The 285,862-nt window shown below is 55.8% G+C and overlaps 1 protein-coding gene across 2 annotated transcripts; it reads right to left on the bottom strand.

Annotated features, from left to right (window-relative positions):
• Nucleotides 1-37,129: 37,129 nt before the first annotated feature.
• TAFA5 (TAFA chemokine like family member 5) lies at nt 37,130-232,333 on the bottom strand. 2 transcript variants are annotated; one of them, XM_061205502.1, is made up of 4 exons: nt 232,207-232,333; nt 108,148-108,297; nt 68,040-68,167; nt 37,130-37,910 (listed from the first exon to the last, which is right to left on the bottom strand). In XM_061205502.1, the coding sequence occupies exons 1-4, from the start codon at nt 232,316-232,318 to the stop codon at nt 37,902-37,904; spliced, it is 399 nt and encodes a 132-aa protein (XP_061061485.1). In that variant the 5' UTR covers nt 232,319-232,333; the 3' UTR covers nt 37,130-37,901. The 2 variants fall into 2 exon arrangements, with proteins under 2 accessions (XP_061061485.1, XP_061061484.1); XM_061205501.1 differs by lacking the exon at nt 232,207-232,333 and adding an exon at nt 156,980-157,151.
• Between the last annotated feature and the right edge of the window lie 53,529 nt (nt 232,334-285,862).

Raw genomic sequence — 285,862 nt, forward strand, 5'->3', positions numbered from 1 at the left:
AGCTGGGAAATGGGGGTTTCTGGGCTGGGGTCTGGGGAGCTCTACCTTATCAAACCCCTGTTGGTTGGAGAGCCACCTCCTTGGCACTCACTGTGGTCTATGGCTGGGAACAGATAACAGGGGGTCCCCAGGACGTATTGATGGAACAGGTGGGGGAGAACCCCTAGAACCTGCAAGCTCCCCACGGAGCTGGGTCCACCACAGCGGGTCACGACCCCTCACCCACAGGGACCACCAGGCAGTCTTTTTCAGGAGCAGGTCCTCCGGGATGGCCTCAGGCTCAACCGGACTGGTGAGGCCATCTCCAGAGCCAGACTGGACCCTGCCCTCCGGACTCTGCAACTGTAAACCCACCATCCTCAGATACCAGATGAGTTTTACAAGCAGACAATGCATTTCATCGCCTGATTATTATTTTTTAAATTTTGGAATTAATCATCCAAGATCCGGCTACATATTTTATGGAAAGTTCTATCTCCCATTTAATGAGCTCGATGCAACTAATCAGAAAATAAAATGTAAAATGTAGGATGATTTCGCTGGTGGAATGGAGAACAAAGGGTAGCAGATTAAGTTTAGGAGGGCTACCTGGGACAGAGTTGACCTTGGGGACGGTTTAGGATGGGGGTGTCCTTCCAAGGGAGGCTTTGCAGAGGCCAGAGGCGGGGAGTGGTTCTACTGGGCAGGAGCTGGCCTGGGCCCCGGTCCCACACACGGCCCACCTCTAGGACGCGGGGGACAGGTCCCCCTGATCCTGGGCACCTCTGTGGGCAGGACGGGGCTGTGACTTCCTTGCCCAGGAACCACTCCTTCACCGGTCCACTCCGCCCTCCCCCGTGGAGCAGACCAGGCAGGCATGTTGGAAAGCGCTGGCCACCATGTGTGTGTTTATTGTCGATTTAGCTTTTAAAGGCTCTAGAGCTGAGCCCCCCAGAGCCCAGGTTGGGTTTTCAAATCTTTAGCCTGGAGCAGAGTTCCCTGTTAACGTGCAAATCTCTCTGAGCTGAGGCCTTGCCAAGCTGCTGTCATCCATCCACAGGACCGTGGAGCCCAGGGGGAGGCTGCTCAGGGCGCACGGAGGGAGTGGAGCGTGGCATGGGCATCCTTGGGGGTGGCTGGACGCCCTCTGAAGCAGGGCGACTGGCCCTGCTGTGGGGCGCCTCCCCTGTCCTCCTCTTGCCCAGGGCCCCGGTCCTAGAGCCCCTGATGGAGGATTCAGCCTGGCATTTTTGAAGGCTTCGGGAATATTAAGGACTTATTGACATAAATGGCCAATAAACATGTGAAAAGATATTCAAACTCAATAGTCATCGAAGACATGCAAATCCAAACAACAAAGCCATTGATACCTTTTTTTGTTTAGCAAATTGGCAGAGATTAAAGAGAAGATAATTCCTGGTGTGGGCGGCCCTCTCCCGGGTCAGTGGGCTTCTGAAGGCGTTCCAATTTGCAGAGTGTGATCCTGCCACGTGCAGCAAATGTGAAAACTCACAGAGCTTTTCTACCCTTCACCTAACGATTTCCTAACGTTTAGGGTAACGAATTATTAAATGAGTTGCAGGGGTTTTACATGAGTATGTTCACGGCAGCATCAGTCCTCACAACAGAAAGCAGAAAGCGGGCCGGATCAGTGTGACTGCAGAGGGGCTGCCATCCCTGGAGGGACTCCGGGGCCCACATTTTAAATAACAGGATGCGTTTCTATTTATGGACACGGAACAAGGCTTGATCCTACCGAGGTGACTGAGGAAAACAGCAGATAAAACACTATGTATGGTGCTCATCCTTTCATCCAGCAAACATTGATCAAGCGCCTACTAGGTGCTTCGTCGACCGAAAAAAAAATGCACACCGTGAGAGCTGTGAGTTAAGTTTTATCTGGGGAAAAATGAGGACCATAGCCAGGGAGACAGCATCTCAGATAGCTCTGAGAAACTGCTCCAAAGAGGTGGGGAGGGGAGGTCAGTGATTTTGGTGACGGGGGAGTACATACAGCCCAGCACACATTTTTGCAGAATGTTTCTGCTAGTCTCATGAAGGTTCCCGCTAGCCACAAGGAGCAGGCGTCACCGTGAAGGACTTTAGTGCTTTTCTAGATACGAGAAGATGCAAGAATTGGGCGCATAAAATCGTCTCCTGAAAATATCTATCTGAAGATCTGCTCTGACGGTTTTTCCCAGAGCACAGAGGGCCTCATTCCTGATCTCCACCCAGAACTCCTTTCAGGGGGTGTGGAAAGTCAGCAGCTGCAGCGGCTCAGGATTTAATCCTTGTAGAGGTGGATGGCAAGTGCCAATTTGTAGTTTGCAGCCTGGACAAAGCTGGGAATGAGCTTACAGAAGACAGCAAGACAAAGGTTTGCCCATGAGGAGCAAATACAGAAAGACGAGGGGGTATTAGTCTCCAAGGGTTGCTGAGCAAATGATCACACACTGGGTGGCTTGTGACCACGGGAATGGATCGGCTCAAGGTTCTGGAGACCAGAGGGCTCAAGGGGTGGGCAGGGCCCTGCTTCCTCAAGAGGTTCCAGGGGAGGAGCCTTCCGCCCCTGGGCTTGTGGCTACATCATCCATCCCTGCTTCTGTATGCACGGCCTCTCCCTGAGTCTGTTTCTCCACATCTCCCATGAGGTACCCAGTCACTGCATTGCAGCGCCCACCCTACTCCAGCATGACCAGATCTTCACTTGACCACAGCTGCAAAGACCAAATAAGGCTGCATTCATGGGCGGGAAGGTCAGAACTTCAGTGCATCTTTCTGAGGGACATAGTTCAATCCACACCAGATAATAATCATCCACTTCCGAATCCAGCATCTCCTCTGGTTGTCACAACAACCCTGAACAGCCCACTTTACCGATGGGGATGCTCAGCCAGGAGATCAGGAACTCGCCCAGGGTCGCAGAGCCGATGTGGAGGGTGGGTCAGTGTTCTAACTCATCCTCCGTCCCCATCCCCGGGAGGCCCCAGAGCAGAGCTGTGACAGCCCCGGGGAAGCCCCCATCACAAGTGCCCCCTCCCCTCTCTGGGCTGGCCGCCTTCCTGATCTCAGGTCAACAGTCTCCTTAGTGTCATGGACATAACTTCCTTGTTTTTCTTTATGGTTTCACCGCCCGTGTCTACAGCCCTGAAACACAAGTGCGGTTTTGCCTTTTTTTGGAACTTTATAAAAATAGAAGCATATGCATGCATTCTTTCAGTGCCCCGTGTCTTCCATGAAGCATGGCGGTCTTAGGATTAGTCCCTGCTTTTCCCAGATTTGTGTTTAATTCCTTTTCACCACGAGTTATGGATTCATTTTGCTGTTAAGTGCCTCTGGCTTGTCCCTCGAGGCTGTAAGGAGCAGTGAGACGCAGTGCTGAGCCCCTGCAGCGAGGGTCCCCGACGTGAGCAGGGCTGCCTGGGGGTCTCCAGGCTCACACGCCGGATGCAGCCGCCACTGCCCTCGGAAAGGTCAGCCTGGCTCCTGGTGGGGCTGGACTAGGTCGGTCTGCATTTTCTCTTCCGTATTTTAGAGATCGCTTACACTTCTAAACATTTACTGTTTGAATAATTAAATTATTTTGGAATAATGTTAAGAAAGAGAAAGCGTAAGGCATTGTGTAGAGTTGTGTTGAAAGCTTGGACTCTGCAGCCAGTGGGACAGCCACCCGCCGTGTGTCCCCGAACGACGCTGGGCGAACATCGCCACCTCTCTGGGCCTTGGGTCTTCACAGCATTGCCTCGTAGGCAGAGGGGGATTGAAGAAATCACTGCCAGATGGGTTTGCTAGGATTGCTATTATCAGAGAGACAAAACCATTTTCATTTTGGAAAATGATAAAGCCACACAGAGGGCAGATGGACAGACAGCCCCATGCATGGAGCCGACATTCCTTGTAGGGCCCACCCACAGTGCCACGGCCAGGTGACAAGGAGCCTCCACCCCAGGCTCCAGGGGGTCCGCGTCCTGCTCTGTCCCAACCACACTGTGGGGGGGACTCTGCCCTCTAGGGGCCTCGTGCCTCCAGGGACAGCCCTGCCCCGTTAGTTAGACTGTGAAGCCACAGGTCAGGGTCAAGGTCCAGCGTCTGAAGATTTGGAGCCAGATTTTAGCTCAAGGTTTAGTGAGGGGACTTGGCTCCTGGGTCCCCCAGACACCTCAAGGCAGCAGTGTCTGCACTTGGGCCTGCCCTTCACACTGACCTGCTATGGGGCTGAACTGTGTCCCCCAGAGTTTCATGTGTTGAAGTCCCCACCCCCAGGACCTCAGAACGTGACTGTATGTGGAGATAGGCCTTTAAAGAGGTGGTGATGGTAAAATGAGGTCACACAGGTGGCCCCTGATCCAACGTGACTGGGGTCCTTATAAGAAGAGACCAGGATGCAGACACACACAGAGGGACAACCACGTGAGGACACGGGGAGAAGACAGCGTCTACAAGCCAAGGAGAGAGGCCTCAGGAGGAGCCAGCCCTGCCCACACCTTGACCTTGGACTTCCAGTCTCCAGGATGTGAGGCAGTAAAGATCTGATGTTCAAGCCACGCAGGCTGGGGTGTTTGTTACACAGCTCTAGGAAGCTGATACATCTGCACCATCTCTCCCTTTCAAGCTCAGCCTGGTTCCTAGGAAACTGTCTCCACAGTGGTTCCAAAAATGGTCCATCCTTTCCATCTTCTTCTCTACCTTTCTCTTCCCCTCTCTTCCCCTCAAGTGTGTCCCCGGCCACCTTGTCGCGGTCATGGTTAGTTTTATGTGTCAGCTCAACCGGCCATGGGGGCCCTGACAGCTGACCGAATGCTAATCTGGGCGTGACTGCATGGGTGGCTCTGGCAGAGATGGGCATTTGAACCAGTGGACGGAGTAAAGCGGGTCCCCTCCCCCGTGTGTGTGTGTGTGTGTTGGGGGTGAGGGTGTCATCCACTCCCTCCAGGCCGGGATAGCACAGAAAGGAGAGGAGGGGCAAACTCTCTCTCTGTGAGCTGAGACATCCATCTTCTCCTGCCCAGAGACATCGGGGACATCGGAGCTCCTGGTTCTCGGGCTTTGAGATTCCCACTGGGACTAACCCTCCCATTCTCAGGCCTTCAGACTAGGGCGGGAGCTGCCCACTGGCCGTCCTGGGGCCCCAGCCTGCAAGAGGCTCCTCTCGGGGCTTCTCAGCCTCCATCGCCATGGGACCTGATTCCTACAATAAATATCCTCTTCTCTTTATGGCTCTGTATCCCTTTGGTTCTGTCTCTCTGATGACTCCTGACCGATACACCCAGCGAGGCCCACGTAGAGTTTTGCCAGGAGGCGAAGGCATGGGTTCCAGCCTCTCCTGGAAACTCCCCACAGTCCCCTGACCAGGTGACACCCATGGCGCCCAGCCAGCTGCGTTGCCTTCGTGGGTCGGCAGCTCTCTCTGTGTCTCCTGTGCAAACAGGGAGCTGCCTGGGAGGCTGTTACTTGGATTAAACAAGATGAGGGTCCAGTCGGCCACACTGCCCACAGCGGCCGGTGCCCTTCCTCCGTCCCTTCCTCCCTCCCTCTCCTCTGGTGAGACCGGTCCCCTCTGGCATCTTGTGGGTGAGGAGGGAAGCCTGGGATGCCCTGCATCAGCTTGTGTCGGGGTGCACACCCTGCCCGTCCAATGGCAACGGCTCCAGAGGTGAGAGGAGGGAGACCCAGCGGGGCCAGGAGCATCACTGAGACAGACATTTGGCTGATGTTCAGTTAAATTTCAAGAAAGTTGCTCAGAGAGTTTTGCAATGTCCAAGGTTACAAGAAAATAAAGGCAAATGGCCCATTTTATGATTTTACATCAGCCTCCATCGCATGGTAAGTGGGCACCTCACCAGAGAGACAGATGGATAATGCCCCTGCATCCACGCTGTCCTGGCTCGGGGACCAGCTCCCTGTCCTTTGCCTTTCCTGGGCCCTTCACCGCTGGTGGGGGCTGGCGTCGGGACACTGGTCAGTGAGAGCAAGGGCCTGGCTCAGGGAACAGGGAACAGTCTTCGGGGCCTTCCCCACATGTGCGTCGGCCCCTGCTCCCCCGCTTGGCTGTGCCGTCCCACCCTGGACCCCACCACCCAGTGCCCTGCTTCTGCCCTGGTGTCCCCACATCTGACATCCCACAGCGGCCAGTGGGCCTGTGGACCCCAAGTCAGAGCTGCCACTTCTCTGCTGGGAGCCCTGCCCTGATTCGGAGGAACAGCCAGAGTCCCCAGGGGTCCCCAGGCCGTGGGAGGCGGGCCCGGACTCGACCCCCCAATCCCATGATCCCCACATCCCTCCATTCCGTCTCCCGGCTGTACTCGGGGGCACAGAGGGCTGCCCCTCGCCGAGGCCTCCATGTCGTGTCTGCGCTCCTCACCCCGTATCCCCCAGGTCTCCTCCCCAAGCCCCTCAAGTCTTTGCATAAACACCCTCACCTCCCCCGGGAGGCCCTCCCCACCCCCTCGTCTGCTCTGTTCCCCACACGCCTTTGCCACCTGAGAAAAATGTCAGCCTCAGTGAGGAGTGGGCTCTGGTCCCTGCAATCGGGCTGCTTCCTCAGAGCCGAGGATACAGTGGACAGAGCAGCGCAGAGCTCTCACCTCTAGGGCGAGTTCTGGGAGGTTCTGCTCAGGGCCAGTCCCCTGAGGCACAAAACGACCTGGCTGTGAGTGACCATAACAGTGGGCTGACTTCTCTCACGATGCAGATGAAAACAAGGAGGAGGGGTAGAAGTGGGAACGTAGCCTCCTGCTTTCATTACTCTATAAAATCTAATCACTGGGAGGTGTAGCAAGCCAGGCCAGGCCCTCCCACTTCTGCAGACCTTGGGGAAGCCACACAGCGCACACCTTTACCCAAGCAGCTGGCACTCTCTGCGGGACACCTGCCAACCTGACATGGGACAAAGAGGTGCCTGGGCTGGTTACACAGGCTTCCTTAAAACTCCTGACACCACAAAGGGTCAAACAATTGGGCCGAACAAGGAAAAGCACAGTCTGCTATCTTTGCAGGAGACGGTTAGTCCAACACATGATTGAAGAAAGGAATCCTGCCCATGAGAAGCAGCTTTGGAACCACCGACGTCCTGGGTGGAAGCTTAGTGTAGACCAACGTCAGACAATAGGCCACACCCGTACCTGCATGCACACACACACACACATACACACACACACACACACACACACACACACACACACCCTGCATCACACAGAGCTTAACTCTGAGTCAGAGGGAGAAGATGAGGTACCAGCCAGGGGCACGTAAGTGCATTCCTCACATTGTCTCTGCAAATACCTGATCAGGAATGAGCCCTTCTCATTGAAATAAAAATAAACGTAACAGGAAAAAATTGGAATGATGTAGAGGAGGAGATTAAAAATATACAACAGAAAGACTTGACCAGGGAGCCATTAATAAAAAATAGTATCCAGAAAAAAATAATATCTCACAGACCTGAAGGTCCTCATTTAAAGAAAAGTTTTAGTGAACCAGGAGCTTAGAGCCAAAACACAAGAGAACCATGAGGCAATGATAAAACAGAAAAAAAAGAGATGAAAATAAATTGCTAGACTTGGAAGGGAATGCCAGAGGGCAACAAAGCTGTCACAGAAAAGTCCCCATTGGAAGCATCATGAGGACGGACAGCCATAGGTGGGGGTGGAGGCATGTGGAAACTTTGAACAAAATGAAAAATTTGGTTAAGTTTTCAAATACAAGAAAGAATGTGACAACCATAAAAGAAAAAGATTTCTGCATGTATATGAATGTTTGCTCTAAAGAAGAGGAGGTGAAATTCCTGGACTTGAAAGATAAAGAAATAATACTGTGAGAATCCACCTCTTTCCCCCAAACTTACTCAAGTATTAGGGGGAGATGTTGGTCCATCTCAGGAATTTTCTGTAGGAACCTTCAATGTCGGAAGAACGTAGAGTGATGTTCATAAAGATTCACGGGAAGAAAATGCCACTCAATAGTTTTATACCCAGGTAAACTATTATTTGAGTACAAAACAAAAAGACAGATCTTTTTTCGTATGTGAGAACACCCGTCACCTTCTTGAAGAATTTCCTAGAGGACGAAAGCCAGTCAGCTCCGAGCTTAATAAAAAAGCTATAACAAGTGAACTGGCAGGGGAACTCATTATGGAGCCTCATAAATTTAATACTCAGGCTGAACCAAGGGTAGAAATGATGGTTATGGAGCGAGCAATAAATATTATAGACTATAACACTGTGGAAATAATGACATAACGAACTAAAGAGCAGGTGGGTGGGGGAGCATTCCGGGCGTTGGGTAAACAAGGATCTTATCCTTCTCAGTACAGGTCAAAAGACGTGGTTTAACGCTCATAAATCAAATAATTGAAGTATGATTCTATTAAAGTGTATAGAGTTGACTACCAAAATAAATAAGAATAATTGTGAAGCCAGAAGTGTTGCTAACTTATCTGGCCCATCCGGCTCCCAAGTCCCGTCTGGCTTGAAGTTGAATTTGGTCAATAGGGAGACCCAACAAGAGAGCAAGGAGAATGGGCTCAGGGGGTTTCTTCCTCGGTGTCCTCCCCCAGGTCCCTTGGAGTTGCTGTGTCCTTTGACAGAAGGTCGCTGTTCCCTCCACGTGGCCGGCATTACCCACATTCCAGGAAACTCTTTCCACATTCTGGCAAACTCTCCTTCTCCTGGTGCTTTGGGGTGTAGAGCTGACTCTTCCTACATGAAAGGTACACCCACAGCCTGCTTTCAGGAGAAAGAAAAGAGAGGGGAAAAAAGTAAATAAATTCAGATAAGGCAGAAAAAATAGCACAACACCAAGCTGTACACACGTGAAAATATTCCAATATAATTAAGTATAGGAAATGAAGGATTTAAGAAAAGCAGTCATATGACAAACACAAGAGACACGCCTACAACATAAGGAGACACTTTGCAAGCAAAGGAAGGGACGAAGACTTGGAAGCAGATGAAACGACAGCATCTTAGAGCAGCTAATGTTAAACGTGGAGTATGAGTTACTGGAGACAAGGAGGGTGACTTGACGATGAAAAGCCACATTCATCAGGGGAACATTCAAAAGTCCAAATACGTATGCACATAGCATAGCTCCAAATCTTAGCATGCCGAAGTTAATAAAACCGCAAGCAGAAACAGACAAATCCATCACCAATCTGGAAGATTGTAATAGAGCTTTCAAAGGGAATCAAGAAAGCAAAACTATTTATAAGTATATGAAAGATTGAAACAACACAATTAACAAATAGATCACATGAAAATACAGACTGTAGAAGTCTACACCTCAAAATTGCAGGATCGCCTTTCTAAGTATACGCAGAAGACTTATGGAAATTGACCTGGATTAGACTATAAGTCAAATCTCAATACGTTTCAATACCAAAACCAATTTTACCACGAAACAAAATATACTTTGTGAACATAATTATATTGCAAATTAATGACAAGAAAATAACTTAAAAACCCATACGTTCAGAATGGTTAAGCAAACTGGCCCACCCACACCATGGGATAGGAGTCAGCAATGAGATAAACTAACTGTGCCCTTGCATGCAGCCCCAGGGAATTATGTGGGGCAGAGACACAATGCCCAAGGCTACATGGTGTGTGATTCTCCTTATATAACATTTTTAAATGACAAAGTTTTAGGAATGGAAGATGGATTAGTGTTTGCCAGAGGGTGGGGATGGGGAGGTGAGAGGGTGATGGGTGTGGGAACTGTTTGGTTTCGTAAGTGCTGTTGGATTCATGGGGATAACATTGTACAGAACTTAATGCATGCACAGAAACATACATACACCTGCCTCACCACACACACACACACACACACACACACACATATGAGTCCAAGTAAAAACAGGGCAATCTGAATAAGATCAGTGAATTGTGCCACTTCGGTGTAATACCGTACTATAATTTTATGTGATGTTTGCATTGGGGAAAACAGGGTGAAATGTGCATGGGATTCTCTCTATATTATTTCTTATACCTGCATGTGAATCTCCAATTATCTCAATAAAACTTTCAATTAGAAAACCTGTATATTAAAAAACTTTAAAATTAGTTGGGGTTTAAAGAATAAATAGTAATCTTAACTATACTACAGTTACTTCTAAATAATTAAAAAATTCTATGCATCAAAACATGTTGGACACAGCTGATGCAAAACTAGAGAAAAGTTTACATCCTTAAATACTTTCATTTGGGAAGAAGAATGACTGAAAATAAAGGGCTTGGCAGGTAACTTAAGAAGTTAGGAAAAATAAGAAAAACAAAAGCAATAATGTAAATACCAAAAAATTACAATGAAGGTAATAAAAAGAAAAGAGTAGAAATTAATAAAATTGAAACCAAACTACAACTAGTGAACACCCCCAAAACTAAAAGTTAGACTTTGGTGGGGAAATAAAAATGATTAAAATTGACAACCTCCAAGAAATTTGTCTAGAAAAAACTTCCAAAAACTAAAAGTTCATTGCACTTGGAGGACAAATAAACCAATATTAAGGATGTAAAAGAGGACTGTAAGTATAAATCTATCATGGTCGTATTATCTCCAAAGATAAGACAATTTCTAGGTTAAGATTTTGCAAGTTCCCCAAAACTCCATTAATAAAAGAGAGAATTTTTTTTAACCTGAAAATCTTTTCAGAAGTTCTAAAAAGATGGGAGGGGGGAAGGAATAAAAATTTTGAAGCTAGAAACAAACCAATGAAAAATAGCTAATAGAGTGAGTCTGAGAAATCGGAATTCCAAGCAGCAAGCAGGAATGTGGAGAACAAAACTGATTTATCCTAGAGAATTCAAAAGGAATGAGGGAGGGAGGGAGGGAAGGAGGGAGGGAGGGAGGGAGGGAAGGAGGGAGGAAAGGAGGGAGCGAGGGAGGGAAGAAAGATGCCCAGGACCTGGCAGCAACAGCCCCAACCGCTGTTGGAGAATGAGTACACACTCATTCTCTTTTCTCTGTTGGAGAATGAGTACACACTCATTCACTTTTCTCCCCCACCTCACAGCCCCTCCTCTACCCCTGCTGGAGTCTGGAGATGTATTTTCTACATTTGGCAAAACTGAGATGTGGGTACCATATGCAAAAGACTAAGACTAAGACTAAAGACTAAGACTAAAGACTAAGACATAACCTGGAAGGCAAACCTCACCTTTTAGGCGAGAAACGAGAAGTTTTCTGGGGAATCGGGCCAACCAAAAAGAAAACACCTAAAGACAACTTGTGTCTCCAAGGTGAGGTGTTCCCACAAAAGGACCCATCCAAATGTCCTCATAGCAAAATTCAAAGTGAGTTGACCCATATAAAGCTTGCAAACATACTCCACCGTAAGCCATTGGCTCAGGATTGTAAAGTATAGGGAAAGTTTCCAACGTGGGAGATAGAGGCCAGAGCTACAAACAGAGCAGTGCCACTTGGAGGGAACAAGGGCTTTTCAGAGAGCAGAAACTTTCCAAAAAGTCATTGAATACCCCAGAGAAATAAGAAAAATATTGCAATAATAAAAAATAACACGATGTTATCTATAACACAACAGGAAATTCAGAGAACAATAACAAAGTAGCGACTGGAAATTAAAAACATGGCGATCAAAATGAAAAACTCTCTAGAAAGTCTGCAAGATAAAATTGAAACACTCTCACAGTGAGACAATCTTACAAAAAATTAGCAGAGGTAAAGGTGAAGTGATGAAAAACAGAGAAATAAAATTAGAAGACCAGTTCAGAAGGTCCAACACCCAAATAATAGATGTTGTAGAAGAGAGAACTAAAAAAAAATTAAATAAATAGAAGAGATTAAATCATCAAAAAAAATCAAGAAAATTTCTCAGAAATAAAGGGCTGATGGGTTATAAAAGCCCTGTAAACATCTAGAACAGGAATGAAAATAGATGCACACCAAGGCTCCTCATTTTGAAACTGCACAAAAGAATGGAGACTATGCTATAATCTTGCTTGTAGAAAAATTTGGCTAAAAGGATGGAGAATCAACAAGGCTTCAGGTTTCTCAATAGCAACAGAGGAATCCAGAAGACAGTGATGTGCTTCCTTCAAGTCAGAAGGAAAATGGTTTCCAACCAAAATTCTTTACCCAGCCAAACCCTTCAATATGTTTTAATATTCAACAATAAAGTAAAATATGTAGAATAAAATAAAAACCACTTTGGATAGGCAGGGTCCAAAAACATTGCTTCCCTTGAACTCCTTCTCAAGAAGCTCGGGAGGCTGTGCCCACACAGCTGAAAGCAGGAGCCCACAGAGGGGGCTCAGGACACTGGAGGTGTGATGCAGGGGGCAGGACCACCACCCTCAGGAGGCTGGTGGAGGCCCCTCTGTGGACAGCCGTCCACAGGACGCAGAGGTTACCCTGCCCAGATTGGAGTGCATCCCCACTGATGCATGTGAAGGTTAACCCGGGGCCTCACCCCCACTGCATCAGCTGTTTGACCCAAGCTCTGCGCACCTGGGGTGCTGGCCAGGGTTCTTCTCTGTGGCTTACCTTGGCTGTGTGCTCCTCTCCATGCTGCGATCCTGGGCCGGCTGAGGGTGTGCATCCCACCGCACAGATGGGGCTGCTGTAACCCAGGAACTGGAGGAGGACATGCAGACAGAGCAGCCCAGCTCCCGGTCCACACGACAGTCCCTGAAGGGGCCCCAGCCAGGGCGAGCCCTTGGGTCCCCGCCTCACACATGACCTGCTCAGGGAATTCTGCAGGAGGCTCCTGTAAACTCTCCAAGATGCTGAAATCAGGCTTCCCCACACACTCTCTTGAGCTTGCTTTCCGTGGGTGCCTTCCCTAGGTGGTGGCCACTGTACTCTGACGTCATAAAGCTCATTTTGTGTCTATTACTCTCACTGTAAACCCAATGATAGAATGTAAGGATTCATTCTTAGACTATCAACTCTTAAAAATATGAGAATATGATTTTCACAAAGTCAAGTAGATGATTACTCTGGGGAGAGGGTGAAGTTGTGAGGGCTTCAACAGGGCTGGTGAGGCTCTGATTCTTCACAGAGATGCTGGAAGGATATGTGTTTTGTCTGTTACTATTGTTGGAACTGTTCACATGCATCATTGAATGCACGATGCATTTCATAGTAAAGACATCAAAGATGAGTGAACTCTATAAACAAATTTGTCCTGATAAATGTGCAAATTTAAGTAAACTTGAAAAGTGCCTGGAAAAGCATAACTTCCAAAAAATGACCCCCCAAAAATAGCAAGGCTAAATAGACCTGCTGGATCAGTATTATAAAGGCCACCCATGCTATATTTTCAATTTTAAAAGAGGTATGGATAGTTTTATGGGTGACTTCTACCAAATAGTCAATGAACAGATCATTCCAATTTCACAAAAATTTTCCACACAATAAAAAATGAAAAGACTCATTTTATGAGATGAGTATAATCTTGATCCCAAGCCAGTCAAGGACACTATAAGAAAAGAAAAGTGTAGGTCAATATAATTCATGAGCATAGATCTAAAACTCCATCACAATATTAACAATTCAAAGGCAGTAATCCATTAAAAATTATTCATGATTAAATTGGGTTTTCTTAGAAGTAAAGGATGCATTAATACCGCATGTATAATTCACCACTTAAAAAACATACAATTATTCGAATAGAGGCAAGAAAGTGCATTTAAAAAAATTTAACTCCATTCTTGATAAAAGCTCTTAAAAAACTATAAATAGGAGAGTACTTCCTTAAGTTGATATAGGTTATCTAGGAAAAATGACCGCAAACATCATGCTTTGGTATAAAGCTTCCGGACACACTCTCTTTAAAATCTGGGACAAGTTAAGGACACTTTGATTTGGCAGAGTAAGACAAGATAAATAGTAAAAGATATAAAGATTAAAAAGGAAAAATTTGACACTATTGCCAGACAATTTTGTGGTATCAACAGACATATTATTCAAAATAATAAGTGTAAAAACATAGGAATAAAGCCTTAATACATAAAAATCTGTCAAGCAGAAAATAATGCAATGATAGTAAAAGACAATCAGAAGAACAAAATAGATGAAGAGACCTGTTATGTTCATTTACGTAAAGTCTCAATACCTGAAAAATGTCCGTTTTCCCACATTATTCCATAAATTCAGTACACATCTCATCAAAATTCTAATAAGGTTTTTGGTAGAGCTAGACAAACTGAAATTAAAACGTATATGTTTAGATATGTGGTATTTATAAACAGTTGATATTTACAAGACACAAATGCAACATTTACCAGATACACATTTATTCGAATTAATATAGTACATTCACCATGATAGATCATACAATGGGCCATAAAACAAGGCTCAATAAATTTAACATTGTTGAAATCATACAGAATACTTTCTTTGGCCACAATGCAACTAATTTAGACATCAGTAACACTAAAATATCTAGAAAATCCCCAAATATTTAGAAGTTAAATAACACATTTCTGAACAATCCATGGATCGAAAAGAAATGACCAAGCAAGTTAGAGAAATACTTTGAACAGGACGATAATGAAAATACAACAGACCCAAGTGTGTGCGATACAGCAGAACCAATGCTTGGAGGGAGATTTACAGCTTTAAATGTTTATGTTAGAAAAGAAGAAAATCTAAAATGAGACATGCAGACTTTCATGTTAATAAGGCAGAGAACAGGAGGAGAGTAAACCCAGAGCAGGAGGAAGAAAATGAGAAAGACAAGAGCACAGATCAGTGGAGCAGAAAACAGACCAGGTAGGCAAGGAGGGACCAGAGGCTGCTTTGGGGCTGGTGGGCATCTTCTTTATCTTGACTGTGGGTATTAGGAGCTGAATTGTGCCCCCTCAAAATTCCTATGTTGAAGCCCCTACCTCCAATGCGATGGTACTTTGGGAGGTATTTAGGGTTGGATGAAGTCATGAGGGTGGGGCCCTTGTCCTCTGGGATTGGCGCCCTTAGGAAGAGACACCAGAGTGCTCTTTCCCTGTCTCCCTGTCTCTCTCTACCTGTCTCTCCCTCTTTCCCTCCCTCGCTCCCTCCTTCCCTCTCCCCACCCCATGAGTTCACAGTGAGGGGCAGGCGACCACCTGTAACCCCAGAGGAGAGCCCTCCCCAGGAACCCAATCAACCAGCACCTTGATCTTGGACTTTTCAGCCTCCAGGACTGTGAGAAATAAATCCCCCTTATTAAAGCCACTCTGTCCGTGGTATGTTGTTACAGCAGCCAGAGCAGACTAAGACAGTGGTGATGGTTTCAAGGGTGTGTGTACATGTCAGAATTCTGATGTGTTTGACAATAGTGTGCTTTAAATATGTGCGGTTAATTACACCTCAATTGTAATTCTGTAAAGCCGCTTTTTTAAAATCAAGCTCTTGGTTTCATTGCTTTTATTACTTATTCACTTCTTACTTCACTGATATCTGCTCTTCTCTGTGTTATTTCCTTCTTCCTATTTACATTGAGTTTACTCTGCTCCTTTTTCTAGTTTCTTAAGGAGGAAGCTTATGTCAATCACTTCAGACCGTTTTCCCTTCCTAATATAAGCTTCTAAGGCACTGCACTAGCTACATTGAAGAGATTTTCACTATAGTGTGTTTTAATTCTCATTCAAGTCAAAATATTTAAGTTAATTTAATTAAATCTGTAAAATTTAAATTTCTTTTTTTTTTTTTCTTCTTGTCTCATGGATTGTTTAGAAGGTATTTGCAAATATTCAGGAATTTTCCAGATATCGTTTTCTGGTTGATTTCTAATTTAATTCAGTTGTGGTCAGAGAACATATATTATATGATTTTCATTCCTTGAAACTTTCTGAGATTTGCTTTTTGTCCAGCACTTGGTCTGTCTTGGTTCATCTTCCATGTGTCTTGAAAAGAGTGTGTGCAAAATTAGTTCTATAGTATGGCTAAAATTAATAAAGACTGATCAGATAGGTATGGCCACTTTTGAATAGAGTTTAGCAATTTAAGAAAATATAAGCACGCAGCCCTACCGTGGGTTCCAGCACTACTAGAGGTCCACTCTTGGTTGGTGGAATATTCTAGAAATGTAATTAGGTATTGGCTGATCTTGTCTGGGTCCTCCATGGACTTACTGATTTTGTCTCTGTTTTATCAGTTACTGATGGCGGAGTAATGGAATCTTCATTTCTAATGGTTATGGTCTCTGATTTTCCTTTCAGTGCTGTCCATTTTGTTTCATGTACTTTGCATTTGTTTTCAGGCATATATACATCTATTATTCTTTTATTTTCCTGCTGTATTGCTATATTTTCCTGCTATATTGACACTTTATTATTATTAAATTTTCCTTTTTGTGGTACTATTCCTTGTCAGAAAGTCCATCTCGACTATTATTACCAACACATCCCCTCCCAATTTCTCATGCCTATTGTCTGCATGGTATATGTTGTCCATTCTTTTACTGTGTGTGTCTTTGTGTTAGGGTTTGTCTGGGTAAAGCACATATTTTGTTCTTGCTATTTTATCCCATCTGCCAACTCTTGACTTTTGGTTGGAGTTTCTTCTATTTGTATTTAATATAACTGTTGAGGTGTTTGGATTTTGGGGCCACCTCACTCTTTCTTTTCCATGCTCTTATCTCATGTTTGTTTCTATAGCCTCTCTTTCCTGCCTACTCTGGGGTCATCACATATTTTTAGCATACCACTTCAATTCCACTTTCAGCTTTCTAGGTAAAACTGTATTATTTTCTAGAGGTTTCACTATGGATTATATTATGTTAACACACTCAATTTAAGGTTAATATTAAGTGATTTCTGAAAAAAAAATAGGAACCTTGTCATATTTTCTGTTTGTACCACAATCTTTGGGCTATATACCTTTATACAGAGATAAATAAAACCTCTGTACATTTTACACCCAATAATATGTATTCTAAAGAAATTATGAGATTGTGTACACACTCATATTTGTTTTTATTTATAGAATACTTTAGCATTTCTTGCACTGCAGTACTACTACTGGCAGGGAATTTTCTCAGCTTTGTTTTACTGGAAATGTCTTTATTTCACATTCTATTTTGAGGAATAGTTTTTCTGGAAATAGAATCTTTAGTTGGCAGACATTTTTTCCCTTGGACACTTCAGATTGTCTCTGGCGTCTCTGTTTTTTGGGGTTTTTTTTTAATTGAAGTATAGTTGATTTACAATGTTGTGTTAATTTCAAGTATACAGCAAATTGAGTCAATTGTATATATATATATATATATATATATATGGGGGGGAGTTTTTCAGATTATTTTCCCTTATAGGTTATTATAAAATATTGAGTATAGTTCCCTGTGCTATACAGTAGGTCCTTGTAGGTTATCTATTTTATATATAGTAGTGTGTATATGTTAATCCCAAACTCCTAATTTATTCCTCCCCCCTTTTCCCTTTGGTAACCATAAGTTTGTTTTCTATGTCTGTGGGCCTATTTCTGTTTTGTAAATAAGTTCATTTGTATCACTTTTTATATTGCACCTATAAGTGATATCATAGGATGTTTGTCTGTGTCTGACTTACTTCACTTAGTATGATCATCTCTAGGTGCATCCATGATGCTGCAAATGGCATTATTTCATTCTTTTTCATGGCTGAGTAGTATTCCATTGTATATATATACCACAACTTCTTTATCCATTCCTCTGTCGATGGCCTCACTGGTTTCTGTTGGGACATCAGCTATTAGTCCCATCACTGTACCCTCCATGAAATGCGTCATTTTCTCTTACTGTTTTCAAGGATGTCTCTTTGTCTTTGTCTTTCAGAGGTTTGAATACCATATGCCTTGCTGTGGTTTCTTGTGTTTATTCCACTTTGGGTTGTCGATCCGATGGATCTGTATGTTAATGTTTTCACCAGATTTGGGACGTCTTGGCCATCGTTCCTACAAATGCTGTTTCTACTCCACATTTTCTCTTCTCTCATTCCAGGGACCTAATTTCCACCGATACTGGGCAGGTTCATATTGTCCCAAAATGTCCCTGAAGCTTTTAAAACTTTCTTCCATCATTTCTGTCCATTTTTCAGGTTGGGTCATTTTACTGGTCTCTCTTCAGACTCACCAGCTTTCTCCTCCGCTGGCTGCAGTCTTCTGTTGAGCCCATCTGGTCAATTCTTCGATTTATTTCCTGATATTGTACTTTCCTCCTGTAGAACTGCTATTCTGTTGTCTTAATTTCTTTGTTGAAATTCTCTATCTATTTACTCATTAATACCACATTGTCTTTTAATTATTTGGACATCTTTATAAGAGTTATTGGAAGTCTTGCTAAATCCAGCAGCAGGGCTGGCTCCAAGTTGGTTTCTACATCTGAATTTTTTCCTGAGTACACATCACACATTCCTGCTCCTTTGCGTGCCTGATAAACCTTGGTGGAAATCTCGTTGTAAATAGTGTGTTGTGGGCACTCTGAAATGTCTGCTGTTTTTCTGAGGGTTGTTGGTTTTTGTTACAGTTGGCAATTATTTCGCCTGCCCTCAGAAACTGTGAAATCTGTCTTCCCCGAAGTGTGGAGCAGCTGATGTTTCTGCTTAGGGCTTGTTTTGTGTTGTTTTGGTTTCCAGCTGCGCTTATGTTTCTCCTGACTCCACGTGTGCATCCTACACCTATGTGGTCTAGCGCTCACCTGAGGATTTGGGCAGAGTTCATAGTCAGGTTTGGGGGCTTGCCCACTTTCTGGGTCTCTGGTGTCTGTCTTCCGTGGCCACCCCGTGTTCCTCCTTCTGACGCCTCAAGCCGGAGACGCTCCTCTCTCAGTGGCCTGGACCGTGCAGGTTGGGGAATGTCCTCGGTCAAAGTCATGGCCTTCCTAAACACATCATCACAAATAATGTCTCCAGTTTCTGCCCCACGGTCCTGTGTTGCTTGGTGGTCAGCCAGGGGCTTGGGCAAACCTGATGCTCAGCTTTGGATCTGGACCCATTGGTGCCCTTTGCTCACAAAGGTCCTCCTTACATTCCCTGCTGCCCTGCTGCCCCGAGCTATGTCACCTGCTGCCTCACGCGCCAAAGTTGTGTTTTCTACCACCAAACCTGGGGTTTTGGGAGCAGCCCCAGGAAGAAAGCCACAAAAATACAGTTCTTACCTGATCAGCAGCATTCTTTCAAAAGTAAATTCTTTGTCATTTCTTCCTGCCTTTATTCAGTGCTTTCAAAGGGTTGTGCTGGGGAACTGAATTCGGGTTGTGTAGTTGTTTTCTTGGGAAGAGTTGCCGAACCTCACCATCCTACCATTACCAGCATCCCACCTCCTGTAGTTCTTGCTCCTTCCTGAACCTCCAAGCTTCCACCTGGGGTACTTTCTTTCCTGTCTCATCCTTTAGTATTTCCTGGAGTAAGAGTCTTTTAGCAGTGCATTCTCTCAGTTTTAATTTTTCTTCAAGTATCTTTATTTGCCATCGTTTTCAAAGTGTACTTCTGCTAGACATAGAATTTTAAGTTGGAACGGTTGATTTTTCTCCCCCAGAACTTCCAAAGTAACCCACTGCTGTCTGGTTTACACAGTCTTGTTTATCCACGGCCCTCGTGTGTCCAGCACATGTTCTGTCTGATGTTTCCTCTGCTGATCTCGGCTGGGCTCACGATGGTTGTCAGCTGGGCTTGGATGGCCTCATTTGTTATTTCGTCCTCCTGTGGCATCACCTAGACTGGGTCACATGGTAATAGGATGTGACAGCATCAAGAGTGGGAAAATTCTAAATAGCCAGTGCGGAGGGAGGGGCAAGATGGCGGAAGAGTAAGACGCGGAGATCACCTTCCTCCCCACAGATACATGAGAAATACATCTACACGTGGAACTGCTCCTACAGAACACCCACTGAACGCTGGCAGAAGACGTCAGACCTCCCAAAAGGCAAGAAAATCCCCACGTACTTGGGTAGGGCAAAAGAAAAAAGAAATAACAGAGACAAAAGAATAGGGACGGGACCTGCACCTCTGGGAGGGAGCTGTGAAGGAGGAAAGGTGTCCACACACTAGGAAGCCCTTCGTGGGCAGAGACTGCGGGTAGCAGAGGGGGGAAGCTTCGGAGCCACGGAGGAGAGCGCAGCCACAGTGGTGCGGAGGGCAAAGCGGAGAGATTCCCGCACAGGGGAGCGGCGCCGAGCAGCACTCACCAGCCCGAGAGGCTTGTCTGCTCAGCCGCCGGGGCGGCCGGGGCCTGGGAGCTGGGGCTCGGGCTTCGGTGCTAGCCGGGAGGGAGTCCGGGAAAAAGACTGCAGCTGCCAAAGAGGCAAGAGACTTTTTCTTGCCTCTTTGTTTTGCGGCGCGCAAGGAGAGGGGACTCAGAGCGCCGCCTAAACGAGCTCCAGAGACGGGCGCGAGCCGCGGCTATCAGCACGGATCCCACAGCAACAGGGACGCAGAGGGAAAAACGGAGAGATTCCCGCACAGAGGCTCGGCGCCGAGCAGCACTCACCAGCCCGAGAGGCTTGTCTGCTCACCCGCCGGGGCGGGCGGGGCTGGGAGCTGAGGCGCGGGCTTCGGTTGGATCCCAGGGAGAGGACTGGGGTTGGCTGCGTGAACACAGCCTGAAGGGTCTAGCGCACCACAACTAGCCGGGAGGGTGCACGAGAAAAAGTCTGCAGCTGCCGAAGAGGCAAGAGACTTTTTCTTGCCTCTTTGTTTCGCGGCGTGCAAGGAGAGGGGATTCAGAGCGCCACTTAAACGAACTCCAGAGACGGGCGCGAGCCGCGGCTATCAGCGCGGACCCCAGAGACGGGCATGAGACGCTAAGGCTGCTGCTGCCGCCACCAAACAGCCTGTGGGCGAGCACAGGTCATTCTCCACACCGCCCCTCCCGGGAGCCTGTGCAGCCCGCCACGGCCAGGCTCCCGTAATCCGGGGACAACTTCCCCGGGAGAGCGCACGGCGCGCCTCAGGCTGCTGCAACGTCACGCCGGCTTCTGCCGCCGCAGGCTCGCCCCGCCTCCTCCGTACCGCTCCCTCCCCCCGGCCTGACTGAGCCAGAGCCCCCGAAGCAGCTGCTCCTTTAACCCCGTTCTGTCTGGGCGGGGAACAGACGCCCTCAGGCGACCTACATGCAGAGGCGGGTCCAAATCCAAAGCTGAACCCCGGGAGCTGTACGAACAAAGAAGAGAAAGGGAAATCTCTCCCAGCAGCCTCAGAAGCAGCGGATTAAAGCTCCACAAACAACTTGATGTGCCTGCATCTGTTGAATACCTGAATAGACAACGAATCATCCCAAATTTAGGAGATGGACTTTGGGAGCAGGATATATTAACTTTTCCCCTTTTCCTTTTTTTTGTGAGTGTAGATGTGTATGCTTCTGGGTGAGATTTTGTCTGTATAGCTTTGCTCTCACCGTTAGTCCTAGGGTTAGGTCCGTCCGTTTTTTTTTTTTTTTTTTTTTTGGCTTAAAAATTTTTTTTTTCCCTAATAAATGTTTTCTTAATAATTTTTTCCTTATTTTCTATTTTTAAAAAAATTTTTAATAAGTTTTTTCATATTTTTTATTTTAAAAAATTAAAAAATTTTTTTTTCTTAATAAATTTTTTCTAAATAATTTTTTTCTTATTTTTAGTATAAAAAATTAATAAATCTATTTTTAAAAATTAAAAAAAATTTTTTTTTCTTAATAAATTTACTCTTAATAATTTTTTTTCTTATTTTTTATTATAATTGCTTTATTTTATTTTATTTTATCCTCTTTTTTTCTTTCTTTCCATTTTTTCTCCCTTTTATTCTGAGCCGTGTGGATGAAAGGCTCTTGGTGCTCCAGCCAGGCATCAGGGCTGTGCCTCTGAGGTGGGAGAGCCAACTTCAGGACACTGGTCCACAAGAGACCTCCCAGCTCCACGTAATACCAAACGGCGAAAATCTCTCACAGATCTCCATCTCAACATCAAGACCCAGCTTCACTCAATGACCAGCAAGCTACAGTGCTGGACACCCTATGCCAAACAACTAGCAAGAGAGGAACACAGCCTCATCCATTAACAGAGAGGCTGCCTAAAATCATAATAAGGCCACAGACACCCCAAAACACACCACCAGACGTGGACGAACCCACCAGAAAGACAACATCCAGCCTCATCCACCAGAACACAGGCACTAGTTCCCTCCACCAGGAAACCTACACAACCCACTGAACCAACCTTAGCCACTGGGGACAGATACCAAAAACAACGGGAACTACGAACCTGCAGCCTCTGAAAAGGAGACCCCAAACACAGTAAGATAAGCAAAATGAGAAGACAGAAAAACACACAGCAGATGAAGGAGCAGGGTCAAAACACACCAGACCTAACAAATGAAGAGGAAATAGGTAGTCTACCTGAAAAAGAATTCAGAATAATGATAGTAAGGATGATCCAAAGTCTTGGAAATAGAATAGACAAAATGCAAGAAACATTTAACAAGGACGTAGAAGAACTAAAGAGGAACCAAGAAACGATGACAAGCACAATAAATGAAATTAAAAATACTCTAGATGGGATCAATAGCAGAATAACTGAGGCAGAAGAACGGATAAGTGACCTGGAAGATAAAATGGTGGAAATAACTACTGCAGACCAGAATAAAGAAAAAAGAATGAAAAGAACTGAGGACAGTCTCAGAGACCTCTGGGACAACATTAAACGCACCAACATTCGAATTATAGGGGTCCCAGAAGAAGAAGAGAAAAAGAAAGGGACTGAGAAAATATTTGAAGAGATTATAGTTGAAAACTCCCCTAATATGGGAAAGGAAATAGTTAATCAAGTCCTGGAAGCACAGAGAGTCCCATACAGGATAAATCCAAGGAGAAACACACCAAGACACATATTAATCAAACTATCAAAAATTAAATATAAAGAAAACATATTAAAAGCAGCAAGGGAAAAACAACAGATAACACACAAGGGCATCCCCATAAGGTTAACAGCTGATCTTTCAGCAGAAACGCTGCAAGCCAGAAGGGAGTGGCAGGATATACTTAAAGTGATGAAGGAGAAAAACCTACAACCAAGATTACTCTACCCAGCAAGGATCTCATTCAGATTTGATGGAGAAATTAAAACCTTTACAGACAAGCAAAAGCTGAGAGAGTTCAGCACCACCAAACCAGCTTTACAACAAATGCTAAAGGAACTTCTCTAGGCAAGAAACACAAGAGAAGGAAAACACCTACAATAACAAACCCAAAACATTTAAGAAAATGGGAATAGGAACATACATATCGATAATTACCTTAAATGTAAATGGATTAAATGCTCCCACCAAAAGACACAGACTGGCTGAATGGATACAAAAACAAGACCCATATATATGCTGTCTACAAGAGACCCACTTCAGACCTAGAGACACATACAGACTGAAAGTGAGGGGATGGAAAAAGATATTCCATGCAAATGGAAATCAAAAGAAAGCTGGAGTAGCAATTCTCATATCAGACAAAATAGACTTTAAAATAAAGACAATTACAAGAGACAAAGACGGACACTATATAATGATCAAGGGATCGATCCAAGAGGAAGGTATAACAATTGTAAATATTTATGCACCCAACATAGGAGCACCTCAATACATAAGGCAAATACTAACAGCCATAAAAGGGGAAATCGACAGTAACACAATCATAGTAGGGGACTTTAACACCCCACTTTCACCAATGGACAGATCATCCAAAATGAAAATAAATAAGGAAACACAAGCTTTAAATGATACATTAAACAAGATGGACTTAATTGATATTTATAGGACATTCCACCCAAAAACAACAGAATACACATTTTTCTCAAGTGCTCATGGAACATTCTCCAGGATAGATCATATCTTGGGTCACAAATCAAGCCTTGGTAAATTTAAAAAAATTGAAATCGTATCAAGTATCTTTTCCGACCACAACGCTATGAGACTAGATATCAATTACAGGAAAAGATCTGTAAAAAATACAAACACATGGAGGCTACACAATACACTACTTAATAATGAAGTGATCACTGAAGAAATCAAAGGGGAAATCAAAAAATACCTAGAAACAAATGACAATGGAGACACGACGATCCAAAACCTATGGGATGCAGCAAAAGCAGTTCTAAGAGGGAAGTTTATAGCAATACAAGCCTACATCAAGAAACAGGAAACATCTCGAATAAACAACCTAACCTTGCACCTAAAGCAATTAGAGAAAGAAGAACAAAAAAACCCCAAAGCTAGCAGAAGGAAAGAAATCATAAAGATCAGATCAGAAATAAATGAAAAAGAAATGAAGGAAACAATAGCAAAAATCAATGAAACTAAAAGCTGGTTCTTTGAGAAGATAAACAAAATTGATAAACCATTAGCCAGACTCATCAAGAGAAAAAAGGAGAAGACTCAAATTAATAGAATTAGAAATGAAAAAGGAGAAGTAACCACTGACACTGCAGAAATACAAACGATCATAAGAGATTACTACAAGCAACTCTATGCTAATAAAATGGACAACCTGGAAGAAATGGACAGATTCTTAGAAATGCACAACCTGCCGAGACTGAACCAGGAAGAAATAGAAAATATGAACAGACCAATCACAAGCACTGAAATTGAAACTGTGATTAAAAATCTTCCAACACACAAAAGCCCAGGACCAGATGGCTTCACAGGCGAATTCTATCAAACATTTAGAGAAGAGCTAACACCTATCCTTCTCAAACTCTTCCAAAATATTGCAGAGGGAGGAACACTCCCCAACTCATTCTACGAGGCCACCATCACCCTGATACCAAAACCAGACAAAGATGTCACAAAGAAAGAAAACTACAGGCCAATATCACTGATGAACATAGATGCAAAAATCCTCAACAAAATGCTAGCAAACAGAATCCAACAGCACATTAAAAGGATCATACACCATGATCAAGTGGGATTTATTCCAGGAATGCAAGGATTCTTCAATATACGCAAATCAATCAACGTGATACATCATATTAACAAATTGAAGGAGAAAAACCATATGATCATCTCAATAGATGCAGAGAAAGCTTTCGACAAAATTCAACACCCATTTATGATAAAAGTCCTGCAGAAAGTAGGCATAGAGGGAACTTTCCTCAACATAATAAAGGCCGTATATGACAAACCCACAGCCAACATTGTCCTCAATGGTGAAAAACTGAAACCATTTCCACTAAGATCAGGAACAAGACAAGGTTGCCCACTCTCACCACTATTATTCAACATAGTTTTGGAAGTGTTAGCCACAGCAATCAGAGACGAAAAAGAAATAAAAGGAATCCAAATCGGAAAAGAAGAAGTAAAGCTGTCACTGTTTGCAGATGACATGATACTATACATAGAGAATCCAAAAGATGCTACCAGAAAACTACTAGAGCTAATCAATGAATTTGGTAAAGTAGCAGGATACAAAATTAATGCACAGAAATCTCTTGCATTCCTGTATACTAATGATGAAAAATCTGAAAGTGAAATTAAGAAAACACTCCCGTTTACCATTGCAACAAAAAGAATAAAATACCTAGGAATAAACCTACCTAAGGAGACAAAAGACCTGTATGCAGAAAATTATAGGACACTGATGAAAGAAATTAAAGATGATACAAATAGATGGAGAGATATACCATGTTCTTGGATTGGAAGAATAAACATTGTGAAAATGACTCTGCTACCCAAAGCAATCTACAGATTCAATGCAATCCCTATCAAACTACCACTGGCATTTTTCACAGAACTAGAACAAAAAATTTCACAATTTGTATGGAAACACAAAAGACCCCGAATAGCCAAAGCAATCTTGAGAACGAAAAATGGAGCTGGAGGAATCAGGCTCCCTGACTTCAGACTATATTACAAAGCTACAGTAATCAAGACAGTTTGGTACTGGCACAAAAACAGAAATATAGATCAATGGAACAGGATAGAAAGCCCAGAGATAAGCCCACGCACATATGGTCACCTTATCTTTGATAAAGGAGGCAAGCATATACAGTGGAGAAAAGACAGCCTCTTCAATAAGTGGTGCTGGGAAAATTGGACAGGTACATGTAAAAGTATGAAATTAGAACACTCCCTAACACCATACACAAAAATAAACTCAAAATGGATTAAAGACCTAAGTGTAAGGCCAGACACTATCAAACTCTTAGAGGAAAACATAGGTAGAACACTGTATGACATAAGTCACAGCAAGATCCTATTTGACCCAGGTCCTAGAGAAATGGAAATAAAAACACAAATAAACAAATGGGACCTAATGAAACTTAAAAGCTTTTGCACAGCAAAGGAAACCATAAACAAGACCAAAAGACAACCCTCAGAATGGGAGAAAATATTTGCAAATGAAGCAACGGACAAAGGATTAATCTCCAAGATTTACAAGCAGCTCATGCAGCTCAATAACAAAAAAACAAACAACCCAATCCAAAAATGGGCAGAAGACCTAAATAGACATTTCTCCAAAGAAGAGATACAGATTGCCAACAGACACATGAAAGAATGCTCAACATCATTAATCATTAGAGAAATGCAAATCAAAACTACAATGAGGTATCATCTCACACCGGTCAGAATGGCCATCATCAAAAAATCTAGAAACAATAAATGCTGGAGAGGGTGTGGAGAAAAGGGAACACTCTTGCACTGTTGGTGGGAATGTAAATTGATACAGCCACTATGGAGAACAGTATGGAGGTTCCTTAAAAAACTAAAAATAGAACTACCATATGACCCAGCAATCCCACTACTGGGCATATACCCTGAGAAAACCATAATTCAGAAAGAGTCATGTACCAAAATATTCATTGCAGCTCTGTTTACAATAGCCAGGACATGGAAGCAACCTAGGTGTCCATCATCGGATGAATGGATAAAGAAGATGTGGCACATATATACAATGGAATATTACTCAGCCATAAAAAGAAATGAAATGGAGGTGTTTGTAATGAGGTGGATGGAGTTAGAGTCTGTCATACAGAGTGAAGTAAGTCAGAAAGAGAAAAACAAATACAGTATGCTAACACATATATATGGAATCTAAGGGGAAAAAAAAAGGTCATGAAGAACCTAGTGGCAAGATGGGAATAAAGACACAGACCTACTAGAGAATGGACTTGAGGATATGGGGAGGGGGAGGGGTGAGATGTGACAGGGTGAGAGAGTGTCATGGACATATATACACTACCAAATGTAAAATAGATAACTAGTGGGAAGCAGCCGCATAGCACAGGGAGATCAGCTCGGTGCTTTGTGACCACCTAGAGGGGTGGGATAGGGAGGGTGGGAGGGAGGGAGATGCAAGAGGGAATAGATATGGCAACATATGTATATGTGTAACTGATTCACTTTGTTGTAAAGCAGAAGCTAGCACACCATTGTAAAGCAATTATACTTCAATAAAGATGTTTAAAAAAAATAAAAAATAAAAAATAAATAAATAAATAAATAGCCAGTGCCTTTTAAACATTTGCCTACATCACATTTGCTGTTGTTTGATTGGCCAAAGGGTGTCACATGACCAAGCTCAGCATCACTGTGGGGACATGGGGGTGTGAGCCAAGGTGGCTGTCATGGCAACGATCCACCATGGTGGCTCCATGATTCCCATCCCCAAAGTTTCCTTCCTTTAGGGCTCCAGCTCATGGTCTGGGGTCACTCTCTGTCCCCTAGTGTGCCTGGTTGATTGTTCGTCTGCATGTGTCCAAGGCAGGGCATGCTGTACGGCTCCACTCTTGATGCTAACGGCTGTGATGCACGTGCCATGGAACCTTCCAGAACCCACAAGCTGGCTGGGAAACTTAAGTACAGAGGAGTCAATCCACGTTGCTCACAGGGCTACCTCTCCTTCACCCAGGGCCTGACCAGGGACTGTTGTACCCTCCCTTGGAGCCTCAGCTGACTGTCCCCTCCCCTTTCAAATAGGACTTTCAGAAACATCCCAGCAGGCCACCCTCACATCCACACTGAGAGCCCCCAAGGCCCTGCGTGCAGACACTCAGTTTATTCCACAAACATTTGAACGTTCACTTAACAGGTGTGGTGAGAGCTGACGGTCACCAGGCTCTGGAGACGCAAGAAAAGATGCAGCCCCTTCCCATGGGTCTTTATGTCCAGGAGACTGGGGAGACGCACGTGACCCTTGGGCTGGGCAGAGGGCGGGAGAGGAGGACCCTTGGGGAGTCCACGTTTCAAGGTGGGAAGAATCTTATTCCCTGAAAAGCCAAAAATGGAATCTGACCAGGAGAGCGAAGGCAGAGTTTAAAGAGGGCGTCAATCTGAGACACGTGAGGGGAAGCGGGTAAGGAAGCTGACACATGTGGGCTGTAGGCAGCTTCCCTCCACGGGGGCTCCGTGTCCTGAGGCTCAGCTGAGGCTGCGTTATGGCCTTGATGCTGTCTCCACGCCTCTCCTGCTTCTTGTTCAGATGCTCCGGTGTGGCTTTGAACCCACAGGATGCAGGTTGACCCACATAGTCTCTGTGCTCTGCATGCCTGCACCAGGGAGTGGGTCCTCGGCCTTGGGTGCTCGGGGGTCCGTGGCCACCCTGATGCTCACAGGCCCACCACCCAACTGGTGATCTGCTTGGGCCCGTCTCTTGGTGGCTGGGAGGATGGTCTTCTCTTAGAATTCCTCGTGCAGGCAGGTTGCCATTCACTTTATGAAGAAGGCAAGGATTGAACAGAGCCCAGGAGCTGATGCTTTGAATGGGCCTCTTGTTTCTGCCAGGTTGTGCTGGGCATCTACAGCACAGCGTGTGATGGTGATCCTGGGGGTGTGGCCATGGAAGGCTCGCCACGTGTCCTGTCTGTGCTCTGCGGGGGTGGGGAAGTGACCAGGGTCTGTGCCCCGAAGAGGTCACATCAAGTCATGCCTGGCATGTCACCATAGGACAGGACATCACTCAGGGCCCGGTCTGGAGGCCGTGCCATGAGCCTCAAAGAAGCAGAGTGCAGGTCTAGATCGGATTCTCAAAAAGCTTGAGTGGGAAGGAGAGCAAAGCAGAGACCCAAACTTCGAATTTCAACCAATCCTAAAAGAAGGCTCTTCTGGGTTTCAAGGCTTTGTCTCAATCAGATGAGGACAACTTACGTCGTGATGGGCCCTGACCCCCGCATCCAGCAGCGGGCTCCCCTCCCCTCCCCGCACTGACCCTGATGGAGACGACATTTACCCATCTGCTTGGTGGGGGGCTGCCTTCCCCAGGCCTCCCCCTACCCTGCAGCAGAGTCTGGACCCAGCAGGGCCGACATTTCATCTGCTCTGTTCCCCACCGTCCCCCAGCGCCAGGGCTCATCCACGCTGGGTGGGCTGCGGTGAAAGCACAGGCGAGTGGGTGAGTGAGGGATTCCTGTCATCAGGGAGGGGAGTGCAGCGGATGCCGGTGAGAAGGGGCAGGCCCACCAGAGGCGGCACCCAGGGGAGCATCTGGGAGCAGGGATGGCCCCTTGGGGAGCGATGGCCACTGCGTTTGGGTCCCCTGTGCCTGTTCCCTACAGCATCTTTCCCCCTTCTCACATTTTCTTTTCCTTTTTGGAAAAACCGCAGTTTCTCTGGAAGTCCACCTCTGACACTGCCGTTCGCGCTCCGGGGCTGATTCTGTCACCGGACGTTTCTGGGATCCGGGCTCCTGGGTCCCCCCGCTCTTTGCCTCCTGGTCCGTGGGACTCATGTTTGGGGGACATCTCAGGAGGGTCCTGAGCGGCCGAGTGGAAGGTGTGTCCCTGCAGAGGGACGCTGGGCTTGTCTCTGCCACCCACTGTGCCAGGCCAGGACCCCTCCTCCTGTGGACACCAGATGGGGCCTGACACAGACACCGGGACACTGCCACACATCATGGACACTGCCACAGACAGACACACACACACACACACACAGACATTCACACAGACACACACAGACACCTCCGAGGATCAAACAACCACGGGAAAGCTAATTTTGAAAACAAAAATTTCCCTGACAATCTGGCAGAGCAGGATCCTGCTAACATACACCCCAATTTAGTATCTGAACACAATTTTCACCCACTGCTCTGGAACATTTGCATTTTTATTGCTTCCCCGGCAGGTATTTCCCTGGAGCCTCACTGGAAGGGCCTCCAGAACAGCACTGACCAGCAAAGCAAGGAGAGGCCCCGCTGCCGGGCTCTGGGAGCTTCGCTCAGGACCTCACACCATCCATGCCACACGGTGGAGCCTCAGGGCATCTGAGCCTGGCTGACCAACCGCCCCCCCATGAACCCTCCCACACCCATTACACAGGCTATTTCCCCAAAGGGATGGGCCACCTCCGGCCTCAACTCACCCCCCAGATGACTGAGGGGCTCTCACAGACATAATTCCGGGGAATTTTATGAACCCCAAGCAGAAAACTAAGTTTAATTATTTGAAAGTCAGAAGCTCATTCTCTCCGGGCGACTTATGGCGGTCAGCCTCCAGCCTTGGGGGTGAGATCGGGCTCCGATTTAGGCGTTAAATTGATAACGTGACCAAATCGATTTCATTAATGGAACTGTCATAATCGCAGCTCATGATGGGAGCTCGGCACCAGGAACTGACAACAGCCCTTGAGAAACTGGGCAGGGGGAGAGTCCATCGAGCTGGCAGCCACGCACGTTGACGATCCTGCTGCTGGGACCAGCCCTCCCCGCGGCGTCCGCCCTCTGTCCCTGGGTCCCCTGGGGTTGCTCTTGTCCTCCTGCGTGCAGCGGCCCAGAGACTGTGGAGGCATCTGGAGGACCCAGGGCACCTGCTCAGGGCGGGTGAGTCGCTGGGCCCCTGAGCATCAGAGGACTTTCCCTGTAGGGGCTCCAGCGTCCTCCCAACGCGTACCGCATATTGAAGCTACTCCTGGACGATGTGGGTTCTGGGGACTTGTGTCCCGCGTTCACGCCCCTGACCCTTAAGCCCTGAGGCTGTTCTGCCCTCCTCCCTCCAACCATGGGGCTGAAGGGAGGCCGCAAAGGGCTGACGGGGCTCCCGCTACTGTCCGTGTCAGCAGGAGCCCTGGGCCCTGGGCTTTCGGCCCCGACGTGGCCCCTCCCGCCTCGGCCCCATTAGACTGTCTCCCAGTGGGCCGTGTGCCTGAGCGTGTTAGCTGACGTGGCTTTTCTGGGGCGAGACTGAGCAGGCACGTGGGGCCAGGATTCTGCACGTGGACATGGAAAGCCCGTCCACCTCTCTCGGGAGGGAGTCCAGGCCGCCTGTCTGCCCGGCTTGGTGAGGCCTTATCCCTCGGGAAAGGTCCTGGGAACCCCCGGCAATGGGGCCCCAGAACTGCAGGGGCAGCAGGGCCCATCCTTGGAATACGGGGGCCTGGGTCTGGACATGCCCGCTGGGCTGCAGCCCGTCACTCAGGGCAGTGCACCTGTGCTCCCCGGACAGGGAGGGGAGGGCTTTGTTCCAGGGTTTACGGCCAACCTCTGACTGAGGGCTGACCCTGCCAAAGCCTGGGCAGCGTCAGACCAAGCTCCCAAAGGAGCTTCTGAGAATGACTCTCCTCCCCCCTCTCCAAGGAGCATCAGAACCCCGGCGGTGCCCATGGGCTCAGCATGAGTCTCGGTGTCTCCCTGGCAACGGGAGCTTTTCCTTCCTTGGTCTTCCCAGAAGTGAGGCTGGGCTCCAACGGGAGGGTCGAGTTGTGAGGTTTGTGTGGAAGGCACCATGTCTACGTTTAGAGAGAGCTCATGACCGAAACGCTCCCCTTGACCAAATTTTATCAGGCCCCCGGAGTCCTGCGCTCCGCCAGACCTGGCCTTGGGATCCCGTGTGCATTCTCGACGGGCCCCATCTTAGCTAGAGTCCTACTGAGTCAGCCTAGAGGGACCCCCACCTTCGCTGACGTGCCTACAGCAAGAACCCCCTGCCCCCGGCGTCTCCGGTCCTGGTCTCCCGTCCACTCCGCTCCTTGGCTGTAAATCCCCAGCCGTCTGCTGCGTTGGGAGGGGAGCCTGACCTCGCCTGTTGCCCTAGTCCTCCATGAAATCTTCCTGACCGTTTTCCTACGCGTCAGAGTAACTTTTCCTTAACGCTCACCCTCTGCAGAGCCGATGGACTGTAATGTGGGGGCACCTCCTCGGGGGGCACCTATGCCACTTCCCACGCTCACGTCCCACCTTTACGACGGGACTGGATAGTGCAGCTGGCCTAGATGGGCGCCTTTCAGGCTCCTATTGCCCCAGGGACGAAGGGCGACGTCACATGCAGGTCCATTGTGTGCTGCCCCAGCTGCAAGGGCCCCCTGCCCGCCACCCCACCAAGGAAAGAGACGGATTTCATCCCTGCAGCCCTGGTGGAAGGAATAAATGAGGTGACATCTGTAAAAGCGGAAAATTAATATTATTTTAAAGTAATTCCATGACCCTGAGCACAGAAGGAAGAAATAAAAGATATTTCAGATGCAGTGTGGCCCGTAAAGATGCCAACGACTAAATGGAGAAAATATATACGACCAGGAAACTAGACAGCCAGCCGGAAAGGCGGCACACGTGTCCTTCGGGGCAATGAGAACGGGAGGCCACCCCCGTGTTTAGGAGGGACGCCCAATGCCCCAGGCTGGGACCCCAGCCTGAGTGGAGAGGTGGCGGCTCGTGTGCTGGGTGATCAGGCCCTGCCTTTGAGGCCTGGGGGGCGGCTGAGAGACAGAAAGACACACAGACCTCTGGAAACAGACCAGGGGCTCTGAGCACTCACCCGCCGGGAGCAGCGGGGAACACGGGGCAGCGCTGACTCACCACCGTCACCGCAGCACCTGCAAAGGCCTGCACGCTGTGCCCTGTCTGGGAGCAGCCCAGCCCCGTCTCCACGTGGCAGTGGCCCCTGGGGGCAGGGTGGAGGGCGTGAGCAACCCCTGTGGAGTGGGTGCCTGTGAACCTTCATCTTAGTGTGTGTGGGGATGGTCAGCAGGTTCGGGTGGGGAGAGGAGAGTGCCGGGTGGGCGCATGCGGGGACGCGTCTGTTGGGGGTGGCTGCTGTCCCCAGCTGTCCTGAGGTCCTGCACCTGCGCTGAGCAGCCCAGACGCCCGTCCCAGCCCCACTCCTCATCGCCCCTGCCCTGGGCCTCTGAGCCCACTTCCTCCCGCCCCCTCCCCCGTCTGCTTTCTGTAGCCCTTCCCTCGGGGCTCACCCGCCCCACCCTCTGCAGGAACAGACAGGGGCCCCTCCTGCACCCCACTATGGCCTTTCCCTGGGCTGGGCCGACCCAGGCCACTAAGGGAGCAGGGCCAGCGTGCCGGGAACCTTTCTCAGCTCTGAAGTGGGTGCTCTCCACACACCCAGGACACTGTCGCTGGTTCTGTGGGGGGCACGGTGCCCACCATCAGTCAGATCGGCAGGGCGGGCAGGACTGGCAGAGGCCACCACGTCTTCTCGCTGAGCCCAGCGCCCTGGGAATCTTCGGGAGCCTCCCGGCCCTCACATTCCACCAGGGGGTTTCCAGAGAAGCACACTTTCTGTGGGCGCCCGCCTCTCTGGGCGATGGTCAGCTCAGGACAAGGATGGCACAGGGGTCCCCTCCCAAATGCCAACGTGACAAGTGACTGTGGCACGTGGGACACCAGCAGGAGAGGCCTCGGCAACATGGGGGCTGCAGCGTCCACTGGGGTCAACCCACCCCAGGCGCCCTCTGGACCGACGCGACGCCTCTGGGCATGACCTGGGGCTCCTGGAGGCTCCTCCTCGGACCCCTGACTTAGAAAGTGCCCAGAACATGAGGGTGACCGTGAAAAGAGGCACGTGTATGCACACATGCACACACTACCTACACAGGCTTGTACACACACCCTGGCTGGCCAGTCCAGGAACTGATCATGGAGGCTGCGCCTGATCACTGTAGCAACGGTGACAGTGGGACCCTGACCCGGAGCTGCACTTGCCCCACAGCCAGTGCCTGCAGCCTGGGTTCACGTTAACACCCTCTAAGAGGCAGAGCCAGGATGCAGGCCAACAGGTGGCCATGGAGACTAGCCGCTAAAGGTGGCCTCAGGACCAGGTTCTGAGAGACGGTGCAGCGCACCGGTGGCACTAATCACAGAATCGCCCCTAAATAAACACGCCTCCTATTCTCTAAGGACGACGACCCGTGTGCCAGGAGATTCTCGTGTCGCACGAGAATGGTCTCCCTTGATCTTCAGGAAACCTGGTGAACTTGGCCCAATTCCCTCTATTCCGCCAACGGGGAAACTGAGGCCCAGAGAATAGGCGCATCTCAGCTGTGCTGGCAGCTCAGACAGGACCGACGCCAGATTCCCGCCCTTCCCATCACACAGCGGGGCGGCCACCCCCAGGCCTAGGCCGTATGCCGAAGGAACGCTGTCCTCGAGCAGGGCTGTCCTGTAGGGGCTGCAGGAGTGGTCAGCCGGCAGTTGGGGAGGACGATCTGAATCCTCCCCTTCCTGGGGGCAGCGGCCACGCCCGTCTCAGCCTCAGGTCACAGCAGGGCTGGGACGGGCCCGTGGAGGGAGTGCGTGACCATCCATCCCCCACACGGGGAGGTGGACCTCACGTCTCTTCCCCAGCCTGGAGGTGGGCAGCAACGATGCCTCTCGAATTTGGTGGGTCAGGAAACTGAGGCCAGTAGCTCAGGTCAGTGAACAGCAGACGCGCAGCTTCCGTGGCAGAGCCAGACTCTCCCCGACTTGGGACGTCTGGCGTGGCTGGGAGCAGAGGAGGCAGAGGCAGGCGGTTCTGGGTGCTCGCGTGTCCCCCGATCACGGACACGTCCCCAGCAGGCGCACGGGCTTGGGGCAGGAGGGGAGAGCCCTATTTACGGGGAAGGTTGGACTTGGACAGGCAGACTGTTTGTTCCTGCAGCGCCACCCATCCCATCCTGACCGGTACACACCCTTGGATCCAGTTGGAGACCAGTGTCTGCTTTTACGAGCCCTGGTGGCCCAGAAGCTCTTCTCTTTTCTCTAGCTTCACGACTTTGTTTTTCACCCTGCTATGCCCAGAAGCCTCCGGAGTAGTGGCTGTGTGTGTGGCTCTCCGGTGGGCTGCTTCTCCTCCTGCACATGAACCCCGGCCCCTTCCAGCTCATTTCTCCATGTGGACAGAGGGAGGAGGCGAGGGTGGGCCCCGCTCCCCATCAAGCTGCCCTGCCCTGTTTGGGCTCCATGGCAAAGCCCCCAAGCTGCTCCCTGAGGTATAGCCCCCGGGGAAGGCCCTTTCTGGTAAGGGCACCCAGGCCCCCTCGAGAGGGGAAGGGCCCACCTGGGGGTCCCTGTGGCAGCAGCTAGGTCTGCATTCTGTCCCTTTCCCTACCTCCCAGGACAAGCCCGGCTCTGTGCCAGAGGGCGGGGGTCTCCTTACTCCCTGTAACAGCTCCAAAGGCCAGTGACGTCTCCTTAAATCAAGCGCAGAACTCGAATGGCCCACGGCCCGCCCCCCCAGGCCGCAGGTCCCAGGGCTGACATTTTATCAAGAGCAGTTGGAAACAGGCAGGCAAGGCCTCCCCCAATCCACGCACGCCTGTAGGTGATGGATTCTGAACATGCCTGAGAGTGCTCTTTGGAGATCCGAGCGGACTTCCCAGGGAAGGGGGCCCTTTAGACCAGAAGGTCTCCTTCTGGAGCCCTTGAGTGGGGTTCTGCTCCTGGAACTGGGGGCATGTGCGGGAAGGGCCTGGCTCACGGACCCTGGGGGAGGGCTGAATGGATGGGGCTGTCAACTTCCCACTGGCTTGGCCAGGAGCACGGCGTCCCAGGCGATGGTAGTTACGGGCCAGACGCTGTCTACGCGCCCGGGGCTGGGCTTCAGGGAGCATCCTTGGGGGTCCAGGAGAACCTGGAGGGCTCCTGACAGCATCATCACAGTGGGCCTGCCTCCCGGGAAGAGGCCCTGTCACCACTTGTGCCCTGGGCTCTGTCTCCACCAGCCACGCTGGCGACAGCCCTGTCCCAGGACACCGCGGCCAGCGAATAAAAGCCATGCTTATCAAAGGAGTTTTTCTTTATTTTCATAATTTAGCTGAATCAGCACAAAACTGAATACTGTAAAACAAGGAAAAAAAATGCTGTAACATATCAAATCTCCCAACCTCTGCCCTCGGAAGGTGTCTACACCCACTGTCAAAAGGAACAGGTGAGGGGGGTGGTGGTGGGGACGCTGGTGGGCAGCGCAGAGGTGTGCTGGGCCGGGTGACCTTCCTGGGGCCTCCCTCGCTGCCCCCGGGGTGAGCCCAGGCCACGGAGCTTGGGGCTGGCCAGCTCGGGACAGCACGCTGTGCAGGCCGCCTCCTCTGTGATGACAAACCCAAACCTCGGTCAGTCCTTTTACCCCAGGATACACATACCCATAAATTTGTGGTGACTGAAGGTAAATTATATACTCGTGGACATTGAAATGGGTCTTAAATAAATGGATTTTCTCTCCTGTCTTTAGTCTATGGGTGGCTGGAACAGCGTCTATATAGTTTTTTATTTTCCTTTTTTTTTTTAGTAGCATAGACCTAGCATAATACTCCTGTTAATTGGACTCTTAGGTAGCATACTTCAGCTGAAACTCAGGAAAATAAAGGGACCTGGCAGAGGGTGGACAGGGGAAGGTGAAACGTAACTGTCCCTTATCCGTGGGGCCTGGTGACCCCGCCTTGCAGGAGGGAAGTGGGAAGATGGGGGCTCCGCCCATCCCCTGCTGTCTCCACCCATCCCCCGCTGTCTCCACCCTCTGACATGAAGACTGAGAAAGAGCAGGGTGTCCGCTTGAGAAGCGAGGCCGGCCGCAAACTGCCCTCAAGCTGTATGAACGTGAGAGGGGTGAGAAAAAGGGAAACAAAATCCGTTGGAAGAAGCGTGATCAAAGGACTGGACACTCCCACAACAGAGCCCCAGAGGGCAGGGACCACCCAACCCAAACCCAGTAAAAGGCAAGGGGCCTTTCCGCTGGCACCGGCCAGCATGCCTGTGCCACCCCAGACCTGGTCCTCAGCTCGCGGCCCGCAGAGTCCTGCCCCTCGGTGGTGCCGGGCGCCCCTACGTCCGGGGATGCCGGTCCCCCCCCCCGCCCACCCCAGAGACTTCGGGAACCCCCAGCCCCGGCCCACGTTTCAGGACGGCCGGGGCTACCACATGAATTGTTAAATAGGATTTTCTACAAGTATACAACATATAAAAACTGTTAAATATATAACTTTCGGCTTTGCAAAATACATTTAATGATCTCTTTCAAACAAGTGTTACTTTCGCTTTCTTTAATTTGCTTTCTGGAGCTAAATGGTGATTGGATGAGACAGCAGTCATGGGAGACCCGACATGCTCTTGGCGAATCCTGGATTATCCCACTATCAGAATGGAGCTGCAGAGAGGCGCGTTTAACTGGTTAAAACAGAAAGTGATTTTAGTACGAGAAAGTCCATCTAAGTACAGGGGAGCAGGTGCACACAGCGGGCTGTGCTCCCGGCCAGGCGCGCCCGCGGGGTCCACGTGGGGACATCGCCGGCCGTGTGTCCTCCGGCCGCATCCTCCGGCTGCTCAGGGGGCCCCGCAGCGTCCGTGGGGTGGGTGCCTCTCCAGCGTGTCTCTGCCCCCGTGCCCCCCAATCGAACCCAGGGACTCGGATGGTAAGGACGAGTCCACGTTAAAATAGATTTTGCTCTTTGGTCTATTGAATATACTGAAAGGATAAGAAAATAAAAGCGATTCGGACAGTCTGGGGCACAAGGAGAGGCCACGGCTGCGCCCGAGACTCAGTCCTCCCCGGGCCCGGCGCTGTCCTCCTCTCTAGGGCTGGCTGGGCTGCAGCTGCCTCCTCCTTGTCTGCGGCCGGGAGGGTGGCCAGGCCAGGTTCCAGGGACGCCCGGTGACGCAGCCCTGCTGTATGTCCCAGGACTGACTCCTCGGGGCGGCCGGACAGACTCAGCTCAGGCGGCCGAGGAAGCAGGCTGTCCTTGACAGGCTAGAGAAACGGAGGGTGGGCGGGTGGCAGAGGGTGGGTGGCATCCACGACCGACTGAGGATTGTGGCCTCTCCAGGGAGCCAAAGTCACTCCTGGGGCCCCTCTGGGGCTGCGTTTGTCAGGAGACCTGAGGAGCAGAGAAGAGAGCCGTCAGCCTCCGCAGACACCAAGGGTTCCCGTCGGGAATGGCAGGAACCCAGAGATCGTCCACGAGGCTGGCCTCGCCCGGACAGCACACTTAAAAGATGCCAGCAGACTTCCTCAAGGACAAAAACTAGGTCTCGGACCCCAAGGCTGGAGGAGAACCTACGCTTGTCACAGAGGGCAGCCCGGGGGCACCCCCTTCCTCTGGGCTGTGGGTGGGACCCCGCCCTAGGCCCTGATGGGGGGCACGCACTGGAGCTCCGTCAGCCGCCAGTGTGAGCTGCGCGTCCTCCGCCCCGTGCCGGCCAGGGCCTCGGGCCTGGGTTGCATCCAACTGTTTCCCTAACCGTGTCTTGCACTGTGCCCTGTACACAGCAGGCACTGCATAACTGCACAGAGTGATGGAAACACGTGTGTCTCACCCCTACAGAGCCCCTGGGAGGCTGCAGAGCTGGGGTGTTCGTGCTGGTTGATGAGGCCCCAGGCACCCACACCCAGCACCCCAGAGTCCCAGGAGATGCGACACAACAGGCCAGCTCGCAGCCGTGAAGTGATGTGAGGGGCAGCGGAGATATCACCTGTAAAGTGACGGAGACAGGAAAGCAGGAAGTGTGGTTTCCACAGAGCGTCACAGCCTCAGGTGGTGGGACCCGTGTTCAGCAGCCTCCCGTCCCATGTCCCCACTGGACCACTGGCTCCCTCGTCCCATAGGGTGGCCCCAATTTGAGGCAGGGACCCCGAGGCCTGGGGTCCCACAGACAGTATCTTGGTGGCCACTGCCTTTTAGGACCCCGGGCCTGGGTCACGCGCATGGGGGCTGGCCTCCCTGTACCGTCTCCCGGCAGGCCCAGCTCTGCAGGGAGTGGATGGTGTTCTAGGGGTCCCACAGATGCCATGGGGATGGGACACAGCGGGTGTGACGGCCCAGGAGGGGCCCCTCCAGATGTGCTGGGGGAGACCTCCCCCAGAAACCCCTTCCCCTCTCCCTGCAGTTGCTTCTCCGCCTCCGGGCTGGTCCCACGTCTACCCCATCCGGCCTGAGCCCCGGCCCTTTCCCACCTGCCTGCGCCCCGGTCACACTCCACCAGGCCCCGCCCACACTCCCACCAGGCCCCGCCCATGGCGCAGGCCCCTGTCCCTGTCACGCGGACCATGCCACGGCCTCCTGGCTCCTCCCGAGTCCTCAGCCGCCAGGCTGTGTGCAGGCTGTCCCGCTCGCACGGACCCTCTCCCCAGGCCCCACCCTGAGGGCCTCACCCTGCCCGTCTGTCCCGTCCTGTCCTGCAATTAGCCGTCGGGGGCCGTGAGCCGGGCTAGCACTGTTGACATCTTCACGGTCTTCCTCGGTGACCGGCTCGGGGGGAATCTGGACTGACTGCCTCTGGCCTGCCCTCCTCCAGGACAGACAAGGCCCCTCCCCAGGTGGCTGGGCTGCACATCCCACCCCAGCTCTGACAGGGCCTCGGCACTGCATTCAGAGCCCCTGCAGGGACCTTGCTCTCTACCTGCAGCTCCCAGACAGCAGCCAGGAGCCAGGAGGAAGAGCACCTGCCGGACAGGACTCAGCTTGGCCTCCCCTCCTCCAAGCCCGTGGCCCTGGAACCCCGAGGCCGGCACAGGGTTCCAAGGAGCAGCTTTGAGAAACTCAGGTTTCCCTGAGGCCCCCGCCGGACCGTGCTGTCTCATCCCCAGCTCTGTGTGGAGCCCGCACACGCGGGCGCCCCGAACGCATCAACGGTGAGGGAGTGTTAACTGGATTTAGGTGTTTCAGGCCCAAGGACACCTAGCAGGTTGATGGCAGAGCTGGACCAGAGCTGAGGGTGTCCAGGGAGGGTCAGAGCTCTCTGCCCCCAGCCCCAAGGGACTCAAGGCTGCCTGAGGCTCCAGGTTGGCAGGTGCCCACCCTCTCGGCAGGACTAGGCCCCCCACGGGGCTGTGGAAGCAGGGCTGCTGTGGGACCCTAAGGCCGCGAGCACACATCCGTAAGTGATGGGGGCCCGAGAGAACCTCCACATGCAGTTGCGGGCGTGCATGGGCTCAGCCCTCGCTCTGTCTCCACTGACGGAAGCCCAGCCCAGAAGCGGGAGGGCACGGGGAGCAGAGCCAGGGCACGAGGTATCTTTGGAGGGGGGATCACCGTTCAGACCACCGCAGGGTCCTAGCTGCGGATCTCTCTCCACATCTGGCCAGCTGCCTGATCTCGGCCCAGGGACACTGACCCTGACCCCAGTGGACGCCTCCAGCCCCAGCCTTCCCGAGTTTGGCAAAGGCCTCCTTGCATGCCATGCTCGACCCAGGAGTCCAGGAGTGGTGGTGACCCTCGCCTCACCCGGACCTTGCAGGCCCGCCCGTCCAGGTCCATCGCCCTGCTGACCATAGCACGTGGCAGCCGTCCCCTCCCCGACCTGTCCAGCCACGTCCATGACGGAGACCGTAGAGCACAGTCACTCACCGGCACCTGAGGGGTTAACCAAGAAAGGATGCACTGATTCTACTTTTTTTAACCTACAAAATTGTATAAATTCTTATTTGTAGAGAAACGGGAAAACATATGAGTATAAAAAGAAAATAAAAATCCATCCACGTTTCCATATCAGAAGATATTTGGATAAATTTAGTGTATTTCCTTCACACCCTTTAAAACATATACATGTGTACGATGAGGGCTGGGTTCCGCATGAACGTTTGCATTGTTTGTGGGAGCAGGTCGGCAGCCTGTTCTGGGCGATCGGCAATTCCTGGGCTGCACACGTGCTCACGGGGCCCCCATGGGATGGACTCCCAGGGACCTGGGCTGTCTCAGTGGCCCCCGCGCCCCACCTGGGGGGCTGCTTCTCGTCGTCTGCGAGCTGAGATGGCAGAGGCTTCATGTCCACCTTAATTCGATAAAAGAGAAGCAGGATTTGGTTGAGGGCTCATCTTCACTTCTCCTGACGACCAGAGGAGTAGAATAATCTTGCCAACGTGGTCCCCGGCCACTGGCACCGGCCCGTCTTGTCAGATCATCTGCTCAGGTCTTGTATTTCTTACTGATCTGAACAAGACCGCGTGCATAATCTCAGCTGCGCCCATGTGTACAGGCCAGGGAGAGTCCCGGGCACGTTTACTATAGGCCTGTCTCCCAGCTTGGTCCACCCTTAGCTTTCATTCATGGTGCATCACACACAGGGAGGTTTTCGTTTGGGGGGAGTAAGCACGGCTGATGTTTCATTAGGATGCCCCCATGGCTTGAAGCAATGCAGTCACTACATACGTTCTAGTGATTTCTTACAGTCACAGGTGTTTGTCCCTGTAGGTCCCCCATCCTTGGGGGGGGTCTCCACTTTCCTCCACATACCCTGGCCTCTGGCGCTTCCAGCCCCTGGTGGGTGGGTGGGGAGGGATGGACACAGGCCCCTGTCTGCTCTGGCCAGTCCACCCAATCAGGCCAGCCTAGAGACAGAACCCCTGAGCCCAGCGGTTCTGGAGGGACACAGAGGCCCGTCCAGCTAACTTCCGAGCCCTGGACGTCCGCTTCCTTCTCCTGCCAGGCCCAGGCTAAGTGGGGAGGGAGGCAGGCCCAGAGCTGCCCGGAGAGGGTGGGCTGTCACTGGACCCCCCAGGCCAGAGCTCAAACACTCTCTGAGGCCTTTGTTGTCAGACCCTGGGCCTGGCTGCCCCCCGGCACCTGCCTGACCGTCAGGAACGGACAGGCAGCCTGATGTCCGCAGAGGCTGTGCTTGGATGGGACAGAAGTCCCGACCCAGCCAACAGCCGAGTGGTGGCTGCCAGCTCGTCCCCAGGCCTCGTGACCAGAAAAGAGGCCTGGAAGTCGGGTTTGCAGCCGAGAAAAGTAGTCAGAACGGCAAGGATAAGCTCCAGCAAAGACACACAGGCTTTGGAGAAGCCAGCAGAGCCCTTCTGGCCCCAGAGAAGCATTTCCCGCTGGGGAATCACACGGCCGAGGCCCATCTCGGGCCTCACAGGGGTCCCCGCTCAGGGCCCTGTGCTGGTCCTCACAGCTCATTGGAAAACCAGCGCTGGGCTGGTCCCTGCAGGCGGCAGGACGTTCCCGTGCTGGGAAGTGGCCCACTGGTCTCCGGCGCCCTTCCCCATGGAGCGTCTTCTCAAGACAATCGGCCAGAACCCCAGGGACACCCAGGAAGCAGCCCCTGCTCTCCTGCAGGCTGCCCCCCCACCTGGGATCCTGAGCCCCAGGGATGACCAATGAGAAGTGAGTCATGTCTCATCCATGTAGCCCTTACCTCCCACCTGCTCAGGGACACACAGGGCCAGTGACCAGGGCCCCGGGCCTAGCGGGACCATGACAGCCACCTGGCCGGATGCTTGGGCTGTGTCATGAGGGCCCTGCTGTATCCCTGTCTCTGGAGAGGGCATCCAACCTGGGGTCCCCTCCCCATCCGTGCACCTGAGGGCCCAGGACGCTGCCCCAGGTCAGCAGGTGGCATCCTTGTGGCCACGTTCTCCCCCTCCCTGGTGAAGTCTCCCGTGTAGGGGTTTCCCTGCTCCACTGGCCCCAGGAGGATTCTCCCCGGCCTGCCTGCCCCCCTGGATGGTCCCACTAAGCAGCCCTGCGACTCCAACCGCGAGCTGAGCTTGATCAAGAAACTTGACGTGGGCCCCAGCTCCTTGGAGGGCCCTGAGCTTTTCCAGAGCTGACCTCCTGGAGGGCACCTGCTCATCCTGGCTATACATTTCTTATGGGTCGGATCTGTCACTGCACTGGGGGTCTCCCCAAACCCCCGTGGGTTCCTTCAGGGCCGGGGTCACCTCCCTCCCCTCTGAACTGGGCAGTGACACCCACTCTGAGCCCCAGTCCTGGCGACCATGGCTTGATGTGCAACATCGCTCGGACACCCTTTGACCACATGGCTTTAGGACCTTCTACCCCAATGGGAACAGAGGCCCAGGGAGGCAAAGCGGCCGGTCCCAGGTGACTGACAAGGCTCCACACCCCGCTTTTGCTGCCAGGGAGCTGTCCTCAACTCTCCTCTCCCCGCCGGAGGGGCTTTCTGGGAGCTGCACCCAGCTTCCTGAATCCCGGTGGTCAGTGCGGCTGCTCTCCTGGTGTGTGAAGATCCAGAGTGTCTTGGGGTCGCAGCCTCTGTGTGACCCCCTGGTGTCCCTGGGCCTGGAAAGCAGCCGGCACCCAGCAGGCTCCAGCTCTGTGCATGGCCGTCCAACACCCCAAGGTCATGGACTGCGTCCTCAGGGTCTGCAGCTATTTCTCTGGGACTCCGCTCCCGAGGTGGACAGAGCTTGCCCCAGGGTCACCTTGCCTTGCACGCTGGACACACGACAAGCTGACACAGGAGCCGGCCCAGCACTGCCCACGTCCCCTGCGGTCACCAGGCTCAGTGGACATAGCCTCTCAGTCAGTGGCGAGAGCCCCAGGAGTGTTTGGTCTGAGGACTGAGCTGTGGACGCGCCCGGGGTTCCCGTCCAGGGCAGCCCTTCCCGCCGGCCAAGGAAAGCACATCTTCCGAGGTAACCAGGAGGTTTTTCTTGGTATTTGGACGCTATAAAGCATCGTTGATGAAACAAAAGGAAACTTTCCAGCCCTGTGAGTGCCCTGAGTGATATTCCCTCTTCCTCTGAAAGCTTCCATTTGCCTTTAGGGCCAGGATGAGTATTCTGTTTAAAGGGCACAATATTCTGGACTGAAAGCCCCGAACGAAAGGTTCTAACGGACAACAGAGACGTGGCAACTGCGGGGTTAGCGAGATGACCACGGCCTGCGCGAGAGAGCTTGACCATGAAGGCTGCTACCACGGAGAGAGTAAAAACAACCTGGGGAGAAGCTTCTGGAAAGGCTGTGCATCGTCCCATCCATGCCCAGCCAGCCATGTGATTGAGTTTCTGGTACCATTTCCTGACCTCATCCGGCCAGTTCACACCCGAGGAGGGCGGTTAACTGACTCCTGAGCCTGGGATGTCCCAGACGCCCAAGGAGGGAGGGCACACGATCGTCCGCAGAGGGGCCCTGGCCGCTCAGACACGTCCCCCTCTGCCCTGCTGTGAGGGAGGAGACGACCGGCCACCTGGAGACCCAAGGCCCTGTGAAAACTCACACTGGCGTCCAGCGCGCAAGGGGGGAGACAGGACAGAGAGATGCGGCACCTCGAACGGCGGGGTCGGTGACAAAGTCGGGGGGGGCAGCGCGAGGGCCAAGGCCTGGTCTGAGGATGCCCAGCACGAGACAGCAGGGCCCCAGGCCCTCCCCCGCCCCTCAAGCACCAGCCCAGCTGCCCCGGACGCACCTGTGTCTTGTCACTGCGGCTGCTTCTAAGGACCTCTGTCCCCCACCCAATCTCCATCACTCCTCTGCCCCAATCTAGGGGCTGCTAAATGCCAAGAAGAATGACGACTACGCCATCTCCTGATATTTAGGGGCCCTTAGTAGGCAAGGAGTGGAGGGCCTCGTCTCCTGGAGCCCACAGCACAGCAAGGTCACGTGAACTGCCCCCAAACAGGGAGCACACCCCTGATGACATGTGACATGCACGGCCCGTGACGCTCTGGGGAATCTGCAGGGCTGAGGGCTGCGGGCAGTGCCTGGCGGGACCTTGCTGAGCCAGCTCTGAAGGGCCAGGCCACGACGGGGCCACGTAGGAGAGAAGCCGGGGAGGGGATGGAGCGGGGCAGGGGGACAGGGGAAGCCTGGGTGGGGTGCTGAGGGCCCTCTCAGCCGGAGGGGCAGTTCCGTCCCTGCCCTGTGGCCTCAGGACACGTCCCCTTGTGCTTGTGAAGCAGCGTGAAGTGGCCACCCCGGCCCTGCACCAGGCAGAGCAGACGGGCACCTCTGTGCATCATTATTCTCGCGGCCCCGCCAGGGCCCGAGTCTGGAAACCCCAGAGGCGGCACAGCCAACGGGGAGACGCCGGGTCTGACCCCCGGCCCCCCCTCCTGCCATCCTCACACCGCAGCCCTTGGTGAGGCCTCGGGTGACCACATCTGCCCTGCCAGCCTCAGCACTGGCCGGAGTGGGTCTCTCCTCCTGGGGTCTCTGGCTAACAAAGCCTCCGCTTGGCTTCAATCACCCTAAGCCACTCATCTCCCAGGGCCTGAGGAGACAGACCACAGCCCTCGCTGGGCTGATGGAGAGCCAGCAAAGGCTGGGAGGGCCGTCTGGAATGAACTGTAGAGTCGGCATGCCTGGGTGCTCACTGACCTCCCCCTCACACAGCGGGCCCTGCGGGTCGGAGGACAGGAGCGGATTCAGTGCCCGCTCACCCGGGGAGAGGCTGCTGCCACAGACCATAGGGTGATTGAACCCCAGGGGATGAAGGGACAAGGGTGCAGCAAGTGCCAGGCAGGGGCTGAGCGCTGACATGGGGGTCCCAGCAGAATGAGAGGGAGAAGACCTGAGAGCAAGAGCTTAAGATAAACCCGGGGACGGCCAGAACCACAACAAGCCCGTCACCCCACACCTGTCATAAGCTGCTTCTTAGTCTTTATGGATCTGAGCAGGGAGCCCGAAGATATCAGCTCTGGGTGCAGCGGGGCAGCTCCAGGCATCTCACCTGTCTTCACCATTAAAACATCTGCCACTCAGTCATCGCGGGGACGCAGCACCTGGACGTGAGGGACCAGGGGCCAGGCAGCAGATTGCTCTAACCAGGGCATCAAGTGATGTGGGCTGGCACAGACAGTGCAGCCCTTCTGTGCCATGAGGCAGAGAGCTGAGGGAGGAGGATGGGCGGGAGCTGCCAGGGCCCTCTGGGGGAAGGTTTGTGCTGTTCTATTTAGCTTTTATAGGCAACCAGACTGGAGTGTCCTTACTTTAGGCAAGCTGATAGCTGTAATAATACATATTTATTGTTTAGCTAAATGGTCTAGCTTCTCTTTCTAAAAAAACAAAAACTGTTTCTTGAATCTGATGTGGGAAAAATATATATCTATCTTTACAACCATTTATTTATTTTCTTTGACTCATGACTCTTTCTTGGAGTCTGTCTTCTGAGAGAAGTTTCTAGAAAGTCTGCACCAGGCTGGGTCCCAGCGTGGTGGGGTTCTGAGGGGGGCTGGGTCCTAGTGGACCGCAGTTTCTATTTCTGTTGAGCTGCCTCATTACGGACAAGCTGTGTTGTTTCCTCCTCCGGGAGGGAAGAAAGCATTCTGGAGCCTCTGGTTTTGGATCAGGAATGCTAGGATCCAGGTCCAATCCTGATACAAGGGATGGCTCAGGTTATAAGGCCCCTGTAAAAGGAAGAGGGCTGACAGAATTCATGCCACCAAAGCAAAATCACCCCTGAGCCTCGAATTCCGAACAGGGGCAGATCAGGGGCCATGCTGGGCTGTCCCTCCTGTGATGGCAAATTCACCCTTGGCTCTGAAGGGTGATCAGCAAGTAGCCATTAACGCAATGATCCAGACCCTGTTTACCGGATGGTCCCGTGGTGAGTGACCGCCCAGCACACCCTTCATCAGGGGCTTTACCAACTCCAAGGGCCTTATCCCCAGCTTTTCTGTGATGAGGAGCCATATTTAAAACAGAGTTACAAAGGCCTCAGAGATGCCGGGGGTTGATTAAATGCCCAGTGATACAAGGTCCCAACAAAACTGACAACAGCCTCCATGGGCATTTGAAAAAGAACGTCGATGCAAGTGTGTGCACGTGTGTGGAGATGTGTGCATTTATGTGGATGTGTGTGCAGGTGTGTGGAATTGTGTGTGTATGTGAGTATGTGTACACGTGTGTGCACGTGTGTATCTGCTGGACAACTCCCTGCCCGGCCCTATGGAGGGCCGTTCTGACTCGGGTCTCAGAGAGGGCGGAGGGCTGTGGTCCAGGACCCTGGCAACAGATGCCTCCCTGGACACCTCAGTGCGCGTTTCCTGCCCCACCATTGCCCCCTCCCTACAGCCTGGGGTCTGTCACTGGTGAGATTTGGGGTCTTAGGAAGGACCCCATTGAGACAGGTCTGGGTATGAATCTCAGCTGGGCTCTTCCTGTCCTGAGGCCTCAGGAAAGGGGCTTGGCTGCCACAGCCTCAGTTTCCACATCCACGAAACGGGACCACCCAAGGGCACAGTTTCCCCCTTTTCACAGGAGTAGAGAATGTGAGCAGAGCACGGCTGCCGTCCGACAGCCTCACCCAGGACCACTGCATCTTTTTCTGCACGACGCCTGCATGTCTGCAGAACTGGGGCCTGACGATGCTTTGTCTAGGCTCCTCTGGGTTTATAAGGCCGCTGAACAAATAAAGGGATACTGGTCTCCTAGACCTAAATAAGGTGATGATGCTTGTAATAGGATTTCAGTGAGAATGGAGGTTTACTGAGGACATCCACTAGGTATTGCAAAGCCCCGCTGCAGCCCAAGCCTCCTTCTCTCAGGAAAACACCCCTACACAGCCCAGGGCCCCCCTCGAGCAGCCGTGGGTTTGTCCCCTGGCCGAGCAGCATGCCCACACCGCACAGGGCAGCTAGCAAGATTATGGAAATAAACCACACGCCATGTGAGGATGGGCAAGCAAGATGAGATAAAGGATGCAGAGACAGACGACTCTCCAGGCCTGGAAGGACTCTGCATTCATGCCATCTCCTAAGTACCTGTAAGTTCTTACTCCACTTTCTAAAAATGGAAGCAGAACTCAGAGGTGGTGCCAATGCAAGAATGTCAGGGGGGACCCCACCAGGGGAGCCACGCTAATGAAATGCAACACAGCCACGAGGTGACACCGGGGACAGAGGCCACAGGCCACCCTCAGAACCCACCCACCACCCAGGGTCAGGGCACGGCCTGGCGAGGAGTGAGGTGACCTCTAGGGACGGCGAGCGACCTCCAAGGACAGCCGAAAGCAAACGGGCCTCAGCCCTATAGCATCAGGGACCTGAATTCTGCCATCAACCGAGTGAACCTGGGCGAGGCTCTTTCCCGGAGCCTCAGGTGAGACGCAGCCCGGCCCACACCTGGGTTTCTGCCCTGTGGGACCTGGGCCGAGACCCCGGCCACGCGGTGCTGGATGTCTGACTGCTGAGCTGTGAGATGGCAAAGGCTCTCCGTCACCAAATGTGCCGCAGCACAAAAAATTCATCCACCCCGAGCCAGGCTCCCGGGCCCCAGCCCCACACAGGGGCCTCCAGCTCCATCTACCCCGAAGGCGGGTGGGTGCCTGAGTCCCGGGTGAGGGAAGTGGCTGAGAGCCCCACTCGGCCCGAGGGAGGCCGGCATCCCTGCAGCATCCTGTCCGGGTGTTGCCCAGCTCCCGCAGGGACGTGCCTCCACTGGACGGGCCCCAGGTTGAGACCAGCCCGTTCCCCTCACGGTTCACACATGGTCCAGTCCAGCTCCACTCATGACCTTGACGCTGCCAGGGTCACGTCTCCCCGGCGGGCCAGCCTCAGCCCAGGCCACCTCCAGCTCTGCAGGGGGCTGCCCTCGACCTCCCCAGGGGCTCAGCTGCCCTGGGAACGGCCAGCTCGCCAGGCGGCTTTTCTAAAGGGAGTGTGGATAGTGCAGGCCGGCCTCGGATCCCTGTCTGCTTTGTCTCCTGGCAGAGTCAGCCTTTGACGTCCCATCCACCCCCTCCGCCAACCCCAGCAACTAGAGCCCGGCCGGCATCGGAGGATGACGGCCTCGGCCACTGCAGCTCGCGGCAGACCCACCATCCCAAGTTCACAGGCGATGCCTGGCAACGACGGGGTTGGGGAGGGGGGGTGGAGGTGTGTCCTCAGAGGTGTCATCAGACACGCTCTCCTCGACACCTGGCCGTCCACAGCGGCGAGGGAGGCCCCGCGTGCCCGGGAAGCTCAGCGTCAAACCCAATCCCTGCGCTGCCTCCTGTGTCCACTTTCAGGGGCTGGGGAGGTCACCTGCTGGGCCCAGGCAGGCTCCTCACGGTGCCACACGTCGGCAGAGGGGGCGGTGGCCCCGCCAGGCCGCTGTCAGTCAGAGGAGTCCCAAGACCAGGCCGAGGACAAACCCTTTCTTGCTCAAATATCCATCCACATCCATCTGCTAATAGCGGCTTCACGGAGGGATAGCTCACAGCCCAGACCATGTGCCCTTCTTCAGGGTCAAGTTAGTGGTTTTGCTCTATTCAGAGCTGTGCAACCATCACCACAGTCAACTTAGAGCACTTCTATCCCCCCAAAATACACTCATCAGCAGTGATGCCCCCATCCCATACCGGGAGTTCCCCCAGGAGAGGGATCCTGAGTCACGCGGTAGCTCCGTGTCTCACTTTTTGAGCAAATGCCAGACTGTTTTCCAAAGGGTCTGAAACATGCATTTCTGATTCTCCTGATGGCACACTGCCCAGCACTTTCCAGAAAGACTGGCAAATTCACATGCTTATAACCAGCATCCTTCACGAGGCCTCAAAATGAAGTTAAAGGAAATTTAACACCCACCACAGTGAGTCCTGAGGAGAAGCACCCATTCGTATTTCAGCTGCTGATACCCGACGGAGAATCGCTCGCCACACTTTGTCCCCGCTTCATGTTTTAGGAACTTTCCACCCCTGGGCTGTGTGCCTTTTCGTCTGCCTGCTGCCCCCAGCCCTGGGGTTAGAAACCAGCTCCTGCCGGGCGGGTCCCCCGACGCCCACCTTGCCATCTGCCTCTGTTCTCGGGAAGGTGAGCTAGACTTTCAGAAGTTTGGGATATCAAGGCAAGGCAGGGCTGCCCCTTGAAGGCGGGCCTAGCGTGGGTCTCTCGGTCACTGGGTGGCCTGCAGAAGGCCTCAGTGTTTTCATCTGTAAAATGGGGTGGTAACAGTGCACGGCCCACGGTGGCCGTCAGCCTGAGCAGGTCGACCTGTGCAGGTGCTCAGAACAGCAGAGGCGAGTGTCTGCAATCATCACTGATTCTTACTGACTATTTTCAGGCTGATGGACCGTTTCAGCATCCTTCCTCCCCCTGAACTCAAATGTCCACCCGGACTTGTCCTTAACCATCGCATGGTTTCATGTGTTGTAGTTTAGTCTGTAATCCCTAGGGAATTTAACTTGGAACATGGTGTGAGGTAGGGATCCAAGTTGAATTTCCCCCAAGTATGAAGCCGGTTTTCCCAGCATCTGCTGTTGGGGGCTGCCCCTTCCGCACTGTACCACCAGCCCGTGCTCACCAACATCCAGGTTCATCGCAGGACCACGTGGTCTGGTTCATGGGTCAGAAAGAGCGGCAGAAGAGCCAACATCTTCTCCGGTTTCAATTGTATCCTGGGGACTTTGCCAGACAGAATCTGCTGTTAACTCAGGAGGGGGGTGAGGGGCAGAAGCAAGCAGTGGCTGCACCGCCGAGTGCTGAGCTGCTCACAAAGCTCTCTTACCCCCTTGTCCATCCCCAGCAGGAGGTGGACACTGGGGCATGTCCCAAAGCCTTCCTACACACCGTGGATGAGTCCCACCCAATATAAAATGTGAAATCATTTTGTAATGTTCCAGAAAAACTCACTGGAGATTTGATTGAAACTGTATTAAATCTAAACATCAGATTTGAAAGAATAGACAACCTCATAACATTTAGACAATCCCTCACCTTATCAAAGTATGTGACATCTTTCTATTCACTTATTCAAGTCTTTTTAAGTCTCCCATGGGGAGGTTTTGCCATTATCTTCATAGGTGCCTTTTCTTACCAAAGTTATTCCGAGTTATTTTATGTTTTCTCCTGCTATTAACAGAGCTCTCCCCACTCTCTTTCTTTTATTTCACTTATTTATTGTAATTAAATCATTACACATACTTGCTTGGAGGTGAGAACACACAGGCTTTTGTCCAGTCTCTCTTCCATATGCCAGCGGGCATGTTTCTTCCTTAAAGCTGCCTACAAATTTCACCTTCCGTTTTCACCTCCTAAATGACACTTGTGTTCAAGCTACTGCTGACTCCATGCCCTGGCCCTCAGGGTTGATAAGCCTTTATTAATCTAGTCTGGGGTTGGCAAACTTGTGCTACCAAGGGCCGGGTAGTGTATATTTTCAGCTTTGCGGGCCATAAAAGTCTTTCTGCAAAGACTCAACTCTGCCATTGCAGTGTGAATGTATGCCTAGACAATATGTGAGTGAATAAGCAAGGCTGTGTGCCAATAAAACTTTATTTAAAAAATAGGTGGGGGGCCAGATTTGGCAAGCAGGTGGTAGTCGTCCAACCTCTGATCTAGACCAGAGCTTATTTGTGTCTATGAAAGCTTACAGTTGAACACAAGTAGAGAAACTTCTATGTTCATAACTGGTCCAATTTAATAAATTCTTTAATTAGTTTTCAAGGCATTTCAGGTTATTCTCCAGAGTTTTGGAAATACCTGTTTATTTACCTTCTGTAAGTAATAATGATTGCATTTTCTCATATCAAATAGTTGTGTGAGTTCATTTGCCAGAACTTCCAAAAAGTAACAAGTTCCCGGGTGACTGCAGGCTAGCCTCACGACAGCCAGCCTGGGCCTCAGCCCCGGTATGGACAGGGTGGGGTCCATCTTCAGTGCAATGGCAGCTTTGGTTGCGGGGGGACACTGGGTTCCAGAGAGGGCCCACCTTCTCTTCCAGGTTAGCCTGGAGGTCTGTGACCATCGTTCTTTTGATATTTTTCTGAGGAATAAATACAGGGTCTGCCTGGTGCCTTTTTCAGCATCTTCTGAATCAGAACACACATTTTATTTGATCTCCTTATAGGGCTTTTCGTTTTACCTGATTCTGAAATATTAAAGTGTATTTACATTTCTTATATAAAGCTACTGTGTGGTGGCCTTTTTTTTGGTTCTTTTAAAGGACTGCAGAAATCAGTCTGCTGTTATTTTATGCAGGTGGAGGAGACACATATCCCAATCACTACTCCCACCAGGGGCAGGGACCCCAGAGATTTATCTGCATCCTGAAAACAATGCCAGGTCCTGGAGGGCCTCGGGGCGCTTTGCTGAAGGATTTCTGTGCCTGCCAGGGCTCCGAGCCCACAGCACAGACTCAAAAGTCTTTATTGAACAAAATGACTTTCTGGGTATTTTTCTAATTTTGGGGACCTTTCCAGCATCAGGTGTTCACTAGTTCCTAAAATGAACTGGGTAATTTTCCACATTTTCCAGTTGGCGGGGAAGAGACACCTGTACACTGAATGCTTTCAAGAATATGCCAGTTAAAACATCTCCATCTGGAATTTTACTGGAGAATATTAACATTTTTCTACGCCTTTATTTTTGGTAATCCCCCTTCCCCAGAAAATCATATCTTTAACCAAATTTCCATACGTAGTGATCAGTGGGCTAGCTATGCATGCACTCTTGAATAATTTGAGGCCCCAATGTAGGCTGATTTTCCCTTCTTCCTTTCAGAACTATTTTCTAACATAAAAAAAATCTACACATGACAGAAGTAAAAATGCATTTTTATAGTTTTGCCAGAGATGCAACAATTAATTCCATGCCTTTAAAAAAATCATTAATATTTCTTTTTCATCTTTATAGGTTTTCTCCAATCTTTTTGAAGGTGGCTTTTCCCATAGCTTGGGTTCTTCATTTTCGTTCTTTCTGAGTTAAAAATAAAGTTATTTAAGACACAAGTATACCGACGAGTCCATCCTTCCCTGTACCCACAGGTGCACTATCTTATTCTCGTCACATTTTAAATGAGATTTAACGGCCACTCAGATGTGTACACGGTGTCGTCCAGTAAGTGCTGGCCCGCATGATGGTGTTAACGTTCTAACTCTGTCAACATTACAGCAGCCCTAGGAAGTGGGGAATAGCATTTTGTCCATTTTATAGATGTGGAGATGGAGGCACAGGGAGCAAGGTCACGCGTTCTGAGTTAAGCAGATCACAATTGCTTTGCCCGGGAACGGAGCTGGAAAGACTGACCTCACACTTGCATGTGACTCATGGGTGAGTCTACATGTTTTATTTCATCCTTCAACCAACAAACTACAGGAAGGTCCTGGTTGCTTGGGGTAAGGTTATTATTTTGGGTATAGTTTTAAGTATGTCACATTGTGGTTGGAAAAGAAAGTTGGCACATGCCTCCTCTTAGGTTTAATTAGTAACCTGGATTTTGGATATTTTTATAAATTTCATAAATAATAGAAAATTAGAAGCAGCCTATTTGTATGTTATAATGTTCACTATGTTGCTGCAAATTCAACCTTGGTAATTTCATTTTTCAAAAGATCTATGCCCTGGTTCTTTTTATTGTTGTTATCAGTGGTGTTTACTTGACCTTAACACAGATTTAAGAGCTGTTTAAATTCCAACTAAAAATTGTGTTTCTGATCAATTTGTTTATTTGTACTTGGGTTTGCTTCCTGTAAACTTATGCTAATCAGTACATAAACGTTTCTGTGATACTTCTACTGGTTTGAACTGTAATGGATCAGTATGTGTCAATAATTATATACACATCTTAAATGTATCAATATATGCCACCATATTGTTCCAATTTAATCACTTTACCTACTGATTTCCTTTCCATTTCATTTGCCTAGTATCTTTGTCTATTATTTGCTTTTAAACTTTTTGGTTTGTTTGTAGGAGTGCCCTTAGAAGGCAACACATATTTGACTATTTAAAAAACCTGATTTGATAGTCTCTGCCTTTTAGAAGAGAAGGCTAACCCATTTACATTTATTGTCACCACTGAGGCTGCATTTCTGTCTTGATCAGCATGTTCCACACTGATTTCTGGTTCTGCTCCTTTCATGGGTCATTTCCTTACACACAATTTTACTTGCATTTTCTTCCACTGTAGTTTAGGAGAAATCATGTTCTTGTTTCTATTAGTGGTGGCCTTTATGTTAATCAAATGCACTTTTAATGATTAAGCCATTTCCCTAGTGATGTAAGTTCCTTCTTTCCATGAAGAGACATTAAGTGACTCTTTTCTTCGTCTGCAGCTGCCCCCCTGCAGCTGTTGTCAATTTAACCAGAAGTTACAAATCAGTTTACACAAAAATATTCTTCACAACATACAGAGTACATTAAATAATAGTGTCGCCAATTTTGTGTTCAGCTGCATAACCAAAGTTACAGGAATAATTTATATCTAAGCTCCATGTAGTTAATTGGTATCTAGTCACCACTGATCTTCTTACATATGACCTATGACCTTTCCGAGGTCATCAGCCACTCATTCGTATTTCTTTGATTGGCTCCAGGGCATCTTTCATTGACTCTTTCAGGAAAGGTATGTGGGTGGTACACTTTCTAAATCCTTGCAAATTTAAAGCCATCCTGTTTACTTCCTGTGTCCAAAACAACAACCAGAAATAGGACTGAACTCACAAGTAAAAGTATATTTTGACAAATCCCTGGGGACGGTCCTGTCCTTCACTCTGGTTCTGGGTCTCCTGGGTTCAGAAGCGGCTTGTCTGTGCCTTTGGAGGTCTATGGACTTGTCCTCCTGCCTTCATTTTTTTCTCCAATACAACCTGGATGATTGGAGAGTTTTCCTTCACTCTTCCAATTCACAGATATTGCCATGGATGCTTGGGTCCCGGATGCTTTTATTCTGCTTTAATTGGGGGTTTTCCTTGGCTCAGGAAAGCTTCTTGGCAACTCTCTCTTTTCACCTTAACTTGGTTATTCTTTGTTCTTGCCACATGGCTCCCCGCAGCGGTGTCCACTTTCCCAGGTTGGATTTCTGTCCTCTGCCTTCTGTACTTATAACTTCTCTCTCTTTGGCTTCATTTCCTGGGTCTCCTATGAACTGCCTCTCGGTTTAAGATTGGTTCACATCCCTGTGTTGATTCTCTGCAGTTACATGTCCATTATCTGCAGCTTCTGTACACATCTCAATCCACTCTGATGTCTTGGGTCCCATTGAGTTCAGCCTCTATTTGGCCCTGCAAAACTTTGGACGTTTGCCTACATTTCATCCCAGGCTGCCCTTCCTTCAGGCTTCTTGCTCTTGGGTCACAGAGGTCACAGCCTCTTTTATCTCTCTGATGCCAACAAGCAGACACTGACCAGAAGACTCACGTTTACTGCAGGGGTTATTTCCAGAGCTAACTCTGTCTTTAGGTCTTCAGAAAGTGTTCCTTTCCATAGAGAGTGCGCATTCTTTCACAGGCTCCTGCTTATATTTTGGCTGTGATGCTTTTTTAATTCCCTTTTAACCAGGCAGAGGCCAATCCCGGCCAGGAACGAGCCAGCAGGCTCAGGGGGAGGGAGTCTGCATCCTTCCTCTCAGTTCCAGGGGCTGTGGGAGGCTCCGCCTTACCCGGGCTGGCCCAGAAGTTTGGGGTGATGTGCAGAGACCCTCGATCTTCATCGGACCCAAAAGGCAGCCCCCAGTGGGGTCTGATCCCACCGGGGAGGTCAGGTTTTCTGTCTGAGCTGCAGAGTTTTGAGAACTGAAGACTGAGGGGGGGGACAACATGGCCTTGGTGAGCCCGTCATCTGGCTTCTCCTGCCCCAGGTGAGAGGCTCTTCCTGCTAACTCTGCCCCTTCCAGTGGAGCTCACCTCTGCACTGGCATCTTTTCCTGGTCCTGCTAGAGCCGCGTATTCACAGAGTAAAGGGGGAACCGCGGTGCAGGGAGGCTCCACCTCTGCCTGCTGGTTTTCTGACCACTGCAGGTGTCTCTAGGTCCGAAGGTTAGGTCCAGTCACCAGAAGGAGGCCCTGGGCTCTTTGTGCATCACAGGAGGCCTTAGTCAGAGCAGGGGCTCAGAGGATAAAAAAGCAGGGGCACCCTAAGGTTTCTACCGTCCACTCTGGCAAAGCACCCAGCGGGGCTTCACCTGACCTCAGTGCACACTTTACTGTCCACTCTGGCAAAGCACCCAGCGGGGCTTCACCTGACCCCAGTGCACACTTTACTGTCCACTCTGGCAAAGCACCCAGCGGGGCTTCACCTGACCTCAGTGCACACTTTACCGTCCACTCTGGCACATCACCCAGCGGGGCTTCACCTGACCCCAGTGCACACTTCTCTTTTCTCCAAGGCATGGTGCTATTGCCAGTTGTCCTTATTTTCAAAATCTTCTGAAACCGGAAGCTGGGCAGAGGCTGTTCAGCCAGTGCGATGGGTCTGTCACCATAGCAACCCAGAAAGCCACGGCCACTTCCCCACAGACTTGGCACGAGGACCAGACTCTTCCTCTCTCCTCCAAAGGTCCGGGAAGCGTGCCATCCTCGTGGCGTGGATGGCAAAGGTCACGGGGAAGAGGGAAAATGCAGATCTCCACTTGTCTGCTCCTCGTCCATCACACGCCCACCTGTCCTATGAAACCCTGAAGCCACACGGCCATGACTGCACAAGGCCAGTTGCAGCCTGGACACGCAGAGTGGAGAGACACCCCCGGGGCCTGGGTGCCCCTGCTACAAGGCACCGAAGACCAGATGGGCAGGAGGGTTTCAGGAGGGAGTGAGGGTGTGGCTTCATTCTGATGCAGCCATTGGGAACATGAGCACTCCAGAATATTCTGGAAGGTGCCACAGGAGGAAAATCACCAGCCTTTCACCTACAGAGACTCCCCGGGGGTTTTAGAAATGCTTCTCACCCATTATTTCCCTCTCCCCAAACCCCAAGGACCTGTGAGGTCAGCCTGGGGTCACGCTTACCCCTTCCACAGATGAGGAAACTGAGGCTCTGAGAGGTGAAAGTGACTCCCTCAAGGCCACCCACCCAAGTGTGCATTACACCTGTCAAGCCTGCAGGCGGGGGGGCGGCGGGGGGCAGGGGGCGGCCCGTCCGGGCAGCAGCCCCAGAGAACAGGGTTTGACAGAACAGGGCAGTGTGGGGAGGTGCGATCCCACACGGGTCCAGGTGAGCCTGAGATGATGCTCTGGTTGGGGGAGGAGGGGACCCAGGGGCAGAACTGCAGAGATGACAATGCTGGCCTTGGTACCATCCCGGCACTTACATCACCGGGTATATCTCAGTTTAATGGGGAGTTGACATTTAAAGTGATTTAGATTAAGACACAAATCCTTCTATTTCATTTTTCAAGACTGATCTTTAACAAATGTCTACGCCAAATGCCGTATTTCACACCCTCTGCGGCGCCCAGAAGCCATCAGAGCTGCTCTGTGGGCGGAGGGGCTGGGCTGGGGACCATGGGTCACACCCGGACCGCAGCGAGAGGGCCGAGCAGCAAGACACAACCACAGAGAGAGGTTTGGGTGACCAGACCCTGGGGCGTGAGGGGCAGGCCGGGGTGGGTGGAGCAGATGCCAGGGGCCCGTTGCTCTAAGTCAGAGCCAGAACCGCGCTGGGTTAGGAAGAACATCACTGCCCTGACGATTTCTGCCACGCTCATGCTGACTTAACTTCCACCTCAAATATACGATCTGCCTTTTCACAGTACAGTTAAGAAGGATCAGATTTACCTTTGTCTTTCATTAAAAAATAAATCACTAGGTAATGAAATGTCATGTGTAATATTACAAGGACATAGTAAACCAACAGGACAAAACCGTGTTTTCAACAGCTTTGCCAGTAGTTCTGCCCAATTAGTTCATGAAACGTGGAATCAGCAAATAGTATCAATTCAAACAGCTCTGCTGGAAACCGGGGATGACTCTGAACTTTGCACATCCTTATCGAAGGCTCACGTTGACATGATGAGAACACACCGCATGCCTGCAGGACCACAGGGGTGCTCCTGGCCATGGCACAGAGCCGGGGGGAGGTGGCGGGCCCCGGACAGCCCTGGCCGGCATGGCGGGCTGGCTGAAATGGACAGCATGGTGGCAGCAATGTCTGCTCGCTCTAGAACGGCTGTCCGGATCAACAACAGTGTTCTCTGAGGGTTCCCCTGTGGGGACACATACCCCATCGAAGGTGGGGCCCCAGGCTTCCCTTAGGATTGCTGAGATCTGGGACTATTTGGAATACTTGGATCCCAGGCACCCCCATCGGGCTGAGCTGTAGGACTTGGGTACCTGGCCAGCATCCCCCTCACCCAGGTCCTGCAGAAAGCATTCTCTTCCATTTGGTCAGCAACTACTTGACCTCATGTGTTAAGTAATAGCCATCCTTGCAGCCCCCAAAGCGGCCCCTCCAGGGATTCTTAAGGTGTGCCTGCTGCCTCCTTCAGATCTGGAGGCCATGAGTGCTTCATCCCTGCATCCCAGCATCCCACATGGAGCCAAAAAGGATGGAGGGCAGGGAAGCAGGGGGGGAGCGGAGGGAAGGGGGAGCTGGCAATACTGATGTACTAATCATGTGACCCAGCTGCCCGTGCAGGGCCAAGGGGAAGGCCACCCCTAGGTATGGAAAAGCAGGTCAGAACTCAGCTGACCCTGACCCTGACCCTGACCTGGTCCTCTTGGCAGGCTGCCTGTCACCTCTGTGGTGTCAGGAACACCCGACCCCCATCGTGGTGGCCTGTCCAGTGCCCACTGGCTTTCTCCACTGGACCCCTTTCCTCCTGTTTCAACCCTTGCCATTTAAAATGATTCAAAGAACAACTGCTTTAAGGAAAATCGAGACTCATGCAGCACAATTACTGTAAACAGCTATCCTCATGTCAGGCCTCCTATAATGAAACTGGCCAAAAGTGCCAATGGAAATATTGTGGGTTTGGTCAAACCCGTTTTTTGTTTCCAGGCTCACTTCTGCCGAGAAAATGAAGAATGTCAGTGCTCGCGATGTGTTGGTGCCAGGCCGGCCATCTACGTCTGTGTTTACACACAGAACCTATTACAATGTCCAGCTATTATCGCCGTGATGAATAGCAGTGATTCAAAAGAACACGACGTGGATTGCAGACAGGGATCAGAGTCATGACGGGGTGTTTTTCATTGTGTGTGAGGAAGAAAGAATCGGTGAGTGGCAGGTACCGAGTTTCTCCTGGAGGAGGACCCACCATCCGCTGATTCCTCCACACGTTAATCCTAGAACCTCCTGCACAAAAGCCTCTCGCCCTTGGGAGGACGTCGTGGACACAGAGCATCCAGATCCCTCCCGGGTGGTCCTTGGAAGACAGACGGAGGGGCTGGCTTGGGTTGGGGTCCACCCATCTCAGCCCCCTTCAGCGGTGAGAGGGGGTGGTCCTCCCATCCACAGTGCTCCTTCCAGGCTTTTCCTCTCCCCAGCCCTCCTGCTGAGCTCATCCCTGGGCTCCAGGGCCCTGCTCTCTGCCCCCAGTTCAGGCTCCGAGCACCGTGCAGGCTCCAGCAAAACCCGCCATAAACACCATCCGATCAAATTCCAGAAGACAGACGGCAGCCTCCAAGCTCTGCCTGGGGGGCGACTCAGCCCCAGACCTCACAGTTCGGCCAGCTCCTCCTCTGTCCCTCTCCTCCCCTCAAGGGGCAGACGTGGCCTCGAGCCAGATACCCAGCGCAGAGCCGGCACCCAGAACCAGGAGGGACCACGTAAGTCAAGGACTCTCCCTGGAGAGAAGGACTGGGCTGAGCCCCTGTTGCTCCCCGCCGGGCGGAGAGCTTAGCAGATGACAGGAGGCTGTGGCCTCGCCCTGGGCCATTCCTGCAGCCTCCTGCCAGGGTCCCACTGGGCGTCATCTGTCGGAGGGGAAAGGCCTGGGCAGGGGCTGGAAGCACGGACCCCGTGGACCCTCTCAGGGCGGGAGATCCCAGCAGGTCCTCAGGACTGTCCATCTCCTCTTCCCAAAGGAAACAGGAAAGACCGGCCAGAAGGCAGCCGACCGTGGCCTCTGATCACTAGGGCCGCACACCACCTCATCCCGGCTCAGAATCAGTTTTCTTTTGTTGGTTTTCAGAGCAAGAAGTGGTAAGGGTCTATAATAAACCCTTCTGATTGCTGGGATGGCTCCTTCGTTTGGGAGCAGAGAGGAACCAAACACCCCCCAAATGTCCCCAAGGATCCCTGGCCTTCCCCCCACCCGGTGTCAGGATAGTCCTCTCTGTGGGAACTCACACCCGGCAGGGAGGCTGGGGACACCCGAAGCCCTGGGTCATGAAATGGACTGAGCGTGTGTTCCTCCACACTGGGGCCGGAGCCCACGGTTCCCGGGGCCCAGGGGAGGGCTGGCCGGAGCCAAAAGTGGACGGATGGCCAGATGGTGGAGGAGAGAAGGTATTCAGCTGTGACGGGAGTGAGGCCTGGAGGACGCCGGTCAGGGGGAGTGACAAACCGCACCAAAGGCTCCCCGAAGTCCTGGCCCTGGGGGAGGAGGCCCTGCCACCTTGGCCATGGAAGGAGCCACGTTCCCAGAGAGAGACAGAAGGACTCCCACGAGGGACAGCAAAGTGGGGGTGTGTCACCCCAGACACCGCAGAGCATCAGAAAGGCTGCAGGATCTCCTGGGTGACCGCAGGCTTCGGAGGGAGCCTGGCAGGGTCAGGGGGCACCCTGCGGAGCAGAGGGGAACCCAGAGCCGGCCGGGCCAAGCTCTGGGAGAAAGAGAAAGCATGGGCTCCCTGGTGAGGCTGGGAAGGGGGCAAAGGGTGCACAGTGGGCCCCGCCAGACCTAAGCCGCACCCTCCCTTCATCGGCCACACGGCACTGGCCACCCAGCAGCGGATCTCACCCACCAGGACACCTCTGAGCTCCCCTCCAGGACCACAGCCCCTACCCTCCCTGCTTGGGGACGCACACAAACTGCCTCCACACGGATGCTGGGGGCCCGCCACGTGGCCCCCCTTTGTCCTCAGCGGGTCCCTGGTCCTTCCGACCTGGGTGCGGCCCTGGCCTGCTGCGTGTGGGCCAGGAGGGGTCAGGCCGGGTGTCACCAGTCCTCGTGACCCCCGCCTCTCCTCACGCCCCTGCACCCGCCGTGTGCAGCCGTGTCCCCTCCCTGGTACTGCAGACACGTCAGGGTCCCTCTGTTCCTGCTGAGACCTCAGCATCTCACCTGCAGCCCTGCCCGGCCTCAGAGAGTGACCTGAACTCCAAGCCCAAGCCCATCCTGGTGCCTCGAGAGTCACTCAGAAGCCACTCAGGATGCACTCACACCTCGTACGGCCCCTGGGTCCCGCCTCACACACTGCTGGTGACGCCGCGGCCCCTGAACTCGTAAGGGCCGGCGCCTGGGGAGCTGGCCGTAGACAGGTCCTGACTTCTGGCTAGGTCAGCTCAGCAGTCAGCTCCCTAGGAAGTGGTACCGATGACCCACATGAGCTCTGAGAGGAAGGGTGTGTGTCCATCGCGCGAGTGGCCAGACGTCCCCGAGGGCAGCCGCAGTGCCCAACAGGTGACAGGGCGTCAGATCTTGATACACCCGCATGGCTGCATCAGACCCAAGGCTCCCAGACATTCCCTGTAGTATCCTGGGATGATTTCCCTTTTTGTTTTCCTGGGGAAGCTTCAGGGTATCCCACTGCCTGACTCCTCTGCATTTGGGGTTTACCCACAACTTTCGGGGAGCATCCATCAGGAGCCCCTCACTGCCCCTCCCTCGAGGAGCCCTCTGTGGAGCCCGTCCTGCCACGGGGGGCTGTGCCGGGGGCTGCACTGGGGGCCGCTCGGCTTCCCGGGCTCACTTCATCTTCATCCCTCTGGACCACCTCATGCACAGCCTCCTGAGGATGGGGCGCCCAGAGTGGGGGCAGGGCCACGGCTGCCTGACCCCGAGAGGACCGTCTCAGTTACTGATTTTAGACTGGTGGACCCCTACCCCCATGGACTGTTGGGCTGGCGTTGAATTCCAATGCATCCCAACTCTGGAAGGCCAGGGCTGCTGTTTTCTGGTTTGGAGCGCTTCAGCTGAGACGCCAGATACACTCTGATGTCTGAGCCTTTGTACGTGACCTATTTTTTCCCCTCTGAGTTTTTACAATGTTGTTTTCATCTCCAGTGGCCTGAAATTTCATGCTGATACGCCTCAGGATGGGTCTTTCTTCATTCATTTCTGGCCCGTGGTGAGTCCTTGCACACAGGAAACCCGGGCTTTGAGTCCTGGGAATTTCTTTAGAAAATATGTCTTTGATAATTCCTTCTTCATTGGTCTCTATTTTTGGATCTTATATTCTTTAGACCTCCTGAATCGATCTTCTAATCTGTTTTTTCTTTTCCTTTCCTACTTCCTACTTTTTAAAAAAATTCTGCTCCTGGCTTTTTGAGATTTCCTCAATTTTATGTCCCAAACATTTGCTGGAGTTTTAACAAATTCTGTTACACACACACATACTCATACAGGTATGTATTAAGTCTGTGAAGACATATACACACATCATGTATGTGTGCATGTGTGTAATTTCCAGAAGCGCTTTCTTGTCTTCTTACAGCTCTTGAAATAAGTCTTCCTTCAAGGAAGCTACTGCCGTGTGACAAGCAGCACCCGACTCTGGGTGGGAGCTGGGGGTGAAAGTGACCTTGGCCAGCGAGCCTGGCGGGCTCGCCGTGCATCTCCGCGTCTGTGCCACCTCCACTCTGCTGCCTCCGCTGTTCTGTTGCCTCTAAGCTCCTAACCCCTTTCCTTAGGTTTGTGTTTGTTTGTCATCTCTCTCCTCCCACCAGACGAGGATCTTGATGCTAGAAGCCCGGCGGGGGGATGGGGGGCTTCACAGAGGGGCCTCAGACCCCAGCTCACAGCCCCCAGGTTCTGCATCAGGCTTGGTTGGTAGGCTAGCGGGATACCCCCCCAAATTCTTGTCCACCCGAAACCTCAGAATATGACCTTCTTCGGAATTGGGTCTTTGAAGATGCAATTAGTTAAGGACCTTGAGATGAAATCATCCCTCATGTAGGGCGGGCCCTAAATGAGATGCTGGCATCTCTGTAAGAAGAAAGAGGGAAGTTCAGATGCCCAGGGAGGAAGCCGGAGGCCAAGCCTGGCGGGACGTGGCCACAGCCCAGGAGCCCCCAGGACGGCAGGCAAACCCCAGAGGATGGAAGAGGCAGGAAGGACCCTCCCCGAGGATGCAGAGGGAGCGTGGCCACATTGACCCCTTGATCTTGGACCTCTGGCCTCCACACTGCGAGGGGGTGACTTTTGTTGCTGGAAGTCACCCAGTGTGTGGTCACTTGTTACAGCAGCCGTGGGAAGCTCAGAGCCTAAGCTTCTCTGTAAAGAACCCCCCGTGTCCTGACTGCACCCTCTGGGAGTGAGTGGGTCTCACATCTCGGGACTTGGGTTTCTCTCCATCTCCGGGTTTTCAGGAAGTTCCCCCGACACTTGGCGTTGGCCTTATGGGGTCCAGAGTTGCGCAGGTGTTATTCCTCTCCGGCGTGAGCCTCTGGGGGCTCCAGGCTCCTGCGGGGCACACAGGGGGCCCCAGCCACAGTCCGGGTAGGGAGGACCTGGGAGCCCTCCTGCGGCCTTTCCACCGGCCCCGTGTCAGCTCCGCCTCCACTCCACACGCAGGGGGCCTGCGCCCCGACTCCTGAGTCCTGGGGTCTGAGCGTGACCCTGCTGCTGCCCTGGGGTGCAGCTCCCCGTGACCTGCCGAGTGCAGCTGCCTCTCCTGTTTGGCTTTGCTGTTGCCTCCTCTTCCGTTCACTCCCCGCACGTCCCCGCCACATCCAGGGGTTTCCAGGGGGCAGAAGTGGGAAGCGTGTATTCTGCTCTTTACAGCTGGAGCCTGGTACAAGCACCTGTGAAGTGCCCCCTGACTGCCCTTCGAGAACCTGAGCCCCAGCGTGAGGGGTCCAGTGCTCAGGGCCCCCGAGGCTCCTCCTTCTGCGTGTCCAGCCCTGGGTGGCTACCTGGCACAAGGACCCTGGCTGAAGCATGGGCGACGTCCTGGGCGAACTCCTTGGACAGAAGGCCCCGGCCAGTCTTTCTCAGGAATCTCGGTGGGAGGGGCTCACACCGGACACACGCGAGGCCCTCGGGTAGTACATTTTGAATCCGGGAATGCAGAGGCCTCCAGGTCGGACCTAGGACTGCTCCCTCCTGAAGCTCCAAGCTTCCTGGGTGGGGCGGCGCTGGGTCTGCGGGGGCAGCCTGGATGAGGCCGGCCATCCATGGGACGGTGAGGACGGACAACCAGAAGGGGCACTGCACCCTCCCCACCCCCTGCCCCGTACCGGGCTGGCTCTTCAATCCTGGACCAGCCACGTGGAGGATGGACGCTCAGCACGGATGAGCGACAGCAAGAGCCGCCTGGGCCTGGATGCCATGTGGGTCAGTGTGTGCAGTGCAAGCCGGCCTAAGTGCCGGGCTGCCCGGCCCCAGCACGGCCAGTTCACGACAAGATGAGGGAGGCAGGGGTGACAGCCGCAGGCCTCCAGGCTTCAGGCAGAGCTGGGCACTCCTCCATCCCTCCGGGGCCTAAGGGAGCCCCCCGGGTGCCCATCCACACCTCGCTGCTGCGCACTCCCAGGTCCAGGACACCTGGGCCTGGGCAGAATTTGGACTTCCAGGGGCAAAGGGGATCAGAGGCAGCTCCTGGGAAAGCGCTTTTGTTGTCATGAATTTCCATGACATCCAAGGTCCTGGAGTAGATTGTACAGACACCCCCCAGAATACCCCTCGCCCCCCACAGCGGTGTGTCCACGCAGCACAGAATTAAAACGTGGGACTTAACTGCTCATTTGAGAGACGGATTCAACCAGCTGGTTTGTTCTGGTCTAGGAGGTGCGCATTATGGCAGCTGCTGTGGAGCATCTTCGACACAGAAGCACTGCACCGCCTGTCCCGAGTGCCGCTGAGGCCCGGGCGCCGCCCCAGCTGCTCACATCTGGACAGAAGCCGAGGGTGGGCAGGACGGCGCTCCACTGGCGGGGGCCTCACGCCCACCTGGGGCCTGGCCTTTTCCTTCCCCTTCTGCCTGCCCAGTCAGCCCTGCTCTAAGGGGCCGCGAGGGGGCCAAGGAGGGGATGCTGGTTGCGACCTTGGGGAGGGCCCGTGATGTCTACCTGCTCAACTTGCCCGGTGCAGACCAACGTCACAGGCAGCCCTTGGAACAGGGATCGCGGGAGCCACAGACGCCAGGTCCCCCCCCCCGACCACCGCCCCGAGTACCTCCGGGATGCCGGGTGCCCAGCTCTTCACTGCAACCTGTCCTGGTACCCGCGTGACCTCACCTTGTGACCCTGTGTGCGCCTCACGAGGCGGCTTTCACCCTCAAGACACAGATGCGCCCGAATGTTTTTATTCTGTTTCTTCCTCCTTCTTTGAAATGCCGATCATGAGCCACTAAATTAATTTCACGACCCACTAATGGAGTGACGACCTGCACTTTGAAAAGAGGTGATCTAGGAAATGCAAACGTCAGCATGTGCCTGGGGTCTGGGTTCTGCTAATCAGTTAATCAATTTATCACATGGATGTACGGGAGCCCCGAATGAGGGAACGGGGCTGGCGGGACCACAAGGCCTGTGCTTGCCCTCAGGCAGCTTATGGTTTGCTGGGGACACAGAGAAGGGAGCAGACGCGGCCCACGCAGAGAAGGGGGTGGGGCGTGACCAGGCAGGGGCGGGGTGACAGCCACTTCCGGACGTGGCCCTGGCTGCAGGGGCGCTCGGCTGAGACCCTGGCATCTGGGATGAATTAGCAGTCACGTGGCCAAGCAATCCTGAGGTGTCTTACAGCCCCCCTCATGGAAAACCAATTTATGCCAAAATGTGAAAGCCCACAGTGCCAATCTGCCATCTGTAAGAGGCCCGAGATGCAATCGTGGAAGGGGATTACGTGCTCCAATTATAAGGTGTTTGGGTCAAGAGCTCAAGTAAGCTTTTAAGAAAGCTTTGAAAATAGGTCTCCGCAGGCCAGGGTCACCTCTGCAGACACTTGGGACGATGACAGAGCTCGCTGGTCCCCTAGGGTCATCTCAGCGGGATCTGCCAACCCAAGCACCCGGGGCCCACTTCCCCGGTGGGAATGTGGCCCTGCGGGCCAGCACATAGGCAGGAGGTCACTGTCACCGAACACGTCCGGCCGCTCAGCCCTGTCTCCGAGTGTGAGCGCCTCCCGCCGGGGGAGTGAAGGGGCCCTGAGCGGGTGCACCCCTCCCTGACCTGCCCCAGGTGTGGCGGGGCCTTCCTGCCTGGACTGTGGGCTTCTCCTGACGCACCTGTTCCAGAACCAGGCGCTCTCCAGGGCGGGCTGATCTCAGGATGCGCGCATCAGAGACTGTCTTCTCACCCGGAAGACGCGTGGGCCTTCTGCAGCGCCAAGGCCGCGTCTGAGTTGGGCAGACCCGGCAGATTCAAGCCCCACCTCCACGGCCCACTGACCCCCGGCCGTGGCCTCCCTCAGCCACCCCAGCTGCAGTTTTCACGGCTGGAAACCCGAGGTGATGGTTCTGAGCTCCGAGACCTGTGAGGCTGAAGGGAACGACTGTCCGCACCTTCTCAGCAAAGGTCTTAGAGCAACTTAAGGACCTGAGGCTGTGCCTGCAGGGAGAGGGAGCTAGGGCTGCCGAAGGGGCGCCTTTTGCACGTAGAGGCCCCCCAGAACCTCCAAGGGGCGGGGGCGCAAGGCACCGGGAGCTGGGAAGGGCTCGGGGGCTTGACGGGAGGAGACGCCCCAATTAACCGTGAGGAGACTGAGGTGTGCTGCCTGGGGCCCCACAGCCTGGAGGGCAGGCCTGACCCCACAGCCATGCATAGCCAGGCCCGCCACGGAGGGCGGGTGGCCCGGATTCCCCTCCAAGCCTCACCTCCTGTGGGTGTTCATTCAAAAGACCCCCGATGCAGCGCCTCCCGCACCAGGGCTGGCCCAGGCCCCCTGGGCATCCACACGCTGACCCCGGGCCCCACGGATCTGGGAACGGTGGCCCCGGGGGTCCAGGGGTCTGCTTGTCCCCCAGTCTCCACCTTTTGGGAAACCTGGGAAGGTCAGCTGCTTCCTAGACGGTCGGGGAGGCAGCGGCCCCACCTCAGAGGCCCTTCCGCTCCCGGAGCAGGGAGGCAGGTGGCAGGTAATGAGCTGGCACACCTGCACACCTGCCAGGTGTGAGGACAGGTCCCTCGCTTCCGTGCTGCACATGGATAAACAAGCACGGCCGACGCTCAGACAAGCGCACAGCTGCGGCTGCAACGACTGGAGACCTGGGGGCACGCGCTGCAGCCCAGCCCAACGCTCCTCGTGGGTGGCCCTGCTCGGGACGGGCCCCCAGGCCTGCGAGGGGAGGCTGCCGCCAAGGCCCCCCTGCCTGAACTCCCGCCAACACAAGAGGCCTCCGAGACATCTGATGGGCTGCCTGGGTGCAGCCGGGGGCCCGCGTCTCCGCTTGACAGCCCCGTCCCCAGAATGTGCCCCCAGAGGCCTGGCTTGTCCCCACTCGACCTCCCTGCCGGCGATGGGACCAGGGCATCTGTGTCTCATCTCGGAGCAGCTACACCTAATTGGCCTCTTAAGGACGTTGCTGAAACAGCCCATCTGACTTCTGCAGCGGAGGCTGCAAGGGCAGGAAGGGGTGGGTTTTCCTCTAGACTAATTCCTGAGGGGCCGTGGCCCCCGCCTCTCTGCCGTGGATGCCAGGGGAGAATTTCCAGATCCTTCCACGAGACCCCAGACCTCCCTGACATAACGTCCCCCAGCATCGAGGCGGGAATTTTGGCCAGGAGCCATAGCCCACCCCAGTCCTCAGCTGTCTACGTCAGCCTCACAAGGAAGAGCCCGGATGAGGGGTGATAATTGGCTGGTCGAGTCCAACACTGAGCGGGCCCAGCCCACGGAGCACCAGAGCCGTCCCCTGGCCCCGGCCGGGCAGCCCCGCTCCCCTGGACCACACCATCCCAGCCTGCACTTAATGAGTTTTCCTCTGGGAAAGGAATCTCAGAGAAAACAGCCCCAGAGCCACTTTGCCGCCCTCTGCCTCCCAGCCTGCGGGAGACCAGCCTGGGGAGCCCAGAGTCCACAACTGTCCATCTCGGTGGGATCCAGGAGGGACAGAGGCACCCTCGGGGCTCTCAGGGTCTCTGCTCCAAACAGCCACCATGCCTGCCTGGGGGGTAGGGGATGGCCTGGATGAGGCCCACGGCCCCTCCCCAATCCTTTTTCTTTAAAGGCCCTTCGTTCTGAAGCCCTTCTGTGGGTTCTAACCTTCCCTCCAGCCTGAAGCTGGGAGTACATCGCCCAGAAACAGGACAACTTCACCAGCAACCTCGTGTGGGCTGACCGGCCCGGAGGGGGTTCTGTCCAGCCTCTCGGGCCGCTGGGCACTCAGTGACCGTGTGATGGGTCTGAGCAGCCCGGGGACAGACTGATCCGGCCGCAGAGCAGGGAGGTTCTGGAGGAGGAGGGGCTGGCAGCCTGTCTGTCTGTCCTGTCATCGCTGGTGTGGGGTGTACCCCCACCCCAGTGTGCTCTGGTGCCTAAGGCTCCCGCACCCCCAGTACAGCCAGGGGGCCGCGTACGTACCGTGGTGGTCTTTATCCGCCCGCCGGGCTGCGTGCACGTCCAGCCTGACCGGTTGATCAACAAGTCACAGCCTTCCCCCTCCAGACAAGGGAGCATGTCACACCACTGCTTTGTTTTGATAATTCGTGCTGTGGAGAGAAGAGAGAGCTGTCAGTGCTGGCCTGGGGCATGAGCAGTACCTACGCAGCCCGCTTCCCGGCACCGGAATTCAGGGATGGGATGGTCCAGTGGGCAGCGCCTGGTGTCAATCAGGGTGGCCTGGCCAGACTGCTGCCCCCTCCCTGGCCTCGCAGTCAATCGCTCACTGCCCACCACCAGCTCTGCCACTGGCCACTCAGTAAGTAGTGACTGAGGGCGTTGGGGACAGTTTCAAGGACCTCCCTTCCCGGAGGCAACAATGTACTTCTCTCCTTTGTCTGGAATCCACGTGAGAGCCAGGAAAGACAGCGGTGGGCGGGGGGCAGGGGGGAGGTCTCCCGGTCAGGAGCCCCCTCAGATGCAGTGGGGACTGCCCGTCTGCAGGCCGGAATCCTGGGGCCTGGGTGGGTGCTGGGAGGGAGGTGGGCAGGGGGAGGGTGGGGACTCCTGGCAGATTGTACGGAGGCCACGGCCCTCCCGGGGCCTCATCCACAAAAGGGACCCCCCCCGAGGACGTCCCAGGGCTGGTGACATCAGGACTCGAGTCCTTGTCATTGTCAGGTGGGGTGGGGAAGGTAGACCCCGTGGCCGCTAAGCACTGATGACTCCAAACCCACGCTTCCAGGCAGAAGGGGGCTGCGTCTCTCTCTTCCTGGGAAACCCAACACCTTCCTGTGGCAGTGGCGGGAGGGCCTGGGAACCCCTCTGTGATGGAGACCCTGGAAGGAGGGACTTTGTGATGGAGAGAACACTGACTGTATGCATGGAACTGTTCAAGGAACCTGGGAACTACGGGTCGTTTTGAATTAGGACAGAGTGATGTGCGTCCTTTTTAAGGCAGGTTCGACTGCTTTGGTGGCTGCAGCGGCCCCCATGGCCCCACACTGCTCTTCCTGCATCTTGAAATTCTTAATAACTTTTAAAGGATCCCAGCATTTCCACTTTGCAGGGGGGCCGCCCATCACGCCACCAGTCCTGCAGGCAGTTGACTGTCCCTACAAAGGCGATAGGGGACCTGGGAGGGGCCTCACCCCATGGGGGCCTGGGCCTTGGGGCCCCTGCACGGGAGGGTGGCTCGGTGAGTCTTAACAAAGGGTGAACTGGGAGGTGGTCTGGAAAACAGACAAGGATGGCATCCCAGGCGACCTCTTGATGCCAATTCTGACAAGCAAGCAGGAACTGCCTGAGCACAGCAGGGAGTGCCCTGGGATCGATTGGTGGTGCCTGCCAAGGGCACAGCAGAGGGCCCTGTGGGTAGCGTGCTGCTCACCTGGACCCACACCAAGCATCTCTCTACCCACAGCCAGCTGGTCATCCTGAGACCGGCTCCTTTCTAGGCCGAGCTACAGACGGAACTGTGACCCCCCCGCCCCCTGCAGTCGCAGGATGAAGTCCTGACCCCAGAGTGGCTGGACTTGGAAACAGGGCCTTTACAGAAGTACCTGAGGTTACATGAGGTCATAAGGGTGGGGCCTCACCCCACAGCATTGGTGCCCTTATAGGAACTGACCTCAGAGAGCTCAGCCTCTCCCATGTGGGACACAGCGCAGGCGGCCGTCTGTGGGCCAGGAGGGGGTCCCCACCAGGGGCGAGTCAGCCGCACCTGCATCGCAGCCTCCTCGCCTCTGGACTTCGAGAAAATGAATTTCTGCTGTTCAAGACCTACAGCCTATGTTGCTTTGTGACCGCAGCCTGAGCTAAGATGGCCCAGGAGACCTCACAGCACGGAAATGCCCCGCATCCAACTGAAGTCAGAGTGAAAAAACACTCCAGCTGAGCGTCAGCGTGGTTCCCACGGAAGAGGAGACGCGGCTCTGCTCTCACGGCAGGCGTGGGGGACGGGGCGTCTCGCCGCCCAGAAACGTCTCTAGGCCATGGCAGGCCTGGCTCCAGCCGCACCTCGTGTTCCACATGGCCCTCCCAGGATCCGCGGGCCACAGGCGGCTGCATCCCCGGCACATCCTCTCGGGACTCTTCCTCATCCGCTCATCATCCCCACAGAAGCCCCCGCAGCAGCCCCGCCGTCCCTGGTGCACCATTTTGGTGACAGTAAATGACAACACAAAAAGCTCGTCGCACACCGACAAATGCAAACCGTAAACCCAGGAGGAAGCAACAGGATTGAAATACACACCCTGCCAATGCCCGGAAACGCTATGTGCATGGCTTAGAGACGGTCATGACGAATTAAAGAAAGAAGGGAGGGTTTCTCTGGGATCAACCAGGACAGACGGCATGGGAGGGGGCTCAAGAGTGGCTAAAAAAAAATGTGGATCTGTGCTCCTGTCTGTCTCCTGGGCCGCACCCAGGGAAATGCTGTCAGCGTACTGTGCCTGTCACCACGGAGGCAGGGGACCCAGACCCCAGCTGTGCCCAGGGAGCGGAGCCAAGAGCAGGAACGTGGCCTTCTCAGGTGACAGACCTGCCCTCAGCTGCAAGAGGGAAATGCAGCCCTGGAGGCAGGGAGGCCGAAGCGAGGCCCCACACAGAGAGACTGGAGCCATCCAGAAGGCCACTGGCCCAGACCAGCGGGGCAGGGCAGCATGGGCAACGTCAGAGGCCTGGTTCTGATACCCACGCTTCCCTGGCTAGTCTGCAGGACCAGACAACAGAGGAGGGATGGGTTCAGCAGAGGACCTCGAGCTGGCAGTGCTTCCCATGGGCTCCGTCCTCCCCGGGAAGCTTGGTGACCAAGGGGACAGAGAAGAAGCTGCAGGTGGAGTACCTGGCCCAGGGCTTGGCCAGTCCATGTGTAAAACACACATCCTTCATGGTCAGGTGAGGACAGAAGCCACTCTTGGCCGCTGACCGTAGGGCTGGAGACAGTAGACAGACACTGGCAGAGACCGAGCCAGCTCCAAGCATCCAAGGGGCTGGGACGCCCGCTGGTCTCCTGAGGCTCCTCCCCCCAGGCCGCAGCTCAGCTCGGCTCCAGGCCCTCGGTCGAGGACACGGGCCCCGTTCCCCTTCCCCAAAGCACAGGGGGGACTACTGTCACCAAGCCTTCATCCCCTCTGCTCTGTCCCACACGCAGTTCTAAGAGGCGGGGCGACGGCGGTGGGGGAACATGCAGCGCCCGTTCTCCTGGGGGGAGCCCCACAAACATAACGGGACAACATTTGAGGGTCAGTCAGGAAGAGGGAGGAAAGCTTGAGGGGCAGGGTCCCAAGTGCCTTCAACAGGGGGAGGGGCGTAGGTCCTGCCCCCGCTGCAGCCACAGAGTCTGGCCACACACGTTCACACACACGTACACACGCGTGCACGTGTGCACACGCACAGGAGGCAGAGGCCACACAAATGCCCACGTGCAGGCACACGCACACCACACCCGCACGTGTGAAGCAGCACACACGTGTACACCACGGACATACGCACAGACACGCGCACTCGTCCACAGGCACACTCACTGCCATACTTGTGGGACCACTTCATGGGCTGCCCTGGCACACAGCAGGCATGCGGGTGTGTCTGCAAAACAAACAGGCATACCTGTTGCCTGACCACCGTCCTGTCCCCACCTGGCGTGGTGGCCTGGGCGGGCGGGTGCCGGCCCTGCGGAGGGCACTGGCCAGCCAGGCTGATCACACAGCGCCTTTTGTTGGCCGCGGGAGCTCGGCTCACCCAGCCCTGGCCCACTTCCTGCTGGGGGCGGACGGAGGCGCAGGGCTGGGCCACCACGTCCCAGGGACAAAGGGGCCTTTCGTGCCCACACGTCACCACCTCCTCTCCTCTGGCCCCAGCGTCGTGGCAGCTCCCAGCGGGGGAGGGCGTCGCCCAGGGCTGGGGGTGCTGAGGCAGCAGAGGGATGGTGGCTGACGGCTGCGGACAGCGGTCCAGCCTGCATCTGTGTCACAACCACGGGGCCCTCGGCCCGTGCAGGCCAGGGGCGTGGATCTCCCGATGGCCACGCGCTCAGTGCCTGTCCCGGGCCTCGGGGCCCAACGTGGACCAGCTCTGCCAGCTCGAGCCTTCGAGAGGAAGCGGAAGCCCCGGGACCCGGCCCGGCCCACACGCCTCTCCCTCCACCTCGCACGTACACACACATCCCCTGTGTGCACGTGTGGACGTCGGCCTGCAGGGTCACCTGTCTCCCCAGCGGCCAGTGCTGGGGGCCTTGGGATGGAGAGGCTGGGTCTCTTCTCTCCGAATCCCCCTCTGCGAGGACACCTGGGTGATTCCAGGCCCGGAGAGGCTCATTCCCAGCTGCCACCTCCCCAGAAGGAAGCCGCCCCTGCAGCCCAGTTGCTCGTGAAGGACAGAACAGAAAGCCTCTCGGGACACAGAGAGCGCCGGGCCAACCTCTCAGGCAGGGAGGGGCCTGGCGGCTGGGAGGGGAGCAGGGCAGGGCCCAGGGCGTCCAGGGGGCTGAGAAGCGGGGGCCCCGGCTGAGGTGCAGGTCCTGGACACGACCGGACTGGTTCAGGTGGGTCTGGGTCAATCGGCTGAAGGGCCAATTTGCCAAAACTGTGGGGCAAACTGTGCCTGGAGTCGAAGACACATCCTGGCAGCTGCAGGGTGACAAGGGCCACAGAGGGGGCTGCGGGGACACAGCCAAGAGGAGACGGAGTGATGTGCATTCAAGGGACAGGACGGCTTTTCCCAAGTCCTGGGCGCTGCAGCCCACGAAGAACCCGAGGGAGGAGCCTCAGGACAGGTGCGCTCACCAGGGGTCCTAACGGGACATAGCTCATCTGCCTTGGGGCCCTGCCTGGGGGACCAGCTCCTTCCTCCTTAAGAGACAGAAGGAGCCCGGCCCCTGTGGTCCCCGCTCTGAAGATCAGCCACCTGGGATCAGAGGGACTGGGGCTAAATTCACTCAGATCTGACAGCCAGCGGAGAGAGGGGGCTTTGGTCGAGCTCATTTACACCCCAAAAAGCCAATGGTGCTTTACATACGCAATTTCTCAGGCGCCTGCAAAACATTCAGAGTTGGTCTCAAACAGCAGAGACCAGCAGCATCTTTCTTCGGAAGGCCCATGAGACAAAGCTTTTTTTCTTACCTGCTCACATTTCCTGAGCCCTTGCGCTCACCAGGCCCCGTGAGGGCCTCTAGCTGGCTTAGCCCTGGAGCTGCAGTGTCCACCCTCCAGGGCCAATGCTCTGGAATTTTCCATCTCGGGAAAAAGACGGCCCACGTGAGGCAGGAAAAACGCGGGAAGGGCCAGGACTGAAGGCAGAGCTGGCGGGCCTCAGAGTCCAGACTCGCCCTGTTCACAGGGGACACTTAGCGCTGTGGCTTCTCCCCAGTGCTCTCCTCGACTGGGCTAAGCACCCCTGTTTGATTCCTTTCAACCTCCCTGATCAGCGTCCCGAGGAGGTACAGAGGGTCTGAGTGGACCCCAGTTCAATCAGCTCACCAGCCACGGGAACCTCCTATGGCCAAGAGCCTGTGTGCCCAGCTGTTGATCCCGTGTGTGTGTTTGTGTATATGTGTGCGTGTGTGTGCACACACCTGTATGTTGTGTGCGCACGTGCACGCACAAGTATTTGTGTGTGGGTGTGTATGTCCCTGTGTGACGTCTGAAATTCTATACCAGTGACCGAGCTGCACGTATGTGGGAACGCTGCCGCCAGCAACACCCCTCTCCCCACCGTGATGCACATGATGCTGGGACCCCCTCTTTGTTTACCAGCACAAACAAGCTCCAAAGATGTGGAAGCTCAGAAACGCGCCCCCGCAAGATGCCCTCGCCCACCCCCAAACCTAAGGATTGGACGACCAGGACGACCTTGAAGCCATCCGGGGTCAGGTGGACAGCACGCCTCCTCAGACAGCAACTGCTCTCCAGCGCGCTGCTCGCTTGAGTCTGGACAGATGCGCGGGGATCGCGGAGACCATACCGCTCCGCTCAACGCCCGCACCCTTTGCTGCTCGTAAACAGCATGGTTCCCTTCGGAATAAACTGTTTCTTCATTTCCATTAACACATGAATCTGCTTACTTTACTCAACAGCTTGGAAAAATGAATCATCCAGAACAGAACCAGTGGGATTCCAGAAATCTCTGGCCACATTCTCAGATACAGTCATAAATGGACCTTGTCCGTCTGAGACGGGGAGGCCGCTGTCTCCGGCAGCATCTAACCCAGAAGTATCTGTCCCCAAAGTCCCCCGGATCTTGCTGGTGACAGAGGGGTGAGGCCACATCCACACCCATGAGGAAGCATATAGGTATTAATTACACACACACACGGGGGTCAAATGTAACGGATGTATCAAGGGTTCTGGAACAATCTACCGCATGAAGAGCTGACACAGGCCCTGAGGATGTAATCCAGATGCTACTGCTGCAGGGGACGTTTCGAGGACCCCAGGAGGGCCCTGGGCTCCCATCTCTGTGCTCCCCAGGACGGCACGTTGAGGCCCCTCCTGGGAGCAGTTACCAGCAGGGGCAGGAAGGCCCGTGGGGCTGGGAGGTCAGAAGGCACCCTGGGTAGCCCCCGAGCCATCCTCAGAGGACCTTCCCGGCAATAGCCACTCTCAGGCCGTCCCTCCCTGGCAGCCTGGCCCTGGAGACGGGAGGAATCAGAGGAGTAGCGCTCTGGAGGAGGGCACAGCGATGGTGGAAGGACAGGTGAGCCCACGGGAGGCCCCGCCCGGCCTGGGGAGGGCCAGCAGCTGTGTGGAGATGACCCGGCACACCTGGGCCTCCCTGGTGGGCTCTGGTCTCCCCCTGACCCCACCAGGGGATCGGTGGCCTTGGGCTTGGGAAAACGCAAACAACCAGAGCATCTGCTGGGACACCCCCATGATTCCGGGAGAAATCCATTTTGCCCTCACACACCCAGGGCAGCTTCTGCATTTTACCAACTCCCATTTGAAACGTCAATGCCCAAACACACCAGGTGAGCACACCGGGCGGGACGGAGCAGGCCAGGTGGCTCCTGGGGGCTCTGAAGCAAGCTGCTGGGCCAGGCCAGGTGGCTCCTGGGGGCTCTGAAGCAAGCTGCTGGGCCAGGCCAGGTGGCTCCTGGGGGCTCTGAAGCAAGCTGCTGGGCCAGGCCAGGTGGCTCCTGGGGGCTCTGAAGCAAGCTGCTGGGCCGCGCAGGCAGCTGCTGACCGTGGGGACTGGCTCGCTAGTGCTCACGGGGAGTCACATGCTCCTTCATCGATACACTGACTATTGGTTATTACTTATGAGGAATCAATTCGCCCGATCTTCACATCACACATGGGGACAAGGAAGCTCAGAGAGGTTAGGAGATTTCAACATTCACACAGCTGCCGGAAGGCGATGATGCGAGGGCTTGAGCCTGGTCAGCCTGACCAGGGTCCCCCATGCTCCCTGATTCCATGCGGCCGTGGGCAGGAACGGGTTCCCAGAGGCAGCAAGAGGACGAGCAGGCAGGGCCCAGCCGGCAGGAGAAACCAAGACTGGACCAGGGAGGGAGAGGAGGCCAGGGTGGCGTTCGGAGCTCCACCCCTTGGGGTCCGAGTCCCAGGGCTGCTCACAGCTGGGCCCTCAGGTCAGGCGCCTGCCCTCTCTGTGCCTCAGTTTTCTCACCTGTGGAAGGGATGAAGGCCGCTGTGTCGGGTCAGGGTAGGGGGCTGATGCAAGGACAGACCTGATGTAAGAGCCAGTCAGAACGGCCGCGGCTGAGGGAAAGCCCCCCGCCCCACCACTGTTCATTCTCTCAGCATCATTATGGGCTAGGACAGCGCAAGGGATGCTGCGGCGTGACATGCGCGTGTCCCCCAGCACCAGGCTGCTCTGCTGCAGGCGGGTGGCTGGCCCTGCAGTTGGTGTGGGGCAGAGGCCTTCCGTCCCAGCATCCTGAGCTCTGGAGGCCAGCAAGGGACAGCACAGCCCCACCGAGGACCAGTGCCAGGGCCACTGAGGGGACAGGGAGGTGACCCTCCCCTGGGGCAGCCCCACCCCCCAGACTCTGTTAAAGGGCCCTTGTGTAGCCGCCGCCTGCCCCGTCCTTCTCCACCTCCGGGTCCGCTAGGCCCTCCACGCTGCTCCACAGCTACACCCCCAGCTGCACGGGACCAACTCAGGCCCCTTCCTGTGGTCCACCACGCTGTCCCGAGACGGGCATCTCTGCTGTTTGCGCTTTCCAGCTTAGCTCTGCTATCAACACGCCTTTCCTCTTCTTTTGAATTATCTTCTCAGGACATATTTCCGGGAGAGGAATTACGGGGTCAGAGGGTCTGAGCGTCTCCACGGCCCTGGACGCGTCCCGCCAGGCTGCCCGCCAAATGGATCAGACCCTGACCACGGCCAATCATGTGTCCTCGGTCATCTTTCCCCGGGGGAGCTGGCACCAAGTCCCGTCCTGCAGGTGACTCTGTGACCATCAGTAGGAGGAGGGTCAGAGGGCAGCTTTCCGATGGCCTTGGGCCTGAATAACTCTCTCCCACAGACATTTATTCTGTGCACGTTAGGCCAGCGAGCCTGTGTTCTGAGAACTGCAGGTAGAAATGGCATTTCCCGTCCTCCCTGGAGAAGCTGCTCCGTCCCCGAGACGCCCCAGGCCGGGGTCACAGGGCTCTGGAGGAGGGGCGGTCTCGGCAGGGGTCACGGGAGACTCCAGGAGGCCTGGGTGGTGGCTTGTCCCAGCCCCTCTCTGTCCCCAGAAGCATCTGGGGGGTAGAGGATGGACGGGGTCCTGGGGCTCCCACTGTGCTGGACCCACAAGACCACCCAGCAGCATCCCAGCCCCGAGGGGCCTCCAGGCTGGCTCCAGAGGCCTGGCTGCCAGCTCTGGGCTGCTCTGGCCTGGGACCGGCTGGGTCTGTTGTCAGCAGCCCGAGGACAGGGAGCTGCTTCCCATTCTGACCCGCCTGGGGCTGTGCTCCGCCTACAGCCCCCTGCCACCCCCCACAAGGCTTTCTAACATATACACAGGTATACGTCTATACACGCGTATATTAGGAGCTTCTACGTGCTCACACATTTTGCTTGGTTCCCAATAATTAGAGTACGCTGCATGCACGTGTCTGCCCTACCTGCGATTTCAGGGTGGGCTGTGCTGACATTCATCAGTTTATAGGGTTAGCTTCATTCCCTCAACCTTCCCCCAGTGCCAGGCTGTGCCGATTCCTCTTGTAGGAACTGAGTACATAGAATTGCCTCCAATGGTCCCAAAATATGTTTCGGGTCTTTGCCATGCTGATTACAGCTGACAGCCAGGAAGGGGGGTCTGTGATGGCAGCAGGGCCTTGAATCACAGCAGCTCCCGGCTACCCACTTGTGTTCTGGGGGCCCCAGACGTCCCAGCTGAGAGCGTGGTGTGGATTCTCACAGCAGCCTCGGGCGGGCACAGGGCCGTGGGGAGAAGGAACACACAACCTGAAGGAACCTGAGACCCTGAAGTCACGGTAAGGAGCTGCCTGGGTAGAGGTGAGGGAGGGAGGGAGGGAGGGGCCTCCGTGCAGAGAAGCCCCCATGCAGGGCTGGCCCTGTGCACACACCTGCTCCACCTCCCAGCTCTGAGGCCCACTTGGTGGCAGGTGGACTTCAGCCCCAGGATGGAGGGACATAGGGTCCATCATCTGTGGACCCTGTTGGGGAGGTTTAGTGGGTTCAGTTGGAAAAGGTGTGAGGAGACGCAGGACTAACAGAGCGTCCTGGGCAGCCACATGTGGCCACTGACCCTACGTCCTTACTGGACAGCACTGGTCCAGGTGATGGTTTAAAAGCTTCCTGCGCTGCGGCGCACGGGTAGTGCACGGAAGGGGTCCACAAGGATGCTGGGGGGATGGAGCAGGTGGTCCTGGATACACAGCTGAACGTCGGGCCAGGAGAAGGGTGCCAGGGACGAAGAGCCCTCCCTATCCTGGCTTTCCGGAACCTTCTCTGACCCTGCCCGGCTTCTGCTCCTGGTCTGGGGTGGGTGGCTTGTCATCGCTACCACGGCCCTTGCTATTCCTGGGGTCACGGGGCCTGACACTCAGCACCGTGTGCGGGTCACGTACCTGTCCCCCCCTCACTGGTTTGGTCATCCCCCTCCCCCACCCCCACCCTCACTCAGGACGGGCAGGACAGTAAGGCCAAAATGCCAACAGGAAGAGCTGCATCAGTACAGGGTCCCGAGGACCCCATCCCATTCCATCCTCACCAGGCCAGAGCAGGAAGGAAGGTCCCAGCCAGCAGACTAGGGACGGACTCCGAAGGGCAGCCCCCCGCACCCCTGCACCGCCCCCGAGCCAGCCTGGGCCTGACTCTGTGGTCCAGGGGTGGCCTCTGTGCCCAGCCTGGCCGGGGAGCCCGAGGCTCTGGGACTTCTTGGGAGCAGCCCGCCTCCTCTTTGAGGGGGGCCACCCCAGGGCTCTGGCTCCGGGCTCCCTGAACTGCTCTGGTCTCCTTGGTCACTTGGGATGGACAGACATCGGTGAGCCAGCCCAAACTGCAAAACCTCTGTGAGTCACACCTTCCTCCTTCGTAGGCAAGGCAGCTGTCAGTTTTCTGGAGTCTTCTCAGATGTTCTGAACACTTCGGGGCCAAGCATGGGAGGGCCCCGTCCACCCTTGGCACCGGGATTAACCCATCAGGGAAGCGAGTGGGATGGGAGTGGGCACAGCTCCGCCACTGGGACCCCTGAGCTCAAGGGGCCTGTCAACCTCTACCTCCCAGGCAAAGAGGGCCAGGGTCACTCACTCAGGCTGCACTCACCCCAAGCCATGGGGCACGCCCAGCTCAAGGATGTGGGCCTGTTCTCAGGACCAAGAGGCAGGTGGGGAGACCCACTTTCCCTGGAGAAGCCTGGGCTCCAGTGGCCCCAAGGCCATGCACGCTCCCAGGTGGGGTCTGTGATGGAGGCCAAGGCCGTGGGCCACACCAGGCTGGCACACGTCACACCCAAGACCCGACAATTCGGGAAGAAAAGGCACATTCTCCTCCTGGTCATTCATGCTGAATCCTTTAACCACTCAGAAAAGAAAAATCTGCAAAACCCAGATTACATTTTAAAATTAGACAAAATTTTCTTTCAACAACTTCTAGACAGCATAATTTAGCGAGAACAGTCTCGATAATTATTTTTTCTTTAAATAGTTACAGTAGAATGGATTAATTTTTGAGATGGTTCTCTGATTAGTGTGATTCATTAGCTGCCTGGGACCTGTCCCCACCAGAGCTCGAGAATGGAGAAGTCTCCCTGTATGATTAGTTAGCGTCCTGCGCCCGTGGAAAACACTCCAGATTTGGGTAATCAAATTGGATTGAGAGAGAAAAACCACAGTTGTCATGAGCTACCTGTCTCGTTATTTCACTAGGATTAAGAAATGTAAGTAGAGGGGAAAAGAAAAACACTCCAATCATTTTTCTTGGGCAAATTCCCATGAATTGACAGAAGCCCCTTGAGAGGGCAGACAGGAGATGCAACTGGCTTTTCATTTTAACCTGAGGCAGGAAAGCATCTCCCTGGTTCCGGGAGGTGGCAGGGCTCCTGGGGGGCAGCAGGGGAGCGCCACGGCCTCACTGTGTGGAGACCCTGCACATCCCTTCGTAGAGAGCTGGGACACACTTTCATTTAGGGAGGCCACTTGTGGAAGCCGGGCACCCATGGGGGTGGGGGCTGTGTTGTGGGTCAGTCTCCCAGGAAGTGATGAGGGCCATGGTGTGGTCTTGCCTGCATGGGGGAGATGCTGGACATGACAGAGGGGCACTGAGGCTGAGAACACTGGCTGCTTTCAGGGAATCCATGCCCCCACTAGGACTCAGGCCTATCAGCTCTCACAGAAAGTTTCACTGTGAGGCCCATGAAATATTTAGAAAACCATCCTCTGTCCACTCATTTCTCCTTCTGTTCACCTGTCCATCCATCCAGTCATCCACCTCTCCATTCATCTATCTACCCATCCATCCAACTATCCATCCACCCAACTATCCATCCATCCACCCACTCATCCATCCATCCACCCATCCACTCATCCATCCATCCGTCCACTCATCCATCCATCCACACACTCATCCAACCATCCATCCATCCATCCACACACTCATCCATCCATCCACCCATCCACTCATCCATCCATCCGCCCACTCATCCATCCATCCACTCATCCACTCATCCATCCATCCATCCACTCATCGACTCATCCATCCATCCATCCACACACCCATCCATCCATCCATCCATCCATCCACCCATCCACCCACTCATCCATCCAACCACACATCCATCCATCCACCCACCCATCTATCTACTCATCCACCCATCCACCCACTCATCCATCCAACCACACATCCATCCATCCACCCACCCATCTATCTACTCATCCATCCATCCACCCACTCATCCATCCACCCATCCACTCATCCATCCATCCAAACACTCATCCATCCATCCACACACTCATCCATCCATCCACCCACTCATCCATCCATCCATCCATCCACCCATCCACTCATCCATCCATCCATCCATCCATCCACCCATCCATCCATCCGCCCACTCATCCATCCATCCACACATCTATCCATCCACCCACCCATCCATTTACTCATCCATCCATCCACCCACTCATCCAGCCATCCACTCATCCATCCATCCACACACTCATCCATCCATCCATGCATCCATCCACACACTCATCCATCCATCCACTCAAACCTTTGGTGTTCAGAGCACCGTGAAACCCTGAACTTGACTTCCTTCCCCCAATGGTCAGAGATGCCTGGTAGCATCACACAGTGTCACGCGTACTGGGAAGGGCCAAGGAACCCACTGCTCAGGGACCCCTCTGTCCTCCTTCCCCCCGGAGCAAACTTCAGAAGGAGGAGGGAGGGAAGGGGTGGCATCGGTGGCTGTGTTGACCCCACCCTGCCTCCCTCTGACTCCTGAGGCATGCATGGCCAATGCATAGTCAACACGAGGCATTCTGGGCTTCCCACCTCTCCCCTCTTCTGAGCCTCTCCTGCGTCCATGGGGAAGGTCAGCCGGCGGTGATGGAAGAAGCCAGGGACAGCCCATGGGCTCCAAGGCCTCTGCCCAGGCTCTTCCTGACTGGCCCAGAGAGGAACTGTAAAGAAGCAACCTGTGACCACCTCTCGAGAAGTAAACGGTGGGGCAGACAGGTGGAGGTGGGGGCTTGGGGTTGCCATTGTAAGTGGGGAACCATCGAGTTTCCACCCATGGAATTAGAGGTGCCAGCGGCTCTTGGAGGGTGTTCTCCAGACCAACCTCCCCATCCTCCAGCAGCTCTGCTCTCTCCTCCCTGACACGGGCACCTGCCAGTTGGCCCTGACGGCCTCAGAGACCCCAACCCCATGCCCCTGCAGGAAGGGAGGTTGTGAGGCCTGTGGAAAGGCATCGATAGGGAGATGCAGGCCCAGGAGGAGGCTGGTGCCTCCTGGGGATGAAGGTGTACACATCACTCCAGTCTCCACCTCCATCATCACATGGCCTGCTCCCCAGGTGCCTCTGTCTTCACGTGGTATTTCCTCCTCCTATAAGGACCCCAGTCAATGGATCAGAGCCACCTTGATGACCTCATCTTAACCTGATTATATCTGATTACATTTCCACCTACAGCCACATTCACAGGCACATGGATTAGAACTTCAACGCATCTCTCTGTTGAATCCAACCCACCACAGATGCCCTCCCTGGGGCACAGAAAACAGGGTACAGGTCACGGGGCAGGCCACATCCCACGTTCCGTGTCCCACACTCAGGATTGACTAGCACAAGGCCCCCTGGCCCCTGGGAAGTGGACTGAACTCTGGGCAGGTTGCCCAGAATCCAAGGTCACGTGAATTCAGCACAGAGCCTGGGAAAGGAGGGACGCGGGTGTTTGATCAAGTACCAGGGAGAGGCTGTGTTTGGACACCACACCAGAACCTATCGTGTTTGCAAGAAGGATAAACTGCTTCCAACCAATCAAATAGTTTTGCACGCGTGTTTTATCTTACAATCTGGGAAAGGTGTCTCTAACGGAAGCTTCTCGCCTGTGTTGTAAGATTTACGAAGCTTGATTTAAATGGAAGGAAGTCTTTCCTGATGGTCTGTTTATTTGCTCGATGGTTTGAGCCTCTCATGTTCTGAGAGGCTCCAAAATGGGACAAACTGGGTCTGGACATTCGGATCCGTTTTCCTTGGTTACTGCCTTGATCTGCATCCCCAAGTCTCCCCATAACTCTGAGCTCAGGTTCGGTCGAAGCACAGGGCCCTGCCTGGCATCACTGATCTTCTTGCTGAAATCCCCAAAGGCTGGATGTTGTGCCAGGGTAACGGCAAGGACCTGCCAACCACCCGAGTGAAGCTGCTGAATCAGAAAGAAAGGGCCCTGGGGAGTGAAACGCCCACTGGAGATACAGGAATCTAAGACCCTCAGTTCATGGGCTGGAGTCTTCTGGAAGCACTGCGGGTGGCACGCTGAAATGGGCTCGGTGCCCCACCCAGGGATCCCCAGCCCTTCCTACTCGGGAGGTGGGTCTGATGCAGTCCCAGTGCCTGGGGGTCCCCACGCCTCACACTCGTGGGGCTGCTGCTGGATGCAGGATGCGTCCGGGGGTCTCCCAGCAGTTCGGGAAAGCCACCAGCCCTCGGCTTACCTGTACCCCTCGTGCCCTGTGCTCCCTGTTCCCGGGGCTGCTTTCCTTCACTGCCGGGGGGCTGCCCGGCCCCAATCAGTGCAGGGGGCACCCTTGCCGCCTCGGGGCACCCACAGCTTGAAGGGGAGGAAGTGCCCAGGGCCACAGGAGGGAGGCTCCAGGCTGCGGTGGGCTGGAAGCTAAGCCCTCTCTCTGAATCTCTCCCTTTTTCTGCTCCAAGAATCCAGCAAGAGCTGGTGGCCACCTGGGCAGCAGGATGAATGGCTCCCCTGCCTGGTGTCCACAGAGCTGCAAATTGGGAGTTATTTATAGCTCTGCCTCCACTAAAAGCACAGGCTAGAGCCAGGGTCGGGGTCTGGGGAATGGAGCCTGTGGGCCTATAGCTTTCGAAATGAAGTCCCATCCACGGCCCGGCTGCACAAAGGCTCCCTCTGGGGCAAAGGCAGCACCAAACCGGCTACAGAGGCAAGGCCGGCTCGGGGCTGGGAGCTGGCCAGAGGGCTCTGTCTGGGCTTCCTGCGGCCCCCGTGACTCCTGGGGACAGAGCCGTCCTCCCCGCTTACAAGGTGGAGCCAAGGTCCCAGGGAGTCAGCCCAAGGCCTTGCGGGGACCGCGGAGAGCTAAGGTTGGAGCCAGGTGTTCGGAGCCAACCTCTGACCCTTGAGGGGCATCCTCTGCTCTTTCCATCTGCCCCATGACATCGAGCTACGTAAACCTACACGTGGTTTTTTGTCCTGTTGCTTCTTTTCTTTTTAATTCAACCTTGAGTGTTGTTTCCGTGTCGTGACATCTGTCTCCAGCATCTTGTCACTGAGCACAGGATTCCATCCCGTGGGCCATGCCGGAGACCCTTTCTGACTGTGGACCAAGACCACCCTGCCCATGCCCACTGGCCGCCTGCCTGCAGCCCTTCCCCCACCCTCGCCCTCGCTGCAGGGGGTCCATTGTCCCAACGCCCTTCTCCACGCCTCTCAGGCCTGACCCAGGCCTTCCCCCCGATGGAGGCCTCTCCTGCCCCTTCCACTGACCACAGGCCCCAGGGTCTCCCTCGGGTGCCCTGACCCTTCACGAGGCCAGTGACACATGAATTTGAGCGTGGATTTGGGGAGTCTGAGCCCCACAAAAGGTCAGCTCCGTGAGAGTGGGGCCCGGCCTGCTCTGTCCCCTGCTGTATACCCGGCACAGCATCTTGCACATAGAAGGTTCTGGAAATATCCACTAGAGGGGGGAGGGAGGAAGGGACAGATAGAGACAGGCAGCCCTGCGCCCCCGGCTGGGCTCGGGCTGCCAGCTGCCAAGCACGAGAAGCCCCTGCCCCGACGTCGTCTTTCAGTTTCCTCATGAGGGTCCTTCCCAACCAGGGCTCTGTGCCCCCGAACCCTCACAGCTCAGACGGTGGGCAGGCATCGCTGGGGAGTGGGAGGGAAGGGGACAGGAGGAGACCGGGGTCTGGGCCATCGCAAGCCGCTGCCTCGTCTGCCCCGCTTGGTGCGTCCGGAGGAGGCCCAGCCTGGCGCCCAGCACCTCTGCCACCCGACCCGGGCAGTTCAGCAAACACCCAGCGGGCGGACCCCCGCGGTGGGGCAGCAGGAGGAGCCTTAGCCCTGGGTCACCCGCCATACACGCACCTGGGAGCCGGGCAGGACCAGGCCCTGCGGGAGGTGCGGGTTCTGTGCCATCAGACGGGGTTGCAGGGCAGCAGCAGAGAGATGGGGGCTCTGGGCACAGCCCCTCGATATCGGCAGCGGTGCTGCTGTGCGGACCAGCATCCCCACCACGCTCAAGTGGTCCTGGTCACCCTCGCCGCCCCCCTGAGCCCTGGCATGCCCGTCTCCAGAACCGCGCTCCTGAGGCCAGCACGGGACCACCTCGTGAGGACAGTCTGTGCCGGCCCCCGTTCGGTCCCGAGGTGGGTGTGACGCGAGGAGCCAGACCCGGGCTGGCAGCAGGACAGTGAGGTCCTTCAGCCCATCAGCCTTCCCGCTGGAGGCTGGGGAGCGGCTGCATTCAGTGCGGCCGGATTGTACTGGCCACTGCTTTCTGTCCAGGACACAGGAGAGAAGTCGGACAGATGTGTCTTAATACGGGTTTGTTGACACCGCCGTGGGCGGCGAGGATGCTGAGAAGTGCCTTCCGGCTGAGCGCCAGGCGGGCGTCCCTCCACGGGGATGAGAGGAGCTTCCTGCGAGCCTCGGAGCCCTGGCCGGGGGCCCTGCCCTGGGTGCCGCCCCAGGCGCCACTGGTGACGAAAGCCGTCAGGGGTGACCGAGGCCTCCCAGGCTGGGGCGGGGGGCACACACACTCTGTCCACAGCCCTGGGGGCTGGCGCTGCAGCATCCCCTCCTTCCAAAGATGACACTGGCTCAGAGAACCCCCCCCGACGCCCTCCAGGTCAGCAGCCTGGGGTGGAAAGACAAAGCCTGGAGCTCGGGTTCGTCCCTCAGCCCCAGTGATGACCGGCACACACGGTCCCGGCCGCAGCGTCCACACCAGTAAAGCAAGGCTGGAACGAGGGCCCCTCTAGTCACTCCAGCTTGTGCAGCTGGCATCCGGGTCCAGCGCCCTTCCCCGTGTGGGGTCCACGCACACCCCGGGTGGGAGCGGATGTGCCCGGAGGGCCCCAGCACTCGGCTCCGGGACCGTCACGCAACCAGCCCTGGAGAAGAATGCACGGCGGTGAAGAGGCTGGCTTTGGGTGCTCCTGGGGAGGGTGGGGTGACCACAGGGAAGAGGCAGCAGGGATGGGATCCAGCCACTCCAGTCCGTCCTCCAATGTCCCCAGCGAGCCCCCAGAGGTACCTCTGCCACCCAGCCCCTCTCCCAGGATGCTGCCCACCCTCCTCGCCCCCGGAGCCCCTGAATCATCTCCTGTCACCCGCACCCCGAGCCCTAACACGCGGGGCACGGCAGGTCCCTCCCTCCTCCCGGAGCTGAGGCTGGGGTGGAGGAGGGGTGCCGCTCCAGGCTCCCTGCTCTTTCAGAACTTTCCATCTCCTTCTATCACCAGGCATGGACAGGGCCTGCTCATCGAACCTGGCTGCTGTGGCCCCGTGAGTCGAGTTTATGAGCCTGGCCTGTATCTCGCTGCCAAGCTTCTAAGAATGTGTCCGGCTTCCGCGGCCCCATCGCCGCCCCGTCAGGCAGCCGCCTTCGGTGTGCAGAGGCAGAGCCAGCTTCCGGTCGTGGGCAAGAGCGAGCTGTGGCCACAGGGCGGGCATGGGGTCAGCCTGCCATGCCTGGGGTCACTGCCGCCAGGAGGGTCAGCAGGATGTTTGGGAAGTTTCTGGGATTAGACAGGACTCAAGGCGGGGGCAATCTTCCCACCACGTCAGGTGGGCGATGCCTTTCCTACCCCCAGTGCCCCAGGAACGTGGAGGAAAGCCCACCGGGCACGGGTCTGCCCCTCCAGGGACATCTGCGGACCAGGGCACCTGCACGTCCTCGAGCCTGTGCCGAGGGCAGGTGGTGTGGGTGGAGGAGGGCAGGTGTCGGGCCTCGGGCTGCAGGGCCAGGGCTCCCAGGACACCGGCTCAGAGCCCAGGGAGGACGGCCCGGCTCCGTGCTCCCAACAGCGTCAGAGAAAAGGGGCCAGATTCCCTCCCAAGGGATGGGCCCATCGTCCCTACACTCTTCTTGGGCTTCCGAAGGCTCTGGGTTAATCCGCCCCCAACCCCCCGATGTCGTCACTCTGAGATGCCCCGGCTGTGGGGTCCACTGGCTTGGGACAAAGTTCCCCAAACCCATTTCCTCCTTTTTCTGCACATGTAACTAGAATGAACTTCCCAGGATCCTGCAAGGAGGTGGTGGCCCAGCCAGTGGACCTCAGGGAAGCCGAGAGGCCCTTTCCAGGCCCACCCCAGAAGCCGCCTGCCCTCCCCAGCTACACAGCAGCTCCTGCAAGGCATGGGGGATCCCGGGCCAGCAAAATGGGGAAAGACCCATTTTGATCTTTATAGGAATAAAACAAAATTTTATCGCAGGCTTGGTCATCAGCAAACTTTTCCTTAAAACGCCAGAAAGTCTTCCAGCTTTGCGGCTGGGTGGCCGTCTCACAACTGAGGCCCAAACGCGGCCCTGATGCCTCCCGGATGCTGGGTGTGGAGGTGACCCCATGAACTCTGCAAAGCCGGGCCTGCTCTGAACGGGGCAGAGGCCTTCACTGAGCCAAACTCCCCTCGGGCTCAGGGCCACTGCCCAGCAGGCATGGGGAGGAGGGGTGTGGAGGCCCTCCTCCTGCAGCCTTTCTCTGCTGCATGGGGGGCTCTGCAGGGAAGCCAGCTGACAGGAGACCCCCAGCCTGTCCCTGATCCGGGAGTTGGGGCGGAGCGGGGTCAGGGATGCACAGCAGGCAAAGATGCAGGGTCCAGCTCTGGAGGCCTGCCGCGGGCAGGTGACACGGGAACCCTGGCGTCCCGGCTCTGCTCCCCACAGTCTGTGCACGAGTCTCATCGAGAGCACGCACCCCACGAAGCCCCCCATGATGGGTGGGAGGAGTTTTCCAACATCAGGCACTTGGTCAGGCCCCCAGCTGGGCTTCTAGGGAAGCTCTGGTGGGAGGGCCAGGTCTGGGATGGGCCAGGGCCCTGGGGAGGGCAGCATCGAGGCCCCTGCCCCCTGCAGCCCCGCTTCCCCGTGCTCCAGGTCCTCCCGCCCCCTGGGCCGGGCACGCTCTCAGGCAGACCGTGATTGAGGCCCGAGATGCAGCGTCTTAACTGCATTAACCTGGATCAGCCCCAACACGGATGCCGACCTAGCGCAGTGCGCAAAGCACACCCTTCCGTCCATAAAGCCACGACGGCCTTTGTGGGCCTGGAATCAGGCTCTGAGGAAGGATGCACTGCAAGGTCACACGTGGGCCTGAAATCCGCCCCCATGTGCCTCGGCCGCGGGCCGGGGAGAGCGCGGTGGGCAGGGCGCTCCGTCCCGGCCGGGGCAGGAGAGGCAATAGACCATCAATAAATACCTGAGAGGCACCATTTTATTTGCTCCCTGGTGCTCACAGCAGCTGGGCTGGCGTCCCGGGAAACGAGAACAGAGGAAGCCATGCCCCCAAGTCCACGCCGAGGGCTGAGAGCTGCCTTCCCACGCTGTCCTGGAACATCATGATGGCCCACTCACTTGAGAGGGGCCAGCCCTCCAACCCCTGCCGGGTACCCACGGAGCATCCGCTGTAACAGTGAGACCCAGGTCAAGCCAGGAAGATGCGTCCTTAAATGACCTGTGGGCTGCCCACACAGGCTTGGGGAGGTGGAGGCACGTCCGGTGGAGGATTCCAAAAAGCGGTCATCAGAGCCTGAAATCACGCAGGCCCTCGGTAAGTCCGTCTTTCCGCGCCCCCTCCCCGCCGTCTCACATACAAGCACAGCCCTTCGGCTCAGGGGCTACAGACAAGGAGGAGGCCGCCCTGACCGGGCAGTGACCGGGCCCTGACTCCCCAGCCTGGTACCCGAGGCCCGTCCTACTCCCCAATGTAGGACAGAGGCTGCTGCAGAAGCAGAGGACCCCAAGCTGCCCACCTGCTCAGTCACCCAGCTCTCCTGCTTCAGGAAGAGGCAGAGCACCCAGGGGTGGCCTGGGAGGGAAGCCACAGCCCTGGGCGCAGCGCAGAGAGGAGCAGACGGGAAACTGGCCCCGGAGACAGCAGAGACCACAGTCAGCCCACCTCAAGCGTCCCCTCAGAGAGTCACCTGGACTCGGCTTATGTGAAACGAGAGTGGATTTTGGCGACGGGGAAGGAAGCACGGTGACAGCAGTAGAACTCCCAGGAGGTAGAAGCGGGACCGTGGGGACAGAGGGAGGAAGGACAGAAGGGACTCAGCACGGACTGCCGCTAGTGCCCTGGTACCTATGACCGTCCCCAACACCCCCGGGCCTGGGTGTCTGGGTTCTGCTCCCCACTGAGAGCAAATGTTCTATCAGGAAAGAGCACAGGTTGGGGGGAGGTGATCAGAGGTCATATGGACACATTCCCAGCAAAACTGGAGTCTCCATTCCAAGTGCCCACCGAATGTCAACACACCTGGCTGTAACCCATGGACGCTTCTGAACATGGACGTTCCAAAGAAAGTTTCAAAAGGCTCTGGGGTGGGAGGGGAAGAAGGGTGTCCAGGGCACGGGAGGTCACTGATGTCAGGACACACAGCCATCAGGGGCGTCAGAGGCCATGTGAATGTGAGCAACGCCTTGGAATCCCTGATGGGAAGTGAACGTGAGCTGCCATTCTATACCCAGCCGAGAGATCACACGGCACAAACTATGTTCGCAGGAAATGTGTACCTGACCTTCAGCCACGTCTTCCACCCATGGGCTTTTGTTCCCTGATACACAAGAGAAAAATGAGTACTTTCCAAAAAGCTATGAAAAAAATATTTCCATCTTCTTCTTACATTATCTTTTCCCTCCTGTCCAAATTACCTACCACAAATAATTAATACTTAGGGTTAGTTTTAAAGATAAGTGTTAAAGGGGACGATTGTATCACAGGCCAAGGTGGGCAGCAGAAGTTCCCACAAACCAACCCTCCCAGAGTCCATCAGTTACAGCCTAATAACCGGTGCTGAAATACAAGGGAAGACTATGAGTGTTTGCAGTCAAGGCCCAGGAGAGGGAAATTCATGGGATGAAAGACGTCACATGAGCTGAGACTAATAAACATAGCGCAATAATCGCTACCCCCTACTCATGTTAGCTCTGGTCCTTGAATTGTATCCATTTTACAGATGAGAAAGCAGACTCGGGGAGGCTAAGGAATTTCTTCAAAGACACACAGTTACTCAGTGAAAGACTCATGATTGGAACCCAAGTAACCGGATCCACGCCCTGGGCTCACTCCCCAGTCGTCGGACATCATTCGAGTCTTGGAAACAGGCAGCTTCCCTCTTCCTGCGAGCCTGGCCGGGGCTGCAGCAGGAGCCACGGCTGAGTCGCAGGTGAGGCTCCCTCCAGCTATTTTGGGGGAGGGGCCACAGTCTTGCCTGCGTGTCCAGGGTGCTCGTGGGTCTCACGGGGCTTGCGGGGCCTGGGCGATTCCCTGGCAAACCTGCCTGCGCGTGTGGGGTGCGCCGCAGGGACATTCTGCGGACGGCAGGTCCCCTTGGACGCTGCTCTGCCCCGACGGCAGGGCTAGCAGGAGACACCAAAGGCCTCGCACTCCTGGTTCAGTCGGGCTGAATGTTCTGACCTCCCTGTAGGAGTGGAGGCCCTCCCCGGCCACGAGCCCCAGCAGGCCCCTCCCCATCCCGCTGAGGATTTCTGCGCTTCGCAGTGCAACACCTCAGGTTGGGGAGCACGGCAGCCTCTCCAGAGATACACTGGGTGGTTGGGGTCTCCAGTTCGGGAGAAGGCCTTGGTCCTGCAGCGCTGGGTGGATGGTGGGGAGGAGCCCCCTGTCAGGAGCTGTCCCCCTGTTGAGTTTCCTCCCGCTCTGGCCCGTTCCTGGGGAGCCCTTGACCGCAGCTGCCGTCACCGAGGTCATGGCTCTCCCGGCCTCTGCGCTGCGACAAGAAACCAACCTCGTGATTTAAGAAGTGTGTCCAAGTGGCGCGCTCTGGCCCTCCTGGGTTTACCGCATCCCTGGAATATGAAAATCTCTAGTGCTTCCTGGTAGATACACGTTGGGTGATGTCCCCCTAAGTGATGGGTAACGAGTGATGATGGTTTGACTCCAGGAGGTTTAGGGTTTTCATTCAAACAGGTCAGTCAGGACTGACTGTCCCAGCCTTTGGAGACGGCGCTTCCCTGCCGTATTTATTACACAGAATATAGTCACCAGAGGTCCGTAAAGCCTGCCTGCAGAGAAGCCTCTGTTAATCATCGTCTCCATCATGTAAAATCGCCCTCATCCAACACGGGAGGTGCCTCCTCGCCGTCAGGGCCGTGACAAAATGCCTCGACCCAGCATTTCCTACATCCTGATAAGCTGGCAAGTTTACAGGGTCGTTACCCAGTGGCTCCGAATCGGCTCCGTCCTGCTGGGAGCTTTGACCTTGGGCTCCGTTCTGCCCCGGCCGCCCCCAGCAGACTCCCCTCCATCCTCGGCCCTCGAGCCTCCTCTGCGGGGTCAGGCCGGGTGGGGGGCTGACCTGAGCCAGGGCTCTCCTGGGTCTGAGCTGACAGCGGCCACAGGCGTGGCCACTAAGTTAAACAGAGCGCATGGGGGCGTGTTTATCGAGTGTGCACTGGATGGGCCTCCCAGCACCTTCTAAGCGGTCTGTCCGCAGAGCCTTGTTCCAGTGAGACCCTCCATTAAAGAGAGCTCCAAAGCTCTCCGTGTGCCAAATCATAATGACCTCTGCAGGGCAAGGACGCCCTCCATAAAGGAGGAGTAACAGATACTGCATTTATTTACCACGAAAGCCACAATTAAGGAAGGCCATCCCGAGAAGCGCACAGCGATTAGCCGCCAATTACGGGGTTAGGGGCCGCAGGCGCCAGCCCCGCGGCACATTCACAGCCCAGAGCCGCCCCCTCCGAGAGGATCTAAACGCGCAACCCAAGACCGGGTTATCTGGCTCCTAAAGGCCATCCTTCATCTTTCCGTGATTCGCACAGGCTTGGACAGCTGACCAGGGCAGCCTGCCAGACGGAGGAGGGGCCGGAGGTCCCGATTTTCCATTCCCGACGAGCTGAGCTGAGGCTAGCTCAGGCAGGAGGTAGCCCCGCGTGGGGGTCTGCGGGATCTGAGCTCTGTGATGTCCTGTTATTCGGCCACCAGTGAGCACGGACTCCTCTTGTGCAAAGTCCAGGAGGGACAGGGCTGGGGAGGTGCCCGAGGGCAGGTGCTTCACCTGCCACAGAGCAGGTGCTCTGGGATGATGCCACAGCCCACAGTGCCCAGTTCTGGACCATTTAAACCGCCCTTGCTCAGAAAGAGAGGCCACGGTGCTAAACTGCTCCTGGGAGGGACTCCAAAAGGACCCTTTCTCGTAGGTTCTTCTCCAAGGAACCTGCCACCTGGAGCCTTGGGAGTCCCTGCTGGCCTGGGGCAGGTCAGTAATGCTCACTCCTCAGAGGTGACCTGAGGCTCACGGGCGGCTAGTGACCCAGGTCAGGTTGAGGACGGGCTCCCTCCCCTACTGGGGGTGGCGCCAGCGTGAAGGTCCACCAGGAGGGAGACAGACGCACGCTGTCCTTCCCGACACGACTTGTCTTGATGGAGGAATGCAAGTGACTAGGCTTGAATCAGGGACCCAGAGGTACCTTTAGCCTGAATGGGTCTCCGTGGGTCCCACTCTCCTTTTTTAAGGCTTTTGGAGATGAACCCATGCCCAATTAGATCACTTGGGCTTTTGCTGTCATCTCGATTAATCCATTAAAGTTGAAGACGGGACCTCCTCTGCCTCGTTGGGCTGGGAATCAGGGCAGCAGCGGGTGTTGGGGGCTCTGCCCATCCCGAGAACGAGGTGTGCAGCCCTCTCGGGCCGGGGACATCGGGGACACCTGGAGACTCAGCTCTCGCTGGAAACTCTGCAGCCCTGGCAGCCAGAAGCCGATTACTTTTGTCAGCGGAGTCAGAACATAAGAGAAATTGAATTAAGCGGGCGGCGGGTTATAATGCAGTGCTGGCATGCTGAAGAGCATCGCTATTCCAGCAAAGCCCGCGAGATAAATAAACATCAACAGGAGAGAGCAGCCCGGGACCTGGGCGGAGGATGAACGTGGGAGACGTCGCTAATGTGCGGTACCCGTGTCAGAACCAATATGGCGGCAGGCACATCACCATCACGGTCACGGCTATTTCAGGAAATGCAATTTTATTAGAAGTTTTCCAGCCTCTCCCTTCTTCTCTGCCTCCTGACTCTGGGGGGCTGCGGCCCCTCTTACTGCAGTATGCGCTCATCTCCTGGGTGGAAGGCACGAGGCAGATGGATGACTCCGCCGTTAGGCAGCGGTAACCAGGCTGGGAAGGGGCGATTCCGGCTCCCAGGCTGGCTCTCTTAGGCCCCAGGGCACTGGGCCTGGCTGCACAGCGTGCTGGCTCTGGGCTCCCTCCTCCTCTCCTCGCGGGGCACCCAGCACCTGCCTTCCAGAAGCCCTAGCTCTTCTGGGCAAGAACAGGGACCGTGCCCTGCTGCCCTCTGCCCCCCAATCCTCAGGGTCCCCGTCTGGGTTTCCCCAGACAGACAGGGCTGCCAGTGTGGACGGAAGCCTCTCCGGGAGCGGCCAGCCCAGGGATCTCTGCAGCTTGGGAGCACAGAAGCCTCTCCAGCCGGGCAGGAGGTGGGCACAGGAAAGAGTGGGTGCTCTGGGGGAGGGGAGCAGGAAGCCCAGGCTCCACCTTCGGGGTTCAATCTCACCCCACCCCCGCCATGGCTGGCAGGTGCTCCGCCGGGTCTCTGGACGCACTGGGCCCCCCTTCCATGGGTGTCCTGCTCCAACTCTGGCCCGATGACAGCACAGATCCAGGACCCCCCTACGGCTGCCCCCCCCCCCGGTGCTGGCTCCTCCACAGGGCCGGGCTCTGGCAGGGTGGGCTGCCCTGGGGGGCACAGGCTTGCCTCAGCCCCTCACCTCCCAGCTCACCATCAGACTGGCTTCCTGGCACGAAGGGGAAGAAGCGGCCTCATTCCGGCCTCCCTGCTGACCTCCAGGGGCACGATGCCGGCCTCGGGGCTGCCCCGCACGGAACCAGGCCTCGGGGCCCGGCCACGGGGCAGGGGCAGGCGTACCCCAGGTACCAGCTCCCTCCCACCTGCCACAGGGAACCCCCCATCTCGGGGAATGGCCCCCGAGCGTTGTGGAGTGCCAGTAGCTCCAACAGCAGGCTCTAGGGCAGTGCAACTGTTCTGTGTGATACCGTCCCTGACACGATGTATTTGGCAAAAGCCAGACCCCACGCAACACAGAGATGGAACCTGATGTGAACGGTGGACTTCGGTTAATAACAGTGTATCACTGTCTGCTCCTGGTTAATAACAGTGTATCTCTGTGGGCTCCTCACTTGTAACAAATGCACTAATAATGCCATCCTTAATGCTAACAATGGGAACAAGGACGGCACGTGGGAACACTCTGTACTTTCTGCTCTGTTTTTCTGTGAACCGAAAAGGTCTCTAAAAATAAAGCCTACTAATTAAAAACAAACAGACGGAGGAAAAACACCTGCTCTGGCCAGACAATGTGGAAGAAGACATGTGGCCCAATCTTCAGCAGGACAAGAGATCGGCCTGTCTCCCCAGAGCACAGAGCTGGGAGAACCGGGATGCGGGGTCCTCTGCCGGCTGCCGGACCACGCCAGAGAGAAGAGATCCCCCCACCGTCTGTGGGTGCAGCGTGGCCCATCATCGGGCACAAGGACCACCCCCCCCCAGGCCGACAGCTCCGGATGGAGGAGCAGGCCGGACCCCTCTTCTGCCCGTCCGTTTGTCCTGCCCTCACGGCAAGAGTGCAAGACCAGCATCCTCACCCTGTGGAGCCCGGCCCTGCACCCACGTGGGAGGACCCACAAGGCCAGGGCTGGGCTGGACGCAGAGCGGGGGCATTGGGGGGAACGTGGGGGGCAGCACCTATCACTTCCTCCTGCCAACTCCAGCCTGAGACGTTCAGGAAGGTGGAAAAGGAAACAGGAAAACAGAGATTCCATGACTTTGTTAGCATTCTGGGCCGGCGGGGGCGGGGTGGGGGGGTTAAGTGTATATAGTAATCCACGGGTGATCTCAGCCCCAGCTCTCAGCTGATGAGACAGTAAGACATAATTAGCTAATTAGGTATAACATAATCAGGGAAAAGACCCAGCTCTTCCATTCTGCTTCAAAATCATGTTTTAGAACTTTACCTACAATTGTTATGAGCTTGAAAGGTTAGAACTTTTCAATAGTGATGCTGGAAATGAGATCTGAGATCCGTCTGAGACCACGTAAAATATCAATAAGAATTGGATCACAGACCCGCATGTGTGACGTGGACGACAGAGCTCGTGGGAGGACACGCGGGACCAGCCCCCGACCAGCAAAACGCATGACCTAAGAGGAGAGACGGGTAAATGAGACCTAGTTAAAATTGGGAATTTCTGATCATCCAAACACACCAGTAAGCCAGTGACCACACCAGCCTGGGAGAAGACGTTAGCAGTACAAGCCCCCAGTGCAGGATTCAGACTCAGAATAAAGAAAGCGCTCCTGGGAATCACTGAACAAACGGTCCAGTCCTTTGACAGATGCTTCACAAGAGATGCTTGCCACCTGCCCAATAAGCCTGGGGAATCACACTTGCTATTAACCGCTCAACAGAGAGATGCACGTCAACACCCAAACAAGGTGCCACCCTACACGCCCACAGGATGGCTAAACTAGAAAGACCACCACCACCAAGTGCTGATTAGAACACAGAGCAAATGGCACTGCCATACACTGCTGGGGGCAGCTCCACTGGTACAAGCACTTTGAGAATCGCTTCGGGCGGACCTACCGTAGCTGATTTGCATCTGTGCCACTGCTGGGTATATATACGCCCACAATTAATGAGTGTGCATGTCTACGAAAAGACACACACACACGTTCACAGCCACGGCACTCATAATAACTGAAAATTCAAAATAACCCAAACACCCATCTTCTTTAGAACAGACAGATAAATTACGGTACAGCCAAGCAATGGAATTCTACACAGCAATAAAAATAACAAGATGTCGCTTCACACAACAAGGTTGATCTCACAGACACGGTGAGTGAGAGAAGCCAGACACAAAAGTCTATGTACTGTCTGATTCCATTAATGCGAGGTTCCAGAAGACGGGGCACAGTAACGGGAGGGGGAGGGTATGACTGGGGTGGGGGGTGTGAAGCATCCAGGCTCCGGCGGGCGAGCAGTGCAAGCCTGTGTGTGTTACATCTCAATTAAAGTATTTTTTAAAAGAATAAACACTTATTTTGGACTTCCACATCCTATGCAAGGTCATGAAATCGTTTCTGAACTTGCCTACATGGGCATCGTTATGAATCTGTAACTGTATAGACTTGGATTCCCACGGTCACCAGGGATGCCTGATGTTGGAGGCAAAGCCTTTCGTGAGGAAGGGCTGCATTTGTTTTCTTCTCCCTGGTGTTGGTGTTCAGGTGTCAGAGGCACATTCACATTCAAAGGCGCTGATGCATCTCTTTAAAAACACACCTGCATCTTTGGTTTGCTGCCCCAGGAGGTTGTGCAGCCCAGTCACCTAGGAAACACAGATCGCTGGGTCCAGGGTCCTGCAGTTTGCCCTTTGCCCTGACGCCCACACTGGAGGGACCCTTGGTGCTCAGGGTGGAGGTGACGGCCATGGTCATGTGGGCAGCTGGGCACTGGACCTGCAAGGACTCGGGTACTTAACCCCCGGGTGGGGGCCCTGACTCTGACACTCAGGGGCGGCACCCCGCTCCTGAAGCTGTGGACCCAGGACATGAACACCACACCTTCCCCAGTTACAGGTAAAATCCGCATTCGATCAGCTGCTCGACTACCAGCCGAGGACACTTAAAATGACGACAGTAAAGCTAAACAAAAAGCAGCTAAGGCACAGGTGAGGAGGCCCTTCCGGCTGATGCAGAGAACCATCCTCACCGGGTCGCACTGACCCGAAGGGCCCATGCCCCTCCCGAGGCTCCTCCGACCCCCAGGCCCCGGGCTCCGGCAGCAAACGGGGCTGCTTCTCGCCCATCAGGCAGGCAGGCTCTGCCCGATCCTGCCAGGCATCTGAACAATTAAAGGGACACTTTCATTCACCTCTCCAGCTCCCTGCTGCGGGGGCCTCCTTCCCCCCCACCCCCAGTACAGCCTTAGAGAGCAAGGAAGGGGACGCTGACATGGCAGCCCTGCTGGACACTGCCGCCCCTCCCCAAGCCTGGGCTCTGAGCGGCGGTCGCGGCCTGGAGCCCGGCCGCCTGGCCAGGAGCCGTAACCCTGTCCTGAGCTTCCTCCCTGCTGACCTCACTCCCCTTCACACCGCCCAGGGGAGCCCCTGGACCTGCCTCCAGGCCCCTGTTGGGCACCTGCTCCCTGGCCCACAGGTGAGCCACACCTGCCGGGGGACAGCGCTCAGGCCACGCCCAGGGCCCCCTCGGTCGGCACAGACACCTCTCTGCACTGTGCTCAGGCCGCGCCCAGGGCCGGGCTCAGGGCTTCTCCCTCCAGTTTCCCAACAACCCCACGGCGAGTGCCACCACCTGGCCTCCTGACTCGCCCGCCCACCGTCACTGCCGCTTCCATCACCAGCCTGATCTCTCCCAGCACCCAGTGCCCTGACTTACTGTCCAGAGAGCAGGGCAGAGATCTTCCAAAAGGCCGTCAGACACCACCCGTGCTCCCAGCAGGTGGGGATCAGCCCCTGCCCCCCACCCCGGCCTCTCCCGCCTCCCCAAGCCCTACCTGGAAGGCTGCGCGGGCGCTCCCTCCACGCGGGTCCTGAAAGCGACCAGAGCTGCCCCTGCGTCCATGCCCGGAGCCAGCAGGACATGGGGGCAGGCCCGCTGCCTGGATCAAAATGCAGTTGTTTTGTCGACAATTTCCCTGGCTTTGATTTGGTTTTTACCACGCTATTGAACTGAGTTTGAAATTTCAAATCACATGAAACAGCATGAGGTTCCCTCAAAGAAGGGCCTCGTTGGGAGGTGCAGAGCCCCAGGGCCCGCGCTCAGCCCCCAGGGAAGCCGCTCCTCGCCAGGAGGCCCGGGAGGGATGCCTTCTCAGCCCCGGGTGGGCATAGCCACTCCAGAGCGCAGAGGAAAGCCGCGGGGGCCTCACCTAACGAGGCCGGCAATTTCGGCGGGAAGGAGAGGCTAGTAAAGGATGCCGGGCCCCACCCTCCTCCCAGAGGGGTCCCTACCACACCCCACTTCCTGGGCCTGCCCTGAAACTAACGGTGCCAGGGTCCGTCTGCACCACAGAAGCTGGACTCCCTGAAAAGGGGCTGGACTCGCTGGGAGCGACGGCACCCATGGTGTCCAGCTCCTGTGACCTCCACCCTCGGGCGTGGACGTGACCAGCATGGCAGGCGGGCTGCACTCACTCTCTCCCTCCACAAGGTCGACCCCCAGGCAGGGCCCCCTGGCGCTAGACCGCGGCGGCTGGGCTATCTCCCTCTGTGGGCCCAGAGCCGGGCGATGGACTGGGGCCAAGGACGGCCCCGCCACCAGGCTGAGCACCGGTGTGACCCTGTGCTGGCACGTGTGCACGTGGGCAAGGTGTGGACGAGAGAGAGGGGCCGCCGCCTCCCTCCTCTGCAGCGCCAGCCCAGGAAGGAAGGGGGACTCAACCACGGGTTCTGACGGGCACTGTGTCCTCGGCACGGCTCTCAGAGACTTTGCCCATGACGGTACCCACTGCCCAGCAGCCAGCAAGCACCCTGGGTGTGCTGCCCGCTGATGCCCACCTGCTCCTGACAACCGTGGCCCAGTGACGAGCGCTGGTGTCACCTCTTGCAGGAAGTCTTCCCAGGTCGCCGCAGCCAGAGTCCACAGTTTCCTCCCCTGGGGTCTCGTGCTTCCTCCACTCCCCCACACATCTCAGGACACAGTCAGGACCTTTCGTCCCGTCTTCCCCGGGGTCCTCGCTGAGGCCAACAGCCTGGGCTGTTCTCACTCTGCACCCAGGTCTGGGCCTCTCAGCACTGCCGGGGGGTTTCCCAGAGGGCACTGCGGCTTCCTGGGTGGCACTGAAACCCAGGGGCCTCCAGGCTGCAGCTGACCGCTTGGGGCAAGCTCCATCCCACATGTGGCCCAGTCTCCAGTCTTTAAAGGGGGGCAGATAAGAGTGCTTCCCTCAATGGGCGTCTGTGGAAATAAAACCAGTGATTCATTTAAAGCCTTCAGCAAGGCCCTGGTGACCGTGTAAACCTGCACATGCTGGCCTTTAGGAACTGTTCACAGAGCTCTGTCACGCCCACGTCAACTGCAGCTTTGCTTTGGGGGTCCTGAAAAACATCCAAATTTAAACTCCGCCCAGGGTCGGGGTCTCCGGAGCTGAGCGCCCCCTTTGCCCTCCTTCCTGAAGGAGACAGAAGATCAGCAATCTCAGGGAGGGGGACCTGCCTGCATCGGCCTGGACAGAGCCTGGGGATGCCCAGGGGACCCCGGGCAGAGCCCTGTGTAACAGGGTCTCACGCACGCCCCCGCCACGATGAGTGTCTGCGATGTCCCTGGGCTACAGGAGGGGGACGAGAGGCAGACGGCCTGCAGATCTGTCTGATGATCAGTGCAGAGACCCCCGCGCCCTTCTCCGCATAATGTCACAAGTGTCCCTGCTAACGGCCGCAATCAGAGCACGAGGGTTCCCACCACACGCTGGGGCACATCAGCTCCTGGTTCCTGGAGAGAATCTCCTCCAAGATATTGCACAGATATTTCTTCTCTACACGCTGATTATCCTCAAATGTTGATTAAAATGTATAAGATGAGGGAGGCAATGTTATTAGCTTTCTGTTTTATAGCTTTCAGTGCAGGAGTCTGGCACTTCCGTTAAATTTATTTTTGAGTATTTCATTCTTTCTGAAGCTATTGCAAGTGGAATTATTTTCTTGAGATCATTTTCAGATTGTTCCCTACCATTGTGGAGAAATTCGTTGAGTTTTGTATACTGACCTTGTATCCTGCAACCTTGCCAAACTCCTTTATTACTTTTAAGTGTGTACGTGGATTCCTTCAGATTTTCTTTGCAAAAGATCAGGTCATCTGTGAATAGATAGCTTTACTTCTTCCTTTCCCATCAGGATGACTTTTATTTACGTTTCTTGCCCAGCTGCCCTGGCCATGCTTCCAGGACAATGCTGAACAGAGTGGCCAGAGAAGACATCCTTGTCTTAACTCCTGATCTTAGGGCGAAAGCATCCAGTCTTCCCACTGATGCTGCCTGGTGGCTTTTCATAGATGCCCTTTGTCACGTTGAGAAGTTCCCTTTTGTTTCTAGTTTGCTGAGTGTTTTTATCTTGAAAGGATGCTGGATTTTGTTGAATGCTTCTTCTGTAACTATTGACACGATCATGTGACTTTTGATCTTTATTCTATTAATACCATATATCACAGCTACTGATTTTCTTACGTTGACCCACTCTTGCACCCTTGAGATAAATCCTCCGTGGTCATGATGTACCATCGTTTTCATGTTCTCCTGGACTCAGTTTGTTAGTGTTTTGTGGAGGATTTCTGCATCTGTATTTATAAGGTCTGTAGTTTCCTTGTAATGTCTTTTCCTGATACTTTTGGTATTGGGGCAAACCCAGCCTCGTGGAGTGAGTCAAGAAGTGTATTTTTTGGAAGAGTTTGAGAAGAATTGACATTAATTCTTCTCTAAATTTGGTAGAATTCACCAGTGGAACCATCTGGTCCTGGGCTTTTCTTGCTAGGATGTTATGAGATTATTAACTCACTGTCTTGACTTGTCATGGGTCTACTCAGACTTCCTATTTCTTCTTAAGTCAGTCTGTGTGTTTCTAGGAAGGTGTCCATTTCATCCAAGTTACCTAATGTGTTGGCACACAGCAGTTCATAGTATTCCTTTCCACCCTTTGTGTTTCTGTGAAGGATAGTAAAAATAAAGAGGGTGGTCCTCCCTTTAGTTTCTGATTTAGTAACTTGAGCCTTTTTCTCTCTCTCTCTCTGATCAGCCTAGTTAAAAATAAAGTTTCGATATTTTTGTTTATCTTTCCAATAATTAACTTTTGGTTTAGTTGATGTCCACTGTTTTCTCTAGTCTCTGTTTTATTTATTTCCATTCTAATTTTTGTTATTTTCTTCCTTCTACTCGATTTGGGTTTAGCTTGTTCTTTTTTTAGAGGCTTAAGGTGGATATCTTTCTTTTTAATATAATTTATGTACAGGTAAGGTTAAATGACTTACTTTTTAATAACGGCTGTATACAGCAGTCAGATCACAAAATTTCTGAAAATTTAACACGACTCTTGCACGTCACTGCAAGCCTGCTCGGCCCACCACAGGGGCAGGTCTAGCAGACTCCAGGGAGCAGGTGGCATGGATGAAGGAAGCACTGGGTAGCGCAGGAAGCCAGGCAGGGCTGGACCCTCACTCACCCTCTGCTGCTCCTCTACCCGCAGCTCGCAGAGCTCAGCCGAACTGCTGGAGGCCACTCAGCTGCATAAAGGGCATACGCGGGTTTTGACATATGCACACTCACTCTTCCAAGTATTAAAACACCTAAAAGCTTTCGCCCCAGAAGACAGGCCTGTTGTCCACTCTGCATCCTCTCCCCTTTCCTCTCAAAGAACGGGGTCTGGGGTCTGGACAGGGCTGGACGTGGACGTGGGGTGACCACTCATTCAAACCTGCTGCCAAAGGACACTCTGGGAGTCTAAGGGCACAACCAGGGCCACGGAGCAACGCAGGTGGGCGTGGCCACCTCCCTGGGACACGGGGCTCAGCTCCTCCAGGAAGCCCTCCAGGGTTTTTGCTACCGCATCTGCCCGGTTCAGCCCCCATCAGGTTTGTGCTGCCCGTGACGGCCCCCTCCTCTCATCTCATGCTCTGCCTCTGCACCCACCCTAGTGCTGCTGCAATGGCCCTGGGGAGAAGCAGGGTGATCCAGGTGAGGCTGCAGAGCCAGTGCTGAAACACCAAGGCCCCCACCTGATGGAGAACTAAGGGCCACCCCAGCCTCCCAGGCGTGGGCCTCTGGGCTCCGTCCAGTCCTCACAGCGGGGAGCTGCCCCCTCCCACGAGGCAGCCCGGGGCCCCCAACCCCTAACACCCTTCTGGGAATTTCCAGCCACTCCCAGCTTCTCTGTTCCTCTCAGTTGCCCCGTTCTCTCCACCAGCATCTAAAGGCATCACGTTTCCTTCCCTTTTGCTTCTGAGCCTCAAAGCCAGGTCCCAGCCTCCCTGCCCCTTCACAGGACCTCGGGCGGGGGCTGCTGAGGCCGCGGCCCGCTCTGCTCCTTATGCCACGAGGCCGGTGTGACACAGGGGGCTGTCCAGGCTCTGCCGGATCGAACACAAAGCAGACTTCGACTCAAATGCTCTCTGAAATTTTGTTTCCCAGTCATGTGATTTTTACCCTATCCTACAAAACAGACGCCGGGCCCTGCCATCAGAGTTTAAGGAACTGTGGTCTACACTCGCCTCCCCTGTCAGACCTTCTCCAACCTGAGCTCCAACCCAACCAGGCTGTAGAACAGCCCGCGTCCTAACCCCTGGTCCTACCACTCAGGGGGGATTGGAGTGCTGGCCCCGCCCCCATCACATCTCCCCCGCCCCCTGCCTCGTGCAAGTCCCCCCCACCCCGCCATCCCAGTTCACCCTCCTCATCAGCTCTGTGTATGTGTGTGGGGGGCAAGGGCTTTGCCTTGATTTACACACCTTACAATTCACGACTTAAAAGTGCATCGTTCAGTGGTTTCAGTGTGACCAGAGCCGTGCATCCATCGCGTCAGTTTTAGGGCCTCTTCATCCCCCCAAAAGAAACCCCGTTCCCCTACCTATCACTCCCCAGCCCCTGGTAGCCACTAATCTGCTCTCTGTCTCTCTGGATCTGCCTATTCCACGTAAACAGAATCACATACCATGTGCCTTTTGGGTCTGGCTTCTTCCCTGAGCGTCATGTTTTCCAGGTTCATCCACGTTGAATGTGCGTCAATCCTTGTTCTTTTTTACAGCTCAGTAACATTCCATTATATGGACACACTACGCTCCGTTTACCCATTTGTCCACTGATGGACGTCTGGGCTGTTTACACCTTTTGTCTGTTAGGGCAGATGCTGCTGTGAATGTGTGTGGACAAGTTTTTGCGTTGCCAACTACAAATTGGCACTTGTCATCTACGTCTACAAGGATTCAGTCCTGAGCCGCTGCAGCTGCTGACCTTCAACCCCCCTGAAAGGAGTTCAGGGTGGCAATCAGGAAGGAGGCCCTCTGTGCTCTGGGAAAAACTGGCAGAACAGGTCTTCAGACAGTTAGATATTTTCAGGAGAAGATTTTATGAGCCCAATTCTTGCATCTCCTCTTATGTAGAAAAGCACTAAAATCCTTCATAGTGATGTCTGTTCCTCACGACTAGCAGAAACCTTCTGCAAAAAATATGTGCTCGATTGCATGTACTCCCCCTTCACCAAAATCTCATATATGCTGACCTCCCCCCTGCCTCTTTGGAGCAGTTTCTCAGAGCTATCTGAGAGGCTGTCTCCTGGGCTATAGTGCTCACTGCGTCCCAAATAAAACTTAACTTACAATCCTCACGTGGTGCCGTGTTTTTCAGCCGACAGAGTGGATGTATGTTTTCATTTCTCCTGGGGAATACCTAGGATTCCACTAGGAGTGGGACTGTCAGATCATAGGATAACTCTTGTTTAATCGAGACCATTTTTCCAAAACAGCTGCTCCCTTTTACATTCCCACCAGCAGTGTAGGAGGGTTCCGATTTTTCCACACCCTCGGGAACACTTGTGATCATCTGACTTTTTGATTCTAGCCACGCTTTGGGGTGTGAAGCAGTATCTTATTGTGTGCTTGATTTGCATTTTCCTGCTGACTCATGAGAGCTGGCATCTGGTTATTCACGTCTATCTTCTTTGAAGAAATGTCTACTCAGATCCTTTGACAATTTTAAAATTGTGTTAATTGTCTTCTCATTTTTGAGTTGGAGGAGTTCTTTATATATTCTAGGTAAAGGTCCCTTATCAGATCCACAATTTGCAAATATTTTCTCCCATTCTGTGGGCTGTCTTTTCACTTTCTTGATGGTGTCTTCTGAGGCACCAAAGTTTTTCATTTTGATGAAGTCCCATTTATCTATTTTTCTCTTGTTGCTTGTGCTTTTGGTGTCATATGTAAGAATCCTTTGCCAAATCCAAGGTCATAAAGAGTTACCCCTGTCTTCTGCTACAAGTTTCATCATTTTAGCCCTTAACATTTAGGTCTTTGATCCATGTTGAGGTTGCTGGTATATATATGGCGTGAGGCAGGGATCCAACTTCGTTCTTTTGCACATGGAAATCCAGATGTCCCAGTGCCACTTGTTGAAAAGACTACTGTTTCCCCATTGGTCTTGGCGCCCTTGATGAAGATCAGCTGATGCGATGCAAGGGTTTATTTCTGCACCCTCAACTCCTTGCATCTACTAATGAGGTGCCTCTTCTGGGTCTTCACCTCCTCCCTGGCAGGGACCCAGACTCATCCCAGACCACAGCAGCCATCTGCACACAGACCCCTCTCAAACAGCCATCCCTGCTCCAGCTTCCTCGGCAGAATCCCTCAAAGGCCATGTCTGGAACACGCATGTCTCATGCATGGCTGGGAAGAATGTAAATGGGGGACAGGTGGTTCCCTAGGTTGGTACATCAGTTCAGAGAGGGCCTCTGAGCATCACACCTCCTCTCACTCTAAGAAGAGCGTGATGGTGCTCAGTTGTTACCCGATCTGTGAGCACAGCTGGTGAGCACCCAGGAGGCCTGGGGCCATGGCTTTCCACCCAACACCCTGGGCCCTGTTTGCATCCCAGGCTCCCCTGGAAAGGAAAGGTATATTACAAGATCTGACCCTAATGTTCAGGCATGTGACCTGGATGCATTTGTTCCCTGCTCAGGAATACAAAGGCACGTTGGCTAGAAGACAGGCCGGCTCGCAGCAGGTGCCAGTGGTCAATAGCATCAGCCAGGGGGTCCTGGCAGGGACTTTGGAGAGGCTGGCAGGCCATACACAGGGAGGACCCTCTCCAGACTGGACTGTGCCAGCCTAGGCTACGACCTCCTCCTCAGGGCTGCAGCGGCCCTCACAACAGGCCTGTGCGGAACTCTGCCTGCCCACCACCCCCCATGGCTCCCAGGAACCCTGCCGGGCCCGGCCTGAGACTCCTGCCCTCACCCCCACCACCCCCACCATGGCTGGGGCAGTGCTGCTCCAGAAACAACCCTCTCTTCTCCCGCCCGACTGCCCGTGCCCGGCCCCTGGGCACCACACTGCTTTCTTTACTTTGGTCTCTGTCAAGAGAGTTTCATGAGAATTCAGCTGATGGGAGGAAGAACCTATCTTTATAAAGAAAGAGGCCACTTCAGGGAGAGTGGAGCTGCCTGTGGGTGACCTGCTGTGCACTGGGCGGGGCGGGCCTTGGGGGCTGGGCCTCGGTCCTCTCAGCGGCGCTGCAGGGGCGTCGGGACCACGCGCATTTCCACCGGTGGAGAGGGGCCCTCAGAGCCTTCCAGAGCAGCAGTGCTGGTGGAGGAGGCTTTTAACCGAGGTGTCCACGACCAGCGGCAGCCCCGAGTGTAGGTGCCGTTCTGTATTTGTGTGTAAGGACATGGAGCCTTGCAGGGACAGTGGGGTTTGTTTGAGAAACTCTTTCGCTGATGGTTCCATGAGTTGGAAAGACCCTAGGCAGGTACACTGGGTTACCTGCATCCAGGCTGGGGGGGGGGGGTTGCGGTTTACCCAGAAACACGGCCAGGAGCTCCCCTCTCACCACCAGCCCCCTCCTTTTACAAAGAGATACTTTCTTGGTGAGCTCCTATTCATCCTTTGGTACCCTGCTCAAATGCTCCCTTGAAGATGCAGCTTTGCTAAGGCCCTGGACAGGAAGTGACGGCTGTACTCTGGGGTCCCCCAGCCCCTGCCCCACAGTCTGGACCCCAGCCCCCCAGCACTGCATGTTCTAGGTACTAGGTACCCTAAGAGCGAATCTCCCCTTCCAGCTCTCCTCCACCCAGGAGCAAACACCTTATTTGATCAAAAGAATGAGTGAGTGGGCAAATGAATGAACGATAAGCTAATAAATAAATGAATAAACACGTGAACAGATGCAGCTGGGCTCTAGTATTTCAAGCCCACGTATTTACCAAACATGACAGGGTCAGCACAAACCATCCCAATTTAAACCCCATTCATACCAATTCCAAGCAACCCCATGCAGCCCAAGTTTTCTCTTTAGCAGGCACAATTCACACTTGAGGAAACATTATGTGCACAGAGCAAGAAAATAGAAAAGCAAAAATTAAATTAGATGACAGCCTGGAAATGCCCACTGTGCAAAAAATGCCAGCTAACTGATTTGTGTGGCCTCCCTTGAAAACGGCCGGGTTTTAATTTGGGTCTCTGGGACCCAGCTCCTGAGGCACGGGGAGGCTCACGGGAGAGGGGTGAGAACGCGGTTTCGGATGAGCAGACCCAGATTCAATTAGTAATCAGTTCTGACCTGACTCTCCCGAAGGCTCCCAGAGCTAATGAGCAGAGGGGAGGGGAGCAGGCCTGCACCTCCCCCTCCCCCCCTCCTGGCTGGGAAGAATCCATCAATGTCAGCCCAGAAGGCGCTCTAGCCGCTTCTAGTTACAGAAGCTGCAGACAAGGATGCAGTGACTTAGCCCAGCTCACCGGGGGTCAAGGCGGTCCACCGGCGACCCACTGGGCAGACAGAGTCTAGGGTCAGTGGAGCGGCCTCGGAGTAGCTAGGTCTTTCCTCTCTGTAAAGACCGTCTGTGATTGTTTCTGAGGATGGTCCCCAAAAGCAAGGATGTTAGCACTGTGCGTGAACATCTGGCTGTTCAATCACACCCCGTCTGTGGGATGCCGATGGCTAGATGCTCTTAACAAGGACAGACAACAGCTTCTTAGAAACAAAACTGACGCCAGCACGGGTGCTTCCTTGTTCCAGATCCTCAAAAGGCACCAGCCGCCTCAGCACCCTTCCACTCGCCTCCAGCCCCCCACACGGCAGAGTCCTTTCCCACCATCTCCCAGGTGCCCCCGACATTCCCAGAGAGCCCTTCCGGGCTGGCAGCACAAGGCAGGTGGCACGTGGCCGAGGGGCCTGAGGGAAGCAAGGCGGGTCCCGGGGGCGGGCGGGTGGTCCTGGAGCCCCGTGCACCTCCAGAGTGCTTCTGGGCACCCCAGGCCCCGTGGGCGAGGCTCCCGAAGCCAGCTCAGCCCCAAAGGTGCACAGGACGTCGGGGCCTGGAGTGGTGAGGGCCGGGCCTGCTCCCTCGGGCCAACAGCCCAGGCCCCTCCCCGACTCCTTCCCTGTCCTGCTGGAGGCCATGTGGGGCCTGAGCTCCAGGCCCCGGGCCCCGAGCAGACTCACTGCCCCGGCCAGGTCCCCGGACAGTCCTGGACAGGCTCACTGGTGACACTGACCAGGGCCCCTGAATCAGCCCCATCCCCGAGGGGCCCTTCCTTGGGGGCCTTTCTCCCTTTGGGGGCCGCACTGGGACCCACCCGGCTTGTCAGAAAGCCTCCCCCTCGGGGATGATGTGTCCTTGCTCCTGATACAGCCCTACCCGCACTGCTGGTGAACCTCCCAGAGTGGCCGGGAGCTCACGATGCCCCAGCCCTGTGCTCACGCCCGTCACCTCGCCCGTGACCTTCGCCAGCACCGCCTGCAGCAGGCAAGGTGGTTCCCCCCACGTCCTAGGTCAGAGCAGGGGAGCCGGTGGGACTCCCGGGGGGAGGCAGCGGGTTGAACCAGGGAGCTGGGGCCCCAGAGCCCGTGCAGAGGCTGTAGGGGAGGGGAGGGAGCGACCAGAAGAGCCAGGGTCCAAGTCCAGCTCTGGGCGACCCTGTGCATCCCTGCCGCCCCCACGGGATGGACCGGCTGATACCTTGGACCCTCCACCTTGACTGCTGTGATCGCGTCTCCTCCAGCCGCCCCACACCCCTGCATGGGGCCATCCACCCCAAGGAGCGTGGACTAACACAGGCAGCTGCCAGCCAGGCCCACGGGAGCCCCCAGGCCGCCCAGAAGAGAGGTGTCCCCCCTGCTCTAGCCTGGGGCTGGGCAGGGCTCTGGCCCGGCTCCGACGCCGCCTCCCACACTCGCCCACTGGCCCCGCCCCAGACCCCTGCTGCGCCCCGCTGCGTCCGGCCTTGGGATGCCCAGGTTTCCTGCAGAGCACCCACGGCGTCTCCTGCACCAGGGGACGCACCCACATCGGTGCCCTGACGGAAGCTGCGGGGACTCCTCCCCGCTTTGTAAAGACGGCTTGTGGGTCTGTTTCTGAGGACGGTCCCCAAAGGTACCACCTCCCGCAAGGTGCCTGAGCATTAACTCAGCAAGAATGTTAACAGGACATGTCTCGTCCCCCAGCCGGCTCAGCCTCAGTGGTGCCACCAGCCTACCCAATGGGTGCATCGCGTCGGCTGTCCTGGGAGCCTGTGGCGGCCCCGCTGCACGTCACAAAGCCTGGGGCACCTTCCACCTGCCACCTGCCAGACCCGCAGGGCGAGGAGCCCCGCTGGCACCTCAGACAGAGACCACACGGGCATCAGGGCCATCTCGCTGGTGGCACCGCCTCCACCCCCTCTGCCTGCAGCAACCCCGACTGGCCAAGAAATGCCCTCTGGCCCTGTGGGCACCCAGCTCCCCGCCAGCCCCCACTCCACGCCCACGGCCAGCAGGCAGGCTCAGGTGCACAACCGGCACCGCGGGGGGTGGCGGCCCCGTGCAGCCCGAGGCCTTGCCCAGCGAGCAGGGCGCCTCGCGGAATGTCCTGGGGGCTGCGGGCATCTCGTGGACCCTGGGCACGCAGCCTCCTGGGGCCCCCGACGGCCGCCCGGGCCGGGGCTCTTACCGTCCACGCAGGCGGGCCTGGCTCTGGTGGTGCCCGCGATCTGCCCCTTCCTGCAGGCGCAGCGAGCCGTCTGCCGGGCGATCGTCCTCCGCGGCTGGCTGCTGTCGCGGTCCAGCGTCACAATCTCACAGGTGCCGGCCGCCAGCTGACCTGCAAGAGAGGCGCAGATGGGGCTGAGCGGACGCGCCTGGAGACCAGCCGTCCCGGCACCACACCGAGTGCCCACCCGGCGCCCGCCTGCAGAGGGACCCAGAGGGACAGCTGAACCCCCCAGACGACGCTGTCAGACCCGCCCTATAAAAGCCAATGCACTGGGTCAGGCCAGCGACCTCCACGCTTGTACAGCATGGTTTTGGCAGCCTTGCCTGGGCGACAGGACGTTAAACGTGGCCCCATCTCAGCCACGCCTGGAAATGAAGGGCTGAGTCACGGGGGAAGGGCCCCCGGTCACGAGTCAGGCCCTGCGCTGCACAGAGCTCCGCGGTGGGAGGCCAGGCTGGCCTGGAGCAGCCTCGGTCTGTGTCTGGACCGGCCCAACCTGCAGAGAAGGGACCCGTCTCGACTCCATGGGTTTCACTGGCTTCCTCACCCCCCCACGTGACTCCTAAATCCAGGGAGGGCACCCACTGCTCTGAGGGGTCGAGGGGGCCAGCGTCCCAGCAGAGGGACACGCCTGCCCGTAAACCAAGGTGCTCTGAAGAGTGACACTGACCAGAGAGGCAGCGCTGGCGCTGGACGGAGGCTGCCGACGAGGGAAGCCTGGCCGCTGGCCCCAGGGAGCCTGCAGGTCCTCCCCGGGCCTGGCTGGTGCCCTCCGGTCATCCCGGAGCTGTGAGCCTAGACGTCTTGGTGACACCGGGTGGCCCCTCGGTGTGGCCACATGGCCACAGCCTCCACCGGGGCGTCCACTCGCTGCCTCACTTTCATTCCCTCAGCAAACAATAAGCGCCACTGTATGCCACCCTCTGCGTTGGGCCCTGGGACCACAGTGTGAGGAAGCGAACGGTACTCTGCCCCTGAAGGTCCCTCCCAGCTCGAGGATACGGCCCCGTACAGATCCCAGCCCACCACTATGCAGGGGGTCGGCAGGGAGAGAGGATGGGGGTGCATGCTGCAGCTCCAAACAAGGGAACGACGAGGAGGTGACACCCAGGAGACGGTCCCCACGTGCAGAGGAGGAGGGTGGCAGTGTCCACCCCACAGAGGAAAAGCTGGCAGCTCCCTGGGGCTCCCAGGCAGCCGTTTCTTCAGCCCTGGGTGTCCTTCCTCATACACTGCTGTCACCCCTGGCCCCCTCCTCCAGGCAGCCCCCGGGTCCTCCAGGCGGCTCACTGCACAGGACTGCCCTGCTTTTTTGTCACTGATGTCACCTCCGGGTGCCCAGCCCGGGGGCCAGGCTGGCAGGACAAAGTGAGTGGAGTAGTCACCGGCTCCATTAGCCCAGGGCTGCCCAGGCCACCTTGACCTGGGGAAAGCCACGTCTGGGTGTGACCTGACCCAAGAGGCAAGGGGGTGTCTGCAGTGGGTACCAGACATGCCCGGCCCAGGGCTTGAAGGGAGCTGTGCACGGGGACCCCAAGCCAGCCGCCCAGAGCCCGTCATGGACAGCTCATGGGAGACCCACACAGGTGCAGGAGGAAGGATGTGGGCCCCAGGCCCCTCCTCCTCCACCTGCTGGGACCCCACCCCTTGCTGAGCAGAGCCTGTTCCATGGCCAACACCCCAGTGCCGCCTCCCTGAAGGCTTGAACTTGAACGTGCACTAATTACATGCAAAATTATATACTGCGCTAAGAACCAGGCAAAAGTAAACAAACAGACGCGTAAATAAATAAGTAGATAAACAAATGCAGCAGAGGGAAGAGTGTCGTGGATAACGAGGTGTACGTTTCTGGTGACAACAGTGGTTAGAGCCTCAAAGACAGACGTGATCACGGGCAACCGTGCATCTGAGGGGGTCCAGGAGCTCACGGCAAAGATGCTGAGACTTGTGGGCTGGTCCGACTCTGCGACGTGCGGTAGGGCAGCTGCGTGGGTTCTGTCCCGGCTGTTATTTTAAGCTCTGCGTGTTGCCGTGGGGCTGCTCGGGCACTCCCGGTCCTCGCTGCCGCCCACCCTGACCCCAGACACCTCTGGCTGACGTCAGTGGCCGGCAGAGGCCCGTCTCCTCAGAACCTGAGCCCTGGTCAGTAACTAACAAAGCAACTGACCGACCAGCCACGGGAAACCCCTAACCCAGGCACATCGCACCTCCAGAGCCTGGACCCTCGTTTGTAAGGGGGTGGCCGGGCAAGGTCCCCGCCGGGGGGCTGAGAGGGCTTCTACGTCCAGTGCACCTCTCACACGGCAGCCGTCAGCCTAACGCCATCATCCCCCCAGGTGCCACGATTCTGGACCATGCCCCGTGGACCAGTGGCGCTGGGGTAGGAAAGGACAAGGCCGCCAAGGGCCCCCCAGTTCCTCTGCACGTGCACCCACGTGGAGATGCGGCTGACAGCAAGTGTACTGGACAGTAGCCAGGGCCCAGGCGCTGCCGTAAAGAGGAGTCACAGACTGGGGGCCTAACCCCCAGAACTTTCACCCGTAGCCTGGGGGCTGCAAGTCTGAAATCGAGGCCTCGGCAGGGCCGGCTCTCTCAGGGTGGCCGTGGAGGGGGGACCTTCCTGCCTCGCGTGGGTCCTGGTGGCCCTTTCTCGCCTTGCAGTCACATCAGTCCCATCATCACAGACCTCCTGGTGTCTCTCCTCTTCTCATAAGGTCACGTTGATTAGGGTTCACTTAATGACTTCATCTTAACTTGACCGCAGCTGCAAAGACCCTATTTCCAAATAAGGCCATTGTCACAGGTAACAGGGTTAGGACCTGAATGTATCTTTTGGGGACACCATCAATCTATGAAAGGAAGAAAACCCATCTCTGTCTGAGAGTGTGGAAAAGCCCAACAGGGAACGAGCCAGCACCGGGGTGCATGGGCGCAGGCCACGCATGGCTCTGCCTGCCTTCGGGACAGCATGGGTCCTGGTTTATGAAGTTATTACCAGCTCACAGATGGGGCGCCCAGCCCGGCCCCTCTCCATCCCTCCATACCCGTGTTTCCTCGGCTGCCCTGACTGCCCCTTCTGGGGTCTCCAGCCCTCAATTCCGTGTTGGGGGTTGGCTGTCTGCAGACTCGGGTCTCCTCCCGGGCTTTCATCCCAGGGCCTTCACGCGGTCCTCGCCCTGTGCCGTGACCATCTTCCCCGGGCTGGGCTGGGTCTCGGATGTTGTCCCCGACCCCTGGAGGAGCTCATGGATAAACGTTCCCATCCCCGGCTGCCCTGCCCCCAGGCTCCACCGCGCTGTCCTCAGGTCAGGCGCCCCGCACCTCTGACAATGCTGGCAAACGGCAGTACGTGAACGGCCCCCACGGGCAGGTCCAGGGCTCCTGGAAGCAAGCAGCCCAGGGGAAGGGCAAGGGGACAGGAATCGGGCGGCAGCGCATCAGCACAGGGGCTCAGAATAGAGGCTCAAGCGGCGCTCGGGGAGCTCGGAAGAGGCGGCGTCCTGAGACACCAGGTGGCTCTCCCCACAGCTCACACAGCCGAGCACGGAGTTCAGGTGCGAGAGAGGTGGTCCACCCACACCGTGAGGCCGCCCGCTGTCGAGGAGAAGACTGCCCGGCCCTGCCCACGCTGTCGGTGCTGCTCCGGGGGCCAACAGTGAACTTGGGCTGCGCAGTTAACATACAGGTGGTACCTCGTTGCTCACAGTACTTAGAACTTGACCACGTGCTCAGAACTCACCGGACTCGCCATGGACTCAGCGGAGCCCTCCTCCGAGGTGCTGGTCCCTCCATCTGCCCACCCTGACCTGGAGCTCCCAGGCCCCCCACCCAGCTGCCCAGGAACCCACAGCACCTCATTCAACCTGCATCCAAGTGCGGGGCACAGGGCAGGGGGGAGGACAGGCAGCCAGCTGGCCCTGGGCCCCCAGAGGACCACACCGGCCACCTTAACCGGGGCTGAGGTCCTGGACACCCCGTGGCACTCTGGGGGTCTTCTCAAGCCAGCTCCAGGCAGGCACCCAACCTGCACTTGGAAACCTCTCTGTTCCACTCAGATTTCTGGTTTGTTGTGAAAATGTCACCGCCTCGCACTTCAGCCCCGATGTCCTCTGACCAGGCCAGCGGCTTCGTGACGATGGGTATCTCAGCCACAGGGCCTGACCCATGCACCTGGCTGAAGGCCGGCCAGGACCCCCTGGGAGCCGACTGCCCCCAGGAATGACCCTCCCCAGGTCTCGCCGTGCCCGCCCTTCACCCCCCGCTCCTGAAGCTCAAGGAACCAGGGACCCCAGGGTCTGGGACAGCACCACGGTTACAGCCAGGAGCACACGTGGGACACGGGCCTCCAAGAGGAGTGGGGAGGCCTGCAATGGGCCAGGCCAGTCCCCACACGCCTCCCGGTGGGCCCTCCTCCTCTGGGAGGGGGCAGCCAGGAAGATTCTAGAGTCTGGGATCCCCCTTCCCTCCTTCCCTCGTCTCACCTCTGCTCCCTCTCTGTCACACACACAGACACGCACATCAACACACAAGACGTGGTCGGCGTTTTCTCCGGGTGGCGGGGTGGGGGGTGGGATTATAATTCTTTCTGTCTTCTCCCAGGTATTTTTGTTACAAAGAACTTGCATTACTTTTAAAACCAGAAAGAAAAAAAAATGCTTCAAACATAAAACAAACAAGAAATCACAATTCCTTCCCCAACAGCTGCTCCCACCGTGCACACGGCCCACACCTGACCACGTCCTCCTCTGCAGGGGGGACACAGGCCGGGCCTCCCCACAGCTGCCCCCCCAGCCCAGCCTGGCGCCTGGACCCACAGGCCCTGCCGGGGCCCAGGGAGGAGAGTATCCATGCGTGCACACGCGTGTGCCTGAGGGGTGATGGGCGGCTGCCGTGAAGACGGAAAGAAACAAAACTCCAGGGAGTCTTCTTAGGAGAAAGGCAGCACCATAAGCATTTAACAAAAGCCAGATGCCGTAGAGAGACGTGTAAAAAAAGAAAGAGATGCTCACCTTCCCCCAGAGACAGGCCTGCAGCTTCTCACTAGACGGCAGAGGTCAGGGTGCGTGTGGGTGGTCACGCAAATCTCCAGTTCTATGGCCCGATTCTGTCCCCTGACACTCGTGGGAACGTCATTCCACGTAAACAGCTGGCCACGCTCCCCCTGGACGCTGTCACCTCTGCCTGCAGCTGGGGGTCCCACGGGAGAGCAGGAAACACCTCCCCAGGAGAGGTCAGGTCCGTCACCGCTCACCCCCATCCTGGCCACCCATTAGGAGGCAGCCTTGCCCAGCCTGGGGTTCAGACGTACCAGGACCTGCAGGGCTGGGATGTGCAGGGGCCCGTCCCTGCTGCTGGGACGGGGGAGGGCGCGTGCCACGCCTGCCCGGCTGGTGGTGGCTGAGCCCGAGGAGGGGAGCCCGGCTTGGGAGCGGACCCCCAAGGGGCTCACTGCCTCGGTGCCTTAGTGATCCAGGCCGCTGAATGTGCCCCAGGACCAGGGGCCGGGGGCTCCTACCACCCACGCAGAGGCTAGGAGTGCAGAGCTGCCCCCAGCGACAGCACGGGTCCCTGAGGGGCCGGACCAGACTTGGTGGGGGGCCACGTCATGCCCTCGACGCTCCCCCATCAAGGCAAGTACCACTACCGTCCCTGTTTCTACAGATTTTCCACAAGCAGCTCACAGAGGTTGCTCCCATGCCCAAGAGATCCTGACTGGGGGCCTGGGGCTCGGGGAAGGGACCCTGTGGAAAGTTTCTGTGGAACACGCACCCAGCCCTTGGGGGCCTCCTGGTCCCCGGGACCCCGCAGGCTGTGAGCGGAGGGCCGCTGCATCCCGAGTACTCATGGGCATGGTCCCTGCTGCTATGTTTTGGCTGAGTCAAGCTTTGCCAAGTTTCATTTATTCCCTGAGCCGGACCAGGCAGGATGGCCGGATACCAGCACCTCAGCATCGCCAGCACGGTCCCTAGACCAGGGCGGCCACCACCCAGACTCTGAGCCCAGTCACTGGAAGGGCTGAGGGGGTCCAAACTCCTTCTCAGGCGTCATTTCTCAGTGAAGAGAACGGTCTGTAACCTGGGTGTAGGTTTCAGGAGGGCGTGGTCCAGGCCCCCGGCTCCAGATGGATGGGATACCAAAGGACAGCTCTGGGCAGCCAATGCCCCGTGGCCTCCCGGGTGGGAAGAGGCCCTGGGGCGACTCAGCTGGGCCTGGCCCTCAGGCAGCCCCCGCCCCATTCCCGGGAAGGCACCACAGTTATTTAATCCAGTCTGTGCCGACATCAATCTGGGAGGATGTCTGACAGAATAAAGGTTCAGAACGACTGTGACAGACACTCAGAGAGGATGGAATTTAGCAATCACGAGTGTCAGCCCTGTGCCTGGATGAGAACGAAACCTGGGCTGCCGAGGAGGCCAGCAGGGCCTGAGGCCAGCACGGGGCCCGGAGCTGACCACAGGCTGGGTCACCACCAGGCACACGCGTGACCAGGAAGACAGGGGCCCGGGCAGGTCCCCAACAGGAGGGAAAGACCCAGATGAGAAGGCGGCTTTGCCCTCGGGGAGGGTCCAGGCCATGTAGGTGGGGACATGGAGGCCCACACGGGGACCAGGAGGTGGGAGCCACAAGGCCCGTGGAGTTTGTGGTGGGAGGACCCAGGGGCCCTGGCTCGTCTCTGGCTGGGCCTGGGGCACCGCACCGCACCTGTAACCAGGGCAACTGCACTCTGGTGGGAAGGGCTGCAGGCGTTCTGTCTCCCACAGAATGGGGGGTCTGGCAAGTCTGGGGGTGCATTTAGCATCTGCACGTGCCCCACGGCCAGCGTGGGTCAGGGCCTTGCCGTGAGTGTCCTGGGCCTCACAGGGCCCTTTGGGAGACGGGCGATGGTGAGTGGTTACAGGGAACCAGGTTTCAGTTAAAGCTCAAGGAGAACTCATGACGACAGCAGTGACCTAAATCAAACCCTCATCCTCGTCACCTCTGGATCCAGAACGAGCCGCTCCCAGCTAAGGACACCCAGGACGCCTCTGAAAGAGAGCAGGCCCCGTCCTGCGAGGCATGGAGGGCGGTGAGATGCGCGGTTATGAAATCCTGTGTTAGGACCTGCCAATCCTTGTGAAACCCAAGGACGGCACTTTATGAAGTCAAGTCCCAGGCGCAGTACACGTGCTGTAAAACGCGCCTGCTGTGAGCGCGCAGGCCGTGAGTCCTCCAGGCGCCCACCCAGGCCAACCCACACCCCCGACCTGCAGAGTCTCCCGTCTCCCAGAAAGTCCCGCACACCCTTTGCTGCTGATTCCTGCACCCCTGGTGTGAGCCACCACCGGTCAGCTTTCAGGACAGGAGCCCGGGGGCTGCAGGACTTGGTCGGGGGGACACAGCACAGGATGGCAGCTGTGTGTTCCCGGCTGCTGCGTACAATTGCTTTTAACCAAGATTTATGGTCCAGGACGTTGTAACCCACCAGCCTAAATGACCTTGAGCCTCTTCCTCGTCCCGCGGCCCCGTGGTCCAGCCTGGACTGGCCCTGCTGTTCCTGCAGGTGAGGCCACACCAGTGATGGCAACACATCCAAGAGGTCCAGTGGGTCCACGTGGTAGACACACTCAAATCGCCCCCGGGGTAGACAGAGGCCCTTGTTTTCTGGGCGGGGGGGTGGCCCACTGGCCTCGAGAAGGTCTCAGACGGCCTTTCCACATGTGTCCTGAGTACACGGAGGGCTCCCAGCTGGGGGGATGGAGCGGGGGTGGGGGGGTGTCCCAAGTCTGGAGCCAAGTGGCCGGCACCTAATCCCATCCAGCAAACCTCTCCCCACTGGCCTCAACACGACTTCCTGGGATGTTGGGTGTAGGTCGGGGTGCAAGACTGCTCCCCACCCCTCTCCCTCGAGGGACCAGGTCCCACCGGCAGGGCCTGCCTGCTGCTTTGATTCGGGGTGACGTCCTGAACCTCACAGACACACACAGGACATGGAGCTGTTGCGCTCCTGAGCTGGGAGCTTCAGTTCCCACACCCCCCGGACTGCAGAGAAGGGCTGCTGGGTTGGTCCTGGGCTGGCCCCCCGCCTTGGCAGACGCCTCCGCCCGTAAGACGGGCAGAGCACCTCCTCCCCCCGGAGAGGCCAGGGGCAGGCGGCTCCTCGCAGGAGAAATCAGACACCAGGGAGGATGGGAAAGACTCTCCAGTCTCACCAGTCCCGCCAGCGACCGAGGAGCACGCAGCCCTCGGTGGGACCTGTGTGGGGCGAGGGGCGCTCAGTGCCGAGACCCTCAAAGGCCACCTGCCTTCGCCCTCGGAGTGGACCTGTAGGGGTCTGCCTAGGCGGGAGAGGAAGACGCCAGCAATCGGCGTGTCACTGCGCATCGCCGCGACAAACCAGAGAACATGGAGGGCCCCGCGTGGCACACGGGGATGTGGCCTTGGCCACTGGAAATTGTGGTGTGGATGGCCTCTCACGCCCTGGGGCGCATCCCTCCGCCGTGCAGGGTTTCCATTCTGCACGCAGGGCCCCCCTGTGCTGCGCTCTCATGGTGCTCATGGGTCAGCAGCCTCACCATGTTCTCGGGCCACCACTTTGTCCACGGTCACCCCGAACGGGCATCCGAATCTGCGCTTGGCTCATTGCCAAAGTGTTACACAATGAGAAAATACTATGAGCGCCATCGGGAGGAGGAAAGAGTTAAGGAATCACTAGGGGTAACGGGGGGGGCCTGGTGACAGCGGGGAGCGGGCAGCAGTGTGGATGCCGCTGCCACTGCCGCTGGGTGGGGACGGTGGTGGGAGGGGCCCCTCACCTCATGCTCTCCAGCGTACGTGGAACATGTCACCATGGATTTAAATAGCACTGGACGAAAACAGAGTTCAAGGAGGGAGCGAGGCAGCGCTGGTAACCCAGGCAAAGGCGCTGTGCCGCCCTAAGGCGCACGCAGACTCTGAGCATCCATTAGGAGATGACTATTGTTACTGCGTTAACTGTGGGTTAAACTCACCAGCCAGTTTGGCCCGAGGCCAAGAGACAAGGTAAGGGGGAGGCAGACAGGGGAGGGGCGGCCGGAGCAGCTCCCAGGCTGAAGGCCTCGGAGAGAGGGGGGAGGCTGGGAGATCCCCCATGCCCGGCTCTGTGTCTCTGCGGTCAGGACACCCGCAGGGGTGCGCTCGCCCCAACCTGCTCAGGACACCCCCTGTGGAGCCCAGCCCCCATTTCCTTAGAAGGACTTCAGGGCAGGTTGAGCACAGACACCCCAGGGACCCTGCAAGGCGGCTGCAGCTGCACCTGCAGCTCCCGTTTGCAAAGGGCTTTCTTCACCTGCCCCTCAGCCACGAGCCCCCCACCTCCAGCTGGGACTCCCGATTGGACAGCAAGCAGCTTGGCTCCCATCAGGGGACGGGCGCCACTGCCCGCTGCCCCGGCCCAGCACGCCCCTCTCCTGCTGCCCTTGGAACCCGGCTCCAGCCCCCACCCACGCTAGTCCTGCCCCCAAACCACAGGCCGCGGCCCTCCGTCTCCAGCCCGGGGTGATGGGGGGGCCAGGGCCCCGACGTCAGCAGGAGGCCGTGCGGAGAGCAGAAGCTCCGGCTTCCTAATCCACAGCCCGCCCCTCCTGGACAAAGCGAGAGCCACTTCCAAACTGAAGCCAACTGCCGGGACCCTGGACTCTCAAACTAAGGGACCCGTGTTTAGTTCCACCCCTAGTTATATAAACACTAGCGTGAGGGTTAAAAGAAGCCAGAAAAGAACACCTTACGACCAGATGGAGTGTCACAGTCTCGATATTTGAGTTACACTGAAACCAAGCTTGTGGTGAAAGCCGAGCATGGCGTTCCGGATCGCCATTCAACTTCCACTTAAACACGTGTGGCCGGTCCCAAAGTCCAGGTCCCTGTGGAAGGGTGTGGGGACCAGCCAAGGATGATCTCTGCATGGGCTGGGGGTGTGAGGGAGACAAAGAAATCAAGGGAAACCGGCATCTCACAGAAGGGCCCCTCCCGTGGCCCGGCACAGGGGACCAGCCCAGGCCGCTCTGCAGCTCAGGCCTCGACGGGGCGGTGGCCCGACCCATTAAGCTGTGGGGCCGTCCCTGACCTTTTGGGCGGTAGGACTGGGTCCCTGGAGTCGAGGTCCCCCCAACAGCGACCCTGCCTGGTGATGCTTCGCAGGCGACCTGTCCGTAAGGATCGGGGAGGGGAGCTGAACTTGGGATAATCGAGGGACGGGTCACATTCGCAGACAGATGATCCTCACGGCTCAGAGCACGGCACCCGCCTTCTCCCAACTTAAAGACAAGCCTTTGAACTCACCCTGCTCCGTAAGTTAGCCCCTGGCTGTCCCCAACAACACAACTGTGAAATAGAATTATGGCCTGCCCAGCAGAGTCACAGATCTTCTCATGCAAACCTCCCAGAATCCAGCTGGCCGGTCCCAGCCTGCTCCTGTCCCGTCACTGCCACTCCTGTCCACGGCCACGCCCTCTCCTACCCTGGGCTGTCCCGTCCTCCCACCCGGGCCACGTCCTCCTCCCACGCCCAGAAGCAGGATGAGCTGGGACGAGAGGGGCAGGGGGCAGCCCCCTGCCATGGCCGGGCGCCCCCTCTGGAACCTTCTGCTGGCTGCCGCGGATGCCCAGAGCCCCTGCCCACTGCCTGGCTCGTCCCGCAGCCTCCTGTAAGTCTGCAGATGTGGGAAGGGCCCCCAGGAAAGCACGGGGGAGAAAGGAGAGAGTCCGCTTGTGGCCACCAGCTCAGCGAGAGGCCTCTGCTTAGAGACGCCTGCCCGGCAGGCCCTTCCGAGAGAGGCTCGCCCGGGCTCTCTGAGAGCCTGGCTTTTTCATCTGGATGAGAGCTGGTGGAGGGAACTGTGATAAAAAGGAAAAGAATAATGGCTGTGATTACGGCAATGGAGCAGGCTTTCCAGGGCCTCTTGGAACCGAGATCAAAGCCTCTCTAGTTAAGTTCCTTCCAGCGGCTCCACTGCAGCCTTAACATCAAATCAGTGTCCCGCCCCCTTGGCCGAGCGCCCCTTTCCCCTCCTCCCCAGGCTCACCCAGGCTGCACAGAGAAAGCTGCAGGGTGGGCCACAGAGATGCCAGGTGACCTGAGCTAGCAGAAGCCACCACGTGGCGGTCAGGGACCTCCCCCTGCTGTCACTGCCACTGCCATCAACCCACGGAGGACAGGGCAGTGCCCAGAGGCAGGATGCTTGTCCTTGAGATGTGAGATTTCAGAGCCGGCTGCCAACTGAGCTTCAAGATGGAAACGCAGGGATGGATCAAGGGCCCCTGAGACACCCTCGCCGCCAGCACCTGGGGAGACAGGCGCCCCCCGCGAGGAGCAGCTGTTTGTGGCCGGTTCTGGGCCCTCAGTCTGGGGAGGGGAGGGTCATTAGAGGCGGCCCAGGCCAGGCTTGCAGAGGGCAGAGGGGTCTGGGGTTGTGTGTGACCTCGTGGGGCTGTGCTCCGCCCTGGAGAAGGCTGGACGGGGACAGATCCCGCAGGACACACAGGCCCAGCGCTGCCCCTCCACATGTCCGGCATCACCCACCATCCCTGGGCCCCTGGTCTGTCCTCCCTGGTACCTGCTGTCAGAGCCCGGCTACCCTGGGCTGTGCCCCCTCCTCCGTTCAGGTCCACAAGGGCCCCTCCCAACTCATGCCCTCAGACCCCGCTGAAACGACACCTCGTGGGGTGCACCGGGCCACCGCACCTTTCAGTCCTCTTCCTCTAGCTGGGAGGGACGGGGGCAGTGAGGACGCTGGTGGCCACGCGGATCACCCCGCACGTCAGCGCGGTCCCGCTGCCTCCCCAGACTCCACAGAGGGGCGAGGCCTGCAGGGTCAGGGCTGGACAGCTCCACCTGGGAGGCCCTGTGACCTCTCCATCTGGAGGGGACCATCCGAGCCTGGACCACAGCGGCCTGGCCTTGCCGTCAGGGACCCTGGGCGCCTCAGGCGGGTCCTCGTCCTCTGTCCCCTGGTCTGCACGCTGAGCCGGGCAGACCCCGACCCCTCCACTCCATGCTCCCCTGCAAGCCTGCAGGGCCCAGGTGGGGTCACCAGCCTTGTCAGTCAAGGCCCCCCTGCCCTGCAGAACCAACCCAGGCCTCCAGAATCCCAGTCGGTGACTCCACCCGGGCCCACCTCTGCCTGGAGCTGCACGGCCAGCATCCCAGAGGCCGTGTCCTCTCTGCTGTGGTCACAGGGGGAGCAGATTCACCACTGCAGCCAACCCCGTACCGGCCACCAAGGCAGGGCAGATCCCCCCGGCAGCGGGTGCCCAGGCCCCTCCTGACCAGAGGACTCGCCAGGCTCTGCCAGCACCCAGCACAGGGTGAGGGCTCCAGAGCGGGATCTACCACACACCCCTAGGTGCAGCCGCCCACAGGATGGCACAGAGTGCTGGGCGCGGAGAGGCTGCACCCAGACTCAGGGCGCCGGCCACTGTCCCTCTACACGTCGCTACGTGCTCTGTGACATCTCCACCACACGCCAGGAAAGCCTGAAGGTGTGAGATTTCCCTGGGGCCTCTCACTGTGGGAGCGGGAAAGAGGCTCGGGTCCCGCGAGAGCGACTGTCACCTGGGTCCCCGCACAGAGTCCAGTCCATTCACCGTGCAGTGAACGCAGCTCCGAGGAGCCGGGCAGGGCTGGGTAACGAGGCCGTACGGGGCTCTGATCTGCAGAGCTTGGTCTGACCGCACGGCTCAGGGTCCCGGCGTGGTCACAAGGATAGTGCCAGGCAAGGGAGCCCGGGGACAGCTGGCCAGTCAACACAGCCCACACAGCCCCCCACTCTGGGTTTTGTTGGGGGCGTCAGAGGGACAGGGACCCACGTCTGGGTGCTGGAGGGCTCCCTCCCTGTCTAGGCGGCCTTTCCAGGCCAGCTCCCTCCTGGAAACGCAGGGGGTGGGGGGATGGCCAGCCCCGCCCACAAGGAGGACTGGTGTCGGGATGCTGCTGCCCACCGGGAGCCACACCCCTTTGCTGGGTGCTGCCCCTGCCAGGCGCCTGAGGCTGCGGCTTCACCCCCGCCCTGGCGGCAGAGGGGTCAAGACCCCAGAGGTGGCCGAGGGCGCCCTGGCAGGTCTCATCCACAGCAGCCGGGCTCACCTGACCTTCAGGAGGGGCTGAGCCTCCGGGAGCCCTGTCGGGGAGCAAAGCGGGGTGCAGACCCTCCCCGGATGTCCCTGAAGGCGAGCGCAAGACCCCTTGGTATCCCGAGCACAGGCCCCGGACGCCGCAGGGCTCCCCGTCCTCCCCAACCCCTCCCACAGCCTGCCGCCCTGCGGTGCCTCATTCTCCCAGCGAGGGGGAAGCTGGTCCTCGGACCTGGCTGCCTGGCTTCGGGTTGAAGAGCAAGGAGCCGGGAGCCCCCTCCCCAGCAGACGGCACTTTCTGCCCCTTCCTGGCGCTGGACCCCGGGAGAGGTTCAGGGCAGGGTTCCGCACGGGCCCAGGGCCCTGCTCCTGCGCTGATGCGCCGGCGTTTACGGAGCGACAGTAAAGGGGACAGAACGCTTGTATTGTTCTCCTTGAGGCAGCAAGTGCTGCCCTGAAACGTCCGTCACGAAGCGCCTGGCCTGTCCAGCTGGCTCCCTGTCAACTACCCCGCGAATGTGTCTGTGAATGCGGTGAGCATGGCTGGCGGGTCTCCGCGGTCCCGGGGCCTGGCCCGAGCTGGACTTGAACGCTGTTAGCACAGCTCTGTGAACACGCGGTAATTATGCTGCAGTTCACGACCTCGCAGGAGTCAGTAAAAGGCACGCCAGCGTCACTCTGCTCCGCGGGATGGAGCAGCCCGCGCCCGGCTGGCCTTCGCCAGAGACGCCAGAAAACCGGGCAGATCCTTGCCTCTGGGCCCCACGCGCCCCAGACCTTGCCCACTCCAGCCGGCATGGCACCCTGTGCTGGTCAGAGCCACGGCCTGGAGACGGGCACTGGACAGCAGCCTCCCTCAGCTAGAAAGAGCCCAGCGCCGTTCTGCCAGCTGAGCCCCTATTAGAGGATCTGGCATCTGCTGTGTCAGCAGCACAGAGAAGACCCTCGGTCGGCCTCCCAGGCTCCTGCCCCCATCCCCACCCCGGACCCCCAGGCACCTGGAGCCCAGAGGAGTCACCGGGTCGTGGTGGGCGATCTCCTGGAGGGGGCATGGTGTCCACGCGGGGCCAGTCCAGACCATCACTTGTGAGTAGGGGCCACCCCTGCCCTGCACGTCTGGGACACTCCTGGCCCAGTTCTCAGTCTCGTGACCCAGCATCACTGTTAGCAGTGACACCCCTGGTGACCAAAAATGTCCCTGGCAGGCGATGGGAGGAGGGGCCGTTTGGGCCATGATGTCCCCGAAGGGCTGTCTGCCCCCTCCCATTGGGTGGCTTGAACCCAGGGCTTCTGCCCGGGGCAAGGTGGATGTTTGGGGGGGCGGTCCTGTGTTCTGAAGGGTGTCCGGCACCCCCGGGCTCCCCCGAGACGTGGAGACCAGACATGACTCCAAGACCAGACAGATTCCCTGGGGCCAGAACCACCGATGAGAACCCGACTTGGAACCAAACTATGACGCTGCTTTTTCAAAGACACTCATTTCAATCTGAAGTGAGTTCATCTGTCTTTCAGACCATTACTGGGCCCTGGGGATGCAGGATGAGCCAGGGCCAAGGGGCTGGGTGCCGGCAGGAGGGGGTGGGACGCGGAGCCAAGCCGTGTTCCCGGGCCTCAACCGTCGGGACCAGGCTCCACGTCCTTCCCGAGCTGGAAGAGGGGGCCGAGAGGCGAGGAGCTCCCTGCAGTCTCACCAGAGACCTGCCAAGCCCTCGCTCCCATCTGCCTTTCAGGATGTGCAGGAAATGACCCCCGAAGGATGACAGTGATGGTGGAGAAAACCCGCTTTCCCTTCACGAGTGGACTCAAAGGCTTCAGTGTCCCGGAGTTGGGGCTGAGTGCCCTGAGGCTGAGGGCGTCAGGGCAGAGCCTGGGCCCCTCCTGCAGCCCTCGGCAGGGACAGCTGAGGGGGAGGCCACTGTGGGGAGAGCCAGCCCGGGACCCCGTAAACCCCCTGTGGCCACCAGTCCCGAGTGTTTCCTCTTCCAGGAGGGGCACCTGCAGGCCAGGCTGGCGGGGACGAGCCCCCCTTCCCGAGGGGCTGGGAGTCCTGTGCAGACCCTCAGCTGCCGCTTCCCTGCCCCTTATCTCAGGAGAGGGCACCCCTCGGTAGCATCCCCGACGGACCAGGACACGTGTGGCCATCAGCTGGGCACGGGGAGCCCTCTGCCTTCCCTGGCCTCCAGCACCAGGGGGACAGAAGGTGGCCCAGGCAGGGCGTGGGGACAGTGGCTTGGCCTCCAGTGGGCCCAGCCCTCCAGAGGGGGCAGCCTGGGGGTATCTGCCCCCACACCCTTCGCCCGCCTACCAGGGAGGACACAGGGCTGGCATCTGCAGCTCGTCCGGCTTGGACGGGACATCTGGGGACAGACCTCTCATCTGTATCGGCAGAAGGCCTGGGGAGGTTTCCTGGGGCTGCAGAGGGGACCAGGCACCATCCCGCCCTCCCTGGCTGACCGGCTTCCTGGCCGGGGCACCTGGAGGAGGCTGATGGCCTTGGTGGCTGTGGGCAAGGAGCCGTCCCGTGGGCGGGGCCGGGTGGGCAGGGTCAAGGGCGAGGACCCACGCAGTGGGGGGAAGGGCTGCAGGCCGAGGGGGGGCCTGCTGGGCTGGGGGTTCCCCGCTGACACCCCAGCAGCCAGGGGTCCAGTGGGGCAGCGACCAGCCTGCCTGGCATCCCGATGAGCCTCGACTGGGTGGATGTGAAGTAGAACATGGTAACCTGTGCTGACAAGTGTCCCCTCCCCGTCGTCCCAGCTGGGTGTCACCTCCCAGGCCGACCTTGACCCCTCTGACCCTGCCAGGACCTTCAGGCCGGACCGAGCCCGGTGGCAGTCACTTCCTGCCCCCGTGCTCATCCCAGCCCAGCCTCCAGGGACCACAGGCTCCGGCCCGGCCGAGGTGCCCACCGTCTCAGAGCCTCGGTTTCCCAGCCTGGGCTCAGCCTGGGCAGCCTCCCTACCCTGCACCCCATGGGGTCCCTCGGGCACCCCCTCCCTCACCTGCAGCCTCCTCGCCAGTTAGAGTGGGACAGGGCTGGCCTCTGGGGTCCTGCCTCAGCAAGACCGAGGGTGTGGTCCTCCCAGGTGGGATAAGCCCAGACAGAGGGTCTCAGACAACAAAGATGGAATTCTGATTCTGCGGCTTACTCCCGAGGGTAAGATGGCACCTCTGTGAGCTCGTGGAAAGTGGGGTGGGATACCCAGCAGGCCGGCTGTCCTAACCATCTCAGGGGACACCGTCAGCAGCACCATGGGGGACACAGGGCAGCCTCTGGCCCAGCCCACGCTGACACAGGTAGACAAAGGCCATTTCACCACCCCTGGGGCACACGGAAGCCGCCTCTGCTTGGGACTGCCAGCTGCCCGGCATGAGCCCACTGCAGGACCGGGTGATGGAGAAGCTGCCCTGACAGTCCTGCTGCCCACGACCCCATCTTGGGAGGCCCCGGGCTCGGGAGACCCAGGGTGGTTCAGAAGAGCCCAACCACAGTCTGACTTGCTCTGGTGTGCTTTTTTAGGCAGGCGCGGTGGAGCCCAAGCCAAGGTGCTGATTGCAAAATCCTGTTTCCCCGTTTCAAGGTGCATCGTTGTGGATTGCAGGAAGCACGGGGTTGGTGGGGTCACTGCCTCAGAGGGCTGGCTGGTGCTGCCTGCGCTGAAGGAGCTTAGCCCCACGCCCTGCAACGCAGACAGGAGCCCCCAGGGGCCACCAGTCCCCGATGAAGGAGCAAAGGTGACCCTGTGGAGGAAAGATCGTCTTCCCACAAAAACTGCTGGAAAAACTGGAATCCCACACGTGAAAAGTGCATCCGGATTCGGACTTTCCACCCTCCACAAAAACAAGCTTAAATGGGATGCAAATAAACACAACAATGTAAAACTTCTGGAAGAAAACAGGAGAATCTACGGGACCTGAGTTGTTAGATAGATTGGACACGGAAAGCAAGATCCAGGAAAGACAAAAATTGATAAACTTGGCATTGGTAACACTAAAAACTTCCATCCTCAAAAGAGAGAATGAATGCACAAGCCACAGATGGGAGAAAATACTTGCAAACTACACATCTGACAAAGGACTTGTATCCAAAATGTACACGAACACTGAAAATTCCACACTAAGGAAACAAACAACCCAACTGAAAAATGGGGAAACGATCTGAATAGACTCCTCCCCTAAAATGGCAAATAAGATATGAAAAAATACTCAACATCACTTCTCATCAAGAAATTTCAAATTAAAACAACAATGAGATACCATGCACACCTATTAGAATGGCCAAAATCTGAGACACTAACCGCCAAATGCTGGTGAGTTTGTAGAGTAGCAGGAACTCTCACCCATTACAGGTAGGGATGCAGGATGGTGCAGCCACTTTGGAAGACTGTCAGTTTCTTACAAAACTAAACGTACTCTTACGAGCCAGAAATCATGCTTCTAGGTATTTACCCTTATTTATTTGAAAGCTTATGTACACACACACACACACAAACTACACATGAATGTTTACAGTTGCTTTTTACTCATAATCACCCCAAACTGGAAGCAACCAAGATGCCCTTTAGCAGTGAGTAAATAAACAAACTGTGGTCCATCAAGACAATGGAATATTACTCGGTACTGGAAAGAAATGAGCTACTGAGCTCAAAACGACATGGGGGAGCCCTAAATGCATATTACCTAGCAAAGACAGCCAATGTGAAAAGGCTACATTCTGTATGGTTCCAACTATGGGACATTCTGGAAAAGACAACGCCACAGAGACAGTAAAAAGATCCGTGGTTGCCAGGGGTTTGGGGAAGAGAAGACGGGAAACAGGAGGGGACAGGAGAGCAGGAGAAGGGAGGGAGGGAGAGGAGAGCACAGGGGAACTTCAGGCCAGTAAAACTCTTCTGGACGATACTGTAAAGGAGAATACATAGCATTATGCATTTGTTAGAACCAGCATCACTTCACAACACAGAGTGACCCTTAATGTACACAAGCAAGTCATTTAGGAGGCTGGGGGATCTCCAGAAGGTGTTCAGACGGCATCAGGAGCATCTAAGCTGTTGGAAATGTGTGACCCCACCTCAATGGAAGAGGTGGGGGGAAGGCGCTGCCCTATGTCACCATGGAAATAGTGGAGTCTGCGGGAACAAAGGCACAAGGGGGGGTGCACATAGCTCTGTCCCCAGCTGTTGGAGTCATTCCCGTGGCATACAGAAGGACAACTGTGACGCTGCCACACATCTACCCCTGAACCGACGATTAGGTAAAGGTGGATGATGGAGCCAGGTCTTCGGTGTTGCCTTGGGTTAGCGAGGTTAGACCTGCAAGGGGAGGAGGCCGGGATGGTCCAGATGGTGACGGCTCAGAGCTGAAGGCACGCTCAGCCTAAGGCAGAGGCAGGTGGTTACCTACAGATGTGCATGTACACAGGTGAGTGTGCACAGGTATTTCCTGGCTGTCAGTGGAGAGGGCCCAGGAGCAACAAGGGCACCCAGCACCCCGATTTTGCTCTCTAACTCCACTGTCCCCTAAAGGAACCAGGACTCCTTGGAGAAATGGCTTATTTCAGGATTGGGTAGGAAAGATATAGCCTGGAGCATCTTGTACTGCCAAGAAGGAAGAAAGTGCTCAAAAAACAAACAAAATCACCGGTTGGGGAGGGGGTGTCAAAGGCACACAAGAGCTCCCAGTGGCCAAAGCTAAACAGGTGAATAACCAGGTACATGACGCAAAACCAGGTATGAGAGTCTGTGAGTCCACGCTGACACACGGAGGTGACAGGGTCAGTTAACATGGGGAGCAGGTACACATTTCCAGGGCTGAAGAATCCCCTATAATGAATGTAGGTGCACTGCCCGACCTCAAGGGGGTGGGCGTGACTCCCCACTCCTGAGTCCTGGGCTGTGCAGAGTGACTTCCTCCCAAAGAGAACAGGAAGACGGGGAGGAAAAAGAGGAACCTCAGAGGGAGAAGCCTCAGCCAGGTGACCAAGGTCAGCGTCACAGCCATCAGTCACACCGACAGCGTGAGCCCTGATGTGATGGGACAGGACTGTTACCTCACCTTCTCCCAAACCCACAACCCGGTCTAATCGTGAGGAAAACATGAGACAAAACCTAATAGAGGGCCTTCCACAAAACATGTGACCCGCTCCCCCAAACTGTCAAGATCATCAAAAGCTGCGAAACTGTCAGCTAGGAGGAGCCCAAGGAGACAGGATGTCTAACTGTGCAGTGGGGTCCTGGACGGCAAAGGGATGCGAGGTAAAAACTAAGGAAGTCTGAGCACATGTGGACTTTAGCAAATGACGACATACGATAGTGGTTCCTTCACTGTAACAAATGCCCCAAACTATCCTAAGGTGTTAATAACAGAGAGAAGTGCACACAAGATATATGGGAACTTTCTGAATTATCTTCACAACTCTTCTGTAAATCTAATACTTAAAAAACGAGTTCTATTAAAGTACCTATGGAAATGAAGGAAATTAAGCCCCTATGGCGCGTATGCTGAGGAGCCCCCAGACGCTCTCGGAGGCCGGGCCAGCATCTGATGTGGGAAATGGGTCATGCTGGCCTCGCTGGTCTGTCCCCACCCCCGACACACACACCTGTCTCCAGGCTTCCTGAGGAATACGCTGAGTCCTGGGATTTTGAGGCCAGCCTTTCGCTCAGCGAGAACGACCTTGTTCTCTTTACCCAGCCACCCCCGGGGACGTGATTCATGCACCTTCTGGTCAAAGCATGGCACCCATGAGATACACGCCACGACTAAGTGAGAGTGACAGGCCCCGAGGGAGCAGGTGAACAGCGTGCGGATCCTGCCCACCTCCATCAGGGCTTCTGTCAAGGTCAAAGGGGACAGCTCTAGTGGGAGCTCCCCCAGCCACCTTGTAGCAGCTGTCCTGCATTCATACCACCTCCTCCAGGAAGCCTCCCATGACTGCACCCTTCCCCAAGCATCCACAGCCTTGCAGGCACCACGGCACGCGATGACTCCTTCCTTGCCCAAACTTAGGTCAGGTTCCGCTGAGACCTCTTCTGCTCCAGACCCTGGCCTTGGCCTGCTGAGCCCAGTTTGGGCAAGGAATCCTGTTAAGCCAGTTTATCTGGACTCCTCCCCACCCCTGGTACCTAACTGTTCCTCTTAGTAAGTTTCCACCCACTCCCTCCCACTCCCTCCTCACTGCACAGGAGCTGAGTTCACGCTCCCCTGTTACAATAGTCCCGAATAAAGACTTCCTCGCCCTTTATAACAAGGGCCCACAAGCGTCATGGGCTGGAGGCCTGGGGCCGTACGGGCAGAGGATGGGCCGGCTCCTTGCGAGGCCACCAAGGGTGGGGGCCGCATTTGGCCCGGGGGGTCTGGGAGTAAAGGGGGGATGTGGGGCAGGGGCGCCCCCCCATCCCCACTACCCAGCACCGCTCCTCAGAGAAGACCCACAGGCTGCCAGGACCATGTGGCCATCAGCGGTCATAGCTCAGGTGGCCAGGGGGCCCCAGCCCTGCCCTGCACAGGCAGGACCCCCGGACGGCTCATCAGTCAATCAGAAGAAGGCCCTCCCCGCTCACCCAGGCTCCCATTGTGGGGCTCCACGTGGTAAGCAGTATGGGGAGGTTGGGAGGTCCGCCCGGAAGGCCCTGCCCTCAGCAGAGGCCATGATTCTCCATCCCAGCTCCGAACACGGGGCTGATGAGGGTTTGTTGAATGACTGCATGAAGATGCCATGGTCCAGACCTTTTCTAGTGCTCCTTCTGGCACCCTCGACTCCCACACCCTAGGGAGCCCAAGGTCCACTGTGGGCACTCGTCAGAGGAGCCACCAACCTACATGCACTGACCACCTGCAGTGCCAGGTGAGGGGCAGCCACTCCCAGGGCAGCATCGGTGTCCGAGAACCCCCTGCAACAGGGGCCGGACGGCACTTCAGAAAAGCAAGGGTGGGAGTTTGCGGCAGGGCCTGGAAGGCTGATCTGGACCCACTGGACAGAACCTTCTGGAACCTGGGCGCTGGGCTCAGGCCCCAGATGTCCGGCTCTTGGGGTAGCCTGAGCCATCAGTCATGGGACAAGATCCAGTCTCCAGGGCTGGGTGCAGGCACAGGGCAAGAGAAGAGGAAGCAGTCAAGGGCAGCAATGCTGCGGTCGGAGATGGGACGGGGAGCTTCTCTCCTTCCATCCTCCAGCCTGGCCGCCCCCAACTCAGGCTCACGTCCCTTCCTTTCCTTTCTTCCTTTCCTATTGGATTTGACATTGGCATTTCAATAAGACGCCTGCAGCTCTGCACCCCACAAACACCCAGGTTGTAGTGCCCAGAGCCTGGGACTTGGGTGTGTGCAGCTCAGAGACACGGGAAGTGGGTTTTGACCTCGGAGACCTCCCCCCCGCAGTGTGCAGCCGGGCTGGTGCTGAGGCTGTATCTCCGTCCTGATGCCACCGCTCAGGTGGACGCTGGGGCTGCCGGCCCCTGTGCAACCATCAGTCCCCGAATTGTAAAGTGAGGGTCAGCCTAGGTCACCAAAGTCCTCCCTGAATGGGGGGCCTAGGACTCTGGGGTCCAGCTGCGTCCTGCACCCCTGGGTGCACCTGGCCAGCAACTGTGGGAGAGATGGTGCCTCCAACACAGAGTCCAGGGCTCCCAGGGCTCGTGCCAGGGCTGGATCTAGGAAGAACATGGGCCAGAAAGTCCCAGCTCTCACTAGGAGTGAGGACGCTGAGGCCGAAGGAAGATCACTGCCTCGGGAAGTCGCGCAGCTCACATGTTCGTCCATCCCACACATCACTCCTTTGCTCCGCAAAGATCAGCAGAGCAGCTCATTGGGCAACTCCAAGCCCACCGCCCTCACGGGCAGGGGCAGGGGGACAGGACGGGTGTGAAGGAGCTTCGCAAGCAAAGGGGCCAGGACGCCCCCCTCGCCAACCAGGGCTCTGGACGGGCCTCAGAGCCCACGTGGCCCAGCTCCCCATGCTGCCACGCGCCCGAGCGGCCTGATTGCCAACGACGAACATTAAGCCGGCCGATCAATTACCCAGCACCGGGCAGAGCCGTCCAGGGTATCTTTATGAGCAAGTAAATCCTGAGCTTGTTCCAATAAAGTATTTACGAGGCCTCTTGTCTCAAAAGTACACGGATGGCCTTTTCTAATTCAATCGACGCTGCAGAAGTAAATATGAAGACGTGAGAACGGGAACGTGCCACGGAGCGCCACGCGTGGACACAGTGCCCGCTCGCAAAGCGCGTCTCAGGCCTGGGAAAGCTGCTCTGGGCCCACGTGGTGGGGGCAGTGCCAAGGCCGGCAGAGGAAGCCCACTCCCACTCTGAGCCCCTTGTCAGAAACGCCGGGGCTCCCTCCGCCACGTCTGCTTCCACGCAGCCCGGAGGTTATGTGCACAGGCCAGACTCCCTGGGTTCAAATCCTGGCTCTGCCTCGGTTTCCCTACCTGAGAAATGGGCAGAAACAGCACCCACGGGGTGGGGCTCTCAGGACACTGGGCCGAGGTGATCACTCACCAGGTGCTCAGGGCAGGGCACCCCCGCCTTGAGTGGGCCGGCCCAGGACGTGCCCTTCCCACAGGCCCGCATGACCCCAGGTACAGTGTCAATGGACACGCACCGCAGACACTCAGCAGGGAATGGGGCAGACTCTGCTCACGCAGCCCGCCCTGGGGGGTGTTCCCTGAACGCCAGCCTCCCTTCTGAGGTCGGGGGGGGGCCACCATGCTGCACAGTGCCGTCCCCCGGCTGCTCTCACGGTCACTCAGCCTGAGGGGCGACGGCAGTGAGCCGGCAGGGCAGGTGCGGGCCCAGGTCGGGCGCACCTGCAGGCCTCTTACGAACTGCCTGCGGCTCCTGCAACAGACGTCACCTCCGACGGGCTAGTCTCCAGCAACGCAGAGAGCAGCGCCCAGCCCCAGACACTGACGGGGGCCTGCGGGGCTCAGGTCAGGGTGGGCAGCTTCCGGGGGTCGTGCCCCTGACTTCCCGGCTTCTGGAGGCTCCCGCCCCTTCCTCACTAAAGTCAGACCTCTGCCTCTGCCATCACGCCTCCTACTTTCTCTCTGACCTCCCTGACCCCCTTATAAGGACCCACACGGCGGACCCAGGGGTGGGGCAGCTGGCCAAGGTCACGGGGCGGGCGTCACGCATCAGCACAGGATCAGAGCTGGCCTCGCTCCCCGCCCCCCTGCCAGGTCCCCTGGCCTCGTCATGGTTGCAGCCAGCTGTGCGCTTGGGTATCAGACGGACCGACACTTGTGCCTGCATTACAGAGAGGATGCCACTCGGCCTTCCCCAGACGCCGCAAACTCAAGCTCCAAGGCGGGTGATGATGCTGAGGCCGTCTTCCCATCAGTGACGGCCCTTTCCACATGTTGAGTCATCAGCACTTTGGCTTGGGGGCCCGAAGGCCTTTCCTGGAGCAAAGACGGCGAACGTCCTTGACCCTGCAGCCACGGGCCCCCCTGGCAGCTGCTCCCTGCAGACTGTGCGGCCCAGAAAAATCACAGACAGACGTGGGGTGCCCCCCCCAAGAGCTTTATTTATGGACGCTGTGATTTGAATTTCATGAGCTAGTCTCTTTAAGTGTGTTCAAACATTTCAAGGTGTAAACAACAGTTCTCATCTCAGGAGCCCCGCATGGAGGGTCCACCCTTGCGGCCTCGGCCGCGCTCCTGGGGGGCAGGGGGGCGGCCTGCAGCTCCTGCTCCCTTTCAGGGATGCCCTTGCCTCCGACGCCCGTCAAACCGACGCCCCTCAACGCAGCAGGATTTACTGAGGGCGCTTCCGCATTCCTGGTGGTGGGTTTATAATTTTCCGACAACGACACTCGAAGTCTTGTCCGTGCTGGGGGTCACACACAAGCCATCAACAAGTGTCCCTCCTTCCAGGACCCCCGCCGGACACCTTCTTGTTCTTTTCTGAAGGACAGCGGGGAGGGCCGTCAAGTTCGCTGCTCAAGGGGCTACCCAACCCCAGCAGGTCTCCAGTGCCCACCTGTTTGGAAGGGATGCTGCCCTGATGTCAGCTAAACCCTCTGCCTCGTGGCCTCACTGCATTGGGCCGCCTGGTTCTCTGCTTATGTTTCTGGATCAGCTTGGACGTCACCTCCACCAGGAAGCCCGCCACCCCGGCCCCAAACCCAGATCAGCTCTGTGCTGCTAGCGCCTGTGTTCCTGCTTCAGCGATCTGTGAAACCAGATGTGCAAAGGTCCAGCCCCTGGGAGAGAGGGTCTCCGTGGAGGAGGTACCTGCCATCCATCTATGACTCAAACCCAGAGCCTGAGAAGAAGACCTCAGGCTTTTGCTGGAGAAGCTGCGCTTTTATTGGACAGAGAAGAAGTGACCACTGCAGTGGTGAGCGGCACGCGGGGCTGCCCCAGGAGGCCTCCAAAGTCCAGGAGGGCGGGAGGCACCCGGGAGCCCTGACCTGCACCTGCCAGACGCTGCGGCCACCCAAGGGCGGGGGTGGGCGGCGGGCACCTGTGCTCACCGTGGGGCGAGCGAGGACGTGTACCCATGTTCCCTTGACCCAGCGGGGCCTCCGTGTCCAGCCCGGAAATGCCCCGGCCGGGGCCACCCTTCCTGGGGCCCCTGGGTGTGCCGGGCAGGAGGCCCTCCCACGGTGCCCGTGTTGCGAGGGGGAGGGGCAGAGCGTCCACCCTCACAGCCTTGGCCTCCGCATGGGACGGCACCTCCCGCTCAGGTGGCATTAGCTGCCTGCAGCCCCGTACCCATCACTGCGCTCTGTAAGTGCTGCTTCAAGAGGAGAGGGCCTGACACCAGTGACAGCAGCTGGGGGCTTACCAGTGCTCTCCAACATCCCCAGGGATCTGAATCCACTCTCCCCACGACAACAAGTGCCTGCCAGCGCCACTCCAAGGAGCGTCGAAACCAGGTCCAGGCTCAGAGGCTGTGATACTCATGCAGCTGTGGCTCGGGGTCCCCGCACCCAGACCGCGGGAAGCTGGGCCGTCGGGCCCAGAGCCCTGGGCGCTGGGAGCCTTCCGTCTGCCCGAGGGAGGTCCTGCCTTGAGTCACAGGAGCACGGAAAGGCTGGAGGGCTTCTGGAGAGGGAGCCCTGCCCTGCGCTTTGTCACACAACTCACAGCAGCGCCATCGCCCCCCCTCCACACAAACACACACACACGCAGGAAAGGGCCCCGTCCCAGGACAGGCCCCCCAGAGAACGCTGCTCTAAAATGCACCCGCCTCGTCCTCTGCAGGGCACGGGTGAATCAGGACGGACTACAAGTCTCACGACGTTCCTGCCCAGCATCTGCTCCTGGCAAAGAACACAACTAACTAATGCCCACAGGACCCCTAGACGCAGCCCCCCCCGGGGGCTGGGAGTGCATCTGGGACTCTCCGCCCCCCTCACCCCAGCCCAGGGCACCTGCCGTCCAGGCAGCATCATCTCAGGCCAGCATCTAAGACTCGGGCCAGTGGGCCTCACGGTGGCGCCCACCGAGGTGCGGGGAGGCTGGGTCACAGGGGCACGCAGACCCCACGGGGAGCCTCCGGGTTCACAGGCAGGGAGGACCCACCATCACCCCACAGCCACCCAGGGCCCCCCCAAGCTGAGAGGGGCCTGCTGTACCCCACTAGCGGGAGAAAGGCTTGGGGGGCTGAGGGGACCCCGTGCACCCATGGGTCTGTGGGCACACGGGCGTGCCTCTCTGGGGAGAGGCCCCTCCTCTAGCTAGTTGGTTAGTTTTTATTCTGGTAAAATGCCCGTAACAAACTTCACTTTCTCAACCATGTTAAGTTCACGGCTCAGCAGCACTGAGTCCATTCGCACTGTCGTGCGACCATCACCCCCAGAACTTTCTCATCTTCCCAAGCAGAAACCCTGCCCCCATTACACACTGACTCCCCCTCCCCCTCCCCCAGACCCTGGCCCCGCCGTCTACCTTCTGTGTCTGTGGCTCTGACGGCTCCAGGGACCTCACACGAGTGGAATCACAGTATCTGTCCTCTGTGTCTGGCTTATTCCCTGAGTGTGCTGTCCTCCAGGCTCAACCACGTGTCAGAATTTCCTCCCGTTTTAAGACCCACTAATGATGGGCTCTACAGATGGCCCACACTGTGTTGAAGAAGGGGCCCTCCTGCATCAGACTCTCAAGGGACCCTTACATCTAAAAGGGCCAGGACGGGTGGGCTGCGGAGGGGCTGCCCTTGCCGCGGGAGATGACAGAGCCCAGGTCCGGAGGAGAGGAGGAGGACAGCAGGGGATCTGGAAGGACGTGCCGGCCTGGCTGGGGCACTGGAGCGGGCAGCCTGTGGGGAAGGCGGGTGGAAGGCAGAGCTGCCCGATGGGGGCCGAGCTGGCCCTGGGGCGCTCACGACATGGAGTGCAGCAGCTGAACAGGTGGTCTGGCCTCCGAGATGGGCAGGCCCCGTGTGCACACCTGCCCCCATGACACAGCCACTTGCTCCACATCTGACACCACATCCCACCTCAGTGGGCACCTGGACCAGTGTGCCTGGGCGAGGGGCCACCGTGTGGGTCCCCAAGCTTGCATCCACATCCTGCCACCCTCAGGGCACAGGGGTGGCATCAAACAACCTCCGTAGAAGGGATGCAGGACCTGGGTTCTGTCTGCCTGGGGAGATGCCACCAGTGGGGACTGCGTGTGCCTCGGGCCACGGGGACGCCTGGGTCACAGCCAGGGCTCATGCACAAGCCCAGCATCGGTCCAGAGCAGTAAATAATCGCGGTGCCCCCGCATGTGTCTGCGTCCGCTCAGGTGCACAGGTAAGAGGCAGGGCGGAGGGGTGACCCTCCCATTGGGAACTCGATGGCCAACCCCAGAGCAGAGGCAGCAGCTGATGTGCTTTTTAATGATGTGCTTTTGCACATTAAAGTAAATGTGATTTTTATATAAAAACAAGAATATCAGAGAAGAGAGAAAACAAATTCCACGGAAAATTGCACCACCCAGGGAAGCCGCCAAGGTGAGCTCTCCAGCACATGCTCACCCCGGTGTTTCCTCTCTGTCTGTCTCACATAAACACCTATGTTTATAAACACGGAACTCCAGGGTAACCGTGGGAGCATTGTACGTACAGTGTAAGCCTGCTTTTCTTCATTTTTGAAAGTATCACTGATGTTCCCACCTCGGTGGCTGGGGGTACTGTCCACATTGGAGATGCCAGGCGACCCTCTCCATCTGCCCCGGGAAAAGCTCCCCAGTCCCTCCCCACACGATTTTGTCAGATCCCAGGATAGCTCTCCGTGTGTCCCAGGACAAATTCCCTGAGGTGGGATTTCTGGGTGCAAGTACCCTTGAGACCAGAGGGCACACATGTCCCAGAAGCTGAGCCCGGGGATCTGCAGCTGAGTCTGCAAAGGGTGATCTGGGGCCGCCCAGACGTCACCCAGCAGGGCAAGAGCTCTGAGGCCTCCTAAGGTCTGACCCTGTAAAGACTCGCTGGGCTCACAGGGCTGAGTCCCCCCCAATCACCACCTTGTCCTGTCCTCCATATGCAGAGACCAACATCCTCCTTTGGAGGGAGGCCGCCCTGTCACACTGCCCAGGGCTGTGAACCCAGAACCCGAGCCATGCGGGACTCGGGGCTCCCTAGGCCTGACCCCATGGGCACCTTCAGCCCTGGGTTAGCAATGCTCACCCCAGCTGTGGGCAGGGGCCAGGACAGCCATGCCTGGATACTGACCCCTCAGCCCTCAGGGCTCCAGACGCCGGCAGCCTCTCTTGCTACTCAGGCCAACTAAGCAAACAGATTGTAATTATTTCCATTGTGCGCCTTGGAGTGAGAAAGGCAGGGCCCATTTCTGGAATCAGTCAGTCTCGAGTTTACATTTGAGGTCTGCCAGGTCACTTGTGTTGGGTCACCTCTAAAATCTCAAAAATCTCACGTGTAAAATGGAGGTAATACCTGCCTTCAACCTACAAGGGCTGTTAGGGCTAGAGGAGGTGGTGGATGTAAGACACCGAAACATAGAGATTGGTTCCCACCACCATCATCATCACCATCACTACCACCATTGTCATCACAATCACCACCTCTGTCATCGTTACCACCACCATCACCATCATTGTCATCATCAATATCATCATCACCATCATCATCACCACCACAACCATCACCCCCACCATCACTGTCATCATTGTCATCACAATCACCACCTTCGCTATCATTACCACCACCATCACCATCATTGTCATCACCATCTTATCATCATCACCATCATTATCATCATCACCATCATTATCATCATCACCACCATCATCACCATCGTCATCATCAATATCATCATCACCATCATTATCATCATCACCATCACCACCACAACCATAACCTCCACCATCACTGTCATCATTGTCATCACAATCACCACCTCCACCATCGTTAACCACCACCATCACCATCATTGTCATCATCATCATCACCACCACCATCACCACCACCACCACCACAGACATGCACTTACTGGCTTAGCCGGGTGCCACTGGGCCTCTCCTCCCTCAGGGGTCTGCTCTCTGCCCCTCTCTCCCCCAAATGGCCTGCCTCCACCCTTGCCTGTAGCCCCACCTGTTTCCTCACAGGTGTACCGCTTCCCCACCCGGCCTTCCCTCCACCCTTCACTCGCGTGCCACCCTAGGGCAGGGGCTCACAGTGTCTCCGCTGGACAGGCCCCAGCTCACCGTGCTGTGCCCGGCATGCTGTCAGCACAGAGGGGAGCAGGAGGGGAGAAGAAGGGGACCTCTGCCTGGAAGCCACCCATCCCAGGCCCAAAGGCTCCACAGCCAAATCCTCCTCCGGCCCCAGATGCAGTCTCCATGACAACCCTGAGCAGCTCGCCACCGAGGAGCGCCCAGCGGGCACCACGTGGATGTGGACGGCTGTTGGTGCCAGACAGGTGCCCAGTCCCCAGGGCCTCAACCTACAGGACCAGGTGCCACAGCAGGTCAGTGTCCCGGTATCTTCAGTGAGAAGACAGATGGAAGGTGCCGGGACTTTCCTGTGCACCCCAGGGATGCCCTTGGGCACATCCACACTGTATCACGACCCTGACTGATAGCAGATCCCCTACTCAGCCAAGGACCCCCAAAGCTGGGTGACCTCTGGACTTCTGTGACCCCAGCAGCCCAGAGGCAGAGGGGCCTGGCCTTGAGATATTCCGCCCCACAACGCATTCTCCCAAAGTGACACCTGGAGGCCGTCCATCACTATGGCCGAGGGCCCCACTTCCTGGCAGGCGAGCCCATCGCTGACCGTATGGGAAGCTGAGTCATTACGGTAAAAATCGCTTGTTGGAAGAGGCAACAACTGGTGGGACTGTGGCCATCTGCCTGGGCGCCCCCACGCCCCACCATGTCCTGAGACGCCAGACATGGAGCCGGGGTCCTCCGTGCGCCGAGCCCCTCCAGGTCCCCCCTGCTGCTGCCCAGACAGGCCGCCCGGCTACAGGAAGAACCGCGAGAGAGGTCGGAGCCAAGAACGAAAACTGTGATGAAAGCTATTTTTTAGGAGACGAAACCGCCCACCCAGGAGAACAGAGAGGCCGGCACGCCTGTGAGCTGATATGGGTCAGTTCTGTGCCTTCCGTCACGGTGCACCCTGCATCAAGCTTGGGCACCTCGAGGGCACAGCCTGGCAGCCCTTCCTCCGAACGCTGTGCAACGTAAAGGCGTTACCTACACCAGTAAATCACCTGCTCTCACACACACACACACACACACACACACACACACACACCCATAGGAAAGAGATGCATGCACACGTGTACACACACACACGCACACACCATAGTAAAGAGATGCATGCACACGTGTATACACACACATGCACACACCATAGTAGAGATGCATGCACATGTGTACACACACACGCACACGCACACACACACCATAGTAAAGAGATGCATGCACACGTGTACACACACACACACGCACACACACACCATAGTGAAGAGATGCATGCACACGTGTACACACACGCACACGCACACACACACCATAGTAAAGAGATGCATGCACACGTGTACACACACACACACACACAAGTGCACTTTAAAAAGGTGAAAACCAAGAGTGAACATGCCTCGCTGGGCAGGACAAACGTGGCCACACGGCTGCCAACAGCCCCATTCACCTCCCAGAGCCTTCGAGCGGCCTCTGCTCTGAAGCTTGGTGGTGGGTGCCCGGGGCCCCACTTGCTGGTCCTGCTGGGACCCCACCCTGGGCCGCCACCTCCCCGGGGGTCCCAATGGCCCTACACACAGCCCACCGGCTCCCCCGGCTCTGGGCTGTCTGAAGACTGCCCTCGCCAGGCCCCCTGGTCCCCCGCCCACTCCCCAGGGGTGTCGCATAGTTACCAAGGTGGGGCACGTGTCCTCTACTGTTTTATCTTAGCTGGAGTCTGGAGTTCTGGCAGAAACGGGGCACAAGAGGGCCACCCCAAAATGAGGAAGATCAGGCGACAGAGGGAGAGCCTCCAGTGCGGGCCGCAGGAGAGCAAGGCCTGGATGGCCAGCGGGCGAGCGTCCCACCTGCGCCCTGGACCGTGGGCTCCCCGAACCCCCAGGCAGAGGTTCTTAGCCCGGAGAGGTGAGCAGGGCAGCTCAGGCAACGCCTGAAGATTGGTGAGAGGCTGCCACCGGCCCTGAGGGTCGGGGCTAGGGCTGCTCAGCCTCGGTGACAGGATGGTCCCCCGAAAGAACAACAGCCCCGAGGAGGAGCAGACATGGCGCATCTACACCAGGCGGCCGCGGGGGCTCCCTCCCCTGGAACACGGACACCTCTGGGGACGGCCTGCTGAGCATGCCGTCCTGGCAGGTGCAGGGTCTAGAGCCGCCCGCCAGACCACTCCCCTCTCCTGGGCTTTCAAGGGGCACCCAGCCATCAAACTCTCAGTCCACAGGCTGGGTGTCTTCAGCAGTGCCCAGAAGCCCCAGATCACCTGTCCCTGAGCCCTGCCAGGCCCTGACACCTGCTGACCCCTGACACCTGCTAGCCTGCCCTGAGGGCATCCTGCACACCTGCCCAAGGACAAGCCTGCCACCAGGTCGCTGGGATGGCCACTGCTCCAGGTGCTGACTGAACCCTCCAGCACCAGGAAGAGATGCTCCTTTAGGGATGGCCACCCTCAGCCCCAAAGCATTTATACAACTGGTGCTGTCACACACACCCCTCTCCACTGCCACCTTGAATGTAACCTCCCGCAATGGTGGATTTTAGTGTCAACCTGGCTGGGCCACTGTGCCCAGAGATCTGATCAAACAGGAGTGTCCATGGTTCTGTGAGAGTGTCCTGGGGATGAGGTGAACATTCCAACAGGTTAAGGAGTAAAGCAGATTACTCTCCATCATGTGGGTGGGCCTCACCCAGCTGGCTGAAGGCCTGAGCAGAACAGAGCGTGACCTCCTCCGGCTACGGGGGGGCTCTGTCTCCAGACGCCGTCAGACTCCGTGGCAGCATCGGCTCTTCCTGGGGCCTCCAGCCTGCCGGCCTCCCCCATCAGATTTGGGTTTACCAAGTCTCCACTGTCACATGACCCCTCTCTCTGCACACGCCCAGCTGGCTCTGCTCCCTGGAGACCCCTGACTCACCCACAAGGGCAGAGGGTGGGCCCCGCCTCACTGTGCCTGGTCTGTGATGGGGAGAGGGGTTTTCGAGCAAGGATGCTGGGGGTCCAGGGGCCGAATGAGCCACCTGGTGGCTTTCCCTCCTATGTGAACCACAGAGAAAGCGGGGCAGAGCCTCCACCAGCCCAGGGGATGGAGGCAGCGATGGGGGAGCACGGGGGTGGGGAGCAGCAGGCGGTGGGAGAAGCTCTGGGTGGAGAAGCGGGGGGGGCGGGGAGGGGCATCCTCTCCTTCCAAGACAGGTGGGTCTGTTACTGGTGCTTCACAAGGGGACAAAGTTACCTGAGCACCACTTTTTGGTGTTAAAGAAAAAAAAAGATTATAAAATAAAATGCTGGCATCTCAGCTGTATCTTGTTCTGTGTCATAAAAGCCACACTGCAAAGCAGGGCAATGGAGACCACAGTCTGGGGACCGAAGAGGTGCGGCCAGGAGTCCCCTCCTGTCCCCACCCCAGGGGACCCCAGGCTCACGGCCAATGCCAGGGCAAGGGGAGCCCACGCTCAGTCCCCGAGGCACTTGGTCGCCATCGTGGCAGCAGCTTTTTGGGGTAACCTGCTCTCAGTCATATCAGATCCAAGGCTGAAGCAGGATCCCGGCTTCCTGGTCCAGGCTGGTGGAGCATCTGTAACCATGGCTGCACGGGAGGCGTGGGGAGCCCCGGGCACTCAGGAGCTGCGGCCTGATGGCTCGTGGTCAGAATGAGAAGATGACAGCTGACAGGCGCAGGGGAAACTGCCCTGGATGACACACAGCAGTGGATGCAGGTCACTGTACATCTGTCAGGACCACGGAATGTAGGCCAGCAAGACGGAACCCCGATGAGAACTGCGGTCTCTGGTTAAGAATAATGCATGGGGGCTTCCCTGGTGGCGCAGTGGTTAAGAATCCACCTGCCAATGCAGGGGACACAGGTTCATGTCCTGGTCCGGGAAGATCCCACATGCCGTGGAACAACTAAGTCAGTGCTCCACAACTACTGAGCCTGTGCTCTAGAGCCCGCGAGCCACAACTACTGAGCCAACGAGCCACAACCACTGAAGCCCGCGTGCCTAGAGCCCATGCTCCGCAACAAGAGAAGCCACTGCAATGAGAAGCCAGTGCACCGCAACGAAGAGTAGCCCCCGCTCACCACAACTAGAGAAAGCCCGCACGCAGCAGCGAAGACCCAATGCAGCCAAAAATAAATAAATTAAATAAATAAATTAAAAAAAAAAAAAGAATAATGCATGGATGCTAGCTCATCACCTGTGACAGACACACCCCCCACGTGAGGTGAGTAACGGGGACTCCGGGGTGGGAAGGGGTGTATGGGGGTCCCACGCTATCTGCTCAAATCTCCACCAACCCTAAAACTGCCCTTTTAAAAAGCAGACACGTAATTTTTTAAAGTGGCAATAAAACTACATGGTTCTTACCCTTCGACACAATGAAGAACGTGCCTTAATTTTTTTATTGTGGTAAAATACACCTAACATAAAATTTACCATTTTAACCATTTTTAATTGCACAGGTCACTGGCATGAAGTCCCTTCACATTACTGTACCACCATCCCCACCATCCATCTCCAGAACTTTCTCATCTTCCCAAACTGACTCTGTCCCCATCAAACCCTCCTCCCCACCCCCTCAGCCCGTGGCCCTCACCATCTACTGTCTGTCTCTAGGGATTTGACGTCTCTGGGGACCCAGTGTCGGTGGAATCAGACAGAATTAGTCCTTTTGTGTCTGGCTTGTTTCACCGAGCATCATGTTCTCAAGGTTCATCTGTGTTGTACCAGGCGTCAGGATTTCCTTCCTCTTGAAGGCTGAGTAATACCCCCTCCTAAGTAGAGATCTCGTTTATGCATTCATCTGTGCATGCACATCTGGAACATGCCTTTGAAGGGAGCCAGCGAGGCTGCTGTCCCCTCCTCCCCGGCTGTGTCCCCAGAGCCCAGTGCCAGACCTGGTCCTCGGTGACCAGCTAGGAAGGCTGGCCTGGGCGCTCTGTGACCATGTCGTCTCCACATCCCCTGGCCTCTGAAACAACTTTATCTCAGTAACTTTGAGGAAAACAACACCTTTTTTTTTTTTTTTTAATGAGATGAAAAAAATCTACTGGCACACGACCAAAATATCTACAGATTAGCGGGCTTTGAAACCCCTCGCACTCACTCCCTTGTTAAACCCAGGAAACCAGCCACTGCTTTCAAGATACATTTCAAAAGCTTTGCAAGATGCTTTCTTAACACAAAAGTTAAGATTTAAACAGTAATACCACTAATTCCCCTGCAATCGAGCTTAAACAGAGCCGAATGGGAGATAATGAACGTTCTGTAGGAACCTCATGGAAAGTTGCATTATCAAACTTAACGATTTTTTTTGCATAATCTTGCCACTTAATAAGGCTACAGATAGCGTGCAGGAGAAGTTTTAATGTATTCGGCTTGGAACTCAGCTGTTGTTGAAGATGGTCTCTGTTCTTAAAAGATTAGTGTCTGGCGAGGTTAGGGGTCCTGCAGACACTAATTAACCAACAAGGGGTGGGGGGGGTTCTCGCTGGGCTCCCAGGGGTCCATGGCGGCGATGTGGAGCCCCCCGCCTGGCTCCTCTTGCCCAGGACACACTGCCACGGTCTCTGCGGCCCTTGCTTGTCTGGATTTGGCCTGGAGAGCAGCTTCCAGCTCCCCTGCCCTGGAGGACCTCATTCCTGCCAGTGGGGACCTCTTGATCCTCAGAACAAAATGCATCCATCTCCCTAGCTTTTTCTGTGTGGCCGGTCGGCCCTGCGCCATCAGCTGCCTTCGCTCCCGGCATATGCCAGCTGGAGCTGATAGCATGACTGTGACCACCGCTACCCTGGGGGCCGGAGAAACAGAGGAGCCTGGGGGCGACCGCTTGGGGGACAGGGAGTCCCCCTGAGTTGGAGCCAGTCTCCTTGCAAGACCCCAGGGTTGTACCACATCCCCCAGACAGGGAGGCGGAAGGAGGACCCCTCTGTGGTCGGGGCAGTGAAGCCTGGAGACGTGGTTGCAGAGCTGCAAATACGCTCGGAGCCCCAACTCCAAGTGCGACTCGGGTTCACCGCTCACTGGGTCACGGGGCTCAAGGAACACTTAATTCCAGACTCGCTGATGTGTGGCTTTGCGTGCCCAGGGCCGTGGGGACAGCTAATCCGGACAGTCTTCCAGCCGAGAGTCTCCTACGGACGAGGGATCACCCTCAGGCCGGGGTCCAAAGGGCTCCTGCGTGCAGAACACAGACGCGCACGGGCGGGGACTCGGCCCACACGCCAGCTCCACCCTGAGGCTCGCTGACCAGCTGGGCACGTTTCCGTGGTCTCAGGGGCCAGAGCTCCACGCCGAGGGTTCCATCTGCCTGGCCATCCACGCTGCACTGTCCGTCACCTACACTACACTGTCCATCAGCAGGTGGCTGCTGGGAATGGGGGACCCACACAGGAGCCCCTGACTACCGTGAGGAGCCACGTGACCCCAGGCACCGGCGCGTATTCAGATCGACACGTGCTCGGCTCTGGGAGCAAACCAAGAGGTTGCCCGCATGTGTACGGCCCGCAAGGCCCCCTCGGGTGCTCCCAGCCCATCTCATCGGCCCTCTTGAGGGGGTCAGACACACAGAGGTCTGCCAGCTCCTGGGCAACCCACGGCCCCAAGCCTGGCCGGGTCCTGGCTGCACCCCGAGGCTGGGGCAGCTCTGCCGGCCAAGAGCAGCCCCCGGACCCCCAGGGTCGTCCCTGTGAGTCCCCGAGAGACATAGACATCACTCCCTGGATGGAGAAAGCACAGCTTCAAGGGCCTGGGAGGGTCTGCAGGCCCCCGCACAGTGGTTGGTAAGATGCCTCTGTTTTCTGGCATTTGTCATAATCAGCCTCCTAGGAAACCATGTCTTGAGTAGACAAGAAAAATAACAAAAATAGCTAAAAATAATAGCCTCGTGGACAGAGGGCTTCTGAGGTGCGGGCACCGTGCTATGTGCTGCCCACGCCCCCTCCTCACAACCTCAGGGCCCTTCATCACCTTATCGCAGCCAGGGGCAGGGCGGCCAGGAGCACCCCGACTTTACAGACTGGGAAGGGGAGGCCCAGGAGGGCAAGGCCACGGCCACAGCTGGCCAGTGCCAGGCTGGCTGGTGGCGAGGATTCCACAGCGCCCTGTGGTCAGACCCCCAGCTTGCAGAGCACGCCTCCCTGGAGATGGTGTGGGCGGCGGGCAGGGGGGAGGCCTGGGAATAAAAGTGCTGCTTCCAGCAGTTGGTCCCACATGGTCACTTGGGATGCTGATCAGAGGGTCAGATAGAATGTTTCTCTCGACTTAATAACTAGCCAGACTCAGCCCTGCAGGCCCCAGGCCCCCCACCAGCCCCATCAGCCCACTGCGCAGGCCCCCAGCCTGCTCGGCTCAGAGCCCGCACCTATTCTGTGGAGGAATGGCCCCGGTAAGCCTTCGGCCAGACCCATCTCCCCACCTGAAAATCCACTTCCCTGACATCTGCCGACGTCATTCACTGAGCCCCTCGCGGCCTTGGGCAAGTCTCTCTCCCACCAGGCCTCAGTGTCCCCCCCGTACAAGGAAGCGGTCACACCAGCCGCTTTCCCAGCACCGCCATCTCCAGCAGTTCTGAGTCTGAGTCTCCTTTTACACACAAACCCCAAGGCCTGCCCGTGACACGAGTGTGGGCCCAGGCCGGCGGCCTGTGCACACAGAGTCACTCCGGGAAATTCCGCAGGTGACGCTCTGCACGCTCTGGGGACCAGCCACCTGGGCCCACTCTGGCTCCTACCTGGGTCCATGTGGACACCCCTCCCGTGGCTGCAGGCAACTCGATTGTCCTGTCTCCCCTCACTCAGCAAGCTCCGAGGAAGCCCCTGCGTCCAGGACGTCAAGGGCTGGATCTCCATACCCATGGACCAGACTTCACACGTGATCAGCCCCAGGGGCCCCGCCCAGCGAGTCCCACGGCCTCCTCTGGAACCTCCCAAGTTCAGTCCCAGAAAACATATGGGCGTCGGGGGAGCACCAAGAATGCTCCCTTCGCTGTGTCGACCGCTAAGTTTTCCAGGAAATTCTGTTGACACTGGCGCTCCCACGCCCCAGAGCCCCGGGGGCCGAGCCCAGCCTTTCGGCACCCAAAGTGCATCCACACGAGGACAGGACGGGAAGGCGGGAAGAAGCTGCCCAGAGACCAGCCCGCCTGCCCACGGCTGTGTCGAGAACCTTCAGCCCAAGTCAGCGGCTGGGAGGCAGGAGGCATGGACCCCGGGCCCGGGCAGGATGGAAGGGCAGCCTCATCCACACACGCTGTCTGAAAGCCAAGGGATGCCCTAGCAGCACCTGCTGTCCTAACCGCCCCCCCCCACTGCCCCCCGCCGCCCTCCGGTCCAGGCACGAAGAACACAAGTCTCAAGGTCATAGACGGTGAGAAGGAGAGCCCAGACTGCACCAAGAGACCACGGGCTCCCAGGACTGTCACCTAGGATGGAGGGAGGGGGCCAGTGACTGATGGGACGGGATGAGCTGGTCCCTGTAAGGATGTCGGCTCAGGACCCACAGACTACCGGGGCAGCACTCCCACCTCCCAGGGAGCCCCCGCCACGTGTACAGGCAGACACCAGCTATTCCTGGACCACATGCAGCGCCACACCCCCGGTCACTTCTCCAGCGGCTGAAGGGAGCTACCGGCCACGAGGCTCGGCTGTGCTCCCGTGGAAAGGGTGTCCTTTTTGAGACAGAGGGTGGCATGTCCTGGGCCATCCTGCCAGCGAGAAACACACCTGCGGAGGACAACGCCCACTCACGGCTTCACCAAGCCCCAGCCCCCTTCAGCCACCTCGCCTTCTTCACCTCTGACCTCTGGGGAACCTCATGCGAGTGGACAAGGCTCCAGCACCCAGGGAGACGACCCCTCACCTTGCAGCACAGGCGTGGGAGCTGCCATGCCCGCCAAGGGCACAGGGAGGCCCCTGGCCCAGCAGGCCACCTCCAGGCGCTCTTGGTCTGTCCCCCACTTTCTGATTCCACCGCCTGGGCACACGCTGGCTCTCCCTCACCTGGACCTCCCCATGGCCACATCTTGTGTCCCTGTCCCCTCCCCAAACCAGCAAGAGGCCTCTGTCCACAGTGAGGCCGCCCTCAGGACCTCCCAACACCTCTGCGCCCTCCCCCACTGCACGGTCAAACCTCGAGGCATCACAGGCCACCCTCCTGGTGGATGGCCGCATCAGATGCCCTCCGACGAGAAGCCGGGGGAGCAGGATCCCAGGGGGCAGCCTGCAATGGGGCCTGGGGGCCGCTTTCCTGCTCCCCGAATCTCTGGCTCTAACGGTGCTTTCCACGCAAGAGGAAACACCTTCCATTCTAGAAGATTCCTCAGGGAAAGCACTCCCTCTTTCCTGCTTACACCTTCCCAGCCACAGTGGGAAATTAACTCAATACCCAGAATCTTGCATTTTGCTCTCATCGCCAAGCCACACACTTCATGAAAAAAAGAAATATGTGCGGTTCAACCAAGGTGAGTCAACACATTAGGATGACTTGGGAATAAAAAGAATAAACGTTACAAACACATTTTTAATAACGTGCTGGGTAACTGTTAAGTTAGCAACAGACTATTCCAAATGGAATCCAGCATGCCTTGGGGGAGGCCAGGCACCAATGCCAAAGTGGCTTTCACAAATTTCTTTACAAAAAGAAAGAAAGAAAAGAAAAAAACAAATAACTTTCAGATGGACACGTGCCGTCCACAAGCAGAGGCAGCGTCCTGGACCTGTGCGGTTAGCTCAGCCTGCAGACGGCAGGCACAGTGTGGGTGGGACAACAGGACCTCCAAATGCAGGATGCAGGGGTGTCCCAGGGCTGCCCCTTCCATCAGGGAGGAACAGGGTTCGGGGGGGGAGGAAGCCCTGCTCCACCCCACACTCCTACAAACTGTACTGGCCCCCAGCCCCTGGGAGGACCCCAAACACAGGCAAGACCCAGACTGGAAGGCGGCTGGTGCTTGTTGCTCTAAGATCTGCAAGACCTCTGGCCCTGGTGATGGTGTTAGTGCCCAGGCACAGGGGCGCATCCTCTTCCACCCCACCATGGGGTGAGCGGAACAGTGGACCCCAAAGATGGGTCTACCCAGAACCTCAGAACGTGGTTTTATCTGAAATAAATGTCCTTGCAGATATAGTGAAGGCTCTCAAGATGAGATCATCTGGATCTGGGTGGGGCCTAAATCCAAGGACCAGTGTCCTGATAAGAGAGAGGAAGATTTGAGACAGAGGGAGAACGACATGTGACAGCAGGCAGGGACCAGAGTGATGGGGCCACAAGCCCAGGAAAGTCAGGGTTGTTTGGAGCCACCAGAAGCGGGAAAGAGGCCTGGAAGGAACCCACCCTGCAACGTCCTGACCTGGACTTCTGGCCTCCAGAAGGAGAAGACAATACATGTCTGTTCTTCAAGCCCCCCCCCGCCGCCCCTGGTCATGGTCCTTTGTAACGGCAGCCCCAGGAAGCTGACCACCCACCTCTCCATTACCGGGTCCACCGTGGAGTCCACGTCCTGCATCTGAGGGAGGCCCCTTCGTCCTCAGCTGGCCTGGACACCGAGGAAGTGACCACAATTCCTGGAGTGCAGGCCTGCGATGACCCCCACGCGCCTGCGCAATATGCCGGAGCCCCTGCTGCCGGCACAGCCTCAGACCCGCGCCCCAGCCCCCCGCGCCCTGCTCCTTGGCTCAGCCTGTTCGCCGGGGCAGGCACTCAGTAGGTGCTCAATAAACGTCCATCCCAGCAGCTTAGCATCTCCACCACAACCCACCACACAGAATGTCCCTGTGCAGCTGGAAAGGAACTGTCCTTCTCCTGTACGTGGGAAGCCAGAGCCACGGCCGTAAATAGAAGGTAACCATAAAACTATACACACGACCATTAAAATGAAAAATGCCCACCAAGCCCAAATAAAGCCATCTCGTATGCACAACGTACGTGCCCTGGCTTTGGGAAACGCTGATTTATGGACGGAGGCGCATTGAGAACTTCCAGGCCACCCCCCCAGCCCCACTGCCGGGGGACTCGGCTTCCGCTTCAACCTGAAACTCAGTGGCCATCACACCCGTGGGTCCAGGTGCCAGGTGGGAAACCATATCTTTGCCGGAACGCTGATGGAGCACCTGCCCGTCCAGGCCTCCTCGGGACAGAAGGTGGAGGTGAGACCCCTGCACCCCTGGCACACGTGATTCAGCTCCTCCTGGCCGGTGCTCCCTCCATCACCCCTGTGTGGCCTGTCGGTTTCCTGTGGTCACCGTAAAAATGATCACAAACCACAGAAATTCATTCTCCCCAGTCCTGGAAGCCAGAGGTCAAGGTCAAGGTGTGGGCAGGGTCATGCTCTCTCTGGAGGCTCTGGGGGAGGGCCCTGCCCACTTCCTGCAGCCTCTGGAGGCTGCGAGCCTCCCTGGGCTTGTAGCCACATCACCCGTCTCTGCCTCCATCTTCACGTGGCCTCTCCCTGCATCTCTTTTAAGGACACTTGTCCTTGGATAGAGGGTAGATCTGGATCCAGGACAATCTCATCTGGAGAATCTGACCTTCATTACACCTGCAAAGACCCTGCTTCTGAATCTGGCCACGTCCACAGGTTCTGGGTGGACCTGTCCTTAGGGGGCCACCGCTCGACCCCTCAGCTGTGCATTTCTCAAAGGACACACACTGGAGCTTCTGCTCTGCTCGTCTCATATATGGTCCCCCCGGACCCGCCAGCCCCAGCACACAGCCCGTGCCTGGCATACAGCAGGCACTCAATACGTGCATCACACTGTGTGGGCGTGTCTAGCAAGGTTGTCACCCAGGCAACTGGCCCCAGGAGCTGTCACTGCGCAGGAGCTTCCTGGGGAAGGAGGGCTCAGGAGGAGCGTGCGGGTCTGCAAAGCACGGCTATTTATCAGGGAGGTCTGGGCTACTACGTCAGTGAAGCGCATCAGAGGGTCTGCTCGGCTGCTCCTGTGATCAGAGAAGAAGAGAGGTAATTGGCTAATAAAATCCACCTTCTCTAGGCACAAGCTGACTTTGAAAAGAGTGTGTGTTTTAAAGGCTGCACACCCTCCTCCAGAATCGTGGGGGAGAACACAGGGCCAAGGGTGGATGTGTGTGTTTGGCCTGGGGCTTCGGCAGGGTCCTCGGGGAGAGTCCCAGAGGGCAGCATGCTTGCCCGAACCTGGAGCCTTCCAGAACACAGCCTCCTGCCCAAACCAGGGGCCCTGGAGGCAGGGGGCCGGCAGCAGAGGGGGCCGCCCTCGGCAGGTCCAGCCTCAGGCCCCTGCAGGCCCCTGCTGTCACATCAGGAGACCAGAGCCCAGGGCCAGCCACTGGCACCCAGAGGTCAGAGCTCAATCCCTGTGGTCTCACCCCAAGTCCAATGCAGGGTGGGTAACACAGGGGCCGACAGTCAATGTTGAGGATGGCGCCCACCCTGCCTGAGACCTCGGAGTGCCCCCCAAGCTAGGGAGCCGGTGCCCGAGGTACCCACCAGGGCCATCAGCTGATGGACCGAGGCCTCCGGGGCTGCCCTCGGGGTGACCACCCCAGGCCCTCCAAGGCCCAAGCCATCATTGACCAGAAGTCCACAGAGGTCAGCGCAGTGAAGGCCACAGTGGCCCTTCCAGCACCGGCTGTGCTCCCCCAAAGCCTGCCCGAGGCGCCACTTGCGTGTCCCTGGGTCACAGCTGCCCTCGAGGCGGCCAGCACGCGGCTGGAGAGGCACCGCCCTGACCGTCCCGTCCCGCCCCTGGAAAGGCCCGAGACTGTCCAGGTTCTCCCAGCCCCAGTCTCAGCCACCGAGAGCATCTTGGCCTGGACGCCAAAGGTCGCATCACACCTGCAGGATTTTCATCCGACACATCAGGCTCCACCTTCTCAGGAGAATTAGACTCGCACGTGCCACTGGGAGGAGGGAAGGGGAGCAAATAAACATGGGCCTGTGGACAGGAAAGGCCGGACCCAGGGTTGCCCACCCCCAAGGGTGGGTCGTGAGGACCACCAGATGCACCCACACCCCGAGGCCTGGCCTGGCCAGCCATGTGACTCCATCCACAGGGCTGGGGTCTCAGCCATGACGCCCCACTCAGGTCCCCGGAGCAGTGATCTGAGTCTGTGACCTGCTTTCTCCAAGGACATGTGGGACATTCATGCTGAAAGGGAACATGGAGGTGGTCTGGGCAGTGCCCCCCGAGCTCCCCTGGGGGCCAGAGGGGCTGGAGCACAGGGCCGGCCTCCCTCCCGCTCCCTGAAAAGTTGTGTTTGGACAAAGGGGCGACGTGATTCACGGAGGAGCGTATGGAAATCACCGTGGACACCGTCAAGGTCACACAGCCGGGCATGGCAGGGTGCATGCAGGGCGGCCTCGGAGACACCACCAGAGAGGGCAACCAAGCACGTGGCCCGGCTTCCGCCCTGGGCTGTCTGGGCATCGTGGGCAGCCAGTGGCAGAAGCACCCGCCCGCCGTGTGGACTGCTTGAAGAGGATGATCCAGCAAAGCCAGGCTTTTCTGGGGGATACCCACCCTGCTCCCCACCTGCAAACGCGTGCCCAACCCCCTCCAGAGGGGTGGTCCCGCGTCCAGCCCTCCAGCCCTTCACCCACACAAAGACACACCAGTGCCTGGAAGGAAGGGGCTGGTCCTTCTTGCCACCCAGGTCACGGCTGGGGAACGGGGTCGGCCGAGAGCAACATCCCTCCACCGCCAGCCTCTCTGCTGCCAGCTCAGCGGAGGCCCGGTGAGCCCCCGCTCCCCGCAGCTGTGGGCCACCCGTGCGGACAGCACCTCAGCCCCACACCGGCACTGCAGTCATCCCGCCCTCAGGCCTAGGTAACGCAGAGGAAGTGGGCAGGTCCCGGCCTTCCAGCCCCTGACTCTCCAGGGCCACCTGGAGATGGGAACTCCGCCAGGGAGGGCAGGGCTTCAGTCGAGCCTGGTCAGTGGCCGCCAAACCCCGGCAGGCCCCCGGCCACCCCCGCCCACCAGGCTCTCAGGGCCCAGGCCTGCTTCTGGCTCTTTCCTGGGCCATCTCCCCCAGGAACACGGCCCAGACCCTCAGTCTGATGGCTCCCAGAGGGGCCCTGCAGGGGCTGAGCTTGTCCCCCACCCCTTCAGCTGTCCTGCGCTCCCCTTTCTTTTTGGGAGGCCCTCTCTGCGGAGATGGCTCTGAAAAGGCTGTCACTCCGCTCAGAGAGAGAGCACAGGCTAGGCTGGCAGTCAGAGCCCTCGGTGGGGAGGGACGGACGGAGGGCCCTGCCCTTCCCCGGGGACTCCCTGGAGCCAGGGCCCAGCGTCCCAGAAAGTGCTGGCGGCCACAGCCGAGGCCTCCCAGGCTGAGTCAGCTGGAGGAGGAATCTCCGAGGGGCAGGGAGTGGCGGGTGGACCCGGGCCGAGGCTTGAGCCCCTGGCGGAGCTTCCACCCGAGATCAGCGAACGTCCTTCTCAGCTAGCGAGTCTGGGTGGAGTGGCCCGTCTGTCCACGTCACGACCACCCAGAGCATCAGTTTCTACGATCCTTTCCATCCTGCCGAGGAGGAGACTGAGGGTCCCGGTGGCCCAGTGACTTGCCTGATATCACACTGCCACCGGCTTCCTAATCCCACAGGCCATCTGCACAAGCACATGTGAGCCACAGGCCAGGCGCTGAGTCGGCGAGGCAGGCATCAGGATGTGTGAGGGGAGATGGATGTAAGACTGGGCTGCCACTTGCCCCCGGATCCAAGCAGAGAAAAAGTGAGCCCACACATCGGCCCATGTCCCCTTGACCTCTGTGACCTGGGCCTGTCCTTGGACTTCACAGGGCCTCGCTTGCTTCATCTGTGAAAATACAGAACAGCACGTGGCCGCTCTGGAAGGCACCCCGCAGGGTGTCGGGTGCAGGGACAGGACAGCAGGGGCCAAGAAGCGGAGGTGGAGGCCTCACCCTCTGCTCCCCGCCTCCAGGCTGGGGGCTGCATCACACGGGGGTGTGTGTGTGTGTCCATTCACGCCTGTGTGCCTGTCCATGTGTGCGTGTGTTTACATGTTTGTATGTTACACGTGTGTGTGCCTGTGTGTGCACACAGGAACAGACTTGATGAAAGGAAAGATTAAAGGAAAAAGTCACAGGAGGGCAAGCTGGTCACCACTACAGTAGGGCAGTGACTGCAGGGGTCATCAACATGCATCTCAAAGGTGCCCTGAATCCACTTATTAAATGTGTGTGAACAACAGCACGTGTTACACACAGATGCATAATTACATACTTTACATTACACGTTACATAGGTTCATATTATACTCCATGCATTTCCTGTAACTATTTACTGACATGTAAGTGCAGGGATACAGGGACGGCTCCCTGATTCTAGATCAAGTTCACTGAATCGTTTCTAGATCAAGTTCACAATGTATCTCACCTACTTCACGTGCCGAAGGGCATCACGTATAACGCACGTGAGAGTTTAGCGAACGTCACCATATCCACGCACACACTCACACATAGGAAACGTCAGCAGTGTTCCATGCGTCGCCAGAGACCCACCACGACCCGTCTCCTCCAGGCCCTGGCGGCCCTCCACCAGGGAGGGGACCTGGCAGCCCCACTGCCCCCTCTCTGCTGGTGCCCTGCACAGGGCTGCGTCCCCAGGACGCGCAGACACCCTGGTGTCAGACCCCCGAGCTGGTACTCGCGTGGTCCCCTGCACGGCTCCCCAACGCCCTCGGGACGGAAGCCAGGCGGGGCCTGAAGAACATCCAGAGCTGTGGCGGGGGCGTCAGGCTAACAGTGGCCCTCCTGAGTGTGCACGCGTGTGCCCAGGCCCTGCGGAGTGTGACAGCAGCCGGGCCACGCCGCGGGGGCCCCTCACGCCTGAACAGTCACCTCTGTGTCCAGTCCCTTTCTGCTTTCACTTTTGCGGCTGTCAGGCACTCAGCAACGAGGCTCCCATTACGGTGAGTGTGGGTTTTATGTAGATCCTTCGTCACACGGAAACGGGAGTAAACGATGATAAAGGAGCTGGGCTATTTTCCACGCCTTTTCGATGCCACCCCGCCTCCCCGGCAGCCAGCCCCACTCACCTGGCCTCGCAAATAAACTCTGCTGGGGGGCAGGGGAGGAAGCCTGATCAGGTCCCTCTGCACGCGGCCCAGAGACTCAGGCTGGGCACCCCGCAGCCGGCAGGGAGGTCTGGGTGGGTGGCCGGAAGCATCTGGAACGCAGGCCCCAAGCATCTGTCCCCGATCCTCCTCCGCTCTCACAGCCTCTGAGAACGATCTGGGTGCAGCCTGGGCCCCAAAACTGCTCCTATTCTCAGAAGCTTGACGTGGGGTCCACAGCCCTTCCCAACCCACAGTGGGCGGCCCACAGGCACCTGCCCGCTTGTGCCCCTGGGACCCCCATACGTGTTACAACTGGGATGATCTTTGGATCCAACAAATATTTCCGATGGACTCCAAGGTGCCAGGAACTCTGCTACGTCAGTCCTAAGACCTCTGTCCACGTCTTAAAGTAAACTCACAGCTGTAACAGACACAGTACACAGTAACACTGTACTAACTACTGATCTCATAATGACTACAGCAATTAATGACCAGCGCGCAAAGCCATGACAATTAACAGAAGACCGTGAAGGGACTTCACGTGGTTAAGCGTGCTCCTTCCCAGCCACCGGGTCCCAGAATTCCGCTTCACTTCCAGAATGAAGAGCTAACTAAATAAATAAAAGTCGAATCCTGTTTGCTCAACAGTTGGCCCTCAGAGCAGCTGTCCAATTCAGAAAGCAGTGGCGATTGAGAAAGGACCTCTGGAATCGAGGCCGGGTCCCCTGCAAGGGCAGCCAGACACACATGCTCGTCTCCCGAAACACGTTCTCAATAGGAACACGCGAAGGCTGTGAATAACACGCCCACCCACCTCCCAGGCTCCCCTGCCCCCAAAAGGAGTGAAGGAGACAGACAGACCTCAGGTCCTCACCTCCAGGAAAAAGCCAAATGGCCCATCTCCCTGCCTCTCTGTAGAGTAGTTACTTACTGCTCTTGTTACATCAGCAGCAATGTGAAAGCTTTAATCTGTGCAGTAACTGAAAGGCTGGGAGAAAAATATCTTAAAGTCTTTGGTAGAGGGAGATGGAAAATATTTTTTCTAATTCTGGCCGTTTCCTTAAGGCTGTGTTCTGAGACCAAGTGTCATTAGGGAGAGAAAAGGGTGTCTCCCCTCTGCCCTCTCCCAGTGCACCACCACGCCGATGCTCTGCCCCCAACCCCGATTAAGAGGCTGTATTTGAAATCCGGTTCCCCAGACTGCCTCCCCCCCCGCACCTTGACTGTAGTTCACAAGCACAGGGCATGTCAGGCTGCATCCAGAAACAAAGGACGGCTCTGGCTTTCCAGAGGAGGGTCAGGGTGTCCCGAGCGGCGAGCAGGAGAAGGCGCTACCCTGGTCCCTGAGCTCCCACACCCCACGCCGTGGCCGTGGTCATGACCGGGGCCTTTCTCACCAGCCCTCCAGCCGCCCAGGCCAGGCCCGATGTGGCGGGCAGGACGCTCTCACAAAGACCGGCCCAGCCAAGGCTGCAACTAGGGACCACAATACGCCTCTCTCTCGTCCACAGCCCTATTCATCTTCACCAACACTGGGAGACAGACTGGCCAGAGGGGGACGGATTAGCCATGGGGTGGCCCGCATCTCCGCACAAAAGGCAAAGTGTGGAAAAACGGCTCCCTGGGTCCCTCATTCTTCACCTCTGAAAAAACCTGATTCAGGGAAATGGCTATTTAAACAGCACTTTCCCACTCATCCACAGACAACAAGTCACAATTGTCCGTCTGCCCGCCTCGCTCCCTCCCTTCCTCCCTCCCTCCCTCCCTCCCGCTGGCCAGCACACCACTGGAAGGAAGTGGCCTGGAACCTGCAGCCTCCAGCCGGGAAGGGCCTGTGTCTCCCCTGCATCCAGGGTGGGCCCGCCACCCTCCCAGCGCCTGCCCGGGGCTCCTGACCCCAAAGGGCAGGAAGGGCAGCTCAGAGAGGACAGGGATGACCTTTCAGAGGGATGGAGCAAAGGGCACTCCATCCCAGAAAGCAAGTACGTGACGTTGCAGGGTGGACCCCATCCCGGGAAGCAAGGACGTGACATTTCAGGGTGGACAAACGGCACTTCGAAGAATCCTAGAGGGTTGTGCAAACACTCAAACTTCCCCTGAGCACCTCCAGAACGCGTATCTGCTCCTGGCCCCATGTCCCACCTTCCTGTCTCCACACCGTCTTCAAGAACATGGATGAGCCTCTGGCCCCTCCAGAGTAAACGCTGAGGTTTCGGTGCAGGGCTCTCCAGTAACCCATCCACAGAAGACACCACCCTCTCAGAGCAAGCCTAGTCTCTAAAACACCGACCAGCCCCACAACCAGATTCTTCGAATCCAAGAGATAAACACTCTTTTCTCTTCACCAAAACCTACGTCTTGACCTTAAGACGCGGGGCCTCAGGAGGACGGCAGTGCCCTGTAAAGACAGCAGGACCGGTCAGCTCCCAGCAGGCAAGCAGAAGGGAACGGTCCAGCCCCAGGCTATCAGAGCTTCCCTCTCTTACGAAGGCAGCTTTAAAATCATGGAAGATCCCCCTCATCACAGGAACTCCCACAGAGCGAGGCCCTTTCGATCTTAGAAGCAGTGAAAACAGGAGTCCCCCTTTCAAAATGAATTCCCCCCGAGAGGAAAGATCAGTGGGAGGGAAGGGTGAAGGACTGTGGCCCAAGAAGGCCCAGCTGTGCAGGGACCCCTGGCCACTTGGCAGAGGACACAGCCAAGATCAGCCCCTGGGAGGCCTTCCAGCCCCGGGGGACCACCCACCCCCAGCAGAACTGCCCTCTCCTGAAGCAAGTCAGCAAGCCAGTCGGTGGTGGACAGCTGGCCTCCAGCTCAGCAGAAACTCACCAGGCCCTCTCAGGGCAGGCCAGGCCTGCAGCAGCCCCTGGGACAGTCCCCTCTCCCTTCAGGGCCTTGACTCAAAATCAAGAGAAGGAAAAGGACACCAGGCCAACGGAGCAGGTGACGGACCAAGGCTGGCCTCCTACACCTACCTGCTTCCCCAGGAAGCCAGAGGCAGCTCATTAACTAGTCAGGGAAGCAGCTGAAGGTTGCAAGCCCTTCCTTTGTAAGAGCCCCGAGCTAATGAGGATCTGCCCACACTACGGGCCACACCAGCTCTGAGCTCGGCTGGTGTTCCCTGATGGCCAGGGGCAGCACTAGGCAGCGCTGGGGGCAAGGTGCCTGCGGGCAAGGGCACTGCTAGCTGCAGGCAGGCAGTGGGTGCTGCCTGGGCCGTGAGTGCCTAGGTCAGAGGCCAACCAGGCTGAGCCCACGGTGCACCAGGGTAGCCCTCCTCCAGGAGAGCTGGCCTTAGAGCCAGGAAGTTTCCAGGAGTGCCCTGGGTACTTGGGCACCCACCGACCACGACCATACCAGCCCGTGTACTCCTGCCCTGGAACCCTGGTGCAGGGCTACCCCTCCCACAGATTCCTCCAGCTACGCCGGTCCCACTATCAACTTGCACGACTCAACCAAGTCCCAAGAACGGGATCCTAAAGAGAGCCCCGCTCTCAAGCAGGCACCGGGAGGACAGGAGGGCCGGACTTGGTGCGGGGCCAGGCGCTCTGGCTGTAAAGTCACTGCTCCCAGAGGCCGCGGGTCCTGGACTCGTCCGGAAGGCGGCGTGGAGAGCGGGATGCGGGCGCGCAGGCCTCGCCCTGGGCTCCCGGCGCCCGGGCCCCGAGTCAGGCCCGCCAGCGTGGAGCACGGGTGCCATCTACCGAAGGCCCGCGGAGAGCGGCCGGGCGCCGCTGCCAACGAGCCGTGCGGGGCAAGGGACGGCACAGCAGCCCGGGAACGGGCCGGAGCCCCGGCGGCGCGAGAGCCTCCGAGGCCGCCGCGCCAAAACCCCGCCGCGCGCCACCTCGGACCCCCGATGTGAGCGGAGCGACGGGATCCGCGCCGGCCGGGCGCCGGGCAGGGTCCGTGCCGGCCGCCCGGGCCCCGCAGTAGCGCCAGGCTGGCCGGGCCGAGAGCGGCGGCGGTGGCGGCGGAACGTGCTGGAAGCCAGGCGCGCGGGGGACAATTACCTTCTTTCAGGAACTGCGCGTGGATCACCAGGACGAGGAAGCAGCAGAGCGCGGCCCCCGCGAGTGCCCAGAGCGCCTTCAAGAGCTGCATCGCGGAGTGCCCACTCGGCCGACGCCCCCCTAGTCGAGCAGCGAAGGTCCAGGCGCCGCATCAGCGCCCCGCTGGGTGCAGCCGCCGCGGCCGCCCGCTCGCGCCCTCCATCCGCGCCAACGCCGCGCTCCGCCGCGACTGGAGGCGCCGCGCCGGGAGCCGGGCTGTGTCTTTTTGGGCAGGGGGAGGGGAGCGGGCGGGGGCGCGGGGAGGGGGAGGGGGAGGGGGCGGGCGGGGCGGGGAGGTTAGCACCGAGGCTCTGGCCGCGGCGGCCGCCCGGCCACCATCGCGGGCTGCGGGGCGCCGGGGGCCCGGGCGCGGGGGGACGGCCGCCGCGGCCCCATGAATCAGCCCCGCCGTCGCCCCCGGAGCCGCGCCGCCGGCAGGGCCCGGACGGCGGGCCGCAGATTGCGCAACGGCCCGGCCGCTGGCCGCCTGTCGCCTCCCGCCGCTGCCCGGCGTCGCCTTCCTCTCCAAAGCCGCCGCCGCCGCGCTCGCTCCGGCCCGGGGCTCAGGGGGCCGCGCCGCCGCCTCGGAAAACCGGGCGCGGGGCCAGGGCTGCGCGCAGGGCGCGGGGCCGCCGCACCATCGCCGCCGCCGGGGCCCGCGCGGCCGGGCCCAGCCCGCAGGGAGAGAACTTGCGCGGCCCGGTCGCCCTCGGACGGTGCCGGCCTCCGCGCTCCGGGAGCTCGCGCCTCCGCCGCGGTGGCCGGTTGAGACCGGGCCGGCGCTCCCGCGGGCCGCCCGCCCGGCTGGCGTTGCCGGGGGCCGGGGCCGAGGCCGGGACCGGTGGCGCCCGCGCCGACAGGTGGGGCCGGCGAGAATGCGCGCCTCGCCCACGGGATGCCGCCGCTCCGGCCCTCGGCGCGTGCCCACTGCCCGCTCAGCTCGGCCCTTCTGGGGAGGCGGCGGGAGGGGCAGCGCGGCGCTCGGACTCCGGCCGGCGCCCGCCGCCCTCTGCGCTCCGCCCGGCCCGCCGAGCCGCCGATGCGTACTGGGCCGCGGAGGGGACCCGGGGGACCCCCGCCGCCCTGCAGCGCCCCCGCCTGGCGCGCCGGCGGGTCAGGCGAGGCCGGTCCGGCCGAAAACCGCGGGTCGGGCTCCACCTAGGCGCGCAGGGGCCTCACTGCAGAGGCGGCCGCGGCGGGGGCCGGAGCGGGTATCGCGCGGCCTCCGGTGCGCCCAGCCCACCGCGCCCTACGGCCCCAGGAGGCAGGGGAACCCGGCCCAGGCGTCGCCACTGCCCGGGACTGACCCGCGGGGGCTTCTGAAAAAAACGGCACCTCGGCCAGGAAACACGCTCGCTCCACATCCCGGCCCTAGTCTGTGCCATACTCCAGGCCAGCGGCCGCCCCGCGTGCGTGGGCGCACAGTCAGTGCCCGGGGCGGCTCCCCGTGCAACAGCGGGCCCCTTCCTGGCCTGGCCTCCTCCGGCCTCTGGGAAGGGCCGGTATTCGCTTGCAGCCGACTTTCCTCACCATTCCTGAGCCCCAGAGCTGGGGCATCTGGGTCCTGTTTAGCGTCGCCCCAGAGGCCAGTATCTAGGCCTCAAGGCAGTTTTTTCCCGCATTGAATTTCCAATTCAATTCCAAATGCCCAGCAAAGAGCTTTGGCTGGGGGTGAGGGTGGGAGCCTCTGGGTGAACCTAACCCCACCGTGTGGGGTGGGTGGAGGACAAGGACAGGACGGGACCCACCCTCAGAGGGTCCTGGTGAGCGTCAGGCCTGGAGAGCAGGCCCAGGGGTGCACATGAAAGCTGCTTCCTTCCTGCACAGACATTTCCGTGCCAGGAAGGGAAAGAGGGCGGTCCTGGGAGGGCTCCTAGAAGTCAGACAGGTCAAGGCCCTCCGTGTACACCTGGGGACACTGACACCAAGTCCTCCAGGACCAGTTCCAAGCTTGCCTGGCCTGAGGTGCTGTGCCAGCCCCAGGTCAGAGGGGAGGCCACCCCAGAAGCAATCCCACACTCCAGCTGCATCAAGTCCGCGAGACGGGAACGCTGGGTCTGAGACCCCACCTGGAGAAGGGGCCGTAGCCTCAGACAGGCCGAGCAGCTCAGGCCCTGCCCTGGTGGGGGGCTCTCTCCCCTTGCACAGCCCCTCAGAGCCCCATGTCCTGTAACAGCCTGACCCTGGTCCTTGGCCTTCACCCCCAGCCACTTTGTAGGAAACCCCACCTGCAGCAGCCTCTGAAGAGCCGCCCTTCCTGACGCAACAGAGCCTGACCTCCACCAAGGTCACTGGCGTTCAGTCCTCACCTGGTGCAGAGCTCTCCTCCTCAGGAGGCTTAAGGGCCACCCAGCGCTTATGACACACGCACACCCAGGACCCCAAAGGGGCCTCAAGCAGGAAGCAAGGCCAGCCTCTGACATCCACTGGGCCCTGATCCGGTGCCTACGACTTGAAATTTTGAAAATTTAAAGTATTCTAAATTCCCCAGGGGAACTTTTACAAACAAACTAACCATTTGGAGGATCCTTCTAGAAAGGGAATTAAGAAAGTTTGTAAGGAGAAACGTGGTGTAAATTTATTTTCAACAAGTGCAACAGGAGGTGCTGTGCCGTGGGGACCCGAACGTCCTCCTCCGGCTCTGTGACCTTCTGCAAGGAAACGTGTGTGGCAGAGCTTGTGCCCTTAGAAGAGGTAACAGGTGACAACCGGGGGGCCCCGTGGCCGGTGCCCACAGGAGTGGGTTAGCCGTGCACACCATGGAGGCCCACGGTGCCACTGGGAAGTGAGTTTAAGATGGCAGAGTGAGTACCACACATACCTCGGGAGGGGACACCCCGGGTCTGATTAGAGAGATGCTTAAAACAAATAATAAAGCCATAATGGTGTCGGGAATCAAAATGAGGACAATCTGCAGGCCAGGAAGGGTGGGGAGTCCTGGGGCCAGTTGCTGGAGAGAAGAGGAGGGGCTGCAGCCGGAGATGTTGGAAGGAGGTCCAGGTCCTCCAGCGTCAGCACCTGTGACTCCAGAGGGGAGGCAATGCCTCCAAGAGGTACAGGCCAGGTGCTCACGGGGGGCATCGTGGAGACAGCTGCTGTCAGGCAGGTTTAGCTCAGGCCAGAGCCAGAAGAATGCTGTCCAAAAAGGGAGGGGTCTTCTGCCTGGGGACAGTCCCCAGAGGGCTGGAGGTAAGGACCAGATGGGGCAAATGTGCCTTTTGTTTAATGTGTCTTTAACTGAAGTTTGACACTCCCTTCAAGTGAGCATGCAGGCTCACAAGAGTTTAGGTGTAACTGTGATTTTGTCACTACCAGAAATTGCAGGAATCTTCATATCACATTACAGCTCTTGCAGACAGCTTGAAATATCACCCTGACTTCAAATTACGGTTGTCCCACCGCCAGACATTTTTATGTAATGTTTTAATAAAGAAGCAAACATATTACTATATCAAAATAGGTTTCCCAACATTTGAAATTACATTTCAATATAATTGGTTTCCTTAGTAATCTTATATATTTTTATGGTGTTCTGAGAAATGTTTCACAGGCATCACCAGATTGCCAAAAAGGCCTCTGGCACAAACAAGGCCTGGAGTCCCCTGGTCTCCTGAGAAAGTGAGAGCAGGAGAGAGACAGAGCAGGGCAGAGTGGAGATCTTTGGCCATCCACAGCAAGCAGGGACGGAGGTCAGAGGCAGGACCGTCCCCCAGGGTGGAGGCGGACAAATATCCCCAGGTTATAGCCAGCCAGCATCAGGGTAGCCTGGGACCTTGCTTCCCCACCAGCTCCCCTGCTTCTTCCAGGGATGCCCATCTGTCCATACACCCTGCCTGTTCCCAGAGAACCTACGGTCAACTCTCCTGCTTAAACAAGGAGCCTGCTGCTACCCAGGACAAGGGTGACTCACACTGACCAGTGCCTGTACCCACATCAACCTTTATTCCTGTACAGAGAGGACCTGGCAGGCAGGGCCACCAGGTGTTTACAGAAAGAGAAGGAAGACCCAGGACAGGTATACTCTAACACTTAACCCTTAGGAGGCAGAAATCAGTAATGACTCAGGGAAAAGTAAATAATAATAATTCTAAATAACATCTTTCTCAAAGAAATTTGAGAGAATGTGGCACCAGTAAAAAGAAATAAGGTACCATGAAAAAAAAAGGGAAACAGGAGAACAAGAAGAAAGTCTTGGGAATCAACAGGACTAACCGATTTTAGGCTCCAGGGGATGCCCTGAGGAGTAAAATGGGCATGACTGGAAACAGGAGTGTGTGGAAAGTAAAGGACACTTCCCAGACAGCACATGGAGAGAGAGATGGGAAGGTTGGTTAAAATTGAAACATGCAGGGCATATCCTGGGCGTCAACTTTCACTTATAGAAATTCTAAAGGAGGAGGAAAAATGCAACACAGAGGAGAAAACTCAGACAACTGAACACACATACTCGGATTGCAGCCCCCAGACTCAGAGTAGGTTGAACAGACAGACCAAGACCCAAGAAATGCAAGAAACTCTGAGAAGCTGGCAGAATAAAAAGAACCAATAAGGTGTGTTTTGTGAAGTCAGAAACAAATGGAGATGCCAGGGTTTCCATTAGCAACATGGCTTCTAGAAGACACTGGAGCAGGTCGTTGGGTGCTAAAGGGAAAAGTTTCAGCATCTAGAATTTTATACCCAGCTAGACTGCCAACACAGTTTCCCATTTAAGGGCACACAAGAGTTCAGTTGACTGGCCATGCACCCGAGACAAAAGTTGACCTGGAGTGACACTCCAGCAGAGAAAGGAATCAAGGAATCAGATGTGGGAATATGGGATAAAAGAAAATCTAGCATCTTTGACTCTTCAGAAATGAAATAAGCTGTAAAGAATGTGCTTAAAAACACATTAGGCCCTCACACTTGGAAGAATCTTCAACCAGTAAAACCTTCACTGTAAAATGTTATATCTCTTTCTTCATAGTTCTGGTCACAAATCCAGTATCTTTGCTGAACAATATTTATGGAGTAGTATTGTAAATGCCATTGATTTCTTTATAAGTTTTTAAATCCACAAGTAGACAAAGCACAGAAAAATGTTTATAGTAGAAAGATAAATATACATTCTTAAACCTTGATTTTTTTTTTTTTAAATTATGTGGAACAAAGGAAGGGATGGTGTTGAAGCAGGACTTCTGCTTTCTTCCAGCTCAAAGTGAGGGGTGCTGAGGCCCTGACCAGGCTGATCAGAGGTGGTGGGTCAAGGAATAAACATTTAAGTCAGCACTTACGGCCACAACACTGGGTAAAAATAAATAAATAAAATTTACAGTAGGAAGGACCAGATGATGAACAGTTTTGTCTCTGGGGAAAAGGTCAGGGTGTGGGGAAGACAGAGGCAGAATCTTGCTTTTCATTTTGAACCCTCATTTGTTATTTGATTTTTTTTCTAACATGCATCATTTAAGCTCTGTGATTTGAGAAAACCTAGTATCATAAAAATACTGTAAATAAATTGTGTTTTGTCCATATAATGTAATAGTCTGCACTTGTTGAAGAGAATGAGGCAGTGATATTTACCTAGAAAGATAAAGATACAAACAAAATTAGGACTGTCACAGCTATGTTTTTAAATAAGTGTCACACTCTAACAACCAAAGGCCATGACAGCAGAAGGGGTAGGAGTGTTGGCCTTGGCTGATAGGGAGAAGTCACCCAAGTGGAAGAGAATCAGTGGAGTGTCCCAGGATGGGGGGGGGACCAGGAAGATGCAGCAGGTGGGGACCCAGCTGGCAGGCTTAGGGCCTAGGGGACTTGAGTCTAGGGTTCTCAGAGAGGACCGATTTGCTGGTGAGCATGCCAGACAAGGAAACTGCAGCCTCGTGGAGGCCTCAGGCACAGGAAGCCACGAGGGGGAGGAGTTGGGGATCCAGACCTGGGGCAAATCCAGTGCAGCCTTCGGGGCTGCAGATGCCCTGGGAAAGACCAGAACACTGGGCCATAGCTCTGCCTCTTCCTGGGTACGGGCAAGGAGAACAGGCCTGGAGGGCAGCCCCCAGAGCTGCGGGCCTCACCCTCACTGGGATCAAAGCAAGGGCTGTGGGGGCGGCTGGAAAGTGACCACCACCATTTACATGGATGAGCCTGCATGTGCAGGTCACTTTAGAGGACCTGGCCCCCCGTCAGCAAGAATAATTAATTAATGTGACAAGTAAGCAGGGCCTGACACTGGGAAACACAGAGGAGAGGTTCCCTGGGAGCTGCAGACACGTACCCAGGACAGGAGGGCTGGGCCAGCCTGCTCACAAAGGAAACCCTGAGCTTGATTGCCTCCCCTCTATGGTCCTAGTGTCCTTGGAAGGTTCCAGCTTCACCCCCAGACAAGCCATCCCAGAGGCCACAAAACAGAAGGGCACCCAGACCACACTGTGATGCTCAAATTGCATGGTTACCTGAATTGGCAAAGAGCCCATAGACGGGGCAAGGGGTGAAATGGGGAAGGTTAGCAAGGATAGGGCAGGCAGAGGAAGGGCCACTCTCGGGAATCCCAGGCTCGGCCATCGTGCTGCCGAATCCACAGGCCTCTGTGCTCACGGCTGAACCACAGCAAAGCTCGAATGGGACCAGGGTGGGTGTCCTAAAGAGAAGAGGCCATCGGCTCACCAGGGAGGATGCAGGGAGGCCGCTCAGGTCACCGATAATCCAGACGAGCGGGGATACCATGGGGGAGTCACTCGGAAGTGGTCAGACACGGGCAGTGATTCAGAGACAGTTACGGAAAGATCCACAGGAGGCCTGGATACTGGCGAGCAGACGTGTGAGGGGCTGGCTGTTGGGACCGGGTGGAGTGTTTGGTTTCAGATAAGCTCAGTTTGGGGCCAACTATAGGAATCTAAGGGGAGATGGGAGTGGGCAGATGGCAGGGTCTGGAATTGATGGAGGAGACCTGGGGGGGGCGGGGTGGGGACCACGTGGGGGCCTCCCTATGGGGACTTTTGAGGCTGAGACACCAGACGACATCTCTTGGGTCCAGAGGGGGTCGGTTGAGAAAAGATCTGGGGTGGGTTCCAGGAGGTGCCAGGGAGGGAGGGGAGACCTCAGCAGAGGGCTCACCTGGCAGGGGGTCTACGAGGAAAGGACGGCCCCCGGCCACCCTGGCGGGTGCTGGCAGCTCCCAGGCCACTCTCCCAGCACCTGAGAATTGACAGGACAGCCAGCTCTGTCATCCTGCAGCCCGGACTGAGCCCACCTCCTGGAGCTCTAGATCCTGCGCGGAAGCCGGGTCCATGTGTGCCCGAGGCGGGGTCTTGCTTGCGTCGCCCTTGTGCCCTCCCGGTGACTGCAGGCCCCCATCACCCACAGGCATCACTTCAGGCATCGGGCTGGGCCAGGCCCTGTGGTTGCCAGGAACTCCTAGGACTGCAAGTCCCCACAATCCTCTTAGCAGACATCTGTGCATCCTCGGAGCTCGGCCACATGCCCGCTGACCTCCCACGACGACCCCTCCCTGAGCAGCTACCCCGCCCTGAGTCCTCACCACCACGTCCCGGGACTGCGCTAAGTGCTGTGCACACAGCAGCAAGGGTCCCCGTCCCACAGATGGGAAAGCTGAGCGCTGAGGGCAGGGCTGTCTGTTATCAGTGCCCACTTAGTTATGCACCTGGGGGTCAAGCGGGGTTGGACCTCACGCCCAGGCTGCCTCTCCTTCAGGCTGACTGGGGTTCAGGATACACGGAGCCACCCCTGGCCCCATCCCCAAGAGCAGGAGGGTGGGTCCCCAGCACTGCCGCACGGTTGAAGGAGATCAGAGAGGGTGATGGGGCCAGGGGAAGGGGTCCAACCAGCAGCCAGCAGTGGCCTGAGGTTAAGAAAAGGGCTAGGGCTCTGGCTGGGAGGGCCACAGCCCCAGGCCCAACTCAGCCCTGGTCGGCGGTGTGACTGCTGGCCAGCTGTTAGCCCCTGTGTCCCTCGATCCCTCATGAGAGCTCAGGACTTGGACCGGAGCTAATCAGGCAGAGGGCACTGCACAGAGTTGGCCCCCAGCAACGTCTTCTTCCCTCCATTCCCTCTGCACGCATGGAAGGGGCAGCATCCAACCCCCAGGGAGGTCTGGGGGCGGGGCTCATCGTGTGGCAGCCTTAGCAAGATGTGCCAGGCAGCCCTTGTCCGGAGTCACCGCCAGAACGGAATCTTTGAGCTCAAGTTTTGATTCTGTGTAAAGGGTACAGGGCAGATTCCCTGGCAGGGCTCCCTCCGCCATTAGCCCTTTACACCCAACGCTGGCGTCGGGGGAGTGAGTTCCAGACCGTCTCTCTCCTCTCTCTAGAGCAGAAGGGGGGAGCAGGGCAGACGCCCGGGAGGAGATGGAGGATGAGGTGGACGGGAAGGCCGCTAGTGGAGGGAGCGTGACCGGAACGCTGAGGCTGGGGCTGGGGGCGGGCGTGCGGGTCAGTTTCTCTCGCCACCAGCTGTGCTTCAGGATGTCTGAGGCTAGAGGGAGGGTCAGCCTCAGACGCAGACAGACCCGCACAGCAGGGGGCATTTGCCCTTTTGCTCTCACTTCTCCTGTGGGCCCCTCCAGCACCCCCAGAAAAGAAAGGTGATGATCTCAGCAAAACCCACCAGCCGGTGCCGAACCGCCCTGCCTGGCACTCACAGCTGCCCATGCTGAGCCCTCGTCTCCCTGCTCTGGGGCCACCTTGCCGGTTTCTGGAGCTCGCCATCCGGCCAGGTTCAGGCAGGAGCCACGTGCTGAACCCGCCTCCTGGCACCCCGTCCCCGCCTGCACCCCGACAGCCACGGTCCGGGCCTCCAAGCGAGCAGGGCTGTGTCTGGGAGCTTTGCACCCTGAGGACCTCGCCCGCCCAGAGGATGTGACGCCCGGGTGAGGACTGAGTGAGGGGTGGGGAAGGGGAGCGAGGGCTTCATGGAGGAGCAGACATGCCGCCCCAGGCCGGCCTACTGGGGGCTGGCGGCTCCCCCTCACCTGGCCGGCTCACCTGCTCCGCCAGCCCACCTGCACAGCAGCACCTGTGCAGCTCTCTGCCCCAACCGCGGCTGCCCTGCCCTCCCCTGTGAAATCAAGCAGTAAATCACACGCTCGCGCTCGCACTTTAGGTGACCTTGATACCTCCCATTCGCTCAAAGTGTCTCCTAAGGAGCCTGGGAGGGAACCACTGCCCGCGGTGGGCTCCTGGTGCCCCCAGTCCCTGAAACAGCTGTGTACACGCTGCCCTCTTGCGGGCCTCGGGGGCAGCGAAGGGCAGGATGCGTGCAGCCGGCTCATATCATCCAAGTGAGGGTTCACCTGCCCCTCTGCGAAGCAAACATGGAGATTTTGGTGTTGTTTAAAAACAATGATTTCCTGTTGAAGAGTCCTTGAGGAAATATAGTCAAATTCAAGATGTCCCAACCCTAAATCTGAAAGTCACGTCCTCAGAATATGCCCAGAGCAGGTTGCAGGTGTAGAACAAAGCCCTTCACACGTGACTCAGAGCAGCTTCTTTGTAGCAAAACCTTCGAGACAACGGGAGCCCCTTCGTACGGGGCAGGGTGATGGCTGCCGCCGAACCATGGGAGGGGACACCGCGGGGCAGAGGGAAAAGAAGGAACTAGACCCACTGTGTCAACAAGCATGAACCCCCAGACCACTGCGGTGAGCAGAAGAGCAGGCAGGTCGGCCCCTGGGCACAAGCACCGGGCTGTGATCATGGCTGGAGCCCTGCCCTGCACTGCTCATCACAAGTGGTCCTCACAGCGACCTCCCGAGGCAGAGGCTCCCACTTGCTTCTGAGGAAACGGAGGCTCAGGGAGCGCAGGGTCTGCCTAGAGTCAGGCAAGGAAGGGCTGGGCTAGGGCTGGGTCCACCTGCCAGTCCTCGCTACCCAAAGAGGCTATACCATTCTCAGAGCTACTTCATCTCTTCACCCATCCATCATCCATCTGTACATCCATCAGTCCACCATCCATCATCCATCTCTTTATCCACTCATGATCCCTCCACCTGTCCACAAACCCATCCTTCCACCCATCCATCATTCATTATCCATCCACCCATCCATCCATCCATCCATCCATCCGTCCACACATCTATCCATCTACCTATCCATCTTTCCTTCTAACTACCCATTTGTACATCCATCCATCCATCCACACATGTATTCATCTGTCTATCCATCCACCCATCCATGATTCATTATCCATCCATCCATCCTTCATTCATTATCCACCCATCCATCCATCCATCCATCCATCCATCCATCCATCCACCTATCCATCTTTCCTTCTATCTACCCAACCGTACATCCATCCATCCATCCATCCATTCATCCATCTGTATATCCATCATACATCCATCACTCATCTATCCATCCATCATCCATCCATCTGTCCACCCATTCATCCATCCACCTATCCATCTTTCCCTCTATCTACCCAACTGTACATCCATCCATCATCTATTCATCCATCTGTACATCCATCATACATCTATTCATCCATCCATCCATCTACCCATCCGCCCATCCATCCATCTATATATCTTTCCATCCTTCCATCCACCCAGCTGTACATCCATCCATCCCCTACCTATGCCTAGCTCTGGTCCAGGCAAGGAGCATTCAGGAGGGAAAAAGACCCAGACCCATTCTCCTAAGCCTGTGCCTGGAGGGAATGGACGCTGCTCCTGGGCAATCCCAGCCCCATGAGGCACATGCTGTGATTGGGGCCAACAGGGGCTTCCTGACGGCTGAACAGGGGGCTGGGTGGGTGGCAAGATGGAGGTCTAATGTGGCAGAGGACTTCCCAAAGCTAAGACCTGAGAATAACGAGCCTTCTATGCAGACATTGCAAGGCCTCCATCTGAGGGAGAAAAATGCCAGATTCTGCTCGAAGCAGGCAAAGAAAGCCAGGTTGAGCCAAGCAGAGCCAGAAATGGTGAAAGACTGGCGGCCCCAGCCTTTTGAACATTTCTGTAAATGCTGCTAGGATCGAGCATCTTGTGCTTTTCAAGCTAGAACCGGAGGCTTCCCCACAGCTGCTGTTGTAATAGGAACCGGATCTGGGGACATCTGTGTTTCCTGTTCTACTATCCACATCTGGGAGAGCTCGCCTGTCCCCCGCGCCGGCACCCGAGGAGGGCCACGCCCACTGTGTGTTCTCGGGCGCCAAGCCCCTGCCCAGCACTTGGCCTTGAGTGAGTCCTCACATGTTCCCAGGCCCACCCCAAGCCTGAGGCTGTGGGCCCTCCACGGGCTCCAGCCAGCCTCCCACCCACCCCTGACCATGGCCAGTGTCCCCCAGAGAAGTTCCAGGCTGGCAGGTTCTGGTTCCTGCTCCACCCCCATCTCGCCACCACAGGCCCCAACCCCTGTCTTCCGTCCTGCCCCGGCCACTAGGAGGCAGGTGGCATTGTACGGACACTGGTCAGACCACACGTGATGACGGAACTCTGACCCCCAGCCCACCCTACAGCTATCAGCCCAGACGCTCAGCATGTGGGCAGTGACCCCCCAGCTTCCCTTGTTTCTTTCCCTGATCCCAACGTAGGCCCACCCGGGAGGAGCCAAACATGCCCTTAGCGAGTCACAGGGATGCCCCGCTCTGGTCGGCGGCCCAGCCTCCCCAGGCCCAGCCTCTGCCAGGCACCTGGAACCCAGCCTCCGTTCTCCAGTACAGCTGCCTCCCCGGCCCCCCGCCGTGCCCCGGTCTCTGGGTAACAGTCTCTGCTTATTCTCCTGTGGGCAGCCTTCCTCTGCTCGCACCAGGGCAGAGCCCAGCTGCCCACAGCGGGGACTTGAGACCACCTTCCCCCCACCGTTCACTGCCCCCCCTCCTGACTCCCGAATCCTGTCCTCACAGCTATGCTCTGCGCTCACTCCCAAACACCACCTGCAGGCCCGGCCTCGTCTCGGGCTGCTTTGGGGAGCCCAGGCCGAGGCACCCTTGCCATCCAGGGCACGCCTTCTAAAGAGAACAGCTGGGGAGCAGTCTGCGCCGCCCTCCCAGAGTGGCTGGGCTCAGGAGGGACAGTCCTAGGGAAGGAGCCCGACGTGGTCCTGGGGGCACTGCCCTAGACAGGTGGGTGGGAGAGCAGCCTTCGCTCACGGCAGGGCAGTCAGGACGCCACCCAGCAGCTCCCCCCGGGCCTCCTGATCTCAGCCTCCCGGACCTGCAGGAGCTGTCCATACAGGAGCTGATACTCCCGCAACCCTGCTCGGTGAGCTGGAAGCAAGACCAAATGCGCCGTGACCACTGCTCCTTGGAGGGTGGCCACTCCTGCTGTGGGTGAGGCCCGCTCCAGTAGTGGGGGCAAGAGGTGGAGGGAGCCGGGCATCCCTCACTCCCGGGAGCAGCTCCTTCCGAGCACGCGCTGACCTGCCAGGGCAGCAAAGCTCCTCACCTGAGCAGAGGTGCAGGCTGCCTCCGGGGACCAGACCTCCCAGAAGGAGATGCTGGGAGCATCACCGCCCACCGTCCTGCATCCAGGGACTCAGATGTCTGGGCCAGCCTCTCCCGTCCCCTAAAGAGTTCGGTGCTCACCCCCACAAGCTGCTGGCGAGGCCAGACAGACCGTTCAAGACTCAGGACACTATCCCTTTGTCCTTCCAGCCTAAACGCCCACGGCCATTCCCTCTGGAGAAATGCACAAATGAGCCTCAGGGCGAGGATCGGCCACTCGTCTGCAGGAATCCTCACGGGGTCCACACAGAGGCCCGGCTGAGAATCCGAGAAGGAGGTGGCAGCTGGCACTGTTTGCTAAATGTCAGAGAAAAGGCTGAAGGTCAGGGGCTGTGGCTTGGCTGCAGGGGAGCAGGAGGCCAGACCCAGCCCAGCATCGGGCCTGGAGGTGGGCATGGAGCTGGGCATGGAGCTGTCCCAGGTGCTGGCCTGGGGTCCACCCGGGGCCCCACCCCCGGCACCACTCCCTATACAGAGGGGCCCCCGGGTCAGGAGAGGAAGAGAAAGGCAGCATCTGCCCTTGGGCGTGGCCCCAGTGGGTGTGGGGAATTCTGCAAATCTTGCGAGTGACCCCTCTCCCTGTGGAGAAGGGGTCAGGCCCTGTGCTGACCCCCAGTGACCAGACACACGCCTGCTGGGGAAGAACCGGAAATGGGGGCACCATGGCCCTCGAGGCTCTGACCTGGCCCTGGGAGTCCCCATCCAGGGTGCAGGCCACCCCTCCTCGGGTGTGATGCCCACCCTTCGGGGGAGGCCAGGCTTCCCACTGAGATGTGGCCACCCCACCAGAGTCACGGGCCACCCTGTGGGGTCCACAGTGCTGCTGGGGAGTATCTCACGCACCCCACTTTCCAGAAAGGGACTTGGGAGTGAAGATTTGGGGATATTAACAGTAGTGGCAGCGGGAGCGACTTGCTGACCTTTACTGGGTGCTTCCTGTGTGCCCGGAGCTGATCCAGTCCCTGCCTCTGCCCTAAGAGGTAGTTACTATCACTAATCCCTGATAAAAAGAAACAGAGGTTGTGCAGGGCGGGACCCCCAGAGGCCATTCCCTGAAGCCCAGCCTGAGGCCCTCCCAGGCCCCCAGCAGGAATGCTGGGCCTTGGTGTCACCATCCCCACCTCGGTAATAACAAAATCCATCATCTCGGTCCGGCCAACCTGCAAGCTACTGACAGGAGTGAATAAGAAAGTGGGTGTAACCTTTTTATAAAGTGTCAGGTTTATAAACTGACAAAGCTCACATGTTCTCATCCACGGCCCCCAGTCCCCGGAGGCCACGGCCGGGTGCCCAGGAGCCCAGAGGGGCGGCACATCAGCAGAGCAGGGGTGGAGGCCTAGGGGAGAGCCCTCCGGCGCGGACACCGGGACCTCTTCACACAGCGGAAAGCACACCTGAGACCCAAGGTGGGCCTTGAAAACCGTGGTCATGAACCAGAACAAGGCCATAAATGACAACGTGGGTGCCCTTGAGGGCCTGGGCAGACAAGGCACTGAGAGTTCGGGTGCATTTTTCACCTAAATGCGGTAGAAACCCACCCACTGCTGCCCGCTGGGTGCTGACACCAGCAGCCCCAGCTCACGTCCGGAGCAGCCTCACGGTCCACAGAGCAGACAGAAGATTCCCGCATCCAGCCTCGGGGCCACAGGGATCCAGCCGGCTGTCTGACCACAGGGATCCAGGGGAGGAAGCTCCCGCAGCCGCACAGAAGGGAAGGGCTCCGCTCTCCCAGTGTTGTGTCGCTCCCGCCTTTAAAAGGGGAAGGATGCTCTGAGCGCCGGTGGCGGGTGCGCCCGGCCAGGCACCGAGCGGTACAAACCGCCCGTAGACGCACAGAGCAGGAGGAGGGGGACCCTCGTGAGCCGGTCAGGCCGGCAGCCCTGGGGCCACGCCGGCAGGACGGCTTTCCTGATGGGACAGGTGGGCGAGGTGTCCCCTGTCACCATCACACGCGCTCCTCCCGTCCCCGGGACCCCAGGACCCCACACCTGACGGCCGCTCCAAGCTTGAGAAGCAGGGCCCTGCGATGGCCACGCCCACAGGAGCCCAGTTTTTCCCACAACACGGAGCTTCCCCTGGGGACGCAGGGGCAGGCACAGCATGGAATCTGTGCACCCAGGAACCACTGGGAACGGCCAGCTGCCAGCACGGCTGTCACGGCCACCTCGGGTCTCAGGTGTGCTTTCTGCTGCATGATGAGGGCCTGGTGTCCATGCCAGGCTCCGGCTCTCCCTAGGCTTCCGCCCCTGCTCTGCTGTGCCCGTCCCTCTGGGCTCCTGGGCACCCGGCTGTGGCCTCCAGTGACTGGGGGCTGTGGGTGAGAACACAGGTGCTTTGTCGGGGTCCCGACGGGTCAGATGGTGAGGAGCCGGCCTGGCACCAGCCCAGAGGCTCACGGGGACACGGCCCCAGGAAGCGACGGGGTCAGGATTACAGACATGGCTTCCTGCTGAGATGATGGGGACGCCCCTCCCACAGGGAAACAGTTCCTGCATCCTGACTGCAAAGGCACTGTGGCCTGGAAGCTTCAGCGTCCCAGGAAAGAAGACGGTGGCCGTCGGCTGCTGCCCAGGCGCTCATCTGCGAGGCTGAGACGCCGTGTACCTCCTGAAGCCCCGAGGCACTGTGCCCTCTCCAGCCAGCCCCCTCCTCGGGACCTCGCTTCTGTCACCCCCAGGGCTCCGGTCACACCGCACCCACACACACATCCACAGCCCTGCTCACGCCGTGCCCTCGCCTGGAACCCGCCCGGGGCTCCTTACTCCTCCTGAAGGCTCGGCTCAGACCAGCCCCGGTTCCCTGGACAAGTCAGCCTTCCCCAAGTTGTCGGCCCCAGAAGACCCATCTGTGGTCTGCGGGGGCCACAGCAAGAGGCCCTGAGAACCTGGGAGTGAGAAGAGGACAGCGCCTTCCTTGGGACCCCACTCCTGGCATGGCTCCGTCCTGCCACAGAGACGGGGGCAGCCACCACAAGGCCATGGGAAGGCCACGGTCAGGAGGGGCTGGGGCGGAGGGGTCGCAGAGGCTCTGAGGGCCAGTCACCCGCTCGCCCGGGGGCTATCAGGACAACCCTCCTCAGAGCATCCCCGGCAGCCCTCCATCCTCATCGGTTTCAGAGCAGACCTGCTGCTGGGGGCCCACGTCGGGTAACGGAGTGCCCGCTGCCCTGGTTAGCCGGGCTGCGGGACAAACAGCACAGACAGAGGCTGAAGCAGCAGACTTTCATTTCTCACAGCTCTGGAGACAGGACATCCAAGATCCAGGCACTGCTGGCTCCGTTTCTGGAGACAGTTCTCCTCCTGGGTCTCCTGCGGCTGCAGGCGGCCGTCTTCTTTCTCCCTTAGTCCCCCTATGGGGGCCCCACTTTGTGACCTAATCACCTCCCAGCGCCATCACACTGGGGGTTAGGGCTGCAGCCTATGAATTTGGGGACATGATTCAGTCCATATACAACACCTGCTAATTGTATACTCAGCGCTGAGCATCTATTCACATGCCCTCCCTTGGAGCCCTGGTGGCCGTGAGTGGATGCCCGCAGGTGGACCACGCTTCTCCGGTCACTCTGGCTCACAAGGCATTCAGGGTCTCTCTGGGCCTCCTGAGCGGCCAGCCCTCCAAGTGCACCTGCTCACACCTCGGTCGTCAGTGTCCAGTCCGCATGCCCGCTGGGGCTCGCCTGCCTGCAGCTCCTGCACCCCATCTCCAAGTTCCTGTCTCCCAGTGGCTGCACACTGACACGCTCAGGACACATGTCATGGTCGGCCACATGGATTAAGACACACAGGAACCAAGAGAGACTTCTTCCCAGCTGCCACTGCTCCCAAAGGGTACCCTCAAACTGGCCCTGGCAGGACCGTGGCAAAAACCCATATGGGCCCTGACTCCACCTGATAACTTCATTATTGGCTTTGAGGCTGCGTCCCTGTAAGTAATCGGCTGCTTGAAGATGCAGATGATCCCAGCTCCAGCACCCTGAGAGGTGCAATGGCTATTAACTCACATGATGTCAGCTCCGGAGACGGACGCCTACAAACGGAGATTTAATTTGTCTGGGTGGAAAATGTGCGACTTTAAGAAACACCCAGGGCAAGTAGCAAATGAGCGCGTGCTGCGGAGAAGCAGACGACGATTTGCCAGCTCCCAGCAAAGTGAACATAAGCTCACATTACAATGCAGCCACAGAAAGCGAAAACGCAATAATGACCATATTGGGATGGCGGGAAGGTGGCGCGAGGCGAGAATTAACTGGCGCCGGCCCGGCCACCGTCCATCTGGGCGTTCCCGTCGCCTTCCCCTTCCCCCAGGAGCTTGTGCTGATCCTTCCGATGGGCAGGCGGCCCTCCCTCCGCCCTCTGCCCTGGGGAGGTTAGAGGAGGGGCACCTCTGCTGGGGGCGTGGGGGCGACTCTCCCATTCGGGCGCCACGGGCCAGATGGGGTTGCATAAACCACAGACACTTACTGTCTCCCAGTTGTAGAGGCTAGAATCTGAGATCCAGGTGTCTCAGGGCTGGTTTCTCCCAAGGCCTCTCTCCTGGGCTGTAGACGCCGTCCTCTCCCCGTGTCCTCACGTGGTCGTCCCTGTGTGTGAGTCTGTGTCCTAATCTCCTCTAATAAGGACACCAGTCCTGTGGGACTGAGGTCACCCCTGTGACCTCCTTTTACCTTAATCGCCTCTGTAAAGACCCATCTCCAACTGAGGTGCTGGGGGATTAGGGCTTCCACGCATGAGTCTGGGGGACAGAGTCAGCCCGCGACACACCTCCCATGTCACTTCTGCTGTCGTCACCTGGCCCGGACCCCACACCTGGGCGCTCGCCCCTGGTCCCTGTGACCGTGGGTGCAGGTGCCACACCGGCTCTGCGTGTGCTGTCTCCCTCCGTCCGAGGACCGGTCCACTGTGTCATCCTCTGCTTTTCCCCCAGGACAGAGCAGGGAGTGTGTCCACGACCCTGTGAGCCGGTGTCAGATGCTCGGTGGAAGGAAGCATCTCCCAGACCCGCTCCCCCAGGACAGGTGGGACCGACGGCTCCCGCTGAGCCCGCTGGGCCTCCCTAACTCCGTCCCAGTTTTCTGGTCCCCGTGGCCTTCCTCAGGCCCATGAGGGAGCCCCTCCATCCCCAGGACTCGCTCCAGGAAGGCGCTGGCCGTGCTCAGAGCTCCCCTAGTGCCCACGGGCAGGAAAGGTCACTCTGCAAGGTCACAGTGAGGATTCAACAGGAGGACATGGGTCCAGGCCTGGCCCCCCCCCGACTGTTCCCCCATAAGGCAGGTGAGCAGGACAGAGCGGGGTCAGGCGGTGCCCAGGCAGAGTCCTCAGAATGGCGCTCCCCAGGGGGACAGTCAGAACAGGCTCTGGGCCAGCTCCGCCCTCACCGGGTAAAAGGCCTCCAGGTAAACTCTGGGGTCCACTTCCCAGGGCCCACGTGGGATGCACAGGGACGACCCAGGGGGCCAGCGCCACACGACAGCCCCCCACAGACACTCCCCTCTCCCCTTCTGCTGCTGACAGCATGCGCAGAATTCCCCATGGCCACCTCCAGAGGGAGACACTCCTAACGGGTTCTGGCTGTTTTATGAGATTTTAAGTCACAACTTGAGTCTGGGACCCCAGGTTCCTCCCGAGGCATCAGGGGTCTCTCTCACACCAGTCTCCCCATCTAGAGACCCTCAGAATGGGGACGTTACAGCAAACACGCACCAGTCTTTTTGTCCAGAGGATCTGGTTCTCAAAGAAGCCCCAGGCTCCAGGCAGGCAGGGCTCCTTCCAGTACCCCACACCCTGCACCCCGCGCCCTGCAGGCTGGCCCGGGAGCTCCCCGGCTTCTCTGCACTGCTCAGCCCTTCCCCCATACCTACAGAGCACCTGATGGCTGCAGCGGCTGGGTGGGGACACAGCTGATCCGGCCGCCAAGGAAAGAGCTCGTGATCTAACAGGGGGCACGGCAGGGCCCAAGGCACCGTCCAGCATCAGGGCTTAGGGAAGAGATGGCAGGTGCCATGCAGGGGAGGAGGGGCAGGAGATGGAGACACCCCCCGGGGGCGGGGCTGCTGGCACTGCATCCTTTCAGCACGTTCTGGGGAGCAAGAAGACATAATAAGAGCCCAGAAACTGCCTGTGAGCAACCAGCCATGGGGCCAAAGGGGGTACTGGGCCCCCAGCCCACGCTGCCCTCACCCCCAGGCCCCCATCAACAGAGAGGGATGACCACGGCCTTCGCAGCAAAGACCCCCCCACTTCAAAGCTGGGCAGGACCCTCAGACTCAGACGCTGTCTGCCTGGCGCCAGGAGAGGCCTCCGGCAGCACAGACTGACACTGCGGTCCAGGGCCAGCCGTGAGGTCCAGGGGAGGCCGTGGCTGCACCCCCATTAGCCGCACGTGCCTGGGCTGGCCGCTCAGAAGGGAGACACACATGCCAGGTTTGGAAGCTAACCAGTGTCTGGGCCGCAGGAAGCTGGGTGCGTCCTTTTAGGGCCTGTGGCTGCTTCCGGGCAGTGACCAGCACCCAGAGGTGGGATGTGGGCAGAGGACGGAGGCTAAGAACCAGCTGCCCGAGATGCTTCCTGTCAGATCCTAATGCGAGGCCCCTGCGGCTGCACACGGAGCCGGGACCAGCAAGGGGCCCGGCTGCAGCCCGACCAGGAGAGGGCAGGTGCCCCCGTGTCCCTGTGGCTCTTCTCACCGGGGATCCACCCCCACCGGGAGCACCTCCGAGGGACCTGTGTCCCTGTCCCCCGCCGGACTCTGCACCCCACCTGGCCATCTGAGGGAGCAGCACCCAGGGGTCCAGGGTCACAGCCCCATCACACCCGCTGGGGATCCAGCCCTGTGGTCCCCGCATGCCCTGCTGCCCTGGCCCCTCTCAGGATTCCCAGCTTTCCTCTCACAAACCGAAGGTGTCCCAGTGTGGGCCTGCCTGGGACGCGTCCCTCCCCGGATGAATACAGATGGCAGAGGCCGATTTAAATAAATCTATTAATTATCCACAGCTTAGCATGTGTGTGTATGTGTGCAAGCTGCAGCTCCTAAATAATGTAATTTCGGAAGCCTCAGCATCTATTACATTTAATTACTTCTCCCTGTGGTACGCGGGATCGAGACGCGAGACGCACAGATAGCCACGCTGCCCCACCAAACCCCAGGGGGCTGCTCCGTGGGAGGGGCTGGCCAGCTCCCACCAACCTCCATGCAGCCCAGGGACGGGGGGCTGGGGGCAAGGGCTGGGGAGCACGTCCTCCGAGGGACCCCGCCTCTTCCCCCAGGCCCCTTGGAGCTCCCCCACTGGCCAAGATAGACTCATCTCCTCTGCCCGAGACTTCCCTCTGTGCCACTCCCAGGTTCCCATGGGTGGTCCCCTAGGTCACCCTTTCTAAACTACCAACACACCTGATTGCCCCAAGGAACAGCCTTCAGAGATTGAGGTCTTAGCCAGGACACAAGTCCCAGGCACCAGGACACCCAGCTTGGAGAGCTCTCGGACAAGGAGAGTGGAGGTCCGGTCTGGGGGTGGGGAAGGCGTCTCAGACCAGCCCCACTGGCCGTCCAGGGGCCTCGGTCTGGGTGGACGCTGCTCCTGGAGAGATGGACATCACCCCGGGCCCTCAGCCTTGGGCCCTCGGGCAGGTCTCCTGCAGCCCCAACCCCTGCCTCCTCAGCTACGGGGGAGGGGCTCAGACAAGGTGCCTCCAGCAAAGGTCACCCCTCCTCAAAGCCCTTTGGAGAGGGGGTCACCTGGCTGCAGGAGGCCTCAGTCCACTGGGTGCCCACAGCCTGGGGGTGCTCCAGGGCCCCCGGGCACTTCCGGGGTTAACTATTCCCTTCTGCCTGTCTCCTTTCCTCCCTCCGTCCTTCTGAAGACACAGATGCCCTCGAACTTCCGCTGCATGAAGGTATATATGCAAGACAAGGCCATGGGGGTGAGCTAGAGGTGATGCCCCCTGCCTCGGAGCAATACCCCAAGGCCCCAGAAGGAGAGGGTCTGGGCCCCTGGCACTGCTGGAGCAGAGGGGGCTGCTCTGACCTCACAGCAGGGGTGAACCACCTATGCAGGCGGGATGAGAAGGGGCAGGTGCCCAGGAAGCCAGCCACACCGCAGGGCCACGAACAGCACTGGCCCCACAGTCACCCCGTGCCACCAGCCTGCATTCCACCCTCAGACACGCACAGAAGCCCCACCCCACCTGCCATGTGCCAGGTGCCACACCCTGGGCCGTGCCCAGGAGTCAGCAGTGAGTGGAAGGCGACAGGCTGCCCAAGGGCTCGGGTCCCACGACGTGGGGTCCCCCATCCCCTCCCATTCCCTCTGATGCTGGCGGCTACCTGAGCGTCCCCCTGCCTCCACCCCCGCTGACCCTGAGTCCTGGCCTCGACTGCCACATGGCCCCCCTGGGGCCCACTCCCCAACAGCACTGTCCAGCAGCCTCGTCGGACACAGAGGAGCCACCCCTGAGAGGCGGCAGGACCACCGGTGGATGACACGCCTGCCCACAGCATCTCCGCAGAGCCCATCCCGAAAACTCTGACATTTGGGGACAGATGCGCCCACCTCTTTGTGACAATTAACACATGCAGGAGGAGATTCTAGGTGTGAAGGGGATCCCAGCATTTAATAATTCTTAAATCACACCCCAAACACCTGGGAAAGTTTGAAATAACAATAATTTGGAGGTCTAATCTGTTAAAACAATAGCTTTTAATATTCATTTGTTACTGGCAATAAATGGCCATAAAAATTTGATGATTAAGCCGCTGTGACCTTCACTGAACCTTAACAATTCTCATTTGCATTCTCATTAAAATGACAGTTTCAGTCTCATTCTTTGAAATCTTTAATACTCTCCTTCCCAGAATTTCCAAAGCCTCCCTAAAGAGTAATTAACTCATGTGATTAAAAATGTAATATGTAGGGAACATTTTTAACTTAGGAAGGTACCAGGTTAAAAGTTTTAATATGCACTGTATTCATCATAAATCATTTTGATTTAAAAAAAAAACCCTCCCAGAACGAGAAGTAAATGGGAAAGCTTCATTGTCAACGTTGGATTATGATAATTTCTTTCCTATCCTAATTTTTATTAATGGAAAAAGTGATGAACTAAACTAACTCGTCAAACTTCTGCCCCTTCAAAGATGTAGGTAGCCCAGGCTCCTGGGCACCTTCCCCAGAGACGAGACCTGGCGGGCGGCCCTTTCAGAATATCTGGAAGATGAGCCTCTTCCCAACTCTTCAAAGGTCCCTCCCAGCTCCCCGGGGGTACCTCTGAGCAGCCTCCTGAGGATAAGGACCAGCTCTGGGGCACCAAACAAGGGGAGCACACTGCGTGCCCCATATTGGGGCTATTTCCCCATCCCCCCTGATGCTCACATTCGGAGGACAGCGGCCTGGAGAACATGACCGTCCCCACCCGGCAGGAAAGGAAACGGGAGCCGGGCAGGTTAAGTGTGTCCACCTACAGGCACTGCCACCTGCTAAGCGCCAAGTTCTCGGCCAGGTGCCATGACCCTAAGATGCCTCTGAGCAAGGATGCCTGAGCAGAGAAGGATGCACTGCGGTCCAGGCCATTCCCCTTGGGGTCTCCTCTCCCCGTCTGCCTGACTACTGTCCCCCCCTGACACACCTGCAGCCTGGCGGCCTCCACCCAGAGCGGCTCTGGACATCTCTCCTGTCCCAGCACAGGGCCTGGCAGACTAGGTTCTCGGGGATGTTAAGTGAACGCGTGAATGAGTGAAGGAGGCATGAAGGGCAGCCCTGAGCAGCAACGCAGGACCGGCAGCCTCCCCGAGGCAGGGGGCGCGGGCCGACCTTGGGCACCAGGCCCCAGGACCCCAGTTCTCAGCCTCTTCCCTCAGGGCCGAGCCCGGGGGGTGGACCCAAGAGGGTGCCTTGTGGCTACTCCATCTCTTCCCCAGGAGCCCGGCAGACCCCACTGTGCACACTAAATATTTATTTAAGGTTTTTCCAGTTGTCAGCGTGGTAAACGGACCCTTGACAAAATCAATGAATCAAGTAAGCCGAGTTAATCTACAGGAGACCCTCCTGAGGGCGTGTCCCACTCTGCCTGCCACTCAGAGCACAGAGAAGAGGTGAAGGTGAGCTTCCCGATTATGCCCAGAGCCGGGCACCGCGGGCTCCAGGCACTGGGCTGAGAGGCAAGTCCCCATACAGGGCAAGGACCAGGCAAAGGGACAGGGCCCAGGACGGGGTCCATTGTGAACGGGTGCTCAGGAACGGAGAGATTCCAGTCGTAGGGCGACGCCTTGCAAAGGACCAGCTGATCCCAGGCTGGCCGGGTGGGACAGAGACAGCCCTGGGGCATCAGGGCTGCGGTCATATAGACGCAGAATCAGGAAGACCCCGGTAGGCTTGTCCATGAAGGCACCCCTGGGCAGGGGCTGAGCTTGGGGCCCAAACCTCACCTACACCTGCCTTCCTCTGTAGAAGGCCAAGCTGAGTTCAGTTAATTTCCAACCAACTCAGTTAAATCAACACAGTTCGGTGGAAAACCATGCGATCTGATTTACAGATTTCTCCCTTCTCCAGACCCAGCGACGTGGTCACCTCGGTGGAACCCCCCGCAGCCCCTGGAATGAGCTGACTGGCCCCTCCCTGCGGCCACACCGGCCCCTCAGGTGCTTCTGTACTGGAATTTAATGCACCCGTCCCTTCCCGCCCCCACTGGACCACGGCCGGCTCTTGTAAATAAAGGTTAACGGGTACAGGGAAGCTCCAGCTCCCTTCCGGCAGAGGGAAGCAGCTGGATGGGGGCTGTGGACTGCCAAGCCAAAACTGTTTCCCATCTGGCTGGACAGGAAGGGCGGCTGACCCGCGGGCTGCACCCCGGGCCCCTGCGTCCCCGAAGGGCCCTCAGCTCTGTGCCACCATCTCCCAGGCCTGGGGCCAGCAGGTCCCTGTGCCCATCCCCCAGCCCCAGCACCCAGCCAGAACTCGGGATCCTGAGCCGTCCGAGAGCCTGGCCTAATGGGGGGTCTCTGGGGTGGGGACCTGTGATCCCAGCGGCCCACGATGACGCAGGAGCCCCACGCGGGCCTTCCCGGGAGAAGACGCCGGGCACTGTGCCTCCCTGCAGGGTCTCTGACCATCAGCACCGCGGGGCCCGAGGAGCCCTTGGCAGGCGGCAAACATTAAAGGGGCCGCCGTGTGCACCCAAATCTGTCCTAGGACCTGACGGGGTGTTAAGACCTTGCCCTGACCTGGGGTGACAGAGTGGAGCACTGAGACCCAGCACCGAGAGGTCCCCCAGTGCCAGACGTGGAGCTGAGGGGCCCGGGAAGTCCAGCCTTCGTGGAGGGGCGGTGAGCAGGGAGGACACGGACTTCTGAGGAGCCGGGGTCAGAGCACCCCGAGACTGGCCAGCCTGTACGTGGCCGCTCTCCAGACACCGCCATCCCAGGAGAGGGGGGTCCTGGTGCGTCCCAGCCCTGGGTGGACACAAGGAGTACCACGAGGCAGCTCACACCCACCGATGTCTCTCCCGGCCCCCAGTACGGTCCTGAAGCTGAAGCAAGCCCACCCTCTCAACCTGCCCCCACCCCCTGAGCTGGGCCTCCAGCGACTGAGACCTCACGCGGTAAAGCCTCAGGTCCCGTACAGGGGGGACAGCCAGGCCCCGTTCCCGGGACCACGCCCCCCTTCACCAGCAGGGCCATTTCACACCCCAGCCCCTGCGGCACCGGGCAGTGTCCCCCAGTGTCCCCAGGTGGACTGTCCTGGACACCAAGATGGCCGTGAGGGCAGAGGATGACCTGGCCTCAACTCAGCCCTCAGGGCAGCTGGCGGCCCCCAGTACCAGCCCAGCCCTGCCAGGACACCCCCCACCGCAGGAGGCTGCACTGGCCTGGCTGGCCTCTGGGTCCCCCACCTGGTGGCAGAGAGCATCCCACATGGCCCCGCTGGGACCTTAAGGTGGCGAGAAGAGTCACGAAGAGCCGGTGAACCCCTGGAGCCCCCGGTTCCCAGCTGCAGGAACTCGGGGAGCAGCCCACAGGGCTCCGGGCCCCCCACCGGCCCAGACCAACCTCAGATGCGCAGAGCACAGGCCAGGTGCCCCAGGCAGTGCAGGGTCCTGGCCGTGGCCCTGCGGAGGCCTGTGAGCCGGAGGCCCCTCTGATGGAGGAAGCGCGGGCTGGCCTTCTCGGGGACCCTCCCAGGATGGGACAGAGACGAGCGGGCACTCTTGGCACGGCGTCCGGCACGCAGCCCCCAGACACACGGCCCTTGAGGGCTTCGGCCACAAGAACCCTCCCTGCCCCAATGACCCCATTCGGCGGTCAGCTAGACAGTCAGAGGGTTTTGTTTCCTCCGAAGTTTCCTCAAGTGGCACCGCCTTCCCACAGGGGCCTCGTGTTGTTAGCTACGGTCCACTCACCGTCCACTCCAATGTCCTCGACTGGCCCAGAAGCCCCTGATCCTGCAACGCTGCCCCGACAGCGTCCACCTGAGCAGAGGTGGGTGGGGTCGGCTGGGGCGGGGTCGCTCCAGCCTGGGGAGCCGGCGGGGCAGTGGCCTGGCTCTGCTGGACCAGCATCTTCAGAAGGGCCACACGGGGGAGGGTCCTGTCCCTGGGTCCTCTGACGCGGGTGTCTCTCTCCTTGTAAGATGCTGTAGAACGCGTGTAAGAAAGATGCACAAGCATTGTCTGCCTGCTACTACACCACGCACGTGATTACACACACGCCCCAGAGACAACACGTGGTGACGTAGCCCAGTGGGTCTATATTTAGAGCTGAACTTTAAGTCAAATATCAAGGAGTTCTGGAACGGAATTCTTGATGGGCTCGTCCACCCAGCGTGTGCTTAGAAAACCAGTGAGGTTGCTGTCACCTGCCCCACCTCTGGGGGGGGCCTTCAGCTGCTCCTCCATCTGGGAAGCCCCACACTGGACTGTCCCCTGCCTGTCCCTGGGGGTGAGAGGAGAGGGGAAGGCTGTCCTTCCACTGGGAGGCCCTCAAGCCAGAGGGGGCACCTTCTGCTCGCCGAGACCCCTGCATCCAGGGTGTGGAGGGCTTAGAATGACACTGTACAGGGACCCAGAGCAGCACCAGTGGCCGCAGGGGACAGTAGGCCAGCAATGCACGTGGACCCACCTCACGAAGGCCCGAGGCAGGAACACCGGCTAACACTTGAGGGACCGTTTTCAACAACAGCGATTTTCTGCACAAACAGAAGTGAGTCTGCTGGTTCTGGACACACATTGGTCTGGAAGATCCTGCTTCAGTCCCAGGAGGGAGAAAGCCAGAGAAGGTGTTCCCATCAAAGCAGAGGGCCCTGGACCAGGACCTAGTGGTCCAGGCTCCAGGGCCCCGTCAAGGCCTCCATCCACACGGAGGGCCCAAGGCATCCAAGTCCAAAAGGCGTTGGGACTGTGAGGGACGATCAGGGTGGGTCTCCTTGGGGTAAGACCCTCCTTTCGAGCTGAGTGTGTAAGTCAGAAGGGGGAGTCTCCCCGGTGGGTCCCTTCATCAGATGCATTTCTCCTTCCAATAGAGCAGGAGGACGGGAGAGCCCAGACCTCAGCTGCTGACCCGGAGCTCAGCAGAAGGCAGAAGGGACTGGTGGCGCCCCGCGTCCTCCCCAAGGCGCCCCCGCCAAGGCCCCCTTCTCCCACCGGGGCAGACGGGCTAGCGCCGCACCCGTGTCGTTCCCCTCAGTCCAGGACGAGGAAGAGCGTGGACGGATGGAAAACGCCCAACACCCAACACCGCCTGGCCTCAGCACTGCGGACGGTGGGCAAAGAGCCAGGGCTGATGCTCAACCTTCCCCTGACTTTTGCCCCAGACCTGATCCCTCCACCTGGCTGGGCCACTGGGCAGCTCCCAGCTCTCAGAGGTCAAAACCTGCACGCCACGCAGCCTTGCCAACCTCATCCTGACTCCAGGGTGCTGTCCTGGGTCCTGGACCCACCTGCCTGCTGCCCTGAAAGAGCAAAGGCTCCCAGGTGATTCCCCCGGCCTGTGCCCACGGCAGACATCGCTAATCCATCTCCTACCAGGCCCAGAAGATTCCAGAACCCTTCTCAAGAGAGCCTATCAGGCACCTAAGACGAGACGATTGGTGGCTGCACGAGATAAACGTGCGCCATCCCTGGACACCATCACCAACCCACCGTGGCCCTCTTGTCTACCACTTCCTCTCCCCCCACCCCTTGCCCCGTGGTGTGTGTGTGTGTGTGTCCTGCTACAAAAAGCCAAACTCGATCATGCCCTCCCTTGGCACGGCCTGGCATCCTCCCACTCAGCATGGGCGGGCTGGCCATCAGTCAATCCAGAAATGGCAGTTGAGGCTGCTCTGGCCCCACGGTCGCTGCCTGCGATTGGAACAGCCCACAGAGGCGTCTGCTTCTGTCCGCTAGGGCACACTCAGGCCAGAGCTTTTCTGACAGCTTGCACTGGAAAGTCTGAAGTCCTGATTCCGGGACTCCCAGGCTAGTGAGAGACAGCGTGAGTTTTCTGAGGGTTCCGTTCCTGCAGCCTACCCGGAGGGGGAGCGGACACTCGGGGAGGTCTCCTTAGGCTGAGATGGCTCTCCTTTATTCCAACAGTTCTCTGGGGGGTTCTGGCCTCCTGGGGCTTGGACCACAGGACACCACGTGGAGAAGCATCCACTCCTGACATCAGGAAGCACCCAGGTCTTTCACTCACCCCAGGCTGGCCGAGCCCCTACTAAGTGCCAGGTCCTATGCTGGCCCTGGGGACGCAGCCTTGCTTGGGGAGGCCCTTGAGCCGTTCGGAAGAGGACATGAGGCTGGCACATAACTCCAAGCGTGTGGTTCCCACTGCTGTGTGTGTGGTGACAGGGAAGGCGGGGAGGTCCAGAGAAGTCGCTGCCCCAGCAGCAGTGGGCCCCGTGGGCAACCTCACAGCATTGGCACTGAAGTGCCCGGCTTCGGAGATCAGTGGGCCAAGTGCTCGGGGTATTTCAACACTCTGTGGCTCCGTTCCTCCTTGGGAGAAACGGGACCATGATAGCACCTCATGGGGCGTTGCAGCCATGAATGAGTCACTGCATGTAAACCACTTGGACCCGCGCCTGGTGCAGACTCAGCCGCCAGGGAGCGTCCAGATCAGAGCCTGAGCGGCCAGCAGTGGACTTGGCCCTGCCAGTCTGTGGTTGAGTCCAGTTCTTACACCTGGGCAGGGGACCTGCAGCTCGTCCACTTCTCAAGGCCACATGGGCAGTGAGGGCCAGAGACAGATCCCGATACGAGGCAGTGGCCCCAGAGCTGCCCGTGCCTGGCCCTGCTCCTGCCACATCCCTCCCCAGGAATGCCCGGTCAGAGGCTGTCACTTCCAGAAGAGAGGACACACTGGACAAGAGCCAGCCCGAGCCCTCGGTGGCACCATGTTGGTTGAGTTCCTGTAGCCTGCTTGGTATGGCTGCGGGTCCGCTTCTCCAAATGCCACCGCGTGAATACAATGAATAAGATTTAAATTCAAATTAGGGCCCCTCTCTGAAATGCATGCAGAATCACTGCGGCACCACAAGTTCAGGATTAGCGTGCATCTGGAACTAGAAGTCCACCTCAAGCTTTGGGACAAGGAGGGACGCACCCACCCAAGGTTCACACTGTTCCCAGCATCACTGATGGTCCCCGGGGTGCCAACATGCTGGCGTGTGGGCTTCGATATCAGGCCCGGCTGCAAGGGCGGAACCTCCGCCAATCCCAGACAACTCAGCAGTGAGTCTCAGAGGGAGAGGAATGGATGATGGATCCTGCATTTGTCTGAAAGAGTTAGACCAGTTCTAGTCGGGAAAGGAGGGCTGCGTGTCTACTCTTCGTATTTCCATTTCGGAGACAATTTACGACGAGACAGACAGTGCCATTTCATGCCAATGAATTTACATTTGACATTTCAAAACTCTTCTTTGGGTCAATTTGATTTCTATAAAGAAGGTCTCTTTGGCCAAAAGCCTCAGCCTGGGTGTGATGGCATCATATAATCACAATCCCAGAAAGACAATGAATTCAGTGAAAACAACTGACTGCAGGCCAGCAAGCAGCCAGGCCTGCATTAAACACCTGCTGTACAATAGGCCTTACGGGGTACTGGACGGAGGAGCAAGGACGTGAGGACAGTGATGGACGGTGGGGGAAACACCCGCACCCTGCGTGGCCTGCTTTAGCCAGTGGGATGTAGTGACGGGCAGGGGCAGGAGTGACCAGGGGCCTGGCGTGGGCCTCCGAGGTTGGCCCCTGGTGCTTCATGCACAGAGCAGCCCAGAACCCTGGGCCCAGCCTGCTGAGACCAGCAGAACCCCAGGGGATCCACAGCCCTGTCTTGAAGCCCGGGTCTGGGTCTAGGCTAGCCCTGCTGTAGCTGACCCCAGACCCATAGCCAGAGCCACCCAGCTGACCCACGGACCCCTGCCTGCCACACGGAGCCACTGAGCGGCCGGCTTGTTACACAGCACTGCACGGCAGCAGCTAACTGGAGCAGGCCCTTCATTTCGAATGTAGGCTGGCTGAGCATCGAGCTCGGCTGACCCGAAGAATGGTCAGCTTACTATCCATGGCGGGAGGTCGGCGGGGGAGGGAGGCAGGGAGAGTGGGGAAGCAAGTGGCGTTTCACATCATCTCCGGAGACTTAGCTAAATCCCCAACATCTTCCTCAATACTTTTCACTAAAAGCAAGAGCATGCCCACCAGGGATCAACATCCCAGGAGCGCCGGTGGGTTCGGGGAAACCTCCAGTGGCCGCTACTGACACCTCCTCAACTTGGAAGCCGCCCTTCCAGTCGCAGCCCCAGTGGCCACGTCATCCCTGGGACTCGGGACTTCAGGGTCCCCACCTGTCCTAGGACATGGAAGGATCCAGAAGGGAGAGCACGTGGTGTGGGCGTGGCCCATAGCGAGGGGCGTCTGGTTCGGTTCTGGACGAGCAGACTGATCTCTCTCCTGTTTCTGTCACTGACGAGACGTCAGATGTCAGGCAAGTGAGTTAGACGTCAAATATCAACGTCTTCAATTCTCCCCACTCAGAAGACGGGGTGGGGGGCACATTACCCACTGCCAAGCAGCGGCTTTCAGACGTGCACGTGCATCAGACCCCCCGGAGGAAGATGGAACGAGGCCCACCGGGGAGTCTCCGATTCAGAGGGTCTGGGATGGGCCCAGAATCTGCTTTTCTAACTGGCTCCCAGGCGAGGCCAAGGCCCAACTCTGAGAACCACCCGCTTAGAAGAGGTCATGAAGGTTCTAGGAGGTGGTACCTGTGAAGTGGCAGGCGGGGCTGCCAGGTGACACCGAGCCTCCGGAGGAAGGTTGCTGCCACCTCCACTGTGATCACTGAAGCAAAGTTCTCCGCACCACCCAGGTGCAGCTGAGTGACCAGAGCCAAGTTCAAGGTCCCCTCTGTCCCCCCGACCCCAAACATTGCACTTCTGTCCAGGGCTGACATCTCACTGCCTTGAATGTCACGGGCACGTCTCAAAAGACAAAGACCTGGGACACCAAGGGGAGGGCTGGGACATGGGGGACCCCAAACCCAAGGTCTCCCCTGACAGGTCCAAACCATGGCGCCCAACCTCCCACGAACACCTTGGGGACCCCTCAAGTCCCGCCCAGCAGAGGAAGGGGGACCCCATCCCGACCGGCACGAAGTGCGGGAGGCGAGGTGGCTCCCAGGCCGCAAGGGGCTCGGCTAGGGGACTCACTGCCTTTTCATTTGAAGATAGAGATACCATCAGACGCTTTGATCATTTCTGTTTTTGTTTCTATGCCTCAATTTTGGCAGTCCTCTCCTGGGAGCTGGGGGAAAAACACATTTTTCTCTACCATTTTTAATCTTCTTTTATTTATCAAACTTAGCTCCTCTTTTGGTGGATTAAAACAGACTTGGACAGAGTCTGGAAAAACAAACTCTTCTGAAACAAGACGAGGATTGAGTCTGGCCAACTGGCTATTTGTAGCCTTCGTGAGCTGTTGGTTGGAACAGCCCGCTGCAGGCAGCCCTGGCCCTCCCCCATGAGGCTGGGGGCTTCCTGGGAGCCTCCAGGGCCGCAGCGTTCTGGAACCAGCCAGCCTGACACCGGCACCGCTGGGGGGTCTTTCAGAACCACAGAGAAGCCTCCGGTGGGGGGGATGGGCACGCTGCTCACCGGGCTTTGGGCAATGAGCACGGCCCTGCGGCCCACAGACGGGCCTAAGGAACCAGAGCAAGAGACTGCGCGGCCCCCCTTCCCCTCCCGGGCCTGTAGGATGCCTCAGGCAGGAAGGATCTCATCCCAGGTGCCTCTTCCTCCGAGAGCTCCGAGGGTGGGCGGTGGGTGCAGAGGGCTCTCCAGGGGCCGTCCCTGTGCACGACAAGGGGTTGTGAGTGAACCACTTTGCACGCCTGGCTGGAGCACCCACAACCTGGGACAGGTGAGCACAAAAGGAGGAAAGAAAGCACCCTGATGCTGAGCAGAGGGGCTGTCAGTGAGGACCAAGGACGGACGCCTGAGCAGAGGATACACAGGTGCAGAGGAAGCGCTGAGGCCAGAGGGGGAGAGGCAGGAGGGAGCCTGGCCCACTGGCCCATGGCGGGTGGACAGTCCTCCCCAGGCTGCCCGGGTCAGCCCTCTTCCCTGCCTGCTGCGTCCGCAGCCCTGGCTCCTCCAGGTGCCCACCTGGGCTGCTCCAGGGACTGATGGAAGGCCCAGGTCTGCCCTGGTGCCCCAGGGTGGCACCTGCTCTCCCCACCCTCACACTGGCCAGGCTTCCAGGAGCCTCAAGAACGGCTCCCTAGGGTAGGACCTGCTGGCCCACAGACCAGGAGCCACCCACCCCAATCCAAAACATGACACGGGGCACCCACTCACCCACCCATTCAGCAGACACTGCGGGCCTCGGCCCGGCCGGATTTGGGCTGGCATCCCGGGACAAAGCACCTCTAACAGGGACAGGCAGCGAGGATGGTGCTCTGGGCTCTTTCAGGGGCCAGCACAGCAGCCTGGGTGGGGCTCTGGCCCCTGCAGCTCCCCCCGCTCCTCTGCAGGTCTGGCCAGATCTCCTCGCCCAGTGGCAGCTCTCCTGCACAGCTACCTGCCTGGCCACCTGCGTCCCTAGCAGCCCCCCTGGTTCCGGTGCGTGATCAGTTCTGGGTGTCGGCCCTGTGTCTCCGGGAGACCTTTGGGGAGCAGGGGAGACTGTGAACCCCTGATCCTCTGCCAGCGTCAGCACAGGGGCGTCCGTGATGCCCAAGCTGGCTCCAGAGACTGAGAGGCACGGCCGGGGCTGCCTGAGCCCTGGAACTCCACCAACATGCATTGAGCATCTACTGGGCACTGTGCACTGGCTACTGGGCTGACCACTGGGCCTCAGGGACTCAGGGCTGCTGTCCTCTTGGGTGTCCCACTCTAGTCACAGAGTAAGTGACACCAGTGAGAATAAACCGCAGTGAGTCAGGGAGGAATTTGCAGGCCCCGAGGCAGGGCTGCCAGGACGCTTGCACAGGAGGGCAGGGGGAGATCAAGAGTACCATCCCTGAGAACCCTGCAACCCAGGGGCCTTAAGCAAAGTGGTGGCCGTGGCCATGGCTGTGGTTGTGTGTAGGATGATGGGGGTCAGCGCGCAGATGGAAAGGCGGGGACGAGGGTGGAGAGAGAAAGGATGGCATGTCCGGAAAACATAACAGATCCTTAGGACTTGAAAACTCTTGTGGAACCCAAGTGTTCAGGAATAAGTCTGGAGGTGGCGAGTCATCGCTTCTGGGAGTCTTTTCTCTGCCATCTGACCCGCTGGGGGCTGGGCGGGCTGCACCCACTCAGAGGAGATGTCACGCTCGGGGCAGCTGTTGCCAGTTGAAAGTGAGCCTCTAACCTCCATCCGTTCACTCCGCTCATTAACCCTTTAGGGCCGGGGGGAGGGTGGGGGGAGCTCTGGGCTATCAGCTCTGTGCCTGACCTCCTCCCGGACACCCCCAGAGCCCTCTCTCACCTGGATTTCAACCTGAGACCCCAGACTCGCCCCGCCTGGGTTGCTCGATGCCGCCCTGATGGCCATAAAAGCGGGAACTCAGGGCTTTGGACACGCAGGTCTCCCCAAGGCCCGGAGGGGCGACGGGGCCACAGGCCTTCTCATCTGCACAAGGCACACGACAACCCAACGTGTGGGACGCACACGGACGTGGCGAATCCTCCACGCGGGGGCTTTGTGTCAGTCGGAGCTCTAAGGGAAGTGGGTAGAGATGCGGCCACGGCGGAAGCACAGCTGGGCCCGCTCTCTGCAGCCTGGGAGGAAGCTGGTGTGATGCTAACGCAATGAACGCCGAGTGCACCCTCACCCCTGCACTGCCGCTCGTTCGAGCAAAGCCCGCATCAGCAATCGGCACAGAGGTCTGCGTATTTCAATGAAACGCTGCCCGCTCAGATGTCACCTCCTCTGAGGGCCGATGGAGTCCCCGGCAAACCCTCCAGAAAAGTGGGCGGGGGTGCGGGGGGTGCTCCCCCAGCCCTGACGGGTCCCCCAGGGTGAAGCACGGAAGCAGCTGTCGGGGCCAGGGCCGGGAGTTCTGGGGAAAGTCAGGGACCCGGAGGTGCTAGGTACGTCTTGGGACCCACGGGGAGCCCTTCCTGTAGGAGGTTCCCCCTTACTGGCCACGCCACCACTGTCGGATGCCCCCTGGTGTGGGCCACCTGGGCGGGGCCTCCCAGTGTCCACAGGCCACGGCTGGCCAGATCCCAGCCCCTTCAAGTGTCAGGTCCTGGCATCTCAGGAGAGCCCTGCCTAGTTGCTAAGGGAGCGGCTCCCACTGTGACACTCGGCCCAGTTTCCCTGCAGCTCCAGGTCGGCTGGAGTCCCGGGGGCCACTCCAACCTCTCCTGGCGGTGCGGGGGGGTGGTCTCATTAGCCAGGACACGCCTGGAGGGAAGCCACCCTCCTGGCCCAGATCCTGCCTGTCTAGCCCCCAACCGAGGGCAGGGTCTGAGTAAACCCCACCTGGCCCAGACCTCGGAGTCAGGGGCTCTGCCCAGACGGGGCCACCATCCCCCCAGGAAGGCAGGAACACAGCCGGCCAGTGATGGGAAGGGCAGAGAGGTGGGCGGGCTGCACCCAGAGTGCCAGACTCCCTGTTCGTAGCACAGATTCTGTCCCCATCCAGACATCTCTCAGTCACAGAGGCAGCGTCTGGCAGGGTGGCCTCAGGTCAGGGCTCGCCCGGCAGAAAGGCTCTCCTCAGACATCAAACCCCACCGCCCACTCTCCTGGGTGACATTTCCTCCAGAGTAACTGGAAAGGTCATCTCCCGTCCACTCAGGCCGGCTTCACAGCCAGGATTACATTTTATGATCCTTTTATGAACATTTTGTCTTTACGTTCCACAAATGTTATTGCAAAAAATGACTCGGGCCCGACCTCCCGCTCTGGGGAGGGTGCGTGTCTTGACTGATGGAATTTGGTATTTGGTATTTGGTAATCAGAGTTAACACAGTTCAAAATCCTAACGTGCAGTAGAGCCGAAGGAGGGATCAAAAACAGGTAGACGCGACCCCGATCGCTTCCCTGGAAAGAGTAGACACGGGTGGGTGCCAGGGCCAGGCCTGGGCTTGGGAGGTGGAGCCGCTCACCGGAGGCTCGCGGGCGCTGGGTCTGCGGAGGGGCCAGGAAGCGCCACCTCCTGCTTGCCTCCCAGGCAGGGATGCACGGTGGCGGGCACAGGGTCACTCCTGTGCGCCCCGCAAAGCAGGACGGAGACGTGCCGTCCACACAGCGCTCCCAGCAGCCCCACCTCAGAGGTCAGGGTGGGGCTCTGCCCCCTCCCTGCTCCCGCCCCGTAGTTCCCACAGCCCCTCCATCAAGCCCTTGCACGCGAGCCTAGCTCCATGTGGTGGGGTTGTCCTCTCCTAGAGGGGAAGGGACTGGAGGAAGGGAACGTCCACCCTCCCTGGAGCAAGGCCGAGCCTCCCCGCTCCGTGTCCCTCAAGGCCCTTTCCCCTCCCGAGGCCGTCCTGACCTCTCTTCTCCCCTCCTGGCCCAGAGCATCACAGACTCACTAGGACCACCCTCACCTCCATGCCCTGAGGCCAGGGTCCCACTGAGTTCCTGGCAGTGGGGTTGCTGGGAAAGCAGCTGCTTCCCTGGTCTGCTCATAGGGACACCCCACACCCTGGGGGGGTGGGAAGCAGGGCCCAGTCACCGTCCCCCGGTCACACTGGGTTGATACTAACCACCAGGCGGGTCAGCTTTGTCTGAAAATAATAGATGCCACCTTCCAAAATGCACCTACGTCACCTCCCAACAGCCAGAAAGGGCGGCGCTGGATGAGGAAACCGGGGTGCAGAGACGTCAGCCTACCTTCATGGGTTGAACTGTATCCCCTAAAAAAGAGATTTTCAAGTCCAGACCCTCAGAAACCTCCAGAGCCCAAATGTCCTTATTTGGATATAGGGCTGTTGCAGACATAATTAGTGAAGATGAAGCCTTCCCAGAGCGGGCTGGGGCCCGAATCCAATGAGAGACGCAGAGACAGAGATGTCCCTGTGAGGACCGCGGCAGAGACTGGAGTGATGCAGCCACAGGCCAAGGAGCCTCCAGAAGCTGGGAGAGAACCGACTCTTCCTCGGGGAAACCAGACCTGCCTCTCAGGCTTCTGGCCTCTTCTCTGACAGTGGGGCAGTAAATGTCTGCTGTCTGAAGCCACCCCGTTTGCGGTGCTTTGTTACAGAGGCCCCGGGAAGCCCACACGGCGCCCAAGGCCACCGGAAACAGCTGGAGACAGTGGGGTCGGGACGGACGCTCAGGTAACCTGAACAAGCAGGGCTGAGCCGGGGGACGCTTCGCAGCCTGTGAACCCGGGACCGTGGGCCTGACCAGGCTGCCCAAGGCACAGGGAGCAGCTCCCTAAGCCCAGAGCTGGCAGGGCTGCAGGCCTGGCCGGCCACTTGTCCCTAGGCTTGGAGCAGAGCCCCACCGTGAAGGGTCCGGAGCCCGGGGCCAAGATGAGGGGTGAGCTGAGCCCCCAGCACAGGCCGCCTCTAGGGACCCTCCATCCTCACAGCACAGAGGGGAGCCACCCACAGTCCCTGTGGCCGACAGGTAAGTGTGACCATGTGGACCAGACAATCTGCCAGACTTTACACCTGGGCCAGAGACGGGACAGGCCTGGATCAAACATGGGGTGTCTTCATGGACAAATGCAGCCTCCAAGGTCCCGGATCCTGCATCTTCAGGCCAGAAAAACACAAAGACCTCAAGCAAAATTCTGGGTCTCTGCATATACACCCATAAGGCACAGGGTAATGGGATCCCTGGGTCCCTGCACACACCCCAGGAAGCACGGGCAGGGTCCGTGTCCCTGTGCACACACCCCAGGAAGCGCCGGCGGGGGAAGGGCTGCAGGTGGGCCGCATACGCTGGGGCCTGACCACTGCCCCCGCGTCTCCCTGGCTGAGGGTCCTTGGGCACATCCCTCAGCTCTGGGTCCCTCTTTCCCCGTGGGAGATGCTTTCCAGGGTTCTTTTGAGGACCAGAGCTTCACATCCACAGATAAATCACCCGTCCGGCCCGGCACTACCTGGCCGGCCTTTAATAAATGGCTGCTTTTATTACTGGTGATGAAAAATGGTCCAACAGCAAACACCGAGCAAACCCATACCCCGAGTGCCACAAATCTTCGTCCAAACGTCAGAGGGAAGCTGGAACCAAGGCCACGTGTTCACAGACATTAGTGACTAAATTCTGAATAACACCGTTTTGTAAAGAAGGAATAACTGGTGAATTATGAGATTATTTTAGCACAGTAACTTGAGAGAGAGCTGAAAGCAAGCACATCAGGCTTCGATTCATGGAAAGAACAAAGGGCATGTTTGAGGCCACATGGGGCACCCCAGGAAAGGGACTCTGTCAGGCAGCGTCTACCTCCCCAGCCCCTCCTGGTGTCTACAGGTTTCCCACTGCGGCCATCCCCCTGCCCGGGCAGCCATGGTCCAGGGCAGCTGGTCCATCCCCGGGGGCGGCCCTACCATCTTCAGCCCATCAGCCTCCTCCATTTCCCACCCTCAGTCCGAGGTTCAAGACTGGGTTTGTGTCCCTCGCTGGTCCAGCCAGGACACACCCCGGCCACCCCAGGTCCGGGCCCAGTGCTGGGAGGGAAGGCACAGCCCTGGCTGCGTCTGGCAAGCTCGTTGGAGCCACGAGGGAGCCACCTGAGAGGGGCAGGGGTACCAGCAGCCCACCTCCCTCTGGACTTGGATGCTCCCCCATGCCAGGAGCCAATGGCCCCTTTGCTGTTTAAGCCGGTTTGAGTTAAGCTCGTTGTCACCTGTGACCCATAACATCTCAGATGCTACGACCTCCTGGGGCTCAGCTCCAACGGGCATCGCTCTGCCCTGAGCAGGGCTGGGAAGAGGTGGCACGGACCCAGCAGGGCCCCCTTCTCCCCCGCCCAAGCACCGCCACCTGCCCTGTTTCCTCCGCCTCCCCAGTGGCCCACGTTCCACTCCCCAGCCCCAATCCACGATCGCCAGCAGCCACGGAAGCCTTTAGTGGGCTGAATCAGACTGTGTTCCTCCAGAGGTTCCGTCACCCATGGAACCAAACCAAAGCCCTCTCTTGCCCCCTTGGCCCCAGGACTGCCTGCCCGCACCCCTGGCTACACAGTGACAGGGGGTCCCTGCCCATCCCCTCCTGGGATGTGTGCACAGGGACCCAGAGATCCAATGCCCCGTGCTCTACGGGGCTGTGTGCAGGGACCCAGAATTTTGCTTGATGTCTGTGTGTTTTTCTGGCCGGAAGATGCAGGATCTGGGACCTCGGAAGCCGCCTCTCTCCATGAACTTGCTCCCGGACTCACTGAGTGTTTAGGACTTAGCCGTGTCCCCATGGAAGCCCACTCCTGGCTTCTCGTCATCCAGTGCTCACTAAAATGTCACCTACGGGGAGCGGCCCTCCCTGACCACCCGCCCTCTGCAGCTTCCCTGCCACCGTCAAGCTCCATTGTCGCAATTCTTTGAAGGGATGCAGCCTCCGGATGTATCTGCCGCCTACTTATTAATTTGCTTCTGGCTTCCCCTCCGTGGACCTGGGGCTCCAGTGCCGGCTGGTGAGGCCATGGGTGCTGGTGCCCCGGGCTTTACAGGAGCACTGGCACCGACAGGGAACCTCTGCCAATGTCACGGCGACAGGGATGGCGAGACCAGGCCCAGACAGCCTGGCAGTCAGCACGGAACCATGCGCTGTGCCGCCTCCCCAGAATGCTCGTCATCCTTCGTTCCTTACTGCTGCCTAACGCGCTCGCATCCTTCATAAACGCTGTGCTGGCTCGAAACGAAAAAGCAGAAGATGGGAAAGAAAAGCTGCATTGACAAGCTACACCCATCTCAACGTAACTCTGTCTTTAGGAAAAGTCAGCATAATAATTCTCTTTGTTTCAGACCAGGTGCCCAAAGGGAAATCAAATAGCTTTTCTTGTCTGGGAAACTGTAGCAGCCACTTTGGAGGGAGGCCACGCGACCTTGCTCGTCCCGCCAGGCCCGTCCCGCGGGGGCCCGACCGTGCACAGTCTACACAAGAGCCCGTGTCCTATTATGGTGCCTAGTTGCCTCTGATTACCTGGCAAATAAACCAATTTGGGGGCCCACTGGGGTCTTTCTGGCCACCTCTCCAAGGCCTTGCCTTCATTACCATAGAGCCGGCATCCGCCGTGAGACAGAGAAATGTCATTACGCACCAAGAAAGCAGGGTCTGAAAACAGCAATTACTTGGCAGGTTACAGAAGGCCCCGGGGTGCTTATCTCAGTGGAATCTGGCCTGGCCTGATCGGAGCTGCTGCTTCAGCCCAGGACTCTCCAAACCTCCGGGCACTGGCATCTGATCAGTTTCCCAAAATGAGTGTGTCCCCCAAGCCCAGGACTCTCCAAACCTCCGGGCACTGGCCTCTGATCAGTTTCCCAAAATGAGTGTGTCCCCCAAGCCCAGGACTCTCCAAACCTCCGGGCACTGGCATCTGATCAGTTTCCCAAAATGAGTGTGTCCCCCAAGCCCAGGACTCTCCAAACCTCCGGGCACTGGCCTCTGATCAGTTTCCCAAAATGAGTGTGTCCCCCAAGCCCAGGACTCTCCAAACCTCCGGGCACTGGCCTCTGATCAGTTTCCCAAAATGAGTGTGTCCCCCAAAATGTGTATTTATACACGCCTGAGCATTCGAATCTACTGCACACTTCACGAAACATACACTGAAAAAAGAGACAAAAAAGGAGATAAACATGAAGGAGCTCTCTCTGTGGACCCCAGTGGCTCGTCTCCACGGCACCTAGAGGCCACCCTAAAACCAGGAGTCAGGTTGTGCAGGCCACACACCATCCTTGTTGCTTCACACATTTTTCTTTTTTGTTTTGGTTATAACCCTTTAAAAATGTAAAACCTGGACTTCCCTGGTGGCGCAGTGGTTAAGAGTCCGCCTGCCAATGCAGGGGACACGAGTTCGAGCCCTGGTCCGGGAAGATCCCACATGCCGCGGAGCAACTAAGCCCGTGCGCCACAACTACTGAGCCTGCGCTCTAGAGCCCGTGCTCCACAACAAGAGAAGCCACCGCAACGAGAAGCCCACGCACCGCAACAAAGAGTAGCCCCCGCTCGCCGCAACTAGAGAAAGCCTGCGTGTGGCAAAGAAGACCCAACACAGCCAAAAATAAATAAATAAATAACTAAATTTTAAAAAAAGAGAATGTAAAATCCATTCTTAGCTCCCTGGAAATATAAAAGCTGGCCACAGGCAGAAGTGCCACGCAGTAGGTGACAATGACATCTGTGTGCTGCCCGGAAACCACGGGGCGTCCACAAAGACGCCGCTGTGACCATCCTCATCTCCGTTCCCTGCCCCCAGCAAGCCTGCCCTCGTGGGCCTCGCCCACCGTGCCCAAGACTCACCGAATGATCTATCGTTTGGGAAGTGGAAGGGCGCCATGCCTCTGCCACCCCGTCCTGACTCCCCAGCCCTGACACCAGCATGAGGAACTTCTCAGAACCAGCAAGCCCCCGGCTCTGCTCCCCGCTCCCCTGGCCTCGTTCACCCACCCAGGCAGCGGCCGTCACTGAGGACAGGACGCTGTTGCCATGGAAACCCAAAGTTAACAACTCCTCGGCAGGTTTTCAAAATGTCACATGTTGATAACCAGGCTGGAGTCATGTTCCTCCAGTAAAGTGCTGGGCACAGCAAGCCCGGCCACGGATCCCTGCCAACGTGTCACGTTGGTGCATGCGGGCTCTGTATCTGTTCGCGGGCAGGCGCGCCGTCACCGTGGGCTCCCTGGGCTGACACGCCGTCAGCGCCGCAAGGACAGCTGCTGGGCAGGCTCCCCTGTCGTGGACCTGAACTTGCAGGCGAACAAAGGAAACCACTTGTTTCCTGGCTCGAGGAAGGGAAAGCCCTGGGACGGACAAGGCTCCTCTGTGCATCCCAACAAAGCCTGGGCTGCCCGCCTGCCCTGAGCCGGGGCGTCCAGGTCCGTGCGCGGGTGTGCGTGCACAGGGGCGTGGAGGATACACAGACGGAGTCCTGCACCCACCTATGGACACTGCCTCTGCCGAGTGTCAAGAGAAAACACCACCGGATGCTGCAAAACAATGCCGGTCCAGGGTCAGCCTCGTGGCGTGGATCAGAGAGCAGGGGGCCTCCCTCCCCAGCAGGGTGTGTGCATGTGTGTGCACACGTGTGGCCCCTGTTGTGTGTGTGGGGGGGGGGTCAGCACGCACTCACACACGATGCAATCGAGCAGCCTTTGCATGTGTGTCTCTGACACACGTCTGTGATGTACACACACCCAGGTGGCACTGAGGTCAGAGAGTTCATCTCCACACAAAGGTGGCCCCATGCGCTTTGCTCTTATTATACGTGCACAGGACCCATAAATGTGTATCTTCTACACCCACCCACCCCCATACGCACACATGTTAGATAACGTGGAATATGTATGTGTGTGTAGAAGACACTTTTCTGAGTCATATGCAGGTAGAGTAGGCCTGTCATTGTCACACGATCCTATAGAAACGTCCCATTTTCTCAGGAGTCATGCACACACACACACACGCACAATCAGAACCAGAACATTCCATGAGAAAGGTTCTGCCCTCACCGCCCCCCCCCCCCGCATCAGCTCCACCAGGCCCTGGAGACTGGCCAGCAGTGTCCCTGCCCGGGACACACACTCAGGGGGTGGGAGCCCCACACCCAGCAGCCCAGGGGCGGGAGAGGGGCTGCCTGGGATGGGGGAGGGGAGACTCACAGACCGAAGGACGGGGGCAGCATCTTCACGCCTGCCTCCCCCTCCTCCCTGGCAGGTGGAGAAACAGCACCGCCTTCTCCAAGGTCAGACAGCTTCCTCTGGACGCACGGGACAACCACGTTTCCCAGCCAGCCTTGCGTGGAGCTGGACCTGGGAGTCATTCTGGGGGAAGGAGTGTGAGTAGAGGGCATGTGGCTCTGCCCGCTGCCCCTCCTCGCCCACGCGTCCTCCTTGGCTCTGCCCCCTTCTGCGGGGACCACGTTGGATGGCGGCCTCACAGCCTCACCAGACGGCATGAGAGGGTCCCTGGGGCTGCCTTGGCCATGTGCCCTGTGATCCTCTCTGGGCTGGGAAGGGAGCTGAAACCCGCTGGCATCAGGCTGAGCCACTGAGCGGGGGGCACCTGTGACCGCCAGCCTGTGAATGAGGATGTAGATTTTATTGTCTGCCACTCACGCTCCTTCAGGGCAGAGTGCAGTCTCCGGCCCCCCTTCCCTGCACCAGCCAGTGGCACTTAATGCATAATCGTCGCCTTGGCTCCAAAGTCATCCCTTTAACCCCTGAAACTGAAACCCCAAAGAGACTGTCCTGGAAACACAAGCAGTGCCTGTGAGCATGTGCCCAGCGTGGGGCTGGAGAGAGGGACATGGTCTCCTGAGAAAACGCAGCACCTGTTTCCCCAGGGGAAGCGCTACCCAGAGACGAGACCCCGCAGGAGCCACCGGGACAGCCCACGGCCTGAAACGGGCCACGAAGCAAAAGGATGTAAATACTTGAGGATTCGGTTTCTATCCTGCGAGCCTCCTGGAGCTCTGGCCCCAGTGCCCAGGCTGGGGTGCTGGCAGCAGCATCCTCGTGGAGAAGCCCAGTGGGGCCGAGCTTACAGCCTTTCTGATGGAAAGAAAAGGGGAGGGGACCCTCCTCTTCATAGGGAGCAGAGGGCATGACAGGAGGGGCCTCAGGGGACAGGCAGGAGGGGAGGGGTGCAGGCAGGCCTGGGCCGGCCTCCAGGGGAGAGGCATCCACTCCGCCTGGGGGACAGCGACAGCTGTGGAGCCTGGCCTGCAGGCTCGCAGGACCAGAGGGCCGCCCACCACAGGCCACCGGCCGGCCCGCCGCTGTGCGGCCTTGCTCTGTCTGCCTGGCGGATGGACGGGCTCCTTCCCGGTATTGGGGGCCCCTGGTCTCCTCTTCTCCAGGCTCCGTCGCCCCCGGGTCTCCCCAGGGGACATGAGTCCTCGGGCAGGCCTGGACAGCCCGGGGGTGCTCACCCCTTTCTGTGCCCAAGTGTTCCTGGCAGCCTGGCGCGCTCAAGTGCAAAGTCGAGGGCTTAGCGTCCGGGCCCTGGGCAGGCTCGTCCCCTTGCCCCTGCACAGCGGCCGGCGGGAAGTCCCGCTCTGACCCCTGGGGACGGGGGAGAAGCCGCAGGTCCAGGGCACCTGACGCAGTGATGGACCCGAGCAACTGCCCCGTGGGTGCACCTGCTCAGGACCTCCAAGGTCACCCCGTCCCAGGAACAGCACGCCGGCTGGAGAAAAGGCGCCAGCCGAGGGCCCTGTGGGTTTCCCGCCCCACCTGTGAGCAGGGGAGGAGACGGGAGGCCCCTGCCGCCCCGGAGCCTGCCCTGGTCCTCAGCTTCGCTCCGTAACATGGCAGCAGGTTGGACCAGGTGACGCCCGGGCCCACGTCTCCTCAGGAGGGCGCAGCGCGGGGAGCGCACACGGCTCTCCACCGCCTGCGGCTCAGGCGGGCCGCGTGCACGTGGACGTCACGGGCAGCGGAGCCTCGCGGCACTGCTGCCGCTGCAGGAGTGCGGGTGCAGCCCCGCCTCCCCCTCAGGTCTCCATGGCGACCGAGGTGGCGGCAGGGCCACCGACACCAGAGGGGGCTGTGGCTCCCCTGCCTGATGGCCGGCCACGCGTGGAAGCCGGCCCAGTTCGTCCTAGATGCCCGCTCAGCCTGGCCGCGCTCCCTTCCAGGGTCCTCGCCCATGCGCCCCGTGCAGTCTCACTGTGAGGTGGGCCGTCACCCTGGCCTCACCCACGGCTCCTCCCCGCACCCCCCACCCAACCCGTGGCTGCACTGGGATTGAAAATCCCAACTCACATGGTCCAGCCTGGTGGAAGGCCCTCACCTCCTGCCTGGACACCATCTCTGCCTGCCCCTCTTCCCTGAGCCATGCCCTGGTCTGCCTTCTGGAAGGTTCCGGGGTCCAAGGCCAGGGTGGCCAATCCTCCAGGCAGAAGGGATGGCCTGTGGGCTGCTGGGAGCGGCCATCCCACCTCTGCTCGGAGCCCCGGCCCGGGTCGGCACGCCGCCCTCCCTGCTCTGGGACCCCCCTCGGCCTCTGGGATCCTGGGATCTTCCTGGGAGAAGATTCTGGGTGAAAGCAGCCACGATGGGATGGAGCAGGGAGCTCTGTCCTCTGCTGTGGAGCCCGACACTGGAAGAGCGGGTCCTCCATGGAGCTTTCTCGGAAAGAATATGTCTGCACACGACGGCTCCCGGGGACCCCAGGCCGGAGGCCCCAGCTCCCCCGGCGGCCCCGCCTTCACTGATTCATTCATCCATTCATCCATTCGCTGGTTCACCAACTGATGCAGACACACATCCGTCTCCACGTAACACACACGCATCCGCTCGTCCGCGCTTGTGTCCTCAGAGGTAGGACTTGGCTGGGCTCCGAAACACAGGGCTCTCGGATGAGACTCAGCAGGGCAAGTCGGCAGCACAGCCCAGCCCGGGGCCCAGGTTCCCCCAGGGCTGGACCCGGGCCCACGCTGAGGAGCAGGAGGGAGGCTGGCGCAGAGCCTGGGAGGGGCCCTGGGGCCCGCCTGCCCCTTCGCAGCATCTCACCTCTGAGTTCTCCAAACACACACACCTGACTTTTACAAAATGAATACCAAAGTTATGATGGGCCTTCATCACGTGAGATATAATATTTAAAGGCAAAGAAACCGTTTTAAAAAAATTACAAGGACAACTCAACGTCTCCCTTTCAGTGGAGCGGGGCTCATCTCCCAGTTGATGTCATTGTTAATTTTTTCTAATGACACATTCAAGAGACAAAGCAAAACAAAAGAACCATCAACTCAGCATTTAGAACAACATATTTTGACAGCATATTTTTAAACGAATTCCCCTCTTCCAATGAAAGTGCCATCTTGCAATCTTTTAAAGTCTATTCAGTATATACCAACATGATTTATCTCATTCTTCTCACGATAAAAACTCTGAGATACATAATAGCAGCATGATCAACATGCAAATGCATTCACGGGACATTCACGGGACATCGCGGGGACCAGGAAGGGGGAACAATGGGAGATGCTCCCTGGGAGCTCCCGCACAGCGGGCGCCCTACATAGTCCGCTGTGCAAAGCTGGCACGCACAGAGTTAATGGGAGCGAGTGGCGCTCAGATGTCCGTTCCTTTCCTTGGGACAAAAGCTCAGGGATCGGGGTCCGGGGGCTCACGGGCTCTGCACAGCCACCCCCAGATGGGGCTGCAAGCGGCAGCTCTCAGAAGGCTTGGCCGCTGCACCTCCTTCCACTCTGCCCACGGAGGACTTTGGAGTCAGTCGTCCCTACATATAAGGGCCCTGCGGCGGGAGCTGCCCTAGGATCCTGGCAAGGGTGCAGGGACCTCCCCACTGGTGCACACACAGCCGGTGTCCCGGTCACCTGGGAAGCCACAGGAAGGTTGGTGCAGGGGTCCCCGAAAACCTCCAAGCCCGGCAGTCAGGCGTGCCTGCCCCGGGGCTCCACTGGGGTGGCCTGGTGCCCTCGTCCGTCCGACTGTGATCCGCACTCAGCCAGAACACGCACCGTCAGGACCACCTAGCTGACGGCAGGCATCGGCTCAGGAGGCAGGACAACGTACGGAATGCCGTGTCATTAACCCAAGGACGCGGCGCGCCACAAGCACAATAAAGGAAAACGAGTTGTGGTTTTAAAATGTCTGCATCCACCCCGAGCGGGAAGGTCTCTGCTTCTGAGGCCGGGTCACCCGCTGAGACCTCAGGGGGCAAGAAGCCCCCAAAAGACAGTCCCCCCACCTGAGGAAAGGTGTGTGGGAACCTCCAACAGCTGAAAGGCAGCTCTCCATCCACCGACGTCGGGAGGCTGCCGGGGGCTTGCAGGTCAAGTGGACAAACAAAACAGGTGGCAGCTGGCGGCTGTGCCTCTGGCCGAGGTGGCTGGAGGCCAGGTCTCCACTGCCAGCTTCACCTCCCGTGTGTGTGTGTGTGTGTGTCGAGGGTAAATGTCAGGATGGGTACATGCACGTGCGTCGTGTTTGTGCCCGCACGGGTGTGCACTGTGTCGTGCGTTGCAGGCGTGAATGTCCCTCCTGTCTTGCTGATTTCTGGCTGGTCAGGGAGTGGCTCTGGCCGCCTCCTGCCTTCCGCCTGTGACCCCTCTGCTCTACGTCCTCCCCCGGCCCTCGGTCTGTGCTGACCCCCAGCCCTGTCTCTGCTCCCCAGGCCCTGCCTCGTGGCTCTCAGGGTGCTGACTCAGATCGCACCCTGTGCCCCGAGCCCTTCTCCACTCACCCCGGCAGGCTGGCACCTAGCCCACTGCCCGGGGGGGCTCCAGGTGGACGGTTAGGGTCAGCCCTTCCCACAGCAGGGCAGACGGGGCAGAGTCACCCACCAGAAACAACCCGTGGAGGTGTCAAGGCGCCTGGCGGGGCCCAGGTGTGTGGGCTGCGGTTTCACGGTCTGTGGGGCTGGATGGACGGGTGGACGGAGGCCAGCAGAAGGCACCTTGTCCAGGGCCACGCTCGAGCGACTGGGCGCTATGCTCTCCAATCAGAGGGGATCCCGCGGCAGCTGATCTCAAATGCAAGAGGTACTCGTTTCCTGCGGTCGCCCTAACCCCGCCCCACAGACCGAGCAGCTTAATCAACAGGCATGTGTCCTGTCCCAGTTCTGGAAACCCGAGATCAAGGTGTCGGCCAGCTGGCTCCTTCCGAGGCCGTGAGGGAGCATCTTTTCCAGACCCCTCTCCCAGCTCCGGGGCTCGCTGGCCATCTGGCTGTTCCCGGCCAGCCTCTACCTTCACGTCCCCCGACACCTGCCCGTGGGAGTGACAGCCCTGTCACACGGAGTTCTCGTAAGGACACCGGTCGCCCTGGATGAGGGCCCCGCCGGCTCCACCGTGGCCTCATCTTGACCAGTCACACCTGCCAGGGCCCTCCTGCCAAATAAGGTCCCACCCTGAGCTCTGGGGCCACGACTCCGTGCCTAACAGCAGCGAGGCTCATCTGCTGGGCAACCCCTCAGCTATGCGGCCAAGCGGAGAAGCTGTGCCGGACACTGCGGGGCCCTCAAAGCTTTCACGTATTTCTGATCTTTGGAGAAAGCGCGTGCGGTGCCCGATTCCAGATGTGAGCATGTGAGCGTTTCTGGGGAGGAGAAGCATGGTGAGGGCAGGGTGGCAGAAAGCAGCTGGGAGTCCTGGTGGGCGGGGTGGGGGGATCCGAGTGCTGGAAGGAGGGCATAAGGGGGCGGTCCACGGCGGAGGGCAGAGGGGGCCCCAGGCTGGAGGGTGCCGGGTACAGGGAAGCAGGAAGAAGGAGAGGGGTTCAGAGGGGAAGGGCAGAGGCAGGTCACGGCGACGCCTGGCCCAGGACACCCGTGAGCTGCCCACCTCTAATCTGTGATTACCCCTGGACCCCCGGGTGGGCACGCAGACAGTGCTCCAGAACCATCTGTGGAACAAGCATCTCCACGGACAACGTGGCCCAGTCCCAGGGGAGCCTCAGGTCACATGGGACTCGGCCCCCCTTGAGCTCCCGCTCGTATCTTGTTTATTAGGGAGCTGTGATCCCACTCGCCCCCCCAGCTCCCCGCTCACGACTCAAGCGCACAAGCTCTGTCCTCCCTCCCAGGGAGACCCTACAGCACCCACGTCTCACAGGAAACCGGGTTTGAAGGAACACGGCGGCTCAAACACGGGACGCGGCCATGTTCCGGGTGTCCAGGGAAACCCTGAGAGCTGGCGCCCCCGGCCCTTCTGGGCCCTGTACTCGCCCCGCCCGAGGCCAGTGCACAGCAGAGAGCCGGACCCCCGGAGAAACGGCAGTGTGTGTGCCCGCAAAACCCTGCACACGAAGGTTCGCAGCAGCTCATTCCAATCGCCCCGGGTGGAGGCAGCTAGATGCCCTGCGGTGGGCGAACAGTCCAGGCACCCACGCGGAACCTCCTTGGCCAGAGAGAGGCGTGCCCTCTGCGCAGGTGCACTGACCTCCCACGGTTATGCTCAGTGGGGCAGCGGCCGCGCAGATGGCACGACGTGGGTCCCGGAAAAGGCAAGCCGTGGGAACCAAGGACAGATCAGTGGTCAGTGCACCTGCGCAGAGGCCTCCCCAGGGAATGCTCTGGGGTGGGGGGGCGCCCTCTGTGTCCCGTTCGTGGTCTCCACAAAGACCTATGCGTGGGCCAAACCTCACAGAGCTGCAGGCCACAAAAGGGAGTGTGATTCTGGGTAAATATTTTACATTATTAAAGATGATCCCGGCCCACCAGGTTGATTCAACATCAAGAGAGGGTCACGAGCCACAGTTTGAGAAATGCTGGGCTGAGCGGGTCCTAGAGCCTGCAGAGGAGGGACTCCTGGGAGGGGGAGGGAGGGACTGAATTTGTCGGGTTCTCCTAAAGTCTACGGGCCAAGATCCCTGGACGGGAAGACTCTGGGTGCTGTGGGTGACAATGGTGATGATGATGAGAGAGACAGAGGGACAGAGACAGAGAGGGGGAGAGAGACAGGGAGAGAGGCCATCTTTTCATCTACGGAAAGATGTTCGGTGCAAAGGCTGATGCCCTGTGTCTCCCACAGGTGGGCTGGGGAAGGGGGCAGGGGCTGCACCCCTGAGACTCCCCCGGGGGACGGCTGAGGGCTAGGCCACGAGACCACATGTGGGCATCACGGCCCGGCCGGGGTGAGTGAGTCCCCAACCTGGGTCCACCATGCAAGCCCGGCCTGGGCCCACGTGCTCCCTCACCCTCTCCATCCAGACCCCTCGCCAGCCCCGCCTTCAACACGAGCCGTTTTAACTCACTAAGTCACACGTTCCTTCGTCCCCACCACAGCGCAGGGCCGGAAACGGGCCTAAAGCCATCGGTGCTACCTGCGGAGGTGCTCAGACCCCTCCTACCTGAAACCCGCAGGCTCTAAGCCCCACCCTGAACGAGCCCACCCATTGCCCTAGGCCACAGTCACTTTCCCAGCTGTGCTGGCCCGCGGCTCATAGGAGACCCTTGGCCATGGCCACTGCTGTCCCAGGACAACTGGACCCCGGGCCTGTGTTGGGTCAACCAGGCCCTGAGGAGTTCCGGAGCACGAGCTTCAGAGAACTAGACGGAGACCCTCGAGCTGGGGATCTCAGCTCTGGGGTGACCTGCGGTTCAGGGGCTGAAGCGCTGCCCCTAGGCTGTCACGTCCAGCCCCAGCCATCCTCTGTGAGGACCTGCCAGCTCTAGGTCTCCTTCTGGAAGGAAGTGACCCGTGTCCTCCAGCCCCTCCGGGGGTCTCTGGCACCTGAGCCACCTCAGGCTGCTCCTGGTGGCCCGAGGCAGCCCTGCTGTCCATCCCCTAGGACAGGCTGGACACCAGGCGGGCCCCAGGGGTCACTGAAGGGCACTTCCTGCCTCACCGGTCCCCCTGCTTGCCCTGGTCTCACTGCCACGAAATCACCTGGGGTGACTAGAAGATGCCCCCTGAACTCCACCAGGTCACCCACAATGAGTGGACACGGAGTCCAAGGCAGGACACCCCAGCAGGACGGACTTGGTTTCCAGGACGCCCTCCTGCGCTCTGTGCATCTCTGAGCATCCCCGAGCATCTCACCTTCCCTGGGACTTGGAGGGGTGACGCTCCCAGGCAGATGTGGGCTCACCCGCCTGGCGTGGCTGGGCCCTACCCGCCCCCCAGGTCCCCCACAAGCCCCATAAGCATCATTTCAGCAAATGGAGAAGGGAGTGTGGAGTGTCATCGGCCAGAGCCCGTGCTGTTGGAAGCCGACCACCAAGACAGGGAACTGGAAACCCAGACGGCTCAAGGATGGAGCGGCTCCAGTGGCCTGGGGGGTAGGGGGCGCTGCCTGCACCGACTGACCCTCAGACAGACGTGAGGGACGGTCGGGTCTTGTCTTCTTAACCCCGTCAGCCCCACGTCGGCTCTGGGCTGCTCACTCCCGCTTCTTCGTGCGAAAGCCTAAACTCTGGCGTTGACACCAATGCTGGTCAGATGCCTGCTCCTTCCTAAGGAAGGCGGCAGCCAGTGACAGGAGCCAAGGAAGACTCAGAGCGGTCCCTGCCCCTGCGCAGCCTGGGCCCCGTTTCTGGAACAGAGTTTCCCTCCAGATGGGTCCCAGTCCCCTCTGAGGCCAAGCTCACGGCCCCGCTTTGCTCGGAGCAGGACAGGGGGTGGAGCAAACATGGACCCTCCTCCCAGCAGCTGTCGAGGAGGGGCCTCTAACGCCATCCCGAGTTCACAGATGCAGGCCAAGGCCACCCAGCAATGAACGCGCTGCTTAATGACAAACCCAATACCGCCGGGGCAGTTCCAAGCGGCAATTTTACCTCCTCACCCGTCTACCTCCAGGCCTGACGGTCCAGGGCCACGCAACCACACTGGCTCCCCCTCGACCCCACAGGGCTGCCCTGGATCCCCGAAACCCCACGTGTGTAACAAACAAACTCCGTTCATCGAAGACACAACACCCATCCTGGAAACAGAGCTTCAGAATAGCTTTGTTTTTATCTTCAACTTAATGATGACTAATGCCTGGGTGATTATCTTGTGCTTTTTTTACGTGGCACCGGGAACAAACGATACCATTAGCACTGCAGAACAGGAGAGAAAACGGGAGACAGAGGCAGAGGGAATGGAATCTGGCGTCGGGGAAGACAAGCTCCGGGGGAATCTGCACGCTTAACCCCAGGGGGCCCCCGCAGGCCTTGATCTGGAACCTTCCATTCCTCACTGTTTGATGTTGCAAAATAAAACAAGCCCAAATCGGGGAAAAGAGTTCCTGAGACGCACTAACATTACTTTCTAAAAGTGCCCAGATGTGCATTTGAGAGCAGCATCCTGCTGGGTAAATAAAGCCAGAGGATGGCGAGAAGGCAGTAATCCGTGGAATGGGCCAAAGAAAACCCATCTACAGCCCTTGTTTCCACGCCCTGGATTCTGCACTGTTGCAGCCGAGGCGGGGAGAGTTCAGCAGGCAATTAATTTCCAAAGAAAATTCCATCCACACTCACGTTCCCCCACAAATAGATGTGAGTGTAGGGTCCCCAACCCCCGACCCTGCCGGGTTCTTCCAGCACTGGAGGCGGGGCTGCATGCTGAGAGTGTGGACCGCTCCTCCCACACCGCTCTGCAGGCCCAGCCCAGCCCCGCCCTGGGGTCTGCCCTGGCCTTTGGGATCCGATGCAGCAAAGGCAGGCCGGTGCTGAGGGACACGTCCAGACCCAGGGCGTCTGTACGCTCCTTTGAGCTGCGTCCTGCCCACCTCTCCCTGGCCGCCCAGAAAGCTCTGTGCAGCCCTGCAGCTGGGCCTCCCCGTGCGGTCACTCAGCAGCCCTGGGCCATCTGAAGAGACCATTCCCGTTGCTCACTCCTCAGACGAAGCTCAGGGTGGGGCCCCCGGCTGGCTGAGGCCAGGGTGGTCAGTGGGGCCTGGACATGTTGGCACACCCCAGCCCACCAGGCTCTCCCATCTCCGTGCTCCGGCCCAGGCGCCCTCCCGAGCCTGTCCAGCCACCCACATCCGGCAGTGAAGCCCTGTGTCTCTTCAGGTCCGCCCGCGGGATCAGCCTCAAATCACGGTTTCATCTCCAGGGATAAGCAGCACTCCCAGAGGTAGACGCTCTGGCTCTGGTTCCCTCTTCCCAGCGATGCTGCCCCCCTGGCGTCCCATCCCGGACGCGTCCTCATGATGTGCCGTCCCACCCTCCAGGGCGGGGTGCGGGCGGCCACTCCACCGACCAGAACACGAACTGTGCTTGCTGGCATGCCCTGCCCCGTGTCCTGCTCCCCGGCATTCAGATGTGGGGCAGGCACTCAGAGCAGAGCTGTGACCGGCCGTGGCCGTGCGCAGGAGGGGATGGAGATGGTGAGTCGGGAAAACGGAGCACGGATGCAGCCAAAGCGTCCACGATGCTGCCTGGGGCCAGGCCTGGTCTCCTGGCCACACGCACAGTAGCACACGCTCAGGGCACCCTCACACCGACCGCAGGCGTGTGCATCTGCCCCTGGGGCAGCTGACACGGGTGCCCCAGATGACACAGCGGACGTTCATCCTCTCACGTGAGATCAGGGAGTCGGCAAAGCTGGTTCCTCCTGCGGCCTCTCCCCTGGCTTGTGGTGTTTGCCAGCATCCTTGGCGTCCCATGGCTTGTAGAGGCATCACTCTCATCTCTGCCTCAGCTGTCACGTGGCTTCTCCCTGTGTCTCTGTGTCCACTCCTCCTTTTCCAAGGACCCCAGTCACTGGGTTTAGGGCCACCCTTCTCCAGTATGACTGCATCTTAATTACATCTGCAAACACCCTATTTCCAAATACGGTCACGTTTTGAGGTCCCGGGTAGATGTGAATTTTTGAGAGCATGCCACTCAGCCTATAAGAGCGGTAATCTCTGTGTCAGGGAGGAGAGCATGCCCGGACAGGTTGAGCAGCTGGTCCAAGGTTGCACAGCTGCTACGTGGTCGAGCCGAGACCAGACCCTGGCAGGACACTTGGAGCCTGGCCCTTGTCCTTACTGTCACGGGAGTTCAGCCACTCAACCGTCCACGTTGCAGATGGGGAGACAGAGCTTAGAGGGGTGCTGCTTGCCTGTGGTCACACCATGTTTGGGTCGAGCGGCTCCTGGGACAGGGGTCTCCAGCCTGCCTCCCCTGGGACTGCCAGGCTGTGCTCAGTCCCCTGCACAGCTGCCCTTCGAGACGCAGGGCTGTTTCACAGACACTCGAGGGGGTTTCTGGGGAGCGTGAGAAGAATCACCCCTGCTACATGATTGCATAATAAACAGATTAGGCCATTAGGCACCAGAGTTATTAAAAGTGAAAGATCCTCCAAGAGAAGGCGAAGGATGTTTGGAGCCTCTATCTCCTACAAATATGTAATGAAATTTAAATTGAATCTGGTTTAAAATCATTTACCTTTTGACATCATCTATCCGTGCACTAAGAATCGGTTGATAAAGCAAATAACCTTTCAAGCAGAATGAAAAATTACTCTGTCTCTTTTGATTTCATGTTAATTTTCAAATTTAAACTACCCTAAAGCTCTCTGCTTGGGGTCAGCCCCTAAGAGCCTGTTGCTTGCACGAGGTCCGGGCCATCACGGGCACCCTCCTGGCCTGCCTTGCAGACGTGGGAGCAGGTTCGGCTTCCATGCGGGGGAAAACTGCTCCAGGGGAGGAGGTGAGGGCCCTTGCCCGACTCAGAGTGACCGTCCACACAGCGCTTGGGGGACACTGGGCAGGACACCCCTCAGCATTATGGTGCCCCGGGGTAATCATTTTCTACTGGGAGCCTCGGTCTTCTCATTCATCTACACACTGGCCACCATCGCCCAGCTCAGCCGGCCTCCGGAGGACCCTCGAAGCCGTAGGAGTTCCCAGGTGGGACCTCGTGGGGACATGCAGGATGCCTGTCGGGCAGGAGGGGTCCCAGGGCCATCCCGTCCACAGCCAGGCATCCTCACCGGGAACCCGTGTCTGGTACCGTTACTGGTGGTGATGGAGTTGATGGGGATACGGCTGAGCTGCCATTCAGGTGGGAGGGGGCGTTGTGAGGCCCTCACTCACCTACGTCAACCCGCTGAGGCCAGGCAACAAGCCTCGGGGGTGGGTGTTCCAGGGTTCCTGCTCCCATTACACAGACCAGTAAACTGAGGCCCCAGAGGCCGAGCAGCTTGCCTGGTCCCATCACTGCATGTCCAAGCCGAGACCTGGACCAGCTTCCGTGAGTCTGTGGGTCATGGGGCCCAAACGCCAAAGCCCGTGCGGCATCCATCAGATTCTCTGAGGTTGGAAGTCTTTCGTCTTGAAGCAAATCAGAACCTGTCAGCTCATCCTCAGCTTTGGCCATGATTGGAGCGGGGCGAGCACAGTGGGGCTCCCTGGGCCGGCCCTCCGTGCTGGGCACCGCCCTGCTGCTCCCGAACGACACGGCAGGAGGTGGGAGCCCAGCAACCGTCACGGATCCCGTGTGAGCCTTGCATGGAGTCTCTGGTCCCTGTCCCTGGGGGCACACTGGCTGTGCAGACGGGAGCGTGAAGGACGCCCAGGTGGGCAGGGGGACGGCACGCCAGGTGCCACTTCAGATGACCCTGCAGCCGGTGCAGAGATGGCGGCCCCGTTTGGGGACCCGGGCCTTGGTGTGCTCAGCCAGGGCCTGGAAGCAGCCTCGGCCTCTGCGGCCTCTGCCCTGTGGACTCAGCAGCGAGTCTGCCCTGTTTCACAGAGAAGAGAGTGGAGCCTCAGACGCTGTGCCCTGCCTGGGCTCCCAGCACAGACGAAGCAGCAGCCTCAGATCCTGGGCCTGTTCCCAGGACCACGTCAGCTTCCCAGACTCAGAGGGGCAGCATGCTGACTGCGGCCTAGAGGCCCCCGGGGGTGGTAGGACGCTCGGTTGGGCCTGGAAGGTCTTCCTTGAATCCCACTCAACTCCTGGACGTGCCTGTCCAGCCCCTCGGGACCCTGGCTGATGTCCAGAGAGGACCTGGGCCTGGGCCCCTTTTGAGGCCTGCTGCTATTTCTTAATTAGCCCGACCAGACAAAGGGGCTTTTCATGGACACTGTCCCCTGGGCTGTCACATGTGGGCACCACTGGGCTGGAAAACAGAGTGGGCTTTGCCAGGACTTCACCCCCACCGTGCCTGCCCAGAGAAGATGGGCAGGGAGGAGAGGCCGGGGAGGGAGGCCGGCCTGGCCCCCCCAGGCTGGCTGCGGCAGAGGACCCTGGCCCCGGGAATCACGTCTCCGGTCACACTGCTGCCACCAGGTGAAGGGATCCAGGTGTCCAGGCAGCGGGAGCCCAGGGTCTGCTCTCCCTGGCGAGGGGCTGCTTTCCACCAGGACACAATTCAGGGCCCCCAGGTGGCCCAGAGCCAAGCCCTCGGGCAGAAGGCCCGGATGTCAGTGTGCTGGGCTCGCCAGCCAGGCAGAGCCTCCGTGCCAGCTCTGGGGCCCAGGGGCGGGTACAGTGGAGGGATGCTTCTACCGCGCGCCTGCCGCCCGCGGGCAGCCTGTGCTCACCCCCCCGGGAGAGCTGCCATGCCGATGTGACACCGGCCTGTTGAATGTCCCCAGCACCACCGTGCCCAGGAGTTTCTCCCAAGGTCAGGCACATCTGCGGAGCCCGACAGCCGGGACGAAGCCAGGATCTTTGTTTTCCTTCTCGTGAACCTCCACCTGAGAGGAACTGAGGGGTCTCTGGGCCTTTGCTTCACAAAGGTTGTGAGTCTGGGGGTTTCTGGGGTGGGCGGAGGGGGTGACAGGCAGTGATGCTTAATGCATCTGGGGTTTCCTCTTGGGGTGATGAAAATGAGAACGTGGTGGTGACAGTGGTTGTAGGACACTGTGAACCTGCTAAATGCCGACAAAAGGCACACTTAAAAATGGTTAGTTTTGTTATGTGAGTTTCACCTCAGTAAATAAATAAAACAAGAAAACTTGTAGAAGGGCTGTCGGAGCAGACAGGCTCTCCCTGAAAAAGCAGGAGTGAGGCCCCCTGGCCCGGAGATCAGGTCTGGACAAGGAGTACGCACTTCCCCGGAGCCCCCAAGGCCCCGCCCACCCCCACCCCCACTGCACACCGGGGCACAATCCCTGGGGCTGCATTGGGTGGGGGGCTCAGCAGGGGCCTGGCCGGGGCTGCAGCCACCATCCCCCCAGAAAGCACTAGCCTCCGGCGGGGGGGCGGCCTCCCCTCCATCCTTGGCTGGGCATCAGCACTGCCTGAGCCCAAAGCCCCCCAGCCAGGGACACAGAAACAAAACAGGGCAACGTAAGTGCACAGGGATGCCCGACACGCGGTCCAAGTGGTCAGCACATCTCCATGGAGATGGTCATCTGCGGGGTCCCTGGGCCCCGGCCGGGAAATGCCCACTGGCTCCCGATGAGGGTTGGGGGGTCGGTGTCCGTCCCCTCAGCCAGAATGCCACCCACAGCGGTGACGTCTGCACCAAATATGCTGCTGGCTTAAATGAAACCCAAACCAAGGGGCCCCGAGGTTTCAGCACCAGGAGAACGGGAGCAGCCAGAATTAAGCGGCGCGAGAGGAGAGATCTGTGCTGAGATCACCAGGAAGGGCGTTCAGAAGAGCCGTTAATATGTACTTAAAAAATTCTTAATCTCCACCAGCATATGCCGTTCCACCTAATTTTGATCAACTTAAATGTAAAAACGTCTCTGTGCCTCCGCTCGGGTTTTACCGCCATCTGGTTTAATTAGTCCTCGGGTAGCGTGCCGCCGAGTTCATGACAGAACACGCCAGGCTGATTGCGGCAGCTGCTGGGGCCGCATTTCACCTCGTCCTCTCTCCTCGACCCGATGGCGGGGGTCAAGGCTCTGGTGGCCGAGGACGCGGCGGGGGGTGCGGGTGGTGGGCCTGGAGGGGGACTGGGCGTGTGAGGCTGGGCGCTGGCAGGACGGCTGCCAGGGTCGCCCTGGGCAGGGAGGGGTCTCTGCGTTCAGACCCCTGGAGGATGGACTCCTGCCCACAGGCTGATGGAGGCCTCAGGTGGCCCCGGATTCGCTTCTCCCGTCAGGCTGGAAGCCAGTGCCTGGCAGGGGGTGAGCAGCGCTCCCTGAGCAGACGACAGAGAGACCATCCCCAGAGGAATGAGGCGGGCAGGACACAGGCCAGGACCAGCCTGGGGGCGAGGAGACGGGGAGGGGCTACATGAGCAGGGCCCCCGGCGCCACGAGGCCTCAGAAGACCTCGCCGTTGGCAACTGTGATGGTGACTTTGACAAGTGCGATCCTGGGAAAGGAGGGAACAGAGCCATGGGAAAGCAGGCGTGATGCCTGCACGAGAAGGCGGGAGAGGACGGGTGGGGGGAGCTGAGGTCCACTGGTCCGAGGCCAAGGTGCCAGAGGAGGCAGAGGTGGAGATGACCAGGGGAAGGGGTCATCGGGCAGGGCTCAGGCAAGACCAGCACCCCAAAGCCCCATTTTGCAGGACACGAAGCTGCAGTCTGGCAGGTCCAGCCCCATGAAGTTCCCACTGCTGGCCCTGTGCTGGGGTCTCACTGACCCAGAGCAGCTCTGTACCACTGCTCCCCACCCTGGGAGGGCCCGGCCCCTCTCTCGGGGTCACGTCCACCCTGCTGCATGGGAGGTCTGGGTCTCTCGGGTTCCACCCTAAAAATGGAAATGACAGTGCCTACCTTGCCTGGTTTTGGAGGTTGAAGATGATTCGTCGAGATGCCAGAACAGCCAGAGTGACAGCCCAGAGTCAGTAGTCCTGTTGGTGTCATTTCAACCTTCTGAGATGAGTCCTTAATGGACACTGAGAGCCTTACACCCAGTGGATTTTCCCTTTTTGCCTTGTCTGCCAGGAAGCTCAGAGCTAAGCTCTGTGCTCAATTTCAGGAGCTCCCCTGTCTGGGCCGGTAATTCTCAGCTGGGATGAGTCACCTGGCTGACAGGTGAGGGGACTGGCCCTGCAGGCTCTAGCTCTGCCCAGCACAGAAGCCACCTGGGGAGATCCAAGGGGCCCTCCCCATGCAGCCTCGAGACCCTGAGCCATGTCCATGGAAAGGTAACTGACAGAACTGTCCCCTTGGCTCCAGTGCATTTCTGCGAGACAACAGATGGCTGCCACGCCAGCTCACGTGCACACCGTTGACGCCCAGAGAGCCCACACTCAAAAGTCATAGGAAAGTTATCCCCAACTACCCAAATTAAACGTATTAAGAGGTAACGGGTTTTTAGCGAATTTATTAATCAATTTGACAATGCCTGGGGATTGTAATATAAAAATAATCAGTTGGCCTTCTCACCAACGTGAGACGCCAAGAAGGTGTCATTTAATTTTCCAATGCCGCCTGCCACCTTTCCAAACTTATTGTTACATTAATTGAGATGAAAATTTTGCAGTTTGGAACTTCAGAAGGGCATGTGTTCGTTCCGTCTGGACCCTGTGCGCACAGACAGGCAGCGACTTGGTGGTCCGCACTGGATTCCACTCCTGGGACGCAGGGAAGACACTGAGGCCAGCTGTAACCACGGGCCAACAAGGAGCGTCCAAGATGCAGCAGGTTCCCACAGGAGACCTGAGCCTCACAAAAGGGAAGGGAAGGGAAGGAGGGTTGGGTCTTCCCTCTGTCCCGTCCCACCCGGCAGCTGTGAGCCCGTGTCCACACCAAGGCCACCTGGACCAAGCATCCCTACCTGACTCCTCCCTAGCATCCCTGGGGAGGAAGCCAGTAGACAGACGAAAACTGTCTGCACAGCGAGTCCCCAACAAGACTAAAGGGCGCCACGCATAGGACACACGTGGCCCCCGGGGTAGAGGCGGCGCCAGAGATTGCAGAGACCGGCCAAAGCCAGGTGCCCCGGCACAGCGACAGCGTGGACGTGGCTCCAGAGTCAGGCCTGGTCAGGGCCTCAGCCTCTCTCGGCCGAGCTCTGCTCTGAGGCCCCAAGCTGATGTCTGGCCTCAGGAAGCCTCTGGTCCTCGTGTCTGTAACGGATGCTGAGCCCTGATGACCCACCACGAGGGAAGAAAAGCACATTGAGAGGAGTTATGTTCAAACGTACACTTGTGCACGTACACACACACGCACACACGCACACACACACACACACACTCTACAAACCGTCTAGGTGTTGGTATCGTCCTCATTTCGGACTTTGTTATTTTCCTTTAGTTTTTTGTTAGTCTTCCTTTAAAATTACCACCTGTCTCCGGGAGCGGAGCAGAAGGGGGTTATTTCCTGGCTGGAGTGAGGCCGTGACAGTGAGAGGGAGTTGAGGGGAGGTGGGCTCTGGTCACCTTGCCTCCTGGGCCAACAGATGCAGGCGTGTGTGCAACGCGGGCCCCCAGCCACCTTCCCCACGTCCCACCTGCGCCGTGGCCAGCATCCCTGGGCTGGCTTCTTGCTGCCTGCCCGCCACGCTGTGTCCTGGGGACCCGTCACATCCATCACCAGCTGCAGCCTGGGGACGCCCAGCAGACGCCCCTCTCCCTGCCCTGAGCAGCATTCAAGGAGTGAGGGGAGCCCATCCAGCTTGGGGAGACCCCACAGAGCCCTGGGGGAGGAAGCACACAGAAGCAGGCTTCCCCTTCCCCCCACCCAGCAGATCAGCCCCTGGATGCGTGCACGGGGAGGGGCCGTCCCCACCGGCCACGTGAGGAGTCCACGACACCCACACGCAGGCCTGCACGAGCCAGCCTCAGGGAATGGCCCTTCAGAGCTTCAGGGGTCTGGCTGGTCCAGCAAAAGGGCTGGAAGGGCAGAGCCCTCTCTGTCCCAGGAGGCAAGCACTGCGTTTGACTCGGTCTCTGCAAGTGTGTTTTGTAAAATCAAAATTGACAATGAAATGGCTTCTCTGCAGACCCAGGTGCTGCTGGATGAAGGGCATTTTCAAAAAGGAAGGCGCTCAGGGCTTTGTCAACTGCCTCCCAGGGTGGGCAGGCCTCTGGGGGCTAAAGGAGCCCAGGAGGGCTGGACCCTGGAAGGCACCAGTGAGGAGAACCATCCCACCTCTTGGAAGCCTGAGCCACCCCCGGCCAGGTTGGCCCGAGAGGCCAGGCCCTCCACAGGCGCAAAACAAAAGCACCCAGAGGGGTGATGGGGCCCCGTGGAGCACCAAGCACAGCACAAGCCCCGAGGCTACCTGCTGACCAGCTCGCCCCCTCCGGGGTGGCCCCGGCTGCCCCCAGCTCCCGAGACTCTGCACCTCTGGCTCCCAGATCAGCCCTGCCCTGTGAATTTTAGGGTCCTGGCTACCCCTAAAAGTGCTGCATGTCACCCCACAACAGATGACAGCAGTGCCCGTGCTGGCCAGGACGCACATGGCAACACCCCCTCCACCCAGGTCAGGGGAGGATGGTCCCTAAGGACTGAGGATTTTCTTCTTTGTTTATACAATTTTAAGGGTTACATTCCATTTACAGTTATTACAAAACATTGGCTCTATTCCCTGTGTTGTACAATACGTCCTTGAGCTTATCTTATACCCAATAGTTTGTACCACCCACAACCCCCAGCCCTGTAGTGCCCCTCCCCCTTCCCTCTCCCCATTGGTAACCATTAGTTTGTTCTTTATATTCTCTATATGTTGGGTTTTTAGACTCCACATAAAAGTGATATCATACAGTATTTGTCTTTCTCCGTCTGACTTATTTCACTTAACATAGTACCCTCCAAGTCCATCCATGCTGCTGCAAATGACAACATTTCATTCATTTTTATGGCTAAGTAGTATTTCATTATGTATAAATATACCACATCTTCTTTATCCCTTGGTCTATTGATAGACACTTAAGATGCTTCCATACCTTGGCAATTGTAAATAATGCTCCTATGAATATTAGGGTACATGTATCTTTTTGAATAAGTGTGTGTGGTTTTTTTTTTTCAGATATATACCCAGGAGTGGGATTGCTGGGTCATATGGTAGTTCTATTTTTAGTTTTTTGAGAAACCTCCACACCGTTTTCCACAGTGGCTGCACAAATTTACATTCACACCAACAGTGTACCAGGGTTCTCTTTTCTTCACATCCTCGCCAACAATTGTTATTTGTGTTCTTTTTGATGTTAGTCATTCTGACAGGTGTGAGGTGATATCTCATTTTGGTTTTGATTTGAGTTTCCCTGATGATTAGCGATGTTGAGTATCTTTTCATTTGCCTGTTGACCGTCTTCATTTCCTCTTTGGAAAAATGTCTATTCAGTTCTTCTTCCCATTTTTTAATCAAGTTGTTTTTTTGATGTTGAGTTGTAGGAGCTGTTTATATATGTTGGATATTAATCCCTTATTGATCATATCATTTGCAAATATTTTCTCCCATTCAGTAGGTTGCCTTTTCGTTTTGTCAATGGTTTCCTTTGCTGTACAAAAACTTTTAGGTTTAATTAGGTCCCATTTGTTTATTTTTGCTTTTATTTCCTTTACTTTAGGAGACGGATCCAAAGAGATCTTGCTGTGATTTATGTCACAGTGTTCTGCCTATGTTTTCCTCTAGGAGTTTTACAGTATCCAGTCTTACATTTAGGTGTTCGATCCTTTTTGAGTTTACATTTGTATATGATGTAGAGAATGTTCTAGTTTCATTTGTTTTACCTGTAGCTGTCCAGTGTTCTCAGCACCACTTATTGAAGAGACTGTCTTTTCTCCATTGTATATTCTTGCCTCCTTTGTCGCAAATTGACCATAAGTATGTGGGTTTATTTCTGGGCTCTCTATCCTGTTCTACTGATCTATGTGTCTGTTTTTGTGCCAGTACCATGCTGTTTTGATGACTGTAGCTTTGTACTATAGTCTGAAGTCAGGGAGGGTGATTCTTCCAGCTCTGTTCTTTTTTCTCAAGATTGTTTTGGCTATTCGGAGTCTTTTGTGCTTCCATACAAATTTTAAAATTATTTGTTCTAGTTCTGTGAAAACTTCCATTGGTATTTTGATAGGGGTTGCATTGAATCTGCAGGCTGCCTTGAGTAGTATGGTCATCTTAACAATATTAATTCTTCCAATCCAAGAACACGGTATATCTTTCCATCTGTTTGTGTCATCTTCAATTTCTTTCATCAGCATCTTATAGTTTTCCAAGCACAGGTCTTTTGCCTCCTTAGGTAGGTTTATTCCTAGGTATTTTATTCTTTTTGGTTCAATGGTAAATGGGATTGCTTCCTTAATTTCTTTTTCTGGTACTTCATTGTTAGTGTATAGAAATGCAACAGATTTCTGTTTATTAATTTTGTAACCTGCCACTTCACCAAATTCATTGATGAGCTCTAGTCATTTTCTGGTAGCATCTTTAGGATTTTCTATGTATAGTATTGTGTCATCTGCAAACAGTGACAGTTTAAATTCTTTTCCAAATTGGACTCCTTTTATTTCTTTTTCTTCTCTGATTGTCGTGGCTAGGACTTCCAAAACTATGTTGAATAAAAGTGGTGAGTGTGGGCATCCTTGTCTTATTCCTGATCTTAGTGGAAATGCTTTCAGCTTTTCACCATTGAGTATGATATTGGCTGTGGGTTTGTCACTTACAGCCTTTATTATGTTGAGGTAAGTTCCCTCTAAGCCTGCTTTCTGGAGAGTTTTTATCATAAATAGATGTTAAATTTTATCAAAAGCTTTTTCTGCATCTATTGAGATGACCATATGGTTTTTATTTATTCAATTTGTTAATGTGGTGTATCACATTGATCGATTTGCGGATATTGAAAAATGTTTGCATCCCTGGAGTAAATCCCACTTGACTGTGGTGTATGATCCTTTTATTGTATTGTTGGAGTTGGTTTGCTAGTAATTTGTTGAGGATTTTTGCAAATATGTTCATCAAATTGGCCTGTAATTTTCTCTTTTTTGTGTGATATCTTTGTCTGGTTTTGGTATCAGGGTGATGCTGGCCTCATAGAATGAGTTCAGAAAGTGTTCCTTCCTCTGCAAATTTTTGGAATAGCTTCAGAAGGATAGGTGTTAACTCTTCTCTAAATGTTTGGTAGAATTTACCCGTGGAGCCATCTGGTCCTGGACTTTTGTTTGTTGCAAGTTTTAAAATTACTGATTCAATTTCATTACTGGCAATTGGTCAGTTCATATTTTCTATTTCTTCCTGGTTTGGGTCTAGGGGACTGGAGCCTACCAACCAAGTGACCCCCAATAACCACCTTGGGCCCCAGGGCTCGGGGGCACGCCCCTGCTCGGCGATACTCCACAGGCTGTCACACGTCCTCACTGGGGAGCTAAGTGCCATTTGTGCCACCCCCTGGGGCCTGGAGCTCATGCCTGGTGTCTCCTGGAGACTGTATCTCCGTGAACCTTTCCCTTTTGCCAATTTAATCTCCTTTCAGTCTAACAAACCATCCCCGAGACTGTCACAGCTTTTCTGAATCTGACAGTGGTCTCACAGACCCTGACCCATGGGCAATGGCAATGGTCTTCACTGGGTGTGCTTAGGATGACGTTTCTGTAGACATAGTGCCAACTGCCAAGGCTGTCCGGATGCCTTTGGGTAAACGTTCTTCCTCAGTCCCCAGACAGACATCACCGTAGCCTGCTGGCAGTGCTCCGCGTGGTGCAGCCCTGGTCAGCCAGATGGTGACCACCCAATTCCACACCCCCATGGGGCAGGAGGTGTTTCGCAAGGTTAATGGCAAGATCCAGAGCTGAAGAGGCCAGCAGCCATGTTCAAATCCCAGCTCATCACACTTGGGGAAGACAGGGAGACACTGTGGGCCTCTGAGACCCTCAGTTTCTTCTTCTATAAAAAGGGAGTCATATATCCCATCTCCTGCTGAGAAGACTCAATGCCACAAAGTACGAGAAGTGCCTGGCACCTGACTGGCACCCAGCAGTGGTTCAAGAAATGTCCTCTTGGGGACTTCCCTGGTGGCGCAGTGGTTAAGAATCCACCTGACAATGAAGGGGACATGGGTTCGAGCCCTGGTCCAGGAAGATCCCACATGCCGCGGAGCAACTAAGCCCGTGCGCCACAACTACTGAGCCTGTGCTCTAGAGCCCACAAACCACAACTGCTGAAGCCCGTGGGCCTAGAGCCTACGCTCCGCAGCAAGAGAAGCCACCGCAATGAGAAGCCCGTGCACCACAATGAAGAGTAGCCCCTGCTCGTTCGCTGCAACTGGAGAAAGCCCGCGTGCAGCAATGAAGACCCAATGCAGTCAAAAAAAAAAAAAAAAAAGATTAATAAAAAAGAATAAGTCACTGAAACAAAACTTAAAAAAAAAAAAGAAATGTCCTCTCTGGGAGGGCTACAGGCTTTTGTGTGGGTTCCTGAGCACTGGAGCATTCTGGATGCAACTGGTTCAATCCCAAAGGCAAATAATGTGTGCCCCACCTGCAGGCAGACACACCCACAGTGGGGGAGAGTGTCCACTATCGCCCTGCCCAGAGAGCTCACAAGGAGGCTTGGGTGGGGTGGGGTATGGAAGGTACCCAAGCACCCAAAGTCTCCCCAGTGCAGACCCTTGGCCGCACCCTGCCAGCTGAAGGGTCCCCTGCAGTGGCCTCTGAGATTCCATTTGGGAGCCCCACCCTGTGACTGTATCTCTTTCTCTCCCCCGTCCCCTCCTTCCCTTCCCCACCTCCTTCCCTCCCCCGTCCCCTCTTTCTCTCCCCTCTCTTTTTAAAGTTGCAATTGGAACTTAACTTGGAAACAGCAGATATGTCATCAGTAGGCTCCCCCAACTTGTCCAGACCCTTAAGTCCAAGACCCACCTGCCCCTCTTGGCGTGGTATCTGGACCATCCCCTGCTGCCCCCAAGGCTGGCTGCAAGTCCCATCACGGGTCTCCTCTCCAAACCTCCCAAGCCCCTCAGGAACAGGCTGGGGCCCCAGAAGACGGCCCGGCTTTGTTGCCACCTCTCCCACCAGGAACCCTGGGCGCGTCCCCGGCCTTCCCTGAGCCTCACTTCCCTCTACAATGAAGAGAAAACAAACATTGAGTTGGGAGGGTTGCCGTGAAGATCCAGGAGCAAGTGGACATGGCTTGCTGGGCGCCTGGCAGGATGTCCATCCACCAAGACTGTAGCTGAGTGACATAGCAGGGCCAGCGCCCGCCTCTCCAAGGATGGCCCGCGAGGACAGGGGAGAATCACTGCATGGACAGGCCCCGGGGTGACAGCACATGTCTGTCTGGGCAGCAGATCCAGCCGCGGTCACCGAAGCCCCGAGAGGGGCAGTCTGCCAGGGCTGGGGAATATGGGGGCTTCAATCGGGACCCTGGAGGCAGGATTCCAGAATGACGTGGGGACTCATGGTGGAACAGGAGCGAGAGGCGCCCCAGAGGGGAGACTCCTGGGGCAAACAAGGCCTTCGTCTGGGTTATAGTTGGGCAGGAAAACAAGGCGCTGGCCACAAGCACCCCGTGGCCTGGACGATCTGTCTCCTTTTGGAACCTTAGTGGATTCGAAAGTTGCTAAAGGCCCTTCCGCCACCCAGGTAAAAACACTTGCCAGAGGTAGTCTTCCAAGTCAGGGTCGAACGGGCAGGCCACCCCGTATCCACCCCACCCTGTCAGCCAAATCAGCATCAGAGCCTTTTTCATACACATGTGTAAATGGCTGACAGCAGCAGTAATCCTGGGTTAACTCATCTGCGGCACCTGCTCCTCGCAGGCCCTGACCCAGCCGACGGGGCCAAGCTGACAATGGGAGGTCCAGGTCCTGTCCCAGAGAGGCTCCCATCCCAGGGTGAACACAGGGCCACACGGCGTGGAGCTGGCAGGCCCACAGCCCCCCACTTTGGGGGAGCTCCTGTGAATGGAGACGTCCCCACCTTCCAGGTGCGCACAGGTCACAGGAACAAGGCCTGGGCCCTCTCACATGTGGCCACGCTCAGCAAACGCTGGCCTGGAGGGCCCTGAGTCCAAGGCCACAAAGCCCTGCAGGGCCTGGGCTGGCTCCTGACCCTCCCACACAGCGTCCACCAGAGTCCCAGGAGAGGACGTGCTAAGGCTTCGGCCGCCCTGATGGGAACCTGACCGGCGAAGGCTCTGGGCACCCAAAGCCGGAGCGGCGTCCCGCCTGGCTCCGGCTGTGAACAAGGCTGTGTGGAGTGTCCGTAGTCACAGGTGGCCTGGCCCGCCCCAGGGGACCTTCCAGGCCCCGCAGACTCCCACTAGGGACACTCCAGTATGTGTCACGTCTGCTCCATGGCACGGAATCGGCTCCCCTGTTTCTCAGAAGCGTCCCACCCCACTGCTGGCCCCAGGAATAGAGCTTGAGCAAACCGGGTATCAGGTTTGAGGGGGCAAACCCAGGCCTGGCGTGACACTGGGAGGAAGGTCCCAGGCCCGGCCTGTGTGCAGGACGCCTCTTCCCCGAGGGTCCTGGCCCCTCCCGCAGGCTCACCGCCCCACATCCTCCAGGTCACAGTGGGTGGGGCTGACATGCTGAGTGGCCAGAGGCCTCTGGGTATCCTGCCCACTTCCCAGGGTCTAACAGACAGAAACCTCCTGACCACCTGAGACGGTGACGGTGACTGGAGCATCTTGCAAGATCTCCATGACGACAGCGTCCAGTGAAGTCTGCATCCTCCCCACACGCACTGGGCTTCGGAGCTGGAGGTGGCCCTCGGCCACCCGGCTGTACCGTGTGGGCTTCTGCCGCTCCTGTCTTTAAAATCTGTTCCTTTTTCATGCTGGAACCTTAAGGTGAAGCCGGAGCTAAAACAGACTGAACTCTGACCACATCCAGCAAACGCATTTCTGTTGACCACGGACACCGATTTTGACTAAATCAAAGTCCTTGTAAAGAAGCACGTGGGTTGCCACAGTGACCTGTGTCTCACAAGGCTAAGCCTGCCAGAAGGTTTCAGAAGCCCTTGGTGCCCACGTCCAGTGTCCCAGATGCTGACAGTGAGAAGTTTTGCTGTTTTCTTAGCTTGAGAGCTCACGTCTCACTGTGGCGGGGTTCAGAAACCTCCCCAAGTTCATTAACACACACCTGCTTCCAGGTCTGGGTCCTGACAATTTTTCATGTGTGGAATGCATGTTGTTTGGGCCGACCAGGACGCCAGAGCAAAGGTCTCCGGGGGTCACAATGCGGTGGCTCCCGACACAGCTGGCCCGACTCAGTCGCGTGTTTCCAGAGCCCAGGGAGTTCTGGAAACACGTGCCACCCCCGCGGTCATCTCAAGGTGACCGTCTCCCTAGACGGCCCTGCTCTCCCACGCTGAGGGAGCAGAGAGGCCTCTCCTCTCCAGCTTGCAAACATGGATGTGACAGGTCCTCCGACACACAGCCCAGAGGGCCAGCCTCTGCCTCCCTGCAGGGTTCGCTCCTACGGCCACAGAGCCCAACACGAGCCGGGGAAGAAAAGAGACACGAAAAGAGACACAGGGAAATGCACGGAAGACCCAGCGTGGCTCCGTGGCTGGCCTCCTTCAGCCACTGCAGCGAGGACCATAAATTAGCATCAGTTGATTAACACGAGTCCTATCAACCCATTAATGGCATTCAGCTATACCCGGGGAAGTGCTATTAGGTAATGGAACTGCTATGGAGAAAAATAATTTAGAAACAGAGCCAGAGAGAGGCCTCTCCCCTGCAACCAATGGCATTCAGGGCGGCGTGGAGGCATTAGCATTTTAACCGAGCGACGTCCTGATAGGAAAGCCCTCCAGAGAACTGTCCAGATACCTCTCCCCAAACCACAAGGCTTCAGGCAATGGGTGTGCTTTAAAACTGCCTTCCTCAACGCTCAGTTAAAATCAGATGCAAGTCAGGTCTTGGAAAACTAGCAACGCCCTGCCCCCCGATGTCACCCGGATACCTGACAGCAGGAGACCATGGCCTAGCCCGGCTCCAGCCGATTTGTTCACGGTCCGGTCAAGCAGGCCAGGAAGACTCCGCCGTCACCTCATCATCGGTGGATTTTAGTAACAAGTAGGTAAGCTCAGAGACGTTCATAATGCTGGTATTGACTTTCCTAAACATCAGGTGAAACCCTCCGAATAGAACTTAGGAGAAAGCGGCCCATCACAGGCCATCAGCAAGGACACCGGGAGAGCCTGCCCGGCTGCATTCATCAGCCCCTCTTGCTGGACATTCAAGACACCAAGACAAGGCAGGTGGGGATAACTTGGGGATGGGGGTGTCCTGAAAAGTTCAGGGCCCTGGCTACCCCACTCCCGTCTCTGCAGGGACTCAATTCTGTCTGTTCTTTTGGAAAACCATTCCGGAGCCATCAGTAAACCAGGGGTGCCGTGCTGGGGGCCCTGCCCTGGAGAGGCCCACGCTGAGGGAGTCTCTCAGGTGCAGAGACTGAGGCCCCAAATCAGAAGGGATGCGTGTCTGTGGCGTGTGTACACACGTGCGTGCACAAAAACAGGGACACGGCACGAAGGGACAGGGAAGCGGAAGCAGCCGGCACGGGGAGGGGAGCCCTGAGCCCTGTCCCCTCCTGCTCTTCAGCGCGTGGTCCCCAGGCCTGTATCCTCCAAGGAAGCCGCCAGGCCACATCTGTGCATCCCACTTCTCTGGTTAAAAAGGAACCGGCGAGGAAAAGCTCTAGGGAGAGTCAGGTCTCCAACCACCCCCATCCCCGCCCCGCCCTGGCCTCACCACCTGGGGTCTCCCGGGCCTAGGACTCTGGCGGGGCCGTCAATGGCTTTGGCTCATGACACGCGAGTCTGAGACTGAAAAGCAACATGCAGGCCGGGGCTGGGGGCTGCGGGGAGACCCGCACAGGTGTGCGTGTGCGTGCGTGTGCAGGAGTGCTGTCTGATACAGTGGGATGTGCATCTTCACGCGCTGCACCCACATACACAGCAGCACGTCCCGTGCCCGTGCGCTGGGGGGCTGCTGCCTGCCGCCCCACGGTCACAGATGGCATGAGGATGGCGATGGGGTAGGGCTCCCGAAGGAAGGCGGCAACAGGCTGCCCGGAGACTAGAACACGCTGCCTGTTGGGGAGGGGGGTGGGCAGGGGCACATCCTGAGGCACAGGGGGTCTGCATGCTCCCCCTGCCAGCACAGGCCTGCTGACCCCGGGCACCATCCCCGTGCAGGGGCTCCTAGGGCCCAGCCAGAGCCCAGTGACAAGGCTGGCGGGCACAGGCTAGAACAGAAAGAGCCTGGCGGAGCCCCATCAGGGATACAGGCAGCAGGCTCTGGCATCCCCCAAAAAGGACAGAGTAAAGGCAGCTCCAGGCAGCCAAGGTCCCGCCAAGGGCAGCAGAACTTTTGGAGGGAATGGCGTTTATGAATTTGTTCCAATGGGCTCTAGACAGAAATCTCCGAAATCACGCCTCTTGAAAAGGCGAGCATCGTCAAGCCAGTGGGTAGATGACGGACAGGTAGTGGGCTCCCCTGTCCCCGCGGATCAGGAATGTTTTATTGCCTCTAAAAGGCTTTATCATCATCAGCAATAAAGTTACATGTGAGATATGGAGAAATCAGGATGTGGAGAAGAGTCTGAGACCAACCTCAAGCCCTAAGGCTGGTTCCAAGCTCTGGAGACAGAAGCGTGGGGAGACACTGTCCCCTCCCAGCAGACAGCCTTTCCCACAGCCCAGCCCGTCTGGGCACGACTGGGGAGATGCACCTGCCGGAGAAGGCGACCGGTTGAATGTCCTCACACCCCTGTGCTGGCTGTTCAGCTACAGACGCGGTCATGAGGTTGTCACGCTGCTGGCACTGAGCCCCAGGACCAGAGTCCCGATTCAACAAAACCAGGAAACGCCAGAACAAGCCTGTGGACTGCGGACCCACAAACTAAATCAGAGGTCCCAAGGATGGGGGGATTCTACCCCCAGGGGACACACAGCAAGGGCTCGGTTATCACCCCGGGGGGGTGGAGACTTCTGGCACCGAGTGGGTGGTGGCCAGGGGTGTTGCCCAACACCCCACCATGAGGAAAGTCCACCCTGGAGAGCAACCTGGGCCAAATGTCCACGGTGCTACGGGGAAGAAACCCCAGGGATGTCATGAGAAAGTAAGTATTCAACGAAAATAAGGATGAAGTAGAAGCTAAGGAAAGGAGGTGAGGCTGACGGGAGGGTCTGGAGAGCTTTCCACTCTGGCAGTGTGAAAGCCTACCAAGGACATTTTGAAAACAGTGAACGTTTCATTGAGATCCCACACATTTTTCTTTTTTCTCCTTTTCAATCAGACGGTGTTAGAACCAGATTTGATGCTCTGGATCCAACAACTTCAATTTTCAGAATACATCTCTCCGGCCCCGCCCCCAGTCCTTTGGCCACACCCAGACCCTCAGCCCCACCTCTAGCCCTTAGGCCTTGCCCCCAGACCTTCGGGGCACCCCAAGTCCTTAGGCCCCAGACCTTCAGCCCCGCCCCGGTCACAGCTCACTGCCCAGGGCGCCAGGATCAACGAGTGTTTTCTCAGAGAATGGGACAGTCGATGCCCGAAGGCCCAGAGCCGTGACAGCCGGCATCCAGATGAACACACAGAGCGCTGGAGAGGGAAAGGAAGCAGTGTATTCAGGGGAGGCTTCCTGGAAGAGGAGTTCTCCAACACTGGGGTCAGGGCATATTCTGGAGACCAGTCCAGCTCAGGGTTCCCTCCCTGCATTCAGCAGCACTGTGGCGAGTTACCGTGCGAGGGACCCCGCGGACAGCGGGCTATCGAAGTAAGACCAGGGCATGCACAAGAGAATGGGCACACACATCACATTCCCACGAAGGGAGCCCTGGGGTGCCGGCCCCGGGCTGAACTCTGCCAGGCCAGCACAGAGGGATGGAGAGGGCCACCAGGGCAGGAAAGATCGGCTTTGTGAGGCCCTGAGTGACATGAGCGGAGAGGTGGCGAGATGAGGAGGAGAGGACTGGTGCCGGCTCCATTCTAAGGGAAGCCGTGCGTGGGGATCTCCTGTCGGCCAGCCTGGAGGCAGAGGGGCCACCAAGGACAATGCTGACGTATGCAGGAGGGACTCGGGTGACGGTGGGGAAGACAGACCTGGAGGATGGCTAGGTGTGTTTTGGAGAAGGACTCACAGGAGGCTGGGCACAGGGACAGAGCTGGAGGCTGCCCTGCAATGCAGAGGCCCTGGCGAAGGCCGGGCAGGGCAAGAGGAGGCTCCAGGGGTGGAAGGGGATTCAGGGCCAGACCCTGGGCCGAGAGTTTGGGGCAGGCGGTGACCTGAGAGAAGGCAGGCAAGGACCCCAGCAGAACAGGGTGTCGGGCCCAGCTGGGTGGCCCATCCTCTATTGCCTTTGCTTTGTGCTGACCGTCCAGCCCCCCACTTGGATGCAAGCCCAGGAGGCCACGGTCTTGCCCATCTCTGTGTCCCCAGACGCCAGGGGCCGGCTCTCCACCGCTCTTGCCTCCAGCACGCTTAGAAGGAGGGCCAGGTCCCCAGGTGGGACCCCACAGAGGCCAGCCCCTCCACGGGGGAGGCCGACTCCACAGCAGGTGACACACCAGGGCCCAGGACCGGGAGGCGGGAACATCGTGAGATGAGTGGGGTCTTCCCCAGGGGGACATCTCACCAAGCGGCCACTGTCCCACCAGGCCTAGACCCACCATTCCCGAGGACGCCACAGGCACGCCGACTTGGAGCTGGGCCTCCCGAGAGCCACGAGGACCAGGGGATGCCGGAGGAGTCCCGCCGGCCTAGTTGGAGACAAAAGTGATTCCACACTCGACTCCTGCCAGCCATTGGAATAAATAAGTAAACGTTACAAAGCCTGCGGGAGCCCTCCACCACGTCTGCGGGGTGAAGGAGAGATGGGGCGGCTTGCCCAGATCTGCTGCCAGCTGCCGGGCCGTTTCTGGAAAGCCCAGCCATCAGACAGCTTGTGCTGCCTGCTGGGAGCTTCAGTTAGCACCACTCCAGGGCCCAGATCTGGAAACCTTGGGGAGGGGGACGTGGAAGGGGGAGCAGGCCATTGCTGGACGCGTCCCAGAAGCCGTGGGAGCCCTGAGCAGCCCGGGCAGCCCGAGCTCGGCTCTGGGGTTCACGGATGGCGTGCAAGGCTGCCTGCAGAAGGGGACACCACCAGGCACTCTCAGCCCCATGTGCCAGCCCTGGCCCGAGAGGACAGCCAGTGACAATCCCCCAAACAAATAAAATCCAGCAGATCCAGCGGCCAGCCCCCTCTGCGACCAGCATCCGATCCATCCCTCTCACGCAGGAACCCTGACCCACATCCTCCTCGTCAACCAACCTCCTCCCCAGCACTCGGCCGGCACCCAGGGCTCTGGGTGACAGGTGGCATTCTGTAGAGGTCATTAACTCCAGAACACCACATTTTAATGCAAAAATGAGCCCTTGTAAATCAGCGCAGCTGCGAAGCTATATAAAGAAATGGGGATTTTAATGTTTTGCTTTTCTTCCCATTTCTCGTGCCACATTATCATAACATTTTCCCATAATCACGCCCGTAAAAGTCACCTGAAAATACTTCATGCCACAAAAGCTGATCTCCATATTTCCTCCTGGGGATGTCAAGTGGCAGGTCCTGAGCGAGAAATTCCAGGGCGGAATTCAGCCCAGACGCCTGGTGCCGAAGACCCGGCCAGCTGAGTTGTGGCACACAGCCCCCATTTGGGGGGCGCTGTCCTCTGGCCTCGCTGCAAAGAGTGAGATGCCAGGGGAGTCCTGGAGGGCGTGGCCCCTCCTGGCGGTGTTGGGGGCTGGGGGGAGCACCAATCAGTCTGGCTGGCTTCCAGGGGCATAACCTCCCCCAGCTCGCTGATCCCTGGGCGCGGAGTTCCACTAATACAAATCCCACAAACAGGCAACCTATCTTTATGTAGTTGAAAGAAACACACAGCACATCTTCTGCGGCCAGAAATTCATCAAATAAAAAACACAGTAGGAGAAAAAAAAAAAAAAAAAAGATGAGAAATAAACTTCTGAATGTCATCACTTCATTAAGTTTCCAGTACTTCCAATTTCACCTCCTGGAAAACCCCAGAAATCAAATTTGAACAGCAGGAAAGTGGCATATTCTAATCTCTCTTAAATATGCAATAAATTGTATTTATAAGGAAAATGCAGCATCAGAAAGCCTACGCTTCTTTAGTGTTCTAATGTATTAAAAAACAATTCAGAAGTTGTTTGTAATTTCTTCTCCTAGTTGCATGAGGACTATGACATGAGATTTAACTGAAAGCTACCATTCAATTTTGATGAGATTTATTTGAAAAAAAAAGTCAAAAACAGAGTCACACTGCCTCTTGCACCCTGCTCCCTGGTACTTTAAAATATAAGACTTTCCTCCCACCCACCGTTTACATGCCAGGAGCAGCTGTCCACCAAGCCCGTCCAAATAGGAGACGTGCAATCTACGTGAAAGCATAGCCTTCTCGGACTTCGAATTAAACACTGTGCACCAGTGTCAAGTCAAGGCTTAGTGTCCTAAGGCAGCCACTAGCTCATCATTCTCTCCACCTCCCTCACAGTTATTACAGCCAGTATGTTGTAAGCCAGCAAAATAGACTGCATCTTCGGGGTCTCGGGGCTGAGCACAGCACACAGGCAAACCACCCTGGTTTCACCAGAGCTGTCCCACTCCATCCAAGAACCAGGTCCAGGCAGAACTCTCCTCTCCAGATATGCTAAGGGGAAGATGATCTAAATCAGCGTTTTCCAAGCCATGAGGACAGAGGTTTCCCCAGACCAGAAAGAAGGAGAGTTTCAATTTTCTCATCGGAGCTCATCACCTCCCCAAGATAAGTCTTTACCAAGCGTCCATCCCTGCTGTAATGGGAACGTACATAGAGATGGAGTCTGCATCTCTAAAGAAAGCCATCAAGGGCCCCCTTCCTCTTTCTGTTTCTCCTGGCAATTGTTCCCCAATAGGAGAAAAATGACAAGGTTGTGTCACTATAGCAACTAACTTAATTGGTGGACTGCAGGTCTTTCTCCAGCCAGAGGGTGGAGCCCATCTCCTTAAATATGAATCTCAGCAGGCGGCAAAGAAGGGAGGGCTTTCACGGGGCCAAGAACAGTAGAACACCCCTAACCGAAAACGAGGCCAAGAAAGATTCCAGTCTTCTTCCAGCAGCGCCAGGAAGTGAACACCTTTTGTGCTGCAGAGAAATGCACAGATTTAATAGGCAGGATAACTGAATCCTGTATGACGCTTATCAGTCTCCCTAACTAATGATACGAATAGATCTGCTCCAAAACACAAAAACATTTTGGGTAATAAAAATTCTTACTGATAACAAAAACAATTTACAGACACGGATGCTAACTATTCTTCTTCATCCCAGATATATTGGAAAAGAGAATGAAATCACAGGAACTGTTCCATTTGCATTTTATTTGCTTTATCAATTCTAAAAAAAAGTTCTTTTTTCTCTAGGACTGATGTTCCAAGCTATCAATTATTATGATGTCTATTTCGTATTTTAGTGCAGTGTTTTAATTCCTCCAAGTGCATATGTCTATTTTGTATTTTAGTGAAATGTTTTAATTTCTCCAAGTGCCTTTCTGGTGTAATGGGGTGTGTCCAGAAACGTTATCTTATTGTCAGTTATTCCATTCCATGGAGATGGAAACAACCATAAAAATGTGGTCAACCCAAGCTTCTGTTATTAATGATTTCTGCCATTCTGGATAAGACTTTTTTTTTACCAAATGTCCTCGTCCTGGTGGGAGAGCTGTTTCCAGAATGCCAGGGAGGCCTCCGCAAAGCAGCCTGAGTGTCCAATGGGATCTCGGGTTTCACCAAGTGTCTGAGCAGCGGGCAGGCCCGGACCGCCAGCGGGAGCAGGCAGCAGTCTGGCAAAGGTGTGAGTGTCAGGACAGACACAGAGGGTCCCCCTTCAGGTTCAGGAGGTGCTGGGTTGGGGGGTGGAGTGAGCAGAGACTGCACACAAAAGGTGAGAGAGGAAGGCCCTGGCTGGCGCACCTGAGGTGGGAAGCGTTGAAGCCACAGGGCAGGGCGGAGGTATCATGTACTTAACAACAATTAGCAGTCACTCCTCTCCATACCCGGAGGGCTGCCTCCCTAGCCAGCCTGTTGTTGCCGGGTTCTCGCCTTGGCACCAAGGATGTTGTCCCCAGAGCCGGGGAGGGACAGCAGCCTGGGGACTTGGGGCACAACAATCCCCTTCCCAAACACTGCTGGATGAGCCCCCCTCCCGTGCTGCCACCAGGAAGTGCATTTAAATGACACCTCCTGGGTGAGCCCCGAGTTTACCTGCCTTTCACCTGTTCCCCATGGCCAAGGAAGCCGGCTGAGGCTCTGCTCTGGAACCCTGGGGACGCTGCCCCAGGGCCCCGAGATGGCCGCGAGGAGCTGGGGAGAGGGCACAGACCTCGCTCAAACCCCCAGAACCGCCCCCCTCCAGGCAGCCAGCGCAGGAACACATTCAGAGGGGCAGGCAGGGTGCAGCCGGGATGGCGGTGCCAGTCTGGGCAGTCGGGCTTGCGGCCCCACGGGGAATCTTCCCGCTCGGAGACCCCTCCCCACGCGTCCCCACGCGTCGCCAGCAACTGCAGCGAAATGCACAGCCCGGCGGAGACCAGCAGCACGACTGCTGCTCTGAGCACCGGGTTTCCCCCGCCCTTCCGGGAGGATGGGGGGGGTGCTGTCCCAGGACTCCGCGACCGCGCGCGCCCCGCGTCTCCATGGCCCGCCGCGGTCCCATTTTGGAGAGAGCGAAGGCTCTCGGGCTGGGAGCTAGGAGGCCGAGGGCTGCGAGGTGGTGGCGAGGAGCGAGGCTCCGCGCCGGCCTCTCTCTCCCTCTCTCTCTCTCTCTTTTTTTTTTTGTAAAGAATCCATATTTTTCCATCGCCCATGGCAATTCTCCATGACAGGTGTTCCTCAGCGCCCGTCCTTTCCTCCCGCTGGGATGGGAAGGGACCCGGACCCTGTGCCAGGCGGTCGGCGGGGGAGCCCACCAGCCCGCGCCATCCCGGCCCGGAGCCTGTGCCCGGGACGCTGACCACTCCCCACCCACACAACCAGCCGCGAACCCGTGTCCGGAGCATTGACCATCCACCCCCACCGCAGTCCCTAGGCTGTGCCCGGCGTCCCACCAGCCTCCATTCCCCCAACCCCCAGCCTGTGCCCCGGGCGCAGCCCACCCCGACACACCCAGGCAGACCCCGACCCTGCTCCCGGTCCCCCAGCCCCCAGCCTGTGCCCCGGGCGCCCACCAGCCCGCGCCACCCCAGCCCCGAGCCCGTGGCCCCGCGCCAGACCCACTGGTTCACCGGCTCGGGTCCCCGGACCCTACTCGCGAAATGCCGGCGGAAGCGGCGAGCCCTCTCCGGGCACCCCAGCCCTCACTTCTCTTTTTTAGGAAAGCGCCGGCGAGCCTGCTTCCCGGGAAGGCAGAAGATACAGCCGCGCGTCCTAGCCCGAGCCCCGCTCCTGCCCCAGGCGCCCCGCTCCGGACTCGGCCGCCGCGTCCCCCCGCACGTCCCCCACCGGAGTGTCGCCAGCGGAAAGCTCAGGGCAAGGCGCTCCACCGACAGCCCAGGCAGCGCTGCCCGCCCGCCCCGGACCTGCCGCCGCCTCCGGAGCGCGCGGCTCGGCTCGGCCGGGAAGCCGCCGGCTCGGCTCGGCTCGCGGGCCTGGGCCGGGAGTGGCGGCGGCACGCCGGGCAGCCGCGGGCATCGCCGCGCAGGGACGCGCCGCGCCACCCGGGGCCTGGCGCCCGGGCCCTGCCCCGGAGTCGGAGGAGGGAGGCTCAGCGGTGGCGCCGGCCTCCGAAGTGCCGGCCCCTCGCCCTCCCGGCCCAGCGCAGGACCGGCGGGGACCCGGGGGACGGCGCGCCCCGAGCTCGCAACTCCGCACGGACTCCGGGCGGCCCGCGGGGCGGCCCGGAAACGGGCAACGGGGGCCGGGGCCGGGACCGGAGGGCCGGCCGAGGACCCGGGCCGCGCGGTACTCACTGCAGTAGGCGATGAGCAGGCTGGCCAGGATCATGAACGCCCAAAAAGTTGAGGACATGCTGGGCAGGGCGGTCGCATCTTGCCGGCTGCTGGTCCTGGGCGATGGCGCCATTGAAGCCGCGGCGCCCGCGCGGGGGGCAGCAGCGCGTCTCAGCAGCCGGCCCTGCCCGCGCCCCCGCGCCGGCCTCCACGTGCGGGCCCCGCGCGCGCCATCCTCCGCCGCCGCCGCCGCCGCCGCCGCCGCGCCTGGGCTCCGGCCCACTGCGCCCTGCGCCGGCCCGCCCCGCGCCGCGCCCGCGCCCGCGCCCGCGCCCGCGCCCGCGCCCGCCGAGCCCGGGGACGCCGGCCCTGCCGCTCTGGGCGTCGCTGCGCGCCCGGGCTCGGCGCGCCGGCCACCAATGCGAGGGGCGCGCCCGATGCGCGTGCCCGGCGCCGCGGGGGCCCCGCGGGGGCCCCGGTGCTGGCTGGGGAGGCCGGCGGCGGCGGAGGGGACGAAGCGCCGGAACCGCGCCTCTGGATGGCGACAGAGACGGCCCGGCGCGCCCGCGGCCTGGGCACCTCTCGGGGAGGACGGGCCGGCCAGCGTGAAGTTTGTGGACTGGGGCCGTGTGGCCCGCAGGTCCTCGGCGCCCACATCCTTTCCCCGCCCCTGCCTGCAACGCTGGGTCCCAGACCTTGCCTGGGCTGGGGGTACCGGAGTTTATTCCAAGTATAGGAGGCTTTGGACCCTTTCCCCGGATGGGCCTTGTCATCCCTGTTCTGGGTTTTTTGTTGGCGTCCTCAAACCCCTGGAGGGCACAGCCTTGGACCCGCGCAGAGTCAGCTGAGCACCCAGGAAAGGCTGCTCCTTTCCGCAGGCCGGGCACTGCCAGGCCAGGACACACGTCCCGGGAGCCCTGTCCTCGGCCCCTCTGCAGCGCCTCCACCTCTGCCTACTGTCCTGGCCTTGGTGAGCCTCTCCGTGCGCACCATTCACAAGGCTCCAGTCTCGTGTCTCTACATTCCCCACCCAGGACTGGTCTCCTGTGTTAATGCCGAGGATGGAGAGTGCATCCTTTGAGGTCACTTTCCCCATCCCCACTCCTCCCTCTCCTGTCCCCTCAGCAAGACAAGCTCCCAAGTCCAGGTGCTGACCTGATGGTCCAGCTACCCCGGGGCCGGGGAGGCTCTGACCCTGCGGTGCCCAGACACACCGTCCACCTGAGCACTGCCTCCCTGCCGATTCGTGGACACGCCATAGAAACGCATCCTTCCCAATTCAGGGGGTCTTCCGGGTTCTGCATGAGGAAGGGGAGCTGGGAACCCATGAGGTCCTGTTGGAGCTGGGGACCCTTTCTCAGGAGCCACTAGGGGGCCTGGGCGCTGATTGAATAGCTGGGAGAAGCAGAGATGGAAGAAGGTCACTCATGTCCCTCCTTTCGCCTGAGTCCTGGCTGGGGAGGCCCCTGAGGAACCAGGGAGCCTGCCGTGAGGGGACAGCTCTCCCAGGAGCACGCACACGTGCACATCACACACATGTGCACACAGCATATACACACATTTACACCACACACACAACATTCATGTATACACACACACACACACACACAGTGCGGGAACCGAGCACGCAGAGAGCAGAAGACTCAGGCCAGGTGGTCCGTCTGGACCCAGGGGTCGGCTCCGTGGGCGCCTTGGCCAGGGGCTTGGGCAGGGCTGGTGGTATAACATGGTTGTATCCAGGCTGATTTTCTTCATAAATTTTCTGGTCCTGTTTAATTACAATCCTCTGACTTCCCGTCTCAGTGTCTTCCCAACTGCAGCTGCCTGTCTCCCTTGGCTGGCAGGGAGGTGCTGCAGAACCTGGACCCCTGAAAACCAGGGGGGGGTGGTGGGTGGGCACGAGGGCAGGACCCCTTGTCTCCTCTGCCTCTGGCTCAGGGAGGGGCCCCTCAACCGGAGTACATGGAGCCACCATGGATGCCTGCATCACCTTCACAGTTCATTTGATTTCAGCCTTTCATCCCGTTAAAAGGATGTACCTTGTAAAAATGTTACACCTTGCATTTCATCCTGTGCATTCTGAACTCCTGTTCTGGACATTCATTTACTCAACGTCAATTTACTGAGCACCTACGAGATGCCAGGTGCTGGAGGAGGGAAAGTGGACCAGGCATGCACTTTCTGTCCCCTGGAAATGTGTGGCTGATTTAGGAAACCAGCCACTACAGGGCAGTGTGGCCGGTGCTGTGAAGGGGGGAGGGCCGTTAGAGAGCCCGCTGGGGCAGAGGAGAGGAGAGTTGGCCCAAATCAGGTTGTGGGGTTCCATAAGGGCGTCCCAGGGAAGCTTCCAGTGGTTTTCAAACATTTTTGGTGCCATCCTTAAGACACACACACACACACACACACACACAGAGGCACACAAACACTTGAAAATTTCACAGAACAATACTTATACCCTCAATACTCTCTGATATGTTCGATTCTATCCTAATTCATTTCATAAAGCGCTGGTTGCCCACCCAATAATTTTGTTTACTGTAATTTTCTTTGCTTGACAACACTGTTCTATAGAGAGATGTGGTCTGTGTTGAGCTTGGGAGGATAAATCGGGGCTGTCCTGCGAAGGATGCAGGAGATGGTGATGGTGGATGGTTGGGGAGGGTGCTCTGAGCAGAGAGAGGGGACATGCTGAATGAAGGAGTCTCCTTCATCTTGAAACTCAGGCCAGGAGACGTTTGTGGCCGCAATGTCAGGAGTTTGACATGTATTAAAAAAAAGAAAATCCAGTGACACTTGTTGAAGACGGTAAGGCAGACTTTATTCAGGACCATCATGATGTGTACAGGGACCACTGGGATAGGATTTTGCAGTGGGGGAAACAGACAGGGCTCAACCCTGCCTGCCGCATGGGTGAGTGGACATTTATGGCCAAGGAGCAGGTGAGAGTCAGTGGATGGAAAATGACTAAGAGGAAACATCGGGGCGGGGGGGGCTTCTGGCAAAGCCGACCCAACAGGATTCTTGCTGCAGGCAGGCCAGGTGGTCAGAGATCACCTGGGGGAGCGGGGGGAGGGTAAGGAGCCTGGTCAGGTATGGGGGCGGTGGTTCTGGATAAACAGACTTAGCAGCGTTCTTGCTAAGAGTGGATCCTACAAGGAAGTAGGGCCTAGAGAAGGTTCTAGAGCCTGACTAAAGATTGCTCAAGCAAAGAATCTTTGTCAGGTGGAAAACTTTAGGAAGTCGGAGTGGATCGACTAGTTCATGCCGTGTACTGAAAACTCTTACCAGAGAGAGGAAGAATAATGGAGTCCTTGGTGCTTATGGCTCGGAATCCAGGGACATGGAGAGTCGGAAACCCAGTGAGGCCGGAAGGGGTAAGGAGGTGGGAAAAGAGACAAGATCGGGGCCTCCTGACCAGAGGCCGACGATCCTGATCTGATCACAACGGCACAGCTAGGGTGCAGCCCAGAGGTAGGGGCAGACACCGGTGGTTCCTGGAGGCCCCGTGAGAGACTGAGATGGAAACTGAGGATGGGGATGAGCAGAGCCGTGAATTCTGTTGCTAGGCAACAGAAAGCTCAGTTCTGGATCCAAGCATACTACCCAGTGACAGTTTGTTGTTGTTGACTGGCTGGTTTTGATTACTAGCCAGAACTGATAGAACATTAAATTTTGAAACTCGGGTGAGTTTATTAGAGAATCACACCACCACCTTCACTTCAAGCCTAGGAAACAAGGGATGTAGGCGTTCAACCCCGAGGAAATCCTTGGGTCTCACCCCTCATCAAGTGGATAGTCACAGGGCTGCTGACACCTGGCCCGGGGAGGGGTGCCCTGCACCGTGGATGGCTCAGGTGGCCACGGAGGCAGGAATGGACAGACCCCGTAGAGGAGGCGTGGCTCGTGAGGGTGGGTCACCAAGGCACTCCTTCCAAGTCTGGGCAGGATATCTCGGCTCCTCTGAGGGATAAGTGTGCCTCATTTTCCCTGCTCTGCTTTTGAAAACAGGAAAATTGGTTGTGGTTTTCCCATTTGCTTTTTCTCCTCCATACTGAATGCCATATTTGTCACTCAGTCATGGGCTGCCAGGCTCCCCGGCAGCTCCCAGAGCTCCTGAACTGAGCAGGATGTTTTAACTGGGTGAGATGGGATGTCTCCACTGGGACAACGGGGAGGGACTTTGTTATGAAAAAGCAGGTCCTCTTTCGTGAAGAGTACACGTGGGTCTAGGTAGCCGGCAGCTAAAGGGCTGGACCGTGGTGGGCCTGGCCGCTCTGGAAACACGGCCGGTTTCCCTTTGAGGGCTGGCACCCTTGTCTCCTGTGTGCGTTTGGAAAGACATCACTTCCAAAGTGAGTGCAGGGGGAGGGTGGGGGAGGGGAGGCAGGCCAGCAGTCAGTCGGCAGCAGGTGTACAAGTCCATGTGAGAGGCGGGCTGGCTGCTTCTCTGGGAGAGAGAGGATGAGGGGACACAGGTGCACTCAGGAGCTGTTCAGGAGATGGAATTGACCGGCCATGGGAAATGGGAAGGGGGGGACCAGGATGGACGTGTCCTTAGTGACTCCAAGATTCTGGCTAGAAAACTGGGAAGAGGGCAACGGTGTCTCCTTGCAGACGGCAAATAAGTGAGGTCAGCCGCTTCCTCTGTGAGCTTTCAGGCTGATGGGGAAGCTGCAGCCCAGAAGGAAGCATCAAAGGGCAGAAGATACAGAAGCAGGAGTGGGAAGTTTAGGCAGGTGCAGGCTGTAATCTCCAAGGAGATGGAGAGCAACCTGGTGGAACTCTCAGCCCCTGGAACAGTGCTTTCCAGGGACTTGGTAGAGGGAATCTATGTGTCATTTTTATGAACAATTATCCATTTTATCGATTCAGTCTTAATAATGATAAGTGGTGCTTTTTCGGTACTGTGTGCCAGGCTCTATTCCATGTTCTGGGCAGGTAGAGATGGTTGACTCAGCCTTCAGGACCATCCCCTGAAGCACTCCGTTCCTGAATTTACAAGTGGGACAGCTGGGGCAGGAAGGAGGTAAGGGGATTGCTGCAGTATTTTTAGCTGGTAAGGGCTAGCAGAGGCCGGACCCAGGCAGTCTGACTCCAGACAGGGTGCTTTTCAGCACTGTTGCTCCCCTGCCTCTCGTTACTCAGTTAAGTTCACTTATAGAAAAATTTGTAAAACGGACAGATAAGCAAAAAGAAAATCAAATGTTCCTTCCTTACACCACTCAGTTAACCACACTTGGCATTTTGTTAGTAACTTGTACACTTCTTTTGGCACATTCACTCCATAGATCTTTATTTTTTCTTATTTTTGTATCAGCTTAATTGAAATATAATTTACAAACCGTATGATTCACCCATTTAAATCGTGTATAATACAATAATTTTAAACACCTGTGCAATCATCACAATCAATTTTAGAACATTTTTATCACCCCCCAAAGAAACCCCAGACCCTCTGTTACCCCAGAGCCCTCCATACCATCCTGGCAAGCCCTAGATAACCACTAATCTACTTTCTGATTTATAGATTTCTTTACAGATTTGCCTAATCTGGACATTTCATATAAATGAAATCATGTAATATGTGGTCTTTTGTGACTGGCTTCTTTCTTTTAGCATAATGTTTTCAAGGTTCATCCATGTTGTAGGCTGGCATCAATACTACTCTCCTTTTAATGGCTGAGTAATATTCCATTGTATGGCTTGACCCCTTTTGTTTATTCATTCATTAATTCATAGATATTGGGTTCCTTCTGCCATTTGGCTATTATGAATAATGCTGTTAGTCACATTATGAACAAGTTTTTGTGTAGACATATGTTTTCATTACTCTCAGAGACATACCTAGGAGTGAAATTGCTGGGTCCATAACTCTTTAGTAAACAGGCTCTTTATATGTAGTGGACGTTATTTCATGGCACCACATACTCTTCCAGAACATTGTTTCCACGCAGTCTGAAATTCTGTAATGCAAAAATACCACCTTTTTTTAAATCAATCATTTTTTTTGGACATTTAGACTATTTCTAAGCATTTAGAAAGCATTTAGACTATTTAAGAATTTCAGCAATGAACACACTTGTACTTAAATCATTTCCTGTAGTTATGGTTATTTGTAGAAAAATATTGTAGAACTAGAATTGTTAGGTCAAAATAAGGACACTGGTTTAAGGTCTTGCTATATATTACTAAATGAATTTCCAAATAATGTTATATTAATTTACATTCCTCTGGACAGTACCTGACAGTAACCATTTCAGTCAACCCATGTCAGCCTGGTTATTATTATTGACTCAAGTAACTTTGACAATTACTTAGTTGATAAAAAGTTCTTATTATTTTTTCCATTTGCATTTATTTGCTCTAATGAACGTTAACATGTATATGTCATTTTAACATCTTTTGTGAATCAACTGTTTATATCCTTTGCCAAGTTTTCTCCTGGTGTTTTGTCTTTTTATTATTGATGAGTAAGAACTCTTTTAACTTTGCAATTAATTTCTTTCAATTTTTTGAAATGTAAAAAATACAGAAAGGTATAAATAAGACAACAACAGGTATTACCAGTCTTTCACATATATTATAAATCTTTTTTTTTTTTCAGCTGTTGAATGGATCATGGGCCAATTTTTCCATTTGTAATTTTAAATATGCTGTCAACGGGAATATGGGTTTTCATCTTTTGTATCTTTTGATATTTATAACAGCTTTACAGAGGTGCATTAGTCAGGGTTCTCCAGAGAAACAGAACCAATGAGAGAGAGACTGATTTAAGGAATGGGTCATGCAAGTGTGGAGGCTGGCAAGTCCAGAATTTGCAGGACAAGGCAGGCTGGAGACCCAGGGAAGAGAGGATGTCACAGCTGGAGTCCAAAGTCCATCCAGAGGCAGAATTCCCTCTTCTTGTGGGACATCAGAGTATTTTCTCTTAAGGTCTCCAATTGATTGGATGAGGCCCACCCACGTAATGGAAGGTCATCTATTTTCTCAAAGTCTGCTGTTTTAAATGTTAATCATACCTTAAAAATAACTTCACAGCAATATTTAGACAGGTGATTGACCAAACAACTGGGCACCATAGTCCAGCCAAGTGGACATGAAATTAACCATCACAGGAGAAGTAATTGTCATACAATAAATAGCACATATTTGAAGTGGACATTTTTAATAAGTTTTGGCGTGTGTGTGCCTGTGAAAACATCACCACAATCAAGAGAAAGAACGTATTCACATCCATCTCCTGAAACTATTTCCACTGGCCCTTTGCAATTCCTCCATCCCACACCTCCCTGCCCAATCCAACCATGGTTTCTGTCATGATACGTTAGTTTGCATTTCCTAGATACCTATAAAAATGGACTTATACAGTATATCCTCCTTTTTTTCTGGCTTGTTTCACTCAGTAAAATTATTTTGAGATTCATCCACGTTACTGAAGAGATCAATAAATAGTTCATTCCTTTTTACTGCCGAGTAATGTTCTGTTGCATGGATACAACTGTTTTTCATGAATTCACCTGTTGATGGACATTTGGGTTGCCTACAGTTTGGGCTATCACAAATCAAGCTGCTGTGAACATTCATGTGTAGTTTTTGTATAAGCACATGTTTTAATTTCCTGTGGGTAAATATTAAGGAGTAGAATGGCTGGATCATATCACAGCTACAAACTTAACTTTGTATGAAATGGTGAACTCTTTTCCAACATGATTGTCCCACTTTACATCTGCACCAGCAGTGTATGAGAGTTCTATGTGCTGCATATTCTCACATCTTGGTGTCTTTTTATTGTCATCATCCTATTGGGTATAAAGCAATATCTCATGTGGTTTTATTTTGCATTTCCCTAATGCCTAATAATGTTAAGGATGGGCTTATTTGCATATGTGCAAATAAACATTTCTATGGAAAGTACCCACAATTTTTTACTGAGTTGTTGGTTTTCTTGATTTTTGATAGTTCTTTATATATTCCAGACACAATCTTTTATGAGACATGTAATTTGCAAATATTTTCTCCCAGTCTATGATTTGCCTTTTCATTCTCCTAACAGTGTCACTGAAGAACAGAAGTTTTAAATTTTGATGAAGTCCTGTACATCAGTTTGCTCTATAAAGTACATATTTTGATGTCCTATTTAAGAAATTTTTGCCTAGCCCCAGACCAAAAATGTTTCAGGTATGTCTTCTTCTAGAAGTTTTATAGTTTTAGGTTTTTCATTTAGATCTATGATTCATTTTGAGATAATTTTGTACATGGTATGAGTTACACATACAAACTTATGTTTTTGAATATGAATATTTCAATTGTTCTGGCACCATTTGTTTGAAAGACTATCCTTTCTCCACTGAATTTTCTCTGCAGCTTTGTGAAAAATTGGCTGACAGCATTTGCGTGGCTCTATTTCTAAACTCTCTACTCTGCACCACTAATCTATTTATCTGTCTTTATGCACTGATTTGATTACTGTAGCTTTACAGAAAGTCTTGAAATGAAATAGTGTTAGTTCTCCATTTTTTTCTTTTAACTTTTCTAGATTATTTGCATTTCCATATGAATTTTAGAATCAGTTTAGGGTGTAATTGTCAACTTAACAGTTTTGAGTCTACTGACCCATGGACACTGTGTATCTTTCCATTCAGATCTTATTTAATTTCTCTCAGCAATATTTTGTAGTTTTCAGTATACAGGTCTTCCCACCTTTTGCCATATTTATCATATTTTTGGTACAAAATGATATTTTATTAATTTTTAAAATAATTTTTATTTCAATTTTTGATTGTTCCTACTTTACAGAGTTTCATTTGACTTTTTATATTGATCTTATATCCTGCAAACTTGATAAACTCAGATATCAGATCTATTATCTTTTTGTTGATTCCATCAAGTTCCTTCAGAATCCTAACTTCTGTGAATAAAGACAGTTTTACTTCTTCCTTTCTAATCTGGATGGCTTTTATTTCTTTTTCTTACCTTATTGCATTGGCCAGAAATGCCAACACAATGTTGAATGTAAGTAGTTGGAACAGACATCATTGTCTTATTTCTGATCTTAGAAGTAAACCTTTCAGTCTTTTCCATTATGCCTGTTGTTAGCTGAAGTTTTTGCACAGGTGCTCTTTCAGGTTGAGCAAGTTCCCTTCCATGCCCAGATTTTGGAGGGTTTTGTCAGAAATGGATATTAAATTTTCTAAATATTGTTTCTGTGTTTACTGATACAATCACATCATCACTTCCTTCAATTACTATTTTAGTTGTGTTTTCATTTCCATTCAGTCCAAAATACTCTCTCATTTCCCTTTTAATTTCTTCTTTGAACCATAAGTTATTTGGAAGGGGGTCATTAATCTCTAAACATTCAGAAGATTTTCGAGAGATTTTCTTTTATTGATTTCTAATTTAGTTTTGTTGACAAAGAACATAGTTTGCCTGACTTGAGTCCTTTAAAATAATCTGAGACATGTTTTATGCCTAGAATATGGTCTATCATGGTAAATGTTTCGTTTGTCCTTGATAAGAATGGAACACTGCTCTTGTTGGGTGGGATGGTGAACAAACTTCTATCACATCGAGTAAGTTTTCAGTGTTATTCACATCATCTGTATCTTTACTGATCTGTCTACTTGTTCTATCAGTTACTGAGAGTCATTGCAGTCTTTGCCTATAATTGTGGATTTCTATTTATCCTTGCAGTTCTATCAGTTTTTACCTCAAGTATCATATTGTGAAATTCTGTAATTAAGTACATGACCACTTAGGATTGTTGTGTCCTCTTGATAAATTGATCATTCTATCATTATAAAATGGCCGTACTTATTCCCAATAATAGTTTGCTATGAAATCTATTCTGCCTGAAATTAACATATCCACTCTATTAATATAGCATATCTTATTACTTTTTACTTATTTGTGTCTTTATTTTTTGGGTGAATTACTTCAAAACAGTATACCGTTGGACCTCACTTTTCTATCCAATCTGACATCTGCTTTTCAGTGGGCATTTAGGCAATTTACATTTAATGTGAATATTTATGAGTTAGATTTAAAACTAGCACACTGGCAAATGTTTTCTATTTTTCTCAGCTGTTCTTTTTTTCCCATTACTCTCTTTTTCTGCCTTCCTATAGATTAGTTGAATATTTTTATGATTCAATTTTATGTTTTTTTTCAGCTCCAACTCTTTGTTTTATTATATTAGTGTCTGCTTCTCAGAGTGTAGCTTTATTATACCACACTGAAGGTATATTATCACACCACTTCATTTACAGTATAAGTAACACACACGCCTGCTATTTCTGATGTCCTTATTTGAGTAGATCAATTATTCCATTTAGTATTATTTCATTCTGCTTGAAGTACTCCTTTTACCATTTCTTACAGAGCAGATCTGTTAGTAATAGATTCTTTCATCTCTTGAATGTCTTAAAAAACATTTATTTCACCTCCACTCTTGAATAATATTTTTTAAGTACAGAGTTCTAGGTTTACTTATATTTGCTTATTTATGTGTTTTCTTTTAGCACTTTAAAGATGTTTTGTCACTATCTTCCCTCCCACATTGTTTTAAACAAGAAATCTGTTGTCTTTCTTACATGTGTTCCTCTGTATGTAACGTATCATTTGTTTCTGGCTGCTTTGCGGATTTTCTCTTTAACAGTGGTTTCAGCAAACTGATTATTATGTGTCTTGGTGTAGTTTCCTTGTGCTTGGAGTTCTCTGAGCTTCCTGGATCTATGCATTCACAGTTTTCCTCGAATTTGCCAATGGTTTAGCCGTTACTTCTTTAAATATCTCTTCTATTCATATTCCTTGAGGATTACCATTACACACCACCTAAAGTTAGCCCACAGCTTGATAATCCTCTAATTTTAAAACTGTTTTCCCTCTGTTTCCTTTTGAATAGTTTCTACTGCTATGTCTTCAAATTCATTAATCTTTTTTTCTTAATTTCTAATCTACCATTAATCCCACTGGTGTAGTTTTCATCTCAGACATTATAGTTTTATCTCTGGAATTTCCTTTTGGGTCTTTTAAAAATATCTTCCACGTCTCCGCTTAGCTTTGTGACCATATGGATTTACTGTTTTAGCAACTTTTAAAATGCTTTGTCTGCTCGTTCTAACACCAGTGTCAGTTCTGGCATGGTTTCAATTGATTGATATATCTCCTCCTTACGTGTTGAAATGTCCTCTATATAGCAGTCCTGGTGACTTTTAACCGGACAACAGACATTCTGAGTTTTCCTTGTCGAGTGCTGGATATTTTTGTGTTTCTGTGAATATCCTTGAGCTTTGTTCTAGGTTGCAGTTAATTTACTTGGAAGCAGTTTGATCCTTTTGGGTCTTGCTTTTGGAGATTATTGGGGGGGGGGAGTGGCAAGAGCCGTACATAGTCAAGAATTAATTATTTTCCACTGTTAAGGCAAGTCCCAGATTTTGAGCACTCTACCCATTGCCCCATGAACCTTGAGGTTCTGTCCTCTGGGACAGAGTAATAGGAACAAGCACTAATATTGGGCCCTGTGTGAACAATGGGGACCATTACCTCTGATCCTCTTGTGGTTCTTTCTCTGGCCTGGGGCAGTTTCCACCCACATGAACTGGCTAATTCTCAGCTGAGAGGGGGGACACTCTGTCGATCCTGGGTTCTCTCTCTGGGCAGATCTCTCCTCCTAGGCATTCTGTGGGTGACCTCTAGCCATCCTGGTCCCTCTGTACTCTGGCTCTATGTCCTCAACTCTGAGAACCCGCCCAGCTCCACCTGGGTCCTGCTCCCTGAAGTACAGCCTGGCAACTCTTTCTAGGCAGTAAGTTGGGACAACCCCAGGCTCCCTTTGTTTGTTTTGCATCCTCCAGGGGTCACTGTCCTTTGTTGCCTGATGACCAGTATCTTGCAGACCATAGTTTCATATACTTTGTCCACTTTTCGATCGATTCAGGTGGGACAGTATATTCTATCACTGTTACTCCATCATTTTTGAAAGCAAAACTCTTCCTGTGTGTATTTTTTATAATTAAAAGTCCTTTACCCTGCAAAATACGTGATAAAATAGTCATCCTTTCAGTTACTCAGTGCTTAATGCTGTGCTGAGCCCTGGAGAGGGAAGGTCACCAGCACAAGCCCTGGCCCCTGGGGAACAGTCACAGCAGATGTGACAGGTGCTTCAACAGCCAGCAGGTAAGCATGGGGGGCAGGCATTGCCATGCCAGCTCGGGGCAGGGTTCTGAGCAGGAGACACTGGCTGCTTCCCGAATGGATGAGAAGGTGTCCGCTGAGCGAGGACACTGAAGGCAGAAGAAGCAGCTGTGCAGACGCCCAGGGACAGAGGGATGTCCAGGCAAAGGTAAATCATTTGGCAGGATTGGAGCTTAGTGTGTGTGAGAAGAGGCAGCAGGATTTGAAATGAAAGCATCAGTTCTTTCATCGTTAACTAGGAGTTAGTCCTAGAGGCCCCAGTGGCCTTTGGCAGGTGTCCGAACCCACAGTCAGATGGGGGTGCCAAAGGGTGTGTTTGGCCCGAAGGAAGGCCCAAGAGTCAGGGGTGAGATGTTTCAGGAGCAGCCCTCACCCTGAAGGTCTCCCTAAGCTAGGTGTCAGAAGCCCGTTCTCAGCCAACGTCGTCATGACTAGATATTTAATAATATTTGGCTACTATTTTGTTAGGTGTGATATGGCTTCTGGTTTTATAATAAATATGTCATTATTTTGAAGCACCTACTGAATCGATCAGGGATAAATTAACAGGGTACCTGAGATTTAATAGAAGATGCTACAGGGAAAAAAATAAAGAATGAATAAATGCATAAATAAGCAAACAGGTGAAGGGGAGTAGATAGGTCGATGGGTGTTGAAGCTGAATCCAACCCAGCCCGGCCTGAGGAGCCATCCCCAGCTGCCCTGCTGGTATACCGCCATCCACCACTCAGATCGTGGGGTCGTCACGCTGCACTGGGTAAGTGGTGCAGTGTCTCAGGCCCAGAGAGAACAGGCCTGTTAAACAGGCCCGGCAGCTCAGAGGGTCCGTGTCCTGCCCTGGGCCCGAGGACAAGGGACCCTGAGAGTCTACCCACTGCCCATGGTCCTCCTCTCTGTGGCCAAGACCTTACAGCATCACCTTTACACTTGGGAGGCCTCCACCCCGGACCCACCCAACCACCCCCCTGCGGGCACTGGATCACACCCCTGGGCTCGACCCACACGGCCTTCGCGGTGGGTCATCTCCCAGCCTCATGTGGGCGGTCAGCACTTTTCGACCATTCTTCTGGTCTTGGATTTTCATTCTGAACATTTCCAAATGCATGCAGACGTGGACTGTTCAATGAGCCCCTTCCCATCACGGGGCTCCTGCCCACTTTGGTTCATCTAGTCTGTGTAAAGGCCCTTCTTGCACTTTCCAGAAATGGCCCTAGCGCTGAAGCAGGTGGACCCACTTGTGTCCAGAGGCTCCGCAAAGCTGAGGACATGTCTGCTGGGGGCCCTGGGCACCATCCAGGTGTTGAGGTGTGAAGATGGTGCTAGAAAGCTGCTGGGCTGGCAGGCCCTGCTGCTGATGGGTGGATAGCCTTGCAAGGATTTTCTCCCCCAAATTGCTTTTATTAAGTACTTTTAAACATCAACTTTAAATTTTAAAACAGTTTTAGATTTATAGAAAGATGGTGATGATAATACAGAGTTCCCATATACCCAGCACTCATTTCCCCAGCTGTCAACATCTTAGGTTAGTGCAGTGCATTTGTTACCGTGCTGATACCTTATTTTACACTAAAATCCATATTTTCTTCAGATCTGCTTCATTTTCACCCGATGCCTTTTGTTTTTCCTATTGTTTGGTCCCAGGACCCCACTGAGGTCCCACATGACATTTGGTCATTATGTCTCCTTAGGCTCACTGGGTTGTGACAGTTTCTCAAATCTTCTTTGCTGTTGAAGACCTTGGCACCTCCTTGAGGAGTGCTGGGGAGGTGTTGTGTAGGTGCCCCATCTATTGGGATTTGTCTGATGTTTTTCTTAGGGTTAGACTGGGGTCCTGGGTTTTGGGAGGAGGACCACAGAGGTGAAATGTCCTCATCACATCACATCTGGGCCCACGCTGTCAACCTGGCTGATCGATGTGGTGCTGGCCTCTGTCACTTGGCTCAGGTGTGCTTGTCGGGCTTCTCCTCGTTTTACTCCTTGGAAGGCTGTCACTATGCAAGGCCCACACTTAAGGGGTGGGCGTTCTGCCCCGGCTCCTTGAGCATGAAGCGTCTACAAATTATGTGGAATGTTTCTACCTGAGAGATGTGTCTCTTGTCCTCTTTATTTCCTCAATTATGTATTTATATTAGCATGGACTCGGGGCTATTTATTTACACAAGTTATGATTTAAAGCTACCTGATTCATTTTGTTGCTCTGGCCATTGGGCACTCTCTCAGCAGCTCCCGTATCCCTTTGGCATACCCTCATCACTGCGGGTGTTATGTCTTTAGCAGCTTATTCAGTATTTTCAAGTTATGTTTTTATCCACCTGTCCACCGGTCTGTACAACAAAGCATCTGTGATAAGTGGAAGACAACCTGGGAGGGGACCCTGTGTCAGGGCAGCCCCAGGAAAATCACAGCTGGTTTATTGTAGATGGAATTATATTTCCTGCTGGGCTTTTTCCAGCTCTATGGGATAGAATTGACATATAACACTGTGTAAGTGTAAGGTGTATAACGCAGTGATTGTATGTATGTACATATGGCAGAATGATGATCACGATAAGATTGGTTAATATAGAGGTTCCTCAAAAAATTAAAAATAGAACTACCTTATGATCCAGCAATCCCACTTCTGAGTATATATTGAAAGGAGCTGGAATCAGGATCTTGAAGACATATGTGCACCTTCATGTTCATTGTAGCATTATTCACAGTAGTCAAGACACAGAGACACCCTAAGTGTCCACTGGTGGATGGATGGGTAAAGAAGACGTGGTATATAAATACGATGGAATATTATTCATCCGTGAGATAGAATGACACATCCTGCCATTTGCAACAACATGGATGGACCTTAACGGTGTTACGCTCAGTGAAGTAAGTCAGAGGAAGACAAATAGTGTACGATCTCACTCACATGTGGAATCTGAAAAAAACAAACTCATAGAAAGAGAGGATCGATTGGTGCTTTTTCCTCTTCTGACATGATAAAAAGAGACCCCAGCCCCATCACCAGCTTCCAGACCCCCAGCTGCAGGCCTCAGGGCAGGGCTTGAGGACGGTCCCAGCTGACCGCTCTGGGGGTCACCTTCGGGTGAAGGTCTCTGGGACCCGAGCTCCAGGTGATTTTCTCTGGACACTGACTGGGGTGCCCTCCCCATTCTGTCACAGTTTATTCGTATTATGATGGAGGGAAGGATATGTTGCCAGTTTCACCCTGTTCCTCAGAGCCCTGTGGGTTCAGGGTAGGGCCTCGGACCGCACAGAAGAGGAAGATGGGATGGATTTGACCGGCTGGGGTTCCCACTATCACGTCAACAGGGGCAGCTTCTGTTTGCTTTGAGCCTTGAGTTGCCCTGAGATGCCACTTGAAGAAAACTCCAAAGCCACAGCTCTGAGTGTCTCTCAGAGGCCTCAGTCACCCTGCAGTGGCTGTCCGTCCCCTTGCTGCCCAGCCCTGGCCCCTACTTCTGATGGCATCACCCCAATTGCATTCTCCCGCAGGGAACTGCCCCCATGTCTTTGCTTGTGTGTTTGGGACGGGCTGGTCCATCCCCTCACCCCAAATTGGCAGGATTCCCCCCAAACCAGTGATCAGTTCCTGTACCAGCCAGTTCTAGGGCTTTTGCAGAAATGACTGGGAAAGAAATTGTTCACAGCGGCCTCCACACGTGGGACAAACGCCTGGGGCTGTTGAGAGGCACTGCGTGGAGAGGTCCTGTCCCCAGGACCGTGTCACCCAGAGCCCAAGGTGGGGACATGGAGGGACCACAGGGGACGTTGCTCAACCTTTGGTCTCCAAAGTCAGACTCAGCTCAGAAGGGGCACCGTCTATCCTTTCTCTTTTTTTCAGCTGTGCAAATACACACACTCCTTTAGGAAGGAGTGGGTTTGAGTGAGGTCGCCCACTTCCAGTGAAAGATTCCTGCCATGAGAGGCAAGCCCCCCGAGAGCCAAGTCTGGAGAAACCAGGGTGCATCCCGCCTGCCCGCCATCCACAGGGAGGACGCATCCGGAGACCCCGCTCCCTGAAGACCCCCTTCACTCCCGCCCGGCCTGGAACATATTCTCAGGAGGCTGTTTCACTTCTTGGACTTTGAGACCAAGAGATTTATGGGCTGAAGTTTTTTTTTTTTTCAGGGGCGCTGCCTTTTGAATGGTCGTGTAATTAAGATGCTAATGGCTGTTTATAAAACCTTCTCCTTCTGAGCCCAACTGCTTTCTGAATAACAAGGACCGTCCTCTTTGTTATGGTGGAAAGCAGCATTGAGAGCAGAATCCTTCATTAAATCACTGTTTGCATCTTTTTTCCCTTACACTAAAAAGGAATTTACTAATGCTCATTAATTTTTGGTGGTGTGAATAAATTGTAGGGAATTCTTCTCCTCACAGCCCATTTCCTTTGTGAGTGAGGATAAACACCTTCATTCCTTGCTGGGCTGTTGGACAGTGCCCTAAGAGAACAGCTTCTTAATCAAAGTCTTAAAAAAAGATACTTCGCCAGCCTCATTCAGAAAAACATTTCGTGAGTTTGCGGGGTTGGAGCGAGGTCAGCCTATGGTTGCAGCTCCGGGGCTGGAAGCAAAACTCCCTGGTGGCCCTGCCCGTCCAGGACTGGCTGACCCTGCAAGTGCAGGTCCCTCCTCGCCCAGGGACCCAGGGCCCACATCCTGCTCATTCCAGGGACAGGCCTGAGGCCGAGCGGCCTGTGAAGGTGACCCGTGAGCCACAGGCAGGCCTGGGCCCTGCACCAGGCTCCCTTCTCCATCCCTCCATCCTGAAGTGGCTGCCACTTCTCCTTAGATTCAAAGCAGCTATGTTCCTTCTCAAGTCCTTTCCCCCGGCTGCTTCCAGCCCAAGCCCCGCCATCGGGGAGGGAGTGCATGATCACGAACAGGCATCTGGACGGCTGTATTTGCCCATCAAAAGTGCAGTGACCAGCAAGGGCAGAGCTGGACGAAACTTCCCCGGGGCTGCTCTGTGTGCTCTGGCCCCTAACCCCCCGCCCCCTCCCCAAAATGTGTTTTCTTGTGGTTCTGGAGCTAGAAGTCATAAATCAAGTTGTCTGCAGGGCCATGCTCCCTCCCAAGGCTCCAGGGGAGGGTCCTCCAGCTTCGGGAGGCTGGGGAGCTCCTTGGCTTGTGGCCGCATCACCCATCCCTGCCCTCGTTGTCACGTGGCCCCACCTCGGAGTCTACATCTTCTCTTCTTCTGCATCTTAGTCTTTTATAAGGACACTTGTCATTGGATTTAGGGCCCCCTGAGTAATCCAGGATGATCCCATCTTGAGATCCTTAGGTACATCTGCAAAGATGCGTTTTCCAAATAGGGTCACCTGCACAGGCCTGGGATTAGGACGTAGGGGCCTCCATTCAACCCACTCAGCTGCTTTTATCTGTAATAGATTTTCTCCATCTGCTTTTCGAGACTGTGGTGTTTATGGCCCACCCCTGACAGCCTAGCAGTGCCGTCCTGAAGGGCCCCCATTTGCTGTAGCTGCGGCCAGCCTCCCGCCACCTCAGCCCTCCCTCCTGCCCACCCCTCCCCCGTGCCCACCACCATGCTCTCCTGTGACTCAGGGTTTGTTGTCAGACAAAATGGTTTCACCATTAGCTGTGGAAACTCAAGGTCTTCACCTCACCTCTCTGAGTTCAGCTTTCGTCTCTAAGCAGTTGGTCACTAGGACATCCTCGTAGGGCTTTAGAAGGTTAGATGAAATGCATCGCAAGTCACGTGCACAGCCCCGGGCTCCATCAACGTGTTCAAGAAGGGTGAATAACCGAGGTAAGGTGTTACCTTAGATTCAGTGCAGTGGGGGGGCGGCAGCTGTCAGAGCGTCCGGCTGGGCCATTTGGCTGGTGCAGGGCACACGTCAAAGCTGGAATAAAACAGTGGACCTTACACGGCGTCTCGGAGCCCTGGAGCTGCCCCACGTGCATCGACCTCACTCTAAGATAAAGCTGTTCCCATCCACTGAATTTCTATTAGCCATGATCACGTTACTGTTGGGTCAAAAGAAACAAAAAAAAATCCTTGACATATATTAACATTTGATACCTAAAATAAGATTCTACCTTAAGAAAGTAAAACTAGTTGCGTTCAATACGTAAGTCAGCAAAGAACAGAGATAGATGAACAGAATATTGGCACACAGGCCAGCTTCTTAACACATCACGTTAGAAGCACCCACACTTGAAACCTATCTGCTGGTCCTTGGATCGGGGATGTCCTATGGTTGACATTGTGACTTAAAGTAGCCAACTGACAAAACCACAGAAGCAGAGTGGGACCCCGTGAACAAGGAGCCATAGGGTCTCCCGCACAGGACTGCGTGGACATCAGCGGCCAGCCCCCAGCCCCAGGGTACGTGAGCCCTGCACCTTCAGACACCTGGGTGTGCACCTGGGGCGGGAGCCCGCACTGATGGACATCAGGTGCGGCCTCCGCCCTCCACTCCCGGGGGCACTGTGACACAGAGGGAAGGGGCAGGGGTTCTGGTGCACCTGGAAGGGTGTGTTTCATCCCTCAGGTCCCGCAGCGCCCCCACCCTGCAGCCTGTGGGAAATGCCGCAGGGGTTGACCAGCAAGCCTGACATCAGCCCTGGTCCTGTGGGTCCCAGGGAGGGCAGAGGGGGTGAGGCTTGAGACCACGTTGCCTCCTGGGATCGTTGTCTGAAATGTACAAAGTGGAATTCTAATTTTGCCCACGGGCAGAAACAGAAGGCTTTTATCATCGTTGTGATTATGAAACATAGAGTTTCTTATCCTCTCGTCGGATCAATGCCTGGAGACCTCTTCCTGCTTTTCGGCTGGGCTGCCCTTTACAACCCCGTGGGTCTCACCTCCTCCAGGATGGCCTCCTACCACCTCCTGTGTGTCCATCTCACCCTGGGCTCCCTGTTCCCGGGCTGGTGGTCCCCAGTGGGACCCGGTGCTGCTGTCTCTCTCTTGGGCGTGGGACCTCATTGCCCCCTCCATGGCCTCTGCACACACTGAGTGCTGGAAGTGCCCAACAGTGAAGCTTCTTTAGAACTCTGTGGCTTCACCTCCTGCTTTGTTCAGAAAGCATTCCCCCTCTTTCAAAGGCTAATGTTTTATTTACCCTTTTTATTTTCATTATATATACTAGGATTCTTTTAACTGGGATCCCGTTAGCCTGTAGACTTTGACCTATTTCTTGCAGTTAAAAAAAAAATCACCTAGTCATTAAATACAATTATTAATTCATTCTTCTATCTCTTCAATCTACCCAACTATTACACGCTCTTGATTATTGCAATATTAGCCACAATAAAAATCAGAGAAATTTACCCAGAATCCTATAACACCTACAAATTAAGGGTCTTCTTTATTTTCTAAGTTCTCTCTCAGGCTCTGTCCATATGCATGTATAATTCTTGTTATTATACATTCATTTTGTACTAATTCTGTATTTTTTTCTACTTCATTCTACAAAATAACCATTATTTTTGCTTTATAGTCTTTTTTTTTTTTAAATACTTCCTTTTTTATTTATTTATTTTTATATTTAGTTTTGGCTGTGTTGGGTCTTCGCTTCTGTGCGAGGGCTTTCTCTAGTTGCAGCAAGTGGGGGCCACTCTTCATCGCGGTGCGTGGGCCTCTCACTGTCGCGGCCTCTCTTGTTGCGGAGCACAGGCTCCAGACGCGCAGGCTCAGTAATTGTGGCTCACGGGCCCAGTTGCTCCGCGGCACGTGGGATCTTCCCAGACCAGGGCTCGAAGCCGTGTCCCCTGCATTGGCAGGCAGATTCTCAACCACTGCGCCACCAGGGAAGCCCTGCTTTATAGTCTTTACAATGTGTTTTTGCTTGAAAAATTCTAAATAAAAGACAAAAATGTAAATAATTTAAAATCCTATCACTTAAAAGCAATCACAAGGATTTCCTGCCAGGACTGGGCAGCGAGTTTGTATTGCAACAACTCCCTTTGCTCTGCACTCATAGAAATGATGAACCACGTGTGAACAGAGAAAATGCAGACAGTGTCAGGTTCTGAAACAAGGAGACGCGCCTCTATGAGTTTCATTTCAAGAGGTGGGGGGCAGGGTGGGGAGGGGAGAGTGTGACTGTTGAGTGGGGTGAACGAGGGCCACTGGTCTCTGGGTCCACACAAGGAGGACAAGGGTTGACAACTGCTGTATAATGGAGACCAGAATATCAGACTGGAGATGAGAGTCGGGCTATAGCCAAGGGGTGGAAGGAGCCCCATGAAATAAGACTGCAAACAGCTTGCTCTAAGATCCAAGGACCCTAATTTGAAGGGAGCTGCAGGCCTGGGGAGATGAGAGGAAACAGACATAACCGTGCGGCTGGGATCTGAGCCTGGTACCCGCTGGCATCACGGATGGGCCTGCCTTGTCTCCAGCATCCCTGCCAGCCCGCACACGATCCTGTGTAAGACCTGGATCTGGATGTACCTCAGGTGGAGTGGAGGCACGCTCCTCAGGTGGGGGAGGTGAGAGCAGGGAGAAGGAGGCAGGAGAGACACAGAAACAAAGGGAAAACAGCCCCAAACTCCACCCATCAGATTTGACTTGGAAACCCAAACTGAGAAAGGCCTACAAAAGTATAATCCTGAGAAATAGAACCAAGAAAATAAACTCCTGCCACAGAAATGGGCTCTAGGTGAAAATCATTCAGACTTTCACAGAGAGACGAACAGAAGCGTAAAAACAAGTATGTTGAAGGTGTTTACAGAGATAATTGAAGGTACAGTTTCAATCACAAAAGAATAAAAAACAAGGAGAAAACAGAGAAAATGTTAGCAGAACTGATTTTTGTGAAAAATAACTAGCTGGAGACCTTAAATATTGATTAAAAGGGAGTCATTAAAATAAACTTTATACTCTGTAGGTTGTCTTTTCATTTTGTTTATGGTTTCCTTTGCTGTGCAAAATCTTATAAGTTTGATTAGGTCCCATTTGTTTATTTTTGTTTTTGTTTCTATTGCCTTGGGAGACTGACCTAATAAAACATTGGTACGATATATGTCAGAGAATGTTTTGCCTGTGTTCTCTTCTAGGAGTTTTATGGTGTCATGTCTTATGTTTAAGTCTTTAAGCCATTTTGAGTTTATTTTTGTGTATGGTGAGAGGGCGTATTCTAACTTCATTGCTTTACATGTGGCTGTTCAGCTTTCCCAACACCATTTGCTGAAGAGACTGTCTTTTCCCATTGTATATTCAAAGAAGATGTGGTACATACAACAGAATACTACTCAGCCATAAAAAAAGAATGAAATAATGTCATTTGCAGCAACATGGATGCAACTAGAGATTATCATACTAAGTGAAGTAAGTCAGAAAGAGAAAGACAAATACCATATGATATCACTTATATGTAGAATCTAAAATATGACACAAATGAACACATTTATGAAACAAAAACAAAATCAGGGACATAGAGAATAGACTTGTGGTTGCCAAGGAGGAGGGGGGTGGGAGAGGGTAGTAGGGGGATTTGGGGATTAGCAGATGCAAACTGGTATATATAGAATAGATAAACAACAAGGTCCTACTGTATAGCACAGGGAACTATGTTCAGTATCCTCTGATAAACCATAATGGAAAAGAATATGGAAAAGAATGTGTATATATATGCATGACTGAGTCACTTTGCTGTACAGCAGTAATTAACACAACATTGTAATTCAACTATACTTCAATAAAAAATAAATTAAAAAAAAGAAAATGAAAAAATAAACTTTATAAAAAAGCAAGACATGTGTTGAACTCTAGCCTGCTTGAACGCAGTCAAAATGAGAAGTACTGAATTGGAAGGTAGCACAAGGGAAGTCATCCAAAATACAAAATCCAGACATGTGCTGAAATGAGCCTGTTTCAGCTTTAGATTAGATGCATGACAGCAAATTCTTCATTTCAAAGTGAGACCACCACACAGAAATCTCAAAGTTAATGGTCGACAACTAATGGAATAATTCTTAAAAGTATCACCAACCTCAAGGTTGCAGAAGGTCAGGGAAGTGGAGGTTCAGGAGGGCTTGTGAGAATTTTTGAAGAGACCTATCAGTATCTCAAAATTCCCCACAGTGACTACTGCCCACTTTACTAAGAGATTAAAGTTTAAAAAATTCATCACAAGAGACTCAGAAAAAGGTACTGAAAAAGGCAATATCCATTCTGGATGAAAAATGACTTGTCAACTTGGAATTGAAAGTAACTTCTTAGCCTGAAGGGCATGTATCAGAAATATAAACAAGAATCATACTTAGTGACAACATTTTAAAAGCATTCCTTTTGAATTTGGGAACAAGACGAGGAGCCAGCTCTCACTGCTTCTCTTCAAATTTTCACTGAATTCAAACCAATGCAATTAGACAAGAAAAAAATTGAATTCAGAAATGATAAAAATTGTACAATTATATCTGTTTGCAGAAGATATGATTTTATACATCAAAGAAACAAAACAATCAAATAAACAAAACTACCAAGAAGGTTTCAGGATATGTGATTTTACAAAATGTCAATTGCTTTCCAAAACAATAATAGAAAACATAAAAGAAAAAGTTCCCATTTCTCTCCCTCCAAAACACTATAAGGTGACAAAGAGTTACCAGGCCTCTACATAGATTATAAACTTAAAAGGACAAAAATATAGATCTGAATAAATGGCTAGATATGTTTATGAGCTGGAAGTCTTAGTGGTGTAAACAAGTCAATTCTCCTTCAACTAGTCTTTAAATTTAATGTAATTCCAGTCAAAATTCCAGTAGTATTTTTCACGGAGCATGACAAGTTTGTTATTATATATTGGAGAAGGACAGACAATAATGGAGTTAATTGTGAAAAAAAAAGATGAAGGGCTTATCCTACCATGTTTTAGCACATATTGGATGGCTATAGAATTAAGACAATATATTGAGAGTCCTGTGACAGACAAATAAACCAATGGAAGACAATAACCCAGGATAGACCCAAGATACACGTAATCAATATATGGCAGGGCTGAGATAGCCTCAATGAGAAAAAGATAGATTTTTTTTTTTCAATACATGGGCAATTGCTTATCAGTATGGAAAAAGTATCATTATTTCATATCATACTCAAAAATTATATCCAGGTGGACTCAATACTAAATATTAAAAAGCAAACTTTAAAATACTTTAGATCTCTTTTGATAAGCAACATAATGGATGAAATATCCTGTTATAATAGCCCTCAGAATGGGGAATAAAGTGTAAAATACATGCATTTAAATGCTTGTCTCTACTCAAAGGTAAAAATAAAAATCTTCAGGAATAACAAAATAACAGGAAAGTAAAAAACCAGGCTCTAAAGAGATCGGTTGCCCATATAGGCATCTCCCAGCTATAGTAACATGGAGTTTGCATGTCTGACGGTGGCACAGATAGGACCCCAAATGAGGAGCCAAGTATGTGTCCTTGTCTGTGGTTGGGACATGCTCAGTAAGGGAGGAGTCTGGAGATGAATTTTCCCTGAAGAAGAGAAGAAGCAGACACTTGTCATATCAACTCTGGTTCTGGGTAGAGGAAAAATGTAGATTCCTTTGAAAATCCATATCTCAAAACTCTGTGGAAGGTTTATGGCTTGAATACACATTTTCTGCAGAGTCCTACAACATTGTAGCTGATACTTTGCTTTTAAACATGGTCCCAGGTTCAGAGGGCTCAAAGGTCCTGGCTGAAAAAAACGCAATATTCTCTGTAATTATATACCCACAAACCCAACCTCAGGGCCTGCCCAGCGAATGGTCCATTGAAAACACCATAAACACACAAAGACACAGGATACCGCCAGGTAGGGAAACACACACGGCAGCAACACCACCCCACAGAGATGTCAGATTTGGCGGATTGGCAGGTGTAGATTATACATACATATGCGTCACGTGTTTCAGTGTAAGACGGAACATAAAACGTGGGCAGGGAACAAAATACTATTAAAAATGGGAGCTTAGTAATCAAACAAGCAAACAAATAAAAACTAGTTAATCCCTAGAAATGAAAAATGTAGTAACTAAAATGAAAAGCCAAATGCACAGATGATATATCGGAGAGCTTGAAAAGGAGATGCGGCATCAAAAGAAAGGAGAGTGCAAATCAAATGTGAAGTGACATTGGGGAACTTGGATCCCACTGACAGATGAGAACTTGCTTCTCAGTTGTGGAGGAGGGAACACATTCACACAGACACAGAATGAGAAGGAGATCGCAGGTCGAGAGCCCTGGGGAAAAGTGATGAAGCCTTTGAATAGCATGTCAAATTTCAGCTATGTTCCTGCTCTGAAAAAAAGGAAAAGGGTTCTCACTGTACCCTTATAACATTTGTTTAGAAGAATTATTCTTGAAAACCCACAGTCAACGTTTGAATTGTTCATTGTTCCTTTGGAAAATGAGGACATAGTTGCCTTATAAACTTTATTGTGTAAAATATAAGATAAAATTGTATTCATAGTTTATACATATTCTTAAACCCAAATTCAACTTTAAAATAATCTGCTTTGATATTCCAGGTTGTATTTAGATTTTCTTTAAGTGAGGGGTCCTTTTTCAGGACTAGTGTTTCTTGGACATGTGGGTTGCCTGCACTGACCAATACCCTCCCCAAGGCAGCACCAATTCGATTCACATTTCCACCCCCAGGGTATGAGAGTTCCTGTGACTTGCAATCAGATGGGTGAAAAGTGGTGGGGTTTTTCCTTATTTTTATTTGAATTCTGTTAAGTATGAAAAATGCTGAGCATCTTTTCATGCGTTCAATGGACACTTGTATTTCTTTTACCTAAAAACTATCTCTTTTGGTTCTTTGCCTGGTTTTCTTTTGGGTAGTTCATGTTTTACTTTGGGCTTATACACACATTGTAAATTAAGACACAACCATGTGTTGGCCATATGTATTGAAAAACATTTCCCTCTCTGTTATCTGTGTTCTGTCATTGTTTCTGACATTTTTAATCTTGAAAAAAATTTGCCTTTCTATATAGTTAAAATAAAGAAGGCTCTCCTTTCTCCACTGCACCTTCTTTGTACCTTTGTCAGAAAAACCAGTAGGTCATCCATGTAAGGGTCTGATACTGGACTCTATTCTGTTCCATGGATCTACTTGAATAGCTTTATATCAATAAAACACCATCTTCATTACTATAGTTCCAGAGTCAGTCTTTAAGTATTAAAATCAGGTAGTGCAATTCCTCTAATTATATTCTTCCCTTTTGAAAACACTTTTAGCTATTCTGGTCCTTTTGCTTTCTTATATAAATTTTAGAATTGGCCACAAAAATTCCTGCTGGCATTTTGATAGTAATTGCATATAAACCTATTGATCATTTTGAGGAGAATAACATCTTTATTACGTTAGTCTTTCAATCCATTACCAGTGTGTGTCTTTCCATTTCTTTAGGTTTCTTTGATTTATTTAATCAGAATTTTATAGTTTTCAAATAATAGTATCTCACCTGTTTTGTTATTCCCATGTGTCATATACTTTTGAAGCTTTTGTAGATGGTGTTTTTAAATTTCAACTTCAATGGTCATTGCTAGTATATAACAATGTAATTCATTTTGTGCATGCATCTTGTATTCTGCAACCTTGCTAAACTCACTTATTAGTGAAGGAGCTTTCTACAAATTCATTTCATGGTGATGAATTATTTCAGCTTTTGAATGTCAGAAAAAATTTTATTTTGTCTTCATTTGTGAAAGCTATCTTCACTTGATATAGAAATCAAGAATTACACTTTTTTTCTTTTATTACTTTAAAGATGTTGTCCTACTGACTTCTTGCTTGGATGCCTGCTCTGATGATAAATCTGATGTCATCTTCATCTTTGCTCTTCTGTATGTCATATGACTTTCATCTGGCTGCTTTTCAGATTTTCTCTTTATCAATAGTTGTGAGCAATTTTATGAGGATGCATCTTGTAGTTTTCTTCTTATTTCTTTAACTTGGGGTTCATTGAACTTCTCGGATCTGTGAGTTTTTAGTTTCCATGAAATTTGCAAAATGTTCAGCCATTATTTTTTAAAGTATGCTTCCTTGTGTCCCCTCTCTGGGGATCCCAAGTACACATACATTAGGCTGCTGAAAGTTTTCTTATAGCCCATTGATGCTCTGTTAATTTTTTATGTCTTTTTTTCTCTGTACATTTCAATTTAGATAGTTTCTATTGCTATATTTTCACATTCTCTAATATTTTCTTCTACAAAGTCTAATCTACCATTAATCCCATTTAGTACATTTTTCATCTCCTACACTGTAGCTTTCATCTCTACATGTTCGATTTGGGTCTTTTTAATTTCTTCCATGTCTCTACTTAACATGTTCAATCTTTAGTACTTTGAACTACGATATGCAGTTACAATAACTACTTTCAAGTCCTTTTCCACTAATCCTAATATCGGTGTTAGTTATGGCTTGGTTTCCATTGATTGATTTCTCCCTTCATTTGGGGCTGAAATTTCTGCTTTTTTGTATGCCTGGTAATTTTTTTTTTTGCCTGGTAATTTTTGATTAGATACCAGACTTTATTAACTTTACCTTGTTGAATGTTGAATATTTTTATATTCTTAAAATGTTCTTGAGCTTTGTTCTGATGTATAGTTATGTTACTTGGAAACAGTTTTATTCTTTCAGTAATTATTCCACATTTATTAGGCAGGACTAGAGCAACACTGAGTTAGGGCAATTTTCCCCTATTACTGGGGCGTGACCTTTCTGAGTAATCTATCTAGTGTCCCATAAATTAGGAGGTTTTTAGCTGACTTCTAGGAACAGGTAATATTCCTGGCCCTATGTGAGTTTTGGGTATTTTTCTCACTGTTCTTTTTGTTCTTCCTGAACTTAAGTAGTTTCCTCACTTTATGTACTAATCAATATTCTGCCCCCTCTTTCTGTGTCACTCTTTTAAATACTCTGTCCTACAAATTCCAGCTGCTTTAGTCAGCTTGGATTCTAGGCTTGGTCTACTCAACTCAAGCATCTGCCAGGCTCCCTGTGGGTTTTCTTTCTCTGTACTCTCAGTGATGGGAAACTCTTTAGGCAGTCAGCTGGAGCAGTTGGGGAGATCACCTCACTGGTTCTCCATCTCTCAGGGATCCCTGTCTTTCATTGCCTGATGTCCAGTACCTTGAAAACCATATACTTGTTTTTAATTTTTCATATATAGTGTCTGGCTTTGTTGTTGTTTCAGGCAAGAGGTTAAATCTGACCCCCTTTACTCCATCTCTGTCATAAATGAACATCAACTCTGAACTTTTTTTAAAGGTGTGACAATATAGAAAATAAATACACCTGAGTCCATATGAATATAAAGGAATGACTGAATAAATAAACAAATGAGAGAGAAGAGACAAATCTTCATTGTAGAATAATCCCAAACACTATATGTAGATAATCCTCCCTCTGGGAGGTAGAGATTCATCCCGAAGGCTGGGTTAGTCTCAGGGATTGGTTTCCAAAGAATAGGCTAGGAAAGGAAAAACAGTAACTGTACAGTGGAGAACCTGGCAAATACCACTGTAACCAAGTGATAGAGGTCAACATCACTAATGATAAGTCATGTGATATCATGTGCCCCCTGATACAATGTGATGAGAAGGGCACTTCCCCTCTGCACTATTATCTCCAGAAATCCATAACCCTAGCCTAATTATGAGTGAAACAACAGAAAAACCCAGGTTCAAGGATATTCTACAGGGTACATGGCCTGTACTCTTCAAGACCTTCAAGGTCATAAACAATAAGGAAAGATATAGAAACTGCGGCAGACAGATGAGACTGAGATATGACCACTAAACATCATGCAGGATCCTGGATTAGATCCTAGAACAGAAAGAGGACATTAATGGAAAAACTGGTGAATAAGCTGGAGTTTCATTCAAAAAATGATTTGAAACATAGCCCACACTGCAGTAGAGAAGAAAGGATAGACTCTCCAATAAATGGGGTGAGATCAATTGGATATCTGTATGGATTCCCACACTTTACCTTACATAAAAATCCATTTCAGATGGATTACAGGTCTAAATGTGAGAACAAGGAAGCTTTTAGAAGAAAGCACAGGAGCCTATCTTTACGGTCTTCGTGTAGGCAGATTTCTTAACCAAGACCTAAACTGGGAAAGTGGAAGAATTGGATTATAGTGAAATTAGGAATCTCTGTTTATCAGAAGGTACTGTTAGGGGAGTGAGAAGGCATCTAGCAGAGTGGGAGGAGATATTTGCAACACGTGTGTCCAACACGGGACTCATATCCACAATATGTAAAGAACTTCAAATTAATAGGCAAGAAAAGACAACCCAACAGAAAAAGGGACAAAATGTTTGACTAAGCACTTCACAAGAAATGGACTTCCAAGTGGCCTCTGCAACTTTGGTGATTTCTCACGATCTGTGCTCCAGAATGGGGGAAAACCGAGAGCACCCAAAGATGGTGAGGAAATGGGGCAACATCATCTCTTAATTGCTGCAAGTGGATGTGTGCCTTCCAATCCCTTTGGGAAACCACTTGGCAGTATCTACTGAAGCCCCAACTAAACACACTCTGTGATGGAGCTATTTCATTCCCAGGTGAGGTACTGATAGACACGTGGGCATGTGTTCACCAAGAACCGCATAAAGGAATATTCAGAAAAGGGCTTCTGGTGGCCCCCAGTTGGTGGCTACCTACTTGCGCATGAATAGAATGGGCGCAGACATGTTGATATGTTCACACGATGGAATCCTTTACCACAGTGGAATGGATGAGACGCAACTTCATGCAACACCATGGAGGAATCTCACAAATACTAGTTTGAGAAAAGGAAGCTGAATGCAAAAGACACTGTGTATGTTGGACCCCATTTACCTAAAGTATAAGCCAGGTGAGAGCAGTCCTTTCTGTAAAAGGCAGGAAGGGGGTACCGCCTTAGGAGGATGGGGTGGTGACCTGAAGGGAGCACCAGGGGCTCCTGGAGGGGTCACCGTGTCCTGCTTCTTGATCTGAGTTTTGGTTCCATGGGTGGATTCTGTCTGTGAAAATTCAGCAAGTCAGACCCTTTGATACCTTTACGATTATGCAGCAAGACCTTGTTAGAAGAGATTTTATTTTTAATGTCATATTTTGATTTGCTAAAGCTTTGTGGACAGTCCGAGGATTTTTATTATTTTCCTCTACATTCTTGTCCCACATGTGAGATAATTTTAATAAAATAAATACATATGGAAAATGAGCAGTGAAAATTTCATATCTTTGTATCTACCTAACCCTCTCTCCCAGTCCCTCTGTAAGGCAACATCTGACAGTAATTTCATATCCAGAATTCTGCCTTTTCCTCTGGAAGGTTCTGGTCATATTAACATAAACTTTTGGATCTAGGGAATGTTTTAAGTATTGCCTAATATAAATGACTCCTCGTGATCGCTAAACTGTATTCTCGCTCTTCTTTACTTCCTGTGATATTTAAACTATTGCAGATCACACAAAAAGATGGAAAACTTAATGTGGATAATATACCGGATAATAATAGTCAAGGAAGAAACAAATTATATAATTATATGTTAATTTCATTTCTATACCTAGATGCAAAACTCTTCAATAAAATGTAGACAAGAAATCAGGCTGGTTAGTGTATTTAAAAGGATGACCAGTCATGGATGAGCAGTTTGTTCCAGGAACCGAGAAGCTGGCCTTGGTGGATGCCACTCACCCTCATGGCTGCTCCTATGGACAGCTCAGCTGCTCGTCCTTGCTTCCTGGATGAGATGTTGGCAGATCTGGTCTCTCTTCTGGTTACTTTCAAATCTTCAACGCCCATGTAGTCCAAAAGCTTCACTTCAAGCCCTCATCCAAAGTAAATCTTCTCCCCAGTGGCATCTCCGGTGGGGCTCTCAGGTGGCTTATGGTAGGGAGAGGTGCCCTTGTCTTCTCTCCTCCAGGCTCGATTTTCTGTCCCCATCTCATAACTGCTCTTCAAGACCCTTCTAGGTCTACCCAGAATTAATGGATCAGAGGGCAAGGGCCCAGGCTCTGGGGATGCAGGGGCTGTGATGGGTTGTCGGCGCTCTCTCTGTTAACTTGCTTTCAGACAAGGTGCTCCTTAGGCATATTCCTATGGGACCTAGAGTCCAGCCTCTGGAGTGGGCGACAGCCCTCCTCTGCTGGCCACCCATAGCCCTTCTCCTGCCCCAATTCTGTATCACATTCTCCTGGGGCAGGGCTTCTTCAGAAGGGCTCAAGTCTGGCTCTCAGCCAGGAGCCAGGGAAGCATGGCCCTGTGTCCCCTGTTGGTGGAGAAACTCTCTGCTCCCTCTGTAGCTGCCTTTCTCCTTGCTTGACCAGACAGCAGTACTGAGTCATGGTTAATGCCAGACCATCTGACATTCAATTCTGGCATTTCCTTTTCTCACCTACAAGACTGGGGTTGGGGGGGAGTGGTAAGTCCCTAATCTCTTGGAGGCTGGCCTTCCTCATTGGTCAAAGGAGGTGCCTGATAGCCCCCACCTTGGAGCGTTCTTAGGGGAATGGATATACACATGGGCCCTCGGACCAAGGCTGGCACGTGGCCTAGATCCCACACCTCAATGTTAGCCAGCATCACTGTGTCCTCCGCTGCTCCTGGCTCTCAAGGCCTATCCCTTTTTCAGACCCAAACAGCTTCTAAGCTCTTTGCTCCAGCCCAAGGGGACAGAGGCCAGGCACGAGGCTGCTTCTCTTCAGCACATCTCATGTCACTTGGGCCCCTCCCCCTAAGATCCAATTACCCCCATTGCATTTGAGAGCACCCTTTAGTTCTTGTTGTAATTTCTCCCTTACAGAGAAGGGTGGCAAGAGAGGGCTTCATAAGTCTGGGGGCTCCAACATGAATTCACTTCTCACATCAGGGTGAAAGATGTGTCTTCTGGACCGTCCCAAATGGGTGAGCAGCCTCAAGTGACAGATCCACTTTGAGATCTCACTGAGCCTTTGAACCCCTTCGTCTGCCGTATCCCAAGGTGGTCCTGGCGTTTCAAGCTCTCTGAGTGTTGGCCACCTTTTGGTCCACGTCTCAGCCACCCAACCAAGCAAACCCTGGGGGCTACAGCCCTGGCTCCAGGTTCTCTGCTGAGTGGGCCCATATCAGGAAACTCAGCCTGGTCCAACTTTACGTTTCTTCCATCAATTTCCACACCCTTAACTTCCATCCCATACACACTCTCCAGTTTCTGTCTGTAGAAGTTGGGAAGCACTGTTCTTTTGGGGTACAGTGAGCCCGCCTCCTCTTGGTTTACTCTCTGAACCTCACCTTTTGGGGTCTGCTGGGCCTTGAGTCTAGTCCTCGGTCTGGAGGCCATGAGAGGCAGTGGGTGGGTCCTGAGAATCAGCAGCGTCTTGCAAGGCAGACCTTCCCAAACAACAGCAGACCCTCCGTGACGTCGAGAATTCAACTTTTGTTGTAATGTCGCCCCTGGCAGGGTGAGCCTCTGAGTTTGGTTTTGGAAGTCTCAGCTCTGTGGCAGCAGGAGCAAAGGGTCCCTTTTTTAGGGCAGATGTGGGGTCTTCTGGTTGCGTGTGGTGTGTGAGCTGGGAGGCCTCTCTTTCCCCACTCTGCTGAACACAATTAGGAACAAACAGCCAATCTTGCCACACTTGTTAGTTTGACAAAATGTTCTGAGGCATCAAATCAATGGTCACCCAGAGCCTTGCACCTTGTAAGTGTTTGATCAGGAGTATCCAGTCCTGATATTTTTTTGGGTCTCTGCTGCTATGTCACACCACAGAAATAGAGCCAGTAGTGCCTTTAAATTGAATCAGATTCAAGAACCAATTCCAGAAAGCCTGGAAGCAATTCAGAAAACGTATCCTTAAGATTTCATTCCTCTAGGACCACTCTTCATATCAAAGTCTGTATCAGTCAGGGTTCTCCTAAGAAACACAGCAAATAGGACTCACATGAGCATTTATAGGAATGGGGTCACGTGACTGAGGGGCTGGCATGTCTGAAATCTGTAGGGAGGCCAGCCGGTGAGGAACTCAGGTGCAGGAGTTGATGATGAACTCTTGAGGCAGAATTTCTTCTTTTGCAGGAAATCTCAGATTTTGCTCTAAAAGCCTTCAACTGATTGGATGAGGTCTACCCACACAACCAACGGTCATCTTCCTACTCAGAGTCAACCAGTTGTAGATGTCAACCACATCCACAAAATACCTGTACAGTGGTGCCTGAATTCATGTTTGATAAAATAACTGGGGACTGGAGCCCAGCCAAGCTGACACAGAAAACTCACCTTCACAGTGACTAATTCTAAACATTTTATCATGTTGCATTGATCTGTTTGTCTATCTGTGACAATGTCATCCTGTTTTGCTTGAAGGAGTTATTTATACTTCATGTTAAAAATAGCAATCCTTGGAGAGTCTATCTTCCAAGTGCAATTTTCAATCACTTTGTCCTGTTCCCCAAAATACCACATTAAGGATCTGGTTGGGATGCTATTAAATGCACAGTTAACATAGAAAGGACTCATACTCATTTGCCAACCATACAATTGCATTGCTAGAAAACCAAAGAGACTGCACTGAAAACACCATCAAAATTATACACGATGGATGTGGTAACACAGCTGGAGCACAAGGTAAGTGAACAAAAAACATTGTTTTGCAGAAACATCCAATTACAAGTGGAAGTAGACAGAAAATCCCACCCATAATAACAAAATAACCATAAAATTTCTAATACATTTAATCCAGAAGGTGTAGCCCTGACGTGTAGAATATCATAACATCTGGCTAAATTGTGGGAGATGTGTCCTTTCTGGATGGTGGGTATCAGGCACCCAGACAGGCAGACATTCAGGTCAGGGATAACTCCAGAAACTCATGCAGGGTGGGGTGGCTACACTGGCAGGAACGCTGGAGATGAAACAGGACCACATGCCCGTGGGCCCCATGAGGATCCCTCCTGCCCTAGTGTTTTGGAGTTAGTGCTTTAAACTCCATGGATCTCAATTTTTTTTTTTCCTTGAAAATGGTCATCGTAACACCTGCCTCTTTACCCATACTTTTTTTTTTTAAGGAATTGAATGGAATATTCTATGGAAACCACTGTGTAATCTGCAAAATAAGTTTCCATGGCTGGAGCGCCAACATCATGAAGGAGCATCAGATAGGAGTCATGTCACTTTGTCTCTGCGTGTGCACATGTGTGTGCACGAGTGTGCATGTACCCATGTGTGAGCAACCTTCACTTTATGAACTTCTCAATGAATAATTCTTCCTCATAATTTCTCAGGAGAAAACTCTGTGCTTTCTAAAACCACACCGTGGAGACGATTCTCTGGACTTTTCTACCAGCGAGCATCTTTCAGGGGCTCCTGACCTGCCCATCAGCTTTTTCCACTTCCTTGAGATGCAAGCTGGTGAGGCAAACTGACTGGTTAAGTACACTTGGGAGTTAGCTGTTTGAAATGCAGACTTAATTCGTGTTACCAAAGGGTCTTAAATTATTCAGGTAACCTTGGATGAGTCAATTAACCTCTCTGGGCTCCACTGTCTTTATTTGGAAGATGAAGGGGCTGCAGGAGATGGGCTGCATGATGGTTTCTGAGCTCCTGCCTGGCTTCTGCACTCTGATGCGGGGGTTCAGTTCCCCAAGGTGCATGGATTCTTGGTGCTGATGGCACAAGTAAGAACCATAAATAAACTGTTTCCAACGTGAAGATGTTGTCATAAGACTAATATGTAGCTTCAGGTAGAGAATAATTATAATCTTCAGTGAACAAGAAAACTACCTGAAATTATAACAAATTCAAGAAAATTCCCTTGATTACAAAAGAGGGAATATAATTCAGATGTGGTTTTCTACGGCTGCAACATGATATGCTATTAGGGCCTCAGAATAACAGCAGAGATTTTTCATCTCTGGCCGCACGCCTTACAGAGGGATGCTTTGTGCCATGGACATCTCCTTGCCAGCCGGCAAGAGGAACTGCACTGGGAGATATTTAATACTCAATGATAATAGGATTCAATGCTCATTATTCAAGAGTAGGCATGGGTTCTGGCCCATGGTAATTATTAAAATCATGTTTATGCCAAGTAATGCAATGAACGTCACCTATTTTTGACCCGACCGTGCACAGAAGGTGGGGGAGGCGATGTTTTACATCTTATCAATTGGATTTAGAGCGTGCTTGTGCTGCAGCAGGAGCGGGGGCCTGTCCGGGGTGATTAGCGCCATGGCTGGTGGATGGATGGATGGCTGTCGGGCCGCCCAGGCTGCTCAGGTCTGAGCGGACCCCACCTTCTGCCAGGGAGACTCAGGGACCTAGTGTCTCAGCGGGAGCTCATTTTAGCTACAGGATCAGATCCCGATTTCCTGGCCTGATCAAGGCCCTTCTCTGCCAGGTGCCATCTTGCATTGGGTCTGTAGCAGCTAATGTTGGTGGTGCATCAATTTGCATCGTAAAGGGCAACAGCCCAAGCGGGAGGCCAAGGTGAAGTCCTCTCCAAGGGCCAACAAGACGCTCACTAGACCCCAGAAGAAGCAAAGCTTGCCCCCACTTCTGCAGACACACGTTCTCACTTTCTCCAGCCATAGATATGAGATCGGGTGCCTTGATGGGGAAGAACACAAATGTCCCCGGATCTTGCCCCACCTGCTCACCCAGGACCTTTGTTCTCCTACAACTTACGGAGCTGTTACTGGGAGTCCCCGTGCCTGGGAGGGTCAGACACTACTTCACTGCACAGCTCTCTGTGTCTGCTCTAAATACCAATGGCCGTGCTGGGGGTTCCGATTCTGTCCCCTGTCAGAATTGGTGACCCTGGAGTTTCAGGGCAGAGCCATGTCCCTGGCATCTCAGTATATACGCCGGACTCGACTGTCTGCCTCAAAGATGCAGTGAGGGGCCCTCTGTTCTCTCCTCCTTGCACTTAGCCCTCTGGCCTCAACGCAGAGCTCCTTGGGCACCAGAAGTTCAGGCTCTGGTGAACCCTCAGGGGTCCCTCGCATCACAGGATTCAGGGGCAGCTGGGATCTGGATGGCTACCTCCCCAGCCTTGCTTCACTCATGCTAATCAGCTCATGCCATGGGGGTTAGGATCCGCCCCCCCCCAAGGCAGGGCTTCTGTGCCCACGGATGCTGCCCAGCAACCGGACCAGGGTTGGACCACAGCGGGCCAGGATACGTCCAGTGAGAGGATGGACAGTCACACAGGTCCACATGTCTACAGAGCAGTTGCCTCTGCTCCTTCTCCAGATCGATCTCGGGAGTGCCTGGGATTTGGCTAATTGTCAGAATCTTCCCCAGAACAGAGAACATCCTCCAAAGTCCGTATGGCGCCTCTTGAGCACTGAGCGCTTGTTCTCATTACTTGCGGGAACAGCCTATCTGGGTGAGTGCAAATAGATTTCGTTTTCTGCTGCAAATCTGCTATTCCAAATTTCTTCAGCCTCATGCACTGTTCTGTTTCAATTCCTCTGTCAAATGCCTTTGTGGAAGGAGTTTGACAGCTGAGGGCTGATGAAGCAGCAGATTGAGTGCTGGGCTGGAGAAAGTTTCAAATGTGTGCTGCCGACTCGCTGGGAGCAAAAGAGACTTGAAGACATAATGAAAATTATGATTGAAAAACATTCTTAATTTATAATGCAAAATATGAGATTCAGTATAGATGGTGGCCAGTAAGCTCACCGCCTTCCAAGGGCACGAGTGTGTATGTGCACTGACGTGCATTTTTTCTGCTCTTGGATGGCTGGTTTGTTCTGCCTGCTCATCCCTCTTTTAAGACCACCTGGCAGCCCTGGGCAGAGCTCCTCAAAGAGGGGGTTGGAGTTCAGGGGGTGATGGGGGGCTGGAGGGGAGCACTAGGTGGTTGGCGAAGGTGTGCCCTGGGACTGAGGGCTGACATCACCAACAGAGAGACCTGGGCGCTGCACACGGGAACCCGGGGTCTAGCCCCTCAGGGTACCCCTGGCCTGGAGCATCTCCGCCAGCAGGTTTTGCAGCCCTCTCCTCCAACCCCGATGGCACAATCTCTCGAGGGGCCAAGACTGCAGCTCCAGCAACCCCACCCGTGCCGAGGTCAGCGCCCTGGCTGGTGGCGGAAGCAAGGGCCCTGGAAAAGGAAAACAAGACCCTGGACAGCTGAGGCCGGCTGGGGGCGTGGGTGCAGAGACCTGTGAGCGGCCCCGAAGTGAGATGCGGACATTCTGCCCCGAAGACAGGACCTCCCAGTGCATGGAGGCTACTCTGTCTCCCCAGCACCTCCATCTCCCTTCAGCCCTGGGTGGGACGGTCAACCCTGGGGGTTAGATTCCACCGTCGCCTCCACCACCTGACAACAGGCATCCTTGGTCCGTTGTCTGTGGGGTGGGGGAATAACAGCAGGGCCCCCAGGACCACCGAGTGTGATCTGCAGCAGGAAATACGCAGGCTGGTCTCAGCTCCTCTGTCTCTCGACCTGGCAAGAGCTGGACAAGGCTTTCTCCTTCTTTCTTCCAATCCCCTTTAGAACATTGTGACTATGATGAAGAAAACTCATGAAAACCAAGAGATGGAGCTCAGAGCTGCCATCGAGCTAGGGCTCAGAGTTCATCCTTCAAGGTCCCTGAAGGCGGGCATCCTGCAGCAGGACCCGAGGCGCCCCTGCCAGATTCCCATCAGCTCCCCGGGAGGTGTGAGCATCTCTTAGTTTACTGGTCCCCCGCCATCCGTTATGGGCTCAGTGGTGTCCTTCCAGATTCATGTGTTGACCTTCTAACCCAGAGCTGGGGTCTTTAAAAGGTGATTAAAGTAAAATGAGGTCACAGGAGTGGGCCCTGATCCAACAGGACTGGAATCATTATAAGAGGAGGCGATCAGGACACAGACACACACATAGGGATGACCGTGTGTGGACACAGGGGGAAGGTGGCTGTCTACACACCAAGGAGAGGTCTCAGGAGGAACCAGCCCTACCCCACCTGGATCTCAGATTCCAGCCTCCAGGACTGGGAGACAATTAATTTCCATTGTAGCCCCCCAGTCTGTGGCTTTGTTGCAGCCACTGCACTGCCTGACACCCTCTCAGACATGGTTTTGTCCCCTGCATAGGGACCGACCTGTAGTGACTGACAGGCATGTAAAAGCCAGAGCAGGTTGAAGGCAGGTGCTAACCCTGGGATGGCCGGCAATCTGGATGTGTCACCGTCTGTCTCTCTTGGGCCACCCTGGCCGCCGGGTCTGGGTGAATCCCAGGTCTGCTCTCCCATCTCAGGCCTCTTTGTCCTCACCCCACGCCTGCTCCAGCAAAGCCCCATGCCCCAGAGAGCAACGTGTGCCCATTTCTCGGCCTCCTGATTAGACGCTGAAGGTTTCCTTGACCCTGACATTTACTCTTAAGTAGCTTCCTCTTTCCCCCTGGAAATTTTAATGAAAAAATAATGAAGATGTTAACTATAGAAATCAGATAAAAAAGGAAGTAAGACACCAGAGCTTGTTGCTGATCAGGAGAAAGTTCAAAAATAGATAAATATTATCCATTCCATCAAAAATTTACAATTAATCACCATTTTCATACCATTGAAGTTGTCGACGAATTTGATTACTATTCTCAATTATAGACTTCGCAAATTCCCCCCTTCCCAAAGTACAAGTGACATTTCTAATTGCTGATCTAAGAATCCGCTTCCCAAAATAGATGGAGAAGACAAAAATAAGTGTGGAGATGATGGTATTTCATCACCCAGTATTGGGCAAACTGTCACGGAGGTGGCAGCGGGCGGGGAAGCTGGCCAGTCCCGCAGCCTCAGGCCGCGTCGGGGAAGAGCCGCCAGGCCCGGCCTGTCCAGCATTGGGGAGGTGCTGCCCCCGCCCACCTCCTCTGTTTCTTCGTTTCTAGGCCCTGACACGCATTGCAGGTACCTCTACTCACTTGAGGGTGGGTGGCCCTCGGCCAGAGGAGGGTGGCGGTGGGCAGGGAGGTGCCCTGAATTTGACGCCACGCTGTTTCCCAGGCTGCGGGACCACCGGCGACTTTCTTGGGGGGCCAGCGCCGATGATCCGCAGAGCATCCTGGAAGCAGGCCTCTGAGACCTGGCCTGCTGCTTCTCCCTGGGTTCACGTGGCGGCTACAACCGCCTCCCCGCTTGTGCTGCAGGAAAGTTTCCAGGCAGATTCTGCAGTGTCCGAGGGGCAGCTCTGGTCCTGGGCTTGGCCCACAGCCCACGTGGCCAGACTGAGTAGGGCAAAGGCTCCTCCTCCTCTGTCCTGCGGCTCCCCTCTGCTCAGGACCCTCAGGTCACTGAGCACAGTCACGCCTCTGTGCTGTAGACGCACCCACGTCCCACCCACATCCCAGCCGTCCCTCCGTCCCCTGACGGCTCCTCGGACTCTGCACTTGCCAAGAGGTCACACCCCCCTTCTCCCTCCCCACACCCTTGGCCAGGCTTGTGGTCTGTGCCGTGGCTCCTGGTTCTGCATGTGGGGTGTGGGACACAACACCGCTCCCAGTACCAGGACGCCGCTGGGCTATGCCTTTGCCATGTCTCTGGCCTCTCCGCCCTACTCCCGCCCCTGGCCCTGAGGTCAGAGCCATTGTTTCCATCCACAGAGAACCCCTAAGGTCAGCAAGCTGGAGGCTGGACTGGAGGACACAGCCTGTGCGTGGCAGAGCAGGGACAGAGCTGACCGCCCAGCTGCTGCCTCTGTGGCCGTCTGTCCTCACAGCTAGAATGTGGACAAAGGGCTGCTTATGTACATCTGGGTCTCCCTGGACCAGGCCGGGGGAGGGCAACGCAACCTGTGAAGGACGGGTGGTGGTCCGGGCTGGAGGACAAAGCAGCCTGGGAGGGAGGCATGGTCCAGTATAACGTGTTCGCAGAGGAGCTGGAAAGGGAAGAGGATTCCCGGCCACGGAGGGCTGGCTGCTGATCTTGGTGTCTAGATTTAGAAGCGATGCCGGTTGCTGGTGCTGCATCGCCCTTCCCTTGATAACCCTTAAAAATGCACTCCAACCTCTAGAATTCAGGCCATCTCTGGGGAGCTTTGCACGTGGGTCTGGAGTGACCTTGGCTGGGCCAACCCTGGCTCTGCCCCTCAGCCCCTGGCCATCTCAGACAGGTGACCAGATCTCCCTGGAGGTCAGCTTTTAACAGCTGTGAAACGGGCTGTGATGCAGACCCAAGTCAGCTCCGAGACCTGTCAATAAACCTATGGATTTACCCATTTCTCTTCATCACGTGGCAGCATATGCTTTCCGAGTGCCCGGCAGGTGTCTGGATTCCTCCTCACGCTGGGAGGTGCTTGAACTCGCTGACTTTCTCAGTCACATGCAGAGTGGCGTTGCTGCTGGATTATTTAGAAAGAACATCCCTAATAGCATCTGGAAGCAAAGCCAGCAAATGCACACACACAGCCTGTGTTCACACGCGTGTGGGTTAGTGTGACAGGCGGATGCTGACCAAGACCCAGCGCCGACTCCCACTGGCCCCGAGACACTCACCAGCAGCCGTCCTGTACCGTTGTGGGCGTCTCTGTGTTTCAGGTGAAGAAATCGGGGCTTCCGAGGATCCATAAACTCTCGGGGCAGAGAGGGTTCTTCCATCACACCGTCTCGGGTCGTGTGTGTGCCACACTCTGTCTGGTGTGGAGCCGGTGCGGCAGGAGCCTGGGGCAGAGATCTCTGGCCACGAGGACCTCGCTGTCCCCAAGGCTGGTCTGAGCTGAGTGGCAGATGGGCCCAGGCTGGAGGCACCTCCAGGGGACCAGTGCCCACGTTCTGTGCCTTCTTGGACTTCCCGGGGTGGGCCCGTGGCTCGTGTGATGGTTCATTTTACGTGTCAGCTGATTGGCCACGGAGTGTCCAGGCATCTCATTGTTCTGGGTGTGTTTGTCTGCAGTGCAGATGGTCCTCCCCAGTGTGGGAGCCTCATCCGATCCATCAAGGAGTTGCATAGACCAAAAAGGTGGAGGAAGGGAGAGCTGACTCTCTCCTCAGCTGGGACATCCATTTTCTCCTGCCTTCCACTCAGACTTGCCCACTGGGGCTCCTGGTTCTCAACCTCCGGCTTGGACTGGAACTAAGCCCCTGGCTCCCTTGGCGCCCAGCTTGCAGATGGCACAACTTGGGACGCCTCAGCCAGCTCCTGCAATAGACCTATTCATGCATCTATATCCTACGGGTCTGTTTCTCTGGAGGCCCCTGACTAATACACTCAGCTAAAGGACACTGAAGAGCTGATATACTCCAGGTGGGTCAAGGTCCTGATGAAAGGTCACGGTCCCTCTGTCTGGTAGGACACGATGGATGGACCCTCAGGCCACTTCTCTACACCTCGAGGAGCCTCAGTGGCTTGGCTCAGGGCTCAGGGCTCGGGGCTCAGGGCTCGGGGCTCAGGGTTCAGGGCTCGGGGCTCGGGGCTCGGGGCTCGGGGCTCGGGGCTGTCCGTAGCCGTCATACAATTGAGGCCGCTCGTGAGAATCGGAGGGGTGGACTCATCGTGAGATGCATAGATAGGACGGTGCCTGATTTTTATTACTCAGCCTGGGTCAGCTAGTTCATTAAACATTAGAATTCCTGCTTCATTGTTTCTGTGGCTCTGACTCATATCTGATGGGAGATTTTCATGATCATCCATAAATTTGAGTGCTTATTTAAGAAAAAAAATCAGTGGTGGAAATTTATGACTAATCGTGTAAATTTTTAGAACCCAGCATTGAGCTTCCCGGGCCACATGAGGTCTTGAGGCCTGGGAGGGTCTCAGAGCAGCAAACGCCCCCTGGGACCTGCCTCGGCACCTGCAGTTCCATCTCCAGGCTCTAGAGCCCCAAGGTGGTTGGGGGGAAGACCCACCCCGCCCTCGGTATGTGCTTCAGGACACACCAGGCTTGGACGTAGCAGCCGACAAAGGCCAGAGCCCCCCAACTCGCAAGGGGAAGTGTGTGCTCGTCAAGATGCAGAGGAGACGACATCTGTGTGTCTAAAGGCATGTGGGCCCGTGTGCCGCAGGGGGCAGTGCGGGGGGGGGGGCGGGGGGGGGTAGAATGGGTCTCCCAGCTCCTCGGTTTCCACGAGGGTCTCCCCAGTTCGCTGTCTTGAGTGCAGACCTGCCCCCTTCCTGCGCTGCTGAAAGTCGCCCACCTGGGGGGCCTGGGCATGGACCCTCGGAACATCTGCCTCTTCTCCGGGGGTCCTCCCCACCTCAGAAGGCCGTCTGCGCCTGCCCAGCAGCTCCTTGCCCATCCAGGGGCCCTGCACCACCCCGGCTGGGGGTCATCGTGCCACCTGGGCTCGGAGCAGGAGGCCAGCGCTGGGCACTCAGCCAGTGCCCGGAGTCTGTGTCCAGCAGCAGAAGGCTGTTTTCCATCATTGGTGGTGGTACGTTGCTTATCTATGGAAATATTATTTTAATTTAACTTCCAACTTCTTGAACTCTTCATGTCTCACATGGTTCTGAATTAGGACGGGCAACGCATCCTGATTTATCCTGGATGTTCCTTGTTTGAAAACTGAAGGTCCCGGATCTGGGGAACCCTCAGTCCCAAGCAAAGCAGACTGGCCACCACCCCATTCTGGATGTGGGTGTGAAAAGTAAAAGCTCCGATCCGACCATACCCTGGTTTATGCAGATGGGGGATGAGTATCTTGTCTGTGTCCTGACACCTGCAGGCTGTTGTCGTCAGGAAGCACCTGACTTGGCCTGGCCTCAGTTTCCCCAACTCTTTAATGGGAGTAAAACCTGCCATGGAAGTAAGAGCTACAACATATGCCATGGGCTTGGCTCTGCTGAGGACTTCACCCAGAGTAGGGTGGCAACCGAGACATGCTTGATGGAAATCGTACTCCAGGCCCAGCAGGATGTTGTCGGTCAGTTCACTTGGGCCAGCTCTAGCCACAGAGACAGTTTCCCTTCATTGTCCCTGACATCTGAGTCAGGAGGCTGCTGGGTTCTATGGTTGACCCCTCGTCGCGGGCATCCCCAGGGGCTGCAGGTGGATCCTTGGGTCCAGGAGCGCTAATGATGCTGCTGCTGGTACCGGCAGCGTGTTTGCCTCAGGAGCAGGGTCTGGGCCATTTTTCATTAAATAGTATAATTGTTTTGCACTGGTAGGTGAGGACGAACAGCTTTGCCCAGCAAGCAGCCTCAGGAAAAAGTAATCTAGTGTTGTTCTTCACGGGCTGAAGCCGTACACCCAGAATATTCCTCACTCTGACTTAAATGCATCTCCTGCCCACTCAAAGCAAATGCAATTTTCCTTTTTATGACTATTGTTTATTTACATGGAAAAAGTTTAAATCAGCCCTGAACTACCAACAGCCACTGCTCCCCGCAACCTGGCACCAGACACGGAGACCCCCCGAGGCCCCCAGAGAGATGGAGAAGGCGGGTGACGGAGCCGGGCGGGGGCTCTTCGAGGGCAGCCTGGTTCTGCCTCTCTCCCCGGCCCTCCCGCCCTCTCTCTCCCCCCTCTGCAGCCTCCTGCCCCTAAGCCGGGATGGCACGTCTGTCAGGTCCCTCTGGGGAAGCAGACGGGAACGGAACGGTCCCTCCATCCTGAGGTCACAGGCTGGTCAGGGACACAGTCACAGGTACTTCTGTCCTGTATGAGGGGTCTGCCTGCTCTTTGCCGAGCACAGCCCTGCTCAGGAGGCCGCGGGGACCGCAGTCCGGGGCCGTCTCGGGGCGGGAAGCTCTGCTCTGCCCACCGAGGACACAGCAGAGAGTGGAGCACAGACCCTGCCTGGGGTGGCCCTGAGCTCGCGGCTCAGGGCTCGGGGCCTGCGCCCAGTGGCCGGGGCAGAGGAAGGAAGGGATGAAGAAACACCCCTGAGCTGGGTCCTCCCTTCCTAGCCATGGGGCCAGGCTGGGCTGCCCCTTCCTCACCTTTAAGAGGGGTGGTCATCACACCTGCGGGGGGTGGAGGTGATAATTCAGGAGAAGGGGAGGAACAGTGACTGGGTAAGGGCTCTATAATGTGACCCGCCCCCAGTTCATTTCCCCCACAGGCCCTTGCTGGCTGTGTCTACACTGCCAGACACAGGAAGCACAGGCTAGGGACTCAGGCCCCCCGCAATCACAGACCCCAGCCTGGCTCAGACCTCTCCCTGTGGTCTCTCCCCGAGCATCTTCCAGGGGAGGGGGGTGGAGACAAGTGGAGGGGACCCAGGGATGCAGTGGGTGCCCAGCCCGCCCCTGGGCCTTGTCTTCTTCCCATGGGACCCGGGCAGCTGCCTGCCCTTTCACATCTGAGAAGCAGAGAGAACCACACTGCCTGTTCATTTGGTGCCAAAGTGACTTTTCTTCTTGCTGCCACCGTCGTAATGACTAGGTTATTTATTATCCGGTGTTGATATAACATGACAATCATAGGTATCAATGGAATAATAATATGGGAACGTTATATTATTAGGGAGTCCCCATGGGTGAGGGGCCAGGGGTCTGGACGTCCCCGGTTTGTTCACTGCTGTGCCTCCAGCTCGGAACCTGCCTGGAGGGACAGCCAGGAGCATCTGGAGGGACGCGTCTGGGCAGACATGCAGACCCTCGGGGCTGGGAGGCAGCGGCAGGTCAGCATGGAACCCCGACTTTCCCCAGGCACCTGCAGACTGGGACGGGCCGGTTCCAGGAGCCACGTGCAGCCCTGGCTGAGCCAGCTTGGACTTGAGCCCGTGACTGCAGGTCACGTTCACTCAGGCTCTCCCACCTCCTTACCGGCCATCTAGTGAGGGCTGACTGCCCGGCGGTCAGCCAAGGGAGGGACTAGGCAGTCCCTCCGGAGGGGCGGGGGTTCGGGGGCCCGGCAAGGGGGAGGCTCGTGGCCCATGTGAGAAGGCACAGGCTGGGGCTGGGGCCTTGGGCGCCCGGCTGCACCCACAGGGCCTGCTCTTGGCCTGGACCCAGGAGCTCACATACGAGGCCGGCCCCTGATGCACCCCCAGGCTGGTGCAGAGGGAGGGAGGCCTGCTCCTCAGGTGCAGGTTACCCCTGCATCACCCAGCCCTGGTCTGAGGCCTCTCCCTTGGGGCACCCCTACTCTGAAGGCAGGCTCTGGGGCAAGCCCTGCCTGGGGAAGGACACAGCTCTGCAGCCACACGCAGGCCCGCTGACCACTGTGAGGTGCCTGGGAGTAGACTGAGTGGTTCTGGGTTGGGGGGAGCTACATGGAAGCTGGCGGCGGGGAGGAGGCTGTGGGCAGGGGCCACGTGTGACCGGCTGGCTCCCTGTGCCACGTGGGTGCTATGTGCGCTGGTCAGGCACTCCCTGGCCCAGACCCTGTGACGGGGACCCGGACGGCTTCGACTCAGCTGTGCCATCAAGGCAGCAAAGGCCCCAGGACGCAGCCGTGGGGAGAGCTGCCAGGAGCCACGACAGAACGTGTGGCATGCCCGCTGGGAGGATGAGGGGCCCCGGGAAGGTGGCCAGGGGCAGGCCCACTAGCCCAGCAGCGCTCAGCTGGGGACCAGGCTGCTCCCTCCCGGGGGACAGGTGGCAACACCTGCAGACATTCTGGGTCACCACGACTTGAGCGGGGTGCCACTGGCGGCCATTGGACAGAGGTCAGGGAAGCTGCTGGCCTGCAGGGCTCAGGACGGTCCCACCGCAGAGAGTGACCTGCCCGGCCCGGCGTCTCGAGGCGGAGGTGGAGAAGCGTTGCGTGGACCATGGAGGCTGGGGCGTGGAGCAGCAGGTTTGTGTTTTGGAAGCCGGGGTTTGTGGATTCCGTGGCACGTGGCACAATTCCAGGCCACACCTGGAGCCTGCCCAAACCGGGCTGCGTCGTCCCAAGATTTATCAACAGATTTGAGGCAAAGCCTGTTATTTTAGCCTTCAAGTCAACCTGGCTGAGTTACTGGAAGCAATTCCAGTAATGCAAGTTCAAGTGCATTTTTGAGAGGCCAGGAGAGGTTCTTGGCTGGTGGCCGCGCCTGATGCCCATGTTCTCTTCCTCTCTGCCACCCAGTGTCTCTCATTTTTTTTTTTTAAATTATTTATTTATTTTTATTTATTTATTTATGGCTGTGCTGGGTCTTCGTTTCTGTGTGAGGGCTTTCTCTAGTTGCGGCAAGTGGGGGCCACTCTTCATCGCGGTGCACGGGCCTCTCGCTATCACGGCCTCTCTTGTTGCGGAGCACAGGCTCCAGACGCGCAGGCTCAGTAGTTGTGGCTCACGGGCCTAGCTGCTCTGCGGCATGTGGGATCTTCCCAGACCAGGACTCGAACCCGTGTCCGCTGCATTGGCAGGCAGATTCTCAACCACTGCGCCACCAGGGAAGCCCCCAGTGTCTCTTTTCAAGGGGCCAGAAGGGCTAGGACAGGGGCTTCCCCCGGGGGTCACCGTGAGCAGGTCGGGAGCGGCCGCAGGTGGGAATCTTTACTGATGCCCTGGCCAGAGCGGCCGCTGAGGAACCGGCTGGCTCCCTGTGTCGCGGTGGGCAGCCCGGTTTGTGCCGGCCGTGTGGACCAGCGGATGGGGAGGCCGGTGGTGGGGGGGAGGCCGATGAGCAGAAAAGGGGCGGGGCGGACGTGGGGGCTGCAGAGGGGCTTAACGGGAGGCGTGTCCCGTGAGCCGCCCTATAGGGAAACTGAGCGAATACTCGGAGGAAACAGTGACCGGGACGGCAGGGCGGACGGGCCACAGTGACAGTTTCACCACAGGCTCGTGTCTTTCTCTGGAGACCCCGATGACGCATGAGCATCAGGACCCTTTAAGATGCTGTGCCAAAGAGACGACACCGCCGCTTGCGAGCGTCAGTCAAACAGCGGGGGACGAGACTCCCTGCAATTTGTCTGTTGTACGCTTAAAAGCCACTTTAGGGGGAGTGCGTGACACACGCCCGTGATTCCCCAGCTATGCAGGTAAAGCCCCGGTGGCCGGCACGGAGGTCTGGGACGGGCGGGGGTGGGGCCTGTGAGCTGCTTGACGGCACACGTGTTCTTCAGAAGAACTTAAACTTGGTGAGAGCAAGCGACCTTACGTGAACGCAAAGGGTAAGAGACAGGGAAGGGGCTACTTTACTACATGATAAAAACGGCAAACCCAGAACGGTGCCGATCGACCCTTGAAAGGTGAACACTTCATCCTTGTTGGTGATTCTGCTCTCCTGCCGGGACCAAGGGGCCCGAGCGCCGGGATTCGGACCAGAGGGAACACGGATTCCACTTCCTTCTGGAGGCCCCTCCCTGCCCCGACCCGATGGAGAACTGTGAATCTGTGGGGCGAGTGCAGTCGTGTCCTTGCAGCAGAGACCGTGGTGGACAATTTGGGTCCATGTGTACAACCAGGTGCAGGGGAACCCCGAGGCCCACCTGAAAACAGGAAAGTAGTTTCTCAGGAGCGAGTTATTGACCTGGAGAGCTCTCCGGAGAGAGGAAAGTTGCAAGAGTTGCCCGAACAGTGTGTGTCGAGCCGTAAACGCTCATACTTCTCTGCCAGGAATTTCATGTCTAGGAATTTATCTTCAGGACATGATCTGAGATGCACTCAGAGATTTTCACACAAAGATATTAATTCCTTCGATACTTCGCAGGAAAAATGGTCAGTGGCCTAAATGTTTTCTGGTTTATGTCCATCTCATGATCCTGTTTTATCTTCCTCGTCCACTTGTTTGTCATCTTTCCCGCCCCTGGATGTGCGCCCGGGACAGTGGGGTCTGGTCTGTCCACGTTCTTCTCCCCAAGAACAGCACAGGAAAATGGTGATTTTTCTTAGAAGAATGAATGGCCAGTAACAACAATCAATTATACTCTGTAGATCCTTAAACAGCTATTAAAGTTATGTTTTTAAAAGAGTTTGAACAATGAGTGCAAATGTTCGGGAGACAACGTTAAAGAAAACCGTAGGCTCCAGAACTGCACAAACCCCCTGGGATCACAGACATGAGATGCACATCCGCCGCGGCCCCAGGCCAGACCAGCCTGTGGGTACAAATGCAGCCCCACTGATGTGATCACTCGTCACCCGCCGTCATTCACCCCAAACTGCTGGCTGGGGACCTCACCCTCTAGGAAACTTTGTCATTTTTCTCTGAGATCCTGAAGCATGTGTCAGGGTCCCCAGGACCACCCCCAGGCTCTGTGATTTGCTAGAAGGACCCACAGGACTCAGCCTGTAGTCCTCGCAGCTAAGATTTGTCAGGGCGACACGACACAGCAAAGTTGGCAAAGGGCAGGTGCACAGGTGAAGCCCGAGGACCCTGGCAGGCTCCCAGGGTCCTGCTCGGAGAGTCACCAGGATGTGTTCAATGCCCCAGCAATGAGTTGTGACCTCACGTGTGAGATGCTGTCTACCAGAGGATCCCATCAGACGCTTGTGCCCAGGATGTGTCAGAGGCTGGTCATGCCTGGGGGGCACCCAAACTCCAGACTCCAGGAGACCCTGCACTCAGCACAAACCACATGGTCTGACAGTCCAGGCCCAGAGCGCCCCTCCTAATGGGAGGGGTAGGACCCTCAGAATCCAAGTGCCCAGGTGCCGGGGCCAAGTGCACAACAGGCCTCCAGGAGCACGGCAGCCAGGCCAGCCTGCTAACCTCCCAAACCTCGTGTCTCTTGGAACCTGTGAGTCCCCTCGCCCGTCTGCTAGGATCTTGGCTGCAGGGGCCCCACCTCTGGGTCCTCCCGAGGACAGGGAGGGCGTTCCAGAGGCCCCTGTGCTTTACCTTGCCTCATACCTGGCAGGCAGGTGGTCCCCAAGGTCTGTGGGAGCCCCAAGGGGACCCACCGTCCCTGGACCCCCACCCCACTTCTTGGTCTGCACCCCATCCCTCAGTCCCCTCCGTGTCCCTGGTCTCCCACCTGCTCCTGGACAGGAGATAGCCTGGCACTGGACCATTCCTGTCTCTCTCCCCGGGTATCAGGTGATGGGGTTGGACTAAACTCTTTCAGTTCTGATATTCTTTGAGTCTTTTATTTTATTTGTGGGTAAAATTAGATGAGAAGAAAGCCACCTCTGTGTAACAGTCACTCCTGAAAGAAAAGGCAAATTAAATTCTTCCTATGAGCCTCTGTCGCCTTTCATGTAAGAAGAAATAAAATCTGTACAGAGCGTTTCCTCCCCAGGACCAGACCTGCATGCTGAGAAGAAGGCCTCATCCACTCACTGAGCAAGTCTCAGCACCTGCAGGATGGCGTCTAGGCTGGGAGTGAATTAGGGTGTGTGTGTGTGTGTGTGTGTGTGTGCGTGCGCGCGCACAGGTGTGACTGTGTGTCTGTGTGCAGGTGGGCACGTCGTGTGCGCGTGGAGGGTCCAGACCTCGGGGGAGGACGGGTACCTGACACCTACGGCAGACGACCCAGAGGAGGAAACCAGAGGACCGGGCTTGGTGTTTTCTATTCAGCAGGAGAGAAACACAAACATTCCAGGTGTTTGTAGGTTAAAGCTGGGAGACTAACCCATTTTGCGTAAAAAGAGTAAAAATGCAAAGGATATGCACAGGTCCATGTGCAGACATCGAGTCAGCGGAAAAGAAGCCTGGCTCAGTGAGGCCTCCCCGAGCCCATGGGAGACCAGCCCGCCAGCTCTGCTGCCCTGAGTCTCCTGCAATCGCGGGCTGGGAGCCCAGACTCCACGCACTCTGGGCAGGGCCTGCCCGGAAGCATCCCAGGGGAGGGATTTGGGGAGGCGGCTCCTACCAGGAAGACGAGAGCAGAAGAAGGTCCCAGCTGCTCGTGGCATCTGTTCAGTGGTTCTGGATGGGGCTCTGCTGGGGACCAGGATCAGGACACTCAGAGCAGCTGGGTGAAGGGCTGGGGGTTTATAAGGAATGAGCGTGGGGGGCACACCTATCTGATTCCCTTTACTGCATCCCCTCATCCCCCAGGACTCTGGGGACATCTATTTGTGTTCTGGGGGCATCCTGAATTGCAGGACCACCTGCTGTGGGGCTGGGTGTCATAGGGGCCGTGTCCCGCCACGTCAGGGGCTGCTTTCAGACTCTCATCTGTGTTTCCATTCCAGGGGTCAAAGCTCTCCTGGCCTGAGTCCCTCCTGACGCCCTAAAATCCGACTTCTGTCTCTTCTCCGGGGTCTTCCATCTCCCCCGCCTCCACCCTGGGGGCTCCAGGGAACCTCACGACCACCTGGTCCAGCCCGTAGCCCCGAGGCCCTGGCTTGCTGCCCACCTCTCCCCCATCAGTTCCTCATCCTCTGTCCCCTCACAGCCGCCCTCCCATGTGCCCACGTCACACTCGGCCACCAGCTCCAGTCTTGGGCCGGTCCTTTCTCCTCCTTGATTCTCAAATCCCTCCCATCAGAGCCGGGAAGGGCCTCCAGGGGTGCTCAGGGCCCCTCACGGCGCAGCTTCCTGATGCTTCTCCTCTTCAGGAGGGAGGTTATTTTTGTGAAGTGCATCTGCAGAACACATCTGTTAATTTTCTGTATTTGTTTATCCACAGTAGAAATTCGAACTGGTAACTGTTTCACATGGCAGCTCACAAATGAACAGGAGGAAACCACACAACAGAAGGACTCAGAGAAGATGAGAGCTAATGTCATCACGCAGGCAAGCGGGCAGCCGGAGACAGGTGGGGACGGAGGGAGGAGGTTGCAGAGGAGAGGGCGAGTGCTGAGATGCAGGCGAGGGAGCGGCGTGTGGACACGGGGAGGGGGGACACAAAAAGCCCCTGGCTGGATTCCGTGCCCCTGGTTTTACAGAGCTTGAGGCCCCAAGGGAGGAAGGGGCTTGAGTCCTCTTCACCCCAGGCTTAGCTCCAATGGAGCCAGAGGCCATCACATGGCTCAGCTTCCCCTCCCAGCCCCCGGGGTGACAAGGACTTGGTGAGGATGGAGGATGAGCTTGTGGCCAGTAGGTTCCCGAGGGTGAAGACGGCCAGTAGGGCCTGAGTGCACACCCCCTGGATGAGGGGGGAGGCACCCAGAACACACCCACCTCACGTCTCAGCTCGGGCAGCAATGGCCAAATGCATTATGGGGGCTGACCTTGAGCAGACACATGTGCCCACAGCTCAGAGGCTGAAGCCCAGACTCAGTGCTGGGGAGGGCCCTGGTCCCATTGCCTTCTCACCGTGTCCCCTCATGCAGAGAGAGAGGAGGATCTGTCATCTCATTCTTTTCTTTTCTCATTCTTGTGGGACACAAGACACTAATCCCATTGTGGGGGCCTCATGACCTAGTCACTGCCCAAGGACCACCCCCTCCTGATACCATCCCACTGGGGGAGTTAGGGCTTCAACATAGGAATTTGGGGCACGAACTTTCAGTCTATAAAAGACCCAGAAAGTGCTGGTGTCATCTCAGATAATCCCCGTCCTAACCCTGTGAAGGGCATTGTCACCTCATCTTACAGAGAAGACACAGAGGCTCGGGAGGGAAAGCTGTGTGTGTGTGAGTGTGCAAACACACATGTGTGCACATGTGTGAGTGTGTGCACACGTGCGACCAGAGCTGACTTTTCCTTGGGACGAAAGGGGCAGGCCTGTGAGACATCTGAACATAACACCAGAAGGGAGAGGGGAGGCAGGAGACGAGCCTTAGAGCTTGGTGACTTTGCCCAGGGGTACCTGGCAACTTCTGGAGACAGTTTGGGGTGTTCCACCCCGGGGCAGGGTGCTGCTGGACTACTGGAGCGCAGTGGGGCCGGCCAGGGACGCTGTACACCCCGGGGAGGTGCTGCTTCGCACCCTGCAGTGGGCGGGGTGACCCTGCCAACAGCCCTTCAAGCCGGCTCCAGATGTCGGTGCAGTTGAGACCCCGTTACCTGGTTACCTGAGAGGAGCCGGGACCCCGCAGGAGGAGCTGTGGGTGGCAGTTGAGCCCCCAAAGGATGTCTCTGTACAGAGCTGCCCATCTTCAGAGTTAAATTCCAAGAAGCCCTGTCATTCTGAGATTAATGGTGAGTGGGTAATTTTTTTCCCTTTCTTTCTCGTTTTTTAACTTCAGATGATTGAAGTTGAGGGAAGGACCACCCAGCGATCCCTGGGATCTAGAGACAAGGAAGCTGGGATGGGGGCGATGGGACCACCCTCTCTGAGCCACAGAGCAAGAGCGGGAGATGGGGCAGGGGAGGGAGGAGGAGGTGAAAGCCCACCACTGAGGTCCTCCCTGCCCTTGCCCTTGGGGTGTGGAAGGGACCCAGGGGTCATTTCACTGAGCCTCCCTAGTCCCCAACAAGAGAGTGAGCTGCAGAGACACCCACGGGCCCCATCCTTCTCTGGACACCGGCTCTGTAGCGGGGGTGGTGCTACTTCATTCTGTGACAGCCCTGCAGAACCTTCTCGTGGGATGACCCCAAGTCACCCAGCCAAGGAGCAGGCATCGGCCCTACCAGGATCCCAGTTTACCCCGTGCGGGGCCGGGACAGCGACGGTCTGCTTTCCCAGCACCGTCTTGTCCAGCTGACACGGTGTCTGACTTCCAAGTGGGTCCCTGGGTCCTGCAGCACCGGGTGGGTGCATCCCTGCCCACAGCCCCACGCCTGCCTGGTCCTCTGCAGTCGGGTGCCCAGAGCAACAGCTTTCTCTGTGCTTGGCCTTTGTCCTGTCTCCCTGGGCAAGGGGCTCAGGGAGGGAAGAGTGATGGGCGGGCTGGAAAAGCAGCTGGGACTGGGTGTGGGGCACAGGGCCTTGTCTTCCTCGGAAGGACTGCCCCACAGAACACCCCAGACGGAGCTTGGACAGTCTGGAGGCTGAAAGTGCAAGATCCAGGTGTCGCAGGGCTGTTTCCTCCTGACCTCTCTCCTGGGCTTGTAGACGCTGACTCCTCCCTGTGTCCTCACATGGTCGTCCTTCTGTGTGTGTCTGTGTTCTGATCTCCTCTTCTTACAAGGACCCCCATCAGAGGATTAGGACCCACATGACCTCACTGTAACCTAATTATGTCTTCAAAGGCTCGTCTCCAAATACAGCCATATTCTGAGGCCCTGGGGGTTAGGACTCGAGTCTATGGATTTAGAGGGTCGCACTTCAGCCATATCAGGACCTGAAGGCTGAGTAGCTTGAAGGATCAGGGACCAGTGATGCTCTGAGAAGGAGGATGTGGACACTGGTCCAGCTTTGCTGGCTGTGGGCAGAGGAGGATGGTCTAGGGCTGGGAAACAGCAGGGCCCATCTCCGCCTGAACACAGGGTGGAGGGTGGCCTGGAGGCCTGGGAGCTTCCTAGGAGGAGTGGGAGGCTGAGAGGAGGAAACATGGGTCCGGCTTGCCCTCCCTGAGGGCCCTGGGGGTCCCAGCCCTTCAGGGGAAGCTTCAACCCTGGCTCTTTCCAGGAGCCTGGAGGGAAACCTGAGCTATGATTATTCCATTAGCGCTCAGGACTTGGTCTCTCCAACAGCACACTATTTGTGTGTGTGTGATAACAGTCATGGAATTACCAGATTGTAATATTATATTTGGCCCCTGTAGAGATTCCATTATCCATTTACATAAACAAATGACACAGACTCATTAAGTTATTAATATCTTACAGAGGCACAATCACCCTGTTTACATCTTTGAAGAGATTTACAAATAATACAACCATAAATCCCTCTGGAACCGAGCGAACTCAGAAATGAGGAGGGGGCTTCCCGGGGCTTCTTTCTAGAAAGAAGCTCATGCTCTCGACCAGAACTTTCCTGACGAGCTGCAAAACATTCCTGCAAACTGCTTCTCTGCCGTGTTGATTGTGATGGTGCTTTGTCCCCAGTTTTTGATGGAGTCAAGCCCTGTCCTTTCCAATGGATTGGTGTGTTTGGTGGACCAGCTCTTTTGTTAGATTTGAATTTGTAGCCAAAGTGTGGACGCGTCCAAGTGAGCCCTCCACCAAAAAAGGTAAAATGTGTGCTTCTAAGGCAGGCTGAGGGATCCTGCATGGACAGAAAGGCAGAGCAGGGCAAGAGAAAGAGGAAAAGGGAGGAGGTTGGGTCCACACAGAGATCAGGAGAGGGCGCCTGGGGGCGTATCCGGGTGTGGGAATGCCAGCTCAGGGCTCCTGTTAGCAATGTTCTGGTTTAAGCATTGTTCCGGGGTGAAGGTTTAACCCACCTGGGTAGCACAATTCCCCCACGTTCTTGAAATGCCCTTTGGTCCACAAACACCAGGTCGGTCGATCGAAGGTCCGTCTCACCTTGACGCTTTCTCGGGACTCCTAGGATTATGTTGCCACGTGACCCTAAAAGGCAGAGTGCAGGTGTGTGTTTGGCGAGAGGGCCTCTGAACGTTGATGCAGCTTCTCTTCCAAGAGCAAGGAAGGGCACTGTTCTACCGTCTTGCTAGGGTCAGAGAATAACTTTAACAAAGAACACACTTTGGTTGGTTTTTAATTGAGTATGGGTCTCTCATTCACAGCCTTTAACAGACGGTTTCTAAAAACCATCTGTCCCTGAGCCCTTTCACACTTTCCAGCCACCCCTTCCCACCAGCCTGGACCCAGTTTACCTGGGGGCAGACAAGGGCGGCAGTGAAGCTCGAGGGACAGGGGGATTTGGACAGACTCCCGAGCCTGGCTCTTTCTCAGCTTGCCTTTCCTTGCTCTGTAAATTCCATGGGAAAATGTTTCTCTGCCCACATCCCTTAGAGCTGCTCCGATGAAGCTGATCACGGCTGCTCTCTGCTCCTGAGATGTG

This window comes from Eubalaena glacialis, chromosome 11, assembly GCF_028564815.1.
Source record: "Eubalaena glacialis isolate mEubGla1 chromosome 11, mEubGla1.1.hap2.+ XY, whole genome shotgun sequence".
Classification (NCBI taxonomy): Eukaryota; Metazoa; Chordata; class Mammalia; order Artiodactyla; family Balaenidae; genus Eubalaena; species Eubalaena glacialis.

Excerpts from the sequence above, each read along its gene's own strand:
- TAFA5 (XM_061205502.1), bottom strand. The coding sequence starts at position 232,318 with ATGGCGCCATCGCCCAGGACCAGCAGCCGGCAAGATGCGACCGCCCTG. Across the intron at positions 108,298-232,206 it reads CCTGCTCATCGCCTACTGCA|GTCAGCTGGCGGCCGGCACC; the intron begins GTGAGTACCGCG and ends CCTCTCTTGCAG. Across the intron at positions 68,168-108,147 it reads CAGGCCCGCCTGCGTGGACG|CACGAATTATCAAAACAAAG; the intron begins GTAAGAGCCCCG and ends TTCTCTCCACAG.